This window comes from Pempheris klunzingeri, chromosome 2 (genome assembly GCF_042242105.1).
Source record: "Pempheris klunzingeri isolate RE-2024b chromosome 2, fPemKlu1.hap1, whole genome shotgun sequence".
NCBI lineage: Eukaryota > Metazoa > Chordata > Actinopteri > Acropomatiformes > Pempheridae > Pempheris > Pempheris klunzingeri.
The window spans coordinates 8,210,448-8,498,805 of record NC_092013.1 but is presented as its reverse complement, the minus strand read 5'-3'; the positions used below and the strand labels follow the sequence as shown (position 1 = coordinate 8,498,805).

The 288,358-nt window shown below is 41.7% G+C and overlaps 13 protein-coding genes and 4 non-coding genes across 27 annotated transcripts in view; 6 read left to right on the top strand and 11 right to left on the bottom strand.

Moving 5' to 3' along the window:
• Positions 1-18,813, top strand: part of foxp4 (forkhead box P4) — a 141,038-nt gene extending 122,225 nt beyond the window's left edge. For all 4 annotated transcript variants that reach the window (XM_070852098.1, XM_070852114.1, XM_070852106.1 and 1 more), the window contains 9 exons: positions 1,741-1,828; positions 3,067-3,150; positions 5,587-5,812; positions 6,532-6,608; positions 6,696-6,797; positions 10,215-10,336; positions 10,931-10,997; positions 12,115-12,287; positions 13,201-18,813. In XM_070852098.1, coding sequence (XP_070708199.1) covers positions 1,741-1,828; positions 3,067-3,150; positions 5,587-5,812; positions 6,532-6,608; positions 6,696-6,797; positions 10,215-10,336; positions 10,931-10,997; positions 12,115-12,287; positions 13,201-13,348 — 1,087 coding nt within the window. In that variant the 3' untranslated portion in view covers positions 13,349-18,813. The remainder of the gene's footprint in view (positions 1-1,740; positions 1,829-3,066; positions 3,151-5,586; positions 5,813-6,531; positions 6,609-6,695; positions 6,798-10,214; positions 10,337-10,930; positions 10,998-12,114; positions 12,288-13,200) is intronic.
• Positions 18,814-27,254: 8,441 nt separating this feature from the next.
• On the top strand, positions 27,255-51,717 carry mdfi (MyoD family inhibitor). Its single transcript, XM_070849578.1, has 5 exons — positions 27,255-27,332; positions 28,846-29,047; positions 39,228-39,365; positions 48,146-48,517; positions 49,479-51,717. The coding sequence occupies exons 2-5, from the start codon at positions 28,897-28,899 to the stop codon at positions 49,730-49,732; spliced, it is 915 nt and encodes a 304-aa protein (XP_070705679.1). The 5' UTR covers positions 27,255-27,332; positions 28,846-28,896; the 3' UTR covers positions 49,733-51,717.
• Positions 51,718-91,974: 40,257 nt separating this feature from the next.
• On the bottom strand, positions 91,975-121,696 carry tfeb (transcription factor EB). Of its 4 annotated transcripts, none has more exons than XM_070852159.1 (11): positions 121,570-121,696; positions 104,782-104,886; positions 104,175-104,366; positions 101,878-101,976; positions 101,480-101,674; positions 100,646-100,735; positions 96,588-96,705; positions 96,302-96,358; positions 95,625-95,700; positions 95,363-95,519; positions 91,975-95,275 (listed from the first exon to the last, which is right to left on the bottom strand). In XM_070852159.1, the coding sequence occupies exons 2-11, from the start codon at positions 104,809-104,811 to the stop codon at positions 94,709-94,711; spliced, it is 1,581 nt and encodes a 526-aa protein (XP_070708260.1). In that variant the 5' UTR covers positions 104,812-104,886; positions 121,570-121,696; the 3' UTR covers positions 91,975-94,708. The 4 variants fall into 4 exon arrangements, with proteins under 4 accessions (XP_070708260.1, XP_070708282.1, XP_070708276.1 ...); XM_070852181.1 differs by having other exon boundaries at positions 95,363-95,510; XM_070852175.1 differs by having other exon boundaries at positions 96,302-96,352.
• A 773-nt stretch (positions 121,697-122,469) lies between these two features.
• Positions 122,470-127,355, bottom strand: tmem183a (transmembrane protein 183A). Of its 2 annotated transcripts, none has more exons than XM_070843205.1 (8): positions 127,168-127,355; positions 126,746-126,835; positions 126,468-126,638; positions 126,203-126,362; positions 125,778-125,958; positions 125,413-125,493; positions 125,150-125,305; positions 122,470-124,131 (listed from the first exon to the last, which is right to left on the bottom strand). In XM_070843205.1, the coding sequence occupies exons 1-8, from the start codon at positions 127,229-127,231 to the stop codon at positions 123,946-123,948; spliced, it is 1,089 nt and encodes a 362-aa protein (XP_070699306.1). In that variant the 5' UTR covers positions 127,232-127,355; the 3' UTR covers positions 122,470-123,945. The 2 variants fall into 2 exon arrangements, with proteins under 2 accessions (XP_070699306.1, XP_070699314.1); XM_070843213.1 differs by having other exon boundaries at positions 125,150-125,302.
• A 4,382-nt stretch (positions 127,356-131,737) lies between these two features.
• ppfia4 (PTPRF interacting protein alpha 4) lies at positions 131,738-180,872 on the top strand. Its single transcript, XM_070839195.1, has 29 exons — positions 131,738-131,995; positions 165,897-165,998; positions 166,158-166,322; positions 166,916-166,990; positions 167,603-167,674; positions 169,093-169,314; positions 170,142-170,276; positions 170,994-171,128; positions 171,327-171,410; positions 172,180-172,311; positions 172,467-172,529; positions 173,253-173,344; positions 173,456-173,585; positions 174,074-174,270; positions 175,053-175,281; positions 175,394-175,429; positions 175,521-175,642; positions 175,878-175,990; positions 176,087-176,168; positions 176,307-176,388; positions 176,618-176,818; positions 177,299-177,361; positions 177,758-177,784; positions 178,437-178,612; positions 178,762-178,859; positions 179,513-179,688; positions 180,313-180,381; positions 180,471-180,657; positions 180,814-180,872. The coding sequence occupies exons 1-29, from the start codon at positions 131,738-131,740 to the stop codon at positions 180,870-180,872; spliced, it is 3,582 nt and encodes a 1,193-aa protein (XP_070695296.1).
• A 2,024-nt stretch (positions 180,873-182,896) lies between these two features.
• myog (myogenin) lies at positions 182,897-185,254 on the bottom strand. The gene is made up of 3 exons (XM_070840635.1): positions 184,578-185,254; positions 183,844-183,943; positions 182,897-183,749 (listed from the first exon to the last, which is right to left on the bottom strand). Exons 1-3 carry the CDS (start codon positions 185,109-185,111, stop codon positions 183,631-183,633), a joined length of 753 nt encoding a protein of 250 aa, XP_070696736.1. The 5' UTR covers positions 185,112-185,254; the 3' UTR covers positions 182,897-183,630.
• An 8,560-nt stretch (positions 185,255-193,814) lies between these two features.
• Positions 193,815-200,926, bottom strand: mdm4 (MDM4 regulator of p53). 3 transcript variants are annotated; one of them, XM_070842401.1, is made up of 12 exons: positions 200,768-200,926; positions 200,111-200,198; positions 199,930-200,004; positions 199,676-199,809; positions 199,513-199,562; positions 198,979-199,043; positions 197,677-197,773; positions 197,432-197,592; positions 197,081-197,278; positions 196,462-196,530; positions 195,267-196,372; positions 193,815-195,185 (listed from the first exon to the last, which is right to left on the bottom strand). In XM_070842401.1, the coding sequence occupies exons 2-11, from the start codon at positions 200,180-200,182 to the stop codon at positions 195,803-195,805; spliced, it is 1,491 nt and encodes a 496-aa protein (XP_070698502.1). In that variant the 5' UTR covers positions 200,183-200,198; positions 200,768-200,926; the 3' UTR covers positions 193,815-195,185; positions 195,267-195,802. The 3 variants fall into 3 exon arrangements, with proteins under 3 accessions (XP_070698502.1, XP_070698519.1, XP_070698510.1); XM_070842418.1 differs by having other exon boundaries at positions 197,081-197,263; XM_070842409.1 differs by having other exon boundaries at positions 193,815-196,372.
• Positions 200,927-203,478: 2,552 nt separating this feature from the next.
• LOC139212843 (sortilin-like) lies at positions 203,479-219,294 on the bottom strand. Its single transcript, XM_070843398.1, has 20 exons — positions 219,022-219,294; positions 212,928-212,990; positions 212,752-212,825; positions 212,541-212,643; positions 212,139-212,300; positions 211,912-211,985; positions 210,128-210,177; positions 209,921-210,048; positions 208,809-208,953; positions 208,130-208,285; positions 207,436-207,548; positions 207,176-207,278; positions 206,909-207,077; positions 206,616-206,800; positions 206,334-206,523; positions 206,068-206,184; positions 205,480-205,588; positions 204,466-204,578; positions 204,228-204,354; positions 203,479-204,143 (listed from the first exon to the last, which is right to left on the bottom strand). Exons 1-20 carry the CDS (start codon positions 219,247-219,249, stop codon positions 204,129-204,131), a joined length of 2,424 nt encoding a protein of 807 aa, XP_070699499.1. The 5' UTR covers positions 219,250-219,294; the 3' UTR covers positions 203,479-204,128.
• Positions 219,295-220,168: 874 nt separating this feature from the next.
• Positions 220,169-224,575, bottom strand: psma5 (proteasome 20S subunit alpha 5). The gene is made up of 10 exons (XM_070843299.1): positions 224,496-224,575; positions 224,132-224,182; positions 223,275-223,341; positions 223,021-223,147; positions 221,844-221,911; positions 221,651-221,758; positions 221,484-221,542; positions 221,270-221,372; positions 221,053-221,139; positions 220,169-220,550 (listed from the first exon to the last, which is right to left on the bottom strand). Exons 2-10 carry the CDS (start codon positions 224,158-224,160, stop codon positions 220,473-220,475), a joined length of 726 nt encoding a protein of 241 aa, XP_070699400.1. The 5' UTR covers positions 224,161-224,182; positions 224,496-224,575; the 3' UTR covers positions 220,169-220,472.
• A 581-nt stretch (positions 224,576-225,156) lies between these two features.
• On the top strand, positions 225,157-225,228 carry trnae-uuc (transfer RNA glutamic acid (anticodon UUC)). Its single transcript has one exon. It is a non-coding gene; the product is annotated as a tRNA-Glu (tRNA).
• Positions 225,229-226,297: 1,069 nt separating this feature from the next.
• Positions 226,298-236,138, top strand: LOC139215604 (matrix remodeling-associated protein 8-like). Its single transcript, XM_070846614.1, has 12 exons — positions 226,298-226,428; positions 228,016-228,042; positions 228,161-228,466; positions 229,197-229,298; positions 229,387-229,520; positions 229,659-229,838; positions 230,973-231,114; positions 234,674-234,832; positions 234,925-234,949; positions 235,047-235,132; positions 235,226-235,297; positions 235,386-236,138. The coding sequence occupies exons 1-12, from the start codon at positions 226,377-226,379 to the stop codon at positions 235,406-235,408; spliced, it is 1,308 nt and encodes a 435-aa protein (XP_070702715.1). The 5' UTR covers positions 226,298-226,376; the 3' UTR covers positions 235,409-236,138.
• Positions 236,139-237,526: 1,388 nt separating this feature from the next.
• On the bottom strand, positions 237,527-253,201 carry per3 (period circadian clock 3). 2 transcript variants are annotated; one of them, XM_070846596.1, is made up of 22 exons: positions 253,057-253,201; positions 248,863-249,288; positions 248,074-248,234; positions 247,790-247,908; positions 247,243-247,441; positions 246,755-246,806; positions 246,189-246,337; positions 245,906-245,984; positions 245,714-245,820; positions 245,348-245,504; positions 244,995-245,103; positions 244,436-244,564; positions 244,232-244,340; positions 244,029-244,140; positions 243,769-243,908; positions 243,508-243,672; positions 242,450-242,701; positions 241,452-242,320; positions 240,642-240,834; positions 240,213-240,399; positions 239,044-239,194; positions 237,527-238,947 (listed from the first exon to the last, which is right to left on the bottom strand). In XM_070846596.1, the coding sequence occupies exons 2-22, from the start codon at positions 249,147-249,149 to the stop codon at positions 238,831-238,833; spliced, it is 3,843 nt and encodes a 1,280-aa protein (XP_070702697.1). In that variant the 5' UTR covers positions 249,150-249,288; positions 253,057-253,201; the 3' UTR covers positions 237,527-238,830. The 2 variants fall into 2 exon arrangements, with proteins under 2 accessions (XP_070702697.1, XP_070702705.1); XM_070846604.1 differs by having other exon boundaries at positions 248,074-248,231.
• A 1,552-nt stretch (positions 253,202-254,753) lies between these two features.
• On the bottom strand, positions 254,754-263,936 carry vamp3 (vesicle-associated membrane protein 3 (cellubrevin)). The gene is made up of 5 exons (XM_070852202.1): positions 263,845-263,936; positions 258,661-258,739; positions 257,273-257,431; positions 256,841-256,892; positions 254,754-256,733 (listed from the first exon to the last, which is right to left on the bottom strand). Coding segments are annotated over exons 1-5 (309 nt in total). The 5' UTR covers positions 263,847-263,936; the 3' UTR covers positions 254,754-256,716.
• A 4,201-nt stretch (positions 263,937-268,137) lies between these two features.
• On the bottom strand, positions 268,138-268,210 carry trnar-acg (transfer RNA arginine (anticodon ACG)). The gene has a single exon. It is a non-coding gene; the product is annotated as a tRNA-Arg (tRNA).
• A 1,136-nt stretch (positions 268,211-269,346) lies between these two features.
• Positions 269,347-269,419, bottom strand: trnar-acg (transfer RNA arginine (anticodon ACG)). The gene has a single exon. It is a non-coding gene; the product is annotated as a tRNA-Arg (tRNA).
• A 1,058-nt stretch (positions 269,420-270,477) lies between these two features.
• Positions 270,478-270,550, bottom strand: trnar-acg (transfer RNA arginine (anticodon ACG)). Its single transcript has one exon. It is a non-coding gene; the product is annotated as a tRNA-Arg (tRNA).
• Positions 270,551-271,202: 652 nt separating this feature from the next.
• Positions 271,203-281,785, top strand: ccdc3b (coiled-coil domain containing 3b). Its single transcript, XM_070846227.1, has 3 exons — positions 271,203-271,871; positions 275,932-276,106; positions 280,101-281,785. Exons 1-3 carry the CDS (start codon positions 271,513-271,515, stop codon positions 280,392-280,394), a joined length of 828 nt encoding a protein of 275 aa, XP_070702328.1. The 5' UTR covers positions 271,203-271,512; the 3' UTR covers positions 280,395-281,785.
• Positions 281,786-288,358: the final 6,573 nt, after the last annotated feature.

Genomic DNA, 288,358 nt, shown 5'->3' with positions numbered 1-288,358 from the left:
TCAGATCAAAGCATGCAGGCAGGCTGGGAAAGTTTGGAGAGGAAAGCTGTTGTTTGGTGTCTCATTTCACGTAGCCCCAGGGCAGATGGAAGGAAAAAGAGAGATAGTGTGAATGTGTGTGTGTGTGTGTGTGTGTGTGTGTGTGTGTGTGTGTAAAGGAGAGAGGGAGATGAAAAAAAAGGAGAGGCAGTGACAGATAATGCCGTCAGTCCGACAGTGCGCTCCCTTCCAGCCAGCCTTAGTCATCGCCCCAGGAGGGAAACGGGTAGAGCAGTAGAACAGAGGAGGGAGACACTCCACTATTTCAGGCCTTTCTTCTCTTCTCGTCTCTCGGCCGACCTCCCCTCCCTCCCCGTCCTCTGGTATAATACTTTGGCTGTGGTCGGTGGAGCTGGGTGTAATGTGGGTTAAAGCCTTGTCTGCCAGCACTCAGAGGAGTAAACAGAGCCTCATTGTCGGGACACATTGAAAAAAAAAAACCCCGCTACTGTTTATGGCCCAGCTATAGAGAGAGGGGAGGGTTTTTTGGGGGCAGATTTGGTTGGAATGAGTGTGAATCATAGGCATTTGGGGAGTTGCGGGGGAAGATGAGTGGGAAGGAGAGAGTGGACAGAAGTGCAAGTTAGGAAGAGGGAGAGAGAGCTTAACAGGGAGTGAAAGAGAGAGAGGGGTGAGATCATGTTTTTGTTATTATTATCGTGCACTTGTGTTGAGCCGTCTATCTGCCTGGATTAGCCATGCCATGACATCATTGTTTTTGTTTCATTTCTAGTCTTCGCTTGATATTGCCTAACTTTCTGCTTTCTTAAAGACACACACACACACTTAAATAGTCGTATTACACACACACACACACACACACACACACACACACACACATTCCCTTGTGTAACATAATTTTTCACAACAAACAGGTCAGAAAAGTGGCTTTATGAAGATTACTCAGATTATAGTTTAACACCACAGGATATCACAAATCTCACTCTGATGTACTGGCACACACAACTTCATACACACTAACACCGTGACATGCATGAGAGCACACACACACACACACACACACACACACACACACACACACCGGGCATGCAGCGGCAACCTGTGAATAACCTTGGCGATGACAGAGTTGAGAGAAAGGGATGGAGGAAGAGAGACAGGGAGGGGTGGGCTGGGAAAGATCAGAAGGTCCTAGGTCCTCCCACATCAGAGGAAATAAACAGCACCACCACTCACACACACACACACACACACACACACACACACACACACACACACACACACACACACACACACACACGCACACACACACCAGTGTTAATATGTGGAGTTGAGTTTAGCTGACAGAAAGTCTTTAGATAAGGCTTTGTGCGATAACACATGAGCTCATATCCAGGTGGTTGTCTTGGATCATGGCTCACTGAGCACCAATGAAGTATACACACACACAAAACACAGCTGCTGCGTCCTTCACTAGACAAAATAAACTTCCAAGATTATGATTTATTTTTATATCACTGGGACAGCTCATAACTCAGTTTAAGGAAAAGTGAAAGAGTTGAATTTTGTTACTCGATCATTCAGGATCTAGGAATTAATTTCAACAATGATTCTATTCACTCACTCTAATGTAGAAGTCGTCATTGCACTGGGACTAGTGAGCTCAGAGCTTGATGCTTTTTATTAACTTAATCCACAAAAATGATTGAATGTGGATCCTCCTGTATTTCCCCTCACCTCCAGGCACTTGAACAATGAGCACGCCCTAGATGACCGCAGCACTGCTCAGTGCCGAGTCCAGATGCAGGTGGTTCAGCAGTTGGAGATACAGGTGAGTCACACACACACACACACACACGCACGTAAACACACACACATACACATGCTTAATTTTCATCTGCACACAAACAATGTCATGAAGACTGTTTCAGCCAGTCAATGGCAGTAACTTGTCTGAGGCAGGGCAGAGTTTATGGAGAGCAGTGGAGCTTGTAATTTAAAAGGAGCAGGCGGCAGGGAAGCTGCCATCGCTGCTCCAATTATAAAGCTGCTCTGGTCACCAGCAAGAGAGAGCGAGGCTGAGATGGGAGGAGGAAGAGAGAAAGAAGAGAAAAGAGAGAGAGAGAGAGAAAGAGACATGAGCTAGAAAGCTGAGGACCAGGCTGCATCTCTTGTCCTCAAAGTGGTTCAAGCACGCAATGGTCTTGAAACATCTTAGTGCTCCAGCAAAAGCAAAATACCAACACTGGATGAGAAGTGAAATACCGATCTCAAACAGTCCATAAGGAAAGTTCCAAACAAAGTGAAAAGACAAAGGCTGCCTTTTCACTTCGATTTTAACATAGTTTCCAGAACACTGTTCACATCACTCTGTGTGTGTGCGCGCGCGTGTGTGTGTGTATTGGCTGTCCAACATTTGGGTTTACGTTGTGTTTGGTGGTGGTGGTAAACAGCGTTTAGCTAAGCCCCTGAAGCCACCACCAGAGAACACAAAGTGACAGAGAGGCAGCTGGTGTCACATCACATCAGGACGGCCGTCTCTCTCTCCCTGACATGTCACTTCATCCCTTAACAGTCCACTGGCAGCCGACCACTCTACCCTCCAACAGCACACACGCACGTGCACATGCACACACAGACAGCAGCAGCAGCAGCAGCACAGGCACCGTGTTTAAATTTCACATATTTGCTCATTGCTGCACTGTGTGAGTATGTTAATGGCGTTATCTGTCTTAGTGTAGATCCGTTGTTTCTGGAGGCTACACATTTGTACGCCTGCACTCACACACAAACACACACGCGGGATGCAGCGTTTCCACAGGCTTTAGCAGCACCCATTAAACGGCAGTTAACAATGACAAACAGGGACGAGTGTGTCTGCAGGCTAGTGTAAGTGTGTGAGAGAGCTCCGGGTGCTGAGTCGGTTGACTCTCATATTCATCTCTCAGCCTCAGGTGTAATTGTAATTGTAATTCTGTGTCAATACCACATTATATCAATCTAAGGGTTATGAAATGAGACAGTGCTGAAAGTGTTTTTCATGGGGATATCCACGCTTGTGTTTTACAGCTGGCAAAAGAAAGTGAGCGACTCCAGGCTATGATGGCTCACCTGCACATGCGTCCCTCAGAGCCAAAGCCTTTTAACCAACCTGTGAGTATACACTGGCACCCCAAAAGCAAAGTAACATAACCTTTTCTTCTATCCTTTAACCCCAAATCTATGCTCTTATCATTTGTTCACCTACAAACTCACTTAATTGAAAAGTCCCTAAACCGTCTTGGGATTTCACTTTCCTCTCTTGTCGTCTAGCTTGGTATCTACGCCCCCTATTGACCAGTGAGGGTTAATGTGTTATTATAAATCATAGAGACTACTTACTGTCTGTGTTGTTCTTTTCCACACTCCTTTTTTCTTGTTTCCTTCATGCTCTCTTTATCTGTCTTCTCATGATACAGTGCATTTCATTTCCCAGAAAACTACAATAAATTCCAGCTTTTCACATATTCAAACTGTGCCCGAGTTTAACTTCAGTTTTAAATCAGCATTTGAAAACTGTGATTTCTCAGCTTGTCGGAGACAGAGGACAGCCAAAGTGCGCTTTCACAGTATTTTCAGTGTGCGCTGACAAAAGGGATAGAAATTTGATGTGATGTGTGTGCATGTGTCTATGTGTGTGTCCACACTGGTTGCCGAGGTTGTTATTAGGTATGTAATGAATATTTCATTATTCAGATTGACGAGGAGTCTTATTAAAATATGAAGATGTTGAAATTAATTGTCAATTAGAGGTAGAGTGTCTTAATTTGAGGGGATATAAATGGGTGCAGCCGAGTGGCTGGGTGTGTGTGTGTGTGTGTGTGTGTGTGTGTGTGTGTGTGTGTGTGTGTGTGTGTGTGTGTGTGTGTGTGTGTGTGTTTGTGTGTCTGGATGATGTGTTGATCGCAGGGGGATCAGCTGCTATTAACATCTAATGGGAAATCAGGAAGAGGCGTGTTCTGTCGCCACTGGAGACGAGCCTCAGGGTCAGGGATTGGAGGAGGAGGGGCAGGGGAGGAGCGTCAGGAATGGAAACAAAGCTTGGCCTCAATTAACAGGGTTCGACTGTTGCCGTGGTGATGTGGCAGGGTTGCAGCGTTAATGAAGTACCTGTTAAACAGCTCCGCCCCCTCCAGTCAGCTTAAATGGTACAGAGAGGGGGCAGAATAAAGAGAAGGCAATTCACACATTTTACACACATAAAGACAACACACACACAAACACTCAGACACACACACACAGTGGTTTTAATTAGTCCTAAACTAGCAGCCCTGCAACGGCTGTCCCAGAGAGACTGGGAGTGCGGGTTCTGTGTGTATGTTTGTGAGTGTGCGCAAGGCTCTGCCTAATTGGGCCTTATTGGTCTGTGAAGACTTCGCCACCACAGAGTGCATGTGTGCGTTCCCTTCTCACAAACATGCTGTCGTGTGGTTTTGTATCTGTAAGTGCAGGGTTAATTGCAGCCAGCACTGTGTATATAAATACATGTGCATGTTCAGTGTGTGCAAGTGTGTGTGGTTCTGCGCAAGAATGCAGGTTGCAGTTGGCAAAATGGTAGGGACACAAAATTATAGGAAGTTTTGGGGACTTTCTTATGTAACAGGGGTTAGCATTAGTGGCGCTTCTTGGATAAAGCTCCCTTTGCTGGTATAGATTAAACAATTTAAAATTAATGCTTGGCACCATTTTCAGTCATCAGAAAAGTAGTAGGCTTAGTAGGGTCTGTTTGTTTGCATCATTTTCCAGCTCCATGTATTGCAGAGCTTACCAAGTTATGACTTCAAATGTATTAGTGTCCTTCCACAAGCAGCAGATAAAACTGTTTAGAAACACTTTCATGTAAGAGATTTGTTATGTATTGGGCGCAAAAGTATCGGCTAATGCATTCATATCACCTGACCCTGATCCTATCTTGTGTAGATGATGCTTCTCTGTAAACAGCAGCAGCACTCAGCAGATGGTGAAGCTGCAAAGTAAACATGAGGGGAAGCATTAGTCATAGAGAAAACCCATGTTATCCCAGCACTAAAACAGTACAGAAACTTTTAGTGTGTGTGTGTGTCAGTAATGGATAAAGTTAGTCTGCCACCTTTTATTTTTTAAGTAAAGTTTCTCTTCTTCTCAGGCTAGCATCAGTCTCCATGACTGATTGAAATGGTAAATATCACATTAAATACTATTAAATTGAGGTGCGTTAACATTAGGTTCACAATGAGACCTAATTATCCCAGAGGGTTGCTTGTTTTCACAGCCAATTCAGCAGAAACACAGAGATAAACATCGTCCATAGAATCCTCATAGATACATGCATACACCCCTGAACACAACATTGTCAGTGAGGCCGTTTTTTGAATTACATGAGGATAGGATATTTTAATAAAATGAAATGTTTTGCATTCATTTGAAAAAAAAATGAAAAGCTTTTTAATGTGCAAAATCTGAACTCATTTAGTGGATTCAACAGGCCAAACATCCTTGGCAGCCATGAAAGCTGAATGAATCACCCTAACCCCGCTGTTACTGTGTGTGTGTGTGTGTGTGTCTCTCTAGCTGAACCTGGCTTCCAGTGGCTCTCTGTTAAAGCGGGACAGCGAGGCCTACCCAGAGGGTCTTCCTCACCCACCCACCTCAGCTGCCACCCCCATCACCCCACTGCGCCAGGGACCCTCGGTCATCAGCTCCTCCAGCCTGCACACACACTCCCACTCCCACACACATGGTGTTGGACCCATACGTAGGCGCAACTCCGACAAGTACTGCACCCCCATTGCCTCAGGTAGACTTACATACACTCCCTCACTACCTGTATCATTACTATTATTATTATTATTATTGGATTCAAATTGTATGTTTTTTGATTCCGTCTTGATTTGGGTTTTTATCACAGTACTTGTGTTTGTTATAGTACTGCTTTTTTCCCACAAGTCTCCCTCCAAGAGCAACAGAATATGTCTTAATTCAGAATTCAGAATATCTTAATTCAGAAATCACTATAAGTCATGGCACATAGAAAGATAGAAAGATGCAATTGCAGAGGAAAATTTATTAAATTGCAGAGGAAAATTAAATTCAAGGAATTCAAGTAATGTATTTTGAAGGTACGTGGCTTAGAATTAAGTCTCATCCAGTCCCAGTTATTCACTATAGCTACAGGAATATATAATTGGCTTCTAAATAAGAATATTAATAGAGATGTAGCAGTTTTACAAGAGCGGACATTGCAAAGCTGTGCTCACCAATTTCCTCCCATAAGAATTTGCACAGTATTTGATATGCAGAATAATATATAATATAATAATAGCATCTAGATAAATACTGATAATACATTAGTTTTTCTTTTTGAACTTTTTCCCAATTTTTTATAATAGTTTTTTTTTTCCAGTTCTTGGCATTTGAATTTGGAATACGTTTTACATGTGTTACACGACACACAAAATTCACAGATACTTTAAGTTCACGTCACTTCATTTAATATGGTGTCTTTTTTTTTTTCAGAGCTGGCTCAGAACTGTGAGTTCTACAAGAACGCTGATGTCAGGCCTCCTTTTACCTACGCCTCTCTCATACGTCATGTAAGTCTCTCCAATGATCCTTTTCACCATCTCTTCCCCCCATTTGTGTTCTCCTCTAAATCTTGTCGTGTCTCTCCCCGTCCTCAGGCCATTCTGGAGTCCCCAGACAGACAGTTGACTCTCAATGAGATCTACAACTGGTTTACACGGAAGTTTGCCTATTTCAGGAGAAACACAGCCACATGGAAGGTAAAAACCTGCAATGTACACACTCTAATGCGAACTCAGTTCCTTTTTGTCACTTAAATCCTAAATTTGCAGGAACGATTTATCCCTGACAGTAATTTCAGAACCAGTTTAATCTAAACATCTCAGGCTCAGTTTTTGTCATTATTTTGCTAAACCGAGAATCGACTGATGGAAGATGGAGAACAGACCCATTAGCAGACTGGTTTGGAGTCGTTTCGATAATGGCAAAAACAAGCAGCGCCATATTTAGAAAATGAGAGTTGTGACTGCGGTTCTGACTGGTCAAACACTTATTCCATCAAAGTACAATATTTTGACAAAAACTAAAAAGTGGTATACAACACTGACTAGCTAAAAGCTGATCTAACTGAGTAATTGTGATCTGTGCCCACTTATGAAGCCCCTAACTCAAGCAGATGGGAGACTTGTGAGACCACAATGAGAAACAACATTTGCAGGCAGGTTTTGCTGTGTTATTTGAAACACTGGGATTGACCAAAATTACCTCACTTTGCAGAAAATGAATTCACTTTGAAGGTCTAAATTTAGCCCTTATAGCACAATAACACGTACACGCATTTGCACACAAGTTTAAAAGCTGACTTTGCTCAGCTCCTTAAGATATGACTGATTTGACAGTTATTGGCTGTATCTGTCCTTTATGAGACACTTTCCTACTGAGCTCTTTCTCTACTTCTTTCTCACTCCCCCTCTCCCTCTCAGCCCTAAACAATTCTCTCACCTCCAACATGACACATAGAGAGGCGGCCCCACTTAGCCTGGCAGAGCCACATCCAGCCGTTATACAGCCTCATTACAGAGACGCACATACAACGCTGACACACACACACACACACACACTGCTCCTGATCACACACATTAAATTCTCCCTCTCTCTCTCTCTCTCTCTATCACACACACACACAGACACACACACACACACCTGGCCTGATCCCACCATTGTAGGTGCTGACCCATTTCTACAGAAACCTCACACTAATTTGAGTGTCAGTTCCTCCAGAGAAAGGGAAAGTGAGAGAATGAGCAAAGGAGTGAGAGAGGCAGGGGGAGGAGGGGTGAGGAGAGACCCCGGCCTTCCTCTAATAGCTCTAAACCAAGGTGGGGGGGCTGCTGATGATGGAGGGATGGAGGGAGGGGCGCGGAGAAGGTTAAGAGACGGGGGGCAGCCAGGAATATCTTTGCCTCCTCATCTGACTTTTATGAATTTTAACTATTAATGTTGGGTGTCTGCTTCCTGTGCCATTGGCCTCGCAGACCTTTAAATATAGCTCGGCATGGCCTTATGTATTTATATAGCAGCTCAGTGAGTCAAATAGGGCCGTAGAGATGTATGTCCTTTAATAAGCCGTTATATTTCATGAGGACAGCAGTGGTGTCAGGGAGTGGAAGTTATTGATCATAGAAACGAAGGGAAAGCATAAGGAAGAGACAAGAGAGGGATGGGGGATGGATGGAGGGAAAGGGATGATTGAGAGAGGAGGAAAATGAATATTAGTATTATTTGTAGGTGCTGCATGATGGGTTGGAGGCCTAAAAGAAGACCTTTTCTTTTGCGCTTAACTTACCAGTAATTTTTTTTAGACACACCTAGTATAAGTCACTTGGTGCCACGTGTAAAGAAAATTCGAATAGATGACTTCCAGTGGTGGAATGTAACTACAAGTGCACATACATTTACTCAAGTGCTGTGTTTAAGTTAGTAGTTAAGTTAAACAGTTTAATATTTCTATTTCAAGCTACTTTATTCTTCCAGTATAACACTCACAAGGGGCTTTTTTTCTGCATTTACTCAACTTCAGATTTTCATTGCAGGTCTTTTACTTGTAGCATTTTCACAGCTCGGTGTTGCTGCTATTACTTAAGTAAAGGATTTGAATACTTCATCCATCACTGTTAAACACAAATGTGGTTGCAATTTATCACAAATCATATGGGAGTAGTCTATCCCAGCATGCATCAGGCAGCAGCAGAAACACAGCTGGACTAATCACAATGCTCAAATATTTACAGTGAAACTGTTAGTAACAACTGTGGACCTGAAATGAATCTAGTCTCTTTGATGTGGTACACAATTCAATTCTTCTTCCAAAAATTCTGCCTCCAGTTGTCGCTCCCCTCTCAGCCGGAGGGAGTGGAGATGAGTGGCACATGTGCTGTGACCCACTGTAAATGACTGCTAATGTTTTAACTGGGAGAATTAGGCTTTCATCACGGAGACGAATGCAAATAGCACTGCAATAGCACTGGTGTCTGGGGTGTGTGCCAGTGTGTGTGTGCCAGTGTGTGTGTGTCAGCGTGTGTGTGTTTGCACTGTCAGGGTGGCGGGCGCAGATTGGGGTCAGACTCATTTACAAAACTTAGCATCACGGCTCGGGGGTTGAGGGGATGCGGGGGAGAAAGGGTTCCTCCGCTGATTATGGCTTGTGTAATTACGTGTGTGTGTTTGTATGTGTGTGTGTGCGTGTGTGTGTATCTGCGTGTGTAATTACGGCAAGGAGTGATGCATGCCTGGCCTGTCCCTCCCTCTCGGCTTAGAACAGCGTGTCAGAGAGAATATGCAGGATTTAATTATAGACGAATTAAAATTGGTAATGAAATTGGGCATGAACAAACTACAAATAGCAGATGAAAAGGGAGGCCTGTCCCTGGGGGGTTGAGACGAAGATAGCGGTGTGCCTGCCTGCTTGCCTGTCTGAGTGCCTGTGGATGTGTGTGTGTGTTTCTGTGTGTGTGCTGATGATGACTGATTAGAAAAATTCGGAGATAAAATAACGCTTCTCGAGAACTGCTACCTTGTATTAGCACAGTACATGGAGCTACAGCATATGTGTGTGTATAAAAAGTGATGGGTAAAATAGGACTATTATCCTCAGGTCACACTTCTTAAAAAGAAACTCAACACCAAGCTGGAAGGCATTGTTTGTACTTAATACACCCCGAGTGAGTGTTCTAACCTCCAGCTAGGGAAGAACATCAAATAAGGGAACAGAAATTACAATTTCAGCTGGTGTTGAGTTACTCTGTAAGGACACACTTCCCACTGGAGCACAATGGAAGTCGTGGAATATTGTGGCAATGTCAGATGTGTAGCTCAGACAATTTAAGCTGGAGATTCTTTAAAACTATATGTGACCTTACAGATTAAGGTCAGAACGCCTTTTGCATGAATTCCTTCCACGGTTCCCCACAAGCCAAACTGTTTAGTTCTTTTGAAAGAAACTCCAGAAGGCAACAAGGTTTCTGCATAGAAGATAGAAATAAATAAATGTCCAAACTATATTTAAATAAATATGAAAAAGTAAATTGAAATGAAATATTTATTCTAAAGACTTCTTGACTGATCTTCAGTCATTTTAAAGCTCTCCATCTTTTTTCTCTTTCCCTCCCTCTTCCCAGAATGCTGTGCGCCACAACCTGAGTCTGCACAAGTGTTTTGTTCGAGTTGAGAATGTGAAGGGGGCCGTGTGGACTGTGGATGAAGTTGAATACCAAAAGAGGAGACCACCAAAGATGACCGGGTACGTGCACACACACACACACACACACACACACACACACACACACACGCTGTATAGCACACATTTGTTTTCTTGGTGTAGAGTTGAGGTTGATGTGAGTGTGAGCTTATCGGTGCTGGCACTATGATTGCCTAAATGGACCCTCTATTATTACCAAGAGGCCAACTCAGCAATCAAATAAAAAAAAAAGGACTGCCGGCTTATTGTGAACCTACTGTACTGCCTGCATGTGTGTTTTTCCCTGTTTGTCGACACCATTAGTAAGCAGCTGTGTGAGATTCAGGAGAGGAAAAAACCTTGTTAGCGTATGTAAACAGATGTTCTCTCCAACCGCCAGAGAAACCAGGGATAATTACACACACACACACACCTGCACGCCAGATATTAGACACTTTCATATGTGTGTGTTTTAGCATCTGTTTACAGTCTGTGTATGTTTCTACTTGTAACAAACATATTTGTGAGATTTGTCAGAGTACTTTGGCTGAGGGGACATCTTTTCACATATGTGCTCAATATGTGATTCTCACCCCTCTCTCTCTCTCTCTCTCTCTCTCATTGTGTGTGTGTGTATGTGTATGTATGTGTGTGCAGAAGTCCCACGCTGGTGAAAAACATGATTTCAGGCCTGGGCTTTGGATCCCTAAACGCCAGCTACCAGGTAAGGAATGCCCTCTCCTTCCCCCAGCTCTCTCTATCTCTCTCCCTCTCGCACTGACACACACACACACACACACTCAAGCGCACACAGCAGCCAATCGAAATCAAGGGCACTAATATCAATTCCCTCTTATAATTAGCAGATTCCCTAACGACGTTCACACCACATCCCTCCTCCTCCCACACCAACACACTCTCTCACCTCCCACCTCACTTTCTCGCACACGTGCCACCCCCACCTCAGCACGCACACAAGCACACACTAGACCCATCTCTCCACTCACACACACACATGCACACCAGACCTACACACACATGCAATACGATTTATAGCATCAAGTAGTTGTCAATTAAGGTTACTGCATAAAATTATCGCCTGTCCCAGAAAATCCTTCTCTGCGCCAGTGAGAATTCCCCTCCTTTTGTCTTTTTAGCCTGTGTGAGAGGGGAGGTGGGGTGAGTCTCTCGCTCACCAGTGTCCAACCTGTCTCATCTTGAAACAGCTGGACTTTAGCACTTGGAGCAGTGACAGAACTTGCCCCTGTTGGCTCAGTTGTTTTCTCTTTGGCAGACGTTGATGTTTCACAGTGATTGTGTGTGTGTGTTTAAGTTGAGGTTGTGGCTCAGTATCGCTGAGCACTCCTGTTGAGACTTTCATGTGAAAACACACACACTTTTCTCAGGGACTTAAATGTAAAAGCACAAGCCATGATGTGGAAAGTACTGTATATAAGTGCCCCCTAGTGGTTTGTCAAGTTCAGTAGCAAGTTAGTAGATTCAAATGTGCTCCATATGGAAGAGCTCTCATCGGTGTACAAAGAAAAAACTCTCCATCATTCATTTTGTGATCATTTTGTATACTATGTTTACATCTAGTTATGTGTCAGGACAACCTAGAAACACACTATGAGCATTTTAGTTTAAATATAGTAAACCCAAGTACAGTTAGCTGTGTCAACATATCTGGTTGTGATGGATGTATCATTTTATTACATCACATACACTTTAATCTTTAATTTGATCCATCATGGTTTTAGAAAAAAAAACTTAAATGTGATCCAGATCTTTTTTAAAGTGACTTGACAACTCTGTGTGTGTGTGTGTGTGTGTGTGTGTAGGCAGCTCTGGCAGAGAGCAGTCTGTCCCTGCTGAACAGCCCTTCCCTGCTGACCCCTCCGTCTGCGGCCAGCCTCAACATGCTGCATGTGGGCCACGATGATGTCAGCTCCACTGTGGAGCAGGTCAACAGCAACGGGAGCTGCAGCCCCACGCTCAGCCCTCAACAGTACAGGTGGGCATGGGCGCACACGCACGCGCACGCACGCAAGCATGAAGGTGCCAGCAGAGAACACAAGACTGCTTCAACATTATTCCACTTCACTGAGCATGGCTGTGTGTATGAGACCAGCAATGGCATTTTTATCAGCGAGTCAGTGTTGCCTGCCATCTTTATAATGGAGGTATAAAAGTGATACTGATATTAATATTATCATCTTAATAGAAGATGGCTGATGAGAGAAATCATTTCTGCTTAGCGTGAGTGAATTTTATCTAACTGGACAATCTAAAACATCAAAGGAAACCTTCTACCTGAATTCAATACTGTCAACACTGGTGTCACTGGAGAGTGTAAGTGCTTTTTTTGTGGGGCCTCACGTTGGGAAATACAGAAATAAAACTTGGGAAACAATTTTTACAACTGATGCTTACATTTACATTTTAAAACTTTGGCCCAAAATAAACCATAAATAGATTTAAAAAGTCTTTCCTATTATCTAGAGTATCAGGTCTGCATTTATTTTTCCAAAACACAATATTACAAGAATTCAGCAATGCTCGTTTCCAGATATAAAAACACATTTGCACAGAAAATCCACCGATTCTGAATTAGTTTCTCTGACAGCTAGTTTCTACCTCACCAACTGAAACATAACAAATATGTATTTTTGGGTTACAGTATCTTTTTTGTGCTTTGGTTGTATTAGCTGTACTTAAGTGACTGCAGACTGCAGTGCATTCTCCAAAAGTAACAATAAAAGTACCAGGACACCCCTCCAGATAAGAGTAAAAATACATTTTGATGTCTTTTGGAGACCTAACTTTTCAGAATGTGCCAGAAAATATTTGGCATCAGAAAATCTGCTTTTGGCATCTGAGTTTAAACCTCTACCCCTGCTAACCGCACTGGTCGCTCTCTCCTCCAGCCACCCAGTGCATGTGAAGGAGGAGCCCACTGAGTTGGAGGAGGACAGTCGGCCAGTATCCCTCCTGGCTGGTGTCACACACAGCCTGCCATTGCCAAGCGACGAGCGCGACCTGGAGGAGGACCTTCCCACCGAGGAGCTGGAGTAGGACAGATCCGAGATGGACCAGAGGGACGAGACATAGCGAGATAAATCCCTGAGCCCTCTCGTCAGTGTGAAGAGGAAAAGATAGCTACAGTACATTCAAGAAAAAAGAGAGAAAAAAAAGAGAATGTTTTTTGTTGTTTTTAAGAAAATGCAAGCAACCAAGGACGACATTGAGAAACTCCAAACAGGGTTAGATGACCTCCGTTACTTTCAGACGCAAAAACAAGACTGTGGAGCACTGCTTTACCTCCATGTGTTTCTTTTCCAACACTTGGCTCAGAGGTGTGACACCACTCAATGCATACACACTCACATGAACACGCACACACACATCCACTCGTCAAACCATGTGTCATCATCCTCCCTGGTCAAATCAGCCTCTGTGTAGAGACCCCTAGAGGTTTGGACACACTCTCCTCCTCGCCTCACCACTCTGCATACAACCTCCTCACTGTTGTCTCGGGCTGCCTGGCAAGCCGTTTTATCTCTACGTCAGTTGAGAAGACACAGGTGTGTGGGTGTGTGTGTGTGTGTGTGTGCTAGAAAGAGAACGACACACACACACAGGATTATGTGTATATAGATTTGGAGCAGTCACCAGGGGCTGTGCAGTATACCTCTCCTTCTTCTCCCACTTTAAGTCAAACACTTGCTTTTTCATTTTCTTTGATTTGATTGAAAAGAACTGTTGGGCTTCAAGATGGGAGGGAAAGGAAGAGTGCTTTCAAAGATTACCTCCAGCAGTGCTCCTGTCTCCACGTCCGTGTGTGAGCCCACGGACCCGACAGGCGTGGCCCTGGTCCCTGTCCATACTTCTGCCCCCCAGCAAGACACTTAGTGACGGACATCTTTTAAACTCTTTGCTTCTAAGTGAGATAAAAAAGAAGACATTTTCCTACCCCACCTCCATCCCTTCCCATCCACCCGAAAAGACTGCAGGAATAGGACCATTCGGTGCTGTCCTTCTCCTCTCCTCCGTCTGCGGATGGAAGGACGAGCTTGGAACACTTTGAGAACGAGACGAAAAGAGGGGAAGCAGAGAGAAATGAGGGAGGAAGCGTCTACAGAAATATTGTGACTAAAAAAGAAAACTGTTGATTATGGAATATAACAAGAAAAAAAACGTGTGGTAGCTTTTGTCATTTCCTTTTTTTATTTGATGTTATTATCATTGTTTATTTTTGAGGATCAATATTTCCATGGTGGCGTTCTGTTTCGACGTACCTTTTCTGAGGATGCTGTTTTTGTTTTTGTATTGTAATTTGTTTGATTTACTCTGGCTGTTCACACCATTCCAAATGAGTATTGGCAAAAAAAAAAAAGAAAGCGCAGTATTGTCCCAACTTGTGATACCTGACCCCCACTGCCCCTTTCCCTTTCTGTCCAAAGTGTAGCAGGCAAGAAATTTGGAAATAGCACTTAAAGTTGCCATTATCCAGACCGATTATTTAACAGCTGAATCCTTTTTTTTTTTTTTTTTTAAATCTCTCTCATTCACTTGCTTTTGGTTGTGTATTTAGTTGAGAAATATCAGTAATGCTTTAAAAATATATATATTATTACTGCAGTCAGAGAATACCTCATCCCACAAAGGTTCTGCCTGGAACTGTGTCCAAATTGATAAACAAATAAGGGGGAATTCTTTCTGTGGGACATCAAATGTGGCAACTCTGCTCAGCTTCGATTCAAAGCTCTATGGTTGTAATAGTTACTGTGTAGAAGCTATCTGCAATTCACTGTGTGAGTTTGTGTTCAAGGAATAGCACGTTAGATTTATTTTTTTGTTTGTTTTCCGTGAGCATAAAAGCATTACTTTTCTCTACAGTGCCATGCCAAATTTAACATTTATTTTAATCTATTATCTGATTATTCCCATTTTATTTTTGTTACAGGTAACCAAAGAAATATGTAGAAAACCAAAAACCCTGTAGTTTATTTTGCCCTTTTTGAGTTTCTTTTTTTTTGTTCTTAAAGAATTGGCCAAAAGACAACAAACCAGGAGTTTGAATTCTTCTTATTGTATTCATATAACTACTATGTTGAAATTATACATGACTTACAGTGCTGACCATTCCAAAAACCAAAGGGTGTAAAGCAAACTAGAATTCGGAGACATCAAAGCTTTACATGATAAGCGGTCACGAATGACTCACATTAGGTATGAGGCCAAAAACTAGTATTAACAAACCTCGCACAGTTCCTCTGAAAAATGAAAAGAAAGAGAAAAGAAAAAAAGCACTTAGAGGTGAACCCCTGTCTCTCCCACGCTCAGGCTAAACTGTGTTCCAAACACAATCCTAGGACTGGCCCTACTACTGTATGAGCAGGCCTAAAAGTGAGGCACTCATGAGGCATTTGAACGCAACATATATGTACTTTTACAACCTGAGATGCCGACAAAAAAGAGAGATTACATATGGAATGAAAGTATTTGGCTCTGTCAAATCAACCTGGCTTTACAGAAGACTTTTTCTGGTGCTGTCATAATGAACATTTGGAGTTTTTCAATCTAAACAAAACCTAACCTCTTGATCTGTATTTAGTATTCGCAGGCAGAGGAAGTGTACTGTAATGTGGTTACAAAAGTCACATCTTTGGACAGGGAGGAGTTATTCCAAAAACACGTGTTACAATAAAGAGGGAACAACTGAAAATAAAAAAATATATATATACCAATGTAAGAGGAAAACAACCAAGGGACATCATGTAATTAAAAGTTGGGTTCATATTTTCATACTTTTTCTCAAACTATCTCTTGCACTTCAAACAAGTTTTCTTATTTAATGAAAGAACCTTTCTGATGACTTTGTGTTCAAACAGGACTGTTTCCTGTCACATTAGAGACTGATTTCTAACAAAGTACAAAGTGGCAGACAGGCATCTTGAAACGAGATAAAAACCAAAAATAACACTACCTCCTTTTCAAAAACGGTTCGACACATAGCCAATGGGAGACTGAACTCTCTTAACTATTTTTTTTTCTCCATTCTTCCTGGATGATAATGATGAATGCCAAAATTGTTGTTACACTTACTGTATGACTGATTTAAAAAAAAAAAAAAAAAAAAAGCTATTTGGTGATCTGGACTCCCTAACGCATCTGCTTGAGCCCAAAAACATAGAGACGTTTCACTTTCCATGGAATTAAAAATGACTACCTCTCCTTAAACCACATCTAAAGCACTCTCTACGTCTCAAAGTGTGTTGTGAAGTGCTCGCTATATATGAAAAGTTTTCTATCAGCTGTGTTAAACTGACCATATTCCTGCACCCGATGAGCGCTGAGCTATGTGAACAGCCTCTCAACTGTGTGCTTTGACTGTACGTGTGCATATTCGTGATCTCAGCCAATGAGAAACCGGATCGTTTATGGCTAGGTGGCGTCGCAGGGAGGTGGTTGTCAGGGGTAGTGATGGGCAGAATATATCAGTGCCACCACACACACACGCGTACACACACACACACACGGGGTATAACAGAAGCATAGACGCAGGGCTATCGGTTAGTGCAACAGAGGCTCTGACCATCCAGATATCCAAAGACCCACAACACAGCGGCACCCAGCTCACCAAAACACTCGCAGAGACGCCGTGAGGACTAACACACACTTAATGAAACTCATCACTACTACTAGTAATATCCAAACCAAGAGGAACTGCTGCATACAGTACATAGATGATCTCTGACTTGTGCTTTAAGGTACACCTGTAAACAAAGCTGTTTTATAAAGATGTAGATTGTTCACAGGTCGCCATGTAACACTTCTGCTCTTTCTCCAGCTTGGCATAACATGATGTATTCTTGTATATTAATGCTTGACTTATCTCTCCAGGGCATTCTTTCCCATTTTGTTCTTTGATTTTCTCTCCTTTTTTGGGTTTTTTTTTCTGCACCTGTTTAGCTATTGTAAAGCTTTCAGCTCTGATTCCTATACTGTACTGCTAATGCTGAAGTATATGTATTTATCATATTAAGTGCTGCAGGTATCTTGGTTTATTAGTTTTGTTTTTGTTTTGTTTGTTTCCACTCTTTCGGTTCTTCATGAAACGTCTGGGACGCTGATTTTTTAAGTGTATTATCTCTAAAAAAATTAAAAGAATAAAAGTTAGATCAGTGGTTTAGGTAACACCTGTTTGTATATTTATCTTAGCTAGGTCTATTTTGATACTTTTTTGTCTCTGTACTGCATTTATGCATTTTTAAGGAAAGAAAAAAAACAAATGGAAAACAAACTAAAAAGTTACTTCATTATGTATTGATACCTCAGAAGGACTTTTTCTCAAAGACAGGACCAAAACCTCCGAAAAGAAAAAGAGAAAGAGGAAAAAATGTAAGAATATGTAGCCCCTCTCTTGCTTTAAAAAATGCGGAGCTCTAGAAAGGTATTGTTGTTGGTCCTCTCAGGTGCCAATATGTGTCCCAGCTCCCTGTGACCCCTCCCTCTGACCCCTGACCCCTGTCATTCCTGTGCTGAACCCCGACCCGCAGAGCTGTCAGTCATCTGCGGGCGCCAAGGGGGTGTCACTGAGCCACACACCTGGCTGGTGGTGACCAGTCACAAACCTCATCTCCCAGTCCCACAGAGGCAGATCAAAGACTGACGCTGTTGCATTTTTGATACTCCTCCACTTGCGTAGTCTCAATACCAAAATGTGGAACGGCTCTCAGAGATGCAGCTCATCCTCTGACTACCAAAGGCATTGCAAGCAACCATTTGCTTAGTCCAAACTCCTGAACTGTAACCAAACTGTAACCAAACCAATGCCACAACCTTAACCAAACAAAAACCAAGCTACTTCCAAAACTCTCCATCGACTTCACTGATCACCTTTACTGATAGCTGTTATCTCTCGTACATCCACGTAATGGTGTTACAGGACCAGCCTCCATCCTGTTGGCTGGTGACTGACTAAAAGGACACAGGGAGCCCAAATCCTGATGTGTGATTGGACAGTTCTGAGGTGTCATGTGAGGGGGAAGGGACTCTCAAAGTGGAGCTTTGCCTGACGGTATTATCAAGTAGACAGCCAGAATCCAATGGAACTACCACTTCAGCTCTCCTCTGGTTAAACCTTAGGAATGTGTGTACATTTTCAGCAGTGACTCTCTGAATTGTTTCTTAGTTTCAGTTTACCTGTTTACCTCTCTTTATCCTTTGGTTTTTGTTCTGTTTCTTGTTATTTGAAAGTGTGACCCGAGGAAGAGGTGGGGACAGGGACTGGGTGGTTGCTTTAGACAGACAGTGGAGCCCAGCCCTCTGACCCTCCACCCCCGGGTAGCCATGTAATGCCAGTCACTGCCCTTTCCTTCATGCTGTATAAAAACACACACATATATCTGTGTATTTGTAACCTGAATCTTCTTGTGTCTGTCCATGCAGACAATAAAAAAACTGTACAGTAGGTCTAGTTGCATGTAATCTGTACTAATTATTGACAATGGCATTATAAAATGCAATAAAATACTTATTACACTGTCCTACGCTGTGTCCTTGTTGTTTCTTCTCCAGAGGTATATAGTTCCCAACTGGAGGGACCTCCAAAGAAAGCCACAAGATAAATCTCTTAAGTCTTGAGATGATTACTGGTTAATTTTACCTCTTTAGACCTTGTGCAGGTTTTGAAATATATCCAGTTGCAAAGGAAAAATTACTCACAGCTGTTTCACATAATGCAACCTCTGACAAGGGGCTGCATCCAGACATTTTGGGGTCATAAGGCTGAAAGGTTGGGAGGCACTGACATATGGAAAAAAAACACCCTCAAAACTAGTTACTGCAGTTCGATACTTGCTTTAATGTTATAGTATCTTGAAAAAGCATGTTTAACCACATTCAACTCTGTAAGTAAAGCTAATTGTAAAATATCAATACAGGAGCCCTGTGATAAGTATTACATTAAATCTTCAGTTTTGTTGAGTCTCTGTGAGTCACTGCTGTCACTTTTGAGCTTGCATTATATTTTACATGTCTGTGCCCACGACCTGCACCCTAACGAGACTGCACATCACACACAAACACAAACTGAAGGGGCAGTGCTATACTTGGAAAACCAATCAAGGAAACTACTATTAACAATGAAGGAAGGCTGGATGTTTTGGTGAACGGATTCATTAAATTTCCTGATAAGTCATACAGTACAGCTAAAATAATTATAAAATGACTCAGGTTTACTGATGCTGCCACAAATGTCCATATTAAATATCATGTTTTTTTTAAACGCATTTATTATCAGCCATTAGCCATTAAAAAAAAAAACAAATCGGTAATTTATAATGTCCTGAAAATTTGGTTTGAGTTTCATTCATTGAGTTTCATTCAAAAATGTTATATTTGCATTTTAAAAAATGACACCAACTATCTCTACTTCTTTGCTGGTGGAGTGCTCATTGTGAATGGTCTTATAGACAAATTGCAATTTTATCTTAAAAAATGTCACATAGCCAACAAAGAATGCATGAAATCGTTCCTATGGTGCCATGGAGGTATGATGTCCAATCCCATCCGGCATGAAAATCTTGAAAAACTCTCAAATAGTAACTTTTTCTGGAGTTCGGCCTGTGTCTGGCCTTCAGACGGGTCAGCATGTGCTGTGATACAGAGAGTGGCCACCAGGAGGAGTAAACAAACAGGACAACACAAGCAGCATCTCATAAACACAAACCCAGCAACAAACATCCACTGACATGGTCCGACCAACAGGGTGGGCCAGAGAGTGCAGAACAAACAAGGGCGCTGAGTGAACTACCTGTGGTGTGTGTCATGGAGTGAATAACATGGATGCAGGTGGCTGAGATCATGTGAGCTTATAAAGAAGATGCTGTATACGATAGAAACTTGTTTTTGTGACCCCTCTGTACTTTCTTTTTTTTTTACTCACCTTCTGTGTTTTTCCTTTTGCTTCTTTACCTGTGTCACTCTCCCTCGCAGGTTTGGCGCATACCCTACAGCTTATCTTTAAACTTCTGCTCTGCAGAATGGAGAGGGATGTGTTGCCACAGGGAGAAAAAATGGAAACTGGCTGGATGTTTTTTGGAAAGTTGAAACTTTGTTTAATCTTGTGCTTTTAGTGAACTTCTCTGTTAGTCAGCTGGGAGGAAACTCACTCTTGACGCTTAAATCCCTGTGACATTTGGTTTTGGGAGAGACCCCATCCTAAGCCTATTACAGACACACATGCACACACACACATAGGAACACACTCACTGGCATGCACACATCATGAATACTAAGCAGAAACTCAGTGCTATACACTTGCACAAGGTGAGCCAGGGTGCAGAGCAACACACAAAGAGGTTATTCTTGGCGTGGCACAGTAGTGTTTGGCATAAACCTGAGTCTGAAGCTCTGAATACATTTCTTAATGCTCATCTGGACTGGGTAAGCAGTAGGTGTGTGCACATGAGTGTGTGTGTCAAACGTTTACAAACCTGTGTGTGTGTGTGTGTGTATCTGAAGAAGGATTTGTACATATGTTTATGCATCCGCTTGCCTGTGCATGTTCATGGACTTGCTATGCTAGATCAAAATGCACATGTGTGTGTATGTGTGTGTGTGTTTGGGTGTGCGGGTGGGTGTAAAGGGCCTCTAGTCCCAGCAGCATAGAGAGCACTGAGGTCCAGGCAGACCCTGTGAGTCACAAAATAAATTTTCTGAGAGCCATACCAGCATCTCTCTCAGTCTCTCCCCTGTTCCCTCGCGCTGTCATCCTCCCTCGCCCTTCTTCTCCTCCGTGTCTGAGGCTCAAGGGGTGGGCTGTCCTCCAAACAGTATACTGACTCATTCAAAAACAACACAACATACTGTGCATTTGCTGCTGCGTGCATCCACGTGGATCTGCACATTCAGTCTAATAATCTGAGACTCTCCGTCCTTTCCTCTCGTGTATACATTAAAAGCTTTTTTATCCTATAGACGGATAACATTCAAAGCATGTGCAATTAACTGATAAAACCATGTGTTAATCCGTGCTTGGGGTCCCACAGAGTTTTTTTTGTTTGTTCTTTTTTGTTTTAAACACTTTTTTGGTTTCCCTCTGACCTTAATGTTAGCTATGTAGATACATATTGAAGTGTTGATCTCTCTCTTTGGCACAAACTGGGCTGCACATTTGATGATGGTGACAAGATATACGGAATGACCATGAAAAATAGAGATTGCACCAATAAAGGAAATAGATAAATGTAGAACGGGATATGCTTGAGCAAACAGATATCCTTTTTCTTTGCCAAAAGGAACACATAAACCAATGATACGACAAAGAAATGATCGACTCTGTTATCTTTTTTGAGGTTACTGTACTGATGTTTTGGATCATCTTGCCCTGTTACACCTCTCTAGGGTCATGTCATTAGTTTGAATTATGTTTATTTATGTTTAAGTAATTCTTATAAAATTAGTAAAAGTCATGAAATATGAAGGTGATAAAACACTGTTGTGTATGCTTACTGGGTATTTCAGAGAGGAGACAGAGTCCCCAAACACAACACTGGGGTAAATTGTTCAGCCTTAAAAATGTCTGAAAAATGTCCATCCATGGTGTCTCCATCTGTTTACCTGACAAATAGTCCAAAGTAAGTTTTAACTTATTATTTCACCACTAACCTCATTAATGCACAGTGTATAAATAGTGTCAATTCAACTGCTCTGATATGTGAAGATTAAATAACAGGACTGAACCACTCTGTATTTAGCAACAATCAATGTGACACACTTTGTTTTACAAAGACATCCCAGAGTACAGCTAAGTAGTCTTCGGCTCTTTTATTTCACACATTTAACAAACAAACATGGCTGACGAAAAGAGCATGGAGCTTTGCAACTGAGTCGATTGTAAGCAACATCAAAAATGCACAACTTGCACAAATGCTGGGTCAATGTCCTGGTTTTGAAATAACTAACCTCCAATTGTTAATGTCTCTTAGGTATGCTTTTCCCCCCCAAGAACCCTCCCCAGAGAAGTCATGGGCCTGATGAGAAAGTGGATGAAACGGCAAGACTCCATGTGTGGCGGAGAGAGAGAGAGAGAGAGAGAGAGAGCGAGAGAGAGAGAGAGAGAGAGAGAGAGAGAGAGAGAGAGAGAGAGAGAGGGCCCCAGCTACAGAACAAAAGCATCTTTGTGAGTGATTGGAACCACATTTTCACCCTCCTCCTCTCTCTCTTTCTCTCTCTCTCTCTTTCTCACTCTCTCTATAGCTCTCTCTCCCTCTCATCTCGCTCAATCTCCTAGTCACACCAGGCTGTTCAAAACCACGGTAACAATCAACGTCAAAAAAGTTAAAATAATACTTGGAGACGGTCTCAGCAGATACTTTCTGTGTGTGCGTGTGGCTCCAGTTTCACTCTGCTGTGAACACACACCTACACACACTGTACTCACAGAGCCTGTCTGTCTGTCTCCCTCTCTCCCTCTCTCTCCCTCTCTCTCTCTCTCTCTCTCTCTCTCTCTCTGCTTCTGTCTGGACTCTCCGCCTCTCTCAATCCTTACATTTCGTCCGCCTGCCCCTCCCACCCCGCCTGTCTGCTGGGCTGAGGCTGAGTCGGGTCTGGATGTGGCATCTCATGCAGTCTGGTCAGAAGTCCTGGAGCAGTGGAGCAGGTCTTGCCTCGGCCCTCCAACGCTGGCGAGCTAGAGAAGGCAACCTGCTCTTTCTCTCCTGAATCTCAGTGGACTGGAAAGCCTCTAAAGCCTCAGAGGCCTAAGCCAAACAAAGAGCAGCTCTACGTGCTGTGAGAAAGGTAGACTTGCTTTCAACATAGTGGAGCATGGCATGGCTGCCCTTGTGAGGACAACTTATCCTTGGTACAGTGTGTAGCAGAACTTTTAACTTTCCTTTATGCATTGGTACTTAAATTTGAGCTTTCAGCGAGAGTTTTGACTCAGATGCTTTACGGAATTCAACTAAGCAGCATAAAAGAGAGTGCTATATTGTGGTACAAGTACCACATCAACAAAGAAAGACAAGTGTGGGTTTTTTTTAATATAATACTAGCCCTCTCTTTCTAACTCGGTAAAAATCCTTGTTTCATTATTCATTCCTTTGTATGAAATGGGTGATATTGTTAGCTTTTAAAATACAAGGTACTGCAAGAACTCATGGCCACAATGCATTGTGAGAGGAACAAAATTTTTTCATACTTCCTTCAAGCAATAGTTCAACATTTTGAGAAATACGCTTGTTTGCTTCCTTGCCAGGGATGAAAAGATCGATACTACTGTCATGTCTCGTAGTTATGAAGCAGCCAGTTTAGCTTAGCTAGCCTGGTTTCCTCAAGAGGTAACAAAATCTGCACAGTAACCTGTAACTGCCTGGTAACTAGTCCCTGCCAGGAGATAGTCGGACACATAACCACATCATAAAACAGTGAATTTTAATTTTTACACGTAATTTTTTGTACAGATTAAACACACAAGATTATCCTGTTACTTCATGAGCTTTGGAGGTGCTGGTAGGTGGATTTTGTTACCTCTTGACAGAGACAGGTTAACTTTTTCATGTTTACTGCACAGCCATGACAGTCGCGTTGACCTTCTAGTCTAACTTTCTGCAAGCTACCAATTTCCCAAGGTGTCAAATCATTCCTTTAGAAGACAGTTATTGTTAAGGATCAGGGATAAAATATAATCTGTCCCTCTGCACACAATAAAATACTCTTGTGCATGTGTCTATGTGTGGGCTACCAGCAGCTCCCGCTTTATAATTGGAGGCTGATTTGATAGCACTGCTGGAGGTGAGGAATGTGGAAGGACGCTGCCATATTCGCCTGCTTGGTACACTAGACCCTGGACGGTCCAAAGAGTCCTTGTTCACCTCCACAGGAAGCTGCCACATCCAGCAAATGCACAAGGTGTGTAGTGCCCGCCTCCTAATCTGTGACAAATGTGTTTAAGAATCATTAAATGACCATTAAATAAGGTTTGATTAAATTACCACTGAGTACCTGTGAATCACCACTGTTTAAATAATTATGTAAATACCTAGAAAGGAATAGAAATTAAAGCTATTAGAGCGAACTATAGAGAGCCTTGTGAAGTAGGGTGTGAGTCATGAATGGAAGTAAAGAGGATAGAGAACATAAGCGTTTCGGGAAGCTGATGACAAGAAAATTTCTCCACTCTCATTGTTCAGCTCTGGAATAGGTGGGGGAGACTGAATCTTGTACAAACACACAAGGCTTTAATGTAGCCACAACGCAATGTCAACAATCTTCAGGGTCTTCTGGAGGCTTGTTTTTGGTTTATTTATGCTGCTCTCCTGTTTTTAATACACTATAATTGCACTGTATCATTTTCAGCTGATGTGATGATATCAGATAGAAGATGAGAATTTCCTCATTAACACATTTACCACAATGCGAACCTGTGAATTAGCTGAAATGAGGGGGAATTTTAATTTCATACAAACTGGGAGTGCTCTTGTCCTACCCTGATAAAAATCCCCTGCAGTGGATGACAAATTGGTAAGTTATGCATGTAAAGCAGCAGGGAGGCCAGCTATTTGAAATGTGCTAGTATGAATTAGCTCAAAGAGACTTTTGAAATGCTACTATTGGATGTTATGGTACCTCCTTTTAGTGGTAAGTTTTGTTAAAATCCTCCATGGGTGACATTTATGCTGGGACAACCTCTAAATGATCTGTCTTAATTTAAGATCTGTCAGAATTGTGTTTAACAAAAACATTTGGAACTTAAACTGGGTTTGATTTGCTGATATGTAAGAACACAGCTGTTCTAAATAAAACACATTATGTCTGTATTTCTTTCACAAACCAAAATAGACAAAAAAAATCACGCTGGAACAAGATCTCTGTAATGCTACTATTGCCCAGACCGACATGGAGCCCCTGCAGAGCACAAATCCTACAAATACTTCAATGTCAAAGCCTGCCTGTTTCAGATGAGTGATTGTCCACACAAATTGAATAGGAGGTTATCAAGTTGTTAGTAAAAATGAAGCCTGTGTCAAAAGCCCGAAAAGATTTGCTGCCGCGAATTACCTCATGACTCTGCCACGCCTTCAAACATCAATCACGGAAAACACTCTCATCAGCCACAACCTCCAGGTGTCAACACGGCACGAGCAGACGAGGCCTTTCTGTCATGAGCTGTATTTTTCTCTGCATCAAGTGACCCAAGAAACACAACTAAATCTTTCATTTTGGTCATTTGTTTCATCCCACCTCCTTTATTGTTTGCAGCATTGATAAGTAAAGACTATTCTAAATAATAATGTTAATAAAGTTGGAGATAAACTGTGGTTTTGAGTGTCAGAAAGTGAGTGCAAAAAACTGGGAAATAAGACTAGATTAGGTTCCAGGATTATTATTGTCAGATTCCTGCCATTAACCTATGCTAATTTATCTTATTGCATAATAAAACATGCCAAAGCATGGGTTTATTTTTATATCTGATATGCCATTTGTTATTTTGAGTCTTCTTATATGTGTCAAAATATGATGTCAAAAGTGTTAAAACATGAATATCAGGTGCTTTGACATCCACACGCAAATGTCATTTCATGGAAAACTTGTATAAGTGTAAATCTAAATACATTCAGTGTATGTTATTATTGAGCCTGCACCTCACTTATTGTGTTTTCATTCACATGAGAGCGTGCAACGTTGTGGCATACTGTATGGTCAATAAAAATATCCCACTCATCCAGCACTTGTTGACATGGTGACAGTTATGATAAACAGTTATGTAGCCAGTTTTATAATGACTCATGCTGTTGTCAGTGAAAGATGCATTAGTACCTTTGCTTGCAGTCATTGCTTTTGAAAGCTATTGAGTCATTAGTCATTGCTGACCTAAAAAAAAGACCTTGTTTGGTCCAGTAACGCGATATATTAAAAGGCCTCCTGCACACTGGGATGAATAAAGAAAATTCCCGAAGTGAGTCACAAAACACTTAAAGTGCCCCTTCACCTAAAAGACTCATGTCAGAGTAAAACACATGTACTTGGTATCCTATGAAACAAAAGGCCATTGATTTGAAGAATTAGAAATTGTTTAATCATTTACAAGTGTAACTTTCTAAAATGCTGAAACAAAAAAAAACAGCAATGGCTTACAAAAAGCTGCTAAGGAACCACCTTTTCCCATTTAAACCAATTGTTTTTAAGAAGTGAAAGAATGCAAATATAAAATAACAGTGAGTACACAGAATATTAAGGGACTATTGTGACATAAGATTTAAAATGACATTGCAATTGCTAAAATAGTGATCCTAACTGAGGACCACAGATATGTTGCATTTAAGTGATTTTGAGTGACTATAAATTGTTACCTGCACTGTACTACAAAAAAAAGTGATATTGACAAACTGTTAGTCTGTTATTAATGACAAAACATATGGTTCCCGGGGCCCGTAAATCCTGATGAAAGCTATCCTGTGTTAGTGCTGTGTCTGGATCGGGTTAAGGGGTAATTATATGACAGTATAGTTCAGCCCAACTAGTTTCTAGCCTGGAGGAAGCACAGTCACTGCTGACTGTAGTTTCCTGTCCAATAGCTGCAGCACAGAAGTCTGAGGCAAGTATAGAGGGAGTGAAAGACAGAGGAGACGGACTACACAGGAGGGATACTGCTCATTTGAAGAGTTTAACAAGTTTGGGACTACTTTGTTTGCACAAACGCAACAGAAGGTGAGGAAAGCTGCAGTGCAGACAAAGCGTCTTCAGCGAGCTGCCTGCAGGGACACACACACACAAACTTCCCAACATCTGGTGCGCTGGAGGACGGGGCGAGCCGGAGAGAGCAACTTTGGAGGCGGAGAGAAAACTGTCCTCGCTGGAGAAAAATGCATTGAACTGGGAGTTTGGGGCACCTACATGAGCCTAAAAGAGACTCGGTGGTCGTCTGAAGTGACAAGAGTGGAGGGAAAGAGGACGGGAAAGGTGTCGGAGGGCGAGAAGTCCACTTGGAGCGGTCAGAGAATGAATTAGCCACAAGCTTTGGCTGCCCCGTGTCCCAGCCACAGAGAAGGTGAGAGGTTGTTTTCCCGTGCTGTTGTTGTAGATCAAAGCTGGTTATTCTGCAGAATGAATGCTGACAGAAAAAAGAATCCCCACACTGGAGCTCAGCTCGGTCTGAGCATGCAGGGACTCGTTATGGGAAAGCTGGGCGCAGACATGCAATAAAGGTGAACAGAATACGCCCGTTATTAGCTAAGAGAGAGGATAAAATCACTGCAAAATGTACAATTTATTTTAAAGTGTAGACATTATTATTTTTTTTTAAATCTCAGTAAAAGTTCATGTGCAACCCAGAAGCCTGGCACTGGTTTTCTGTGTGGCGTGCGATGCCTTTTTCTCTTTTCCTGAAACTTCTTAAAACTTTTCACAGTTTCAGGCGTATAAAACTAAGTCCACTCTCGTTATTTAAGGGGGACAAAATGTGTCAAATCGAGCGCGAACCGGTTAAACTTCGCTTCATCAAGCGCTTTCGCAAAAACTAAGCTGTAGGTTGTCAAAACTTTTGGGAGACAGCGAGTGCGGAGCTAAACCGCGGGAGCGCGCAAACAGCTGTCCAGCTGAGCAGCTTCGGCTGGGTGGCGCGCGCCAAACACACGTTGGCACGTGACACAAACAATGAACGTATCCCGTCTTCATAATGAGTTCTAGAACGTGGCCGGTGCTCGGCTCTGATTGGCTGATGAAATTCTAAACTATCAGATAAAACACAGCTGAGACCCGATTACAGGTTATTAAGCAAACATGAAGGTTTGAAGAAAGGAGATTATATGTCACTTAGAAAGCAGTTAGTACATCTAATTATACGGCTGTGGTTTTGTGCCAAAAATAACTATTATTTACAAGTATTAGATATTCTTGCTTTTATTTGATTTCAAAGTGGCATGAAATATATATTTTTTTTACATATATCACATTAAAGGTTTAATAGATAATGTTCATCTTTAAAGGGAGTGATGAACAAAATTGTTGCTTTTATTCACCACTATGCACATTTTCTTGTGAGTCAGCATGAGAGACACTATTTGTTAAAGTCACTGAAAAGCTTGGGAACTATTTTTTTTTCATGAATGAATTTCTCCGTCTCTTGACGTTTTCTTTTTTTTCAATGCTCCTTTTGTCACTGTTTCTTTTAATGTTACGTTTTAGCATCGAAGGGATTCATCTTGATTTGCATGTTGATTTAAAGCACCTCGGGACTTTTAAATCAAAGACATGCTGTATATAAATAGATAAGTAAGACTGCCATTGTTATTACTGGCACAACACAAGTTTAAAGAGTTATAAAACTATCAATTATAAGTGGGATATGATTGGGCATGTCTGTTGTGTCACCACTGTTTCATGAAAGCAGTCTGCCCCCTCCTGAAGTATTTTAGAGTAGCTGGGAGGGAATTGTGCTGGTTCAGCCTGACTAAGGCCTATTGACTTGCTGCTCCTTTTGTACATCGATGTGAAATATTTCATGTGACCCCAACAATCATTGCTGTAGTTATATTTTTGGCTATGTCCTCTCTGCGTGTCAGGCACACTCCTTGGCCACTCCACCTCCTCCCATAAGAGCCAGGCCTACGCCCATGGATGAGGAGAGGAGTGCCCCTGCCATCTCCCCGGAGCCGCCTGATGATGGTGACCCCAGTCCACCAGCTGCACAGCCCAGTTCAAACACAGCTTCGACCACAGAGAGTGCAAACAGCTGCCCGAACCCAAAACCCTGTCCTAGTCCAGGTAAGGAAGAAGCTGTGGAAGAAAAAAACCTACATGGGCTTCTCCTAAATGTGGTGTGTAGCTGGTAGTGTTTCTGTGTGTGTGAGCGAGTGTGCTTTTAAAGAACAAGAGACTCTACAAACAGTTATGGGATGGGTCGGGGCATGCCTTTAACAGGCTAATGTTTATAACTATAACCACCAAGTTCAATTAAACCTCCTCTGTTGTTTTTGGTGTGCTTGTGTCTGTATATGTGTGGCTGCCACAAAAAAAGGGGAGGCAGAAAGTAGTTATAGAGAGATTAAAGGTCCCATGATATGCAAAAAGCACTTTTGAATGTCTTTTCAGCATGAATATGTGCCCCCGGTGTACCTACAGACCCTCAGACTCAGACCACCCTCACTCTGTTGCTACTGCTCCATCTTTCAGTAAATGTGTGTGAAAATGCTCCATTTAGATTTGGCTCCCTTTATGATGTCGTAAGAGATCTATTGATCATGTGACCTCCTCCAGCCCTAGTGTGTCCCCGCCCTCTGAAAACCTCCTGAATCCACGTCGCTGTCCACCATTGTTTTTTCCTCACTAACTCCTGCATGTCCCAGGGTCATGAAGATGGTGAAGGTGAGAGCAAAGCAGCAACTTGTTCTGCTCCTCTAAAACAGTGTGTGAAGAAAGAGGCTGCAAACAGCTGCAGGAGCCACGTCTGCTATGAGAAAAGTTGTTTTTTGAACATTAAACCACATAAACATGTTCTAGTAGTAAGCCTTATATGGATGGACTATGGAAGCTTTAAGTCATTCCTAACGTGAAAAGGAGAGCCAGTGGATTGGGGCTGAGAGAGAAGACCTCTCCATGCCTTTTCATTTATGTGAACCTCATTATGGTCTGAGGTTGGCCAGCATGTGTGTGAATAGACAGTTGTATGGAAGGCATTTTCCTTTCTTTACAAGCTATAGGGGACCGTCTTACCCAAAGACAAGAATAGACCGATTTATTCGCCTTTGTGAAAGTGTGTCTAAGGTTGATGTAAGTTTTCCAAAGTGTAATAATCTTGAGTCACTTAAAACTTTAAGACTGCCGATTAGTAATCACTGATGGTAGGTTAAGAAGCTGTGCTCTAGTGACTCCCACTGAAGACTCCCTCTAGAAAAGTCATTGTGTGTTTTTAGTGGATGTCATAGTGATTCATTAGGTAAGAGGCCTTCTCACTGACAGGCAAAACAGTTGAGTACTGAGGAGATTGGAGATCTGTGTGTGTGGGAGACACGACGCCTTGGATGATATGAGGGGTCAGGACCAATGCAGCACTGTGGAACATTTAAAGTCCGCAATAGGACTCCTGGGAATTCGGGAATGAACCTATGACCCTTCCCCTTTGTGTGATTGGTCATGGTAAGGGTTGACTGACACTGGGGCGGGAGCAGTGGGACATGGACCAAATCAGGGCAGTATTGTGCCTGAATGACTCATCCAGGATCAGCCAAAATAATTCGAGTTTTGTCTCTCCTCCTTCGGTGAGAAGACGGCAGCACTGACTGCAGATCAGAGTGCACGTCCTACAGGGTAATTAGGTTAGGTGTGGTAAACAGTTAGGGAAGTGTGCATAGATATAAGTGGCTTGTTGCCATGGGCACTTACCACAAAAATCTTCGATGGTTGATGAGTTCTTTTACTTTTGTTATGCTTTTTAAGGCAAGTCTCAACTCAATCTATTATGATTACTGTATTGAATGTGCGAAAACACAGGATCCACACACGCACATCTATGTTCTCTGTTGCATTGTGGTTTACCATGATGGGTGTAAGTACAGCATCAGATTTGGTGATAATACCTCCGTGAAGAGATTTAGAGTTATTAAATAGAAGGTTTGTGCCTGAACATGTTCTCATAGCTGTGCTTACTTTACCTGTGCTTGCTCTTCAGGAAGCCAATACAAAGTATAACTGTGGCTTCTCCCGCTAAAGTTAGACTGCTTGTCTAGCTGACTGGTCTAGCGTGTGTGTGTAAGTGTGCATGTGTGCATGTGTGTGTAGGCTGAGAGTAGGTAGGTGAGCCAGGGTGGGGAGGAGAAGATTGGTCAGTCTACTGCTGAGGGCAACAAGGCCCTGCTTTCAGCACCCTGCTTCACCCCCCCACCCATCCCTCTACCTGCAGAGTGAAGGGCTCTGGGACAACACAACGGCACATATAGAGGCACATATAACTTAGGCCTGAATCATACCTACGGATGCATTATTAGAATAACAGGCTCCTAGATGACACTTTTTATTCCAATTAAAGTTGCATATCCATTTGTAGCTAAGAACAGTAAAGGTTTTTTTTTTTCTGTAAGGTCACTTACAACAACTATGTCTTTCACACCTGTTACTATTTATCTCCTCCTATTTTTCATGAATGTAGCCAGCAAGCTATCTCGGAAGATACCTTGTACAATTTTAATCATGCCTACTTATTTCTGATCAGTCAACTTTCTCCAATTAGCGGAACCAGACTTATGTAAACAAATCTGAGTCCTTGTATGAAATTCAGTGTAAAGTACACAGACGTATCTTTTTGAATGGCTGTCTGTGGGAAAATTGCTCTCTGGGCTTGGGTAGTTTTTTGTTGCAGTACCACATTTTGCACTGGGGCAAACTAGTACCAACTCTGCCAGCTCTCTTATTCCTTCTTCTGATACGTTCTGTGTAGGGGCAGCACGGTGGTGCGCTGGTTACCACTGTTGCCTCCAGGTTCTGTGTGGAGTTTGCGTGTTCTCCACGTGCTTGCAATCACGTTCAATACAATACAATAGACCTGCAACTAACAATGGCTGTATGAATCTTTCTGTTCAGGCTGGTTGACAGGATATCAAATGGGTGTTGTGATTCATTTCTGTGCTCTGTGTGATGAGTTCGGTTACCCCGCCTGTCACGTGGGTAGCAGTCTTTTCTGCTGTGAGTGAATAAAGCTCTGCTCAGTCATTGCAAGGCCCTTGAATAGAGGTGTATGTGTCGACAGATGTGTGCCTCTCGCTGTTGTGAGTGTTGCTCTCACTCAGGCATGAAGATGCAATGAGGCTGTCTGTTTATATAGGAGCCTCTTACCACCACATGCTAGATTCCCTCATTCTCTTTCACCACCAGCATCTCTCTCACTCTATTTTTTCTCTTCCTTTTTTTTGCCCACTTCTCTGCTTTTGTCTCTGTTTATCTTTCTCTCTGTCAGTCTCTCAGTCAGGGCCAAACAAGAATATCTTTTTATGTTGAAATTTCAATTTGAAAGGGCACAACTTTCATCACCATCAACTATTACCTGCATTATAATCAGTGTCTTAACAAGGTGCAGTAGGTTGGAGCTTGTTGTTGTCAGCAGCTATTGGACAACTAACAATGGTTTAGTTAAGAAAAATGCAGAATTCTCTATTATTTGATGTGTCCGTTTGCTGCTTAACAAGACGTAGTCTTTCCTTGGATAAACAATCTCGCATTAGCTGACCACATCCTTTTAGTTTCAGCCTGGTGGCTTGTAGTTTCCTCAAGGATAAATGGCCGACAGCTGGCAGAAAGTGAACAGTTGTTAGACTATCTCAGTTACACATCTATACACATAATATTTTTCATCTCAAGAGCTCTGAACCTTTCAGATTTGGGGCTGTGATGCACCTTGTCCTGTCAGTCTGTCAATCTAACGTTGGCTCAGGCAGCCAAAGTGCAGAGCTGTCAATAGAAAGATCAGGGTTAGCAGTCAGATATCTTATATAGAACAATTCTTCTGTCTACATCATAGTCTTAACTATGTTTACTTTGTCTTTCTCTCTCTCTTTTCACTCCAGTGTGTAGATGCAGCTTTTTGCCTACTACTTGCTCCTTTTTAGTCCCTGAGGTTTGTTGAGGCTCGTGTCTAATTTGGTTTCTCACAGAGATTGAAATAAACTAGAAGCAATTTGAGGCATTTTTACAGCATATTTGAACTACGAAAATGAGCATTCGCTTTTTTTTCCTTCACCGCCTCGCAAACATTTGAGAAACTGTTGCTGCTGCCACTCTGGTGGCCTTCTCTCTCTCTCTCTCTCTCTCTCTCTCTCTCATCAACTCTCCTGACTCGAGTAGTGTCTCCAAATCCTCACAGCCCATGCCATTTGCTGTTGACAGAGTGTGTCAGCATGATGTGATAGTTCAAATTCCCAAGCAAATTGTCTGTTTCTCTGTTTCGTTGAGACACAGCTACAGCTACAGTTACAGATTTCATTGTTGCTCCTTTAGGTGTGTGATTGAGTCTCTTCCGGTTCCAAGTCTACACTTGTGGCAGAGGTGTTTAGTCAAATGTGAAGCAAATGATATTGAAAAAACATATCATCATACAATAATATATCAAAATGTATTTTTCAATATTCATTTTTTACAGTGGCAGTGATAGGGATATGTCTGAGTGAAGATGAACAGCTGAACTATAAAATGTATGATAAAAAAAATAGATAATAGATAAGATAACAGTGCATTTTAATTGTAGTGTAATTGACATTTTAAATAATTTTATGCCAATAAAATGTGCAATAAAGGGCAGATGTTCACTTTTGTCTCTCTGTTAATTCTGCCGCTATCTTCCTGAGTGGTAAATCCTACTGAAATCTGTTTATCCTAGTATCGTTTATGACCGTTAGACTGTTTGTCCTTAGTTTCCATTTGTTGTACAGTGTGTGTGTGTGTGTGCGTGTGTTTGTGTATCTGGTGGTGTGGTCCCTGTTTCTGGGTTCTTGTGTTAAATGCAGCAGTATAGCACTCAGCTAGCAAAGCAGCTGTACAATATTTTCCCAGGAACCAGAGGAATCTCAGAGACAAAGTAACACAATTAAATTCCCCTTAAGCCTATTCAACAGCAGACAGTTTTTGTCTTTAATGAGCTTACACTGCTTCATTCTCACAGCAGCTATAATCTCTGATTTTGGACATATTCCAATACTGCACTCTCACAGCCCCTCTGTGCAATGTCTGTGTGTGTGTGTGTGTGTGTGTGTGTGTCTGAGTCTGTGTGTGTCTGTGCGTGTTTCTGTGTGTGTGCTTTCAACTTTTGGCTGGATTACAGCTTAATAACCGCCTTTCCTTTCCTTTTCTTTGTGAGTGTCCATGTATGGGTGTGTGTATTTGTTGAGGGATGCAGATAAAAACCACGCTGTTGCTTTAGTCACGTGTTCTTTTCTTTGTAGTATCCTTCGTCCTGGTCAAAACCCCAGCGGCTGTGTGTGTGGTTTCAATCAGTTCCAGTCATTACTGCTGGCCAGAGAGCTGCTACTGCGTCGTCTCCACTAACTCCGCTCTGCTGAACATTATTCTGCTCGGTTGCTCTTCACCTCATCTCATTGTGTCTTCTTTCCAATTCTCTCAACTCTTATCTCTATCTTTGTGTTGTTAGAGATGAGTCAGCAGGGTGTGATTGTGTGCACCCATTTGTGCCTGAATTGTGCATTTTCAAGTAGGGCTGCAACTGTAATGGTCACATATATTATATAATCTGGTAATTGTTTTTCTAATTATTTGATTAATTATGTAGTCTATTAAAGGTGAGCAAATGAAATTGAAAACTACTAAAACTAAAACACAAATAAATCTAACATTATTTTGATTTACATTGCGTTATATTACTTTTATCGCTTTTATAACAATACTATATTACCAATAGATTGCTAATATTGTACTTTTTTTTATATGATATGCTATATCGTAGTATTGTCTTCCATTCTATTACACATACTTCATGGTAATGTTTTATTACTATATAGTGTGTGTGTATTACATATACTGCACATACTGTATATTTTATAAATACATTATAAACCAAATCACATTTTGACTTATATTATACATGTTATTCATACTAATACAGTGTTTATAGTTTACACATCATGGCTGCTGGAGTTCGTGCTTGCTACTAGACTTCTTTTGCACAAATATCTGCACGATTCACTTATATAGTCCCGGTATTGTAGTGCATATGTCACATATAGATTTCGTTTTGTTGTCACCTCTATTTTTTTGTATTTATTTAATTCAAATTTATCTTGATCTGGTCCTCATTTGCTGCTGTGCACTCTGTAACATGTGAATGTCTTTGGGTATCAAGAAATATTATATGATAAACATTTCACCTTATCAACTCATGTGGTGCATTTTGGATGTGTGTTTGCTCCTGTCTGTGGCTGGTAAGGTGCATATGTACTGTATGTCTTTGCCAAAGGGATGTACACACCTCAGAGACCTCCTTTTGTATGCACAGTAGAAGTCTGTGCCTCTGAAGAAATGTTAGTGAAGCTGTAGAAACAGGGTTCACGTAGTTTAAAAGGCAGCAGGTAAACTCAGCTCAGCTCTCTGTTCCCTGTGAACCAACACTCCCCCCTCAGAGATCATACCCAGAGGAACAGCAGGTTGTGCTCCCCTTCAGGTGATCCAGGATATGTCACATTGTTCGCTATCTCACATAACCTAGATGTGTGTGTGCATGTGTGTGTTTCTTCTGTGTGTGTTTGTGTTGTGTTTATGCTAACCATTCCCCTGTGTGATGCATATGTTTTTGTTTTAATGGTTAACTGTTTACCAGGAAAGTGACATTCTTCTGGATCGCCCCTTCAGGGCTTCTGACACGTGTACATGCACCAAATTACAAACATACATGAACATGCACATACATGAAAACACGCACGCGTACACAGTCGAGCATGCACAAACAAATACACATACTCACCCACACGTGTAAAAGCACGGCCAGATCTCCTCAGCGGCTCTTGATTGCTCTGGTCTGATTTGAATTAGAGGCTCATCTTTCTCAGATCTCAGAAATGGCTCTGAGGTCGCGCGGTTTGGTGGTTTGATGCTGATGCCAACATCCAATTGGTTGAAGGCCTGCTTGGATGGCACTAGGGGTTTGGTGGGGATGTGTTTAGCTCCAACAATCGTGGTTTTGAACGTTTACAGAGGGAAAGCTTTGACTGAGTCACAAGACCTACACAGTATTAACCCATAGTACTCCACTGGCTACTACTGTATTGACGTATTGGGAGGGTTCAGTTGACCCCACTTCAGTTGAATGTTGCACTCTTAGTAGGAATATGCAGGTGTTAGAGATATTCAGACACTCGGTGTGTGTATTATTACATTAAATTTTCCAACAAGGGCAGCGCCACTCTGGTGTCCTTGCTACTACTACTACTACTTCTGTCACACTTTTTGTCATACAGCTGTTAAGCTAAATCTGTATTTCTCGGATGTAGCAATAATGGGCTCTTCTTGAAATGATTGCTGTGGAGTCATGGGCCTTACGCTGAAGGAGACTATTCTTTCCTTCCCAGAAGTTTGCTTACGCTGCGCTTACGTGTGGCTTTGATAATGACATAATTGCCCCGAAAAGCAGCTTCCAGAGAATGAGAACAAAACAACATGAGAAAGAGGATGAGTGTAACCGACAAATGCCACCTAAAGCAATTTTTGTTTAAATTATATTACAGATCTCAATATTTTAAAAAAACCCGCCAACTGTCTACAGCCATTAAAGTCAATCGTTGCCCGCCAGCACATAGTGAAATATTAATTTTTATGGTCCATCCTCAATATTTTTATAAAAATGGATACCAGCTGCATAGAACAATGGGCGATTATGGTCAACTGATTAATTTCACTTACATGTGCTAATTGATAACTTATTATAGCAGTATTAAACATGATATTTAAAACAGATAATTAAAATTACATGACTACATATATGGCTGGCTTGGCCTATGGACGGATGAATGGACGGAGTTACAGATATTGTCTTCTCTGAAACCTTTTGAATGCTGACTGTCATCCAAAGAATACAAAAAAAAAGAAGTAAGGATGGAAAGGTGAATGCATGCGATAATAGATAGACATATACACTGCTTACTAGTGACATACATAGCCTATAATACACACACATATTTCTAAAGGAGACATTTGGCAGTGTTGAGGGCAACAGTTCTCACTAGTGGCTTTCATATCTGAAGCCGACTGATTGAGACTAATGGATACAACATGGGCCTTAGAAATTGCTTCCACATGCAGGAGACAAACATGTGTGTGTGGAGAGAGCTGGTAGATATAGGAAGGTACAATTGAAGTATGAGTAAATGTGCGTGTGGTGTTTGTGTACCACTGTCTAATAGAACGGAAGAGCAGGCGCACTTCCCATCCCTTCAGTTCCTGTTTACGTCTCCTCACACACACAGAAATCCCACTACACACAAAAACATTTTCAAATACACACACACACAAACTCATGAAAGGCAAGGTAAACGCGAAACCTCCAATGATTATAACACTGTTCCTGTTCATCAAGGTTAAACCACCTTACATAACCAAGCGATTCAGACCAGTAGGTTTGATATATGTTTTCTAAGAAAATAAAGATAGTGTTCCTTCTGCCAGGCTGAAGGTGCTCTGCGGGCAGGTTGGTAATATTGTAGATTCATCCTGCTTAGCTACACAAAACGGTGGCTCTGGGTTCTCTGTTTCAACATAAAACATTACAAATATTTTTAAAAAAAAAGATTGCGAAAACAAGTACCTCCATAAGTACCATGCACACCTCCTGTCATGTGTTAATGAAAAGTGCAAAGTTTGTCTCCAAATTGTCTTAAGATAAATGCTTAAAAGCATTAATAGAGTAGGTGTATTTGGACTAATATCTGTACATTGATGCAGAATCTGTGGGCAACGGACAAGATTCTTGGTAGCAAATGCATTTGTAGTCTCTGTGTAGTTACTGATAATCAACTGTTAAACTAAGAAAGGTTTTTACTGGGATTTCACTCTTGCACTTTTTGAACAGTAGTTTGATGAAACAAACAGAGATGAAACTGTTTCCAGTGATTGGGACACTGAGCAACAGTCCCTGTGGAGAGCAAAAGAGGTGGAACACAGTGCTATCTGGGAACTCACTGGCAATCATCCGATGACAGTTTAGCTTTTTATTAAGTATTTTTTAAAATAGAAAATTAAAATTCATCTGTTTATAGAGATTAGCCAAAATGCCGTCTGGCCTGGTTATTTGTTATCCATCATCCACATATCTGTTGAATGCAGTGGAAGCTCATAAACATTGGCCCTTGCCGTTGGTTTTTTCAGATTGTATTTGGATAAACACAATATTAGAACCAGTTAACTACTCCGCTCATCCATAGAAATCCCTTCTTTTGTTTTTACTTTGTTTAAATAAACTGGTGACCTATTATTTTGCATCTACAGTTGAGACACCTTTGCATTGGCATTATATATGTTTGGCTGTAAAAGTGAGAATTACTCCATAGAGTTATGCCAAATATGTGAAGGAATTCATTTTTAAGATTGGCGAGGGAATGTGAACTGGAGACGAAGAGAGTGGAAGGCAGGGGACAGGAAAGAGTGGACAGATAGAGAAGTGAGCAAGAGTGGATAGAGTAAATAAACATAGCCGGGAAGTGTTGAGTCCACGCACAGGACGTGGTTTGGTCTGTGTGCGCGCGCGTGTGTGTGTGTGTGTTTATCAAACCCAGCTGGCTCCCATTTGCCCAGGAATGAGTCTGCACCTCTCAGAGGCCCAAGCCTTGCCTGCTTTGAAGGCCTCTGTGTAGTGTGTATGTATATAGGAGTGTGTGTGCATAATAACAGCTTCATTAGAGCGCTGCTTGGTGCCGGTGAACACATAAAACACCTAGACATGTATTTACTGTATGTATATTATGTGCACATCCTCATATGTGTTCATTTTAAACACGCATACACCCACTCTCAAACACAAACAGACATCCCAGCACACACACAGACCCACGCAGATTTCAGGTTTCACAAGCATACACATGGACCCCTAAACAGTCCCAAGGGGTTGGATTTAACTGCTTCCAGATGCAAGTTCAGGACAGCACACACACCAACGTATAAAGACAAAATCTTCTGCTTTGTTGAAGTCAGCAGAACTACTCTGTTTAAATTAATTAAGTGCTAGTGGATGGGAAATGACATGGGAGCAGACATGTTTACTACAAGTGGGAAAACAGCTTGTTGGTGATACCTGATAATATCCACATGGAAAGCAGTTACTCATCCAGGAATGAAAAGCTGAACCTCAAAACCTTCCAAATAAACTTAACAGAAACATAAAACTTTGTGGTCTTACAGAAAATTGTTTTAAAGTTTGTTTGTTTTTTAAAATTGTCTTTGCATGTGTTTGTTTTTCTAGATGTGGCCCATACCTATACTGAGCCCCTCATATTGAGGTTAAATGGCACCCCAGAAAGGCTGCTCAGCGATGATGGAAACAAGTGGAACAGCAGGCTCTCACACACGGAGCTCACAACACCCGGCAAGAGTATCACATGTGAGTAAATAGCACCCTGAGGTCTGTGCATTCACACATAGACACACAGACTCAGAGGGACTGGTGAGTGTTTTATTTCCATTACCGATCACTGGTCTGATGAGTCACATTGTCCTGACCTTTAACAAACACATTTGCACACCCTGAAGAAATAGGTCAGGTAATCAAACACACAGACAGAAATATCTACATTGTCAGCTAAGTAGGTTAAGTTTCTGACTTCTCAAGACAAGTAAGCCTGCGCCCAAATCTCCACACTTGAAATGAGTCACCTCCTCTTTTCTGTTTCCCTCTGCTTCTCTGCATTCTGTCTGTCTATTGTTGGGACTGGGACAGTCAGTTTATCTCCATTACAGCACTAGGTGAGTGTGACTGGCACTGTGGCGTTTACCTCCATTTCACAGTCTCGTTTAAGCATTTACAGGACGTCTTGATATCAGTTTCATCAAAATAAACACCTTAAAAAAGGGTGATGATCAATAGAGAGCTGATGGTCTGTCACATCCAGGCTAGCTGGTCCCATCAGTTTCATTACCCTTAATGCTCCCTCTTGAAATTTTAGATTTGTTTCTGGGGTTTATTATCCAAAGGCTATTCTAAGATACATAAGTAAGTGTCTGCTAAAGTAAATGCGATTAGTATTTTCAAAAGTCCAACAATGATTCATTTGTTAGCATTCACTAAAACTACAGCCCATTGATTTAGACTCCCTTGCCCATGATATCCACCCACATTCACATCACCAATGTCATCTTTCCAACATTTAGCCTATTTAAAACTATTTAAAACAATATCAATGCTAACCAAGTTATCACAGTATCCTTGGTTCGAGTCCAGTCAGAGACCATTGTTACATGTCATCGATCCCTCTCACTCGACACTTTTGATCTTCTCTCTACTGTCTGTACATAGAATAATGGAAAAATTATATTACAGATTAAATTTATATCTATTTTAGATAAAATATGAAGAAAAAAAAACACATCTATGCAGGTTGTCCCTCCCTGTTCATTCGAATGGTTCAAGCTCAACGGCCTTGGGCTCGTGGGAAATGGTTGTTTAAAACAAAAATATTAAATGAAAAACAATAATAACTAATTCTAACTCTGCTTAGACATAAGCAGGGTTTTGAGCATTTGAGCAGGGTTTTGTTCCAGGGCTTGATTTTCAGAAAATTGCATTATTACAAATGTCAATGAGATTTTCAAGGAGATATTCAAACTTCTGCAACACAAGCCAGAAGTTCTGATTTTACATGGACTCTCTCTTGTGCAAATTCCTTTTTGACCAATCCACTCCAATAACATTTCTCATTGCTGTGACTTAAAGTAGCTCCTGTTGTTGGCAGTCGTTCTGGAGTAAGCAAATTGCAGGAGGAGAGTTGAATGTGTCTCATGTTGTGTGTGCTTTATTTACGCTCGGCTCTCAAAGTCTAAATTGCTTCCCAGAATCTCCAGCTGTCCAATCATTACACTTCTCACTGGGTGTATCAGCACCTCTCAACCTCAATTTGCTGCTGAGGAGTGTCACAACACCTGGAATTTCTCCTTTCAGAGTCATATCGCTAACTGCCACCACCCATTTCCCTCCCTCATATTACAAGTCCAGCAATTATGTCTCAGCCTGGGAGAGGCTCTCTTTCACTCTCCTTGATGTGCCATCGCTCCAACCCTCTGTATCAAAGCGAAAGGTTATGCAAGTATTCTATATCATTACCCCACCGCATGTATTTTTCTTGCTTTTACTCCAGTGTGAAAAAAGTAGAACTTCAACCTAATTGTCAAACTAGTTCTGCTATGTCATTTATTCGCTTCGAAGATCAAACTTCACAATAATGACACCCGCAAAACTCTAGGTTGTCTCAATGGCTGGTCACTGACCTAAAAGCACTGTAAAAATTTTAGATGCGCTAGAGTCGTCTAAATTTGTGCTTCCTGTCATTCAAAGAAAAGGGGAGAGGGATTGTGGAAGAGAAAGGAGGACTTGGGGAGTGAGATGACGGTTGAGTAAGCTGACACCTGAGCATGTGTTAGAAAGCTACGCGCATTTTTCCTGGAATCCAAGGCCAGCCGTGGGTGACACAACACACAAACACACAATCCTGCCCCATTGTAAGAGCTAGTTTGTGGTAACTGAATAACCAGCAGTTCAGTCAGGAAATGGATAAGTAGGTGCATGCTGTGTTTTGACTTAAGTAGGTGTGTGCATGTCTGCTGTCTCACTCTATGTTTGTGCCTCTACTGTACCTGTCTTGACTGCTGTGTGTCTATTTTCAGCCCCAGGCTCAAAGACTGAGTGGTTTGGGTTTGATTTTCTCCCTGCCTCTCTCTGCTTTATTTTACATCCCAATAAAACCTATGAAATCCACCAGCTCCATATGCTGTGCAGGGAGAGTTATGCAACTACAGTAGGCTTGGACAAAATGTACCACCATGCACACCAGCCCTTACTGGATTTTCATTTGCCTTCATGTGCCTCCTCCTTTCATCCATAGCTTCCTCCCTCTACATCTTACACAATCACACATGTGTTCATGGGACATGAGCCTCAAACTAAATGGTGCTGAGTTCTAAACTTTATCCCTTCCTCAGGTGAATGTGAACAGCTTATGCCTGTCTGCATGAGGATTTGTTTGTCTTTTGCTCTTTGCCTGCATTGAGCCTCATAAGCCACTGTCGGCCTGAATGCAGTTTAAATATGGTCTGTGTCAGGTCTGGGTCCGCAGCCAATCAATCAATCATCATGTGTTTCTGTGGCTTCATAATGAGTGTGAACACATAACGAAATAGCTGTGACTCAGGTCTGCGGTGAGGTCATGCCTGTGTGACATCTGTGAATTTGTGTGCGAGTATGTTTGTGAGTGAGATTGTGAGAAAACAGAAGCGAAAACCGACAGTCGCTCAACCCGTATGTTCTGTCTCGCAGTGATGACATCAGAGCTGCAGTATGCGTCTGGCCCTGGGCCTATGACAAGCTGTCTGAGAACAATGTGCAGAGAGAGCCGTTAACATATGTGAGCGTGTGTTTTGACCTGAGTCGAGCACACACTCCTTGTCAGTGATGTCATGAACACACTGCTGTCTTTGACGTCACAGTCACAGCAGGATACACATGTTCACAGATGTTGAACCGCTTGCACTCTTTTGGACTCATGAGGAAAAAATGACACATGCAATTCATCACTGACAGCATCACAGTAGCATTCATGGCACTTCCACTTTATTTATTTTTATCAGTCTGGAATATTTTCATTTAATGAAATGAATATAAACAAGATAGAAGGCAGACGTTTTTACCCATGTGTGAATGAGGGCATGAAAGTGTGTGTGAGGGAAATGCTGAGTAGAGCTGTTTGTTATTATCTTGTCATCAAAGGGGAGGGGTGTGCTGTGTGTTGTTGGTGGGAAATCTAACAGGACTGTGACATTGCCTTTAATTAGAAACCAGTCACTGTGCAGAAACTGTTTTCCATCTCCGTTGCAAAGCCTTAAGTCTCTCTTTCCTTTTCTATCAGTATTCCAAGATTATATGAATTTCTCTTTGTTGGTCACATTTAAACACACACACACACACACAAATTTGTGTCACCGGGACACAAAGCCGAGTGTCCGAAAATCCAGCTGTGTGGGAAGTGATGAGTCACAGGGGTTATGTCAGGGGTCATCTGTGAGTGAGATGTTTGGTTGATGAGTCAGGTCAGGGATTAGTGATGCAGTGTGTCATGCTGTTCAAGTTCACTGTATCTCCCTCTTTTCTTCAAAATATAGACCAAGCCCTCTGAATTTTGCACAAATTAGCAACAAAGTAAATCAATTTAAGTGGTTTTCCAACAGCTGGGTTGAAGAGAATAAACTGAATGTCAAAAAAAAAAGTAAAATGGATGAGATTTTCCAGAATGTTTTGGGCGAGTTGTTATTGTGTTTTTTGCGTCAGCTAAAGTCATATTTCAGGTTTTCATGCAAACACACAAACAAAGAAATGTTCTTGCCAAATTACAAAACAAAACGCAAAAGACTAATGCTCATGCACAGCTGTGTTTTTCCTGTTATAGAAAAAGCTCTTCTGCCAACATGTGCAGGCACGAACACATCAGTCAACGTGCAGTCAGTTGACTTTGAGTGCTAAATGATCTAAATGATTTGCATTTTATGCTATTTGTTTTATTTGTTGATTAGATTTACGATCATGTAAGCATGTGAATTAGCAGTTATCACACTCTTCTGTATTTAGACTGGAAGTTTGTAGAGTTTCTTTGGGTCTTAATATCTATATTTAATTTCACAAAAAAGTAAATGAAGCATTTTGATGAATATATGGTTGCTCACCTTTCATGTTAAAGCACTTCATACTAATTATAGACTAATTCTATAATCCAGATGTACTGTAACCAAGTGCACTGTTCAAATGAAACCTTAGCATGGGAGCAAACAGGTCTTTCTTGCCCACTAGTGCTGGCAACTACTGTTTTCTTTAAGGATAAGAACAGTGTTTGGTTATTATACTTGCTATTCAAAGGTTAACTTGGGTTATTTTCAGTTTCAGGTGATTGTTTGGAATCATGAGGATTGATTGGGTTCAAAATACACACAACTGAGATTATGTCACTCTACTTTGTTAGAAGTGCAGCTCTCTAGTAAATCCTCAAGGGTCAAAACATGCTCCAACAGCTAAACCTAAAAAGCAATTCAAACATGTCATTTTAACACAATGAGCCTTAATCAGACTACTGTCTACTGTACCTCTTTAAACTTGTCTTGATAAGAACTTTTTTACTGAGATACTCTGTTAAACTCTGTAGTCTCATTTTAAATGATGGGATACTATATATCACTATTTTGATGTCTTTAAAGTACTAAAAGTGTAAAAAAAAAAAAAAAAAAGACGTAGGTGTTGTTTGTACAACAAATTTACCTTAAATTTGAAGCAAAGTTCTAATTTTTCCTGCTCACACCTAATTTTGAAGTCTTGTGCAGTCACTGTAGTGGGTAAGTGCAACTAAGGGTTGTCGTGCAGTATAGCTTCCACAAATGGTGGTGAAATCTCATTGGAAACTGTTTAAAATAACATTATGCAGCACCAACTTGTCATTTTCCCATTGTCACAGTTTTAGCAGTTAACACTTAGACTTAAGCCCACAATTAAAAACAACCCAACCATGCATTCTGGTTTTTGGGGAAAATAGATGTTTTACAGGCATCTCAAAATGGTTAAAATCTTGTGTGATTTACACAGTAAACAATCACATTTTACAGTTTGGTTTTGGCATTTGTTAGCGTTTAGAATCAGTAAAAAATATTTGGTTGGACACAGAGATACTTTGCTTCTGCTCTTTTGTACCTGATAATGCAAAAATATGTACATTTGCGTAAAGTTAGTATGAGGGTGCAAGTATCATCCATCCATCCTTTTAACTGTGTTGTTTATTAATTAAGTTGTATTTCAGAATGCAAACTTGGTCAGCGTTTTTTATGACATTATTCTCATGTGTCTATATAGTTCAACACTTTCAACACTTTAACCTACATAGACAGACAAACTGCACCAGAGGAGACGGTAGGATAAAGCAGCTGGAAAGGAGACAGACAGACTTCACCGTCATTCTGGTGACTCATTCCAGCAGAGGATAAGTATAGAGAGACAGATGAACAGCAGTTCTCTGGTCTGGGAGGGAGGTGTGTAAGTACAGGGTAGCTGAGAGACGCCAGGAGAATAGGAAGAGGTGGAGGTGTGTGAATAAGGTGGGGGGTGGGTGTGTGTGTGTGTGTGTGTGGGGGGGGGGTGACTCACTCGCTCACAACTGCGCAGATATACATGTAGATACGCACATCGTGCCAGAGGTCGCGGGACCCCCAGTGGCCAGCACTGCAGCGTTTTCCGCACACACGCATGCTCTGCGGTTTCCCAGTCTCATCATGTTAATCCCACAGTCATTTGGCTCTTTATTTGCTGTTATTTTTAACTAGCACCACTGCTGAATCATTGTGTTTATGAGTCACACCCATTCATCCTCCTGGTCCAAATATGCTCAACCAGCAGCCCATTTCTTCAACTTTTTCTCTCTTTCTCACTCCATCTTTCTTCCTTACTTTCTTGATCTCAGACAAAGGGACCTTGTGTTTTTTCTGTGCGTGTGTGTGTGTGCATGCGCATAAGTGTGTGTCCACACATGTTCTTGCATGCATATATTTGTGTGTGTGAGTGGGCCTAACCTCAAGCTCTGTTTGGAGACAGTCCTTACTCCCCGTCTCTCTCTGTCTGTCTGTTTGCCTGCCAGATCCGCCTATGTACTGTATTCATACACTCACTCACACACACACACACACACACACACACACACACACACACACACACACACACACACACACACACACACACACACACACTCACAAGAAGCAGGAATTTCTCAACAACTCACAATCCCCTGGACAATACAGACCTAACGGGAATACTGAAAAACTGTGCACAGCCCCCCTCCCCTCTCTCTAATCCCCTTCTTCTCTTACCGACCTACATCCTGGCCAGCTCAGAGCATTAAAATACGGTATTGTGTGCAAAAAGACTAAAAGGGAGCAAAAGGGAAGAGAGACAGAAAGGGATAAAGGGAGGACACAGAAAGGGAGGAGATGAAGTCGGGGAGAAAAGAGGAAGAGAGAGAGAGACATAACACAGGAGACCAGCAGGTATTGACTTTTGACATACTTTAGAGGAGAAAGTATGGCTCTTTCTCTCTGGCCCTACACATGCACGCACACCTACACACTCATACACACACACACTGGCCCTGCAGCCTGCCAAACATCTGGAGCAAAGTTAGAAAACGCTGAATGAAAGAATCTTTAATAACACTGGATTGGTTGTGTGACCACGGCCATCAGCCAATCAAAACAGGCCTGGATGGGTTATCTGTCTCAGAGCGGTTATCGAACGGACGCTTTTACTGCCAGTCGTGTTTCATAGCTAGAGCTCAGGACCACACTCTGTTTGCCTCTCAGTGCAACTGTGTGTGTGTGTGTGTGAGAGAGAGAGAGAGCGAGAGAGAGAGAGAGAGAGAGAGAGAGAGAGAGCTACAGTTTCTGCTTTGATTTTCTGTGGGTCTGTTGTACTTTACCCTGCCCTGTTAAGTCTCACCACACCTCTCTACACCATATGCTTTCAGGTCAAGAAAATATTTAGGGCCTCAATAGGATGGTATTAAATACTACCATAATATATAAAAACCAGGCTTCCATTTTATTCTTCTTTTCAGCGCGTGTGTTTGGTTTGGCAGCCGAGGTGTGCTTTTCTGCCTCCCTCTCTCTAGCTGAGTAGTTAGTGCTTGGTAGCACTTGGAGGTAAAATATACTGAGCGGTACGTTGAACCAAATGTTACAAATGTGCATGTGCTCAAGTGTTTGTGTTTGTAGTCTATATGTTGTATCACAAAACAGCATTCTTCCAAGAAATCAGGTACTGACAGGATGGGTTTTTTCCAGAGATAAATACTCCCCTTTCCGCTCTCACACTCTTTTCATTTATCCTGTCTTTTTTTCCTGAAGTCTTTTTGTAGTTGTGTAAGAGTCTAGACGAAGGATCAGGGGTCAGTACAGTAAATACATAGCTCTTCCCATGAGCTATTGCCTTTGGGGTTGGCTTTGTAATTGGACTCCCAGAGCGTCTCTCTCAGTGACGCTGCATCAGCACAAGTCTGCAGACACGCTGAGAGGGACCCTGCCACAATGCTGGCAGTGATCAGCTGCATTGTCACACATGCTAGCTGTCCTGCTCTCACCTTATATACAAATCTCTGTCCCAATAAAATGTTATAAAATGTAAAAAATATATAAATGCTTTTTTTCAATACTCAAATTTATGTATATTGAAAGCACCACTGGTCATTGTAATTGTTCCTCCAGGCCATACTGGCTGCATGCAGATCCCTAATTAAAGCCAAAGTGATTATGATGAGACAGCAGTCTCAGTTTGACAAACCCAGAAGAGTCTTTGTGTTCCTACACTGCGGCTCAACAAGGAAACACTGTCTGTTGACACACAGTGAGGTCATTTCATTCAAAAGCCCACCTAAACCGCATACCATGTATCCAGTTACCAGACAGCACCTATCCTGTCATCCTGTGCCACACCCCAGTGGACATCGCACATCACCCGAGCGCTACCAAGCCAAGTTTCACAAATAATTTAATAATAAAATAATGATTTCATACAACAAATATATTGCACCATCACTTCAAAAGATAAAAAAACAAGTGGAAAGCAATTAACCTCATGCTTTGGGGCAAGATAAACACTATTAAGATGATGGTAACCCTGCAATAATGTTTATTCCAGATAAGATAAAGAAATGACATAATCAAATAGTTGAAGATTACTTCAAAAAGCCAAGGATTAACTTTGGAAAAAAATGTACACCCATGATGGGAGGGTTGGGATTGGGAGTCCCAAATATAATACATATACAATTTAATATTCGAAATGGCCACATTTTCTTCTTCTGTTCTTTGGATTTGACAGACTAGATGCTACAATGATGCATTGCTGCTGTCTATGATTCCTTTTGATAGTTATCTATATTTTGTTATATAGTCTAATACTATATTTTACATTTTAGTCCAGTGATCCAGATTGAGTAAAGGACACAGAGCAAAAACATTTATATGTGAACGCAGTGACAGGAACATTTAACAGCAGCACCGCTAATCTGACTTGACTTGAATTAATATTAATTAAAAAATGTTTATTTCCCACCGCCTATGGTTAATTAATGTACTTTTGTCCCTCCCCAGCTCAGCCAGCAGCCAGATCTACGCCTATCCACCACACCCAGCCATGTCGGACACAGCCCAGCAGCCAGCTGCGCAACGGAGCCAAGCACCATGCACACACACACTCCCCTCACACGCACTGTCCGCATCACACGCACACGTCTCACACACACGCCCTCCAGTCCAACGGGATCAGGAATGGGGGCCCTCATGAGCATCCTAAGCTGGGCTCTCTCCCGAGAGGCGGCTCATCCACCTCCTCGTCCTCTTCAGCAGGACCTAAACACACCAAGAAATTGCAGTCCAACCCCTCCATCACCTCCCAGAGCAGCAAGAGGAGCAAGAGCAGCTCCAAGAGCAACAGCTCCCAGATCCCTACAGAGGCACAGGACGGTGAGATACGGCTGGAGAGGGAGGGATGCGTAGCAAGGTTCAATATCCACAAAAAGGTTTTTCCATATGTCTGGTCAGAAGATTGGAAATCTAACAAACAGCAATGGAATTTACTGATTTATTTGTAATTTGTAAATTGTTGCCATAAATTAACATTAACAGCTCTGTTGAAGAGTGTGTTCTGTACTGAATGTAAATTGCATTTATCTTTACCAACTACACATGGTAATGGCAACAGAAAATCATAAACCAAAGTAGAAATTAATGAAAATATCTCAGTATATTAACCTTCTCATTCCTTCAGTCACTGCTGATGAGCGATGTCCTCTGTTGCCTGCTTTGAAATACAGGTCTGTTCCACCACCACGACTTGAGTGGTTTTATCAACTTTTGCATCTTTAAAAGGAAGCAAGTTCTATCCAGCACACTTGAAAAGCAATAACAAAGTACAAATAGCATGGTATTTATCATTTCCACCTCAAGGTAACTGTTCTATGGTGAAAGACACCGTCTTTTCTTTTGACTAATAATTACAAGCACAGACAGTCATGTCTTCTACGTGACTAATGCTGATACTTAGAGCTCAACAAAGAGGAGAGTGGTTCTGTGGCTGAGCGGAGAGGTAAAGATAACAGGCTTATTACAAAGGGCGATTTAGTTAAGACCAGAAATTAGTTTTTCCTACTCCCTATTAAAGAGCAGATGTTGTAAGTCAGTGTGTTAATGCCACCAGGCCACTGGCTGTCCTTAATATCTGGCCTGGCAATGTTTTCTTGCGAACTAATTACTCAGTCATGTTCCATGATTTCTGGTGTATATAGAGACAAAATATGGGATGAAGGAGAAAAAGAAAAGAAGCATATGTGACTAGAATACAAACTGGTAATACAAGAAAAGAAATATGAATGGTGAATGTTAAGAAACCCACTCACTCTGCCTGTCTGTCTCTCTTTCTCTCCAGACTGCTGTGTTCACTGTATTCTGGCGTGCCTCTTCTGTGAGTTCCTAACTCTGTGTAACATCGTGCTGGACTGTGCCACCTGCGGCTCCTGTGCGGGGGACGACTCGTGTTTCTGCTGCTGCTGTGCGACGGAGGAGTGTGGCGACTGCGACCTGCCCTGTGACATGGACTGTGGCATCATTGACGCCTGCTGCGAATCTGCAGACTGCCTGGAGATCTGTATGGAGTGCTGCAGCCTTTGCTTCTCCTCCTGAGGCCCCAACCCACCATCACAGGGGGCAAAGTAGATCTGCTGCACACTCCTACAGGCCTCAACTTCGACGAGTGTCTTATCAGAAAGACCTTGAGTCTTTGTTGCCTGGGCTCTGTGGTTTACACTATATTGGCTGGCTGTGTTGGCTACACAATATGTCCAATGTTTCTTACAGGGTTTGCCAAGCAAAAGATGTGACCTAATGCTGAGATTGGTCATTAGTGAATTCATCCTTCCCTTATTGATCAAATGATGGGACAGCAGTCTCCCCTGCCTTGTCTTTGCTGTTGGTCCATTACTACACAGCTGGGTGTTTGGTTCAGAGTGGGTTCCAGCTGTGGTCCACGAGTGTCTGCCATGCCGTGCAGTCCAGGCCTCTGGACCCTCACAGAACAAGCTATTACTACAATGGAGCCCCTTGTGCCATCTGAATGACTGGAGTTCTCCAAGCATGAAAAATGACCTCCAAAGGCAAATGAGAAAATGGCTCCATTTAACCGGATTTTAGTGTTTCTGTAGATAAGAGCAGCAGCATAATAGGAAAATGGACGCTCAGATCTCGTAGAAATGTAGTCTGTCCTCCTGTCTTTGGCAAGGTTAAAGTCGTCCAGTTTGATTGCATACCGTGGCCTCTGTGACACACACACCCTTAGTGGAGGACGTTGAATCCACTGCTGTCGTCCTTGTTGCAATGTACAAGATAAAGAAAACATTAATGGTGGCTTGTGGCAATATTACAGACACATTTCTTTTGTTAATATGCACTTCACTTAACGGACTTATTCAGAGAAGAACCATGAGGGCGTCATGCATCAGCCTGAAGATGGGTCCCATAAGATGAGTAGTGTAAATGATGGACATCACAGAGCGAATAGTTGAAAGCATCACTCATGGACAAATTCTTTAATCTAACATGTGAAGGGAGCGAGTTCTTGATCAAAAGTCTCTCCTCGTTTAATGTTTCACATCCTGTTTACTTTTCCATTTTTTATTTTAAGAGGCTTTCGCTGTATTCAGTGAATTCTTTCTCGACTGAATGGGTAGGACTGGTAAAAGACTGGTAGAGGATTGGAAGGCATCATCTCTTTTCTAATAAATTTCATTTTTCTTTGTCGTTCTTGCTATGTGAACAAATGGCCTTGGCTTAGCTTAAGGCCTGAATTTTCAAGTCGATTCCTCGCCTTTGCCAAATCTCTATTAATCCTTGTTTTGTAGATTTTAGTTAAGATATTTGCATTTCTCCTCCAATGTGAAAATCACATTTCTGTCTTATCGGGTTTTGCCGGGCTCTCAGCAAAGCAGACATTGCTCAACATCTAATTTAATTCCTTGAGTGAAAATCTCATGACATTATGCTAAGTTAGATCCATATGCTCGTAGTATGAATGGTACGCTTTTGATAACAGGCCCGCACTCTCATATGCTCAGATTCATACCTTCTCCAACCCAATACCTCTCGAGATTTCACCTAGATCTGTTGTGCATTTAAAAATGACTTGATACAAATCTCTCTCCTCTCTGATCAAATACTGTTTGTGCAATCCTTTTTTCTTGGAAATACCAAAGAGTTTTCCTCTTACTGGACCTTAGTTTCTAGACCTATAATTACTTGTACATTGAAGGGTTTTTGCTATGCTAATGTGGCTGTGGTTGATTAAACCCTATTTTAAGGGCTGATATATAACACTGATGATTAAGAATATACGCTAAGGCTGTAAATCAACCTGATAACACAGAAGCAGAAAATGCAACTTTTTGCAAATCAACTAATGCAACTTGAGAAGATATTATGACTTTTCATGTCTGTTTAACTCAGATAGGATGTGTTTCAAATTCTGGGATATGTTCAAACTCAACTGAGACAAAGTCCTGGAGAGCCCTGGAAAACAATGCAATTCTTTACAAAACAATGAGATTTATGAAGGGAGAACTGGATTATATAATATTATGTATGGAAGTGATAACTTCTTTTGTTTGGATTTACAAGATATTCCAAGTGCAGATTCTGACAATGGTGCTTCATCTCGGGACATGTTCTGTGTCACCAGGAATAGGAATAAAAGGAATAGGAGTGCTGGATTGAGGGGCAAGGCTAACCTATATGAGACTGAAACCAAAGTAACACTTACTCAGTAACACTGGCTAGTAAACAACAGAAGTTTTGTACCACTGGATTACAGTTTGTACACAACAAGCCTACAGAATCGACACGCTACTGCCAGCAGAACTGGTCTCCACTGTCATTAATGGTACGGCTCCTCTGCCTGTCCGCAGGCCGTATTAAAATAGACAGGTCACCCTGATTTCATTCAGACTGCTTTGTCTGAATATGAATGCATATTATGATATGTTTCCTACTGACTCATTCCACTGCTAAAACAATAGGTTCACTGTTTATCAAACCGACCCGATTTACATGTTGTTCCCTATCATTACTACAACCCCACTCAATCCAACTCAAGTTTCAAGATTCTTACAGACTCTGCAATCTTTTAGGTCTAAACCCACTTTCCATAAGTGGGAAGCTCACAGACAGGCTTATCTGTTTGTGTCTGTTTTCTGTTAGCATAGATGTAAGTGGGAAATAAAGTCAATAAAAAGCCCATCGGTGACAGACAGCATAGGTTTGCAACTCTCTTTTGAGCAGTTTATCATATAAACATGTCTGACCCTCCTGTGAAATTCTTGTTTCCCAAAAGCAGTTTCACCTGAGTTTCTGAAGAGTCTTGTTGGACTGTAAAGTGCAGTGAGAAGGTGCAGCAGTGGTAAGTCTGTCAATACTACAGCTAGGTTTAGCCATGTAACATAAATCATGTGAAACAACATTTTGATAAGGGCTTGGCTGAAAAACAGTGAAAACACCATTCAAGTTTAATTTAATGATGTTGGAATAATTTTTTATATCTTAGTCATTAAATGCTACTTTATGTCTATACTGAGAGTGCTTCACAATTTGTGGAGAATCGAAGAAGTCTGGAGGGGTAGAAAACACTAACTGGTTGGTGTGGAGACGGATAATATTGTCTAGATGTAGAAAGTCCCCAGATGAACACCAGTCTTGCGTTTAGATCATTCTCTGGATTTTAGAGATGATTTGAAGATACGTATGTTGGATGTTGTGTTTGTACCAAACAGGTCATCATCTCGTTTCCAAATACTTCCCTTGTCCCTAGTCAAGCTCTTACAGTAATACTGGAAGAAAACAAGTTCACTTTCAATGTTTTCCATGCTCAGTATTATCAGTATTTTTGTTAGAATTGTCTTGACTTCAGAAATGTCTAACCGTTGACTTTCATGGGTTTATTGTGTTATTATGAGATGGAATTTGAATATTGATTTAAAAGGCTGGTCACCTCTGCTAGTACTCTGAAAGTTATCCCAGCCCAGCTGAATTGTTACTAGACTGTAGTCCACTATAATGTCATTTTGTTTACACTACCCCCTTTTAATGTCCATTTGAGTTGCTCTCCTGGAAGTCACATTAAAATCTCTTTGTTTAATACTGAATAAACAATGTGAACTCCAGGCTACATGTATCATTCTCTCTTCCCTTTCATAGGCTCCAAGCTTATTTCATTATGGCCTTATTACATGACGGTTACATAAATCCTTCTGTTCTACTATACATTAACCTATGAGAACATTACCTATACAACAATGTAATGAAATTAATCTAATAATGTTTAATTACTGAAATTCAATATACAGCTTCAACTATATTTCAACATTTGACCTTCCTACCTGCGCTGCTTGTCACACTTACAATATAACTATTCAGATTATCTGTAAGACTAAATGTATCGAGTATAAACAAGGAAAGAACACACATCATCTGATACTAATCACCACTCATCATTGCCTTCTTCTCAAATTCATCCACTTTTTGTGTTTACTAGTTTAAATAACTGGAGAGATCATTTTTCCTGGCTGCTCTTTACTTGTTCTTTCGTTGTCCTCTGCTTTTGACAGCTGTATTACAGCATTGATTTATGCTTGGATAAAATTTCTTTAACTGTACAAGCATCTTACTCTTCTATGCTGCATACATAGATTCATTCTTCAACTTATAAGCAAGCGAACTCTGTCCAGCCTGTCTGTTCTCTGTACTCTAAGGGAATGCACTCTACAATGATACACAAAGTGTGTCATCTTCTGTTATTGCTTGTCTTAAATTTTATTAAAGAAGTGACCAACCAGGGTACTTGTACCCACGGGAGGAACTTCTTTAGCTGAATGAAGGCGTGTGACAATTAGTCAATCAAATTGAATTAGTTAGATAAAGGTAAGTAATAAACACTTTAGATAATTACCTAAATAATGGCTAGCATCTGTATAGTTAGGTAAAAGAGACAGATAAACATTTTTAAAGTTAGCAAAAAGGAATGGATAACCAGCTGAAACATCAAACTTCTTCTCTAGGTGGTAACTCAGTAGTGTGAATGCAATCTTGATGAAAAAATAAAAATAAAAAATAAAAAAACTGAACGTTGACATGCTAAATGTTTGAAACAAATATTGTAGCAATATCTACTTTTGTATGAGTAATAGCGATGGAATTTTTTTTTAATCCTTTAGCTTCTTTCTAAAGTTTGGAACATAGAAGAAGATCTATATTAGGATGATTTTCTGTTGTAGCTCCTCTTTTCCCTGCTGTGTTTTATTATTTCTCCATTAACATACACTGTCACAGCCAGTCATCTTTTAGCATCTGTAGATTTTCCCATAACCCCACCAGATTAGCTGTCTCTGAGCTGTGAGGAGCAGAGAGAAAACAGGGGGGGTGGGAGGGAGAAAACAGAGCAACAACTGGGCTCATGCAGAACAGAGCCCTTTAATGTGTTTTTTTAAAGGCTTGCCAAAGTAGTTCAGTAGGAATGCGTGTTCAGGCCAATACATCAATGTGTGGAGAAATGCAGGGGACTTTTACTGTTTAAAATTTTCTTCTTCTTCTGCCTTAATCTTTCCTCCCTTCTCATTCTCCTTCTGCACTGCATCTTGAAACAGGCCAAACGTTATGGCTCACAATTCCTGTTTTCAGTATTTCTGCACGTGCTTATTTGTGTGTGTGATGTCCACCGGCCAGCCTCTGTTTCTTGTCGACTGTGTATAGAGTTCACAGATAGGAAGGTCAGAATTTGGCCCACAAGCGAGTGCCTATAAAGCGGTCAGCTACTGTATGTTTGTGTGTGTGCCTGCATTCGTGTAGATCTGTGTGTGAGAGAGAGAGAGAAAGAGAAAAGGAGGAGAAAAGTGTGTGTGTGTGTGTGTGTGTGTGTGTGTGTGTGTGTGTGAAGGAGGCGATTGAAATCACTCAGGTCAGACAGAGAAGCAATTCAAGCTCCTCAGTGGGAGTAGAGACATCTCTGGACATCTGCAACTGTTTTGCAGGAAGCCACGCTGTAGTCGACCCTCATTTCCTTTTCCATGTACACACACATGCAGAAACTCAACAAATCAAAATTGATACACACCACCCCCCCAGAAATTTCACATGCACAAAGCGGGCGCAGGGGACAAGTGGCTATTGAATATTAACCATGAAATTACAAAGGCTGCATTCTAATGGAGGTTATGAGGTCAGAAGCTGGGATGGAAATCATAAATTAATACCCCTGACATGACAAGCCACTCGCCCTTGGCTCCCACTAAACACAGCTCTCCCCTCCTCCACTGAAGTCAGAGAGACACCTAGAGAAGGAAATACTCAATTTATTATTAATTTTGGGTCAAAGGAATGCCACAACAGACACAGAACTCATACAATATGGCTGATACTTCTGTGATGTGACAATTGTATGACACGACAACCATGTAACCTCCATGTGTGGCTACATTTATAGGGGTTATTGTTTAAGTGTTCCTGAGGCACCTCTATTACAGTGTCAACTATTTTGCATCCTTTGTAACCCATTCAAATCTGTGCCCTTTGTCAGGGCTTTGGCAACAATGTTTTGTGATGATTCTAAATGACAATTGTATTACAAATGCGCTGTTTGGTAGCTGATAGTATGTGAGTTGACATAGAGACAAAATCTCTATATTCTATTGAAACCTTGAATACGATTCTGCCTTGTTCTTTCACCCAGCGGCTCTCAAACAGTGACCTTCTCATTTGCGCTCAAGTACACATAAGACACACAAAAACACATTAATTTGTCTGAAAATTAGAATCATAGTCATATTTTATGTGTTAGGTCACTAGTTCTCACTCATTATACTTAGCCTTCACATTGCTTATTTGATTGATTGATTACTTTAATGTCATGCACATAAAAGTCATCAGCCCACATAAGCTCATAACACACCAAACTGCAAAGGTGAAACACTTGTCACAAAAAATAATTACTTATTACACTAAAGTATGAAAAACTAAGAAAAAAATTTGTTGGCTTGCCTCAAGCTCTGCAAATAAATTCTGTCACAAGAAAGTTCTCTGTCCAAAATACAGTTTTAGTCTTTTATACTCATTCAACCAGAAGAAGAGGGAGGACATTTTTCTGACGCATACAGTTCTTAAATCTTCATAAGATGCAATGAAGCGTAAAATGGACTTTGTTTTCAATCTCACTTACATCGCATAGTGAAATCCTCTCTCTCAGGAAGACCATTACCCGCTTCTTTGGCTTATGTTATGCACACAGAGTTCTTTGAATGTTGGTTACATTTTGATAGATATATATAAGGTTAAGCATTATTGTTTCTAATGACAATATTTAGGCAGCTCACAGTGTATTTCCATCATATCAATACGTTATCTTACAGTTATCAAGTTATCGAGCTACAAACACAGCCTGGGTTCACAAACAGAGTCACTTACTCTGGTTCAAAGGCAAACACTGTCCAGCTTTCTCTGATATACACCATCAACACCTTTACATTCACCATCACGATTTAGGCTCACATACTTATGTGCAGAGATTTAACCACAGTTATTTTAACAAGACTTCGGTTAAAAATTGGGCTGTAACTTAAATGGTCATTAGAAAATACAAAGCCAGTCTGAGCAGCCGTCCAGAACTCCTACTAGGTATTGAATATCCACTCAAAAACAAGACGTTTTCATTTCAAGCCAAACAATATTGCAGTGAAATCAACTTAACTCTTTTAGGACAGGATTCTGTCTTTTAACCACCATTTGTTGGACAAAGTTTTCAATATCATTTGGTAATTGCATAAATCACATCCTGTCACGTCCTGTCAATCATGTTTCTGTTATTGTCAGAATTTAAACGTCTCTGCACAAATAGCAAGAACACAGACAAATGGATTAAGAGTGCCAGTAAATAACTCTGGAAGAAAACTAAAAAATCTATAATACCACTATTGGCTGTAAATCAGAGGGAGGGGAGTTCTTTTGGGGCAGCTGTGTGAGTCAGTGGAACTTGTACCAGTGAGTCCCTACAAAGAAACATCTTTTCCTCCTACATAGGCGATGAAGCGGGTGGGGGGTAAAGACCCAGAAAGAAAGAAAAAGAGAGTATTACAGAGAACGGCATTATTACAAAAGTTACATTGGTATCAGCTTGTAGCATGTACTGTAGCTTTCAGATGATATTTTCAGCTCTACTTTTCTGAAACAGAGAAGCCATTAAGAAGCTAAATCAAAGTCCACAGCAACAAATCCACTTCATTACAGTGCTTAAAACCATCATTCATAACATGGCACACTGTGTTCATTAGATGTTGATTACATCTTCTCCTCTTTAACAGTGCACAGCAGTGTTTTACAACAAGTTGAACTGAACCAAAATCATGGCACACAGACAGGCTTGGATCAGCAACAAAAATGTGTGTGTACTGTATCGAGTTACTGCCGCTGCAGGACTACTGAGGGAACCACAGCCCAGTGGGCTTCCATGGAATACACACTCACATGCATGCACACTCATACAAACACATGTACACACAGAGTTGGCAGCACTGAGACATTTGTTTCTGCTTTGGTCTCACGGAAGCAGCAGAAGCAGCAGAGCAGTGGGCCTGAGCAGGGAGAGTGGGTGGATCACAGCCTGGGCGGAGGATAGATGACCATTTGCATGTGTGAGCCTTAAAACGTTTCTCAGACCATCTGATATGTGTTTTGACGTCAGTAAGTGTGAGAGAGGCGAGACAGGGAAAAGATTTCTACAGCAGCTGAAGCTCTATTTAACAGAACTGCTTTAAAAAGTGAGGATTTGTGCTCAGAAACACCATAGCCCCTGACTCCCAGTGTGATCTTGGAGTGATGTTCTCATTACAAATGTCTGTGTCCAGCGCTGATACAAACCCACTCCCTTACTTCATCCCTGCTCTGTTGAACAGTGACCATATATCTTCCTTATACAACGATGACAGATAGATTAATCTAGTGAGCTAGATCCCTCTGTTGTGGGAGCAACCGTCAGATAATGAATCACTGATGAATCACCGGAAAGATCTCACTCTAAGGCAGAGGAAAGTCATTTGATGTAACAGCTATGCATACCTGTAGTGCAGCAGGCATTACCTGATCAATCTGAGGCACTGGTCTGAGGTCAGTTTGGTCATTTCCCTGCAGAAATTGAGGGAAATGAAGAAAGATTGTATTAGATTTTTTTTTGCTATTGTATCAGTGTCTCTAACAATATGAAAAACCAATAAAGGAGTTGACCATAGCAAAGTATATTAGTAGCAGTAGTAGCAAAGTATATTCATTGGTGTAGAATGGATGAATTGGTGTGATTTACAATGGTTTGCTGAGTTTTGAAAAACCAGGTCATGATGCACTGAATGAAAGAGACTTCAGAGTGCAGGGGAGGGACGCTGTACATAACTGAGGTGGAGGATTTTGGGTAATAACTCCATTACTACTCCACCGGCCACAACCACTCGTGCAAATTTCAACCACACTGCCCTTGCCTCAACTTGCAGGCGAGTTAAAAGCAAATGCAGAAATCAGTTAGGGATCATTAAAATGCTTTATCCATCCCAGCTGCTTGTGAATTCAGCATAAAGGGAGAGAAAGGCAAACAATAAAAAGGGAGAGACTAAAAAATGGGGAGATATAATTCCTAACTGAATACATAATGTATGCCATGTAAGCAAATACACATGCACACACCAGTCAGCTCCATCACTGTGTTGGCACTCTTTCTCTCTCAGAGCAGAACTCCTGTGTCAGACAGGGGAGGTGCATGCAAAGCAGACACTGCCACTTAAGAGTTGGCTTTCATCTGTGTGGGTGGGAGATGCCAGATACCCAGTGTTGGCACTGCGACAGTAAAGCACTGCCTAAAAGTTGGCTCTCTGTAAGCTTGGAGTATTTCTCCTGTTTGGCTGCTGCATTAAGTCTTGTGTTATTTGGCCTGATGACTCACCCAAGGCCTTGTTAAAACAGTAAATCTCATGTAACTGACATTATAATTCATTTTAATAATGGATGATTAATTGGTGCTAATTTGCTCAGCTTGTTTTCACCTTGAACCAAGTAACTTAGTGATACCCACTGCCAAATGACAGAGTGACATTCAGCAAGACAGTCGTTTGAGGACTATCACATACTTAAAGTGTGCCAAACACTGATGCTATACAAATCTGAGAAAAAGCTAAGGAAGATTGATTCAAAAACCTGGAGTGTTTCCTACTTTCAGTGAATTTTCTCATCCGTCAGGGAGTGCTGGGATCATGGGCAGCAACTCATTAGTCTCAGCTGGTTCAGCTCACGAGTTTGTGGACATGAGACAGCCCCTCTTTAGTATAATGTCAGCTATGTCAGGCAGACTTGGGCTATGATTTGTGAACCTCGTGATTTATAAGATATATAAGATTTTTAATTGTGCGCTTTTTGTTTAGCAAAACAAACAACAGTTATTTCTCATGATGATATGTCACATTAAGATCCACAATTTCCGAATACTGGTACTAAATAGAACTTAAGGTTTAAGGTGCTACCATGCCATGTTTTTCTTTTGTAAGCAAATCCCATGAAAATACCAAAGCCACCGTGTTAGTCCATCTCTCAATACTTTGTCACAACCTATTGAAATATGTAAGCCTTTTTTAAAATAATTTTCTTATTGTTTTTTATTGCACTTTACCCCAGGCCCATTACTCTCTCTAGTTTTTTAATGTCGGAACAAATTTATAGTTTGATTTTTAAAACAGGTCAATAATTTTCAGTAACAGCTGGTCAATGTTGTTTTTTTACAAATACTACTCAAACTGGAGTGAATAGCGCATTTGTTGACAACTTCTAGCCGTGGATTAATAATTTGGTGCATTGGTGGGTATTTACAGTGGGGCAAAAAAGTATTTAGTCAGCCACCAATTGTTTTCCCACTTAAAAAGATGAGAGGCCTGTAATTTTCATCATAGGTATACCTCAACTATGAGAGACAGAATGGGGGGAAAGAATCCAGGAAATCACATTGTCAGATTTTTAATGAATTAATTGGTAAATTCCTCAGTAAAATAAGTATTTGGTCACCTACAAACAAGCAAGATTTCTGGCTCTCACAGACCTGTAACTTCTTCTTTAAGAGGCTCCTCTGTCCTCCACTCGTTACCTGTATTAATGGCACCTGTTTGAACTCGTTATCAGTATAAAAGACACCTGTCCACAACCTCAAACAGTCACACTCCAAACTCCACTATGGCCAAGACCAAAGAGCTGTCAAAGGACACCAGAAACAAAATTGTAGACCTGCACCAGGCTGGGAAGACTGAATCTGCAATAGGTAAGCAGCTTGGTGTGAAGAAATCAACTGTGGGAGCAATTATTAGAAAATGGAAGACATACAAGACCACTGATAATCTCCCTCGATCTGAGGCTCCACGCAAGATCTCACCCCGTGGGGTCAAAATGATCACAAGAACGGTGAGCGGAAATCCCAGAACCACACGGGGGGACCTAGTGAATGACCTGCAGAGAGCTGGGACCAAAGTAACAAAGCCTACCATCAGTAACGCACTACACCGCCAGGGACTCAAATCCTGCAGTGCCAGACGTGTCCCCCTGCTTAAGCCAGTACATGTCCAGGCCCGTCTGAAGTTTGCTAGAGAGCATTTGGATGATCCAGAAGAGGACTGGGAGAATGTCATATGGTCAGATGAAAACAAAATAGAACTTTTTGGTAAAAACTCAACTTGTCGTGTTTGAAGGAGAAAGAATGCTGAGTTGCGTCCAAAGAACACCATACCTACTGTGAAGCATGGGGGTGGAAACATCATGCTTTGGGGCTGTTTTTCTGCAAAGGGACCAGGACGACTGATCCGTGTAAAGGAAAGAATGAATGGGGCCATGTATCGATTTTGAGTGAAAACCTTCTTCCATCAGCAAGGGCATTGAAGATGAAACGTGGCTGGGTCTTTCAGCATGACAATAATCCCAAACACACCGCCCGGGCAACGAAGGAGTGGCTTCGTAAGAAGCATTTCAAGGTTCTGGAGTGGCCTAGCCAGTCTCCAGATCTCAACCCCATAGAAAATCTTTGGAAGGAGTTGAAAGTCCGTGTTGCCCAGCGACAGCCCCAAAACATCACTGCTCTAGAGGAGATCTGCATGGAGGAATGGGCCAAAATACCAGCAACAGTGTGTGAAAACCTTGTGAAGACTTACAGAAAATGTTTGACCTCTGTCATTGCCAACAAAGGGTATATAACAAAGTAATGAGATGAACTTTTGTTATTGACCAAATACTTATTTTCCACCATAATTTGCAAATAAATTCTTTAAAAATCTGACAATGTGATTTTCTGGATTTTTTTTTTCTCATTTTGTCTCTCATAGTTGAGGTATACCTATGATGAAAATTACAGGCCTCTCTCATCTTTTTAAGTGGGAGAACTTTTTGGTGGCTGACTAAATACTTTTTTGCCCCACTGTATGTCAGCAGGACTGTGTATGTGAAATTACCTAAAAGAATTATGGTGGCCAAAAAGTAAAACACGTTTATTTATCTGTATATACAGATTTTTTGTGCACTTTTTGTATGTAACTGAAGATCAAAAACATCAGCTTTCATTAAACTTTCACTGGCTCAGATTTATGATTTCTTTTCCTCTAACTGCCTTGTTGAAGAGTTGTTGTTGTTACAGACACCAATGAATCATCATGAGATAAAATGACTTTCATTGAAATAGAATAGTAACTGATAGAAGCACACAGATGCTCCATCTGATAAATGGACAAACATATGCATGATTAGCATGAAGGAAGTGAAAAGATAAAAAGGAAAGGTTGGCACTAGAAATGTACCAACAGGAAGAGATTAAAAGCTGCAAGTGATAAAAACTAAAGAGAAGAGAGAGACGGAGAGGGGCGCAGAGGCATGGCACCCCACTGGTTTAAGGGTGAGATTATGCAACTTCTGGCCTTCAGCCAAACCCCTCTGGCTGCTCATAACCACAGCAACGTGGCTCTGAGGGGCACTGGGAAGGAGGAGGCAGGGAGACTCGCTTCTCTAACACATTCATATCCTGCCATCCCTCATTACAGACCCGCACATCAGCCCAGACTCTAAGTTTTCTCCCATCCTGCCTGAGCCAACAAATATGCATTCAACCCATCATCAGTTTCACCATCCCAACTGTTCCCCATTCCCAGCATCCACGCACCTATTTTTACACCTCACACCTTCAGTAAGTCTCTGTCTGACCATATTCCTACTTTGGTGTTTGAAAATCTTGGTTCAATGTGAAACATGTGAATCTAAACATAATTTATTTATTTGTTATTTCTTTTGGTGGAAACATGAGCTCAGAAAATGACAGAACTGTAATGTGAACATTGGGTCGATGGAGAGCCAAGTCGCAGCTTTGCTTGCAGAGTGATGTTGACTTGCGGGTAAGTGAGTGTGTTTGTGTGTGTGAATGTGTGAGAGAGAAAGCTAGCTAAATGTCAGAGAGGCAGTTGGCAGGCCACACGAAAAACAGGCTCCTGTTTTTGAGTCAAGCTGACTCATGCCACCTTAAGCAAACAGGGAGCACAGACCAGAGCCTTGTTCACACACACACACACACACACACACACACACACACACACACACACACACACTCACACACACCAGAAACCAGAATGCAACGGTAACAAGTCAACATCTCACAGGTCTAAACAGCCAGTCTGCTTTCTGCTGCGTCTCTGTTTGGCTTTGATACACACAGTTCTGTCTACTTCACCAATGACCTACTACAGAACTAGGCCCTGAGCTGCCAGTCGAAAAACTCAATATGAACAAATTTATTGGGTCGCCTTGAGAAAAAAAATGATGTGAAAGTGCCCATAAAGGTAAAATCCACTAACAAAACTCCATTGTTTTCCACAGCCAGTAAAAGCAGAGAGAAAGAAGGAGGGAGTGACACTGAGGATTAAAAAGTGTTGGAAATCATGAAGTAAAGAGAAAGAGCGCTTTCAAAAGGAGTTGGATCCAGAGTGTCTTTGAGGAAAGGTGAAATCCAGAAACACACATAGAGCCTGGATTTGGGGGGTGGTGGCCTCGTACAGGAAGGGGCGCCTCGTCCACATAAACACTTATTTCCTGTCCTGTGTCAGTCAGAGTGCCTTGCACCATTGTCTGAGCGCGTCTGCGTGTGTGAAACTAAAAGAAAAAAAGGACACAGTAACAGAATGGTGGGCGGGTGCGATGGCAGAGATTCAGAAAAGATCTGGTCCAGTTGACCTCAATGCAAGACCCACACCTCAGCGAGTGTGAGGGGAGGTGGGGGGGTCAGGAGACGGGCAGGAGCGTGGGTTGGGGTAATTGCCCAGAGACTGTTTGGTTCATAACGCTCTCATTACCATGACAACCTCAAAGCCCATTTCCTTTTCGCGCCTGTTGCTCTTGTGTAGTTGCCCACCTGCTGTCACATGTCCACCTCGGAGAAAGGACGGCTTTCAAACACGGTCAAACTGCAGCACATCACAGCTCTCCATAAAAAACACCACAGTCACAATCACTGTTTTCCAAGGCAAGAACACAAACCTCTCATATGTGTTTTCATTCATATGTGAAAAAGAAACTTGAAATCTAAACCTTACTGTATTTTACAGCTACAGTTTCCTACATCTAGTTAATACAATGGCCTCTATAATTTCCAGTTCACTGCTGTTTACAGAATACTGGCCTTAAAAGGGTCAGTTTACCTGAATAGCAAAAACTGACTTCCCTCTGGCAGTGTTCAGTGAAGCTAGGTAACATGGTTCTAGGAATGGTCGGTCAGTACGTCCACCACTGTGATACAAACTGAAATATCCCAATAACTACTGGATGGATTATCATGAAATTGGGTACAGATGTTTTTGGCACCCAAAGGACCAATCCTAATGACTCTGGTAATATCCCGGCTTTTCCTGAAATTCACCCAGCAGGTCAGTGAAATATCTCATTCATTCACAGACATTCATGGATCATAGACGATATATCCTGATGACATTGGCAATCCCATGACTTGATCCTCCAGCAACACCATGATGTTCATGTTTGTCATTCTGAGTAAAACGTCTTAACAGTTATTGAATGGATTGACATGAAATTTAGTATACGCATTGATGTTCCCCTTAGGATGAATTCTAATCACTTTCGTGATCTCCTAACTTTTAATCTAGCACCATCATCAGGTCAAAATGTAAATGTTTTGATTATAATCACATGTCTACAAACCTAATGGCATTCCCATCTGCTTCAGCTGTATTTAATTAGCAAATGTTCACATGCATGTTCACACATTATACTATGATGTTAAATATGGTTAATATAACCTTCTTAACAGCAGTATTTAAGCATTGCCATTGTGAGCATATTAGAATGCTGAAGCTAGCATTTAGCTTAAAACACAGCCTAAGTAAAGCCCCGCTAGTATGGCTGCAGACTCTCTATCCTTATTCGACGATTCGACGACCACAAACTATTCTAACTAACACTGTTGCATTTGCACTTAATGCCTTGACAAATACAACTGAAACTCCATCTCCAGAAATTGTGAAGAGTAAGGAAAGGTTTCTTGGAAATTGGATAAAATGGCTATTCTCATTTGCACTTTAACATTAAATGGCTTCAGACTGGTTTGATCTGCCCTACACATACCAAAGTAGTTCTGTTTCAAAACTGCTGTGATTAAATATATCTCAGTAAGAGATGGGGACAGAGCATCTGAACTTCTGACTTGACGAGTCATGAGCCTCACTCCATTATCAGCCTAACAGAGGCTAGAAAGCCACCAGCAGGCTGCAGCTATCTCGGTATCCTATCTGTTTCTGTGGCAGGTGGGAATGAGGCTGTTCTCAGTTGCCGCCCTTGCTCTGGTTCTCCTCGGACCGGGCTGTTAGATAGGATGGTGTCAGCCGAGATAGGGGCAGGAGGCAGCTCTGCAGACAGCTGGTAATGATGTCCTCTCACACACTGCACCCTGTGGATAATGGCTGTGGCGAGGCCCCGAGCGTAGAGCGAGATGAAGCAGAATAGTCGGCGTAACTGACTCCTGGGTGCAATCGTCTGAACAGCCTTGTCTAGTCATCTTGCTCTGATTCTAGGCTACCACGGGTAACCCAGTGTAGCGTGTAGCTCATTTCACACTGTGATTCTCTTTCTCCTATCTAGATCTGCTAGCTGCCAGATTGGGTTTAGAGGAACACAATTAAGTATTTTTTCCAGATGTGATGAGAAGTTATAGGATTGGATAACTTTTGTCCGCTCTGTTTTCAATGGCAGGGGTTCAGCTTGGCCTCAAATCCAGCTTTGAAACAATAGCATCCATGGCGCCAGAATACATGCATCTCTTTTATCAATCTGACAGAGCCATGTGAAAGTAGCTTTTCAAAATTGCATACCTCGATTTCCAACTCCACAAGAACTTTTTCATTTTATGGACTTCTCTTTCAGGAGCAGGCAGGGGTTCGTAGGTTCCACTGCTGACAAAACCTAGACTGCGCTATGGCTGATAATGGCTTCAGACCTGTCAGTGTTCTCCTTATGAATTTCCTGTGTGCTCTGTCTGTGTGACAGTGAGGAGCCGAGCTGTGGTGTCAGCTGCTTCATGGATGAGGACATCATGGAGGCCCAAGAGCTAGATAGCTCAATTACATAGGACTGCTACTCCTGTACTACTAACGACAGATTGACTGGTCGGATGGAGATATTTAAAGGTGTACACACACACACTCCTTGCCCAATGCATCAACTCCTCAGTTCAGCCTGACTGCCTCTGTGCCATTCAGTGTGTGTGTGTGTGTGTGTGTGTGTGTGTTTCCTATGTCGGGCCCTGCAGTGGACGACGCTGACCTGCTAGGGAAAAGAGAGGAGGAGAAGGGGAGTGGAAAAGCCAATTAAAGGAAAGATCACTTGTGTGTCTGCTGGAGTGTCTCTGAGAGCCTCTCACGGTTAACCTTTCCAGCTGGAGAGTGAGGAAACGAGAGAGGAACGAGGAAGAGGATGGAGAGTAAAAACCGACCAGGGAGATCAGGCGTTTCGACTTTAATGGTCCCTCAGTGTTAGAGTGAAGCTGGTTAATTTGCCTTTCGTTCTCTGGGTGCTGCAGGGTTTAGCTACTGTCAGGCCAGCGTTCTGCAAGGAACTTATGCGGGGATAATAGAGGCCACATGGATGTGAGATACTGCGTGCGTGTTGCTAGAAAAAGTGTGTGTTAGCAAGGTAGATCTTAGATTTTTCCTCTCTATAGTGGTTGATTCCTCTTGACAGTACCTTTTTACAGTGCTGACAGCAAAATTAAATTACATCAACTCTGCTTGAGCTGGTGTTCCTTTGTGAGTGTGTGTGAGAAAGCACAAGTGTTTGGTGTGTGAGTTGTTGCTCTACACACTTGTGATTGTGAATCCAAGATTGTGTGCCATGCATCACAGCAGCTGAAGACAACACAAATTGGGGCTAAATTAATGGGTATGTGCGAGCGCGTACGTGTGTGTGTGTGTGTGTGATTGGGGGGCAGGGTTGCAGCTGACAGTGTGTGGCAGCATAAATTGGGGTTAGATTAATGTGATGCAGACTTGCCACTGTGCTCTGACCCTCATCAGGGCAGAGATGAGTTGTGTATCTCAATTAACCTCGGCAGCACACAGAAAGCGTATATACAAACACATACACACACACAAATCAAGATGCGACTGCCAATGCAGCGCTGATACACAACTTACACAGATGTAATCAAGCTAGAGCTCAGTCCTAACAAACACTGTGCATTAAGAAACAACTACAAAAGAGGACCAGCAGTGCCCTCTCCTCTCCTCTCCTCTCCTCTCCTCTCCTCTCCTCTCCTCTCCTCTCCTCTTTAATTGTATGCATGGCATGTAGATCCTGCAGTGCTGCCAGAATGATTGCAATTAAAGGGAATCCCTCCTTCTACCCTTCTGCACCTCTTCCTCCACACACACACACACACACACACACACACACACACACACACACACACACACACACATCCCTCTCACACACGCACACACCTCTCCAGTCCTCCCTCTTCCACTGAAGGCTACTACTGCTGGTGTGAAGTAGCACCACCCAGACTGGAGTGGTCTTAATCAGACTAGAGAGTCACAAATATCTCTCTCCTCCTCCACATCCCTTCTTCACTGTCTGTTGTCTTTGACTGGATCATCCCTCTCTCCCCCTGCATCTCTTCCTAAACACATGGAAGATTGAAAAGAAGAAAGAGCAAGACAGGAGCACAGGTGCATACTTCGGGTTTGCTTCACATTTAAATACCCATGATAGAGATTCATACAGAATACGACATAACACTTGTCTATATAGATTATAGTTAGTGGGGGGGTCGCTTAGAATTTTGTTGTACAATCATAATAGGGGGATGAGACACATGCCTGTGTTTGCAGTTTGTGTGCCCTGTTTTGAGCAGTCGCTGTCATAATCTCAAAGTACAACAGCGCACACTACCTACATGCATTATGAGTAACTGTGCTGTGGTGTGGCAACTGAAGTGAAATCAAGGAGTGCGTCTCATGAGGTCAAAAGAAAAGACATTGCTCCTCCCACTGGCAAGTGGCAGCATTGCATGAGGGTGAGGCAATAAAGGTAAGAGAAAAATGAATGTAGAGACACATTGGGAGTTTTAAGTGTAGGTTAACAAAGTTTAACTTTGGCAGACAAGCATGTGGGATATTAATGACAAACAAAATGACATCCAAGGGAAATACATCAACATAAAATTTGGGAATTTTCATTGGTGGTTATTTTTCTTATAATCACAGTCAACAGGTCAGTTTCCACACATTTTTTATATGAATACATGGCTGACAGTGGAGCAGATAAAAGGATGCATAATGTGACACCTAAGTATGAGTGTGTATTGCTCTTTTCCTCTGTGTTTCTGTGTGGCTTGCCCGCTGACTGGCCCAGATGTTGGCTAATTAACACCAGTGTTAAAGACGCTCTTCATCTGGGTGATTAAATAATCAAATAATTAATTCATTAAGCAGGGGCTTGCACTGCCTCTTATGATCTCTGGCACACAGCCTGCCAGGGTGGGAGGAAGAGGGGAGAAGAGGTGCAGGAGGGTGGGGAGCAGACTGCTGAGAGACAAGGAAGGGCCAGAATGACAAGAGGGAAACTCAGCATGTCTGCCCAAAAGGTGTATTTTGAGCTTAGAATGGCACCTGTCATAGATACGCATGCATTTATTCATTCTCAGGCCAAACTGGTGGCAAAGGTATGACTGCTATTTCCCATTATGCTAGAGCTAAAAGCTTTCATCAAACAGATTAGACTACAGTGACACTGCCAGGGAGCTCTCGCTCTATGAAATGGTCATAACTTCAAAACCCCAAATGCACACGTGGGCTTCTGTATTTATATGTTTCATTATCTTCCAAGGCAAATGAAATTAAACAAAAGCCAAATGCGGTGGAAGAAAAACTTCTTCTCTGTGCGTGCGTGTACATGTGGGAGTGTGTTAGAGACAGAGAAAGATCATCTCTCATTACTCGGAGAGAACATTGCCCCGCGTTAACAGAGTCAGACCAGACAGATAGATGGCGCAGAGATATGAGCTGATGGGGGCCAGCAGGGAGGAGAGACATAGAAGGATGAGGAGAGTGACAAAGATGTTTCATCAGGCTTATTTCCACCGGTGTACGGCGGTAGCATCATCTGGGCAGGACAGGGGAGTTGGTGGTGGTGGTGGTGGGGTGGAGGGGGTGGCATGCACCACCTTCAAACAAAGCCATGTACCTCATACACACAGACACACACATAGACACGCACACACATACACGTCCAGGCTTCCGCAGCCCTCATTTTAAACACTCCTTTAGCCATAATCATTTTCATATAATTCACTTTCATACAATTCCTTCTCCTAATCATTATCAGGCCCACTAACGTCTTAATGACTTCATAAATTTAAGCTATAAAAAGTAATGGAGAAAGACAAATGAGATAATTAGGAATAAATCTTAGTGGAAAGCCATTTATCAAAACATGGAGAGGCCCTGAATATTCCCCACCATTAGGCTCTGCTGTAATTAACACGGGCTCTCAGTTATGAAGGAAACCTGGTAGCAGAGATATTAAGATCCAAAAGCCTCACTGTTATTAAATTGACCGATGAATCTGCGACGTATAATATGATGTGGATTATTAGGATCCTTTTTAATTAAAAAGAGCGTTAAGATTTTTTTTTTATATATTTAAATTTTTAACGCTTTAATGGTGGCTTGAACTCATCTCTCTGTGGTTATGGGGCAATGAGACGAAGAGAGAGAGAGTAAAAACGAGAAAGAGAATGTAACAGGGAGAAAGAAAGTGAGTGAGTGAATGAGTGTGTGTGTGTGTGTGTGTGTGTTTGGGGGAGAGAGAGAGAGAGACAGCAGCAGCAGCGCAGAGAAAAGCAATCTCTCACACTCATACTTTCATACTCTCCTTTGGTAGAGACTATGTAAGTACATGAGAGAAAATGGTATTCTAATTTAACAAACTCCTAACTAATGAATATATGGACTAATGCATATACAGACAAGACACTATTAATTCTTATTATCTTTAAAAGTGTAAAATGTAATGTAATGGTTTGGTCTGATTAGTGAGAGTAAGAATCACACTCAGCGTTTTTTAAAATTAAAATCTGTATTCCTACACTCTTCCTCGCTCTCTCTCTCTCTCACACTCACACAAACGCACACACACACCATACACTATCTTCTCCTTCATCCTCTAAGAAGAGTCAGCCTCTTTCAAAAGGATGTCATCGAAAAAAGTCGGGGATTTTCCTTTTTTTTCCCTTGACCTTCAATCTGGTTCTGGTCCTTAAACAATGGGCCCTTTTTAAGATTCATCTGATCTCCATTGATTTTTATTTCCATCCATTCAAAATGTCCTTTATCTTTCTATGACTTATTTAAAAATGATAGCCAAGGATAGCCATGCATATTCATTTTGCCCATATCAGCCTCCTAAAATTGCCGATGTTTTCATTTGGATAAAATCATTTCTTAAGCAATAACTAATTATATTGGGTTGATGTCATGTATAAGGCCTTGAAGCAATACATTCAGACAAAACAGCTGAATTTATTACATTTTCAAATGTAGGTCAAAGAGCACAGTCTTATACAGTGTTTTGTCGTATAATGTTCACTCTGTAACATAAAGCCTCAGAAGAAGAAGAAGAAGAAGAAGAAGAGGGAGAAGCTGTAGTGAGTGTGAGCTTCAACATATAGAATCTATAAAACGCTTTTGAGAGGAAAGTACTACTGCTGCCTTATGCAAATTATCTTCATATAAATGACATGCCAACCTCCAATCACTGACCAATTAATGACCTTCGGGGCATCTTGTGACACATCAACGGCACTAATTTATACTTGACAGGTCCCCTGGTGCGTGCCGGCAAAGTTCTTGTGTGTGTGTGTGTGTGTGTGTGTGTGTGTGTGTCTGTTAGGTTCCCCTTCTGCACTGGTTGAGCTCATTGCCATGGAAACCCTGTTTGTGGATGTGTGGGTTTGTGTCACCAAAGCGAGGATCCTCATCACAACATACTGCTTGTGTGTTTTTAATTACATGTGTATATTATCCCACTTGTACGTTTGCATGTTTGATGCGCGTGTGTATGGACGCCTCAGTCCAGTTTTGGTCAGGCTGATCTCTGCTACTGTCTGCACTCTATCAACTCCATCAGCCTCTGTTATGTCCCATCGATCACTGTAGTTAGTACACCTCTATGTCTATGTGTGTGTGTTAGTGCGTGCGTGTGTGTTTCTCATTCACTCCCTAACTGCCTTATCAGACTTCTGCACCAGCAGCTCTCATTAGAACATTAATTGAAAAAGTGTAATTAATCCTGAGAGGTGGTTAGACTGGACTCTGGCCAGAGAAAGACGGAGAGAGGGAGAGAGAAAGAGGGGTGGCCACAGAGCTGGGTGTTCTGTATGACCCAACACTGCCCCCTGTTGTTGCTTTACAGTGAGTCTGCATCTCCGTGCAGCCTGGACGATGCTGCTGCTGCAGCTGCTGCTCCTCCTCTTCATCTACCAACTACACCGACAATTTGACTGAAATGTTCGCCTTGAATCATTTTTTCCCAGCACTTATTATTTTAAAACAATTAATTCGCACAGAAGGAAGTGTTTTGTTACTTTTAGCTGTTTTTGATTTAGAATTTTTATTAGAAAACACACAACCACACATCATTTAGCCATGATGATTTATATCTTTTGCCCATAACTCTGTATGTATAGATTTTTTTTTAATGCTATGTGTATGTTTTTGCTACATGCTTTGTTTTTGGTGCAGGCATGTTTTTATTCTGTGTGTACTGCATGAGCCACGTCAAAGACACAATTCCATTGCTTTGTGATGGAAAATGACATTTTTTTTCCAATTTCAGATGATAGCAGTGGAGCTAGAAAAATTACATCTGCATAGCCAGTGCTCATCTAGGCTGTGTAATGGGCTATAATCTTTGAATTAGGCTATATAGTAGATTGAAATCAATCTACCATTTAACAAAACTTAACAAAAAAATCAATTCTAATGATAATCCCATTTTGGAAAAATAGTACAGACCATTACAGATTCCACATTTTTCTATTTAAGATAAATATTATATTGTTTTAGAATAAATAATATACACTCAGGAGAGGTTTTATAACCAGAAATGATTGTCACTAGCTGGGTTTGATAATCTTTTATTATTTTGAATGATTATATTTTCATTATTTTGATGGCGAGTTGCAGACTGACACACAGATGCTCACTTACACTCTAAGGTAAAATGAGAATGAGGACACTGAAATAAATGAAGAGAGGTGTCTTGTTCTGTTTCCTCCGTGCCCCTGTGGAGAGGAGAAGGGTGGCAAACCGAAGGAGCAGTAGAGGAAGGAGGAGCAGAAGGCCTGCTCTATTATTCTAATCCTTGGTTGTGTCTGGATGACCTTTGGAGGGATGATTGTTTCTCATTTAGGAGTGTGAGGTGTGATCTTCCCACCCGTTTGATCCTTCTCACCTGACCTTTGTAAATTGGCTGTTAAGCATATCGCAAGTCGACCCTCATGCCCCACACATGGCCTGTCAATACACACAAGCCGAGCAAACTGCACCCTCACAGGTATTTAGGCACTTAGACACACATACACACACGCAGACACACACACATATTTGTATATACATTACAGACACACACACACATGATTTTTGATAAGTGCCTATGGATCTCTTGTGTTCATCAAATTCTCATAGAACTATTGCTATGCTAATTCAGACCATTTTTCTTTGGCATGAAAAAAAGAAAGAAAAATGGCATATGACTTTGTACATATGTCATATTTTTCTTGTCACACATATTGTATGCACACATTCTGGTTACAGAATGATTTACATGCATATGCGTGCCATAAAAAAGAAAAAAAAAAGGCAAGAAAAAAAAAACATAATAAAATTGTCCATTGTGCCGATCACCTTTTCTTAGCTTGGTTAATGAGTGGCAGAGCTGAATGACAGTGAGGTGATTTTCCATCACACTGATGAGAGGAGAATTAAAGCCCACAGCTTGGGGTCTGCAGCACCATTACAGAAGGAAGAAGGTCTGAATTCATTTGGCCTGGCCACGATTCTAATTAACAACTCAATTCCACACAGCCACAGAGAGAGAGAGAAAGGCAGACAGAGAGGGAGGGAGAGGGAGCTCCTGTATTGTATTGAAGCATCTCTCTGTTCTGGAGAAATGTCAAAAAGATTGGTTCATCCTTAATTACACACCGTAGCTAAGCTATAATTTTGCAACCTCCAGCCTTTTCAGATATCCCGTTCTTTTCCAATCTGTTTGTCTCAGATATATATTTTTTTAAATATCCAAACATCATCTACTTTTATAGAGCCCTGTGTCTTTCCCTTCAATTCTCTGCCTCTGCCTGAACTTATACTGCACTGTGTTGTCCGCTGCGCAGTGCGCCGTGCGTCCTGTGGTTCTCTAAAGCTGTAGGCTTATGGGGGACATTTCCCTGGATTAAAAGGATGATTTCATTAGCCTCCACGGGTGTCAGGTTTCAATCTAGGGATTAAATCCTGCAGATTAGAGGCCAAGGCTATTCTGCAGCATCTCATTAATATCTAATAGCACAGGAAATGTAATTTGGAAAGCTTGTCTTTCTGATTACTAAGCATATGAATGCTTTGCTGTTTAAGACCATAAATTGGGCTTTGAACACCATCTCTGTCCAGGGTTTAGCCCTCATCCCCAGGCAGGGTCACACAGGCAGTCTGCCTCACAGTCAGCCACATGAAGCACAACTCAGGAAGGTCAAACTATGTGCAGCAACTTTTCTCTTGCCTGCAAGCAATGTTGATCAATTTTCACTAAATTGCCAACTAAATGCTCAGTTATTCTGGAATCACAAAGCATTGTTGAAGCCGTACTAGGTCACAGCTCTCAGTCTCTCCTGGTCTCGAGGGAGAGCTTGTTCTGAGATCTGACTTCAGCAGCAGTGAGGATGCCTTCTTCTTCTTCCCCTCGCAGAACATTAGAGCATTGTCCCGTCAGCGTATACTGGCCTGGGCCGGTCCCCACAGAGGCCTGCTTTGAGTGCTGTGTGCCTCCTGTCAGTCAGAATGCCCCTCAGCAGCCTCCCTCTCTGATGAAGTATGGACAATGGAGAACAAGGTGGGCGCAAGGGGAGCCAGCCGACTTAATGAGCCAATTTCTCAGATAATAAGATTGGTGGATATGCTAATATTTCTACCTTAAGGAGATAATTATGATGTAGAAGATAGAATATTTTATCTTAAAGCGACAGTGCACTGGTCCCAAACCTATCTGAGATTTTTTTTTCTTATGGAGGGTGGAGGGGAGGGTTGTGGTGGGGTTGGATGTGGGGGGGGCGTGATGTTCAGTTTTCTGTGTGTGAGCTGTGGGACAGTGGAAAAACAATGCCAACAGAGCCTTGATGCTTTTAGTGTGTCGTGTGTTTTTGGGCTGAGCCTTTGATCATGCTGAGCATTTGACACAAGGAGGAGAGGCAGGGGACTTTCAGCCTTCATAAATATTTATCTCATTACTGCAGGCGAAAAATCACAGAAGAAAGGATAAGGAGATATCAATTGATCTTTATTGTTAATTGACCCAAAAGTATACTCTGAAAAACTGAACAACAAAAACATTGTTCATCGCCTCATCCCCTCGCTGTCCCCTCCTCCCCTCCCTCTTGTCTCTTAGTTTCTGATACAAACTTAGTCAACTTTTTTTCCATCCTCAGGCTCTTGTAATAACTCGGTGGTAATTTTGTTTTTGTGTTTAACTTTCATATCGACACAAAGTCCCCCTCCCCTTCAATTCCCCAAATGGAGCAGGCTCTGCCACCTTGATGTGTATAACTAGAGGTTAAATGATAAAATGTGTTATTGAAATGTAGGCCTGCTGATTATGGCTGTAGTTCGTGGCCCATTCCAAATAGCCGGGGGCAGACAGAGGGAGAGATAGGGTCCTTGTGGGTTAACAGTTTAATAAAGAGGGAGGGAGAGAGAGGGATCGAGTGCTGTGAGTCCAACTCTCTCTCTCTCCCTGCTCTTTCACTCATTCCCTCTCTCTGCCCTGTGTTTTACCATTTTAATTACGCCATAACAAGCTCAATCATGTAATTAAGAGCTCAGCTGGACCAGAAAACAAGTCAGCCATTAGCCCCAACCAGCCCAGATTACCCACAGCAGCTGCTAAACTCAAGTAGATATAACAGGCAGATGCCCACATATGGAAATGTCACAGACTGGAGGAATCACTCATGTTCTACTTCTTCTGAAAACTTCAGCTGTTTGAAAAATGGAAGACTCCACTGGTACTGTAGCAGCGTGCATAAATATTTTTACAAAAAAGTTTTGATATCAGCCAAGGTTTCAGCCAGCCCTAGATTAAACCTACTCACGCACACATGCTCTGACAGCATGCATGTACACACACATCTGTTTTTGCACTGAGAAGAATCTCTACAGTGACAGGTATCCCCCAGGTGTTCTGTTTCACAGAAACACTTTATTTTCTTTGTTCCTAAAAAAAAAGGTGTATAGCAAGAGTGACAATATGATGGCCTTTTTTACAGAACACACACACACACAAACACACACACACACACAGACTCACGCATACAAATCTCTTTATCAGACTGATGGATGTGAGCAGCTCCCTCACCTCCTCTCAGTGAGAACTGCTTCCTTTTGTGCCTCGCTCCAGTGCCAGCGATGCCTAATAGAATTCATGTATATGTAAAGATTCTTGCATCCTATTATGTACAATAAACTGCTTGCTTTATCCGTGGCAGCACCTGGTGAGTGGCACAATCTGCCAAACACACCCTTTCCAAATCAAATTTATTTAGTTAGACCTCCATTCAAACCCACTCATGTAAGCTATCATGTTACACTCTGATCTGAATAACTACAGGCGGGAATGTAATTCATTTCATATTCACACTGCACACCCAGCCCTCTTACAGGCCTGTATCAGTAAATTGTCAATTGTAGATGCTCTGCCACGCAACATTACAATGCAAACAAGGTTAGTTTTCAAACACCTGATTTGAATAAGCTCAACAAGGACACATATCAGGCAGCGCTGCTTCAATGGTCTTTGTATTGCTTCCAGGAGAGGTGAGGGAGGGGAGGAATGGAGGGAGCAGACGGAGGAGGCGCAGGGACACTTTTGCAGGCAGGGTGATGCTGGGCCGATAGCACTGGAGGAATGGCAGTTAATTTGAATATGGCACCTCAAGCCACAATGATCATTATCATCACCAATTCAAGGAAATAAATGAGAAGAGGGGCTCCAAAAATAGCGTTCAGAGCCTTTTGTGCATAGCAGGTAGGCCCAGTGGGGGAGGAGGGCGGGGGGGGTCCTAGTCTTTGCTAGCTCATTATACAGGGCCGGGCTGAGGGAACGGAGGGATCGAGAGAGAAATTGCATTAATGTGACCACGGACACTCTTTTCATAAGCAACCCCCCCTTTCCCCCCAACACACACACACACACACACACACACACACACACACACACACACTAGCTCTCTCTCTTTTTTTGTCCCTTTCTTCTCACTCTCTCTCACTCTCACTATATGCCCTGTTTAATTTGAGTGCCAGCAGGAGGTAATTTAGCCATGCTGCTGTCACCTGCAATGAGGCCAGGAATAGGGGTGGGAACAGTGAGAACAGATTGAAACTAGTGATGCTTGAGACCTTTCCTTTCACTCGCACTGCCCCCTCCAAACCTCCCCCCCTCTCATCTTGTCACCTCTATCTCTCTATATTTCTTCATAACGCTAATGGTGCTGTTTCAATCTCCCTTTCTTCTTAGAACTGCACATATCCTGAATCCCTCTCGTGCTCATCCTCTATCCCTGCATGCTCTGCTTCCGTGTCCCCTTCATCCGTGCCTCCCCTGCACCCTCACCCGTCTCCCCTCTCAGTCCACTGTCCACTGTCTTCTCCCACTCCTCTCTCCATCCACCCTTCGTCTCTGTCTGACGGTATAGAAGATGGTGTTGGTGAGTCATCCTGGCAGTCGTTTGATTCATGCTGCTCCAGGCTCTCATCTCCCCGGAGAAATTACCAGTCATTTTAATCGGACCCACGTCTCTAATTCATTACACAACCCCATCCTGACACATGCACGCACACACACTTACACACACACGGCAAAACCTCTCAGTCAGACAGCTACCTTCACATAGTCACCTCCGTCTTTGGTGTCAAACGGCACTTAACATCCCTGTCAGTCACACATATTCAGAGGAGAGCTGAAGGAGAGAACGAGAGAGGGGAAATGAGGCGAGGGGGGGTATTTAGCCTGCAACTCATTTCTCATCACTTTCCCACACCGTCTATTAGTTCTCTACTTAGTCCTCTCTTCTTTACCATCTGTTCTTATCTGTCTGCTTTCCTAAATGGGTTCCTTCATCTCAAATCCCATCATGCCATTCTCTCTTGTCTTTACTTCCTAGGTTCACTCATGCATATATGCTCTTAAGTTGGCTCCGGAAAGTTGAAGGTGCAAGATTTATCCATAGTGTAATAATTTAGGGAAAGGAGGTTGGAATTTACCACATGTTGACCATCACAATACACTTTCAGTAACATGGCTGCATTCCTTTTAGCAGCCCAGTTTCAGGGCCTTGGTGTTGTGCATGCAGACTCACTTACTTATTAGTACAGATGGAACAGATCTATCATCAGTCTTACTGCGTCTGCCATCTTCCTGCTGCAGTGTCTGTAGCGGGAAAAATAGGCTCTTTTTTAAACTCTTTTTATTTTAGGAGTTATGCAAGGAGTTATAGATTTTTAAAACATAAAGACATTTTCTGCTGCAGGAAACACTGACTGGCACAAAGTTCTCTATGGAGTTCTCTCTCTGTTGCATGAAAAAATATGGACGTGAACGTAAGTTGAGGTTCAGTAGTCAATATCGAATACAATAACTTAATACATTTTAGGGTTACAACAAACAATTACTTTTATTATTATTGATTAACCTGTCGACTTTTTCTTTAAAGACAAAAAGTCAGATGATAAAGTAAAATATATAAAATTATGCAGACTATATAAAAAGAAAATAGCCTATCACAATTTCCAAGAGGTGATTTTTAATTCCCAGAGAAGTTGCTTGTTCTTTCAGCAACTATGTTTCTATTTGCAAGTTTGTTGATGTTTTGTCATGTTTTGGGGCCTTTTCTGGATTGTCATAATTAGTGTTGCTATTATTATTGAATACAATATTAATTTCCTTAAAAGTGCCGTAAAAAGATTCCCATTAATTCTGAAATTACTTTTTATTGGCCCTAATGCGATGGTAATAATTCACCACAGTAAGACATTAAACTTAAACAGTAATTAAAAAAGTAAAGGCACTTTAAATAACAGGAAGTGGAACAGTAGCTAGTTGCCGGGTCATCAGGCATAAATCACACAATATAAATCAGACAAATACCCCCCCCCCCCCGAGAAAAAAGCACATCCTTGGTATGGCAAATCAGAGAAGCCTATGAGGGGCAGAAAGATCTGCATGACAGTGACAGTGACCAGATCACACTGCGGCTTTAATGACAACATAAACCAATTAAAGCACAAACTCACACACACACATAACATGTTGGAGCTGAACAGCAGGGTTAAATCCAGGGTGAAAATACTCAGCTCTGTGCTTGACGCCGTTTCTCTAATTACACGGTCTTGGTGATAAAAAGTGAACTTTAGAGGCCACTTTTCGGTCATCATCATCATCACTCCTACACACACAAACACACACACACACACACACACACACACACGTCAGTTTGTGTATGTTATGTAATGCTGTTTACTGGGGGCCAGAGGTAAGCAGCCGTGACAGCGTAAAGGCCAGACAAGCGGTTTGCTGATGGGAGGTGAGTGAAAGGGAGGGTTAGAGGAGAGGGGGCCACCGTGTTGGAGCCGGCTGGGACAACAGGAGAGGCTTCTCTTGGCTTTAATTGGCTCTATACATGGAGGAGAGGTTCATGGTGTGTCAGTCGTCCTTCCCCATTCTCTCCTCTCCTCTCATCTCCTCTCCTCTCCTCTCCTCTCCTCTCCTCTTTCCTTCCTTTTCCTCTTCCTCTGTTCTCAGGAGGGAGCTGTGATGGGTCACTGATCAGGATTAATGGCTATGTCTTTTTGATTCTTTTTCTCATCCTTTTATAGCATTTTCCTTCCCTCTCATTCTCAATGTGGGCGAAAATTAAGGATACTCTTTGGTTGATTGCAGAATTGACCGTTTTAATCATTTCAGATACTTATCATAGAAGAAAAATGAAACAAACACCTTTTTTATGTTCCTTCCTATCCAAAAAAATCCTCCTCCTGCACAGTTAACTCATCTGCAACCCCCCCCACCTCATCAACCTCCCTTTTTAAAGATTCCTGAAAGCAAGCCAAGGTGTACAGTTGACAGCAGGCTCTAGTGATTAAGTCTTTTCATTGGCTAATTAGCCCCTACAGCAGTTGCACACAGACGAGGCAAACAAGGACCGACTCACCAAATGATCAAAGACACAGCCTGTCAGGAGGCTCAAACACTGTCTGTACCTGTGGGACAGTCACACAGAGACACACACACTCACACACGGTCGTACCTGTGGGACGGTCTCTCTCTCTCTGTCTCACGCACACACAGGCACACACACATACACACATAATCGCATGTATCGCACCTGTGGGAGATTCCCCCATGACTCTTATGCCTGACTTAAAGTGATGCTCACACACACACACACACACACACACACAGGGATACATTTTAACAAGAGCACACTCTGATATATTGGCGCAAACACACTATCTATAAACACTTAATCAGCACTGAAAAGAGAAGCAGAATGAGGAGGAAGACCTATTTGTTATCCCAGAGTGTCTCCCCAAGAGAATATAGATTTTTTTTTAAATATATGAAACTGCTGTGGGTGAGATTTCTAACAATAATTTTGGTCTTCCACCATTATCAGATGCTTAGGTTATTTTACTTTTAGTGAAATAACTGCTTGAAGACTAGTGGGCTAATGACAAGACACATGGTTATCTATATTTTATCTAAGGGAAATTTGGTATTTTACCACTCTATGTAAAAAATATTGTTCTTTTTATAATGAAAAATTAAGACAAAAACAGGGACTGATTTTCTTCAAAAGAGATGACGCACAAAGACTAAGTTGGTTAGTCACATATAAAACATTTAAAAGAATGGGTTGACATTTTAAAAAGCCTTGTTTGAAAAGATTGTCACCATTGTCATGTCTATATGATAAGTACGAAGCTGTACCCTGGTTGGTTAGCTGGATAGCTTAGTTTTGCACAAATGGTAAATGGATTGTACTTTTATAACGCCTTTCTAGTCTTTTGGACCACTCAAAGCACTATTGCACCACATTCACCCATACACACATTATTCACACAGGAGCAATCTAAGTTGCCCAAGGACACTCTGACATGTGGACTAGAGAAGCCAGGGATCTTGACAACCTGCTCTACCCCTGAACCACAGCCACAAAGACTGCAAACGGGGGAAACAGCTGTCTGGCTCTGTCTAAAGGTAGCAAAATCCACCTGCCAGAGCCTCTAAAGCTCATTAATTTTCCAGTTTTGTGATAAGCTAAGTTAGCTGGCTGCTGGCTGTAACTTTATACTCTCCATACAAACGTGAGAGTGGATATCAATCTTCTTATGCAACTCTTCTTTAAATTAGAAAGCCTGTCAGAAAAGACTAAGAAACTTTGCTCTTTATCAGGGTAAGCTTAAGGCTTGTAGCATTTATTTTCTGTCTATAGTGATTCATTGTACAACAAAAAAGCCCCAATACAGCCCCAACATGTTGTATATATGTTAAAGTTGCACAGCAAAGGTAACATTTTTTTTGTCCTGTAAATAGTTTTTTGACCTGTTTGAAGTAAATAGTAAAGAAGCTGACTACTAGATCACAACCCATTCTTTTATAAGACACATATTATGGGAGCAGTTGATAAGCAGTTGACATTTCTCAGTAGGCCACCATGGCATTAGTTACTTAAATGCATTGTGCTTTTGAAATAATTTAGGGCAGTTAACCCACTTTGTATAAGGCTGCATAAGATGCTGGTCAATTGCCTCAATGTCACTCGTGACAAACTAATGGTTTAAAATTCTGATTTTGAATGCTGTTGATGGACACCACAAAGGAAGGAGCACACTAAGCATAGCAGCCTCGGCGCTGGCTGGCCCACAGCACTAAAGAACAGTAATGGTTCTAATTCCAATAAAGAGAAAATCCAAGGTCACAGTGTGAACTTCCTCCCCATCAGAAGACCACAGAGACTGGCTGGGAGAGTGCATAATATCCTCACAGCTATTTTTACCCTCAAATTAAAATCTATGACATGTTGAAATGACTGCAGTGTGCAAGAGGGGTATTCAAAGCAGACACTAATGACGCTTATTAATGGCGTGAATGAAGTCTTGACAGGTCGTGTGTCATTCTGCAGGCAATGCTCCACTGGCATAATGGCTAATGTAAGTGGGGATAATTATATATATTATACCCTGTCTTATGGTATTTTGGCAGGAGTATGAGGAGCCAGGCAGTTAGAGAGGAGAGTGAAAGCGCTTGCTCTTTTTGAGACAGAGATGTGCATGCATGTATTTGTGTGTGTGTGCACATGCATGTATGCATTCACCGCAATCTTCAGCAGAGGTCCAAAGAAAGAATTATAGTAAGACAACAGCACCAAACAGTGGTTGAACAAGATGTCTGCATAAAAAACAGGCATCAGATAAGCAACACTCACAACATCTGTGTGTTTAAACATTTTGTTCCAGCCAACAGTGCTCAGAGTCGCTGGACACTGTGTGTCTGTGTGTAAGTATGCACATGTGTGTGATGTATTGTGGTTTGTTTGCTTTGTCTAAACCAGAGAGACGAGCAACGACCATTAAGTTCATGTTGGAGGCCCAGAGCTGTGAGGATCAAAGAGTGAATTAGGAAAGAAAAGAGAATAATCTAATAAAATAGGAAAAATGTACTATTGTCTTTATTATTATTATTATGATCATGATCCCAACTTTTAAAAAGAAGAGAAATAACATATTTATTTAAAGATTATCTAAGAACCTTAAAAAAACAAACAAAAAAACAATAACCAAACATAAAGACAACATCTTTACTCTATAATCTCAACTATGAAAGTTAAAAGACAATAGAATGAAAGATGAAATGATATGATATTTCAGTTTCTGTGATTTCAGTTTCATTTACATAACAAAAATGATTGTAATAATCACGATTAGTCTTATTGCGTAATATTTTGTTATGTATTTTTGCGGAATCCTCTTCACACGAGGATAATGGTGATGATGATGATGATGATTATATATCATTATATATTAGAGTATATCTTAGCAGTGTAAATGGAACTGCAATGGAACAAGACTATATCATATTCTATTCTTCTTGCTTAAGTTCAATTGAGTTCAATTAATTTATTCAATTTTTCTATTCAATTTTTATCCCTTTAAGGGCAAATGTGTACCACAGCTTACCAGGTCAACAGATACACATAATATAGACAAGAGAGGACAGAAAAACAGTGTTAATCCCAAAGGTAAAAGAAATAATCAAAAGCTAGAAGCTCAAAAAAACTACAGGTGAAATTGCTAATAAATGCATTGATAAATATATTGTTTGGAAGCTGCTGCTGTCAATCCTGGTTGTGGTTGTGGGTTCAGTGTAGTGGATGTGTGTGTGTGGAGAGCTGGGGACAGCTGTGAGGGACCGGTGGGAGGTGGGGATGTGGTGGTGGGAGGCGGGGGGTTGGGGGTGAGCGTGGATCTTAGTGGATCTCTCCTCTCTGTGATGTTGGCGGGAGAGAGTTGGCTAATTGGAGGCCCGGCGGTAAAAGCTGTTCATTAATGCCTCTGCCTCTTGGTCCCCCTGCTCAAACACCTTGCCTCATTTATCTCTGTATTTACCCACTCCCTCCAATCCCAACACAGGACCTCAGAACATAGCAAAGGTTCAACATGGAACGAGGGGAAAAAGAAGGAAGAAGGAGAGGAAGAGAGGTGGGGAGGGGGAGAGAAAGAGGGAGAGAAAGGGTAACTTATGCTCAGTGGGAATTAACAAAGCACTTAGTAATTAAATCTAAATTGACATTCTGGTAATTAGCCTCTTGATTAGGAGCAATAACACAATTAGCCAACCAGTCTTTGCTAATTGTTAATTAGTATAAGCAAAGTTATTGTGTGTGTGGCAGAGGGAGGCATGTAAAAGAACAAATGTTAATCTGTCTCTCTTTCAACAGCCGCGTCCCCTTTCTTTTTTCTTGCTGCCTCTCTATTGAGCTAGCAGGCAGGTTCATTGCCTTTCTCTTCACTGAAGCTGCATTCAGAAGCAGCAGTCAGTAATTAGCTAAAAGTCTTATCGAGGATATCATCAGAGAGCAGTCTAAGCCGAGCTGGCACATCTCCATGTCTCTCTACCTTCGCCGAAACATTCCTCTTCCCCGCCTGCGCTCTGTCGGGTGTCATACGGGGGTATTTGTTCTGAATAAAGATGTGATGTGGATTAAATACAATCATAAAAGGGGAAAAGAAGCCACGTTGCTGGAGATGAATCTTAAGGAGATGTAATTCATCTAAAAGGTTTTAGTTTATGAGGCAGAGGAACAGAACACCTCATTAAAGCCAGGGAGAGGAGAGAGGACACGGGAAAATAGATGAACGGACAATAAAGACGTTCCAGGAAGTGAAATTTACATTGGCCACAGGTGAAACATGGGTTATTTTCAATTAAGATGAACTTAGCAGAACAATAAATTTCATTTACACAGTACTCTTACACAAACCCGAACAGGATAAGTGAGGGCTCACTCAGACAATTTTTGAAAATTTGTCAGGAACTGTGAATCTCTTCCTTTCAATAAGTTCATCCCTTCATCTCTTCACTCATCCGTTCATCTGTAAACACAGTAGTTGCACTCCAGCAGTAAACACGGCTGTGCCGTTAATCTTCTGTAACTTGGCCAAATAGTCGATACACTGATCAAGAGGGTGGAAGATACACACTGGTATCAGCAGCTCCACAATCATTCACATACACAAATACACACACCAGCACGCAAGAACCAACTAGTGCACTGATAACCTTGCATGTGCGAGTGTGTGTGTGTGTGTGTGTGTGTGTGTGCACCCAGCTCCAGATTAGCTGGTCTCCCAACACAAATATTTGGCAGCAGGATGAGCTGTCTCAGGATGCACCGGAACATGAAATTAACCAGGAAAGGTGGAGGTGCCAGCAGAGCTAAAGCAGCCCCGCTGAGAGGAAAGGTGTGCTGGGAGAAAGGGGTGGAGGGATGGATGCTCGGTGCCCCCGAAACTCTGCTGCTCTGCAAGAGCGAGTAAAGGGAGGGAGATGCTAGAAAAGTTAGCTCTGCTTGCAGTACATTTGTACATTTATACTTTCTTGTAATAAAATTTGGAGAAAAAAATCCCAAAAGTGAGTGTAAGTGGGTCTGTAAAAGTGTGTGTGTGTGAGTGTGTAGGTGTTATAGGGTCTGTCTTGACGTGGCTCCCGCTGTGTCCCACCCACTGTGGCTCTAATTGGATCCTTATTACCAGGCCAGCCTCCATCCAAGGAATGATGGATTCATACCACGCAGAATTCCATTAATCATTCCTTATTCACAGTCCACTCCGAGGAGAGGGCAAATTCATTTCTTGGCGCACCGAGCAGCCACCATAATGAATATTCATGAAAGGAAATTTGGGGTCAGGCCTAATAAGGGAGGTAATTTGTAATTTGCGCTGTTCCCGCTTGGGTCTTGTTCGGCAGGTTAACCTATAGAACGGGCAGGCACATGTGAAACAGACACCAGCACAGACACACTGGAACCCACACTTAAACATACTGTATTTTTACTCCGAACCTGCTGGGTGCCAGCAGGAGTCATGTACATATTCAGTCTCAGTTTTTGAACATTAGCCTAATATTAGCAGTGTTATGTGAAATTTATGCTGGATGTCACTCCCAAAAAACACATGATGAAGAGTGTGCCTCTTGTGGCTTTGAACCATAGCTGTATTTGTTCCTCCAAATGTTCAGATACATGAGCTGAAAATGCTGATGTTGGTATTTTAGTTCCAAAAAAATATGTACTGTGTGACCCCTTAAGGATCGAAACCACACTAACCAAATAGAAGATCTTCAACCCAGCATAAAATCTGATTTAGGGAAGACTACTACAGTACTACTACTACCGGAGCCCTACAGCTGGAATAAAACAAAGAATGAAAAATGGCCTTAATTTTTGCAATATGGCAGATCCTTTCTGCGTGACCAAATAAGCCCCGTAGACTGTTGAACATTTTGTGAGAAATCCCTTTTAAATAAAACAGCTGCTTTAAGAGAAAAATAACAAGCTCCTTTGCTCTGCTTTCACATCACAGCACTTTACCCCCAAAAGCATTTTATTACTCCTGAAATTATGCCCACCTGGCATCACTTAAAGTCACTTAATTAATAATTTATCAATACATTTGAAGTGATTAAAATTCATGACCAGAAAGTGTTTTTAAAATAGTGCCCTTGCACCCTCAGGGTGTCCAATCAGTGCACTGCGTTCGTTAGATCAGGAAGGAATAATTAATTGTACCTGAATGTTTAGTGGGGTCAGGCAGTGGGAGCAGGATGCCTAAGGTTTTGTGTGTGTGTGTGCGTGTGTGTGTGTACTGTGGATGGAGGGTGTTAGTTACAAGCACTCGTTAGACACTTTGCACTACAACACCTTTGTATGGAGTCACTCTATTCCACATGTATTTGTTCTGATTAAACCACACGCTCATGTGTGAGCGCACACACACACACACACACACACACACACATACACACACACACACACACACACACACTGCCCTCTACCAGCATCCCATCATTTTCTCTGCCGCTATGTCATCACCTTCTTGCCGTCACTGCCCTTCCTCTTTGTCTCCATCATCAATCTCCACCGAAAAGGGAAACAGCCATTAAGTAACCATGATTTAGACATGATGTCAAAGACCTGTCAGTCACACACACACACACACACACACACGTTCGACATGATTGACAGCTAGGAGGCTGCTTGCTGGGTCAGCATAGGGGTTTGCACATGCTCAGGGAGATTGCTCTACTGTATATACACACGTGCACATAAACATATATTTTTTCAGAGGTTTAAAATAACTCATAATTTCAGGTGTGTATATTAAGAGGTAATTCTATGGTTACTGGAAAAATCTTGAGTCACTACTACATTACTAAAGTATGTATATAATAAGCAGTTTTGTATTTTTACTCTGCTACATTTTATAGGCAAATGACTTCACCACATCACCACATTTCATATCAATATCAAGCAATCAATCATTCAGACTTGATTTGTTTGGCACCTTTGATTCAGGTTAATGTCTTTGCTATTATTTTCTTGGAGCTATATTTACAGAATGATTTTACAGGCAAGATTTAAACATATATTCCTGATACTATGTATTTAATATTAACATCACCTAAATGACCCGCAGCATCAAAATGTTGCTTGCATCAATATTTACTTTCATATTTTTAAATATTTTAAATTCTTTTAGAATTGTGGTGTTCCTGTTTTTTTAACTCAAGGATCTGGATACTTCTTCCACAGTGGCATTCTGTCCAAATTTCCAAAGATACAGAGCAGGTATGGGGGAGCTCTAACCTGTTTTTGAAGACATTTAAACCTACTGAGCTGAACACTGAGGGGACCAGAGGGGGGCAGGGAGGCGATGGAGAAGCACCTCTGCAAAGAAAGACAAGTGCTATTGAAGGTCTAAATAAGGTACATGGTGTGTCTTGCCGTGGAGGTGAGCAGACGGGTCTGTGTTTCTCTGTCCTCTCATGTTTAATACATCTCTCCCTGTTTCACCCCAAGGTTCAGAAGCCCAGGGCCCCAGAGACCAGCACAGTCTTTTAAAGATATGTGCTCACTTAATCACTGAAGAAAAGGGCCCCTAGAGCTAGCCTAATATTATAATTAATTAATTCAACCAAAAAGGGGTATTAAATTTCCTCCCTCTTAGGATATCAGCTGAATACATTGACCTTTGTGGAAATCGCCCTCTAATTCGAATCAGGTTTTCGAGCCGCTTACAGACTAAACTTGTTTCTTTTTCTCTTCTCCCGTCTTTTGGTTCTCTTTGTCCAAATGAGTTTGTGCTAAAGAGTCAGATAGCTTCATAGTGAAGCTGGCGAGTGTGAGTGTACAAGTTTGTCTCCATATTGTTCCTCCTAGATTTGTGTACATCTGAATTCAAGCTCTGCTGTGTGAATTTCCAAAATCATGTGTGTGAGTGTGTTACTGAGCAAATACATATGTGTGTGTGTGAGCAACAGTGCATGTGAGTGTGAGTGATCCCTAGTTTTATCTCCCTGCTGTAACAGAGAAAAGAACAGAAACTTTTCTTATTACCAGGGAGAGTGGTAGAATAGCAGGCAGCTAAGTCTCTGTCTATCTCTGTCTCTCTCTCAGCGGTGTCTGACTCCCCAGTGTACACCGGGTCTTCAGTAACTCTGACTGAAGTTCAGAAGGGTTAGGTAGTATACTCAGGAGGAAGAGGGGAGACAAGAGGAAGAGGAGGAGGAGAGGGGGTTAAGTAGGATTGGAACAGTGGCAGTTTTAAAACAGAACTTTAAATCTTCACCTACGAGAGAGAGGAGGAGGACAATGGCGTCATGCAGCGTGCCGTTATCTTCAGGTCTCTGAAAGGCAGTAGATGAGAGGATGAGAATAAAAAGAAGCTTGAAGAAGGGCATAAATGTGATAACAGCTGTAGGCAGTATAATCTATGCTGCTTTTCAGGGAGGTACGAAGAAAAAAAAGTAAAATCTTTGCGACCTTCAGATTTTAAGTTCAGCGAAACAGCTTCTCACTCACAACAACACCAAGCGAAATGGAAGAGGATTTGCAAGATGGATGGATGAACGGATGAGTGGATGGCTGGATGGATGGATTGGCAGACAGAGAAACAAACACAGGAAAAGAACAAACAGATCTCAGGAGCTTAGGTTTGAACGAATCCTGTGTGCCAGGCCATTAGGTAATCAGTAATCTTCATGGTTTTTTGGTTGTCAAGGACGATGATATTGTCCATCATTTGAGGTCCTGCTCAAGATGAATTCTCAATCTTGCAATGAAGACATGATGCAGGATTCATCACTCTCACAGCCACTCCATCAAGTGCCGGAGCAAAGGATGGAGTGGTTCACCTTCAAAATGTGACAAATTCCATGTCAGAAGCATTATTTATCTTAATAACGATAAGCTTAATTTAGCACTTCTCCAACCAACCCGCAAAACTAAAAGATGTTACAGTATTTGTGTCCCATCTTTGATCAATCAGAGCGCCGAACAACAGTTTGCCTATTATGCTCTCCGGCAGCCTGCCTGTGGAATTTAGAGATGACACCGTGTCTTAATTTTACAGAGGTTGCACCTGACGCTCTCTCTGTCAGCGGTTGACATTCAATGCAATTCCAAACAACATGTTCATTTTTAGTGCTAAGACATGTCAGTCAAGCCTTGTTTGTCTTCTGCCTCGACTGTGCTGGACTGTGTTGTGGACCACTAACTCCCCCTACTGGCCAGCTCAGAGGGATGACACTGTTTTATAGCATCTGGGGAGAAATTACTATAAGAACCCAGAATACATGGGCTTCATTTTGGTACAAAATTGAATTTCATCAATAAAAAAGCAACGCTGCAATTATTTCTAATTTATTTTTCATGATTTTGGAGGGATATCTGAATTATACCTTTCACAAATTGTACTTTTATACACCTCTTTCAATATAACCAAAAGTCAAAGACTCAACTGTTCTATCATAGATTAGTTTTTATGTTTTAAACTAAACTTGCTGCAGTACACTCCTGTGTAATTTCTGACTCTCAGCTCATATGCACGCGTACACACACAAACCACAACCACCACACACTTCTCAACAACTGTCTTACTCTGTGCATACAGAAAAATACAGAAAATCTCCACACAAGTCACTTTTCCCCTCTCTTCTGTTTCTTCCTCTGAGCAAAAGTTAGAAAGAACAATAAGGACCCAGACCACGGCCCACCGCACCGCCACCCTGTCCTCCCCTCGCCTGCAACTCATCTCTTCACCTCCACACACATGAAAAGACTGATCTTTCCATGCCACTGTTAATGGCGGGGACATTATTCATCTCTCCAGCCAATTTGAGCTCCTTTTCTTTCAGGAATAGAGGCACAGGGGGTTGAGGGGAGTCAGCGAAGAGTATTAAATATGTAGAGGAAGATGGACAATGGTGCGGCAGAATAAAGAGGGGCAGGAGAGGTGGGAATGAAGAAGGACAGGAGGTGCGTGTCGACAGTGTCGAGACGGAGTTAGTTAGTGAGAGAATGTGAGGGAAGGAGAAAAAAAGGAGTAGTTGCCTTTCCTGTGTGATGGGTCTTAGGGAGCTATCAGTTTTGACCTTTCAGAGGAATGACACTTTCACATGTGTGACAGCCTTTATTTAACCCTTTTAACACTCAAATGAGATCCACTATGGATCACATTTGAATGGGTCTAAACTGCAAACCTATGTATGTAAACACACATTCTGTGTACAGCCAACGTCTTATGAAAAACTGTACAACTTAATATAGATTTGAGGAATAAAGAGATATCAGAGTTTCAGAGGTGCCCCAAAAACTTTAGGACAAACTTAAATCTGCAGTGCAGAAGAATTATGGAGCTAAAATCAATGTTGTGTCATCGTGCCATCTTCATTAGAGGCTTTTTGATAGTGGGCCATCAGGAGTCCTACAGGAGTATGTATGCCCGCAGAGGCTATAAAGAGTGCCTCCAATCTCCATCCATGTGGTAAAAGCCAGTATTTTTGGTGTGACTTCCAGTATGCCTGTCAGGGAGAATGTACAGTGAGTGGTCCGGGCAGAAGAGATCATAAAATAGACTGTGATTGACGGTATCTTAATGGAGGAGGACGGATCAATAAGTAATATCAGCAGGTTTTAATTAATGGCAACACACATAAACCTTTAGCAACTTCACAATGTCACTCAGTGTTCATAAAAGTTTTCCCCACACCCCCTCGGACAAAAAGAGATAAATCCATCAAAAAGTCGTCTCAGTTTTATAGCCACCCCCCTCCTCCCTCCACTCTTCTTTCCCTCCTTTCACCCCCCCCCCTCATCTCCATTTTGATGTCTGTCTATTAGCAGAAGGTGAGGCCTTTCCTGCTCTCACATCCAGGGGCTAAATTAGCTCAATCAGCCCCCTTTCACCTCTCTTCCGTGGGCTTCAAGCTGAGTGACACACTGCTCCCCTGGGAGTGAGGAGTCATACACACACACACTGAGCCCAGCGGCCAGAAGAAGACTATGGAGGGAGGTGGGGAAGGTAGAGGGAAAAGTTGGGGTGAGGAGGAGGAAGGATGAAAAAGAGCACTGGTTGGAGGAGAGAATGAATCTTCATTCCTCCCTTCTCCGATAGAGGATCCATCCTCAGCTCTGAATGGAGCTCCTTGTTTAATGTTTGTTGAGCATTAAGAAAAACCTCTGTGATTATTTTGCTTCTCCCTCGTCCTCACCCTTGTGCAGGGCATGGTGGTGCTCAAGGTGCTGTGCCAAACCCACTTCAAGAGCCCCAACCATCAGAAAAAGAGGTGATGAGAGTTTCCTAGTGTGTCTCCCCTCCCAGCACCCCCAGCACTCTATGCCAGGGCCGAACTCTGCGTTCCCGTGCCAACATCTCTCAAATTGCACCTTCATGTTTGATTTGTCTCAACCCTTTCCCTCTCTCCCTCTTACTAACAAGCCACCCAAGTGTCTGTGGAAGTGCAAGGCAAGCACTTCTGCTGCGGTAATAGCGGTCTGTATATGTGTGTTGGGGGGAGATGGGCGAAAAGGTGGTGATCGGAGTGAGCCATAAGATCTACTCTTTGCAGCTGTACAGGGATTTATTAGACTGGGGAGTACATTAGCATCATAAAGACCCGGGAGAATGGGCCTGTGGATGGGCTGCAGACACCACCACTACACTTTAACATGTTCTGCAGCATCAGTCAGTGTGCGTGTGTGTGTGGGTGTGGGTGTGGATGAGAAATAAGATTACCCCGATTTAACTTAAGAAAGGCTGTTAAATGGTTTATGGATCATCCTCAAGCAGCCCTGGACTAATACATCAGGAGGTGATGGAAAGAACTGGATAAGAGAAGAGTCAGGTGAAATGTGAAGGCCACCATCTCTGAGATAATAGGGTGATTTTAACTAAATGCACCAATACATTTCATTTGCCAAAAGCTTTGTATTTTCTTGTTAAAGATGTGAACTGAGAATGCTGGGATTTTATGTGAGGTTTTAATTCACTTGGGCATAAAAAACTGAAGTCAATATCACCAGCACCTGCTGCCGTTTTTGGCACAAAAAAAACATACTGAGCATCGGTCAGCTCTGCTGGCCATTTGTGAATAAGTAAAATTGATATTGGCTTCTTAAGTAGTATTCAAGAGAGGTTAATTACACAGGAGCTCAGTCCTTTCTGTGACTGCATTGATGGTACTATTAAAGAGAAGAACTCAAGACTAAAATGTAGATCTCTGGTGCTCCCTGGTGGACATATAATGTAACAACATTTAACAGGTTTATCTGAGCTGTGTTGTGCTCATAAACACCAAAAATAACAATGACTGAGACACTAACAAGTGTTTTATGCAGCAAAGTCAGCATATATCTATTCTTGAACGATATGCCAACTTTTTTAACCAAGCAAAATCCATCTCTCAGAATAGCCACATTTTCCATTCTTTTCTTTTTAAATATTTACCTTTATTTATGAATCTAGACCACAAGTGGCCTCTAAACTTTTTGGGATGTCACAAAATCAGCTCATACACACACGTCTCTAGTGAAACCAGATCTCTCTCTCTCTCTCTCTCACACACACACACACACACACACACACACACACATACACACCATGTGTCTCTACCTTAGTGGGGTAGTCCCCCTGACAAAATGTATACTGTAACTAAAGAACACTAACCTATCTCTGACCCTAATCCTAGCCTTAACTATCATCAGACAAATATTTTGAGACTGTTTTATCAAGAACAATATGGTTTAGAAAAACATTGTTCTCCTAGTGGGGCTGAGCAAAATGTTGCTAAAAGGCACAGACCCCACAAAGTAAGTAATATAAGAGAGCGCACACACACACACACACACACACTTATCAAGTCATATCAGTAAAAAAAAAACACAAGCCATTAAATGGATTCTGGCAAAACATTTTGTATTCTCAGTAAAATCAGAAACACTTTATCCCTGTGTAATTTGCTCTGCAGAGCGCCCTCTAGTGGAAGAGTAGAGGACGCCTGAGCAACTCTTTGGAGTGTTGGCTGGGTGACAGTTCGACCACAGTCAAACTGTGGCTGATAGGGAAAAGGCACAACACCGGCAGACAGACAGAGACAAACACAGACTCAGTGCTATGACGCCATGGCAACCACAACTCCTCGGCTCAGAGTTTATGAAGTCAGTCGTCTTCCAGTCTCCATGGAAACCAAAGTCAGGGAGGGAGGAGGCATGGCGAAAAACGCAGATCTGCTTCAGTCTTACATTCATAAAATGAGCAATTTGAATTCAATCAAATCGAAGAATCACCTTTCGTCTATGTCTGGCTCCAAATTTCAAAGTTAAAACAAAGAGGAAAATAAAATCCCAATCATATAAAAATGGCATCAAAAATGTACATAATTTCTTCATCTTTCTACAGTCATTTGAAATCTGGAAGCCCCCCACTCCTTCCCAAATAAAACAAAGCAGGCTTAAATGCCCTCATAGTGTGCTTACTGAAAATGGCTCTGAGAAGAAAGGGTAGTTTTGGAATAAAAATTGAAATAGAACTAAAACAACAAATACAAATAAAATACATTTAAGTGGTTTAGTGGCATAAAACATCTGAAATAAATCTTATTCCATAATTCTTCCATGTACAAAGTCGAAACAATAATATAGTTTCCAGTGCTTTGGGAGATAAAATAAACAACAAACTATATAGTAAAGAAAACAACCACTTCTTTTAATCAAAAAAAATCACCATCAAAGGTTTTTTTTCTACCTTTATTGGTACTGATCATATTGTAAGCTATATCAAATCAAAACCAAGCCCCAGGGCTACCACAGCAGAGATACAACTGGGGTCCAGCTCAGCCATTCCAAATCATCACTGAGACAACTGCAGCCAGCGGGATAACAGATTCCCTTTACTGTGGGTGGCAGTTCGAACAGCAGACCTGAGTTCTACCTCTGCAGCTGGTAGCTTCACTCGACTCATCTGTGAAGAGGCCGAAGCACGGGAGACTTTACGTGCTGATTTGAAAACAGCCTCAAGGCTGCACTGTACGTACTGTATGTGTGTAAGCACTGTAACACGTGTGTGTGTCCTAGATTAGCATCTGCGTGTTCGATTCACTCCTGTTTGTGAACAAAGTGAGCGTGAATGCATGCAAGTATGTGCTGATGTGCTTTTACTGTGAAGATTACACTACTCCTGCTGTCAGCTGAGACAAACTAACTCCTTCACTCTTTGTCACTGCATGTTTCCTTCATCTGGGCCTCTAGTACAAACTTGGCCGGACAAGTAAAGCAGTGAGAGAATAATGAAACGTTTATCACCTGCAACAACAAAGATATAGTAGCAAACTGTAAAGCATTTACAGGACTAATTGAAGTCTAAACCCTGGCCATGACCTCTGACCCATAAAAGCATGCCTGTGAAGGGCAGCAGCTGCAAAAATCAGAAGACACGGTGATAGGGGTTATGAGGCAGACACAGTTCAGGTTAACATCTGCTTCAACTTAAAAATGATCCTGCTTGTGTATTCTGTTACAGTACCTGAGTATTTGGACACCTCGCAGATTTGGATGACACTTTTTTGAAGGCTATCAAATGGTTTTCTCTACTGTCTCACCAGAGTCAACACACTTTATAGTGTCTTCTTCTTCAGGGAATAGGTCATGGCAGGGTAAGCGGTGTAGAAACTGGGGGACAGCAGTGTGTGTGCATGTGTACGTGTTTGTGAGAAGACAACAATTTGCAATAAATGAAAAGGGCTTTGCTGAAAGCAAGATTATCTGCCTCCATCCAGTAAACTGTCCAACCAGTGGGTTTTAAAATGTTTCCTAAAATGTGAACATTTTAAGAATACACTTCAGCTTAGCAGGCTAACACAGATCCTTATCAAACACGTAACAGCTTGTGCTTGATGCAAAAGCAAACTGTGGTATAAGAGATTGAAAAAAAGAACAATCTGACTGGACTGCATCCCCATTAGATAAATTATGCATGCAAGACCATGAAGCTATTTCCATTTTATTCACTATCGTTCATTCAATCATTTATGGTTGCTAAAAGAGGTTGATGTAAGGAGAAAATAACTTGTCCTCTATCAAGTGAGACAATGCACTCGGTTGTCCTTGTATCTGATAACTTCAATCTAATTAACTGCTGGTTTTGTCCCTTCAATTATAATTCAGAGCCACCTTTATGAAAACGAGGCCAAGTGGGCTATATAACTCATGACCTGGCAGTGTTGGTTCACCCCTTGTAAATGCTCAGTCTCTTGGGCAAAGTTTCAAGCTGCTCAGTTTATCTAACATGCATTTCTGTGTGTGTGTGCAAATGTTTGCACCATAAAGAATATTTCCAACTGTGTGAGAGCTGTGTACCTTCTTTTGCTCATGCCATTCATGGAAGATAATTGTACCGCGAATGAGTGTCATCGGTGTATGTTCAAATTGTGTGATGTGTGTAGTATGTGTACGTGTGCTGGGTGAATGGTGTCTGTTGACTGATTCCTTTCTGTTTTATGTGCTGTAAGTGTGTTGTGTTGTGCCTTTGTACTGTCACTTTTTGAGTTTTTTTTTGTTTTACGTTAAAATATTTACTGAAACCTCTGAATGTGCATGTGTTTGTGTAAGTGAATGTGTGTGTATGCATGTGTCTACAGTATGTCTCCATCCTCTATGCTGAAGCTGGATCTGCGGCTGGAGTCAACCGAGGCTTCAGGGGACATCGCAGAGAGCAGCGGGTCTCCACCAATGGGGGACAAGGGCTCATCCATCATCAGGAAGCTCAGCTCACCTCTCCTCCCCTGGACGTCCAGTCCGCCCATGTCGCCCAGCCCAGACATGCCATCTGAGAAGCCAGGTATCCCATCACACAAGTCCAGCGACTGGGTAAAGTCAAAGGGCTGGGAGCTGCCTACAGATGGGAACTGGATAGGCGGCTGGGGTTGCAGGTGGTGGGGGAGTGGTGGCAGCTGCCTGGGCTGATGCTGAGCCTGGCCCTGGTGGTGGAGGTGGGTCTGTGGGAGGAAGTGGTGCTGCTGGGCCTGGGGCTGAGCCTGGTTTTGGTGTAAGTGCTGGTGGTGGGCTTGTACCTGGGGGTGAGAGAGGTTCTCCTCTGGGCTCGTCTCTTGTTTTATATAAGTAGCCATCATGTCAGTCGGGTTCAGGCCAGAGGGAGAGTTGCTGGGCAACCCATGCAGACGAGCCTGCATCTCCAACTCCTGTAGACAGGGGATGAGGGGTAACATCGTCAGTCTTAATGACTTTGCTTTGATTTGTTTGTCTGCATGTGTGTGTGGGTATGCTACCTGGATGCGTAGCATTAGCTGTTTGTTGGCCATTTCCATCCTTTTGAAGTTGTTCTCCACCTCTCTGGTCCTCTGCACGTCCTTCTGCATGCGTTTGATGTACTCTACAGATGCCCGCAATATAGTGCCTTTGTTCCAGCGCACATCACTGTGCACACAGTAAAGTACAAGAGCAATTTCTATTGGTAAGTACACAAGTAATCACTGATTTCATTCAATTATGTTATCCACACAGAAATCCCAGTGTAGTAAAGCAACTCACAGGTCATTGGTTTTGGGGATCATGGTGCCCAGCTCCTTGATACGATCATTGATGTTAAATCTCCTCCTCCTTTCAACTATTGAAGAGGAAAGAAGAGACAAAGGGGCCATTAAATAGGAAGGGACAAAGGAAAAGATATGAGAACTCGCTCACAATACAGATAAATCAAAAACATGAAAGAAGGAACAAAAAAAAATGTGTTTGATGCAGATTGCGGCCTTTGGAAAAAGTCAGTTCTCAAATATATATACCACCAACAAAAAACAGCAAGAGAGATGCAGAAAGGGTTTAATTCTGCAGCTCGTGGACAGGCTTTGTAGTGAGAATGAGAAAAGCACGGATCATTGCATACTGGACATATACAGTAAAGGACAAAAAGGGACAAACGTTTAGGCACACACACACACACACACACACACACACACAGTTAGTCACAGGTAATTACACTTAGGTGCCAGAACAGCAGAAATGATCAGGTTAACCATCCACCCACTAGTTGCACTATGTCAGCTAAATCAGCACAAGGCTGTATAAAACTGTTTTTGCAAGAGAGATTATGGTGTGTGCGTGTGGGTGTGTGGGTGTGTGTGTGTGTTTGTAAGGGCATGTACAATACTGGGATGAGAAAGTAGACAAGAGGGTGAATTATTTGGATAAATGGCATGCCGAAGACTTACTCAGATTGTGGTTGTCTTTCTTCTGTCTCTCCTTGGCCAGCGCACGGGCTTCTGCATCTTTGCAATAACAAAAGTGATTAACTAATGGCTCAGACTGTCCTGTCACTCAACAGAAGCAGTTCTCTACACAAGATAAATTACAGGACAAAATAGTAAGCAAATGTTTTACACTTGCTCAATGACAAACAGTCCTTTATATAACTTTGGAATGTTTGAGAGATTGAGTTTAGATTTACAAAGTTTCCCAATTATCAAAATTTGACAACAAAGGGCAAAACCTTCGCACCTGAAAAATCTCGTTTGATGGCCAGGTTGGCAGGACAGGAGTTACTGGTCATAGCAATGGCTGGTCCCTTCATCCCAGGACCTGTATATACATCCAAGTGACTGCTAGACAGGGGGAGCTGGGGAGGACGCACACACACACAGCCACACATACACACAACAAATATACACATTTAGAAAACAAACAATCTATACATATACATGAACTGTACTTTTTAAAGAATCACCAGCTCTGAACAACTGTAGTTCAGAGATTTGATGTGATGCAAATGAAGGAGCAACAAGTCCTAAAGGGCATTTATGAATGCATGTATTTGCTATACAAATAAACTTTACAATATTATTATTATGCAATGACATCGGTCTCATCTGAGACCACATTAGAAAGTGAAGAGAGCCATAGGAAAGCTTTGATTGAACATGAATGAAACTTCTCAAAAGCACTCAGATGTCCAATGCTCTGGTTCTACTCAAAGTGAAAACCCTAAAAACACCTTGCAAAGAATCTGTTCAACACAATGGCATTAATGCCTCATCCACAATTTAACATGATGACAAACATGATAAAAAAGATATGATTTAATTATATTATGAGAGGATTGAATGTTGAACTCAGGTCACACTGGCATTAAAACAAGATTATTTCTCTATGTTTCCTAGACTACTGTTTTACAGCTTCATACAACTTGGTAAGTATCTTTATACAGGCAGTGTTCATTTTAAGGGTGCTGTAAAGAACACATAGAAGGAGATAATGCAATAATATAACACCTAAGAGCAGCCTGCCAAACACACAACAATCATTGACCATCACCCTTTCTATCTTATCTCTTTTTATGGCTTGATTCGCTCCTCTGCCTTTTGCAGCTCCTGAACTCACACTTGTGGAGTGGTCTTCTAACTCTTGCACTTTAGACGTTGCGAAACAGGAGTGATTTAGTTATCTATGGACTCCTAAAAAGACATGATTTCCTTTTAATTGTACTGTAAGGTTTGATTGCGATGGACTCTTTCATGCCTTATTATCAATCGAGTCGTACTCCCTGAAGTGAGGGCAAACGTGGCACTGCTAATGAGGCCTGAAAGATAAAAACCTTAAAGGTAAAGATACCTTATCTGCCGGCTACTGTCTGAGCTGTGAGATCAAACACATTCACACACATAAATACACACACACGGACCTCCGCAGGTTCACATTTGTATGTAAACAATATGCTCTGTTAAAAATCTCACAAATTATCTAAAGAATGTGGAGATGAAGTATAAATCTTTACTAGTGAGGAAAAAATTCTATTGTTGTGGTCTACCGCTGTGCCATTTAGAAAAGGTGTAAAAAAAACAGCTGTCATTCTTCAAATACTTGAACTACATTGTAACTGATGTATATGGGAAAAATGGCTAACTGCTTTCTGCTGCTGGTTTTTAAAACAAAACTATGTATCATTACTAAAAAGCTGGGTTGGAATAGCTGCGAGAAAACACCAAAAGTAATGTTTTATGTTTTCTGATGATGGTATAAAACTGAAAAACACACAGTTTCAAACACTAAAAATAAACTCTACCTCTCAGCCTCCTCTATGCTTCTGCACAGACCCCCCAGCCTACCTCTCACCTCGCCAGACTCCAATAAGAACTCATCTAACTCAGTTGAATAAGCAAGCGTGACTGGGACTCAGTATGGCTCAGTGTAACCATCCATACACACACACAGACACTCACACATACACACACACACACACACACACTTAAGAGTCGAACAGTTCGCTTGTGCCTGGTATTCAGTGGTGCTTTTACTAAACTTTGAGATTCCAAGAATTCCAAGGAGTTTGCCGCTTTAATCCTCATCAGGATTAGCAGGTGAGTTTAACTCGCTGGTCTGTCACTTGGGAATAAGGCTCTGAGTTTTCACTGTATTTTAAAACTCAACAATTTACATGGCATCAGTAACATGTTCTGAAAATGCAGCACCAGCAACATATTGATCTGTGCTTTGAGTTTTTCTCTCGGTTCATATCTTGTGCTGGCTTTACACACACTGATCATCTTCAGGGCTGATCAATCCAATCAATCAGAGTGATGTTACAAGTACACACACTGACACACACACACACAAACATGCAGGCGCTCTCACATTGATTAAACCAATCAACCACAGGAGACATACTATCAGATAAAGCTAAAGAAGGCTGGTTTGGGACACACATACACACACACACACATACAAACAAACAGCTGTTAAGAAGTGAGTAGGATGGACAACCACACGATGAGCTAAGCCTTCATTAGTCGAGACCTGCTAATAGTCATACACCAGTTGCACGGTGAACCCCAATAAGACGCTCAACAATTAAATTCAAAGAAGAGAGCAAGAATTTTCCAGTCCTGATGAACCATCCATCGTGTGCACAAACAGAACTAGTTCATAAAATGAAAACCTCACCCACCCCACGGCCCCTGCAGTGGCTCCTTTTATAATCAGCGACCCGTGGCTGGGAGTTAGAGCTGTCACTGCATCCGTCAAAACTGTGGTTTACGCGGAGCAAAACTCCTACAATACCAACCAAAGTCATATAAAACACTAACAAACAACAGCACTTGAGTGTCTTACCAGCTGAATCTGTTCTCCTTCAATAACTTCCACAATGGCATACGTCTTACTCATCTCCTTCATCCTTTACTCCTACACTTAGGCCAGCGTTCTCTCCTCTTCGCTCTCAGGCACTGGCAGCATTCAAAGCTCTTTCTGGTACTGCCTCCCCTGTCCTGTGAGACTGACCTCGATCCCGTCTATCTTCTACCTCTGCTCCCCACCAAACAAGAGTGAACTTTCCCCTAACTGGACTTTCAGCCTGTTTTCCCTTCGCACAAATTACCCTCATCCCCTTTTCCCTCCTCCCTTCTTTTCCTCCCCCTCTCCTTCTCCACCTCCCTCTCTTTCCAAATGTCTTGTAAACAAGTTGAACTCTAACTGCTGGCAGTTTAATTGTTAATTTTCTGAGTTTGTTCCCTCAGACACAAAGCATCGCACAGTCCTCGTCTGACATGTCTTCTCTGCAGCTTCTAACTATGTGCAGCAAGGTTTAGGGATGGAATGTAAAGTGTTTAAGTCAATTACACACTTTCAAATGTGTGTATGTCCGTTTGTGTATGTGCTTGTGCTTATGGGTGCATAAAGACATAACCTATTTCCTCCTTTGGGGACACGCAGGAACAGACCAACAACCAAGAAAGCAGGTTTAGAGCAAAATTGCAACAGCTGCCTTAACACTAAACTTCAAGAACATCATCCTTCATAAAAGAATTTTAACAATAAATGAGAGGGGCAACAAAAAGAGAAAGACACAGGAACAGAGATAACAGGAACTACTGAAAACCCAGCGTCTGAGTATTGATGACTCGACATATCCAGCACTATGATTCATTTAGGGCAGACTGGGCCCAAAATATATACTGAAGTGGATTAAGGTTGGTTAATTCTAGTGTGACATTTTAAAAGGTGATGCATTTAATGGAATGCATTTTACATACCATGTATGTAGTGTGTTGCATTGCAATTTGTGAATACATAATGTATTTCTTATAAATGCTATTATTATACAAACAATGCAATACAGGAAAGGGTCCGTAAAAATAGTAAAATAGCATAACCATAACCATTTTCAGAAATGTCAATGACTCCAATCCAAATTTCACTCAGATAGATGAATTTCACTGGACACTAAAATAATCTCGCTATTGAAACACTATTTTTAGATAGATTTTACCTCACTTGCTATTTTTAAGGAATATTGCATGCTGCCTTTGTTCAGGCCAAACATATACGTAAATATTGATGTAAATAAATATGAAATGCATATTAATATAAATATAAACATATAAAGCCAAAACTCACAAGCCACAAATTTGCTTAAAAGGGTTTAACAATCTGTAACAGCATATGATACCTTTTAACCTCAGACCTTTGATTCAAATAAGATAAAACTCCCCCTCAAAAAAACCCACTGACTTTTCTGAAACATAGAAAATCTCACACATTGATTGTGGGATGGTTAAACTTACTGTGTTTGGCATCTGGACAGGGTCAATGTATGCTTGAATATCATCGTGATTGGACTGCATGCCGATGATGTAATCAATGACCTCATCCATCTGGAAAAAAAAAACAGGGGAAGAGCGTTACTTGTGTGGCTATGGCAATCTAAAACGACCTGTTATGTCTAACTTTAAGGCAAAAACACTTCACCTTTTCTCTACAGAAGACTGTCACTGCTGGTATGTTTATTAAAGCACTGAAACCTGATGGCATGTAGGCCTCCAGGTGAACTTGCCTCCAGGTGCATGTCTCATGCCTCTCTCAAGAGAGGACTTCTATGCCATGGAGACTAACTGGAAAGACTATTTTCTCTCAGAGAGACTAAAAGACAAGAGTGCGAGAGTTGGAGAAAGAGGAGGCGGAGAGTTGGTCAAAGTCTGCCTGGTTCAAAGGGCCTTAGATTCTGCTGTGTCTCTATCACTTGTTAAGTTGTAATTACTCTTACAAGGCCATAATGGAGCATTTAAATTCCATTGACAGCTGGATTCAGTTATAGCAAGTTAGTCAATGCATTCAACCACTCTCCTACTGTACGCACGGCACCCATGTGTTAACAAATGCTGCTCGAGCCAACCAAAGTCCAATTAAATCATTATGATGCTTTCATAAAATGTGGACATATTGTCGCTTTGTGGGTAATATTCAATCCTCATAACTTTATATAGGAGAGTAATTATGCCATATTTTAGGAATGTTTCTTCGATCTGGCTCCCATAAATTGTACTTTATAACTGGACTAGGCATTAATGTTTGTGGGTTTATGTCCACGCCACTGTCTGCCCACACTTGCAGGCATCTACCTCTTTCTCATGGCTGGAGCCGATGTTGAGCATGGCCATGGGGCTGTTGGGGGCACTGTTTCCAGACATGAGCTGCTCCGTGCGCATGTGTGGGGAGTGGAGGGGTGGTGGGGCAGATGCTGAACCCCCGGTAGGTGTAGGGCCCATGTTTGTGGGAGGGGAGGGCGGCACAAGCCCTGCTACTGCATTGACCGTCTATAGAGAGGGAGAGAGGGAGAGGGAGAGAGAGAGGGTGATAATGGTGTTAATGAGCAATGACAGATAAAGGTATGGAAATACTGTGTGGGTTGTTGGGCAAACTAGGAAAAAGAAACAGACAGTATACGGAGCTGATCTGATGAGAGACAGACGGACATTAACAGCTATACAGTAGAGAGTGAAGGCATGTAGAAAGGTACCTGTTTGGTGGCATAGGTGGTGGACAGGTATTCTTTCACCTGTTGCTTCACAGACTGACGGATGTGGTAGTCTGTAGGATTCTCAAGGTGGGTCTGTACCTAGAGATGGACAGTAAAAGGATGTCATCCACAGTGATCTGATTTTTTATTTCTAATATGAATGGTTGGTGGAAACACAGTATATACAGCATTTATGGTAATAATGGTAATATAATTTACTCTAAAGTGATTGACATTTATTGCACCAAAACTTACAGAAATGGCTTTTAATATGTTTGAGAAAAACAAATGTTCTTATTGAAAATGCCACATTTCCAACTGCCAGTTTAACCTGCAAACATTACAGCTTAAACTTGGAGTTATGAACATTTAAATAACATCAGAGCAAAGGTCTGCCATCTACAGAGAAACTAGATATGCATTTGCAAAAAAATCGGCTTTCTGTACTGTACTGTATGTGTGGCTCTAAAATTAAATATTAATGCTTGATTTTACCTTATGTCAAAAGATGCACTTGCATTAGCTTAAAGTGATCCAGCTAAATGAAAGCCAGCAAAGTCAGCACATTTTTATGTGACCATATCAGTATTTAGAATTAGAATTAATTGGTTAAGTGCTTAATATGTGATGACACTTCAGAGGTTCAGAGTTCTCATAAGAATGACTTATTATTTTAATACATAAATGTTTAGAGTGTTATATAGTCTTACTAGCTAAGCATGGTTTAACTCTAACATTTAAAACACACAATACATTACATACAATACAGTATGTGCTTATAACGGACACCCCATTATCCCTGTCCCATAACACTGTGATGGCACTAGGACACGGGAGCATTAATTCAGTAGTAGCAATGCATACAGGAGTAAAACCAAACTAAATCTGCCGGTGTGGCCACATAGAGCAATAGGCTGGCCTCATTCCTTCACATCAAAGGGTAAAGCTCAGCAGAGAGCAGGCCTGCTCGCCATTACTGCAGAGAAAGTCTCAAATCTTCAGACCTCCAAACGTTCCTCTGTTTCATAACCAACAGCAGGATTATATCAAATGAACCAGAAACCTTTCACTAAACACATGTTTTTACATCATTATGCTACTTTGTGTACACATATGTTTTTATAGCATATCTTGACACAATTGGCTTTGAGCTTTCAATGTGTGCGTCTCATGAGCCAGAGGAGCAGCTATTCGTTCATTCATAACTATTTGGCGCAGCTCTGTCAGCACAGGTGACGTCTTAAGAAACACAGTGCAGAGGGTATGACAGGCTCTGTGATAGACAGACAGCTCACCTTATCTACAAAATGAAAGGAAAAACACTGACAACTCTAAAACACCCACACACACATGCATGCACACAAAGTAAACTTTCAATGCAGCAAATTGCCCCATACAGTTACCAATGCATACGCAATGTACAGATGTACAGTTCAAAATACCTTAAAGTGACAAAGACATGCACATAATGGAGTATTGCCCAAACCCATACAGACACTGGCGCACACCATCAAAGATAAGACAACACAAGCATCTTAGGAATCAGGCAAAATGTCACTACAGTGTTATCTGTCTCTGTTTGACTCAGACTATCTACATCGCTCCTGTCTGTCCTATCACACAACATGTCAAACCTTTCTTATCTGCCTGTCTTCCTCCCCCTTCTGTCTCCCTAACTGCTTGCTGCTCTACTGCATTTTTCTCTCTCTGCCGTTTTTCATTTCTGTGCCTGACTTTCCCCAGTGTGGCAGTGCTGCTGTCTGAGAGGCCACAATGCCAGGTGAAGTCTTGACCACCGTCACTGCTGCCCTGTTTCTTTTCAAGCCACATGCAAGTGGATTAATGGAAGCGCCACAGCCTCCTGTCCTTCATCAGAATGAGACGGATGGACGCATTGACAACTTGAAAACAATGTCTTCAGCCACAGAGGCATAAAAAAGTATGCAGAAAGATGTGTGTTCAATGACCAATGAGTGAAACCATAAATTCCCTAATTACTTTTTCTTTTCCTGCCAATATACTTCCAAATACTTCCTTTATCAAACCTTCAGATTATGTTTCAAGTTTGCTGGTGGGATTTTCATATCATTGTAGATTCAATATCTTTGATTTTTTGATGTTCAAAGACAAACACCCATTTTAAAATCGACACCCTGGGCTCTGAAGAACTTTGATGGGCCTTTTCCACAGTTATCTGAAACCTTAGTAGCTAACTAAGCAATCGATTTGGTAGGAAATCAGTTGAAAATAAATTCAAAAACACATGAAAATGATAATTTGTTGCAAGTCCTACTGACCTTAAGAACTTCCACAGGGACCTGCATGCTTTGGTAATGCTGTGGGGTGCTAATGGCTGGGGTAGGTGGAGGTGGCCCAGCCATGCGATGCTGCATGTACTGCAGGGCTGCATTCTGTTGCTGCTGCTGCTGCTGTAGCTGTAGCTGCTGCCTCTCACGCTGCTCCTCTTGCTGCAGCTGGTCCCGCATCAGCTGAACACACGCACATAAATCACAGGAATGCTCATTAAAACATTTTGACCTATAAACTGACTGTGATGGGTGACACTGCTTTTGGCATTTCTCTGCCCTTCTACTTTTAAAAGTGGACACGACGAGCTGGCAGCTTGTTAGCAGAGCACAGATGGTGACTCTGGCATCTATTTAGTCACTCTCGACCAAAAATATGTACAGTTAATATAGTAAAAATGTGACAGGGCCAAATAACGTGGCCAAATTTATCAGTGGAAAAAGAAAAGGTTGCCGCATGTAGATGCCCTTCAAATACCTGATGCATCCAAAATGTCCAGTATCCGCTCCATCAAACAACGCTACAAACAGATGGTGATAACATTAGCTAACAAAAGGCTTGCGTGTGCAGCATGGAGGGAGGCTCGGTGTGCTGTACCTGCATCCGCAGGCCGATGCGTGAGGCCATTGCTGGGGGGCGAGGGGGCAGGGGAGGGCGAGCCGACGTCAATGCACCGCAGTCCAGCCCGAGAGGTAGAAGAAGCTGTGGAGGACAAAGGAAAGGAGGAGGTGAGGAAGAAAATGAAAAAAAAAAGTCAAAAGCAAGGAGAGACAGTGGAAAAAGAATTGGAGGTAACAGTAAATCTGACTGCTGCAAAAAGTAATCATCCGTATTAAAGGTCTGCAGGGATTCCTAAAAAAAAAAAAAAAAAGTAAGTAGTAGGTAAGGGTAGGTATCAATAGTGGATGCAGAGCAAACACTTTCTTATGTCAACTCTCTTTGCAGAGAAGCCTGATTCAATGTGTAATTGATAATGGGTGCATTGAGGTTAGAAGAGAGATGTGAGAGGAGAAGGGGAAGTGTGCAATACACCTTTTTTTAATATGTTTACTGAGCCATGTATTTGTGGCAAGTTTGTTTAACAGTGAAGTCGATTATCACCTGTAGTTTGGACAACAGACAACAATCTCAAAAGATAACCTGAGTTCATCCTAATCATGACACTACTATGTCCATTCAATCCAAGCTATATACATCCTGGACCCTTCACTGTCTAGAGTCTAGACAGAGATGAAACAGATTCTCCTGTAACTCCAGGCAAGACAGAAAACAAGCATATTTTTAGAACTGTACAAAAAGTCTCCAAGTTTCCTTTTAACAGCCACCTTTCAGCAGTAGGACCTTGGACTTTTCCCATCAGTGCCACGCCTCTTAAATGTATGCCTGAAACCTTTATCTTGATGCACCCCAGGGCAAGTTATGTCTTCCACTCACATGCACTCTGTGCTCCTAATGAATCAAAGGCACCCTGTCAATGTTATTTTACAAGTTGCTCAAACAACCCTCAAAGGTTGCCAGACTTTTAATCTTATTTACCAAGTGTATATGCCTTAGAGCATTCACTGCTATAGCGTCTCTTTCTCTCTATATGAGGCCTCCAAAAACAGCCTCCAGAATAAATCAGGCTATTTAAAGGACGTGCATTGTGCTCATGTGATTTCTGTCTTGTACATAAACAGACTATAAAGCTTTTCATATCAAGGCAGCACAAACAATTGCAATATTTTGACATATTTTTCAACAAAAACAACAAATCGATTCTTTACAAACACTTAAGAATATTCAAATATCAAATACAGTGGACACCAGGTTATACCACATAATACCTAATGAAAGAATATGTAAACTAAGAATCTTTCCAATCATTTGTTTTTCTATTTAGCTATATATTCATTGTTTCTTTGAAAATGTGAATTGGATTTAAGATCCATTATGCAAAACTCTGTTTTCATATTTGAATGGTCACATAGGGAGAGGACAAAAAAGAGATAATCAAGTGGTCATGAATAAATCACAGTAACGGACAAATGATGTAATTTAGCTCTAAATGGACACACCAGTCAGTGTGATTGACTGTAAGTTAAAGAAACCAAAGCAAAACAAGCCACATCTCCAGGCTATTAAGGGGTGTCACATCTATCAATGGTTAAGTGCAGGGTACTTCCTCAATGATGGTGGAGAGGTCTTGTGGGAGTCAGGTGGTCTTGTTGTTCTTGGGCGACCATGTGATGAGGATGACAATGGGGAACACCCGTAAACCCCGACTACCATCTTCTCCTCACGCATACACACTCACAAACATGCCTATATGCACGCACTCAGTGGGGAGTCCCGGAGACAGATAGTTCCCCTTCTGCAATGACTTGTTTTCATCCCATAAATGACTCAGCTCGTCTAGACCCACAAAAGGTGTGATGAAACCTATAAAATGCCAGTTTTCTACTCTAATGGCTGCTGATGGTAATGTGTTGTGAGACAACTAGATGTAGACACACAGTGACAGGGACATCAGGGTCTGAGCAACCAATCAGAATCTAATTCCTCCAGTCTCTCATCAGAAAACACTGTCTGTATATGGTCATAAAGAGAGAAAGACAGAGAGAGAAAGACAGAGAGAGAGAGAAAAGCTCATTGTGCGTGAGGTACAATAAGAAGGGCAGCTCCTATTGAGGACTGAAGCCGCCTGTTGTCCGAAGTGTACATTTCAGCACCCGAGGGGGCACACACTGCCCGCTTTGTGCCCATTGCATGGCCCACATGAAAAACACACACCCATGCGGAGAAACACATTGAAACACACACATTCCAACACACACATGTACCAGAACTTGGACTCAAGGACAGGCCGACTTCACACTAACAGCTCCGAACCGCCGAAACTGACTAAAACTGACTTTCTATCTCCAACAAACAACAGAAGGTACAGGAGTAGAGACACACTAACAGCAGCAGAGACTTAACTGAAACACACAATTATTGATGCTATTGGTGTGTGAACAACTTTCACACCTTCTGCTAACATCTGGAGCCTCAGAAGGCCCTCTCATAGTAGTGGCAGCAATGGTTGTCTCCGTCAAGGTACTTACTTACAAACACACACACATACACGCAGTGGTGGAATGCTGCACAGTGTATTTATAGAGACTGATAAATGGGGTGATTACATCTCCAAACTCAATTGGCAAAGTAGGAATGCCAGCCACAGGGGGACGTACGCTCTGTGCTTCCAAGGTCTGAGGATAGACCCCTATGCTGGAGAGACATTAAATCCCTTTTAGGCAAATTTATGATTAATAAAAGTAAACATTTTATTTGTGTAAATGAAACTGATTTGACTTCCACACAATAGAGGATAGCCAACTACATTATGTTCTACTGGACAAGTCAAATAAATTAATTCCTGTAGCTTCTGCATGTTAAACCCAAAGCCATAAAGTGTACATGCCAATCTAGCTGTCCTGTGTCCTACAACGCTGCAGTGTCTCCTACAGTGTCTGTAGGGGAGCGTACATATGCAGCACTGGCACAGTTTGGCTCTGGTCTGAATGTCCTTTTTGAAGAAGTGAAGAGGTGCCAAATTCATCAATTTTGGTTAAGAATGTATAAAAGTAAAAATTCTAGGCAATTTATTGGCCAATATTAATTTGAACTGCTCCTTGAAATGCCCCAGCTCTTTAAAGAGAAAGTGCTCGTGACACCAGATGAAGTGCCTACACTGTTTACATAACACCATCTAACTTTCTGACACATGTCAAGTGTGTATCATATTGCCTCCAAGTGTGACTAAAGCATGATACACAATGTATATGTGTTGTAACACATGCACAAATGCTGTGACAGGATATCACTTCCTGATATCATATGGTGACACACTGCTAACAGGCAGCATGATCTCCCACATGGGCCTTCCCATTGCCTGGCATCCACTGGGGTAGGCAGGCATCTGTGACGCAGTACAAGCACACAGCAGCCATTGTGTGTCCAGTGCTGTGATGTCACAGCTCCTTCACTTCAAACACTGAAAGCCAGTAGGAGGATGTGGAGCGGAGGAAGCCCGGGTCACAGGTCAACTCTGGATTGTGCCACAGATTAGTCACAAACATACATGCCAACAATAAGCACACAACACACAAGATGCACAAGAGATGTGCAAATCATGGAATACATTAGACATGCCTTGCACACTGTGATGACGGCTTTAGTTGATTCTATTTATACTGTACATGTGCAAAGTGTGACAGATGCATATTCATAGACCCAAACTCACAAGTACACACACACACTTGGGGGCAGTGTGGGGCCATGGCACCTGTGCTCAGTGACATGGTGTTAATTTGTGGATTGTGTATTTTTAGAATTGACTGTGCAATGCCAAGAAAGGCTTTTAACAGCAAACTTAGAGCAGTTGAGTGTGGGATGTGAGTATACACACACACTCAGGTGCTCTCTCAATACAACGCATGCGTGCATCTGCACGTATGCAGAGACAGAATTAGATTTTGTTTCTGTGTTGGGATCACAGGATCAAGAAATCTGTCAAGGTCACACAAATGCTTGGACATTGTTTGACTTTTGTCTGGCAAAACCACACAGAGTTAGTTTAACCTGGCCAGGCCCTGCTTGGAGACACAAGCACATTAGAAATACCTCATCAATGACAGGCCAAATGATTCTAGTGATAACTAGTGATAGTAATTTTTGATAATTAGTTTCAGGATAATAAACTCTTAATCCAACTTCCTGTTAATATCATAAAGGTTCCGAATGTGACACTTCACTAGCCGTTCCACCACTGCACACCACTTGCGCACTCATACAAACACACATACATATACACGCCCTTTCCGCATTAAGCCGTCTGCCTCCTCTAATGACTAAAATAACCCTTCCTGCTCTCTGTTCTCCTTTTCAGGAACACCCTGTTCCTCTGAGCCATGGTGTGTTTTTTGTTTTTCTTTGTGTGTATAAATGTGTGTTTGTGTATCAGCGAGCATCTATGCGTGTGTGTTTGTAGGCAGGTGGAGGTGAGATGGGGTGCATGCACATAAAGAGTAAGCGTGCATGTGTACTACGGCTCTTGGGCGTCAGTTGGCTTTTGAGTCCTCTTTCACAACATGTAAGCAGACCTAAAGTATCAATATTCCTAAAACACTGCCGCCAAACACACTCAGTGAGTAAGGTGGGTGAGATTAAGTGACAGGGCTGGCATGGCAAGTATGGGCTCCTTACCCCTTCCTCTTTGGTCCCACACACACACAAACAGCTGTATCCCTTAGCGACAGAGCACACCAAACTATTCCACATGGACATGCAGACAGACAGACTGGCAGGCAGACAGGCGGTCAGATCATTTTCAAACACTAATGCCTGGTATTTTGTTGAGTCAATTGCTGCTTTAGATATAAAAAACATCCCGTTACCACCTCATATCTGAACTAATTACAACAGATACTAAGGATTTAGTTACAACATACAGGGGATGCGTATGCACACCGGAGTGGATGAGACACTTCCTGACAAGATCCTGAAAATAAAGATTTTCATTTGTTGATACAGGGTTGTGCCACAATTACTGAATGGATAGATTTCTACAGTATTATATACATAGAGGCACATTAATGCACACAGACAGACACACATATAGACAAATTCAATTACCTGTTAGAGAGGAAAATGAGTTCACAAGGAGGAATACGCTCTGCTTATGCTGCTGCTGACTACATGTCTGGATGCTGGAGAAAATGGATGGCAATCAACAGGGGGAGGTCACAGGGCAAAGAGAGATGGTGAGAGGTGATAGAGGTGTGAAAGAAAAAAAGAAACAAACAAAGACAGAGAGACAAAACAGAGAAAGAAACAAAGAAAAAAGATGATTGGTTATAAAATGGTTTCTGCACAAATGGGCGGATGGAATGAATAATTGTAAAATAACATATGATTGGTGTGTGTAAAGGGCAATAGAGGAGGCAGTGGAGTGTTCAAGAAGGGGAAGCAGCAGGTGTGCAACACACACTGAAAAACTTAGAAAAGAGAATTTCCACAGCAGAAGCAAGGAAGTCAACAGACCATGGTTAGACCTGAGCATAAACATGCACTGACTGACGTGAAGAGATTATATTCTCAGTTATTTTTAGGCTTAAATTCTGTAAATCTGTTGCAAGTGCCACCTTTTAACACCTTTTAGTTTTTTCACGTGGTTAATTGTGCGGCTCTTTAGCAGCTGGCCATCACAGTATCAGGGTTTTGGCACTCTCCTATTTTCTCCTATTGGTTTTCTAGCTGTTTTATCTATTCTAGCCGTTCACGCATGTTCCTGTGGAAGGTATCGAAAATATAAAGACTGAGCTGTGCACTCATGTAAAATATTCAAAACACTGCACCCTCTTCCTTTAGATACACATTTTTGCATGGTTGGGGTTAGATGCATAAAATTAGACTGGCACAATTTGAGATGAATAGAAACGTTTGTGTAATTTACAGCCATAAATTGCCCACTGTGTCTCTAAAAAGTCCTTTAACATGAAGTAGCACCAAGAAGTGCAGTGCTTCTGCCAGTAACCAACTTTCTGAAGGTCATCTGAATGAAACACCGTAACTCATCAACATTGTGTGTGAATCATAATGCTTGTCACCTTCTAAACACGGTCTAAATATAGCTGACCACAGAGACCCTTGTCCACAGTGAATCTGTCAACTCAGTCCTGCTGTACTGAGTAGAGTAATGGGAAACTAGCGAGGAAAGGACAACAATCAATTATCAGCGAACTTTGAGCCATATCTAATCAAACTGCGACTCTATGAGACACAGGAAAGACAATAGGCCAGCATCATCAATTATAACCACGATGCATCACTTCCTCTTTCCTTCCATCAGTTTTCACAACTCCTAGTTTTGTCAGCAATGAAGCAACTTCCTCTGCAGGAAACACGAGGAAAGACCAAAAGCTGTTTGCCATAACACAGTTTCTAGGACTGAGGCGTGCATTAGACTCCAATCTTTGCTCACAGCGATTCGATATTGATACTGATCTCATGCAATACTTGAAAACTCAATAAAGTAATTAGTGTACAAACTGAAGTCAGTGAGGCCATTCCCTGTCTAACCAAACTGGTTAACCATGTGGTACACAGACACATCATATACAGAATATCAAGAATAAGAAACACATGCACTTAGAGGCATCATGAGATGTACAGAACATTCAGTCGTACTGTTGCAGTACAGGTGTAGTGCTAGTAACTAATGAACTAGGATAACAGCACTCCAAATGTACAAAAAACTATACCAAAACTCAAAACAGACCACAGTTTACCATTTTTTGTTGCTTTTATTAGTGGATTTTTGGCATACAAGTAAATATTAGAGCACTGTTGTATTATATGTAATAACTTTCATTGACTGCTACACAATCAGTACCATCACTCTGACATTCTGCCTCCACAAGCTGCACAAAAAAAAAAAAAAAAAAAGCACAAAAACAAATGATCGTTACATTGCTTCACAATGCAGCGATGACTGAGGCTTTGGTTTTGAAAAGCCAAAATGAAATATATCTAAGAAGAGTTTAACAAGAACTGCATGTTATCAAAACACAAACAAAACCTGTTTCATTTCCGATTTAACATCAAATCAGCATGAGTGGAGCTCAGAGTGACGGTGTCGTAACGGCCAGGCAGTGAGAAACACTGATATATGACTGTTACTGATACATCTAGTACAGTATGTATGAACTTAGATTCTTACCAGTAACTCTCCAACTATCCCAAAGACAACATAGCGTATCCAAGAGAAATCTGCTCGTCCACGTGTTAATACACACTCTCACTGACAGGCAGCTGTTGTTTGCTGGGCCTTAACAACTACTGCGCTCCAACTAGTGGTTGTGACGCCACTCCTCCCTCCACCGGCTGAGTTACAGTAGAATGAGTGATACTATTAGTCACCTCCCTCTCTCTAACCGGCTCAGCTTCCTATTCCTCCTCCTTGTTCTCCTCCGTGTCCTCCTCCTCCTCCTCCTCCTCCTCCTCCCACTCTCCTCCTCTTCCCCTAAATTAGCCTGAATGCCATAGTCTGGGGCAACAACAACAAGAGCCCTGTTTCCAGTAAACTCATCTCCTTCTCTCTTTTCTCTTTCTTTCATTCTGATATGGAACTCCTCCCTCGGTCCAGCCTCCTTCCTAATGCTGTATACATCATTTACATACAGTGACTCCTACCCATGTGCATGCATAAACACGCATAAACTCTGGAAGCATTTCCTTTTTTTTTCTGACAGGTCATTATGTATGTGTTCTCTAAGCAATGGGGGCAGTGAATCAGCGTATTTACTTCTTTAAATGCACTCCCACATGCTGTCATCCTGGCCAAGCACACACCAGCATGCTTAGACAGCAGTATGACTTAAATAAAAAATAAAAAAAAACTATACACAAGCCTGGGGATAGAAATCAACACATTTATTGTAATAAATAATCTGTGTTCATTCAGTATGCGTTATCACACACCTATGCCTTATCATGAAAGAAATGGATCGACATGAAAAGAAATGTTCAGTAGCTATAAATTTGTTATCATCTCCTGAAGGTCATGGTCACTGCATTGTTGAGAGATTATTCAATGGGCGTAGGACTTACACAAAAAACACCAAACCAGATGCATTTTGAAAAATCTGCACAGGTGAAGGGACCACAGAGCACTGAATCACAGCAGATAGATAGTGACTGACGCAAATTGACACATCATAACTGATTGGCTGTGACACTGCGCAGGCGATCGCACAAGAAGCAATATTTCATCAGGTTAAGAAAAGATGCTTGTAGAACATTTGAGATGCTAGAGTGCAGCACAGCACACATTTTTTTTGTAACTTGTACTATTAAACAATACACACAACACACACATACTCAGATAAGCACCGATTATGGTTTAGCTCCATCTGATTGTGTTTCTACATCCTTGTAAGATCAGTGCAAGCCAGACAAACTGTACTTTGCATTTAAAGTGGAGCTACAGGACTGAATGTTTACTTCGCAGTGATTGGTTGTCCCGTACAAGCCCTGTGACATTCTGGTCAGTGAAGATTAAAACAAAACTTCCTCTGAAAAAGATTTGTTTACAAGAAACAGTAGTCATGTTGTGAATCACTCCTCCCTCTCCTCTCTTCCATGCCCGTGCACTCTTGTTTGTGAATGTCCATGCAAAGAGGCATACAATACGAATACAAACACTGCAGATACGCACAAGCACATCCCTCCAACAGCAGACACACAGACAACAAACAGGAATGAGACAGACAAGGAACAGGATGACGACTACTTGCTGAGAAGACCATTAAAGAAGCCTCCTAGTGGTGAGGTCATGCATAATAGCAGAATATTTTCACTTCAGAACCAAATTAGGGCGAAAGTTTGTTTCTAAAAGTTAATAAAAAAGTTTTTTTTTATAAAGCAATCAGCCTCTTCATTGATGACAAAACTTTAAAACAACGTGTACTGTTTTTCAGTCCAAAAATGTACTTATCACTGAAGTAATTCCTCCTTATTAGAACTTACTGTAAGTTCAACTCATTAAACCTACAGTGACCTGCTTTAAAGTCAATCAGCAAATCAATCCACATGTGCCTTAGGATGTCACACACATGTCCACACACACATACTGTAAAGACCACATGCAGAACGTCCATTATGTGCAGCAGCTTGTTTGATGGATCCTCTGTGTTGTCGTGTTGACAAAATCTCAGGCCTTTCTCCCATTCTTGTATGTAACCAACTATTAGTACCTATTACTATTATGCCCACCATCCTGTTTCTCTGAATGCAGAAACACAAACATTGGTATCAAAGTGCCACTCAGCTAGTTGTGCCTATCACAACAGAGGAGAACACTGACCAGCATGGTTCAGCAGTACCCGGCTGACAAGCATCCCTTGTTTGTACACAAAGCATTCAACAGTGGGCCAGCTACAGTTCTCATAGTGCCCGCAGTGTATTTACTGGGCTATTTTGGTCCAGGGGCAGGACCCCTCCAGGCCCTCAGCTTATTGGATGGGGAAGCTGTGTTCCCGTCAAGTCTGGCCAATCATAAGGAGCATGCGTAGGGGGGGAATCATTGACCAAGACAGCCTTGTACTCTTTTGACAATGGCCTATGGAGGAGGCAGGACCTAAAAACACACATGCACCCGCACACACATACATCCAAACACACTACCCAAGAACCTCTTCTACTTGTCTGCCAGGAAAGTCTCCTGTCATTTACTCCATCGTTGTAGTTCTACGGGAAGTGTTAAACATCTGTGATGACATGTCTGACCTATCTATGCTATCCTAGGGCTATCTCTCTGTAAAGTAGGCCATACAGTGTTGTCAATATACTAGACAAGTTATGGCAAGGGTCACAGGCCATGGGTCTATAAATTAACCATTTAAACATGGATGTACATAAAACATTTTCTAACATTTTGTCTATATGATTTATATCTGTGTCACATATGTTCTGTACCTGAGGGTTTATGATATTGCTGACGCTAAGTAAATAAACAAAGATGCCATTTCTTGGCTTCAAATAAAATATTAAAGATACATTGTGTACTACTCTGATACTGTACCAGTGGTTCAAGCAGGAGGTTAAAAACATGCTTTTAATATTCAATTGTCTAAGACGTGTTTTCTACTAAAGTGATTTATGCTAATGAAAAAACACACTTCCTCATTCTGCAAGTATTCTGCAAGTCATATGACCTTAAGATGTGTTCATGAGCATGAGCTTTTAGGGTTTAATGACACATATCAACAATTGATTTTAATGCCATGGATCTTTGTATTGCAACTCAAAGATTTAGCAAACTTCCCACAAATAAAAGGTGGTCAATTCACATGCGCTTGATGATGGATGTCCAAGTCACAATGCACTAATCATTACTGAGTAAACAATAGTGGGGATGTAGGAGTGTGTTTGTGTGCGACAGAGAGCAAGTAGTGCCGTAACCAGCCAACCAGCCTCACAGCATTTCTTTTTGCATGAGTGAGAGTCAACGTGCACAGTGAGAAGGAATGGAAGGCATTCAGGAGATGAGTTGTAAGATAATGTAAACATACAAAATAAATTTTGCGACAGTCGTCACCAAAACCAAACCTGATCTTTGACGAAACTTTCCACTCTCATTTTAATTTTTCCCCCTTTCTCTTACATTCATCCTCAATGGGTAGACAAGCTGAAAATTAATTACCATTAGTATGAAGAATGTGGCTGAGTGAGACAGAGTGAGAGAAGAAGAGGAGAAGACAGGGAGGACAGAAACAATTGAAAACATGGGAGGAGTTCAAGAAAGGGTCAAGAGGATGATAATAAGATAAGTTTACAAGAGAACTTCCTTAGTGTGTGTTAGTGTGTTTAAGTGTGTGTGTGTGTGTGTGCCAGATCAGCATCCATTTCTTGTCCTCTGACCAAATATGGGGTGCAGACAAAGGAATCCTGTGTCTCTATACACAGACGCGCACACACACACAACCTTATACAGTATATCACTGAACTTCCACTACTGATGATTCTGCCACGGACTATGACTAACACTAACAGAGCGGAGGAAGAGATTATCCAATGAAAATTGCCAATAAACTGGGGCAGAGTGCAGCGCTGCTCATCAAATTGCTGTGGTTTTCAGCATTTCTCAGCCCAGCAGATAAAAGCACTTGTAAAAAGAGAGGAGCGCCTGCTATCGATTGAAGGAGGAGTATCTGTTCACTTCTTCTTCTGGGCAGCGATATCACACAAGTTAAAGTAAGTGATAATCTCCCCCTAAGACAATGTTACTCCTGATAAAATGAGAATAAATATTCATCTGAGCAAATCACCAAAATAATCAGGCCAAATTATTAAACAGCACACGGAACTCTACCACATGTTGATGACGATTATCAAAATGTTACTCCCTCATCTTCTTCTTCTCCTTCTACTTTTAAATGCGGTTGGGAAATGGGTGTTTTGCAATTACAATTAAAGATATCTGTCTGTTAAAATAACATAATAAAATGATGTCATTAATGTAATTAAAATGTGATTTGATTACAGATCAGACATGCTACTTGGTAAGAAAGGCAAGTCCCTGGGCTGCTGCCATGAGATCCTCAAGGACAACCTGCTTTAGATTTATCTAAGAACACAAACATTGAAACTGAAACACATGAATAGTGCAATACAGAAAAAAACTGACATAAATTTGGCTCTGAAAAATATGAATATCTACATGCAATGGCCATATTGTGGAAGGCTTTTTTCCCTCCACCTCCAAAATGACATTTCCTGAAATGAAAAGAGGCAGCTTAGTGTAATAAAAGCAGAAAAAGGCACTTTATCAAATTCATTCACATTAGTGTGCACAATCTAAAAAAATCTAAGTGGGTTTAGAGTCTGGAATCAATCTACAGCGAATGAACAGCCAGCAGCTTCATACCATAATATGGAGGAAACTCTGGTGGTGTGGGACTATAGGAACAAATGAAAGGGCAAAGCTATCAAGAATCAAATAGTAAGACCTTACATTTGATTTTGAACTGAAAGCCAAGTGTCATCAAATTAGCTGGAAGGAAATATTGTTTACCTCTGAACGATCGAGAGGATACACAGAGTAGTGTGACCTTTGATGGAGTCCCGTGGGAGCCCAAAGGAGCAAAGGAGGGAAATCTGTCCACCTTAACTGAAAAGGTTGACGCCATAACAGGTGAAAACCAGTCCAAGGGCTCTGGCATTAGTACCAGCCATGTGCTGAAGATAATTAATAAGTCGGGGTTTGCCAAATCAAAAACAGAAGTGTCATGAGTCATCAGTGGGCCATTTAACATGTGAACAGCTGTGGTGATTTTATTGTCATTAGTCCACAGCTACTGGCAATGGAAAGAATACCAGGAATTACACAGCACAAAACCTGTTTGAGGAGCCCAGAAGGCATAATATCAAGCGAGCAGGATGCAGAGTTCATCTGACAGTTAGTGAGAAACAATGTTCAGTTGCAATCGACAATTGAGAACTGCTAAAATAGAAAGATTTTGGGCTGGAGTTAAATATAAGGGGACAAAACATCTCTCTTCACATCTCTCGCGTCTTGAAAATCTATTCTTTCTGGGTCAAATCACAAATTATTTAAAATGTGTTTCACAATACACTTCAACAGACACCATTTCTTGAAAGAAATAATACTGCAAGAGAAACAAGTGAGACTGCTTCATATTATTCATGTGTTTTGCACGTTTCAAACAAGCTTTTACAATTACACTGAGATCTGACAACTTCTCAAGTGAACATTTCTTTTACAACGTTATCATAATCTTGGTGTGTGGAGTGTAAATGTTAATATTGCTGAAAAACATAGCTGAGATGAGTGATGAATGACAAAAAGGGGAATAACAATATGACACTTTGAAATCTGCTGTGGGTCTGAGAGCTAAAGTCACAGAGATACAACTACAGACCCCTGCAGTTCATACTAACAAGCAAACGGTCCAAAAGTACACAGCAGGGCAGCTGCAGTGTGTGCTCACAAATGCAGCTGAGATGCCATTCTTACAGAGAAAAGAGAGACTGCATCACACCATCACTACTGTCTGTCAGTCAAAAGAGGATCTGAAACAGTGGAATGGAGATCAGATGAGGAAGTGGAGTCATACATTCAGCACATGCCCGAAAACATCCCGCCCACACTCACCTCTGATAGATCATGGGTCATGTTGTCACACAGCACATGCCGAGCTGTCATTCTTGTGGCTTAAAAACTCCAACCTAACTTCTACAGCAATTTCTTGGGTCTTTTTGTTTGTCTTTTTCTATTTTTAAGGGAAATCCGGCACACCATAAAAACAGTTCCTCATTCACCTTCTCCTGTTCTAGTCAAGGAAACTCTCCATGTCATGGGAGATCTGTCCATATGGCAAATGGATGAAACTGTGTTTACACACACCTGATGCTCTTTCACACTAGAGTACGTCCATTGAGCCTAGTCAGAGCGTGTGTGTGTGTGTACCGCTGCCTCTGTTTACCTGAAGGAAATTAACCCCATCCCCACAAGCGGACATGAGTCCAATGAGGCTGAAAATACGACCCAAACACACTTTTCCATACACACAGCACACAGGATGCAATGCTTGTGCTAATTTGTGCACTTTTATCACAAGGTGATCAGACTGTATTTGTCACATATAATCTGCCACGCTCTCATAAACACGAGCCTGGGGGGGGAGTACACAGGCTCTGATACAGCCAGTAAATTGTAATTAGGATGTTATTTAAAATGTTTAGTCGAATTGGTCACCTCTCCTGTGAGGATTTACTGCTTGAAACTCGACGCGTTTTCCTTTGCTGGCCATTCGAGCAGGTTGTTACTGCGCTATTGGACGGAGTGCAATTAGTCTGTCAGGCGTCACCGCTGCTCTACATACTGGCTGGTCACCTCTGACCTTGCTGACAGTGACCTCACAGCTCAGTATGTTAACTAACCCCTGACCTTTTAGACTGTGTGCACTCCATAACCCCACTGACTCTTCTATGTGCATCTGTCCCACTCTCAACCCACGCTGTACACACACTTGTATTGGCAATGACAGCGTGAATAAGTGCGTTGCAGGCAGGTCTAAACAGCTACAAAGACACCGTGTATATACTTCATCCTTTAGAACTGGTTCTTATGTCCAACTTTTATCAGGAAAGAGTCTCTGATTCTATGTGTATGTGGCAGGAAGCAGATTTTTAGAGGCATTCTTAGGAATATTATATAAACAAGACAAGAGGCACATGATAAAATTAAAATAATAATACAATGACAATAATTCAACTGCTAAACTGCATGCCAACGGTAAATCTATCTCTTTGATGTGGACACATAACTGAAATGTTTTCATTCATCGATGGATTCTCGGAAATGGGAAGGGGAAAGTGAGATACAGCAGGAAAAAGGTTTGTATCTTTTCAGGAGAACCATTTCCAGTTTGTTTTCGCCAATATTTCAAAGTACATGTAGAGTTGCCGCAAAAGTGGTGCCAGTGTTCAATGCCATTTCATTTCATACCCTTATGTTATTTTATTTGTCAAATATTCATCATTTTCTAAAATCTATACACTCTAATACTATCTGAGAAAAACAACTTGAAAATGGTTTTCCTAAAAAGATACCGTGTGGCGACATAACTGGTGTTTTTAACTAACTAACGCGCAACAATTCAGTATCAATGTTATGTGAAAAAGTACTTGGTCCTGTTGTACGCCCTATCCCACAAATCATCAACACATTCACTGAGCGCCTGTGTGTGTTCGCATACATAAGTGCAGGTCTTATTGCCTCAGACCTGCGGTCGAAACTGGCCCCATGCATGTGAATGCCCATCTGCGTGTGTCCGTGTGTCTCAGTACCAGTGAACAACAAAGAGGTGGAAGTTGTCGTGTCCTTCAGTATCACATTTCTGTCCATCTTTTATGCCACAAGCCATTTACAAAAATACACGTGTCACCAAGAAACACAAGTTGTCAGTGTGGCTGATTGACCTCAGTGATCCTGTCCCTCTAAAACTCATCTTACTGGAAGCGACTGAAGGCAAATTATAACTAAAGGGAATGTCTTACCTTTCAAACACATTTCTACCTACCCACAGTTAAAGTGTGAAGGTGAAACATTTTAAAGATTTTTTTTTAAAAAACAAAACACTTTACATACGGTTTTCCTGTGGTTTCCTGTGGCTGCAGTTCCTTAAAATCCACAATCCAGCTTATAAATTCTCATTTATCAGGATAGCTGAGCTCTAGGTTTTCTATTTCTGGTAACCCTGTAAGCGGTCATCGTAGAGTTTTTTAACACAACATGGTCACCACCACAAAAGCACTGATCATATTGTCTGAGGGGAAATATCTTAGAAATGCACTAAGAACGAAAGTAGACGAGTCATGAATGTAAGCAGAAGCTTGACAAAATGCTGTCAGTTACCAGCAATCAGACCTGCTGAGACCTTCCTGCTCCGACCTCTGAACCTTATTGTTGCCTCTGGAGAATGGTATGGACGATCACAGAGGCCAGGTGAAGAGGTCAGGGGTCAGGGTCGGTGTGTTGTACGGTGGTACACATAGTAAGGAAACATGCAGGTCGGCCTGCAGACTTCGGACTAGCTGCGGCGAGGGGGGGGGTTGGTCCTTAACTGGGGTAGGAGTTAAGACGACAGAGTGGTCAGTCCACAAAGCACTGATTTCATTCTCTGAAAACTGTAAATTGTTGAATCTCTATTGATGGTGATAATAGTTTTGTATGGCAAAAGTGAATATAATGACTTGTAGGTGGATATATGGAAATATGATGCTTTCATGCAGCAACCCTTGGTCAAATGGTTTGTAAGGTAAAACAAGATAAAACATGTAGTTTCATCTAAAATCACAGCTAAATCCTGCACATATGAGAAATGTCATTAATGGTACTATAGAACAATGACATTGTATTACTGGATAGCATCAGGCATAATAAACTGTACCCTCCACTAATAATAAACACACGGTATGTAAATAAAGCCCTCTCTGCAGAGGGGACAAAGAGGGGCATAGATGGTCGGTGGTGCCCTCATTATTTTTGTGTTTCCACCATGGACGCCTTTCAAGCAAAGTACTTGAATAGGCAGCTGAGCATTACAGTCTGTACAATTTACAGTCACAGCTTATACATAGCAGCATACCCCGGGGCTGAGGTGTTGTTACTGATACCAGCCTGGCTACTGCTTATAAATGGCAAGAGGGGCAGCTCTCCGCAGACACTCACTGATGACAGAAAAAGGGCGTAAAGAGGTGCATTATGGTCCAACCCAGTGGCTCCTAAAGTGGTACCAGTGTCAAAAAGGCACACGGCACAATTTCAACACCTTTGTGTTTATATTTTATTTCTTAATTACTCCTCTTTTGTTTAAAAAAATCCATCTGCTCTGAGATACTGAAGAACACAAACTTGAATATGGTCTAATTTGTGCTCATGAATGCCTCTAATCTTTCTACAACAGATTCATCATAACCTCATCAACAAATGGTGCATCGTGATTTATGATGCTTGCAGCCTGTGTGTGAACTTTAAACATAAACTAAAGCTGTAAGCATGCAGCTGCACGTCTCATCAACCATGCAGAAACACTAACTTCACTATTTTTGAAGTGTTTTAGCGACATTTAGTCAAAAAGTAGACGCGTAGTGTTGCCTTTAACTTCCTAAGGACAAACAACAAGTTGGTTACTTTTAATTCTAACCTGATTAAATCACCAGATTTCGCATGTAAAGCGAGTAATACGCACTTTAAGTTGCACCCGTGGGCTTTCCCGAGGTGCTGGTGTTGTAGCAGAAGCCACATTTCAGTAGCGCTGGTGAAATATCACTTACCCGATCTGAAGGTCAGACAGAACGAAGAAGTCAGGTTGAGGGAAAAAGCGCGTACCCACTTTTCTCGTGCGCTCTGATATCACCAAACCTGTCAGGCGCTGTCAGGAAAGAAAGTCGCGTTTGAAAGGAAAAGTTTCTGTGTATTTCCACAGCCTGGAGCAGCGTGCGCGACCTGGTACCTCGGAGGCTAGTTTGTTTTCGTTTTGACCGTCGAGATGTTGTCACAACTCGGAGCGTCTGCGGTCACCTGTGCCACCGCCAATGGCACAGCGCGTGTGGGCTTGTGGGAAATGTAGTTTTCTCGCGTCTTCGGCAGACCGTGCGGTATTTCCAGGCGATGACGTGATGCCTGTTGACTGCAAATGGAGTTTTAAGAGCTCCCTCTAACTTTAGCCAGAAATACTTCCGAGACCAACACGACTACAGTATTTTACCGCCTGCAACAGAGACGCTTCTCTCAGTCTGCGTCCACATTGCGGCTTCAAGTTTATGTATTTATGATCTGTTTAGTTCAGTTCAGTCCCAATTAAGTGTTTTAGTGTCAGTGCTGTGCAGGATGCAGGGGTTGGGCACAGTATTCATGAAACCCTGCGCAACACAGCTTGGCCCAAAAAACAATCCTGCAACAAGTTTTTAAATCTTTGTCCACCTACAAGGTTAAAAAGGTCGGCCTGTTATTTATGACGCCATAGTTTGAGATTTCATGTGATAGATGATTGTGCAGGTGCTCTTCATACTATGGGGTTGATCTTAAATCACAGGGCTTTAACACTGGAAGACAGATTATTCAACACGTGTAGTATCCAGTGTGACCACAAGAGGGAGGCAACATTCAAAGTGATGTATTATAAATGGACATTTTAGGACAGAAGCAGAGGACAGGAGGCATGTTGAGTGGGCAGTTTCAGTTTTTATTTCAGTGCAGTAAGTTTATTCATCGATGCAGCTCTCGTCTGCTAAAACCTAGGCAAACCACTAAAACAATCAGCTGTCTTCTGCTATGGGGTAAATTGTGTGCGACTAATCTAATGCTTTTTTTATTCACAATAAAATGTACAAGTGCAAATCAATCCAGGTTAAATTATTTTGACTGTGTCTGACATTGATTTATCCATCAATCAATCGAGAATGTCATTGCTACTTTTCTACACTCATAAGAGAGACCACTTTTGCCATTCAAAGTTGAGACTGAGATTCCACACGAGGCAGTGATTTGTCGCATCGCCAGCGAGGATACAAGATGCTTTTAGCCAAGAAACACTCGAAAGAATAGAAACACTGCCCGTATCAGCAGACGAGTCTGCGGTGACATGTCTTTTTGGTCCCTTCAGTATAGAGCAGTGTCATTAATACTCACATTAATACTAAGTGAGGCTGCCTTGAGTTAAATACATCCAGAGAAGAATCATTGTTTTGAAGTAATCATAATCAGTTGATGCAACACTGTCAAAATTCAAAGCAATGCAAAATCAAAAAAAACAATATTTATGAGTAACTTTTCAAGTGTGCAATAAAAACAAATCAAGGGAGGATGGTAATAATGTTCTACCCTGTTAATCTGCAATTGTTTGGAAATGCTTGTGGAAAATGTGTCAAGTGTAGGTTCAACATGCAACCTTGTCTCTGTAAATTAATGGCAGACTTGTGAATCTTTTTATGCAACTGGTAGCATAAAAAGGTAAATGTACACGTCCCTCTCTGCCATGTATGTAATGTAGCAACATTTACCATCACTGTGATCATATTTCATTAAAACAAGTCAAATTTCTATAATTCTTGATGTCATGACTTTGAACTTCATGACTTCACTTTCCATCGCTATGCTGTCCAAAGTGACAATACAATGTAGTTTTTCAAATATAAAGAGATATGAAAATAATTACAGATTGAGATGATGATCTACTTGTATTGACATTTATTTCTTTTCCATATTACCCAGCTGTACTGCTGCTGAAAGACTAGAGGTCACTATGTGAACATGGCAGATTAGCACACACAGATAAGAAGCCCAGTCTGCATAGGAATAATATTCATACTGGACAATTCTGCAGTACATAATTTATATCCAGTGACAAGGCAGGAAGAACTATGATGCTAAAATAACACTATATCAGTAGGGTGGTGGAGGTAGGGGTGGTGGAAGGGCATGCAATGTGTTTGACTTGACACTGGGAGGTGGTGTTAGGGTTTACATCCCATCTCAGGCCAGTCAATGTCTCACATCTAATGAATGACGAAATGAGGACGTGATTTAACGTAATCCAGGGTTCTGCAGGATCATCCAGTACCATATTTCTGTTTGGTGAGTGGGATGAGATAACAGCAGGGCTCTTGGTGTGACGCTCTGCTGTGGTAGGACCTGAGGGTGCAGGACTCCTACGTGTAGGGTGAAGAGGGATACTGTGGGTGCCACCAGTCCATGAGCTTCACACTCTGTACGGGATCCAGCACCACCTGGATCCCACCCTGGTCCGCCCTCTTCTTCCCACGCTGGAGCGGCGAGTCCTGGAACACCAGACGGACGCGGTGGTGGCGCATGTCTGTGCTAACATTGATTGTGAACTATGAGAATAACAGAGACAGACCAGTTCGGATTAGGACAGGATTTAAGGACACTTGGTGTACAAGCTCATTTTCACATTAGATCACGATTAAAAATTGCATTTTAATCTTTAATGCAGACGATAATAAAAGCTAAAGCAGACTAATGGCAAAAATAATAGAAAATACATACGTTACTTGAACAAGTTTATAACTACGACTTATTCCTAATCCCGTACCAATCTTTGGCCTTGTTTCATCACAATTTAAGCCCTTCTCAAAAAACCTGACACAGATCTCTCCAGCCCTGCAAACTTTCATCACACCAAAGTTTTCTTTCTTTTCTTAAGTCCTAGAGGAGGCTATTTGTGAATAGCTAACAGGTAAGCACTCCTTGAAGACTCCCAATCTAGTGTCTGATCAAAATGTAGCACACAATCTTTGCTGAAATTCTCATTACTGCCCCATTTGAGTCCTCCCTGATCTCAGCACTACCTACATACAGCCCATTCAACAGCACCAACTTAGCATTTAAGCCATTTTGTGAGAATCAGAGTAACTGCTCTGACTGTAAATTGTAACTTATCATGCAAACAGTTTTCTACTAACATGGGAAGCTCTCATCTTTACAGTGCTTCCTATTAATCAGCTAGACTGTGGCAGCCCTCCACACCTCAATTTGTCTTGTCACAGTTTCATAATGAAAAATATTTTTACATCTCTTATTGCAAAAGAAAAGGTCCGACCTTGCGTCACTCCTAGTCAGTCAATTTCTTAATTTTCAAAGTTAAAAACCCTTATTTGTACCTTCAGATGGTTTCAAGTCTCAGACTCAAGGTGCAGTAAAAGCACACTGTTCCATAATTGCTTTTCATTTAGTGTGTATACAGTTACTTCATTCAGCAGAACAGTTTTATTGGAGTATTTTAACTACTAAAAATGTCCTTCTTGCAAACATGCAAATAGTTAAAAGAATGGTCTGTGCTCTCTACCATATTAAGTAGTAGCCAACATCCACCAAAACCCACGAGTTACTCACCAGGGTTAACGTCATGCCCATGACCACAGGGGTGAAGATGAAGTTGAGGGTGGTGACCTGAAGCACGTAGCAGTCAGAGTCTGGGTTCTTGTGGACATCTTCATATTGCCTGGGCGTGTGCAAGGACTTGGCACAACCATTCTTACCGTGCCCCTGCTGGGATGGAGATGATGACAGAAATGCACAAGCATGAGTGCAGAAACAGCGACAGGCTATTACCAACTATGTAAGGGGTCACCATCATTTCAAACAACCCTTTTTACCTGTTTTAAAAACTTAAAGTTAAACTCCCACAATGCCTCTGGCCGAGTCCCTGGCACTTTTCTGACCCAGAACAGTAAACACTGCAAAAGAAAACATTACGATCACAAAATCAACATTTCCACAGTGAAAGGCTTGTCTAAGTTGTTACAAATGCTTCTTCCCTGTTTCTTTCTTGTTTTGTAAGTAAAACTGGGTACGATGAAGCTGATCATCAACAGGCTTCGTTAGCTCTGAGCTTTCCTATTGAGCAATACGGGCATTTGTATGAAAAAAACAGAGCTCATAATTACAAGCCAATCACATGCAAAACTATTCGTGCCACATTCGTAAGGTCATGTTACTGACTGCATATCAGTTTATGCACCTTGGAGTTGAGCAGGGTTGTGGGCGTGGATTCTGGCAGGGCGGGAATTTTTGAGACACGCAAGTCGAACGGCTCATACAAATGGAAAAGGGAGCGGATCACACGGGCCCGTAAACAGCGCATTCTGTCAATGGATTCAGGCTGGAGACGAAACGGCAGGTCAACATCAATCCTATAGTGTCTGTGTAAGAGAGATGGGGGGGGGGGGAGTTAGTTTACACTATCAATTTGCTTACTTACTGGATCAGATTCAAGACATTTTATCTTGCCATGAATTGACATGCATTGTACAGGAAAGACCTTTCAAGTTTTTTACTGGTTAACTTCCAAATAACATTCTTGTGCAAATATATGGTTAGGAGAAAACAGACACAGAGCACCTTTCTCCACTAACTGCATGCAGTTTATCAATTAAACCACCTCACCTTTTGTAGAGCCTGGTCCAAAAAACTGCAGTGCAAGTGACTGTCCAGGCATTCCTACAGATGAGAGCAAATCGGCATACATCCTCAGGCCGAATGTAGGAGGCAAGCACTAACCAAATATCCATAGGATACTCCTCCCCCTCACTGCTCTCACTGCTCTCTGTGAAGACATCGTAGTTAACACCTTGGTAAGAACGTTGCACTATAGGTGACTGCTCCACCTTCATTTAACTCATCTTATGTGCAGACTTTGAACAAATCATACCTTTTCTCCTCTTGTTTTTCTTCTTGCGGGCCACTTTAGTTTCATTTTCTCCATCCTCTTCAGGGTCTGGGTCCTCACCACTATCCAAAGCATCAGCTGTGACACCCGCTGCAGACGAGAGGACCTCCTCCACAGCACCTTGGGATGCTTCCAAGCCGCAGAGTAATTTTACTGAAACACACAGTGTTAAGTTAAGCAGCTTAATCAAACAGGGCGAAGTGACACCATCATCTCAGATCATTAATATGCACATCTGACTATACAGCCACATAAATTACCTTCCTTTTCAACTGCATTTACCACAGCCTTTTTCACCCTCCCTGACTTCACAACGGCTGGGTCGGCATCAGCATAATCAGCAACGGTCACTAGGGGAAAACAAATTTTCTAATAATTAAACTGCTTTAAAATCACATTTCTTTAAATCATACCAGCAAAACCTGACATGGCCATAAATGACAGCGCATACACCACCCTTAAATCACGTGACTTTGGCGTTGCATTCACCTATCCTTCTGCTCTTGGTTACCATAAAACAAACAGTAGCAGCTATGAGTGACCCTAGCAAGTACTCACTTAACGATGATGTAGTAATGTATGAAAATGTGGTCTAATAATTCATATTTGAGGTGGTAAACTGAAGGGAACGCACAGTAGACGGGCTAGCGTTAGCTTACCGGCTAACGTAAACGTAGCCTACCTGATTCCGAACAAACGTCCCCGGCCCTAAATTTCAGCCGTTTTCGGTTCCCTTTCTTGGGCATGTCGACACCAATGATCTGTGGACACTTAACGGGCCTGTGAGTCCTGCCATGTCTCTATGGCAAGCGGAGGTAGATAGAAAGAAAGAAAAATGAGAGAGAATTTAAAAAATGTTCCGCCAGGATCTTCAGCCATCATGGAATGACGTCACTGCGGAAGTAACGCGAGAGTATCGTTGTTTCTGCTTTACTGCCACCTACCGGTGTCTTGGAACACTTCAATGATTTGTCCTGTTAACTGTGTTTAAAAGTTGGTCTGCTGCACTGTTTTATGATGCATTCACGATTTGTGTCAAAATAATCTGCAAGTCAAGACTTTCCTTGATTGTCTAAAATATTTTTTTGATCTTACTTTAAGGTTTGGAAGAAGACATCCTGATGCAACTGGCGGAGCGTTACTGTCCATGCTGCTACAGAAATAGGTTTACTAATTCTCAGGTGTTCCTACTGAAGACTATTTTATTTCTCACATATTCACTTGATATTATTGCTCATGCCAAAAAATAGCATAAATCTTATATATGGTGCTTTTTGTGTGCAGGCTCTAAATGCTGCAAGTTGCCCAGTTGCACATTAAGCTATTGCTTGATTAGCAGTTTACTGAATGATTGTTTTGTACTGCTGAGTCATTAATCCTTAAAGTTTCAAACATGACATGAAAGAAGTCAGATAAAATGACACAGAGAGATCAGGCACAGCTGTTATGTATTATGTCAAATGGACGGCTTTAAGGAGCTGAAGAAGAAAGCGGTTTCTCAGGGTGTTCCCGCTCAGCTTGCTGCCTGCCTGGTTGCTTTTAAGAGCCAAGAGATGGTTTCTGTGTCACTTGTTTCATCGGCCCATCCACTTCTCACTCAACAGCAATGTCAGAAAATGACTTAAAAGTACTGTAAGCACTACATCACTCTGCTTCTTAAAAGGTTGCTAATGCACACCATTAAAGCTCTACTACATCAGTGAGTCACATAGACTTTAACGCCATCACTCAGAGAAGGAAGACATTGGCAGAAATGGTCACTGATAATGTTATCAGACCCAAGAGTCATAATACTAAAAAGATCCACAGTGTGGTGTTCAATGACCCATGTAAGTAATTTGTAAAAGTGCTGCAGGCCACCACAGCATCCCAGAATGGCTGTTGACAACATTGTTGTCAAGACCTTGAACAGTGAACTGCAGAGAGCCTCATCTCCTGGGGCAAACCCCTCTGAAACTAAAGCAAAATTAGTTTTCTGAGAAATCTCTGCTGCAGTTCAAAGAAGACCAAAAAAAGCAGAGGTGATGCCTCCACCTCTGGCCATGAGGAATGACTCCCTGACAATTAAGTAGTCTCCAACTTTGGAGGTGGTTCAGAGGGGATGTCAGAGGAAATCAGGTTATTCTCCTTTGTGGCCAAAGCTTTCATCAAGCTTTTTACTGTCTGCAGCTGGAGCTCCAAAGCTGTCTTATGACTACTATTCATTTTCACAGCCCCCCTTCTTCTATCACAGAATACTGACTTTTATCAAACTGCCAAACATAGACCTTTATAAATAAAGGAAGAAATATAATTATCTAAAAACTTCATATTGCTGTCTGGCCAAAAAAGTCAAAAACCTTGTTACTCCAGTTAAACTTCTCCACTACAGAGAGCTCATGTTTACAATAAACATTCAATAGTTGCTCATTTACAACATCAGAAATCTATGGCAGTAATCCTGAAGTGTTGATGTAGTGTGGAAAAACTAGAATGTTTGTTCCTCAGACAAAAATAGACCAGACAGTAATCTGGTGACCTGATAGCAACAATTAGTGTGAGGTTAAATTCACAGATCCTTCTCTGTGAAGTTTGTTCTGTTCATGTCAGGGGAAGTTTTCTTGGTACATACTGTTACGTTCAGAAACATCCAGAATTATTTTCTTTTTTTCTCAAAAATTCAAGTGGAATTGTGTTTCAGATTTGGTGTAAAAGCATTTAGACCTGGTTTTGCTGTTTATTTTGACAGTGAATTGAATCTCAGAGAATTGTAAATACTGAACCCAGTTTTAAATATTTTAAAAGGAAGAAGTACATTTACTCACATTTACATTTACATTTACTTTAAGCTATACTGCAGTTCAGAGGCAAATATCAGATGTTTTTCTCTCCACTACATTCATTTCTTAATTCTTTTTTATTAATTACATAATTTTGAAATGTGGCCTTCTGCATAATTAATAACTTATTTTTGTGCTTTAAGTATATTTTGAGGCTAATTCTTGTGTACTTTTACTCACGCAAAATTTTGAATACACGGCTTGTAATTTCTTCACAGCTGTACTGTTACTTTTAGTAGTAGATGATGATATATATATTTCTTCCACCACTGATTGAAGTGCAGTAAATCAAAAGTGAAGGTTAGATTCAGACAATAGGTGGCGACAAATAGCCACCACTGTTTCTGCCAACTCACTGGTTTTCTTACTTTGGAGGCGAACCACAAATGAGTGAAGGCCTTTAAATTCAGAGTTGTGAATATATCAATACCTCTAGATTTAGTTGTACTAAAAACACAAATGTAATATGCACTCATAGAAAAAGTCAGAGTTTTAAATGAAAAAAGAATAAATGGTTAAATGAATTATCTGATATTTGATGTTTTTAAGGGTTTCGACCTGTTTCAATATCAGAAAATAATGATTGGAGGGTGAAAATAGACCACAGAATATAGACTCTATTATCCAACTGTCTGTGATGTTATTCAATTTGCCTCAAGTAAAGAATTTCCTCTATCTTTCCATGACAATGAAAAATAAATTGATTTTAATATATAAAATTACTCCTCTCAGAACCTTTATCTTGATGACATCCACCTTTACTTGTACAGCAGCTAAAACCCTGCAGAACTTCATCAGTATCATTTAAATTAGGATCTGCTCATAGCGTGGTCGGTCACAAGCTTTCTATTTATACTGATCTGAGAATTTCTTCCAGTCATAATTTCACTGCTGGTTTTATGTATTAATTTATTCATTTTTAGAGCTAGCACAGTTCTGAGTTTACTCTAATAAACCCTAAGCAAAAGGTAACATGCTTGTGAATAAATCAAAAGATGACATTCATCCCTTATGTTAAATCAATGAATATTTCCAAGTCCTCGGTTCTTTAAACTTTATATTTATAAAATAAAATATGTTAATACAAACTACATTAATACAAGTTTTATATAAACTTTATATTAAGTATATTTCCGGTAAAGGTACAGTAAAAGGCACATGAAACATAAAGCCCATCCCAATGGTAGAGAGCTCCTGGACTCCTCCATCTTTTTCAGTGAAACTTTCCCTTTATTATCATGAGAAATGAGAAAGACAATTAAGTGCAATTAATGTGAGCAGCTAACTGCCAGTGCTGTCTCCCAATATTTGACTCAGTGTCTGTATGCTGGTTGTGGAGTGGAGGGCCACCAGACAACGCAGTGAGAGTGAGTCACTCTGAGCAACATGAGGCCTGTTATCCTAAGTTTTTCTTTCTAACATCACTAATATTTATAATCCTAAGGTTCATGTCAGATCCTGCAGGGAGCGCTGCGCACTCTTAGTGCCTCTGTGGTTTGGATAAGCCGATGTGTCCAGAGCGCGCATCATGTCTCAGGAGCTGTCAGGTCATGAACGTGCCCAGTGGTGTTGATGTGGAAAGTTAATTACATTTTATCAATCAAAAGCCAAGTCTTTTCTAACTATAAAACATTTTAATGGTGCAGTTTAGAGATTTTGCTGTGACACTGATGACCCTGCAGCTAATTCCACTCCTCTGCTTTTGCATGCGCATGTGGTGCAAAACGCTTATAGGCTGAGCGCTGGGAGCTGGTCCCTTATTTCCAGAGCTGTAGCCTGGTAGTGACAACTGCAGATTCCCGTGTGTGTGTGTGTGTGTGTATGTGTGACTGAGCGACGATGTGTGTGGGAGGAGGAGTGAGCGTCGGCTCGGTGGCGGTGTGGAGAGATGGAAGCGGAGAAGGCGGATGCAGATAAGACTCGCTCTCACTGTCCCCAACACTGAGGACGCAGATTAGACGTCTCCTCTCGGATATATTCCCTGCTTTTTAGATTCTCCTGCCAATGTACTATGATCTCCGTCGTGCTCGCGGGCACCACCCCTCCAAACGTAGCCGTCTATCTCTGAGCTGTCAATCATATCACGCCGGGATTTCTACATGTGGGTGCATGGCGCGCCGGGCAGGGCGGATCTGCTCAGGGGGTGAAAAAACGCCGGTTAATATGGATGAAAGGTCAACCATCATCCCATCAATTCAATCACTCTGATTAGGTAAGGCGATGTGAAGCTACGGGATGCACAGGGCATTTAATGCAATGGGAATAAAGCGCGTATCTACGATTGTATAGTCTGTCCGTTGCTACGGGGCGTTAATGGGCCCTCTTATCAGTTATTGTAAATCTGATTATCAGGCTTGTAAACCACGTATTCCCACTCTTAATCCCCACAGCGACACTGTCCTATAGCGTTGCCCAGACCACAGAGCAGGGAAGATGATGTGCGAGGTGATGCCGACCATCAGCGAGGGAGACTCGGCTGGTCCTCCCAGAGGCACCGGCGGCGTCCCGAACGGCTCGGACCAGGAGGCCAACTTCGAGCAGCTGATGGTCAACATGCTGGACGAGAGGGACAAGCTGCTGGAGTCCCTCAGGGAGACTCAGGAGACCCTCATTCAGTCTCAGACCAAGCTGCAGGGGGCGCTGCACGAGAGGGACGTGCTCCAGCGGCAGATCAACGCCGCGCTGCCTCAGGTGAGGAGCGATCAGCCGGGTGCGGAGGTCGGGCTGTGGTGGAGTGTGGGGTTGGGATTGGACACGGTTTTGTCCAAGGGAGCTTTGAACAACCGCTTGGTACAATGTGGTGTTGAATTGGACAGCTGTCTTAGACCTGTGAGAGGAGGGAATGTCTCAGTGGGGATCCTCAGACCTGTGGTGCTCAGCCTGGATCACCAACCAGGCCCAAGAAGCCCATGGGCCGAAAGCTCCGGATTTGCTGTGCATCTGGTTTGTGCTAATGTAACTGAACATTTTGTTGAGAATATGCACCAAATTGCCATTTTAAGGTAGTTGAGGTGGATCCTTCTTTACTGCCTAATCTCGAGGCTTTGTCTTAAATGGGGCTAAAGGTAAAAAGGTAAATTCTAGCATGTAAAAAAAAACACATAGATAGCACAGGGAATGGGAGGAACAGGGGAGTTAATAATGTGCACATGTGCAGCTTAGTCTGCCCAGGGCCAACAGGACAGCAGGTTAACGCAGCCATAATGGCACAGATTTGGAGCAAATTAAATGACACTATTCCTTGCTTTTTCTAGATAACAAATTCAGTGGGTTGAAACATGGCAACAAGTCTAAAATCACACTGCTCGAGCTAGACCTGAAGAAATCTGAATATGATTGCCGGAGCAGTATTCCCTTAGTGAGCTTGAGCTGCTGGGGAACCCCTCTAACACCTCTGCATCTCCCAGGGTATCACCATGAGAGTAACTGTGTAGATGAAGATGATGTGGATGTACACACACATACCACTTCAAACGCTCAGAGATGGCAGCGTGCCAAAAAGGAGGATCTAAATGTCTAGTAGCTGCGCAAGGTAATATAGTAGGTTAAAAGGTGAATAGGGGGTAGATGCTTTTACTCACTAGAAGACTGTTGACTGATTGTAGAGGTCTGGGCCAGATGTTTAGGGGACTGCTGGTCAGAGAGGAGGCCAGGGCTCAGCTATCACTACAGCCTCACCTCTGTATGTGGTTACCTGCCTGTCAGAGCTGAAGGTATACTGGGAAACCTTTGTGGCCTATGTGTGTGTATTTGAGAGAAAGAGAGCTGAATAAGGGCTGCTGCAGCCACCAAGCATGACGACAGTGAAGCCTCAGCACATAAAGCTGTGTTACCCTCTGACCCTCTGGTCTAAATGCGTGGCATGATGTCACGGTTCTGTGTGTGTCTGTGTGTGTGCGCGCACTCGAGACAGAGAAAACCATGCTGACGATGACAGCCTCACTGCAGCCCCTTTTGAAAGAAACATGGCCGCTCGCTAGTGTACATGGCCCTCGGCGGCTCACTTCCACACATGCATACTGTGTGTGTGTGTGTGTGTGTGTGTGTCAGAGAGAGAGAGAGAGAGTGGGAAGAGGCTGTCATGCTTGTTTTCTAATCCTGCTTGGTTCAGCGTAATGTTTTATTCTAGCAATAATACAAGTATTAGTTATACAGTCATAGACCTCAGGGACATTATGCAGACATTATGACTGGCGCGCACATGCATAAGCTGCCTCCTGCTCTCTCCCTCTCTTTCTGTCTCTCTCAGAGCGCCACACACACTCATGCACACGCACACATTGCAACCACAACTGTGGTCATTTCCACACCAGCCACAGAGCACAGAGATGATGCAACGGACAGTACAGTAGTGAAGCAGTACTGAGAAATGACAAAATCTCAGATTCAATTGATTTCTACTCAGTTTTTCTTTGCTCAACTGTGCAGTGAGGATAGTCTGGCCCTGATGCATCAGTGGAAATTGCATCCTGTAATGATGAGGGGGAAGTGTGGAAAAAATAGCATACTGTATCTGATATCTCAAGTTTGGGTGTGATGAATACATTACAGCACTGTTGTAGTGGTTGGCGCTGCTGCTGACCCCACCATCCTATATGTGTCAGTGGTAATTAGGCTGATTCGTGGCTGCTCTCAACATGACCATAGTTGTTATGTTTATGCCCTCGACTACAGTACAATATCACAGCTGTGGTTGCTCTTGCCGCCTTCCCCGCGTAGCCCTCCAGTCAGCAGTGTCTACATGTGTGTTGTTGGCTATGTGAGATGTATTTTTTTCTGTGTGTGTGTTCAGTTCTTTCTGCTCCTAAAGTGTGGACTGATGTATGAGCCTTGGCACGGCAGCACAGCCTTTTTCACCCAAATCCAACCACTCTTCTCTTTCTGTTTTTCTAACATTTGTCATCTTCACCTACTATCTGTGTGCATGTATGTGTGTGTGTGTGTGTGTGTATTTGTGTTTTGTTATGTCTTCTGTAGGTTTCCTGACTCCACGGGACTGGTCTGACCCAGAACTGTCAGATCTATGTATCTCCTCCACACACACACACACACACACACACACACACAAACATGTACAAAAAACTGTACGAGTGATTCAAAATCCAATGCTCCTCAATGTTGTCATTGTTAAAAATACATAAACCCATATCACCTCGGCATCAGTGTTCAAATTAATGTTTGCCTCAGCAGCGTCATAAAAATGAAACGACAGTGCCATTTCATCACACACACACACACACACACACACACACACACACACACACACACAAATAGAGAGTAGGATGGATATGTTCATTAGCTACAGAGAATAGAGTTTCAGATTAACATGTCAGCCCATTACTGTGCAAAATGCTTCTAATACAGCCCTCAGAGATGGGTTTGCCCATAGACAAATTAGGTTTTAAACACACACAGAGACCCACGCACGAATACTTGCACACACACACGCTTATGTACACACACACACACGCGTGCCTGTTCCCCTTCTGTGTGAGAAAAACTGTTCCGACGCTGTCTAATAGAATGTGTTGTAAGGCGAACGTGTGTGTATGTGTGTGTGTGTAATGTGGAGGGAGACCAGACAGTGGTTGAACGCTGTGTGTCAAACAAAGCAGGTCACTGTTCTTCATCCATCACTATATATCTGTGTAATATATTTCTATATTAACAATTTATTTCATCATTAAGTGTTGGAAATGTACCATTGTTAAAGGGTTAATCCAGTGGTATAGTTTTATTCCTGTTGGGAGACTCTCAAGGGACAGATTATTTAAAAATGGTTTAAAAAATAGTTCAACATTTTGGGAAATAAGCTTAGGTACATTCTCCTGAGGGTTAGACAAGAAGATTGAACAAGGGGTAAGTTATCTTATCTTGGCATAAAGACTGCAACCTTGCCTGGCTCTGTGTTATTTGGTTTAAAACACTCAAACTGAAAAGTGAAAATGACAATTTGTAGTTTTAAGTGAAAGCTATTATAGTTAAATGAAGCTATTGACTGATATTTTTATGACCAGATTTGATGGAAAAGCATTTAAGTCTCCACTGGTTTCTTGGAACATACCCACCACACATTACAATTTTTAATATGCCTGTTGGGGTCTAGAATTAAGACTTAAGACATATTGCTGGCGGTCACTGGTAGGTGTAGCTAAGCTAGCAGTTTCCCCCTTGTTTCCAGTCTTTATGCTAAACTAGTCAAACAGAGCTTTATACGCAATACACAGACATGAGATTGGTTTCAATTCTTTTTTTTGGATAATTCTTGCATTGCGAGGCAGCTGGATTAATTTGATCACACAAGTATCCATCTTGCCATGCTTAAAGTTATATGCTTAAGGCCAAATCACAGCAATGTGGACCAATCAGCATCCCATGAGGAACTACCGACAGCTACGGGCAGGGTTTAGGTGTGATGACAGCAAGAAGCAGCTGTTCAATCATAAAACAATAATGGCGGCCTCTAAATAGTTTAGCATAGATGCTGCAATAGCATCAGTTATATCTGAGCTGGAGAGTATTTCTTCATTGAAAAAAGAGAGAACTGAGGCCTTTTCTTGATGGAAAAGATGGTTTTGCTCTTTTCTTAACTTGCTTCTGCAGGTTTGTTGGTTGCAGTTAGCCTGTGATAAATAGTGATAGACAATTCGTCCAGTCGCCTGTCAGGTATTTTTATGAGAGTTTCCGCAGGATGACTTCTCAGATGGTTCTCTGGCGCGTCAGGTTAGTACAATCCAGCGTCTTTTGGACTTGATCCATACCTGGGAAAATCAAGATATCACTGGTCTGCTACTTTAATATGAAGCTTAAATAATGCATGTGTTTATGTAGGATTTTCTCCAGTGGCTGAATAGATTGGTGACAGGACAATCCTCCACTCAAAACACCAAATATTTGTTATTTACTTTTCTCTGTGAGATAATGCCATATCAATAGCCTCTAATCTGGTGGTGTGTGCCTTTATAGTGGGATGTGAGTTTCATGGTGTGTGTGATGGTGTGTGAATGCGTGTTGTCATGTTTGGACACCTGTTCCAGTCAGACACAACATCGGCTATTTTTGCCAGCACACAAATACACAGAGAAAAAGACACACACACTATACACACCTCGCTGCCCTTCCAAAACAACAACTGCCTCTTGTTCTAAATTCTAACCCCCGTGTCCATGTGGAAACACACAGACACACACACACACATACACACAACCTTTTGTATCTCGTGTTGCTTACTCGAGCTCACACATGCCCCTGACCTGTCCTTTGACTTATCGTAGCAGTGATTGTTGCTTACCCTTGTACATGCACATAAACACAAACCCCCACACACACAACCTGTGTAACCTATGCCTCTGTGTTTATGTGTATGTGGCTCTCTACATTCCCTCTTTCCGTCTCAGTTATCATTGTTTCCAGGTTGGTGTATCGTCTCAAAAATCTAACGTTTGTGTCCTTGCATCTTACTCCTATTTTATGTTCTTAATTCCTTCCTAGATTGTTCTTCCTTTCTTGTCTCTGACCTCTTTTTCTCTGTCTTTCTCTCCCTTTTTCTCTCACGCTTTCTCTGTTTATCTAACTCATCAATAACCCAGTAGTCCATTATCTGGCCCTCCAGACAGTTTTCGTCCCCTCCTACTCCTGCAGGTGACCTTAGCCCACAGCAGTACAGTCTAGTATGGGAGGGAAGGTGACACAAATTGCTCACTGCTTAAAGCTCAACAAAGAACCCTGTGTTTGTGTGACAACGTAAGAGTCAGGTCATTTCCTCATTTGGTCCAAATGGTTTGGTAGAGTTAGACATATACCAAGATGAAGTGTGATAAACTCAAATGAATTGCTGTAATTCTTTAGAATAAAAAAACTGGGATTGGGCAGTGATGTTTTTGCTGACACGCAGTGGTTTAACTTCCCACATTGCTGCAGTGATGTACAAGTGTACCCAAGGGTGTGCCACTGCGCTGTGACATTCCTGTTGGGCGTGGTTATAGGTGCAAAGGAGCAAGGGTATTGAAGCACTGCCTTTCAGCCTGGCGTTAAAGGACTCTTAGATTTGAAAGGTTTAGCTTCTTTGGATTAAAAGTGAAGTAGGCACTAGTATTGAAAAGGTTAAAATGATACCCTGCCCTATCATAACTCAATTTTAACATTACTACAGTATGAGGAATGCAGTGCATTTACCTGATGAAGATGTCAGCATCAAAGATGATGCGCACCAAGGGGTTAAATGTATTAATGTAGGCCTTAAAGGACAAAGAAACTGATCACAGACCTTAATCAGCCCCAGGATTGCAATGAATTATTATATCGGCTTGATACACCCATTTCTATTATATGGAAATGGTTGGGTTGGCCAATAGGGAGCATGGTATTTCACACTACTTGAATCTTTGCCAGCAGAAGCGAACCTTGCAGGCTTGGTACTCAGCCATCTTAGTTACTGTACTAGAGGTGTGTTTTGCTTACAGGTACAGTGTGTGAGGGAGTGCGTGTCAAAGCTAATATACCCCACACTGCAGAGGAAGAAGGAAGAGCTCCAAGGTCCCCCTGCACTGTGTTCAGAGGTGGCCTGAGCTTATCATGACACACACATTCAGCAAGGCACAAACACTCTTACTCACATCTGCACCCCACCACAAACAAACAATAACACACACAGTGCCTGTGTTTTCTTAAATGTCAGCATGCGCTGTCTACATGTCATCCTGAGTCTGTGTGTTTGCATGTGTATGTGCGAGCATGCCAACGGCCAGTGTTGCTTATGCATGGATGGCTGAGGCAGCTTAGTGCACCATGATAGGAGAATATTGAGAAGGGTGGACGAAGTCAGTTGAAAAATGACCACATCTCATTGGTCTGCTACCGAAGTCCAAATCCTATGCTACGTGTTATGTAAGAACCAAATACTGGAATTTGGGTTGATGTGGAGGAAAGTGGAGCATGAAGTGAGCAGCTGAATGTCACCAAGATACCCTGTAAGAAAAGAGAGACAGAGAGAGGGGGGGAGAGAGGGAGAGAGATGTAGAGAATGAGAGGGAAGGAGAACATTGTTTTCATGGATTCAACCAAGAAGCATGTGGTGTTCACAATCTTATCCCATTCTTAACTACACCAATCTTTAGACTCTACAATCTTTATTCTTATGTATGTTTTGGGCATTTTAAGCCTTTATCACAGACTTAGGAGAGACAATAAGAAATAGCTGAGGAAAAGAGTGGGATTCAACAAAGGTCCCTTTGTTTCTTAACCCCTCCAAACTAAACTTATCCATCTCAAGGTTTATGTAGAAACACAATGCCAAAAGTTTGCCCAGCATATCAAAACTACTTCATTTGTTGCTGTACTATAAGCTGGTACATCTGAAAGGCCTGTAATCATCCCTCATTTGACAGGAAAGCAGTGATAGTTGTTTAAAAGAATGCTTGCTTGATGCTCGCTCATGTTGGGATACTTGAATCCTTAATTTTGAATTCTTGAATTGTTGGGTCTCTCTCTTAATGAAAGAGTTTGGTCTTGACACTGTTATGAATTGGCGCTATATTTTGAATTTGAATAATATTTCCAGCCTTTGTCTTTGTTTTCTCTCAGTCTAGCTAACTTAGGGGTCTAACTTTTTTTGCCACATTCCCAGATAAAAGCAAGCTTGGGCCTAAACTACAAAAATAAGATTAAAGTTGTAATAGATCATCCACTTTAACAGACCAGTGAGAGAGCCTCTGTCCATAACTGTGGTCAGATCTATAATTTTGCAAGAGAGAAAGAGACTTAAATAAGAGTAAGAAGACGTGAGAAGCGAGTCTAATTAACAACAAATCTACCTCCCAGCAGCTGACTGACATCACACCTCTCTCTCATTCTGTGTCTCTTTCTTATCTTCTCTTCCCTGCTGCATGATGACAACTTTACATCATCTGTCAGTCTCTTTTCTTACACTCCTCAGCAGCTCACTCCACAATTCTATCTTCTTCCTGAGTATGAGTTGTCCAATTTGATTCAAGCACACCTAAAAGCTCTGACAGGGTCAGTCTGGCCCCTGGCACGGGCTTTTGCACAGCTTTCGGGCCCCTGAGCACTAATAGATTATTAGTGTGCAAAGCTAGCTCCCCCACGCTGATCCTGCCACACCACGGCTTCGGCGCTCCATCTCTCAGTAGTATCCATCCTTCGCTCCCTCCATCCCTCTGCCAGTACCATCTGGCTCTCAGCACCAGGCACATTTAGCTCAGCCGGGCGCCAATTTGTCCCCCTGGCTGCCTGGGAGAGAGAAGGAGAGTGAGGGAAGCAAGAAGAAGAGTGGGAAAGAGAGACAGAAATGTGAAGTGAGATTTAAGACAGAAAGAGAGTAAGTCAGGAAAGAAAGCGGAATCAAGTGTACCTGACGGTCCCCAGCAGCGAGGGACATGCTCTAGTAATGGGCAGAACAAAACGTCACTGTGTGTATGTGTGTGTGTGTGTGAGTGCGAGTTCCCTCTCCCTGGTAATAAGAGTAGAGTGATTGGAGTTGCAGGACCACCAGAGGGGAAGGCGAGAGTAATGATGAAGGGAGGCAGGACAGGATAGAATGAGAAAGAGCAGGAGGAGGAGGAGGAGGAGGAGGAGGAGCAGAGGGATGTGAGACGAAGTTTTCCAGCCAACAGGGAAGCCCACAGTGGCCCTGCCATGTCTAACAACTACACTATTGGAACTCTGTCAGTTCGCTTTCCCTCCTGCAACTCCCTCAGAACAGAAGATAAGGCATCAGCGGGCGCGAGGGCGATGTGGATGTTGGGAACTGGGGTGGAGGTGTACAGGTGGGGGAGGCAGAGTGTGTGTGTTAATGAAAAGTGTGGGAGGCTGTTGATGCCAAGGTTATGAACTTCAAGGGTATACTACAAAAAGTTGTAATCATGGACATGAGTAAAGACACAGAACAAAAACCAAGACAATACATGCACACAGCCCCTCTCCCAAAACAACATACACACACACACCAATGCACACACACACACACACACACACACAGTAGTAGGGGCATCTTCTAGACCCCAGTTTTTCCCAGCAAGAGACTTAAGCAGCAGCAGCAGAGGCGGAGACATCAGAACCCTTAAAGGGATTTAAAGAACTTCAAAATGCTTCATCTGCTCCATGAAATACAGCTTGTCAGTGTCTCACAACATAGCACACACCCCCTGCTGCTGACTGTCAATAACACCCGCGCACGCACCCACACACACATACATACACACACACACATTTGAGAGAGCGTGGTGTTGCAAGTTAAACGCAGGATTTGGGAGAAGGACACAGTGGTAGGACAAATATTGCTGTATACAGCTACAGTAATGGCTCCCATGAAGCATATAGTTGTCCATGGTTATGTGCATGTTATGTGAATAGGCTACAGAGCACATGATACCTTTATGTGTGTTTATCTATTTGTTTAATCATTTGTGTTGAATTGATTTCAGTGACATTCACTCATAGTAGAAAACCATATTGATTTAGGCAGATGCTATTTGCACCTGGGTGTCAGTAGTCAATAACAGTATTTGCACCTGGGTGAAAATAGCCAATGTGGCTATTTACAAACACGTGTATGTTGGAAAGAAGATGTTTTGTGTTTGTACACTGCTTTTTATATTTGTATTTGACTTTTCCTAAAATTAAAAGACTAATCATGCTAATAATAAAAGAAAACTTTTGAGTTGAAAATAGGGGTCAACCCACCTGAATTGACCTCTGCAGTGCATTGAAGTTTGGGTAATAATTTATGTTTATCTCTGTTTTCACTTCCACATAGGTGTTCTAGATGTGTGGGTTAAGCTAGATTGTCATTCTTCTCTTCTGTCAAATCACCTTTCCCCTAAAAGGCAGAGATATCGAGTGCAAGCTCACATTAAATGCTTATGCAATTGATAGAAAATATGTCAGACAACACCATAGAATGACAACATGAATAATAAAACAATTTACACGTAACACTCAATTAGTTACACCTGGTAAACAGATGCTAGAGGTGTTGATTTCTTGTGTAAGAAAATGGTTCAAGTGATGAATTGCTCACACCGAGTCAGCACTTCTCAGTATCTGTAAGTGTCCGACTGGGCCGATACATTACGCACACGCACAGCCACACATGCACAAGTGCATAAACACACACAGGACACCCAGACTTGGTGGTGTCTCAAAGAGAAAGATGTATGTGCTGATGTGAGAGAAATGTTAGCCTGCTATCATGGCTGGCCAGACACCAAAATATACTATGTTCTGAGGATAGGCTTTGATAAATTCACAATGACATACACCAAATTTACACTACTGAACGCACCCTATCTGAGGCTGATTTGAACAGCATGTGTTCACGAAGTACATACTGGAGAAACTAATAAGATATTTTTGGTGCACGTACATCCACAGAGAGCTCTCAGATCGTCTTGTCTCAGTATTAAATCACGACCCTTTTATTCAGCACCACCTACAACATGCCTCAATTCTCAGCTCCAGTCTGTTATTCATTTACTTCCAGCTCCATTCACAGACATGTGGGTTGGTGCAGACACTGAAATGTGTGTGCACACATACACACACAAACAAGCTGTATCCCTATTTATTTGAGTTTGCAGATAAAGAGAAGCAGCAGTTGTTCGGCCGCTTCTTTTTATCATCTTTGGTTTAATTAGTTTTTATGTCTCCTTGTTTTCTGTAAAGCACAAGAACCTGTTGTTTAAAATCACTCTTTGAATACACTTGAGTTGACTCCGTGAAGATCCGATATCCATATTAACATTACCCGCATGCTGATCTGTTCTCTCCCTTCAAAGTCTCGCTCAACTCCCTATTCTCTCTCTCTCTCAGTCTCACTGACTGTCTATCTCTCTTGCTCCCTCGCTCTCCGTCTTATCAGTGCTGATGGCTTTAAGCGTGTGTGCTGAGAGGTCTATTAGTTAGCTATCGTTCTGTCAGATAATACTTCATATCTCTCAGCTAGTTCACTGTACTTACAGCTTTGCTCTGGGTGCATGAGGTGGGAGCACACCTGCCAGGGTATCAGACTGGGGCACAAACCTCAACCACAATCTTTTAAAAACATATATTTTTTGGGTGCAATAAGTCTCTTGGTGTTAGCTTGATGAACCAAAGCTGCATGAGTCTCAATATGTTGTTGGGGGGTTTATTAACATACCACATCAAGAGGAACTGTATGTGCATATTTACCGTATGTCCATTAGCAACTGCAATGTATAATGTTTGTATGAGGGTAAGCCTTCTACTTGCAGATGCACATACACACATATACTGCAAATATGTACATATGTGCATCCATACGTCTCAGTATTACACTGTCTCAGTGGCACTAAGGTAACATTTGTTTTGTGATTACATTGCAAAGTCCATGTAGTACATCTAATTACAACGCTAGTAGCCTGCACGACTCCCACATATTGTAACTGTGTGAATGAGTGATACACACACACTCACTGTCATCTCTATGGCCAGCCCTGTCTGTCGATGATGAAGGTCAGTAAGCACTGTGGTGCCCCATTAGAATAATGGAGGCTGTGACGTGGCCTGCCCCAGTGCAAGAGGAACATCATTCACACTTAGCTGCTTTCCTCTCGCTCAGCTGCCGTATGCCCTGCACCGTCTCTCCTTGCCCTCAATTCCACACTCCAATAGCCCTCTCATTTACTCATGCTAACTCTTACCCACTCCATCTCTCTCTCACACGCATACACAATTGAACTTAAAACACATACAAAGCAGACTCTGTGTCAGTGACATCCGGTGCCTCTTAGTCAGTTTAGATTGAGTGCCTTTAATTTGGTTTAAAACTTGAGCTCATTGTAAATACCCTCACAGCAGAGAATATAAACAAAGCATATTAGTGCACTGAGAAATGCTTGTGACTATATAATTGGAAATGGCCTGCGGTATATGCAGTTGGAAATGGCCTAGATCTGGATAACAATAATTAGGCACCTGTAGTCAGCAGCATTCTGTTTGACCTAAGATTGATGGTAATTCTGTCTGTTTGCTATTAACATACAGCACATTGGCTATGTCAGGAGTTCTTTTCAGTCTCTGGATGCATTTTAATACTACAGTGTACACTGCAGTACTCAAAGAGACAAAATTTCTTGGATATCTTTGTAAGACAAACAGTGCAAGGAAGCATAGCCACCCTAGTATCTAGAAGACTTCACAAATCCGTTCACAAATAAGCTTCATAATATCAGTGCAATTCATGGAAGTAATATATATATTTAGCGTTCTACCTGAACTAATTATCAGTGTATTGTTGTTTAATATTTGTATTATGTGTGTATACTGTAAATCCTTATCTTTCACTTCCTGTTCATATATGAAGATTCATATATGCAGAATCCGTTGCTCTTAAACTCCATTGCATCATTCATCACATTTTAACAGCTTTCAAAATGTGTCACTCAACTCCCATTAGAAGACTCTGAACATGAATGTGGTGCAATTTTCTTTTAAGTAAAAATGGGTCTGAGCTTTTTAGAAAGCTCTCAGATCATAATGGGGCTCTCAGTTTGTGCTTTATTAAATGCAGGTTCACAGAAAAGGACAACCACTTAAGTGTATGCATGTAAAACATTGTGTTAGTTCCAATTATGAGACGTACACTGTGCAGTTTCTATTACATGTGTCTGTTTTCTAATAACAGTGGTCCAGACCACCGAAGAGTTTAAACGCTTTCTCTTTATCTTTTTTGAAGTTGAAGTTCAAGTTGTTGAAGTTCTGTTCTGTTGGTTTTGTATGGTTGGATACTACAATACCCATGGACCTCAACCATCATTGCCATCAAGAAGAAGCCAGTGAGATGGGCAAATCAGAGCTGCAGCAAATTAAAAATGCTTTGTTGCTGGGGGGAAAATCCCAGTATAGTTGCTAAATTCATCCAAACTTGACCCAGAATCTGAGAGTGAATAGATTAAAATGATGAATGTTTTATCAGAATTCTACAAAGAATAATGTTTAGCTTCCAGTGTATTTCTTTACGCCCTGTGATTGTATGTCTCTCAACCAAAATAGTGGACTTCTAAAATGTTCATTCACATAGGCTTGTAGCTTTGACTTTTCAATGATAATGATTTTTGTCTAACATAGCTGCTCTTGCGTATTGATGAGATTTGATGAGTTCTGTCTGTTATAAAAAGTTTTAAAAAGTTTAAATCTTGGTTTGACGCTTGATATTTCATGTCGTCTTTGTAGTGAGCATGTCTCACAATGCCACTGCATAACTTTGCGTTTATGCATTTGCCATTCATTCCTAGTTTCCAGATATGACAGCTGTGAGCTAACACCTTTAAAGATTTCATAGGGGAAACATAGAAATTAAATTAAAATTTTAATTGCAACCACCGAGAACAATAGCGTGGTAACAAGTGGAGGAGAGGGTGTGCACTCATAAAAGCCCTCCTGGAAAGCTGTTTTAATTTTGACACCATTAAGCATGTGTTCTCTTGCAAATTAAAGTGCCGAAATGAGGAAAGACATTTGTGAATGAGAAATGGACTGAGACAGAAAGGAAGTGCCTGTAGTTGAGTTACATAAAGGTCATATGAAGCTCCTCAGCTTGCATCAGACAGTGCCATCTCTCCTCCCATCCCCCCCTCTTTACTTCCGCTGCCATCGTCCAATATTCCTCTCCATCCTGTGCCTCTCCAGTTTCAGTCACATCCTTTTGTCATTGTGATCTGTTCATTTTTGCCTTCTCCTATCTGATCCTCCGTTTCCTCTCCCCTTGTCTCATTCTCTCAACCCTCCCTCAGCTCTCTCAGCCAGTGCTGGCATGTCAGCATCTTGTGTCAGCAGTGTCTTCTCTTTTCCTCTTCTCTTCTGTTCTCTTCTCTTCTCTGGTATCTTGCGTGAGTGGAGCACTGGGGGTGGGGGTCACCCTGGAGGGAGTGCACACTCAAACACACACACTCAGGCACCCACAGATCTGTGCTTTAATTGGTCCAGATTGACTGTGGACTTTCTGCCAGGGCAGTGGGTGCATTATTGCACACACACACACACACACACACACACACAGCACTCTTGTTTTTTAATAGTGAATAGTATTTAATATTTATTTCCTATTTTCTCTCTTTTGCAAACACTTCTTCTATAGACTGTAGTTGTCTGTAACTTAATACTGTTTCCATGGTTGCCAAATTGCGGTAATAGACCTCCCTGCTCATAAACAACTCAACATATTGAAGAGTGAGGGCAAGCGATAATGAGAGAATACAGAAAGCAGGATATACAGTAATAGTTATACAGTATTGGATTGCTTCTATAATTGTCGCATTATCGATATCCTCACGTGATCAAGCATGCATTTGATAGAGGCACTGCACTGTTTTGATGCATCAGTGAAGTTTAATATTCCTGCTGTTTTAACAAGCCATCCATCTTTACAGCCAGTTACAGATTAACAGTTAATGCAGCACAACTGCATTTGCACTTGATTGGCAAACATCCATAAACAGCTGCTTAAATCCTTCCAGTCTGGCTGATTTAGTGCATTTGAACTGACACACCCTGGGGAAAGCCTCCACCGTTCTACACGCGAGAGTATGTTCTTTATTTTCATTCATGAAAATAAGCTATTAGCTAAGCATTAAAAGCTGATGCAACTGCTTTCAATGTCATATAAAGGGCATTTATTATTACTGCAGGACCATCTGGTTGTTTTTATTCCTGTCATTTGCAAAAACTTTTCTCCTTCCCTTCTCGTTACAAATGACATTTCATACTTGCGATGCATCATTTGTTATCACACATGCATGCACACTTTCACACTTACACACACAAACATAAGAGTACATGCAACACCCCAGTGGGAATACACCACAGATCCACTTGGCTCTTGTTTAATGCTGACCCAATGGAATATATGTCCATCCCTCCAGTGCTTCCCCTCACCCAGGGGGCACGGCACCAACGACTCACAAACGTTTACTCATAACATTTATTGTATATTCATCAATATCCTGCAGTCCCTCTGTCTGTCCTTTTACCTACTCATCATCTCTGGTGGTCAGTCTGTCGACCAGTCGGACTCCATACATGCTTTGTGTGTGTGTGTTCACGTGCAGACTCAGGGTTTTCTCTCTCCTCCTCACCTCTCGAAGCCCTGCAAAATTCAGTCTCCATGGAAACGGGGGAGGGAGCGGGAGGGGAAGATGTTGACTTCCTGACACCTTCTGTCCCGTGGGACACCAACTGTCAGTTCTTTGTGTGTCTGCCTGCATTTGTGCATGTGTATGCATATTTTCTTACATGTGATTAATATCATGCATACGTTTGCCCTGCATGAGCTTTAAAATCTACCAGGTGTGGTCATAAATGAAAGATGAAATTTTAAATATGAGTTGTTACAATTTAAAACTGTGAACGGTATTTGTTTCTATATGTGTGTGTGTGTGTGTGTGTTTATTTGTTGGCATGTGAAGCTTCAACCTTGATGGCTGCCTCTAATCGGCTGCCAAAGCTGAGTGGCTCAGTGTGTTAGTGGGTCTGGCTGCAGGACTATGTGGAGGAATCCCCGGTTCATTGGGACAGGATGACGAAAGCGGTGATGGATCAGATGAGAGTAAGCAGGAAGAAGAAAGTGTTGTTTCATCCTTTATGTGGTTCATTCTGAACAGAGGACGTGGAGTTCGCTAGAGCTGAAATGATTAGTTGAGCAACTATTTCAATAATGGATCTGAGCTAAAGTGTTAAAACACCAAAGTTTTACCAACTAGATTAGCAACTCCTGTGTTCTGCGAGGTAAAATTTTGTCAAAGCAGTCTGGTGGTTTTCAAGACCGAACCAAAAGATTCTTAGAGGTAAATTTCTGTAGAGATCCTCCATGATTAAAAATACTGGAGTTATCCATGAAGTCATTTGAGGCAGTTAAAAATTGTATGTATGATCAAATGTTTGTTGGTTCTCTTAGTTTTCTATGATAGCAAACTGGATATCCTTGAGTTTTGGACAGTTGATTGAACAAAACATGCAATTTAAATATGTTAACTAGCAAGTTGATGGGAATTTTATTCGACATTAGTCATTTTATAGACAAAACAAAAATTCAGTTGATGGAGAAAATTATAAGCAATGATTATCGTTTAATAAGCCGTGAGTACTCAGTGTAACTGATAGAGAAACAACTCAATTGCAGCTGGGGTCGAAGGTGCTGCTGAGGAAGAGCTGATATAGACAAAAAAGATGCCATGTCAGAGGTGTGGACAGACTTTCAGTAAAGATGATAGAAAAACTAAATTAAGCTAAATGTATCGAGAGGACATGAGTAATTTGATCCACTGCCTGAAACACAGTCATGTAATGCAATATTACACATGCATGTCCAAAAAAAGAAATAATGAAAGCATTTGAAATATTATAGTATATGTATTTGATATAGGAGGCTTTGTGGTTTTTATTGACAGTAAATAAGGAGAGAGAGTGGGGTTTGGAGCGGTTGTGTTGCATGCATGCTTCTTACATGTAGCCAATAGTTCACTGGAACACCCAGAAACCAGGATATCTATAAACAGAGCCCACAGTATTCGGTCATTTAGTCTTTGATTTTTCTAATACAGCAAACTGCCTAAAGTTATCTTAACTACTGAATATGCACATTTACAGTGATAAGATGTTCACTGTGAGGACAGAGAATCCTATGCAGAGGGGTATTTGAAGATGAACTGCAAAGTGTATATATGACACTTAATTAGTCATTATTAATTTGTCTATCTTTTTCTACATTAATCACATACCCTTCCTGTTCGGGAAAAAATGTGCCTTTGTGTCTCCAAATTTTGTGATATCAAAGTGTTCCTTCATGTGTTAAGAAAATTGTCCTACTTAGTAAAATAGAAACTCTTAAAAAGACACCTTAGAGTAGCTGGAAAGTGCGTCACCACAAAGCTGAAAACTGTCTGTTTTTCAGATGAATAGTTACAACGGCAGACTTTTACTTAAGTGAGGTTTTAAATGCAGGACTTTTACTTGTAGGAGTATTTTCCCCGTGTGATGTTGCTACTTTTACTTAAGTTAAGGATTTGAATGCGTCTTCCACTACTGTCGTATAGTGTATAAAATGAAATCCATCCAATCCAATCTAAAATGATGAAATCCCAGTTTCCCCAGAGTCCAAGGTGATTTTTCTGATGTCTTGTTTTTATATTTGAATTTAAGTACTTAAGATTTAAAAAAACACAATTATCAAAATATTTTTTTGTCGATTGCTTATTTGACTGATTGTTTCAGTTCTGCCAGTAATCAAGTTATGGATTTCAGATGTCATCTACCTTTGTCTCATCTTCCCACTATCCAAATGAACTTCAGGGAAAGAAGATGGGGTTATAGTTCACAGGAGAAATAAGAGAATATGACGAAGAAAGGTAGGGTATGAGAAGAAGAAAAAATGTAGGAATTAGGAAATGAATGCTGTCGGGGAAAGGAAGGAAATATAGAAGTTTGAAGATGTTAGTGTTTGAGTTGCTGGATTCATTAAACAGCCGTGGGCTCTGCGTCCCTACCTACCACACCCCAGCGTTGCCATGGATATTAGGCTTTGGCAGCACAGCTGTGTGTGTGTGTGTGTGTGTGTGTGTGTGTGTGTGTTGGTTAGAGGTGTGCCAGGATGACATCATACAGTAGCTTGCTGAGAAGGTCTACTGCAGGCACATGGCATCTACAATATTTATAGACCCCCAGAACAGATGAGCTCACTCAGTCACTCAGTGAGACTGGCTCTACTTCACACAAACACACACACACACACACACACACATGCTCACACGCACAAAGAGCACAGAAGTGGCAGAGAAGTTACTCACGCAATCTGTGCCACACCCACTCGCATTAATATTTCCTCCTCTCGCCTCCATTTTTTTCACCCACTGGCCTTGAAGAGCACACTGCACACAAGTTGACCATACACACATCACAGTCCCTGCAGCAATTATTAAACTACAGTCAGAACAACCCTGACACAGTTCAGGATTATTGTTAGTGTGAATATATGAGAAACACACACTCGCACACGCGCGCACTGTGACATAAAAAGCTCCTGTATTCTCAGTGAAAATGAGCTGCCACTGTGTGAGTCATAAGAAGAGGGAATGGTACTTTGTGAGGGATTAAACTGCTGGAAAAATAAGGGACTGCTACAGTGACTGAGCACACACACACACACACACACACACACGCTCACATGAACACGATATGAGCACGAACACACACATATTAAATGACCCCATTCCCCCCAAACATGTGGATATTTCACATACGCGATTTAAATCCTCCTATCCCAAAATAAACAAAATCATTTATTGGTAGAGCAAATACTGTACATCACTGTAACAGCAAAGTATGATTGAGAATGACCAAACAGTGTGTGTGCGTGTGTGTGTGTGTGTGTGTGTGAGCAAGTGCCTGAGTGAATGAGCGTGTGAGTTTGAGTTACAAGGCTGGAGAGCTCCAGAAAGAAAAATCACATTTTATAAATAAATCATCCATGGCCTTGTGATGGATGTGCACATACGCACAGACACACTCACACACACATACACACACACACACACACACACACACAGAGACACACTCACACACACATACTCGTACTTCTATCTTTCTGAGGACCTTCATTGATATAATGCATTCCCCAGCCCCTTGCCCTGACCTTGACCATCACAACTAAATGCCTAAATCCAAACCTTTCCCTGACTTAAAACTAATTCTAACCTTAATATTAAAACCAAGTCTTAATCTTTAAACAGCCTTTTAAAGTTATGAGGGCAGACTAAAATGTCCTCACTTCTCAAAAATGTCTTCACTCTACTCAAAATGTGTGTGCTGGTCCTCACTATGTAGCAAGTACAAGAAGACACACACACACACACACACACACACACACACTGACTGCAATGCTTGATACCATGGCCATCATAGTACAGACCAGATTAAAGGCAAATCATTTTTAAAGAGCTGTGTGCGGTTGCTGCTCCCTTTATTTGTGTGTGTGTGTGTGTGTATGTATGTGTGTGTGTGTGTGTGTGTGTGTGTGTGTGTGTGTGTGTTGATGCTCCTAAGCCGGTGGCAGAGCCTTATGTGTCCTGTTGTCCAAAGCACTACAGAACCCAGACAAACATCCACCAAGGAGTTTACCCTCTAACGCTACCCTCTACCCTCTAGTTTGAGAAACAAGATTTTCTCAGCGTTATAGTCCATATTTGTGTTTGTTTGATATGTGCATCTGAAAAACGACAGACCATGTAGAAAAAGATTGTTATACTCTACATGGGGCCAGTGCATCATACTTGTGCGTGCGTGTGTGTGTGTGTGTGTGTTTCCTGAGCTATGAAAAGAAAAGCTGAGTATTTTAGGAACCTGCGTGACAGAGAGTCTTTCTTGCTACATTCTCCGCCCTCCTCTCTCTTACTCTCACTTTTTCTCCCCCTGCCGCCATCACAGAGTGACACTCCCGAAGTCCATTATGTTGAATGAGCAGTTTTTTTTAATACATTTCACCGGCTGGAGGAGGATTTGAGATGAAGAGGAAGCCAGTGTAGAATCGATGAGTTATGAAGTGTAGTGGGCAGAGAGAGTGACGTGAATTTATACATGTAAGGAGAGATGCAGGTTATTTAGCAGTGAACAGTCAAATCAATTATAACTGACCAGCCACTTACAAACACCCACCACATTAAAGATGCAACAATTAGCGATTTGAGTCCAAATTCTCTGATTCAAGCCTCTTAAATGTGAATATATTCTGGTTTCTTAAGTCCTCTATGACAGTAAACTGACTATCTTTTGTTACATGTCAGGATGTCGTCTTAGGCTTCAGGAAACAGTGATCAACATATTTCACCATTATCTTGAGCAAACAACTAATATAATTAATAACTGACAGATTAATCGACAGCGAAAGTAGCTTTTAGTTGCAGACGGGCAGATGCAGAGTGAATGCTTTGTGGTGGGAAAATAAATAATGCAGCTGCTACAGTATGACATAAAGCAGCATATTTTCAGTAAACTAGACCTTGTTATCATTGTAATATATCAGCTGTAGACTGCTTCTGTAAAGACATACGCACCGCATTCATTTTTGACGTTTGGCATATCTTATTTTGACAGAGAAACAAACCATTAACCATTTTTAAAGCACATATGAATGTTGTAAAGTGCATAAAACTGCCATCTAAAGCAAACTGATGAATTAAATGAAAAAGCGGGCCGCACTAATTGTATTGTTTGGCATTTCTTCCAATCACCTCTTATACCTACATTACATTTGTAGCTCTTACTACTTCATGGCATGACAATATAATTTTTTTTTGGAAAGATGTAGTCAGAGCAAAAGTCATCAATGGCAAGGTAGACTACTGGCTGCAATAACAACATGTCACTGGGACATACAAAGATGGAGGACAAACGGTACAATATGTGAGACAAAGAAAAGGGAAGCACGCAGTCCTTCAAGCTTTGCACTTAATCCTTTAACCTAATAGAAGAAACCTTGTTGAATTAATTTGTTGCTGATCTTGATAGCAGTTTTGTATTCAGCCCCACACTCCATATTTCCATTCATGTGTTTTCCAGTCTGCGAAGGACAGAGACTGTGGGAGAAGGACAGGACAGCAGTGTGATGCCTGGCTCTCAGGCACCATGAGAGGTGCCTGTCGTGCCTCTGTCATTACAGATACAGTTATTGTAGACTTACTGTAGACACACACACAGACACACTCACAGTGGTGTAGAGTTACACCCTGCCACTGCAGTTTGCACTCTGTGAAGGGCAAAAGCAGCGTTCCTGACCTCCACAAACACGCACATGCACAGAACACCTAGGCTACTCATTACTCACAGCCATTTTTAGCTACATGAATGATTTGGGAAGAGAAGAGATTATTGAAAATTATGCTGGATGTACCCTTGAAGCAGTTTATTTACTCTGAATATGGAGATTAATATTAATACAGTTGTGTGTGATGCATCTCCTGCTTTCCTCCAGAACCATGATACACTTTCATCTGCAAAACAGAGCAGCTGGGATGGACTGAGTTTGTGTGTTTATGTGGTCTCTGGAGTATATGTGTGTTTGTGCATAGAAGGGGTTTATGTATTAATATACCCAGACCTGACTGAAACTGTGTATGTGTGTATCATAAATTGGTGAAGCATTGTTTTCATGTAGACTTAATCTCTTTAATTCAATATAAACAGGATGTGATTTTTTTTATGAAGATGAGAGAATTAAATATATTTACATAGAAAGAAACAGAAGAAAATGTTCCCATTTCTTGAACAGACTAGTTGGAGCTGCATGTAGAGTTCAGATGCGAACGTGTATTCAAACAGTGTCTGTTATTTGCAATGATTGTGTGCATTGTGGGAGTAATAGGCGTCCCTCTGGGCTGACCAGGAGCTTGAGGAGGACACAGTGAGAGAGAGATGGAGGGAGGTAAGCCGTGCGCTCTGACTGAGTGATGAGGACAGCAGGGGAGAGAGACAGAGCTGACACAGGTGCTTTAGACAGAGGCAGAAGGGAGGAGGTGATAGAGGAGACTGAGAAAAAAAAAACAAATGAGGAGAGCAGGAGGAGGAAGAGCAAGAGAATGAGGTGATGAGGAAAGAGGTGACCTACAAGGACGAATACATCTTCCCAGAGTGATGATTGTGTCCGATATCTGGATAGCATACGGAAACAACAATGAGTGTATTTACAAAGGCTTAATTTCCCAGTTTTGTCCCTGCCAGTTTTACATTTTTACAGTTGTGACTTGTTAAAATCTCTCTGCACAATGCGTTTTGTTCATCCTCATTATCAACATGAACTCTGAGTCGATAAAATGCAGATATCATCATCTAGGTCACTTGAATTTTAACAGTGTGCTCACAGCTTTGTGAGCAGCAGCAATAAACTTTTAGACTTCTTTGCCCTGGGTTTCGCGTTTCAGGATACATACAGGCCACCGTTCCCGTATTATTGGTGGAGCTTGTTGGGGCTGGACAGCCTCACTGGAGACTCTTGAATCCTTAATTTTTATCTCTCTCTTAATTAAAGAGTTTGGTCTAGACCTGCTCTTTATGGAAAGCGTCTTGAGACTGACTTTTTTTTGGATTATTAAAACTGAAATGCACAGTCACTAAATGAATCACTTGATCTGCAACTATTTTGACAGCCGTTTGATTGAACCATTCTTAGTCATACTAGCTACTAGCGTGAGGGATGGCAATGCTGTTGGTCCAGACTGAAATATTAACAACAATAAATGGATGAATTTCAATGAAGTTTTGTACAGGCGGCGATCCTTTTCCTCTAGCGCTACCATGAGGCTGTCTTTTTAAAATTGAAATTTAATGATAATAACTACTGGATGGACTGCTGTGAAATTTGGTCTAAATCTAAGGGATGAAATGTTATAAGCCCGACTATTTATCTAGTACCATCACTTTGTTTTGTGATCAAATGCATGTATGTAGGCAATCTGCAAAACTATGACAGTACTTTTTTGTTTACTTTGTCAAATGTTGGCATGCTAACACGCCAGACTAAGACAGTGAACATTGTAAACATTACCCTTGTGCTGATCAGAGTATCAACATTGCAAAGATGAAAATACAGCTATATCTCAGTATCAGTAACACTAAATGCAGCTTTTGGTAGGCTTAGGATATAGTATCATCCATACAAAAACTAATTCAGCATTTCCAATTCCAATTCAATTTCTGGAGGAAATGCTGACCATTTTCATTATAATGTTTGTTTGATTCAGGTTGCAGGTGTTACTTTTGTCCAAAACCAAACCTACATATGTCGTATTTATGTGTGTGCATTTGTGAATGTGTTTGTCGTTGTGTATTCTATGTGTATTTTATACATTGTTTCCATCTAAATATTGTACATTTGCCTGTTACATATTATCTTGTAGATGTGTTTTTGCAATACTGTTTTTCAATACGGTCGTGCCAATAAAGCTTCTCAGAATTTGAATGTGAATTTGTATGTGACAGTGGAGGTGATGGGACTGGGGGGTGGGGGGTGCCCTCTGCACCATGTTATGCTATGATATAAAATGGCTGCTCTCCGTCGAGAGAAGGTTCAGCTGAGATTAGCAACGCTTGAGAAAAATAGGGAAGAGACGAAGAGCAAGGGAGGAAAAAAAGGGATGGGAGAGCTAGCATGGAGGAGCTGGAGTGGATAGAGTGTGAAAGAAGTAATCAAGTGTAGTTACTGTAGGCAGCAGCAAGAGACGAGAGACTTAGGTGGCAAAAGGGAGAGAAAAAGAGAAAAAACTATGAGAGGCTGTCAGATAAAAAATAGGCAGAGGTCTCCCACTTCTGTGAATTCTGCTGCAGAAAACGTTTTTTCAAATGTGTCAAATTTTTAGTGTTATTGCACCGCTGATGTGCATGTGTGCTTTGTGGTGTGTTTTTGAGTTTGCGCGATCAGTGCTTGTCTGAATGTTTTTTTTTTTTTGTGATTCTGTCTCTGACAGCAAATCTCAGTTTCTGCCAAGTCTGGCTCCCACAGATGCCAAAGATGAGAAGTTATCACCAATACATGAATTCTTCTTCCTTGTCATGGACCTAAAATGCCAGCATGTGCAGTCAGTCAGACTCATTTCAGAGCTCGCTCTCTCTTTGGACTAGCTATTTTAAAACAGCCATGTCACGTACATTGCCTGTTTGTACGCAAAAATACTTGATGATTTCTTGGTTTGCAATTATTTTGTGTGAGTACCTTTTGTTGCCAGTAGGGGTCTCTGTCTCACCACTAACACAGATGGCGGCAGTGGCTGGTGTGCTTGGCCACTCAGTGGAGGCTCAAGCCTGCAGTGAGCTGCTGTCAGTTAATGGGGGAAGTCACCACAATCACTAAAGGATGTTTTCATGTGTGGGGTCGATCTCACTGATTCATCCTCTGCTCTCTCCCTCTCTCTCTCCCTCTCTCTCTCTCTCTCTCTCTCCCTCCCTCTCTTTGTCTCACTCTTTCTCTCTCCGGTGAACCCTGTTTCCTTGACAACCAGGTGCAAGCAAGTAGACCTGTAGACAGGAACCATCTGCCTTTTTCTACATGTATGCACTGCCACTCCCAGTGGTTAAGATATTGAATGAGCATTTCAATGTTTTTTACTGACAGAACATAGAGCATAGAACCAGTGAGTGGGTGAGCCCAGTGACTGATGAAGCACAGGAGAATAGAGGGATTAATGAATGAATAAAGAGGGGAGAAATGCAGAATGAAATTAATGAGCAGTCAAATCAGTTGTAACTAATTAGACACTGCTCATAACTTAATCATAGAGACACTCTACTGTAACTCTGTTTTTGAACCCCATTGTCAACCATTTAGATGGATTATCATCAAGTATTTTGACACATACAAGGAATTTGTCTCCAGTTCTGCATAAAACTCAATATATTTAAGAGAAAAGACGTACAGGATGATGCAGATACAGACATACAGCTAAGTAAGGATCAAACATGTATAAGCAGCCTTGAAAATATATCAAATATACACACGCCAACCACTTCATTTTGTAGCAAGGTAACGTACTAAAGTGTCCCTCTGTGAGTCCCTCGGCTGTAGCGATGGATCATTTGAGTCACTGTTGTCTTTCTATGAGCTTGAACCTGTCTGGCCATTCTCCTCTGACCTCTGCCATCAACAAGGCATTTTCTCCCACAGAACTGCCGCTCACTGGACATTTTCTCTTTTTTGGGCCATTCTCTGTGAGACCCAGAGGTGGTTTTGCGTTAAAATCCCAGTAGATCAGCAGCTTCTGAAATACTGAAACCAGCACATCTGGTGCCAGAAACCTTGCCACGTTCAAAGTCGTTTAAAACACCTTCCCTCCTCATTCTGAGGCTAAATTTGAACTTCAGCAGATCGTTATGATCATGTCTATATGGCTAAATGCAGTGAGTTGCTGCCACATGATTGGCTGATTAGATATATGTGTCAATGAGCAGTTAAGTCAGATACAGTATGAAGTTCCATCATTCAGAGGAGGGTTAATGTGCATATATTGAGAGCACGAGTGCAGTAGCTGTTTCGTGTGCTCCAGTTTGAATGCACAGAAATTAACATCAATTAGCACGTTTTCTGACACGTTTGGACAGAATAGATGAAAATACATAACGTGGGTTGTAAATTATTACTTACTTACTTATCTGATAAAGAGCTGATTTCTCCACATGTCAAGTTGTTAGTTGCTGTCAACACACATCACACACAGCAGACTAATAAAGAATGTCAGCACTGAGTCATGAAATCAGTATTAAAGGCCACTCCAGTGATAAGATATTGCATAGTTTGGGGACTCGTGGGTCGAAGCAACAGTGGTTGAGATATCTTGACTTTTAGTCCTAAAAATGGGTCAAGCTTCAAAAAGCCTGGATAACAATTCCCAAGATGCAACTCAATAGACTCTTTTTGTAGGGTCCTCCCAGGCTGTTTTAACTCTCATGTCTTTCAAACTCCACACACAAAAAAAGAGTGTAATACAGGTTTTCTGTAATTCAAGTTTGCACCCAAGTGACATCATCAGGGTTACTTGACAAGACTCCGCTACAACCACATTTGTGCCAGATTTTCTATATTTTTTGAATATGAGGTGAGCTACAAGTCTGTGATGACGCTGATTTGGGTCATTTCACCAAAATGACAAATGACATAACATCCACTGCAGTGCAGACAACACTAACAATATGATGATGAAATATAGCCGATATAAGAGCACCGGAAAGTCTTTCAGGCTCCTGTGAAGTGCATGCACTGTGAAATCCTACTGAGAGACGAGGAATGAAACAGGCTGCCATTTATAAATAGAAAGAATCAGTACGCACAATGTCATGCTGGAGGAAAATGGGTCTCTTGAATTTGTGTTGAGTAAGCAGTGACTGGAGTTTTTATTAGGAGGAAATAGAGCGTTTAATTTCATGCTAATTCTTGGCATTAGTTCCAAATGTGACTTAAAAACTCATCCTGAGTGCCTCAACTTTCATGTGCCTGCGCACGAGTCTGAGTGTGTGTGTGTGTGTGTGTGTGTGTGTGTGCGTGCATGTTTATGCGTGAGTGAGTGAACTATAGAGAACAGGTGGCCTGAGCCCCCAGCAGTGCTTGCCTAAACCCTGCCTCTTCCTTCCTCCGTCAGCTGATCGCTACGAACCGCTCTGCCTGCTCCTCCTCCTCCTCCTCCCTCCATCCTCAGCATTTCTGTCTCACTCCGTCTCTCTCTCTTATCAAAATCATCCATGTTCACCTCAACCCCCGCTCTCCCCCTTTTTTTTCTTCCTGTCCATGTTTATCTATCTCCCTATAGTCTCTTCTCTCCCTCTCTCTCTCACCCCTTACCCCTCTTCCCCGCTGCCTCTCGTCCCAGCTGTAGTTATAGCAGGCTGACTTGCGGAGTGCTGTCGTCCCGGCGAAGGGCAGAGGGAGCAGCTCTGGAATCTTATCTAGCCCTGTTTCACTCAGTGTCGACCACGACTCAGACGAACTAGCCCTCTTTTCCATCTTCATCGCCCTTTCCTCCCGTCACTCCTCATCCTCTCTGTCCGATTCTGTCTCTCTTTTTATGGGGGGTCTGTTTGAGGGATCTGATATGTTTAGTCTTCACCATGAACCCAACAGTGAAGATCCACCTTCAGAATGGGACCCACTTTAACACCTACATGTACCAGGTAGGGACTCAGCACTCGTACAGCTTGTGGATGTTGCCGGTGAAGGATTGTGTCCAGCTCATATAGCTCTCTCTGTGGTGTCCATGCGTCCTTGGCTGAGTATTGATTTCAGTGCTGATGGCTCTTTTCTAGGACTGAGATATGGCCTCCTCTCCACCTCTCTCTCCTCCCTCCTCCTGCATCCTCCCTCCTTTTCACCACCATGCCTCAATCAAGCTGCATAGAATGATTAATGCTTCGCAGTGATGCAAATTGCAAATCGGTTTAGAAATGTGGACACACCCCCTCCACTAAGGCTTTTCACTGATTGATGTGGCAAGTTGCATGCTTTCAACCCCCAATTGTCCAAGAAAATAAGGGAGATAAATATCTGTCATGCACTGATAGGGAATTCTCTCCTTTTCTGTGACTGCTGTGTATGCTCGGCTTACCAAATGTTTATTACAAGCTGCATGCGAGAGACAGACTCCACTGAAGCACAACAAAAACTCTTTGTGTTTCTCCTTTCATCCGAGCAGAGGAAGTATTCCCCTCTCTTCCTTCCTCTCTTTCTTTGTCCCTCTATCTGGTACAGGTTTTGTTTTGCTTTAATGAAGAAAACTAGGATACGTGAATGGATGCTATTCTGGGCTCGGGCCTTCAATGGGTACAGAGGAGGAGAGAAAATTGGAAAACTTGCAAGGATTTGACACACTTGTTTGCTGAACCATAAAAAAAAGGATATTTCAAAAACAGAGAGAGAGAGAGAGAGAGACATAGTTAATGTGTCAGCTATGCGCTCTTCTATCGCTGTAAAAATGCTTTGCTGCGTCAATCAACTTTATGGCCAATAACCAGAGTATTAAATGACTTTTGATATGCATGTTTTCACAGCAGTAAGTTATTGGGTTTCTGCCAGTTTTCATTTAAATCCCTTCAAAAGTGGTTAGAAGTCCTCTAGATTCACTTGTGCTTGGAATTTCACATCGAAATCCCCTTTTCCAAGGTGTTCAGAGTGAGATTTACAGAGTTGTATTTACACCAAGCATATTTGCTGTTGTGCTATCTGCTTTTCAGAAGTCAGAGCTGGCAGAGCTTCACTCAGTCTTGGCATTATCCTTAATGTGCTTCACGTCGGCTGATGTGCTCATTACTCATGATGATGAAGCCCAATTTTATTTTATCTATCTCAGCCATGAAGAATAATCACTTAAAATGAACATGGTTGCCTTTTTTATTTACTTTTCCATGTTCTGCAGTCTGAAGGGAGGCTTTTGAAAAAGTTTTCAGTGAGAGTTGTTCCTCCAGAGCACCAGTCAGGGCGGAGATCTGTCAAGTGCTGCAGTCAGCTGCTTCACTCCCCGGTCTCAGGAGCTGTCACACCGTCACACAGAGGGAATATCTCTCAGCGGCTTTGTGCACGTTCAGTGTGTTTCAGTGTGTGCGCCTGCGTGGATGTGCGTCAGAGCACGCCTGTGTTCATCTGACGAGGCGTTCATGCAAAGTTTGTATGCTGCTCTAACACTTCGCTTCCCTAATGAGCCGTCACCATGGCGACGGCCACGGTGTGCAGGGTGGCGCATGGCAACAGCTTACTCATTGCCTACTTTGGGCCAACACCCTGGCAAGGTGTTGTGGTGGTGGCGTGTGTCATATTTGCTGTGTGTGTGTATGCATGTGTGTTGACTAGGATTTGTCAGAGGAAGGTCGAGTCCACCTTTCTGCTGTTCGCAACCTCACTCTCTCTGCAGTGGGGAAGAGTTACAGAGCTGTGATATCCGAGTCTCCCTGGGGACTCGCTCATTCTCCAGTCCCTGGCTCCACATTCATTTTCAGCGTGGCAGCCCTAAGTGAATTACCACGATTTACATTGGAGTTAATTTAGTGTCTTTTGGTGTGCACAATTGAAAGCAGCTCAGTCATTATATACGATCTCTGATGAGTTATCTTCTTCTTCCCCGTCTCTACACTGCAAGTGATCATTTCTGTGGGTTTACTGGTGAAGCTTGATCATTTTGCATTGTAGGACTTGTATCATGTTCCTACAGAATCGCTCAATTCAACACTTTGTTTGCAATACAGTGAGTGAGTTTATTCAGTCAGGCTTGAGATGCTTGAGTGAAAATCTAAATTCAGTATCAAGTAGAATTGTGTTTTTATGTTTCATTACTGCTGAATGACAGAAGGAAAAACAAGAAAAGCAGAAATGATCGAGTGATTTTTGTGCACTGAGGCAGCGCTAACTCTTTTGTTCAAGAAATATGCAGAATTCAGCTGCTCAAGTTTTGCCGGGTTGTCACAGTCAATCTAATTGTTCAGGGTTTGGTTCCTGTTTTCAGAGGCACAAAACACAACCTGACTGCTGGTGATGTGCACTTGGGCTGTGAACATCCTCAAATTACCATAAATGATATCACATGCCACAAACCTACTCTGTGAATCATACGATGTGTGAATGATTTAATAGTCATGTTTACAGTTTCCATCTCTTTCCTCTCGCTTAGTCACATATTGTCCCTTTTCCCTCTCCTCACGCCAACTGATGCTCGCAGAGACGATGCCCAGCCTCGCTGTTCTCTGGCTTTGGTGGACTTCGATTTATATTTGTTTTGGCTTCAATCTCCTGTCTACCCACACAGAGCAGAAGTTGCTATAAAGTTAGAGGCTAGTTGTGGCTCAGTGTATTAATTCCTTTAGAAGTATTATCTACTATATCTGAAATCTTTGGTGCATTCCTGGAGTTTTTTATTTCCAAATGACCTTCAGCAACCTGCAGTGACCATATGTGACTTTGCTCCATTCTGCTAAGTTATTGGGCAGAAACAAATCATGTCATGGCACGATCGGGGGCATATTCTGTCTGTTCTGTCTCTTTTCTACTCTAGTTTTTTAGCAACACTTGGAATTGTAGAGGGACTCTTTGATTGATTTATTCATGTATAAATAATTACAGTCAGGATACCAGGCTGCGCATTTCACATTGATAATGTGACAAAGTAATAGTGATTAAAAGAGCTTCTTTAGTTGTAGTTTTATGAGAGTAGCTAGTAGTTTCTGTAACCTTTATTTAATCACTTTAATTACCTGACATTAGAGTGACATGAGTACAACTGAAGAAATAAGAACAGAGATCAGACACACAACAAAAGTAGTAGCTTTAACTTTGAGAAGAGATGTGAAACACTGAGGCAGCTTCAGTTGGATACATTTAGAAGAATTTCGAGCAATAGTGCTCTTCCCACTGCTGCACTGGGGCTTTTAAAAATTCTGTGAATACTGTTGGCAGCAGGCCTGATAAATGAAGGACCAGTGTCCTCAAAATATTCACAGCCAGTTCCCTCAACCACAGTTTTACTGCTGAATAACAAACAGGAAGTGACTGGCAAAACCGAAAAGATGATCACGTCATTTGTGATGGCTGCTGAAGCACCTGCCTCACATGGACCCACACATCCACATACATACACACACACACACACACACACATGCAAATTCACACTTACTATAATATTTGCATCATCAAGTGTTCATTCATATTTCATAACAAGTGCAGTATATTAATTTCTCTATCACTGTATCCCATATTTCAGTGCTTCAGATATCCAAACACCACACAGTTTACTGCTGATTGTAGCATATACAGTACCATTTATATTCTTTATCATGTAGGTGAATAGTGAATGAGGGTGTGATTTCAGACATAGTTCTGGTGTGTGGTGTGTGTTAACTCCCCTCAGTGCTGACCTCTGAGCTCAGAAGAGGGTCCACAAGGATAAGCACATTCACAATACAACATTTCTTTTTTCAGTTGCATATGTGTGAGAGAGACTTTTTTTTTTTTTTTTTATCCAACTGCACTCCAATCTCTCACCCTCTCCGTCTCCACACACACACACACACACATGCAGCAATTTTTTTTCATCCTTTAATCCCAAACTGCTTAAGGAAGCGAAGGGGAGAAATCCCTTTACAATGTCTGGGCTCAGCAGTGTTTGGTAACCACTTGCTTTCTCACATTGTGGTTGGAGGCAGAAAAACGGCGTTCCTCCAAACGCCCAGAACCTTCTCTCCACTCTATATGATACGCTCTCTGACAGACGTCGAGGTTGTGTTGTCAAAGAACTGTGTCTGTATCTGACTGATGTGTGACGATGAATAAACATCCTGGGATTTTTCAACGTTCACATGGTTGTGGGTGGGTTTTAGGATTGTATAGTGCACACAGTGATGGTGTGCCTGTCTGTGTATGTGTGTGTGCGTGTGTGTATGTGTGTGTTGGAAAGAGAATAGAGCAAAAGTAGTAGCAGTTGCCAGAGGGAAGGCGTTAGAAGACCATCATTAGAAATTAAAGAGAAAAGTTTTTTTGTCTAGACAGTGATGTGTTATATTTTATATATAACTCTTGTCTGTTCTGTTATATAATACTCCTAACAAAGGTTATGTATTCATACCTTTATCTATTCTTAGTTATTTGTCAGTGCATGTTTCTCATATTTGTTGTTTTTTGTTTCTTTATGAGTGTTGAAGCAGTTTGGGGGGAGATGCAGAGAGCTCCTGAAAGGCAGAGGGATGAAGAGATGAAGTGGAGAGCGCGAGAGGTGGCCTGTTGAGCCTTTTTGCCATGATTGAAAGAGACAGCGAGCTCTAACATCTGTTGGTGGATTTGGGCTGAGCTCCTGTCTATCGGTGCGCCCCTCTGGAATAAAGGAAAGTGAAATGAACACGCTGACCCATTTTCCCCCTTTTCCTCCTGACGCTCCTTCCCTCTCCAGTCGCTCCCTCGCACTCCACTGACTTGCTTTTTGCTCGCAACGTGATGTGCAGGGTTAACAGAATCTCATATCATTTTGTGCGTGTTTGTGTGTGTGAGTGTGTGTTCGTTTGTCTCAGTTTGTTTGTGGGATGGCATTCAGATTCCCCCTTTTTGACTTGATATTAGGCTGGTTGATAAATATCACACTGGTCCCCAGACAAGTCTAGTTTCATGGAAGTGTGAAACATTATGTGCTAAGCCGGTGATAAAGAAATTAGAAAGGTGGGCGTAGTTATGGATGGATGGGACAAAGGGCCCCTCAGCCAGAAACTCTGAAATGACTGGAGGTATTATAGCTTCTCCTTTCTAGCTTCTCCTCCAAATCACGTTTTTTTCACATTTCTTTTTATAAACCTACGTGTGGTTGTATTTTGAAAGAATGTAGCTAGTCTAGTCAGTCTATGTGTCCTACTTTACATATAACAGACAAAAAAATACCCAAAACACACCCATGTCAGGATTGGCACACCTGTCTTCTTGACAGACCCAGACAGGTGTCAGGTGTATCGACAGGTGTACTGCTGTACTGGCATTTTTTAACCAGGTCTGGCGCATAATGCTCTGCCATCTTCTCTATAGCAGGACAGCAACATAAGCGTTCCTGATTTCAGCTTTAGTCATGCCCAGTGTTTGGGTCATCAGTGAGAAAAGCGAGACCAAGAGTGCAGTGTCATGGCTGCAGGGAGTTCTGGGACTTTCTGTGTGTGTGTGTGTTTTTTTAGACAAGTAGAGAGAGCATAAGCCGCTGGGTATTGGTTTGGACTAAAGCCAAGCTTACAGGAAATGCCAGCAAAGCACCAAGAGATGTTAAAACAACATGCACACTCACACAAACGCACTCACACATACACATGCGCACACAGATGTACACACTCCAGTAAACAAACAGCCACCCTATCTCTACTCCAGTGTGATCAAACCACAGAAAATCAACTTCCAGCAGAAACTGTGCGAGCTACTGGCTCGTTTTCTTTTGCACACTGAAACAGCAGCGCCGTTAGGTTCTCATCTTGTGTAAATCTAATTGATGGCAGACAGCATCACATAAAATCATATGGGCAAGTGGATTAAGTGTGGGGCTGGGAGACTGGGAGAAGCCTTCTGACATAACAATTGACTGCTTAGATAGCATCAAGACAGATCTTGAAAAAGTTGTTGTACAAGAAGGACAAAAGCAAGGGCTGACATTTCACCCCTTTTCTTCCACTGATCTGGAGGGACTTGTGTGAGTGTGGACACTTTATAATCCCAGACTAGAGCAGGTGAATCTTATTATTTTCAACAAAAGACATCTGATATTGTCAAGAAACTCTTAATAAATGTTTTAATTGTTGTCTTGCAGTGCTGGATGGGTTGGACGAAGCCAACTGCATCAGGTTGATAGATATCAGATAATCAGGGTATGTCGGGTATGTTCAGTCTCAAAAAAGCCTGTTACTACTTGGTAGAATTTTTAAATACTTTATCATGGATTCATAGCCGATTACTTTAAGATCACTTGTTTTTTGCAAGAACTATGTCATTAAGTCTTCACAGACCTTTGACTGCTGTGATTTTAAAGGACTAGTTCACCACAAAATGAAGAATTGCCAGCTATAAGTGCCATTAAAGTTTATATACTGAAAAAACCAAACACACAGCAGAAAAGTGCTGCAGTTCCATCATAGCGTTAACCCAAACTATTAAAGTTAATGGAGCCGTTTCTTTACAGCTCCAAAAGAGCATAAATTGTCCATCAAATTTGCAGTGTGTGGTTGTTTATGGAGCTGTGAAGAGGTGGTGCTTCTAACACACTGCAAGTATTTTTCATATAGGCCTATGTAACATAACAATAGTGGGCCCAGATATATTTTTGTTTTGTATATGTAATATTGTGGACTAAGCCTTTAAATGTTAGGAAGTCTGTCCTTGTTCCATGAGGCCTCCAAATCACATAGTTGTATTGAGTATTATGGATAAAATAGTATCCATACAACTCAATACAACTGTGTGATGTTATCTTGTTATAAAGTATCTCCGAATTGTGTCTGTACTGCTGTACCTGTTAGTACAAAGTGACTGAATGTCAGACTGAAAATTGCTTCAAAAATGCCATTTTCGACAGACTGAGTGGAACAAAACCAACCAGAAACTATTGTGGTCAAACGTCAAGTCGCTCATGGGTCGAGTTTTTCAAATGTGGCCATAAAGGACATCTGAAGCACTGCTAGTGCTTAAAAGCTTCAGTGAAGTGCACTGCCATCTGTCAACATTGAGGAGCACGAAGACTGAACATCAATAAATCAATTGGCTCTCAAGTGAAATACACTTTTCTCACACAGCCAAGAATTAATTTCGAATAACCTATTCTCAGTTTGATAATGAAAAGTCCTTGTATCATCACTGATGATATATGTGATTGTCAGAGAGAGTAAGATCACACCGTTTTACACTTAATTGTATTTCGTTTGTGGATGATATAATGAAATTTGTCATATATTTGTCATCACAACAGTTTTAATCCAGTGTTAGAAGTTGTATAGCATATTTTTTTCTACAAGTACATCAGTCTAATGGATTTGAAATATGTTGTCCCATTCCCATAAAAGTCAAAATCCTGATTTTTTTTGTTATAAGTTTGGATTTTGACAGTTTCATCCAATTAGTCCACATACTTTTGCACTTGCCACTATAATTTCATGGCTCCCACAAACCCATAGACAGGCACTGAGGTGGGCAGAGAGGCACAGCTGAGGTTGTGTTTACGCAGAACAGATAGCACAGTGCCATTTTGTTTTTTTCCTCCCGCTCAGGCCACCTCTTATCGCAGGCGCACAGAAAACATTTCTCAGAGAGAATCCCTGGGACAACAAGTTTTCTTTCAGAAGATGCCAGCCTGAACTGCCTCTATTTAAGTCTTCCCTAACTTAACACCTGCTGATAAGTATTCCTCCTACAGGTTCTAGCAATGTACTCATCCCGTGCTGCTTATGCCACCAGAATTACAAATTCTGGTGTGCCACGCCCACATGTGTCAGCACCATGAGATTGCGGCTGCATATGTACTCAGTTTCACAAATGTAGAGCCCATAATGTTAATCAGTAATACAGTAATAACCTCTGTATGGTGTTGTGTGCGCTGTGTAGGAGTTTGCCACCCTGACGAAGGAGCTGAACATATGCCGGGAGCAGCTGCTGGAGAAAGAGGAGGAAATATCTGAGCTGAAAGCTGAAAGGAACAACACCAGGGTATGTGTCTCTGTGTGTGTGTGTGTGTGTGTGTGTGAGAAAGTGTGTGTGTATGTGTGTGCACTGGTGATGCTGATGAAAACAAACAATGTTTCTAAGCTTGAAATTAGTATTCTCTTTGGTCGTGCATGCATTCATGTGGGTGTGTGCGTGCTGTAGCTGCTGTTGGAGCACCTGGAATGTCTGGTGTCTCGTCACGAACGCAGTCTGAGGATGACAGTGGTGAAGAGACAAGCTCCGCCACCATCTGGAGTCTCCAGCGAGGTGGAGGTCCTCAAAGCCCTGAAGTCGCTGTTTGAACACCACAAAGCTTTGGATGAAAAGGTGGACACACACACACAAACACACACACACACACACACACACACACACACACACACATATATATAAGGGATGCGGTCTGTTCCAACAAATAAAAGCAGTGGAAACAATTGATATTTCCATCAGCCCTGTCATAAACTTTGTTGCTCCTAGTTTTAAACAGAATTGCTGTCCTTATTTCTGGTCACTTCAGTTTTACAGGTTGTTTTCTTATTGTTGAGCTGTTAATGAACTTCATAACTTCCTTAGTGTCATAGTAAAAGTTCTCAAATTGTTGCTGAAAGGATTTTAATGTGAAACAGATTCCGGAGGTCTTGAGTTTGCACTAACTGCAAACAGTAGCAACAGAAGATGAAAGAAGATGAAAACAGGGAGCAAAGCCGAATAAAATAAACTATAGAAACAGATACTATATTCACATAATATATGTAATAAAACTCATTCTTTGTTTAGTAGAGTTAAATAATGAGCCCCAGCTATTATTTGAGACTTTGTACCATAAAATACTATATGTTGTGCTAACATAATGATTGAATATATGAATTGTGAGACCAACTGTATTGAATGTGTCCGTCTTGGTGTGTTTGTCTTGTCAGGTACGTGAGAGGCTTCGGGTGGCTCTGGAGAGGGTGGCCACCCTGGAAGGACAGCTAGCAGCTACCACACAAGAGGTGAGGTGTGTGAACGTTTGTGTATGTGTGTATGTGTGTGTGTGTGTGTGTGTGCGTGCGTGTGAGACTGTGATCTTATGTGTGGATTTTGGTAAGTGAAACATCTGTTCAGTCCATAGCAGACATCTGTTGAAGCCTCCAGTCTGATCTAATATACAGCATGCTTCAAGTGTCACGCAGAGTGAGAGGCCCTGTCTTCTCAGCCCTCTGTTCATACACACACCCACACACAGACACACACACACACGCACACTTGACTTTAAAAATGTCATTAAAGAAATGATTCTCAAGATAAATTATGCTGAATATTCACAGCGGGTTCAGTAAAAGCAGAATATAGATTTAAAGTCAAAGCTTGTTAAGTTGCACTGATCACTCAGAGGAGCAGACCCTCACTGAAGCGACCCCTCCCTCTTCTATTCTGAGCATAACTCATATCTGTAGTTATGTAAACTTTGGTAGAGCATGTTGTCTGAAGCAACCTGGCTGCATGAGAACAAGGCTTCCCTTATAGAGGGGAGAGTTTTGTTCCTAGATTCACTGAGGAAAAGGAAAAGATATTAAATGTGTGAGTTTGCTCATTGTTTTTTTTCTTTTTAATCTACATTGCAGTTGAACATAGTGAGACAAAGGAAGGACGGTGACTCAGTGGAGCGAACAGATGGATCCAAACCTACATGGAAGGTCTTCCTGGCTGTGTGATTGTTTTTCTGCTCTGTGCTTTATCTTATGTCTGCCTATAGTATTTGTCTGTCTGGCTATCGGTTGCAGTCTTTCCACACAACTACACAAACACAAGCACACAGAGAACATGTTAATGGAGCTAAATGTAGCGTGAATCTTTCTTTACCTCCCTGATCATTCTGATAGCATTAGAACTCTTGATCTCTATTCGAGTCCGGCCCTCTGTGGTTTGAGGCCAGCCCTGAATCAAGCACACATTATGTAACTGTGTCTGGGTCCGTCCAAAGGGAGTAACTAACCTCCCTGTGATTTAACAGCAAAGCGTGTTTGTACTGTATCTGGATAGAAATCCAGAGGAGGAGCAGTAAAAGATCCTCTGACTTCGGCTCCTAAGAATGGCTTAAGAATAGAGAAGGCAAAAATAAATGCCATTATACAGTAGTTTTATTCAAGGAATAATTCTGCTTGAAATTAATCATAATAATTCTACTTAAAATCAATAACTTACCAGTAAGAAGGGATGAGGTCAAGGAGAAGACTGTATCAAAGCATGGCCACAGAGAGTGAGAGAGGAAAGATTTGGGGGGATTGTTAGAGTGCAGGCATTAGGAGTGTAATTTAGATGTCTCTGAGTGTGAATTGTGCAAACACGTACTCTGTCAGGACATTAATCCATGACACCCGCTGCCCTGCTGACAGTTACTAGCCCCAGATGTTGCAACCAGCACCCTGTAGAGAATATTTTAATTCAAAATACAATGAAATTGCCATGAACGCATGTACTTTTTCAGCAAGAGCCCTAACCAAGAGAACCTTAGGGCCATGTACCTTATGATTGCTACACATTGTCAGTCGGATGGGGCTGTACAATGCTATTTACAAAGTCCCTGGGAGTAAGTGTAATGAGTTCATAAGGCTAAATTGGAATTATGCACAATTGCGCAAATCACCAGGTTCATTTTATTACCCAGATCCACACCATTTAGCCCTATTTCCCCCAGTATTTCATGGTATGTTTGTGTTTCTGTAGGGTATTCATGAGCAGGCAAATTTGGAACATGAGGGAGCGGAGGGGGTCCGACTAACTTTGCTGCCCACTGTTTTGCCTTTCTGAATATGTGTCCCAGAAGGTTTGTTTAATTAAGGCCCTGGAATTAACTGCACTTTGAGCTGTGAAGAAAAGAGAAACAGCATCAAAACAACAACATGGCAGCCTAACCTCACACAACCCATCCTCCTATGCATAACACTCAACACTTATTTATCTAGGTCATCCAACTTTATCAGTTCTTGAACAACGCTCCATACCTTCCACCCATAGCATGCAAATCTACATGTGTCTCAATCCTGACTTCTAAGCTACATTTTATGTGAAAATGTGCATATATATCCACTAATGTTGTGTGTCCTCCTTACAGAGACTGCCCAACGGCTCCATAGATGCCAATGATGACGGCAGCCGGGTGTCTGAGCTTCAAGAGCTGCTGGATCGGACCAATAAGGAGCTAGCCCAGAGTCGTGAGCACTCTGTCACCCTCAACGCCCGTATGGCTGAGCTAGAGGCCGAACTCACAAATGCACGCAGAGAACTGAGCCGCAGCGAGGAGCTGTCAATCAAACAACAAAGGGAACAGAGGGAGGTGAGAGTAAAGGAAATGTGGTTTGTTGTGGGAGCAAGCACAGAGACCTGCGGGCTACAAAACCTGAAGCTTTTTGAGTAAAAGCTAAGAAAATGTGTAAAAACATTCTGCAGTTTTGTTGAAAATCATGAATCTATATTGATGCATTACTATATATCATTACTTGAAAAATCCAGCTTTGTTTCCCATTTATTGAGACTTCACACTCCTACAGAGAAACTGCACATAATAGCAGATGGCTAAGACATGAACAATGTTGAGTTGCATTTACACAAACCTGGACATACTAGATCATTTTTAAAATAAAACATGTCTCCTAAATCTCAGTCAGTCAACTTTTGTGTTCAATTCTGTGCATTTTAACAGCAGTTTATTGCTGTTTAACCACTTACCAGTACTATCAATTGGTACAGGTGCATTTCATGATGACAACACAGATCTGTATGCAGTTACCACATAGTCCTCTAACAAATCTCACTAACTAGTTACTTCAATTCTAAGTATAGTAGCTTAATTTGCAGCTATTTGTCACTGTGCATGCTACAGGCTATGTGCTTGATCCACTTAAAACTAGAAGTAAATCTTTGTAAAAACATTTTGCTCTTACTTTACATTACATCACAAAATGGTAAAGTACATATATTTCTTGTATACTACCTGCAAAAATATGATATACAATATATATAATAACCATAAGATGGGGTACGTTGTTCCTAGGTGTAGATATAAAGTACACTGGTAAAAGCTCTTGGCCTCACCATGCACATTGTTGTAGGCTTTACTCTCATGATTTTCTTTTTGTTTTTGTTGTGCCTCTGCACCCACAGAGAGAGGATATGGAGGAGAGGATAACAACGTTGGAGAAGCGCTACCTGGCTGCTCAGCGGGAGACCACACACATCCATGACCTCAATGACAAACTGGAGAATGAGCTGGCCACCAAGGACTCCCTGCATCGACAGGTGCACAGCAACACTAGCCACGCAGGGCAGTAAAGATAGCAGTGTGCATAATAAACCTTTCAAAATAAAAGATTGTCATTCAGAGATAAGTGGAAACAGTTGACCTGGAATGGACAATAGCTCAGAGTCACTCAGAGTCTCTGTTGCATTGAGCTAAGATGAGCAATTACACAGATACCTCTTTGAAATTTGAGCACAGTGTCTGGAAAAAGGAACAAAACCAACAACACAGTAAACTGCTCTGTCATAAATCAGTTAATCAAGCTTGACAAATGGACAAAATCAATATTTATTAATGTGATGTGTCATTAATCTGTTATGCTCAGGCTATGTTGTTAAGTGACACCAAAAGAATTTGTCTAATGTGCTGTCTGTGCAACATTTTAATATTTCATGCCTCAGCAATACCCTCCACAACAAAACTGAGATAATGATATATAAAAAGTGCGACAAAGTATGTGATGTTTTGAAAAATATTATACTCAGCTTAGTACTCAGCTTATTATACTTACTTAGTGTGTGAGCAATAAAAACTCAAAGATTCATGAGTAGTTCAGGTTGAATGTGAGTTCATCTCCTCCACTTGTGCCTGTGTGTCGTGTCCTTGCTACCCGCTGGCTGTGCTACACTGATTACACCTCTCTTGTGATCACACTGACGTCCTTCTTCTTTCTTTGTGTGTGTGCGTGTGTGTGTGTGTCTTTGTGTGTGTGTCAGAGCGAGGAGAAGGTACGCCAGCTGCAGGAGATGCTGGAGATGGCAGAGCAGAGGCTGGCTCAGACCATGAGGAAGGCTGAGACACTGCCAGAGGTGGAAGCTGAACTGGCACAGAGAGTGGCAGCACTTTCCAAGGTAACACACACACACACTAAACACACTAACACACACCAGCGCACAGTTGTAGAAAACACAGCAAAGGATACTGATGCAATAAAATGAGAATCAGTGATTTACAGGTGCAATTCAGAGCAGCACATATACATGTTATCACAGTTAGGGAGCGTATAGATGTTGGTAGCTATACTTATATGTGAGTGTCTCCCCCTGCAGGCTGAGGAACGCCATGGCAACGTGGAAGAGCGACTGAGACAGCTGGAGTCACAACTGGAGGAGAAGAACCAAGAGCTAGGAAGGGTGTGTGTGCATGTGTGTGTGTGTGTGTGTGCGTGTACACCAGCCCTGCAGGGTTTCTCTGACCTCTCACTATGGTGTGTGTGTGTGTGTGTGTGTGTGTGGACTGATGCTTCACATTAGTTGGACGCCTTGACTCTTGGCTCTGTGCTCCCTCATGCATACACGTACATACACAAACACACAGGACAGACACACATATGAAGAGCGCTCCTTTTTCCCTGTGCATTGTTGCATGAATTTGAACCAAATCCACATATCCCCCCACCCCCCCACCCCACACACACACACACACACACACACACACACACACACACATCCCTCCATAAGACTGATTGGCTGCTATCTTTAGACTCTGAATAATTCACGCACGGCTAATTTCTCTCTCTCTCTCTGCGTTCTCATGACTATATTTAGTTGAAGGAGCTCTCTGAGGATGCAGATTTGTGTTTGTGTGTGTCTGTGTTAATTTACTTTAATGAAATTACTGCAGAATACATATTAAACACAGCACTCCCCATTTAAGAGAAGGCATTTAACCCTTTTTCATCATCACATAAATGACTGTAATTAAATAATTCTGGCTGCGAGATCCATTGTTGGGCAAGAAGACCTATATCTGGCAGCTGGTGAGCTCGGGCTAAACACACACTACATCCTTTAATCCATGCAGAGATGCTTGATTAGCTGCATAAATACACCCAAATGGAGTCTGTGTCAAAGAGAAAATTTGATGTCATTCCCCCCGTCTGGTTCTTTCCTCGCTCATCAGGCCCGTCAGAGAGAGAAAATGAATGAGGAGCACAACAAGCGCTTGTCTGACACCGTGGATCGTCTGCTCACCGAGTCCAATGAAAGACTGCAGCTCCATTTAAAAGAACGCATGGCTGCCCTGGAGGACAAGGCAAGGCCCGGGCACGCACACATTCATCTAAGCAGATGCTCATATTGCTGTTGTTATTGCCTCACAGGACAAATGAATATACAGTATAGCACATGTTCTACTTGGACTGCAGATTTGTTTTGACAAGGTCTCTTGTTTTTTTTTTTTTCGTCTAGAACTCCCTCATTCAGGATCTCGAGAATTGCCAGAAACAGCTTGAGGAATTCCATCACACCAGGGTCAGTAAGGCTGAAGTGAATCACCTAATTACTGAAAACTACCCTTGTCTCCTCACTTCCACCCATGCCAGTAGTGGAATTTAAGTGCTTTACATAAGTGCACTTTTGTGGTAGTTGTAGCGTACTTGAGTATTTCCATTTTATGCCACATTATACTTTTGCTCAACCACATTTCAGAGGGAAATATTATATGAAATGTGTGTGACAGCTGTAGTTAGTTGTTATTCTGCAGATTAGATTCTGAATAAAAAACTAAAGTGAGAATATGAAATATAACTCATGATTATACATTAAGCTACCCGATAGTGTACCCATTTAATAGCTACAATTAGCTTGATTTAACTGCCTATAACTTTAAAATCATACATACATATTAGAGAAATAGTTCAACATTTTGGGAATATGTGTATTTGCCCTCTTAGAGTTAGATGAACATAGACAGGGGACACTGATTACCAGTAGTGGAATATAACTAAATACATTTACTCAAGTACTTTACTGAAGTACAAAGTTGAGGTACTTGTCCTTTACTTTAACATTTTCTAATACCACATGATTCTTTTACTAAAGTAAAATTTTGATTGCTGGACTTTTACTTGTATTCTTGACTTTTACTTGTATTCTTTGCTTTTACTTGTATTGGAGAAGTGTTACAGTAGAGTTTTCGCTACTATTACTTAAACTGAAACAATGCGTTGCTCACAATACCCCTCCGTCCCTCAGGAACGGCTGATTGGAGAGATTGAGAAGTTGAGAAATGAGATCGACCATTTGAAACGCCGCAGTGGGGCGTTTGGAGATGGAACTCACCCTCGGTACACACAGACATACGCCTCTTCCACACAAGCTTTCTCATATATAAACAGGCTCCAACACAGTGCCAAATACATTATTAATGGTAAGCTCTTCTGTGTGTGTAATCTCAGGTCTCACCTGGGTAGCTCCAGCGACCTTCGCTTCTCTGTGGTGGAGGGCCAAGACGGCCACTACAGCACAACTGTGATCAGGCGGGCACAGAAGGGCAGACTGTCAGCGCTACGAGATGACCCAAACAAGGTGCTAATATTGTCTTTATTGGGTCTAAACAACCCCACAGATCCTCACATACACATAATCAAAGCAGGACGGCCAACCGACAGATAACAAGATCATGAGTCAACTATTCTTCTAACCACATACAGCTCCTTACCAGTGCTTTATTTGAGTTCATGTCCGCTTTGCTAATAAATGTCTGTGCTTGGCCGATATATGACGACCTTCATGCCTAACTTACCATTCTCTACTAACCTCTCTGTCCCTCTGTCTCTCGTTCACCTGCTGCCATGGACATGCTGTCTGATGTAAGTTTCTTGTTCATCCATTTCTTCTCATACTTGGCTGCATACCTCCACAAGTGTCATGTTGTATTTTTACATGTATGCGTTTAATCAGAATTAATGCATATAGTACGTTCTTCAGGTAAATTTCTTTCTGATCAGAAACTGATCGGTGTGTGTGGACTGTGTCTGCATATGTTAAAGCTGATTTGTGTTTGTTGCGTCCAGGTGTGTGCGGTGTTCGAACAGGACTACCCGTCTCTGCGCGGAAGCGTCAGCCACCTCCTCGGCAGCGACATTGAAGCAGAGTCAGACCTGGATGATGACGTTAGCTCGGCCCTGCTTTCCCCCAGCGGCCAATCAGACGCTCAGACTCTTGCTCTCATGCTGCAGGAGCAGCTTGACGCTATCAATGAAGAGATAAGGTGCCAAATCACAGGCACATTAGATTTCGGCACATGACAGTTTCATGATCCTCATGGGGAAATTGGGTCAGTGCAGCAGGATGAAACAGGATACAGATAAGAAAAGAACATAGTGTTAAAGATAATACAACAAATAATTATAAGACATAAGAGACATTTTGAAGATACTACACCAAATAAAGGTCCGACCGCTTCATCTTGTTAATACAATGCATGAAGGCCTGTAGGCCAGACAGGATGCACCAGGACTGATAGTGGCATGAGATAGAGAGATGATAACATGTAGATAAGACTCCTCACTCTCTCAGTTGTGTTTCCTGCTGGAAGAGGACGCTGTTTATTGCAGTTTACGGTAAACAAGGTCCCCCTGTGACACCTCAGAATATGCTTCTGGAGACGAGATGCAAAATAGATGCTGATTATTCTGCAGAGGAGCCAGACTCCCTTGAAGAATAAAAACAATGTACTACGAATGCTATTTTTAAAATCCAATATTTGCCAGGATCTTTGCATTATTCATTTTTTATACTATTGTAAATATTAGATAAACAAATGGTGTTTGTTTCGCAGATTCATTGAATGAATAAAAAAAAAGACCTACTTGTAAGACAAATTAGAAATGAGAACTAAGTGATTTTATTTTGAGTTTTTTAAGGAATTTTATCATGGATTATATGAATTTCATTAGCAGTGAAATAGAAAGCATGCATCATTAATTAATGGATGAGGTGTTTCATATTCAATATTATTGTGTCATTTTGTGTGTGTGTGTGTGTGTGTAGGATGATCCAGGTGGAGAGAGAGTCAGCAGATCTCCGCTCCGATGAGATCGAATCTCGCGTGAACAGTGGCAGCATGGACGGACTCAACGTGACGCTACGACCCCGCGCCCTGCCCACCTCCGCCACCGCTCAGTCCCTGGCATCATCCTCCTCCCCACCCAACAGTGGCCACTCCACACCTAAACACCACTCACGCAACGCCAGCCACCATCTGGGCATCATGACTCTGGTCAGAGAGCACACACACTACATCTGTCACACACACACACACACACACACTAATGGTACAATGGTCATTGTAAAAAGCTGCATCTGTGACTGTGTGTTGTTTTGTTTGATAGCCAAGTGACTTGAGGAAACATCGTAGGAAAGTAGCGGTGAGTTTGCAAACGTACCTAAAATTGTATGGCTTTCTTGTCCGATTGTGTCTTTGGTGACTGAGCTGAGTTGCCTCTCTGACTCCTCTAGTCTCCAGTGGAAGTGGACAAAGCTACTATCAAGTGTGAGACATCGCCTCCCTCATCCCCCCGCAGTTTACGGCTGGAAACCAATTTCGCTCAGTTCACAGGCAGTCTAGAGGATGGCCGAGGGTAAACACGCACACACACACACACACACACACACAGGTAGCACGGTGTGATGCATCAACATCAGTACAGGCTCACAGTTGGATTGTTTGAAGTTTTGAAAGATCCTGCTAAAGACTGTAGTGGCTTAATCATGAAATATTAATGAAACACACACACACAATTGCTGACCTTGTTTGTTTATAGTTGACAATAATGTACCATACTATAGAATTTGCTCTGTTTTAACGGTTCGCAGCAAGCAGAAGAAAGGCATCAAGTCATCTATTGGCCGATTGTTTGGGAAGAAAGAGAAGGGTCGAATGGAGCAGACTATGGGCAGGGATGGACAGCCTCTCCCGGCCTTATCAGGTACACTGCAGACTGTGCACCATATCCCATACTGATGTAGCCTGTGAGATATAAGACAGAGGTATAGATTAACATTGTTTTGCTGTATTTCAGCAGACTTTGAAATGGGCGTCGGTGACACTATGACACTGGGAAAACTGGGCACACAGGCAGAGAGGGACCGCCGGATGAAGAAAAAGTAAAAGCATCCTCTCTTTCTCTGGCTTTGTGTGTTTTTTCTCTCAGTGATGTTATTTTAATATATTCACTGAACCTTTTATCTGGTAGTTTTCACTTTATTTTGTCTCTCCTTATCCATTTTTATTTCCCTCATTAGACACGAGCTTCTGGAGGATGCAAGGAAAAGAGGTCTGCCTTTTGCCCAGTGGGATGGCCCTACTGTTGTGTCCTGGCTAGAGGTGCTCTCCTAATCTACTTTTATATCTACCGACCATACAGTTTCACAAAATCTCCCTCTATCTTGCTCGCTCTGCGTCAGGCTGCTGCTGCATCTATTACAAAAGGGAATACAGTGATATCAAGTACTAGACAGATCATTACAGCCCGATCTGCACTCCTTTCCCCTTCTATCTGACCTTTTATGGCAACAATGGTGGTGACGTTCAATATCTTGATGACTCTCACCAGCTGTGGGTGGGTATGCCGGCGTGGTATGTGGCAGCCTGTCGTGCCAACGTGAAGAGCGGAGCCATCATGTCAGCTCTGTCAGACACAGAGATCCAACGGGAGATTGGCATCAGCAACCCGCTGCACCGACTTAAACTGCGCTTGGCCATCCAGGAGATGGTGTCCCTCACCAGCCCGTCTGCACCACTTACGTCCAGAACGGTAAACTAATACAACACATACACATACATGATAACCCGTTCTTCACACATCTAAATGTGCATAGACAAATAGCAGATAAATAAATGAGCACATGTGAACCCGCACAAAAACTGAATCCAGGGTTGTGTGTATGAACACTCCACCTCCACCATTAGGCTTGACCTTCACTCTCCATCCCCGGTTGATGGCCCCTCACTCTTTTTGTTCAGACCACAGTAAAGACTTGTTTTATGCCTTGAACTTGTCCTTTTCTGCTGCCATAAATTGCATGGGGTTCTGTGGGAAAATGACACACAAATAGTGCCAGATATAGCTTCAAGCAACCTGCCTGAAATACACCACCTCCCTTGGCATCACTCAACACAATGTCTGTGTCTGCGTCTGTGCGTCTGTATGTGTGAAAATATACACATGAGTGCATTCTTGGGTGTGTTTTTGTGTGTGCGTGTGTGTTCGGATGTGTTTTTGTCCTCTGAGCAGTCCTCCGGAAATGTGTGGGTGACTCATGAAGAGATGGAGAACCTGGCTTCCTCCACTAAAGCGGTCAGTACCATATGGGTGCTCCCCTCCCCTTCCCCCCACCAAGCACTCTCACACTGACACTGTCCCCACCGCGACACACATATGTCATCTCCCGGAAGACCCCTTTAAATACATCACACACTAACGCATTTTTGTGCTCGTGCTGGTATTTGTATGTGGGTGTAACTGATATAAGCTGTGGTCCTGTGGTCAGTGTCTCCATGAAAAAGTGAAGTGTTGGAGATGTGTATCTGCAGTTAACTGATGTGACTGGAGGTTAACTGTAGAGTAAGAGATTTCTCTCTCTCTCTTTCTCTCTCTCTCTTTCTCTGTGTTTCTGAATGTGCAATCTGTGTGTCTTGGGCCACCCTCTGTCTCTCTAACCTTGTATATTGTCTCTACCATGCTGCCGCTAAGGAGAATGAGGAGGGCAGCTGGGCACAGGTGAGATCGCTGGTCTGCTAACATCTGTCTGCACACACACTCTGAAACGGTGCCCACGCTCTTCAGCAACACAAACACTCATACAGTATGTGTATTTGAATAAGGGAGGGCAGCCAATTCACCTTCTGTATTATGTTCTGACACTGAGGCAAAGTAGAGAGAATATCCAGCAAAAAACTTTGTACAAGGTAATAGAATAATTGGGACATTGTTTCAGAAAAAAGGGTCATTTTTGATACTTGATACAGCACAAACGATGAGTTACAAAATATGCCTTTTTGTTATTTGGCTGAAGTGACCCTTTAATCGAGGTAAATGACGATTTGGGTATTTTCTAGCATGGAAGGCACGTGTGTATCTAATAACATTAATGATGGCTCAGTTCCCTTTACATGTCCCAGTAAGGAATGACGGTAAGCCGGCATGCACAGTACAAAGCGGCCCTGGACTTTGGACACCTGTGCTTTTGCTGATGCAATATGTCAAGATGTCTGCTGCGAAAAAGGCCTCTTGTACTTTTTGGACACAGAGTGCAATCTGATCTGAAAACACTGCTGTTTTTTTTTTTTCATATACAGCAGTCCCACATCCATGTGCACATGCGCAGCATACAATCACAAATTAACAACATGATGTCCTCCTCTCTCTGTAGACTCTGGCGTACGGTGACATGAATCATGAGTGGATAGGGAACGAGTGGCTGCCCAGCCTCGGTTTACCTCAGTATCGCTCGTACTTCATGGAGTGTCTGGTGGACGCACGCATGCTGGACCACCTGACCAAGAAGGACCTGAGGAGCCACCTCAAGATGGTGGACAGCTTCCACAGGTCTGTAGCGAGGGTGATTAGCTAAGTAGCTTAGCTGCTGTTCAACCAGCTTCTCTTTCTCCTGATAACTGGATACTTTATCAATGAAGAAGTGAAGGCTGACGATGGATATATGCTTGTGCTTTTCTGTGTGTGTGTGTGTGTACCAGGGCTAGTCTGCAGTATGGGATTATGTGCTTGAAGAGACTCAATTATGACAGGAAAGACCTGGAGCGTCGGAGAGAGGACAGCCAGCACGACATGAAAGGTACACTTTAAACACACACTGATACACACACAGTAACAAAAAAAGCAAGCATGTCACTCACACACACACATGCTCAAACACTAGTTCACAAGAACACACACATCCACAGTCTTATCAGGTCAGAGTACCACCTAGTGGTTTTGGCTGATATTGTCAATTTGGCCTGAGCACTGAAACAGCTGCACCTTCGACTGTCAAAAAGCCAACTGAAGCAGGCTTACAATCTTATGATCCAAAGCTCCACATACCAAGAGCAGTCCATACACACACACACACACACACACACACACACACATGCACTTAGATCCAGCCAGCCCTCTCGCCCTTTTGACCTTGAGTTCTGCACATGAACTTGACTCAGCTGTCATGTCAAATCACAATCCTGCCCTGTTTACACACACGCACACACACCGCCTGTTCCAACTTGGAAAGCTGGCTGACAGCTGTGCTTTAAATGAACAAAGGGAGTGTGCCAGTGAGTTGACACTATGTGGACATGCACATTATCTCTTTATCTCTCTCTCTTTCTCTCTCTTTCTAGCACTCTTACCCTATATCAAGTTGCTCTTATTCACTGGTAATTATATATGCTGACACTCTATGCAACATTGTGCTACACTGTCATCAATCTGAGCTACTCCCTGTTACTTTAGATGTGTTGGTGTGGACCAACGAGCAGGTGATCCACTGGGTCCTGTCCATTGGTTTGAGGGAGTATAGTGGCAACCTGTTGGAGAGCGGCGTCCACGGAGCGCTCATCTCTCTGGACGAGACCTTCGACTACAGCAGCTTAGCGCTCATCCTACAGATCCCTATGCAGAACACACAGGTGGTTATAGATGAAAACAGTCTTTACACTCAAACTGACTGAACTGATTTTAATGGCAGAAAGATATCAAACGTTGCCTGATGTGATTTTCAAGGACTTCCCAAGTTTGTACCAATAGTATTTGTTTTTTTTTGTATCATGATCCCTGTACATTAAACACTTTCTCTCCCAGCACCATAAGTCATGGCAGTCAGTTTGGACTTCCTCCATCTTCCAGCAGTCACAGTTGTTGAGGTTTTTTTATGATATTGGTTGATTTATCTTGTAGAACAATGGTTTGTATGCAGTCAGTGTTCCTTCTGCTGCTGGCCACATGGTGCCAACATTTACTCCTGCTTCATATTCTGTATCAGTTGTCCTCTGATCAAAAGGGCTCTGTTGTTCTCGGTTAGAAATCTAATTGAAAGAATTTCTTGGCCACAGGCTTCACTACAGATTACTTGCCCGCAGTTTTATATTCACAGGTGAACAAAAAAAATAATGGTTACTCCTGTTTATCAGAGGTATTTCAAGAGCTATCATTGACATTTTGCCATCAGCTCCTGTTAAATTCTGACCGTGGTTGGCTAACCCGCAGCTTCACTGTGTCTCCTGCTCACAGAGGGTGTGTTTGGTGTTTTTCAGGCACGGCAGGTTCTGGAGAGGGAGTTCAATAACCTGTTAGCCTTGGGGACCGACCGTCGACTAGAGGAGGTGACCTCTCAAGCTGCTGCTTTGATCACATACAATATCGTTGAACAAGGGCCAATTGTCTGACCTCGCTTTTCTCCCTTTCCCCTAAGAGCGGTGATGACAAGTCTTTTCGACGCTCTCCATCGTGGCGCAAGAGGTTTCGGGCACGTGAGGGAGGGGCAGGGCTGGGCATGATGGCGGGCTCCATGGAAACACTGCCTGCTGGCTTCCGTATGCCCTCCATGTCCATGCCGCCCTCCGTGAATCTGATGCCCAAGAAGCAGCTCCAGCCTGAAGGTGTGTTACAGTACTAACCAGACCGCTCTACCTCAGCCTATGTCTTTTTCTGTGTGTCTCTATGTGCTTCTTTCTGCTTGTCCTGACTGACTAACTGCATGCTGTGTCCTCTCTGTCCTGCTGTGCCCAAACCTTTCTGTGCAACGTCCTCTCAAGCTCCTCCCCCGGCGCCCCCGAGACTCGACCCCTCGGCCGTGCGGACCTATTCATGCTAACTTCTCTCTGCTTACTAACAGGAGCGCTAATGCTGACAGGTAAGCTAACAAAACATTACCTGAAACTGCTGAACTGACAGATCAGTGTGCTTTTAACCAGCATTGGCCAGCTGTGTGGCATGAGGCAGGAATGTGGCACTAACTTTGCCGTACCTGGCTGATGTACTGATAAGTGTATCTGGCTCATTTTAGCCTTTAAGTCTCAAAGTACACAATATATTTTTTTGGCATTTATGGGATTTCACTGATTTCTTGTCATTGCATTCAAATATTTGCTTGTATTATACATGTCAAAGCAAAACCAAGAAGTACACAAAGTCTTTCTCTTCTGTCCTTTCTCACTTCCGTCACCTTTTTTTCTTTTCCAGTGCATTCTCATTACCTATACGGACACATGCTTGCGGCCTTTTGAGAGTGATATGCCAAATCTGGAGAGGAAGTCCTGGGTGCCACTGGGGAGGGGGGTGGGTTATTCACCCCTTTGTTGCCCAGCCTCACCTCCCATCTTTCACCTCTCACCTCTCCTTCGGACACGTGCAATACAGAGGCCAACTCTGACCTTTGAACTCTGAGAGTGCTCATTGGCTGCGCTCGCTGCTGTAAAGGAGACTCGTCCCTGTCTCTCCCAGTTTACCCCAGTGCTCCCAGTAGCCTTGTTGTTGTGGTGTTGTGCTCCTGCTCCCCTGGTCTCAGCTGTGGGTTCTTGTACTGGTTCGAATCTCTCAACATGACCGAGTCCAAACCAGTTTTCCTGTGTCATCACGTCCTAGGCAACACAAATGTTGGTTAGTGTAAAAAAGATTTTAAAGTGATGGTGACAAGTGATTGATTTGGACTTGGAAATGATGAATACTTGTATAAATGGCAGATCCCACTGCACATTGCCCCTCTACCGGTTATGCAAGGTATTACTCATTTATCGTCTCTGTACATAAAATGGATGACTTATGTTTTTTATAGAAATATTATATATATATAAATATATATATTGGAAATATATATGGAAAATACTATAATATCATTGCTGTACGAAACCCAATGCCCTGTATTCAATAGTGACTGTTCTCTCTCTCTTTCTCTTTCTCTTTCTTTCTCTCTGTGTCGGACCTTTGTGTGTCTTTTGCTGTATGCTGTAAGTGTGTGAATCGTTAGTGGGAGGGTCTCACTAAAGAGGGGGTGTGTTTCTACAAGGACTCTTCACAGGTTCATGGGTCCAATTTCAGACTTCTCTCTTTGCCTCTTCTCCTCTTCTTTCCTTTTCCCTTTCTCCTCCTCTTTTGACACTATGTAGCTGTTACCTCTCCTCTCTTCGCCTCTCTCGCCTTCAGTATGACACTATGTAGCCTAGAATAGAGAGAATCCTTTAATATGAAGAGTGTGCGCGCGCATGTGTGTGTGTGTGAGCGTGTGAGTGAGCAAATGATCTCTCTGCTCGGGACTTGTGGAGCTGTGTGTGAAAGGCCGACCCCAGCCATGTGACCATGACGTTTCTTTGTGGATGGGTAGTGTGAACACTGTAGCTCCTCTCCGTTGATTCCTTACTTTCTCTCAAATCAAACTGTAAACTGCTGCTCAAACATCAGCCAATGTAAAACTGCTCAAAGTGACGGACTCGTCTAATCCTGTTCCGCCGCCTCCCATTTAGTTGCCATGGAGACGTGCCAGTGAGCAGTCAGTACTCTTGGCTGACCAACTCCTCATCCAATGAGAACACAGCATATGAACCAGTGAAGTGCTGGATGGGTGTACAATCTTTTATTTATTTTATTTTACAGTTTTTTCAAGGTGTCTAAAAGGTGTAATGTGCTATGTGGCAGCTATGAGTACTGTGTCTTTATTCCAGGTGTGAAACAATGCTGACAAATCAAGATTTTATTATTTGGCTATTTAAAAAAGTGAACTGTATTTATGACACTATATAGACATAAGTAAAGCTGTTTTTTAAAGATTTGGAGGTTGTGTTTCTTTTGAAGTTATTGCAGTCAAAGTGTCCCATTGGTGGTTAAGGACGATGACAAACAATGTATTGAAAATGGTCTTTATTGCAAGAAGTTGACAGAAAATATCACTTTTCAGAAACATCTACAAATACACAACAATCTTAGTTATAAAAGTCAAAAATAAGTTAGCAAAAAATAAAAAATAAAATGGCAAAACCACTCTGTAGAAAAAGGGAACGTATTTACATCACTAGCATTCATAACCAGTTTAAATTAAGCAGATCTTGGTCAAAACTGCCATGGTACATATTGGCCCCACAAATAAACTCATGTTTTTTTAAGCATGAAAACACACACAAAAAGAATGAAAGATCAGGGAAAGGTTTTGAAAAGAGGAAAACTTAAATTAAGTCAGGAGAAAACCAGGCTTTATCATTCGTCTGTGGCTCTATCAGACTGGAGGCAAGTCCAACAGAAGATCCACTCTAGTAACTAGGTGTTCATGCAGCAAAGTCCTTCAATCTCTAGTTAGACTAAGCTCAACTGGCTCTAACAGGCAGGTCTGGACCGCAAGGAATAAAGGGAATAAGGCCTCATTGTGAACAGGAGGAATTCTGTTTGGCTAGCAGACCCATTGATCAGCAATCAGAGTTACAATTCAAATAAATCTCTACTTTTGAATTTTAGCATAAGACACTCAGATCAGTAGAGCTCAAAAATAAATTACATTGGAATTTAGGACCAGTTGCTTTGCCAATTGTCATTTTCCTTTTAGGCTGTGGCTCTTTGTGCACCTATGGGTCCACTGTTCGGAAGACCTATTTGGGAATGTCCATAGGAAAGGCCACAGTTGCGTCTGCTGCAGTGATGCTGTCCACGATGGAGGTCAGAGCGCGCATGTTGCCCTGCTCCGGAGAGTCAGCAGTGCTCAGGAGATCTGCAAAGAGACCCAGTCACACATTCAGAATCCGGGCAGGGGTTCACTGGCCTGTTTGTGTTGTGTAATGAGACTGTGTGTGAACTGTACTCACCCTCGCTGCTGTAGCTCTGCGTGCACTGCTCGGGGGTGCTGCTCCACTCTGGGCTACTGCAGCAGGTGCTGCCCGAACTGGGCTCGCTTGACGACGACACCTGTTACCATGGAGATGCACACACAGAAGTTGCTGTCAGTCACTTGGTGTTATGACACGGCACACCCCGTCCCACACAGAAACACAGCGCACACTACAGTGCAGTGTAATGCCACACACGCATACCACCGGCAATGCATCCTCAGAGGCCAGTTTACATTATCAACACAACAAGAGAAACAAGACTTTTCCATCAGAAAATAAAGCTGAATACAAAAGAGATCTTGTAACAAACCATTTGACAAAGACAATGAATGCAGCTGTCTGATCATTTTGTTATTGTTGTTTCTGTGAACCTTTCAACAGGAGAAAGATTTCTATATTCTGACACATTACATCTGAAAACTGGATTATATAGATCTCCCCAGTGGAAACCTCTAAACTGCCACAGTGATCAGTCCTGAAGCAGGCTTTAGAGACACATGCAGTGTCAAGAACATTTTTACTTCTACTACTAATCCAAGTTTGGCCTGTCTTGTGTCTTTCTTTGTCAACTTCAGATTTCTCGTTTGTCTCAACATCTTCTGCCTCTTCCCAATTAGTACATTATGTCTTTCCCCCTCCTGCTCCTTCTGTTTGCCTCTTGGCTAAATAAGTGGCCTTCTGCTTATCCTCATCCTCTCTGGCCTACTCACTCTGGGCTGGGCTGGGCTGGGTCGGTAGTGCAGTCCTTGCTGTCCCGTCTCAGTGTCCTGCTGGTTGAGGGAAGACACCAGGGCCTGCAGCCTTTCGATATACTGGATGGCACTCCGCAAGATCTCCACCTTGGGCAGCCTCTGGTTTGGGTTCATCAGGGTGCTCCTCTTCAGAGCATCAAAGGCCTCATTCACCTTCTTCAGGCGCCTCTTCTCCCTCAGTGTGGCCGCTCTCCGACGGTCCATGGTAACCGTCTTCCTTTTGCACAGCTTACAGGCCCAGGGCAGGCACTGACCCGGGCAGTGGGGCTCGGAGAGAGGCGACAGACTGGATGGAGAGGCTTTGTCCTCTGCTCCTGTCACCCCAACTCCAGCACCCCCAGATAGACTCCCACACAAGCCCATCATGGAGTTCCTATCCTGGTAGGCGTTTTGGTCATACGCCCCAGGTAGGCGAGAGGGGAAGTAGCTGTCCCCTCCCTCGTAGAAGCGCTGGTCAGGGAAGAAGTAAGGGTTGGTCTCGAAAAGCTCCATAGTGGAGTTGTAGTTGTGGTCTCAAAGGGGACAAAGATTCCTGCTTCCCCTGGAACTGCTCTACTGTATGTGGTCTTCGGTCCTGTGCCTGGAGCGTGTCTGTCGGAGTGTACGTGTGTGCCTGCCTTCGTCTCCGGCCTGAGTTTGTGATGAGTGGAAGACGTGTGGAGAACAACTGGTGTGGAGCAACTGTAGGCTGGCATTTAAACCCCTCTGCCTGCTGCAGGATCACAGGGTTAAATTTAGCACGAGCCCCCAGAAACCTGACACGACGTTTAGCTGTTGCTGCACATCTACACTTCACATCTCTGTTGGGCCCTGCTCTCGAGGGCTTTTAGGCCCATTTGTGTGTGTGTGTGTGTGTGTGTGTGTGTGTGTGTGTGTGTGTGTGTGCGTGCATGTGTGTGTGTGTGTGTGTGTGTGTGTGCCCTTGTGTGGGTCTGTGCGCTCGTGCATGTCTTAAGAGGCCAGGATATGATCAAGTTGCTGTGGAAATGGGAGATATAACCCCGGATCAAAGATGTCCGTCTTAATGAGCTAATCCCAGACTTGCGTCTCCCTCTATGACACCATAGGCTGCATGAAGTCCCCTGGAATGGGGGTGGAGGAGGGGGATGAGCAGTAGGGACAATCTAGGGACAGCTGTCACTTCTAGTAGGAGCCAATGATATGCAATGACAAGAAGTTGTTTGACTTGTAGTTCTCAAAGGAAATGTGACCAGAGATTGCTGTTTACTCAAAAGTAGGTCACAGATAAACACTTGTTGTGACTGAAGGTTCAGAACGATCATCCAGGTCAACACTAAAAGCTTAGATGACATAAAAGCTCATGCCATTGTTAGGTCTTTGTTTTATATAACCACATTCACATCTCCTGATTTTCCTTCTAAGATGATTGCACAGTGTGATGCAAGTGACCCTCTGAGCTATACTGGGCTCAGAGTCAGACAGGCCTGTGCAGGAATGGACGGAGTATGATACAGTAAGTCGAGAACCAAGTTGACACTGGCTCGCGTCACCCTCAGAAATTTAGGGACAATACGCAGAGCTATGGCCTTCGTTGTCCTGACCTGTTGCAGTCAGTCGTACTGTTAGACTAGCCACCGGGTGTTAATCCTTCCAGGACATGTTTCACCCTAATAGCTCACCAACTAATTTGGACTGGCTTCCGCTTGCATGGACAAACAGCCAAAACACACACCTCTGTCAGCAGAGAAGTGCCCTGGAATTAAAAGGCATAGTGTGACATGTATTACATTTTTGAGTATCCTATATTACCACCATAGACATTGTTGGCAAGGCTACTTTTAAAATGTAATAAATCACAGATTACTAATTAACCAGTTAAAAAAGTAATAAGTAACTATTTTAATTACTTAATCAAAGAATTGTAACTAATTACATTTGATTATTTTTATTTATTATTTAATTATTTATTTATTAATTGTTCAAACAAATGTTTCAAACTGGGTAGTGAGACTGAAAAGCCCTAAAAACATTAATCTAAAGAAGGCAGTGTAAACCTCACAACCATGCTCAACATGGGGCCCATTATTTTATAATCCGCTTATGGTGCTTAACACTGATTACTGTCAATTTTTTATCCACAGTTCTTCAGTATAACTTGAAATAAGATTGAGGAAAACATCGTTGAATTTACAGCACTGAAAGTGTTGTTATACAACAACACGGCCACCCGCCTTGAAGAGGTCAGCTGGTTGCAGCCATGGTAGACTCACGTTGCTTAGAGCAATATGCATTGATTGGTTCTCTTGTTTGAATTTGAATCAAAAACAACTCTTAAAATTTGAGCACATAGTGCCAAATGTCCCAAACCTCTGTACACATAGAGACAGCTACTTGTCAGCCATCCTACCTTTGATATTCCACTCAAATTTGTCCCAGTAGCTGTAATGACCCGTGTTATCTGTTCCAAATGAAAGCATTCCTACAGGGCAAACAGATGCAAAGCAGCACAAAGAATGAATGTTATATTCCAGCCGCTTTTTTTACACAAAAGAATATACTCAGATGTCACCCCTTTTTTTCTACGTGCAAAAGATGACAATTATGTTTATTTTGTAACTAGATTACATGGAATTAGTTATCCCCAACAACGACCACAGGTTTATCACAGTACTACACATGCCTGGCAGGAAATGTTTGCTGTAAATTGGGGGGTTGCTCTGTGTTGTGGCCACACTGCATAATACATACAGGGCATGTTGGTGTCTGGTTCCCGTCAAAATTGAGGCATGTCACATGTTGTCCTTTCTTCTTCTATGAATGCCTCTACTTTATTATTTCTAACTTTAAAAAAACACACCTAAATATAACACCACAGGTTCATATTCACTTTTCTCATGATGAGAAGACAAAATCCTTAAAATGTGGGAGGTAATTTTCTTCCATCATTCAACTGTGGAGGCCTAAAATACAACAGCCCTTTAAGATAATTAAAATGAGGAGTAAAAAGAAATGTAAAGCTACGTGTTTTCCCTTTAACCTTTAACCAGGTGGTGAAATAAATTAAAACTTTATTTATTTAAGTCATCTATTAATAACAAACTACGATTTCCAACTTTTCCCACTGACACAATGAGGAACTGAGAGGACTGTGTGGCTAACGCCTCCCTTTAGAGCGAGCTGCCCAGCTACAGCATAAAACTACCAGTGCCAGAGTGAGGAGGCCTGAAATAGTGTGGGTTAGGTTTGTCATCCATAAAGGCCTAATGTGTATTTCTGTAGCATCACTAAACTTAGAGTAACTAAAACAGCATCTTAGTTGACAAGCTAACTCTTACAAAGTTTGTTTTTTTAAATCTAAGTAGTGACTTTTTTTTTTTTTTGTTAATGTATTTCTTCATTAACCTGATGATGCATTTATGGTAGCTCCGTAAAAAGTTACTAGATGCCATTTGATACACTGTACAGCACAATGTTTAAGCACTCAAAGCACATTGCTTTTAAGAGCATATTGATATTTTTGACATGTAATGTTAGAAAAAGCACAGGTTTAATTGATAACACTGATTATGGATGCATTTCATTGAAGTGTGTCTCTTTCAGGGTCGTGTTATGGTACATGTTGGTTCAATTGGAAAGTTTACTGAAAAGGAAGAGTGCTGTAAGCGTAATTAATTACACCTGTGCTTTTCATTCACATCTTAATGGGACTCTTAATTGCTGCTTAATTAAAGGCAGGTGCACTGGAAGCCTAAATATATGTAAAAATACAAAAAGTGCAAACAAGAAAGACAAATACACACTGTAGTGTCTTCTACAGGTGTCTGTGAGTGATTGGCTACTTCCAAGAGTCACTATCTTTCTCAATTCATTATTATCTAACCCTTTCAAAGGTTTATTTACAATTTTTTGCCTTTCAGCTGTGAATCAAACTACCCCGCTCAATTAAAGATGAATTAACTTGTTGATGGAGACAGAGAGTTCAGCTCTGGGACTGGGCGCCAGGCATTGGTCTGGATGGTGGATTGTGGTCTAGTCCTGGGCTTTGGGCCCACGTTTGGGGTTGAGGCAGAGTGCAGAGTCAAAGCTTGGCGCAGGGCTGCAGTGGGCTGTCAGGTTAGTCTGTGATGGATAGTCACTGATGGTGGAGTGAGTACAAAGACGCCTGTGTTGCCCTCAGGGGTACAGCAGGGAGGGGGTCTGCAGTGTGTCAGAGTCACTCATAACCCTCTGTCATCTTAACCCATTGTCAGCAGAACTAGAGAACTTGGATGTGTGTGTGTGTGTGTGTTTTGTCGTAGCTTCAGACACACACTTGTGTCTTGTTTGAGGAACAAGTGTCCTCTCAGCATTTTGAAGTGAACACTTGAGATGCAGCAAACCAGAGGAAATCGGGTGTTTATTTACTGTTTGTGGATACTGCACACACTGTATACTCCATTCTAAACTCAGTCTGAATGAGCCCAGTGAGGAAATCAAACAAAAGACAGATCAGATGAAACATTCAGTTAAATGGCAATTGGGATTACACCTAGATTTAATTTATATTTATTAACTTGAGAGAGCTACTTTTTATTTTAGCTATCTATACTTGATCACCCGCATGTCAGAGGTAACACAAAGTAAAATATAGTTAAATAATGTCAATAATAACGTTTGATTTAATTCTAAAGAGGATATATATTGATAGATGAGTGAGGATCTCAGAGAAGATCTCAGAGAAACCACATGAACACCAATAAAACGTTAATTAGCTGTAAGGCAGTTTGAAACACAGATAACTGTGTGATTTGAAACAGTAGAAGCCAAATTATTTACACATAATACATTTTGTATGTGTGTGCAAATGTATATGGGTCCCCATGTGTGTGTTTACGTGTGCATGTGTGTGTGCGTGTGTGTTTTTGTGTGTATATGTGTGTGTGTGTGTGTGTGTAGCAGGGATTGCCCTGTCACTGGCTACACTGTTCCACTTCTCCTCAGTGACAAGCAGCAGCACATTGTCAGACAGCTGAGCAGGGGGGGAGGAAGGGAGAGGGATCAGTCCTCCTCACCCCAGGTTAGCCTCAAGATCACCACTGACCTGGAGAACTGTCATCTGAGCGCAGTCGGGAAATCTCAGATATGTAAGAGGAGAATAACACAACAACAGTGAAGGAGTGCTGGTTAAAGGTGGATAAACAGGGACCTTTATCCAGTGAAATACAATATAATATACAACAACTACAAAAGCAGATCATATTCAATGGAATATGTGTGTTTCATGATGCTTTATTTTACAGTTCCTCTTTTCCATGAAAGGACTACATAATTTATCTCAACTGATGAGAAGATAATCTAAAAGAATTGTTTGACTTTAGTTAGACTTTAGTTGTGTTAAAGCAGCTGTTGTTTTCCAGAGAAAACATCCTTAAGCTAAATTCTTAATTTACCAGAGAGACTGACAGAAGTTTATTTAAACCCAAGTAAATAATTCATCATCTGAAAATCATCATATTTATTCAAATTACTTGGCTGTGGAGAAAATTTAAATTTCTCTGTGAAAGTATAACAGATGAGCACTGACAACATTTTCCCTCAAATTTGAACCAAAATACATTTTCCTTTGCAAGTCTTTTTTTTTTGTATTTTGCCTTGAAAAGAAATCTAATTTCTTAATTAAGACTTGATGCAATGAATCAACATCAACACAGAAGTTTCTGCCAATAGAAAAACCTGGTCAACCTCTATTCCATTATTAAAACAGTGGGTAACATTTAGAAGAGTTACTCTCTATTACATTCTTGCATATATGGTGAATGTGGTTGTGGAAGGAGCAACATAAACATAGGACACAGGTTTTAGAAAAGTGTCTGTGTCCTGTGTTTAAACTGGATTACTCCTGGTGTGTATTGTGTTTGAAGTCTGGACTCATGCAACAATATTATGGACTGATTAAGTGCCTTTTGGAAAGGACATGGTCACCATAGTGACAGCAACAGATGCCCATGTGTGTCGCCATGATAACTGCACGTCCATTGCTGGACCCTTTGATTGCGTTTTTTCATACTGGACGACGCAGAGCTCTCTTCTTTCAGATTATGGTGATTTTATCCTGACTGCACAACATTAATGGCGAAAAATGACGAAGCAGTGTACTCCTCTCAGACAGTAATCGACGTAAGACAGTAAAAGCAAATCAATTACATAACTACTCTGCAGCAAATGAATGGGATCGGTAAGAGCTGATTATTACTCTACTATACCCCACTATTTCTGTTGAGTAATGAACCTTACATAAGCTGCGGTGCTGTTCCGTTTGACTGATGTCTGAAGGTGATGTGACACTACTACAGCCCAGCTAATCATCGGGAGAATACTCCCATTCATTCCTATTCAGAATGAAGTGCCCCCACCTGTGTTTTCACAAGGCTCTGGAGGCCTGGAGAAAGCTTTCAAAGTCAGGGGGGAAACAGTAGTTCTGTAGCCCAGCCATGCTTCTGCTCACTGGGGCTTTTATCGCAGAGTAATCCCCTACAACAAACAGAATGGCCGGCATGTGCATACGCAGCTGTCGCAGTCTTAGTGCAAGTGGTGTCATGTTAAATCACAGGAATGGACTGAGCCCCTGAGCCATCCGCTGCCCTTCCCTTCACTGGCATCCCACTCACTGCAAGGCTCCAGCACACATGGACAAACAACCATACATACTCATACCTACATACATAACCCACTTCCCACACATAGTTTGCAGCACATGGTAGCCCTAAAGTTATTCACTGTAAATAACTCTTCACTGATACAAACAATGAGATTATTTACATGACATACTGTATATTCCAATAATGCCACAAGTTGTATGATCACTCAAAATAGGCACCACAGGCTGAAAACCAAACAGCATCCATCTTTTTGAGATTGCCAATTTTACTGTTAATCAATAAGGTGTCTGACAGGATAAAGTGCGGCCTTCTTAAAATCTATCCAGTTTAATTTGAAGGCAATTTACACCTTGACATTGCCCAAGTGTAAACCACAATGAGAATAGCTCCTCTAGGAGAAAGAGATACGAGTGTTGTAAGATTTGAGTGGATGGCTAAGCGGAAATGATGTCCTGATCCCAGTCAGCCCAGCTTTTCAGTATCATCTTCCACATCTGACTTCCTGCTGCGCGTCCAAGGAAAGACAAGAAATACGTTTCTCCTCTAATCACGTCTACTACTTCTCATTCTGCTCTTATTTTGAAATTCCCCCTGTTTTTATCACTTTTTCCTATCCCTATCTTTGTTTTGCTCTGGCTCCACTGACCTTCTCCCATGTCACCAGTGGGACAAATTTAGCGGCCTGGTTTCTGGAGCGACCAAATAGTCGGACACAACAGAGGGAAAGTGTGTGTGTGTGTGTCTGCGCGGAGGTGAAGAAGAAAGGTCCTGGCCACACAGATACAGTTACACATATCCAGACACACAACCAGAGGAAAGCAAAGAAGGGTAAACAGGCTGAGGCTCGCCATCCTGATGAATGGTATGCAGACAAAGGACACAGGAAGTGAGTGACACTGACACACTATGTGTATTTATTAATGCTTGAAATACAAGAACAAAGAAACTGCAGGAGCAATAAAATAATAAGCATTGTAGTATAAGTATAATAAATATGGGAACAATGTTCTATGCAGAGCTTCCATGTTAACTATTTTCCCTCTAGGAAGTATTGCATACGCCATAGGGGATAAAGGGAGAATGTGTTAAGTTATTCTGGGATGTTGGGATGGAGGCACTGTCGCCATGGAAACTTGCAGACCTCCTACCACTCCCTGGGCCGTGCCATTCTGGAGCTGCCAAGCTCTGGGTGCCATTTCACCAGGGGTGTTATGCCATTCTTCTTCTCTACGCTCTGTGACGTGCCAGACGCCACGGACAAAGCCGTACGCCATTCTTGAATTAGATGCAAAATGAAGGAAAGCATTCCAGTATGGCTGTTAGCAGCGTTTGATACTGTGCTGTGTAAATCACAGGGAGGACAGCAACGCTTTCCTTCCCTCCGTGCTGCCTGATGTTTGCCAGTGGTGGAATGTAAATATGTACTATTAGTGTACTTTGGCACAAATGAAAGAAAATTGTGCTTTAAGTATTTCAGTTCTACATTACCATTTCTAAATGTAATGAAGTGGGCCTTGTTTTTCCTCTACAGTTATCTGGAATCATACACTGATACAAATAATATATTGATGCCTCTCAAATAAAGATCTTATCCAATCATATGAAGAGCTTGTGAAATAGGATGCAATGCTGTAGATTAAACTGCCTGACAGTAAATGAAATTACAGCTCAAAGGGCTGATCTGTTGAGGAGTCCACTAAGAAAATGAATGAAACTATTTTTGTAAACACGTTTAAGTTACTTTTCTTGTGAAAATGCCATGTCTGTTCCAGCCTCCAAAACGTGACTTCTCTTAAATTACAAATCTTAAAAAGTAAAAAAAAAAGAAAGAAAAAAAGCTCAATTAGTCAAACTGTATATATAAAATATAAAACTAACCATCTACAGAAACAAAATGTTGCTCATACATTTACACGAGACATATTAATCTAATGATAAACAGTCACAGGCCATTTTTCTGATTTGATCTGATTCTTAAAGTTCAGTTTCCAGATAATACTTAAGTACTTCCACTAATTCTTTTCATTTATGTTTTATAACAAGCAAAATACAACTATGGCCACTGCTTCAATGAACTTCATAAATAATTTGCCTTCACTTCTATTAAAAATACTGATATGTAACAGAAATGTCTGTTCAAGATATTCTGTGGGCTTAAATGAACCCTTAGGTGGTGTCAGATGGTGGAGAGCCCCGCTGGGGACTTTCCACACTGAGAATATTTGAATAAGCAATTGTCATCTAAATAACACCCTGTGATAACTCAGCTGAAGTAAGTCAGATAGCAGCAGTATTACAGCAACATATATGCTGCAGTGTGAAGTGGTGTCTGTCCCACTTCTGGACAAGAGGACACAGATAAGGTGGACACAAGGATGCAGAACAGTGAGTAAGCAGAGGAGATGCAGGTGCTGGAGCCCAGTCAAGAAGGAGAGGACACATGACAGCTGGCCTGTCATACAATGACTTATTCTTCGGCCAAAACACACACACACACACCCCTCACATAGCTCTGTTCACCAGTGGGTACTGTACATCAACTGCCCCTCTGGTCAGCAGTAAATGAAATAAGTGACACCGTACACTTCACTGCTTTACAAAACACCTTATTTTATTCCATGACAATTAGAAAACAAGAACTATATTAGCTGTACCACGTTTGAGCACATTATAGTCTTAACGCCAATAGTCGCAACAATTAAGTTATATCATTCTGAACCAGTCTCAATAGTATTGTATGCACTAAGCCATTTTTATGAGGTCTGTATCTAGAGGTTTGTTTCTGTCGATGCACAAGAACGCCGGTTACGAATACAACAGGCTACATTAATCTTTTATATCGCTGATTTCCCACCAGCTCAGTGCTGGCTCTAGTCACAACAGGAGGCATGCTCTATTTAAGCATTACATGTCATTACTGGTGCTCTACTGTTTCTGTGGGTACCAGATATAATATTGAGACTTCTCCCCACCTGCTGGCAGAAAGATTAAGCGCAAGTTAAGAGCAGATCAAGGAACTATGATTGTTTCCCTCTACGCTAAGCAGAGACAAGAGTTAAATGCTTTCTATCTGTGGATATCTTGTTTGTGAGCATTGTGGCGCGTAATGTACTTAAAGGCAGCTCGCTCACTCACTCACACACACACACACACACACACACACACACACACACACTCACTCGCGATACAATCTTCAAATAACGCAGAACCATCAAAATAAAATCTCTAATATACAAATTAAAGTTCAGAATCATTACATGGCAGTGTAACGCTTAAATCAACCCCCTCCCTTCCCCAAAAACTCCAAATAAGTACTATGCAGTCATTTTCACTGAGGATACATTTGGTAACTTAGCCTATTTCCAAAATGACTTTCTGTACATCTTTCAGAAAATATGTTTGTTGTTAATTACACATTAGAGCTCTGTAACAAATGCAACCATCTTCTGCTTCATTAGAGGTGGCCATCTAAACAATACAATAGACTCATAAATAAATTAAATACAAAATATACAGAAATTGCTCATTTATCATACGTTCAGGAGGGGTGTAAAGTACCCTTTCTGATGATAACATTTAAACATTAACAATCATGTGACATAAGTTACTGCAGGCATAACTGTAATCAGAAGTTTAGCAATTGTAGATACTGAATACATATTAATATCGAATACCTACCCCGAGAGAAAATTACAGTAAATACTTCGGCTGTGGATTCTCGAGAGGGTTAAATTCAATTCTACATTTTAAAATACTATGTTGTGAGAAACGAGACTTAAGCCACCACATTTGTAATTTACAGTACATTCACTTACGCTTAGAGAACACAACTGTTTTTAAAAGAAAACCTTTAGGAGGATACTTTCATGGAGCTGCAGCTGTTGGCTACAAGATCATGGGTTTAAGACTTTGTTTCTGTTCTTCCTTCAAGCTTGTCTTCATAACTCAAATCTCACAGCCATACTACCTAAGAGGATACAAAAATGGTTAAATAAAAAAAAAAGAGCAAAATGACCTAGATTATGCTTAAAGTAATGTAGTTACATACCTGCACTTATTTTTCCATTGCTGTCCAGATGATGGATGACGTGAATCTATGGAAAAAGAAAATCAAACAAAACTAACAGAACTAAGGCAAGCAAAACTAGTTTAGGTGGCACCATTTAACAGACGCATTATAAAACTCAATGAGGAAATTCACTTAGCCTGAAAAATCAAGCCTTCGTGAAATCAAATAAAAACTCACACAAACTCTGCACTCCAATGTGATCTTCTAATAAATAAATAAATACTTTTGTATGTCCCTTACTTAAATGTGGCACCAAAAAAAAACATTTGGCATGGCAAACTCTTGTGTTATATCCAACAATACTTCAGAGGCAGTATGACGCAAAATAAACCATGCAACCAAGAGCAAGTCTCACCAAGTGCTATAATTTGTGTATATCTGTGTAGGTTGTAAGATTAAGGTGCAGAGTGTGTACCACGTTGCATGCAGCTGTATGGTTGAATGTGTTTGAAAATGTGTGTTGTATTATTTGCTGTTTAGGTCCCCAGAGCCTGACAGATGTGTGTATGTGCTATCTAGAGGATGAATATCTTAATAACTTTTTGAATGATCTTCCCACATCCTGGACAGGGAGCCTGGAACTTGTGCAGCCTCCTTGCACATGGGAAACAGGTTAGCAGGTGAGCCGTACGTCCATGGATTATATTTCCATTGCGTGGTCGCACTCGACACAGCTTGCAAGGCTCCAGCAGTGCCTCAGGCCTAACTTCTTCCACCTCCATGCCCAGATTTTCCTGACTCTCTTCTCCCGAGAGCTGCTCATCCTTGTGGAAGCTGGAGGGCCAGGGCCCCTTGCCTTTCCCTGAAACCATGGTGGGTAGCGGCCGGTCAGCTGTGGAGTGGGAGGGCAGGATGACGGGGTCAGACACTGTCCTGCTGCAGTCTGGGACATCGATACCTGTGTCGCTGTCATCTTCCTCATCGTGAGTGGTGAGAGAGCTGCATGCTGGGATGTCAGGAACAGAAAGGGAATGGGCGAGTCGGGGGACATCTTTGTACCAGTTCTTACGAAGAGCCCAGCAGCGAACACAGTACCTCTGGAGAGGTGTGTTATATTTCCTGCACTCCGTGCACTGCCACGCATCCTGAGGAGTCAAATAGATACAAACTTTTAACGTACAACTAGCTAAAACTACAACATGCAGTGAGAAAAAACAACACAAATGGCACAAACCTGTGTGGAGATCTCTGTATCAGTGTCATCGCTCAAACACTGCGAGTCTTCATCTGGTTCCTCCTGCATCTGGATGAATATACAAGACGTTTGATCAAACATATAACGTTGTCCTCACTCTCAGCAGGAAACGCATGCATTTCCCTTACCAAAGAAATAAAAATAAAAAAACTTTATTGGTATAAGCTTGAGTGGAACCAATAGATTATTATTATTATTATTATTCACCCTTTAACACATTAATTTGTAGACATATGCATAGGAATGGGCATTTGTTATTCAAGCACCTTTATACTGTTAGTGTTTCTGATATTTAATGTATGCTGATGCTAATGTATGTTATTGATGTTTCAACTCTACGTTTCAATCTGCTGTTGATATTTGGAGGCCTCGTGTGACACTAAAAGGGTTCACATGGAGGTCTCTTCATGATGTGAATGATAACGTTTTGGATATGTATGTGTGGTAGCTTCTCTACTACAATCTGACTGTGTCATGTATTCCTCAGCTGAAGAATAAACTCAGCCATATTGAAGCTCAACCCTTGGTTTGTGTCGGTGTGTTCATCTTCTCATCTCAGCCCTGAAAACCCTCCTTAAAGTCCTAAACAAACTCTTACCTCTCGATCTGCTTTCTCTTCCTTCCCTACTCCATCATCATCCTCAGGTGGAACCTCTCCTTCTCCTCCGCTTCCTTCCTCCAGCGCAGCCTCTTTCATCTCCACGCTCACCTGTTCACTCTCACCCTCCGTCAGGAACCAAAGGTCGTCGGTGGTGTCCGACACGATGGCCGTGTCCTCCTCCTGTGCAGGAGACAGCTGACACATCAGTCAGACCACCACTGTTACACTCCAATTTATGCCATTTGCCAACAAGTAATTATGTCTCTTTTTGGTGTGTTAAAGACTTGAAAAACTAGTTGTTACTGATTATTTTAGATTAACTTTCTCACAACACATGAGGTTTCTTACTTGGTTTGTGTGGATGTCAGTGGAGCCGTTGCTCCTGCGGCTGTAGTTACTACGGAGATTACCCAGAAACCACCAGGGCAGGCCAGACAGGTCCCACTCATCCAGAGTGACATCCAGTTTGGGCCGTTTGCAGGCTGATCGTGGTAGGCCTTCAAGGGAATCTGGAGAGGTTTTAACAGTTAAATCTAACATTTTGAGCAGGTCTTGTCCTTAGCATATTGCTGCGCACTTAACAGTTTGCTCACCATCGTCTGGCTCTCGAGGTCGTCTCTGGGAGGGGGTCTGCAGGAGAGGCCCGTCACTGCCAGCCTCCAGCCCTGCTTTGACCACACCTCCACACATCTACAGAGGGAGGAAGGACAAAAATTAGAACACAGAGCCGTAACTGGGTACTTGGAGGACTCACAACTCCTTTTCAAGATGGCCTCTGGGTATGGGGTGGTGGTTAAGGGAACAAGGGGCTGGGCAATGAGGAAAGGGTCAGTGGGGAGGGAGGCCAAATCAAATGTAGGAGATAATAGGAGCATCAAAACTGTGTGGAGGGTAAAAACTATAAACAGAGACAGATAGAGACAGGTAGGAAAGTGAAGAAACTAGTGAGTCCACAGCAGGTTTTATATGTAATGTGTCAAAACTAAAGATTAAATCAATGACTAAAGAGAAGATATGATCCATAGATAAAGATGTATCAGACAAACAGTCGTATACAAGTACAATACAAGTATACAAAGTGTTCGCACTGATATATATTATATATGTATATATATATACATATATAATATATTAAAAAGGCATCTAATTGCAGATTCAAAATATACTTTTGAAAAACGTATGGTAAGTATGGTCATATCTTACATTTAGTAGCACCCCAGAGTGGATTCAACAAGTGCAGCAATTATAAATGCACTAACTCCTTTGATTTATAGTGTGAGTGAAGACGGACAACAATCTGACTATAGTTCAAAAACGTTGAGTTACATATGGGCATTCAATGGCTGCGTCAAGGTGGATTTTGGAGGGAATCGGAAAGAAGGATGTAGGAACACGGGGAGGGGTGAAGGGGCGTAGGGTCATTGTTAGGCCTGTGACTGAATCAGGAGTTGTGATCCTCCAGTTCGGAGCAGAGACGAGAACTCTGAAACAGACAGAGAGAGTGACTCTGTCCCCACATCCACTGGGAGGTGCTGGTGGATCACAAAATAGTGCTGAAAATACCACCAGACCAAACCAAGGACGGGGTTGTACAGAGACGGTGCCACTCTGTACAAATGCACACCAACGAAGACAGCAGCCCTTACCTCCCCTCCTCATTACACACAAGCTGACAGCGGCTCAGTTTATAGTGACCTGGTGCTGCACTAAGGCCTACTGGTCTCAGTCCAGCATGTGATCAGTGCGAGTTACAGATTGTGGCAATTAGATACTATATTTTAGAAGATTTGCACTAAGCCTGCTGGTCCAGTCCATTATTATTCCGAGTGTTGTGTGTAGTGAGGAGAGAAAGATGGCGGGCTCTGTTGCTCCTGAGCACCATGCTTCGGCTTTACCTGACCACGATCCTCCACACCGCCCTCTACACATTCACGGCCCACAGAAAGATTCTCTGCAGCGTCTGCATTTCAGATGAGACATAGTAACAGAAAAAGGACATCCCCACCCTTTAATTATATCATATCACAGTCTCTAAGTAAGTCCTTCTTCTGCGGCTTTTTAGGACAACCTGGAAAATTGTGTTCTTCTGGTCCCGGCATCCCCATGAGATGCACAAACTATCACAAGCACTCGCTATGTATCTAACAAGAAAACTGTTATTAGAACATACAGGGGGAATATGATGGTATGAAAGTCACTATATATTCCCAAAGATCTTAACTTCATAATATACCGCGTTAAAGATGCAAATTAAACATTGAAGTCATCAAACAGAGAGGAAAGAGAAAGGGGAAAGACAATTCCATTTCAAATCATCATGATCTGTAAAAGACATATTCATATATTGCTTCTTATTTGATAATCCCCCCTGCAGGAAACATTTGTTCACATAAATAATGCATAAAGTATTAATTCAATGTATCACTTACCAGAACCACCAAGCACAACTAAGTATTTCTTGAGCATTTCATACACCGGGCTGTAACAGGAGAATATAAGAGTTAAGAATTGACTTCAGTATTATAGATGTATAAGCTTATATGCATAGGCCAGCATTACTGAGAGTTGACCATTTTTGGTGTGGGTGAATACCTCGGGTTTTTGACAGAGAAGCTCTCCACCTCCAGCAGCTCCCCCAGCGGGTCATCCTGGCAGTGGACTATGTGCTGCCTCTGTTTGTCGTACAGTTGCTTCCCAATGATGTACTGACCCAAATAGTGCATCACCTGCACAAAACACTGGGTATCAGATATCACAAGGCACCAACAGGGTACCTATATGGAGCTCAGGACTACTAAAATCTGAGTGATCTCAGGTGTCACCATGTTAGGAGCCGGTAAACCCACCTCTTTTAGTGTGAAGACTTCTTCCTGTGCTCCAGCAACACGCAGAATCTGCAGGAGAGGGGCTTTTGGTTGTACCTGGGAGGAGTGGGGGGATAGTATCGCCTATGAGCATGAAATTGTGCATGCATTGTTTGATAGCTGCACCGGCAAATTAGCTGACACAGTTTTGGTTTCACTGTACCTGATTTCCCTCCCCTGGTAGGGTCCTGCATGATGCGCTTGATGCCGGAGGCTGGACCGATAAGGAGCTCATAGTAAACGAACAAAGTCTGAAATCCCCCAAAAAACAACAAGGATAAACCAGCTTTCAAACACCATCAGCACCATCACATAACGGCGATGTCTTGGCTTGGCCGAGGCCAAAACACCGTTAAATTGTCAAAGAACAGAATTATTTGACAATGTTAAAATTAACGCAGCACCAACAAGTCCAAAATAAATCACCAACGTTACTGTCACTTATCAAATGTAGTTGAAAGCTAAACAAACTGCGCTAAAATGAGCTAGCAGGCAGCCGCCAGGACGAGGTCGTTACACCACTCCACCATTACTTTTTCTTTAAAGACAGCACAAATAACAGGGCCTGAAAATTAATGGAAACCCGAGCTAGCGCAGCGTGTGAAGCCCAGATGTGGCTTCAGTACGAACACAGCACATCTGTAACCGTGACTAGCTGGTGGCGTGTGACCTGCAGCACCTGGGTAACGTTGGCAGGTGACAAATGCGCCAACGTTATCTCGATAGTAGCAAACGTGTTAGCTGACGTTACGGCAGAGCTAACGTCAGCTAACTTTAGCTATTTCCTGAACAAGAGGCCCGTTTAAAAAAATTATCTTACCGTGATGACTTCACATTACTTCCCAGCTGCTACATTTTCCTGCGCTCCCTGCTGCCTTAACATACGGCCGACATCTTATAAATATACGTATAACTAATAAGTTGGGTGGGTTTCACTACTAGCTAACTAGCAGGAATGCAGCTAACTGAACTACAGATTCAAACCGATGAATGTAGCCACACAACTTCCGGATGCACGGCTACACAATATAGGCCAATAGAGTGGCGCCCCCTGCTGGTTGATGGATATTACTACAGGTGGCAGCACGGGCCTCCTGTGGTACAAAACTGTCTGTACACACTTTTGGAAACACTGATTAACATTTCTCATAATTTTTGGACATTTTATTGACCAAACAGCTAATCAAATAATCAAGAAAACAGTCAAAACTGAAAATAATTGCTTGTTGCAGCCCTATTATTGGTATATAATCATTAATGCATTAATACATTAGTTATAATCCATTAAAAACAGACACATTTTGGTTGCCAGGTTGTGAAAAATCCCTTATAATGCAGTTAATAATACAGTTTTAAATGTTGGTAATTGATTTATGAATGCTAAATATGCTAATGACTAGATTTTGGGGTCAAAGCCAACACTGACTTAGTCATATAAATCAGTGTTTTCACCAAGTAACTAATGCAGATATTCTCAATTCATTAATGTTTCATGATTGCCTGTTTAGCACCTTGTTGTTGCTCCATCTTCGGGTTTTGACTGCAGGAAGAAGGCCACTGCGTCCCTGCACATCTCAACCACTAATGTAATACTACTACTACTAATAATACGCTGTGAAAGAAGAGCACACCTTTGCAATGGCTACTTGTACTTTTTTATTTTAGTTGGCTGTATTTTGCTATTAAAATGCTTTTACAATTTTTAATTGCAAGAATCATTGTTCACTTTGTAGAAATTGCGCATCAACAAAACCCAAACACAACTGACCTGATGTAAAGGAGAGTGTTATTTCATTCAATAAATGCAAACATTGTCATAAAACATCTGTGTTACAGAATAGTTTAATTCTGATATCCTAGCAAACAGTCGAGAAAACATGATGGAATGAGGATCACATCTCGTGGCCTTAATACTTTCCAAACACTTGATATACAAGGAGGCGCAAATGCAACTTTTTCACAGATCTGTAGATACAGTGCAAAGATAAATCATGGAATCCAGTAAATAGCTGGGTTTGTTCTTACTGACAGTTGTGTAAATAAAGAGGCATCAAGCATGAGCATTTCATATCCGACAAAGTCCACCCAACAGTCCTTGAGAATATGCCTCTATATCAGGCCAGCTTATCACAATAGCTTATTCGCTGGGATATCATTGAATTTACTGGAGAAAACAAGCATTGGTCATAAAACCTGCATCTGTCATAAGTTGAAGTTTGAACATTGGAGATAAAAGAACCAGAGCCAACAGACATCATCCAAATAATACTTATAACAGACGTTTCCGCTGGAAAAAGATGCAACTCAGTCAATTTATTTATGTTTATGCTCTTTATGGCCACCAGACATATAAATCTGATAAATTAGTTCTGTTATTGTGGATATTCTGCAACATCTGTGAAAGTTGGGATGCACCAATATATCATAAGACTATTAATACTGGCCAACAGTAGCTTTAAAAAAGCACTATCTGTAAAATTCTGGAAATGTTTGCACTGGTGACATTCAGCTGACTGTGAACCTGCATTTTGTGAGTGCTTCCTGCTGCCATATTAGTAACAGACACAAGACAGCATGGTCTCTAAAAAACACTTGATTTATCTTGATGATCATGCCTGCGCCTGCATTAAAAACCATTAGATAAATGCATATTGGTAATGGCTGATATGTGGTAAATATCAGCCAAATTAAAAAACACACACACACCACCACCACCACCACAACAACAGCATATTGGTGCATCCTGTTACACACAAATATCAGAAAGTTCAAGTAAAGGGCTTGGGTTAGCATTACCTTCATACTCATATAATGCTGGGCTAAGGTTAGGTCTCACCTCTACAACCTCACCTCTAAAATTAGAAAACTAAACAATAAAAGTGCTTTGGCAATAATTCAAGTCATTCGTTTTCACCACACATACAGGGTACAAGATAATGATTGAAGATAACGGTTGTATGAAGCTGCACTGTATAAAAAAAAAAATTAGTTTACATTTTACATCTTCACAGCAATGGCGGGCCCTTTAACATTTACTCCGAAAGTTTCACGAGGCATTAAAAATGTAGGACAACCATTTGGTTTTTAGTGAATTTCATCTAAAATCAGCACTAGCAGCAACTAATTTGGCTTTTACTAACAACTTTTGTATTGTAAATAGATCTAAACAGTGTGTTATTTTTAGGTTTTGTTACGATTACATTTTACTCTGACTCATCTATCCGTTTAAACTATGTAATGACTGAAATCATGAAAACAAACATGTTGACATATTCATGAATAATAATATTAGACTGTTATCTATATTATATATGATGTAAATTTAAAAGTGAACGTGGTGTGAAATAAAAAAAGAACAGTATCTCTTACATTAAGACATTATAGTGTAAAGTGCATGACCTGATGGGATTCTATCAAAAAGTATAAATATATACAGAAACAACACTAATCAAAAACACTGCTCTCAGTAACTATTACAATTAAACATGCTCATTTCTTAAGAACTTGTGGAAAAAAGTAGTAAACAGTTTTTAAAAACATGGAACTGTGTGATTTTGTGTGTAATGATTAGTGAAACTGACAAAATGAATGTTAAAATGGCCGCCATGCACAACAGGACTGTGCCAAACTAAATTTATCGAGTATAAAAACTACTAAACCGACAGCAGACATACCCTCCGAGCTAAAATACTGATTATTATTTTCCACGTTCTGTTTCTTGGCTGTTCCCTAACTCTTTAATAATCTTTCTGCGAGCCGATATATCCAACTTGTATCCTCTGTATCGTGCTTCTGCAGTGCATCACAATGTGAAAGACCATCGTTTTATCAGGTCAGCGTGAAAGAAAACATACAGAGCACATATTCAGACTCAGTGGCCTTTACAGGACTCTTTGTGACAGAAGCAACAAAAGCTCTCCAGGGACCCCAGAGGCTTTCTTCCGCTCTGCGCTGGGTTTGCCCCCCTACCCAAACCACCGCTTCGCATTTTTTGTGGGAGATTCAACTGGTACAAGGAAGCAATGTGAGCCGCTGCTGAGTCGTCCAGCCACCAGGGGAGAGGGAGAGGTGAGAAGAAGATGTTAATCAGCATGTGGGAGCAACAGGAGAGCCCAGGCATTGTGAAAGACTGCGTTAAATTTAGTCTTGAAGAGCCTTTGAGTTGGGGGAAAATGTCCACCTTATTCTAAGAGGTCCTGTGGGAAGATACAAAAATGCAAATTAGTTAGTAGAACATCACAAATTAAAACTAAAAAGTCCTTTTATACAGTATCACAGACCTGATCTGAGTCTTCGTTGTACTGTGCTTTCCCAGTCTCCATGTAGTGAGTGTCAACATCATCGACTCCTTCAATTTTATTAGCCTCAACTTGCTCCCTCATAACAGAGTATCGATGCACAAGGAACCTGATGAGGACAGAGCGCGCATTAGAGAGAGAGCTGACGTGTAGCATGTACGTGGTGTATCTGTGTGTATTGAGTGTGTGCGGAAATATCAAACATGGTTGGTTAACTGACCGTCCTCCACAGACGTACTTCTTGACCAGCCACACGCCTGCAACAGCGCTCGTCAGGAGGATCGCTATGATGACCATCACTATGACAGCGGTGTTCAGTGAACTGTTTTCAGTCTGTTAGAAGAAACAGAAAGGGCTCAAATTACAAGCCTTTGAAAATACACTGCATCATTCAAGTGGCAAAAGTTTTACCCGATTTTACATCTGTCAGCTGTAACTGAGCTCACATTAGATGATTAGGCAAGGGTGCGGCATCATTACTTAAGAGTATGCGGGAACTGAGACAAACCTGCTGAATGCTCACACACTTTATCACCGTCATCAGGACCTCTAACTCTGCAGGACTGCGTACCAAAGGAGGGCGGCTAACCATTGTCGTCTCACTCCGCCTGACCTCAATGTAAATTCTGCTTCAATGGCAATTTACCATCCCTGTTTTTGACTAAACCACTGGGTGCTGCTGTATGCACCACAGGATTTCTTTCAGGAGTCTAAGGATGTCAGTATGTGGAAAACATGAAAAATAAAAGATGGTAGTGGTGACTGAAATATCGCAAAAACATTTTTAAGCTTGGTTGACTTGGAATTGGGAAAAATGCGCATGGAAACAGACTTAAAAAGGACTTATAAATCATATAAATGGAAATGAGACAAAAAAATGGCGGCAGATAAAAACATCAGCACCTGCACGGAGCAATGAGGAGGCTGTGACATTCCTCAAACAAAATCAACATAAATGCTATATTTCCATCTTTTAAACATGTCATCTTGTTACGCTCTCTTCTTCTTCAGTGGTTTAATCGCATCCAGTTGGAGAACTAGTGCCGCCAACTGATGCCCTCGATGCACCCGACTCCTAATATTTGCAGGTAACCCTTTCACACAGTCAGTGCTGACCACGCCAAAGATCAGAGGTTCCCCTGTTGATTTTCAGAATGTCCCAATCTGCAGTTAACCAGCTAGATATTGTTCCACTGTGCAGCCAGACCACCCAAGTCGTTTCACCAGAACTGACCAGAGAATTTGGATAAACGGTGTTGCTGGTGCACATCCGCTTCAGGTCTGTCTCCTTCCTGTCTGGCTGGAATCCTCCCTCACACTGGTCTCCTGGAATCTTCCGGTAGCTTAAATGTGAGAAGAGCCAGGTAGACAAAGGGCAAAGAAAAGGACACAGAGCAGGACAAATTAAAGATAAGATTCATACTACTAATGGGCAAGATGTAGAGGCAGAAGAGCTGCAGAAATGGAAACATATTAACCTGTTTAATGAATTGACTAAATCTTGTTTATTATGTTGTGTTATGTGCTGTATATTTCTTTAGTTATTCTTGAACTGTATTCACAGAACAATGGCTTCGTGCAACAGTCTTACTGTAGATAACAGAACAATTGTCTTAAAATAGCTAATAAGCCGCTGGAAGTCAGGCGTTCACCATTTCTTACAAAGTTTGTACCTGAGTTACTGTTAGGCATAACCCAAACCCTTGAACACACAGAACACTTATTATTGTCATAATAAAACACGATTTCTATAGTTTGAGTTACTTGTCTACAGCCGGGGTAGGGGAGAGAAAAGATCCAAGATAAAAACTGTCATCCTCACCCACTGGTCTCTAGCTGTTCGTTGGTTCCATTTAAACAGAACTGCAGAGGACGGCCCTTCATCTCCTCCTGTTCCACACACTCCGACCTGTTCTCTGGCCGGTAATATCCAAAGTCACTGCAAAACAAAGCAGAAGCTCAAGCAATATTCTTACAGATTAATCAGTGTTAATGTGCTCTCGTGCAAAAAAGCCCAGTCTTTAGTCTCATGATTAAATGCAGGATGAAAATAGACTTGATCTACTTTGTTAGTTCATAAGAATATACCAGTGATAGTCATCCATTGTGCATAGACATGGGATCTGCTTCTTAGTGACAGTAAAGTCTCTCCCGTTCCAGCAGACAGAGTCCTTCCTCAGGCGTAAGAAGGTCTCTTTATAGCCCAGCACACAGCCATCACTAGATCCACTGGGGTCTGCAGAGTGAGCCAGCCACTGTACATAGTCCTCTTCAGTACCTGCACATGCACATTTATATATAATTACACATGTAGTAAGTACTTCCTGTAAAAACCAACCAGTCACCATCCATATTCTCTCACATACTCACAGTCTCTGGTGAGGAGCTTCCTGAAGTCTATGGTAATCACCACCCATTTACTGAAGTCATTCCTGTAGCCCCACAGGCTGACGTTCATGGAGCGAGAGCCGGGCTCGCTGTCCATCCCGCTGAAGTGAAGTGGGTCGTTGGTGAAGTTATACGTGTGCCAGCACTGCCCCTCATCTGATGAAAACCTGTGGGTATGGGGAGCCAAGAATGAGGGGGGGGGGGGGATTTAAAAAATATATAATAAAAACAATATTCCAACATACAAATCATCTAGTATACTCAGTTATACTCACTTGATCTGGTTGACAGGCACGTTGGTGTGCTCCACAGCCACCAGTAGGCCACCAGAGTCCAGTATAGCATAATGATGGGGGCCCCTGAGAGCCAGCAGCCAAGAGTAGCCCCCATCATCGGACACATACACGTCAGGAGAGAGAGCCGACTCTGCGTCTCCAATGCTGCCTGGAGAAAAAGAGGGCGTTGTGGTGTTATGAAACATTTAATCATGCACTGAAATGATTCTCAGTAAAGAGGTGTTTGTGGTTCTTTTTGTTTTTTACCATGGGCCAGAACGAGGCCCACAGCACTGGGCTGTGAGAGGGGCAGCATGGGGACGTTCATTTTCATGGTGGTGCTGTAGGAGGCGTGGATGTGAAGTCTGCACTGTAAAGACACAATAATTACTGCACATGCTCACTGCAGACACTCGGACTTAATAAAAAAACACTCCAGACATAATGAAAAATAGGCGCGCGTCACAATGAAAATGAATATATTTAAATCTAGTGTATATAAATCTGTGTGTAGATGTGTGTCTCACTCTGTTGGGCCTGTTAGTGGAGGTCTCAGTGTCACAGTGGCTGTTCTGTGGTCTGAGCAGCGTCTGCCATTTTCCTCCTTGGTCAAAAGTGATCACCGTCTCCACCGCACCATCTGCGAAAAGAGCACAATGAAAGTTTCTTAACAATCATTTCAATTACGATCAGCGTCCAAGTAGATATTTTGCATATTGTGGTTTATCCCACAGACGCAAGGCAATAAAATATAAATTTTACACTTCTTCCAACAATTTTCCAAAAAAGTTTCTAGACCGATTACCTGACTTCTACACAGCAAATTGGCTCTAGTGCATATCACCATGGTTAGAAAATTAACCAAACCATTCAATTTGAAATTTGCTTGAGATAGATTATCGATCGCTGTGAACATTTAATTTACAGTTGGAGGGAATGGCAGGGACCGTTTAAGAAAATCTTTCTTAATGATGCACTCAAAGATATTGTGAACGTGCCCTGCCAAAAATCCAGGCCAAGCTGGAGATTAAAGTCATAAGCAATCTCCAACTGTTTTGTCATTTTTAAGTCACATTTCGTCTCACTTTCAGGTGAAATGCAATTCATATGCAAATATTGGTAATTAAATGAAAAGCCACTGAAATTTAAACATTAAAAAAAAAAAAAACAGAACGTTCCTCTTCAGTATGTAAAAACACATTACATAATGTGCTGGCCCACCCTCTGTTAGCACGCTGGTCATGTAGACGCCCCTGAGTGAAGTAATGGCGGTGAAGTCAGTGTCACTTCCTGTGGTCGTGTAAAGATGGCGCTCCAGAGACTTGGAGAACACGGCTCCTCTGTCATCAGACACATAAATGGTTCCAACACCGGAGTCTGGTCAACACAGTATACACACAGACAAACACAACATGGGTTTGGGTTACAAACCGAGTGACTGCCCCAGGGTGTGTGTGCGATGTGTTGTTGCTTTATTGCGCGTGTGTGTATGTGTGTGTGTGTTGTCTTTCTGTGCCACAGGTTTCTGGTTGGTTGAAGCTGGAGACCATCAAGGTCCGAAGGCTCCCTCTCCCCTTGTGTTAACCTGCCAGTTTGTTTCTTTGTCAGACTCATTTGTTAAAATCAACATTTTTGTTAGCTTTGTTAAACAAACTTTTTTCAGTTAATCCCTTTCATGTGCTTATTGGTCACACCAAATGATCAAATGTTACATTTCCTGCTGCCCACAGAGGCTTTCTGCAGCTTCAGGATCTTTTTCAAGGACACCTACACAGGCTGTTTACTTGAAGGTTGTTTTGTATTAATATTAATAATTTGCATCATCTGTAATGACCAACATTGTCAACCATCATCATGTTTCACATCAATCATCACTTTAAGCGTCCTCGTTGGTTCTGACCTCCGGGGTCGTCCACGTGCATGAATATCATGTCCTGATTGGCTGTCAGGATGGAGTAGAACTGCTCGTGGTTGACTGTAGGAAGCTGAGCCATGTTCCACACCTCACCTCCGTCCACTGACACGTGGATCATACGCTCTGTGCCCTGATGCACACAAACAAACACAACGATTGGAAGATTTAATCATCTGCTCCTTTGCAGCTTTATAATATATATATGCCATACATTCATTATTTATTCACTGTACATTGAGGTAAAGACTGAAGAACACACAAACATATGCACATTACAAATTATTCAAGTTAGAGATGCAGCTCATTAACATTATGTTAAATGCCAGGTGTAAATAGAGTCAAAGGCCATTTAAATAGCTAGATGCCACTCGGGCTAAGTAACAAAATATGGATTTTTTTCTAATTGGGGTGAACTGATCCTTTGTAAAGTTGTATAATTGTGGTGTATTGTTACTATTACTGTTACTGTCAGTGATGGAAATCTTTGGATGAGGGTCTGCAAAGTCAGTCACTGAGGAAATAGATGCTGGGGACCTTGATATCTTACACAGCAGAACTTATTGATGCTCCGCGGAGAAGTGAGACATCATTCTGAAAGGCTGCTTCCTGTGATCACTCTTTTAACCCCTTCAGACGTGCCAAATTTGACCCTATTACCCAAATGTGATCATTTATCTGTACTGAGAGTATGTGCAAACGTTGTATTGGTTAAGTAAGTCCAAACAAGGAGCTCGGAGCACCCACGTTACCTTTAGGTCACGTTGTATGAATCACCAGGTCACCGTCAGCGTGGTTATCCAACAGGCGACAGTCTATCTTGCAATGTCTGGAGCACAGCACAGCTATCACCTGCAGCCCTGGTAACCCTGACATGGTGGCATCACTCCCTATCCGGAGGCGCCAGGCAGCCCAAAACAACCACACAGCTAAACTGTGCTCCCAGGACAGAGAGAGGGCTTTTCCAATTTCAGGTTACAGCTCGGCCCAACCCAACTGAGACCCAGGGAAGATCATGTGACCAAATCCCCAAAATTCCTTAACAGTGTCTTTAAAGAAACACACACACACACACACAAAAAAAAAAAAAACAAACATACCGTGCCAGTCATGACGGAGGCAAAAACAAAGCGTCCTCCCAGTACAAAGGAGAAAACTCTCGTTGCGATGGTGCGGAAACTTCGTCCATAGTCTGTTGTCTTCCTCAACTCTAACATTCCTCTTTCATCTAACAGAAAGAAAGAACAATTACTAGTTGCATTGCTGTGTATTCTATATGTATGGGTGACTATAATGCATCGACTTACTGCATGATCCGTTGTAGTTTGTTGTAAAGTAGATGCTGTTCTTTGGACCCCTGTGTGTGAGAAAAAGAGACAGTGAAGGAAGGAATTTGGAGAGAGGAAAGATCCAATTATGCTACCATTTTTTTTTTTTTTTTTAAATCTCACAGTTGTCCGAGTTCAAATGCAAATCTACTTTTGGAATTTGTAGAGATCACAGATTATGGTTGTGGCTTCTTGCGAGTGCTGTGTGAGCAAGTCGCACACACCGACCCCCGGGCTACACTCCAAGCCCTCTCCGGTTTTGTTCCCTGCCAAAGGGGACGAAGGTTTTCACACTGCAAAGATTCTGCTGGTTCAAGGACTGTGGGCTGAATAAGAATGCCGCTGCTGACTCATGATTCACTCTGACAGCAGTCTCAGCTCCCTCGCTCTGCAGTCAATTTAAGTTGGGGCCTAAATGACAGCTGTGGTCACGCAGAGCTCTCACAATGTTCCCACAATGCAGCGCTAACAACCGCAGTCTGACACCACAACCCCATGTGAACTCTGGTGCCCAAATGAAACTAGAGTCAGGAGAGCGATCTGAGCTGTGGGAAGAAAGACAGCTGGAATAACAACACAGGACAGAGAACACACACACACACACACACACACAGTTATTCCAAAGAACAAAGATGCACATGTAGGCTGTGTGGAAACAAACATGGCGTGAAACACAAAGCTGTTTCACACTTCATGGTGTTTTTTGTCTCCCTTTGACAATTTCTTACTCACTCTAAACCAATCACACACACTAGCTGGGGTTACATGCCCACTTTTTTCAATCTGATTGAAATCCGACACTGCGCCAACACTGCTGTGTGACACGCACGAAAGTGATGAATACATTATGCATTTATCTTCCTCAGTGACTATGTTTGTATGATAATAGTTTTAATGGTGCAATAGACATTTTCCAGTCTATCCAGTTTATTTGTTCAACGCAGGTTTGAACTTTGTCTAAATAGGTTGTTATTTCTTCATTTCCTACAGTTCAGGTGTCCAATAATGTCCAGCTCTTTCAGAGTTTGTATCAAAAACAAAGTCCACAGAGGTCCAGTTTAGCTTGGAAGCCGAAATGCTTTGGAAGTTGAGAAGCGTACATCGCCACGCATGTATTTATGTTGGAGGGCATGCGCAGAAAGAATGCAGCATGAAATTACTCACGTTAAATCATTTACACACATTTTTTAATTTGTCTGTCAGTTTGGGCCTGTTTACTCTGATTGAGGTGCAGTATTTTCATTCTGATTGGGCTTTTAATACGATTATGATCAGAATATTAGGCGTAAACATCCCCTCACAGGTGAATGTGCATCTCTGTTTAATGTGTCGTGATGGCCTTAGGGCCAGTTTGTTTGTTATTCTGACCAGGACTCTCCCTGATGTGCTTATGTTTCCATAGGTGGACATAGAAGTTCTGGCTGCTAAACAACTTGACCCCTCGGATTCTTCAGTATGTTACTCTCCTCTCCCAAAGACTCTGCTAGACTATAAATTAAATGTTAATAAAAAGTACAAAAACATCTACTAGGGGACTGTATGAAAATGATTAGGTAGGAGGTGGGATCACAGAAGGGGAGGGTTATGTATGTTTCTTTTTGGGAGGGTAGTCTGATTTTTGTGTGAGTGGGTCCTTTTTTGTACATTTATATCTAATTTCATCCTTTTCTTGGGAGATTTACTGTTTACTGATTTACTACCGTGTGTGTGTGTGCGCCAGGGATCATAAATATATGTTTTGCCACATGTGGAGCGATTCTTACCATCTGACCAAACAAACACTGTCATGGATCTTCCTCCAGGTGGTGCCAAAGTCCTCAGACAGCCAGAGGTCCAACTGGAGGGAAAAGGTTTAATCAGTAAAAAAAAAAAGTTTTCCTCGAGTTTTAGGTATTTAGTTTAGCCTAATTGAGAATTTAGTAGCATGAAATATAGGTTCAAAATCTGCTGACAAAAACTCTGGTTTGGTGTGAAGCGTGGATGCTGCTACCGTGATACTGAGCGTCAGGAGTACGTTGCAGTCTCCAGGGTTGTACAGCATCTGAATGAGGGGCTCGAACGGCAGGTCAGTTGGAACAAAGGTCATGCCAAAGTCTTGTGAGCGAAACAGTCTAAACCCTCCGATTTCTGACACGTCGCCAGTGAGCATCACCTGAAACAGAACAAAGAGAGGAGCTGTGAGGGAAGATCCTTCAAGTTCTGCAACAGTAGAGTGAGGAATTACGATGTGCCGTGTTATTATGGGGCAAAAGTTTGTGCTTTTATGGAGACCAATCACAAAACACACAAAACCCAATATAAGGTATATGTGGGGTTTGTGTGTTAAAGGTCTGCAACTGCAACTTCAGTAAAAGTAAATATTAAGCTTTTTCTTTCCCCAAAAACATCTCACCTTGCCAGAGTGGTCAGGACTGATGGCGATGCCAAACTCAGTCTGGATGAAGGTGTGGTTGATCAGGTGAGTCACGTCTTTGAACGTCTTCCCATAGTCTTCACTGGCACAGTGACAAAGTTGCAATTAGACCCTCAGACCACAACTTTGACAAATAATTTACTGCTCCATTTCTGTCTCCCGTGCCATCAAACCATGAGGCATTCCTCACCTCCTGTAGAGGTTCGACTGGCCGAAACGCATCATGAACAGCGGCACCTGAAATGTCGTCAAGACCAGCAGCACCTGGGAGAAGAGAGCAGAAATTACGACAACAATTCATGCAACATCTTGGATTCTCTCTTTTTTCCCCCATTTACAGTCATATGTAATCAAACTCTAACTCACCCCTGATCCATCTCCCACCCAGGCCAGTGACAGCGAACCCATGGTCCTCACTTTGAAGGTAAACTGAAATGAAAGCAAAGAAAAGTGAAAGTTTTTCACTTAACAAATCATTCCAGCAAAATGTTTCTTGCCTACCACAGAGTTTGATGTGATATTGCTTGCTTAATACTGCACCGGGACATCAACTGAATAACAGACACACACACCAAACAGTCCATACTTTAGTCTGCTATATATGAAATGTAGAAAACACAAAGGGAGTTTGTGTGTGTGTGTGTGTGTGTGTGTGTGTGTGTGTGTGTGTGTGTGTGTGTGTGTGTGTGTGTGTGTGTGTGTTCCCATCGGTCGCTGAGCACTATACACAGCAGCTATGGGGACAGAATGAATTGTCCTTACTGTCCAAAGTAACTCGGCCATTTAGATGCACTCTGCGTGTGTGACCTACATTCCTGCCAAAGCTGGGGCCAGAGAACAAGACAATTACCGACGTCCCAAACACAGCAAGGACACACATACACTCACACACATACAGTAAACGTAGACTGAAAATATTCAATTCTGATAATAATCCAAATACAACAAAATGTTAACTTTGCCTGGTTAGTTCTCAAACTGTGGAGGAATTTAAAACTGAAAATAGAATAAAAAAAACCCTCAGTGTTACATAATAGTAGAGGTATTGATAGGGAAGAGTTCAGACCTGAACTTTTATTTCACAACAACATTCCAGTCTATTGATCCAGAGTGACGTTCAAACAATGTGAGTGTGGCTAAATGTGTCGCTCAAATGACCAAACACAAACAGAGGAAGGTTTCTCCCCTCCTCTCTTTTGCTGGCGAGGCAGAGATGTTTACAAGGTGAGCCCAGCCCTGTAGAGTCTGCATACAGCTCTATAAAGCCGCAGGAGACGGCCAGGTCTGCCTGCTGGAAACTACTTGTAAATAGGTCCAGTGGAAACTGGCCTGCCGCAACTTTCCAAGAGTGTGAATACAACTTTCCATCTTTCCTCTACATTAATCATTTCATCACATCGTCGCCCGCATCCATCTTTTCTTTCATCTCTTGATCACGACTGCTTGACGACTTAACCCATCTGACGATCGGTTAAAAAATGTAAAGCATGGCATGTCCCGTCCTCCCAACAGTCTCATACCTTTAAAAAGTTCGGGCTTCAAATATGTCCAGGGAACATTGTTACATGTCACTTTTCCATCTGACACTCATTTTTCCTTTCATTTATGTAATAGCAGGCATAATAGCCAATGTAAAAAAAATCTCAAAAGCATCACTATGGCTTGTGGATGTGGGTAAAATGTCAGTGTTATGTTCCCACTTGAGGTTTAAGCTGGACTTGGATCTGGATGCACAAAAATCCAGTTTCACTCATACGACTAATTGACGTTTGTCGCCAAAGCTGTCAGTGGTCAGCTAAAGAAGTGAGTAAACTATGGATGTTGATCTGCCCTCCCAGTTAAATGTACAAGCCATTCTGGTCACATGTCGTAATGTTAAGTTACAATTATTAATTACACTCAGCAACAGTGCAACAGGTGGCCTCCAAAACAGTGAAAACATCAGTTTTATGTGATTCAACAAAGCCATTATCTGTGTTTTATAACAACTCGTAACACATGTCTATAATTGGCTTTTTAAAATGTGTTTATTATGTCAATGAATAATGTTGCTGTTTAGTCGGTAATAAATATGCTGAAAGGTAGGACTTGGACTGAACCAACTGACTTGCATTATTCTCAACACACTGAATATACACAGGAAGAAGTATTTCTTTCAATGAAACGACACAACTGAGGATGCTGGAGTTCTAATTATGCCTTTAAGAAAAGGTGTCTAACAAACTAAAACACATAATAAATACTGAACTACAGCTGTGCCGGCACCTCTGATGCTTTATGCTAAACGCTGACATCAGCATGGTAACATACTCGCAATGCCAACATGCTGAATTTTCAGCAGGTGATGTTTGGCAAAGTAGTACAGCTGAGGATAATGGAAGTGCATTTATGTGCGGAAAAACATACCTTGGTGTGAAAAAAATCAGTTGGGCAACATTACAGGGAATAAACCCGGCACTACAACAGAGGAAACCCTTTTAACCTGGAAGCAATCAGAATGTAAATTATACAAATAGAAAACCCTCTTTTAGGGTATGCAAGGAGCTGGTGAAAATCCAGTTTAAAAAAAAAAAAACTTCACATTGACAATACCGCCAAGGTCACTGTAGGTCATCAGATTTCATGCTGTGCATCAGGCTTTTGCAAACGTTTCTGCTAGTTGTTTGTACACCTGTGTTAAATTTAACCAGCGGGGTGTTTTCCACATCTGTTCCTCTGAAACCCTGACTGGACAAATGCCCACTTGTCCGGCTAAAGTTCACTGGGCTGAAACCCAAACAATCAACAACTGCATTATGAAGCAGCTAAGGCCGAGAACGCTGCGTCTGGGTAAAAACTGCTGTTTAATCAAAGTGGAAAAGGGTAAAGCGGCGATCATGTGGCGGGGAAAGGAAACAGGACTCTGTCCTGCTCTGTGATGGGGAAAACAGAAGGGCAGAGGGAGACGGTGAAGAGAAGAAAAGATGCTTATTAGTCAGCAAATATATACTGTATAAATATATATATATATATATATATATACACCACGAGATAAATGTCGGACCCGGCTGGACGTGGCCCCACCAACCAGACATGACCTCATGCTGTATCACATGTTGGATTTAAGGGTTCGCGTCCGCTCTGAAAACACTCCTGTAAGCTCCATCTGCACCTTAACACGAAAAACTCTCACATTCGAGGTGTGTCGGTACATTCAGCTTTCAAAAGTGAGTATCACACGCTGCTGAGCATGCACAGATGCACACATACTGCACTGTATGTCCACACAGAGTCAGTAGTGCACAGTGTTGGTGGGTGGGAGCTCTGTGAAGTCCTCTCTCAGGGGTCAGACGCCAGCACAATGAGCCCCTTCTTCCCTCTGCTCCGGGTTTTAACCTTTCTGCTTCAGCCGTGTTTACGCACATAAAACTTCAGAAGAGGAGGTCAAACAGTCTTGGCTCTGATCTGACACACGAAGCTCATGGAGACAGATCCTCTGATGCTGGGCTAAGTTTTGCGGGCAGAGACGTAAGCTGGGTCCTATTAATGTCTGTTTGATTATCGCTGCTCCAGAAAACCAGAACAGGCCGCAACTAACCACGCTGATTATTTTTTGGTTTGTTGATTAACCTCTCAGTCTATAAGCTGTTAGGAAAAAAGTTCCGGACTGAAACATCCCAACACCTATTGGACGGATCGACATGACGGTCTGTACAGACATTCATTGTATCCTGAGGATGGATCCTAATGACTCTGGTGATCCCTTCACTGTTCCCTCTACCGCCACCACGAGCCTCGCATCTCTGGTTTTATGGACTGCCATTAAATTTGTATTCAAACATTCATTTTCCCATCACGATGTACTGTCATAACTTTGGTGATTCCTTAAAATTTCATCTATGCTGACACGTTACACTAAAACAGTGAGCATTGTAAACGTCCTGTTAGCATCGAGCTCAAAGCACCGCTGTGCGCAAGCAACGCCTCACAGAGCCACGAACATATCTGTAGACTCTAAGTCTTGTGCACCATTTTCTGATATTTTATAGACCAGACAACTCATTGATTAATCCACAAAATAACTGGTTGTTTACTGCTTTCGGCTCTAATTAAAACCACCTTGATTCGGGGCAGAAAAAAGCAAGCAAAGCAAATCTTGACTTTTCAGAAGCTGAAACCAGCAAAGTGTTGGCAATTTTGTTTGATAGATGATTTAAAGGTTTAAATTCAACAGACGCTGTATTTATTTTCTGTGTGCTAATTGACTGCCAGTGCAGGTGGAGTGCAGATGCAATTAAAAGCAGATTATTCACATACTTGATCATTTCTCCAACTTCTGTGACTGAGGATGGGAGGTTTCAAGTCTACCTCGGAGTCTACAAGCGCCTCTTTATTTTCACTGGTGTGTTGATCTCATCGGATGTCTCTCCCTGTACATCAACATACCCATACTTTCCATAACACACTCTCTCTCTCTCTCTCCCTCTCTCTCTCTCTCTCTCCATGTGGAACATCAACTTTGTTGCTTTTCTTGGTGCTCCAACAGCTGGCTGCGACCCAGTTACGCTTCACCCTGAAAACAGAACATGTTTTTTCTCTACGTTTTTTGGCCAGAGGGGATAGAAGACAGGATGGAGTGAGGAGGGAAAAAAACACAGAGTCAGCTAAATGGACCTTACACAAACACACACAAAAAAAAAACGGAGAATGAGGCAAAGCTGGGGCTGGTTGACAAAACACATCCTGTATAGTTCATCAGGCCCAAAAATAGCACCAAAAAAGAAGCGTAGGAGTAGATCTGACTTGTCTGATCTGCTAATTTGGAGCGTATGCTCCTGATCTAAATCCTCACACAACCCTGTCTGATCGAGCCCTGCGGCCACGATAGCGGAGAGAGTCAGACTTGAGTGCACACGGGTGCTCAGATCAAGTCCAGCAGAAAAGAAAAGAAACGTGGGGAATGTTTGAAAGGGCGAGAAAGGCCCAGAGGAGGGACGGGAGGAGTCAGCTCTCTGTGAGCACGCCGAATCGTTTTCATGCTCAAAAGCTAGTCCAGGTGTCGGAGCCACACAAATGATGTAACGTCCACTCCTTCCATCACTCACACACACACACACACACATGCACACACACCAGGAAGACTGTCCTATGGAGGCTCTGTGGCTTTGGACCAAGTTGTTATTCTTGAACATTCCTCCGGACATCTGGGTTGTACTTGTTGTGCTTCCTATTACAACATGTTCAGTACTAAAATAGCAGAAGGTGTTGTTTGTTCTTTTATTGTGTGGGATGGGGATTAAAATGAGATCCCTGATCTCGATCAAAGGCACCACATGAAGGGGAAACACAAAGAGTTGCTGACTCTTCCTCCTCTTTACCGGACCAGAAGAACACGACTAAATGTTTGGAAATCTCAGTTAAAGTCTCCTCTCAGCCCAAGTGACAGCCCACAGTCAGTAGGCCTGATGCTTCTGACACCAGACTGACGTCCTCCAATACTTCAGATCAATTAAAAAGTGAAGTACCAGACAGAGCTGAAAACTACACAAGTTCAATACATAATAAATAAATCAACAAATATTTTGGCAAGAGATTAATTCAGCAACTTTTCAGGCAAAATATTTGCCAGTTCAACCGATTTGCATCAGTGTATATTGGATTAAAGCTGCAACATTAAGCCGATCAATCGACAGGTTGGGATACAGAAAATGAATTATCTATATCTATATTATCTATCAGTAACTATTTTGATGATCGATTAATCATTTTTCCAAGCAAAATTGCCAAATATGCTCTGGATTCAGCTTCTCACATGTTTCGCTTTGTCGTATATGAGAGTAAATTGAATAATTTTATCGTTCGGTTGTTCAAATAAAACAAACTGACTGAAAACGTCACTGTGGGCTTGGAGCAATAGTTAACTTCTTTTCACTACTTTTAGTGTTTTGCTAAAATGCTGAAAGTAAAATTATTTATAAACCAGGAAAGTAACTGGCAGATTAATGCCATTAATGTCATTTTGAATTATCAGGAGGAAAAAATACTATCAGAACTATTGCTTCTTTTTTTTTAATCAATTACTCTGCAATCAATGAATTTTGCTTTATTAGATATCAGAGATAACAGTCACTACAGTTGAAGACAAGGAAAAGCAGAAAGTCTTCACATTTGAGAAGCTTGAATCATTAAATGTTTGGTATTTTTGCTCGGAAACTGACTTGAACATGAATGGATTGTCAAAACAATGTTATTCACACAGATGCAGGGTTCACTGCTGTCCTCAGAGAAATCACAGACAGCTGACAGATCACAGAAGCTTCTAATAAGAGGCTGATCTGTTTTGAGTTGTTTGCTGTCTGGACTGTATGAGCAGCTCCATGTGCTGAGTGACCTCACGCAGACTGAACACACACACACCACTTCCCCTCCACGCAGAGTTTCACGTGTTAAAGGTAGAAACAAACCTGGGCAGGTCACTTACAGAGTGGCTGTTGTTCTGCAGGGATGTCTCCACTCCGTGCAGCGCTGTGCACGTCTGTTCATTCAGTCCTGCGCTGCGTTTCGACTCCTCCAAACTATGTGGCCCCTCATCCCCGCCAAACTCCATCTGCAGCCTCCTCAACCCTGACACCTCTCCCCCCGCATGTAGGCCCGAGCCCAGCGCGGACGAAAACAACCCGAGCGCCAAAAAGCAACACGCAAAGATCATGTTTACGAGGAGCCTCCCAACTTTGGACTCAGCGAGCGACTCTCCTGTCCCAGCACTTGGCTCCACATGCCGCCCTCATCACCAAAAGCATCCTCAATGACGGCCCATCCACCCTGGAAGCTGATTGGTCAGGACCAGAATAATCTGCGATCTCATTGGACGGCAGCACCCTTCCCCAACAGGGACGCCAGGTATTTCCTGGTGCTCCGCTGCCCCCTGGTGGACACACCGCGCCAAGACCAGGAAAACTTTTCACATGGAGAATTTCTTCTTTGAATTTGTTGGTGATTCCTAGAAACAGTCTGGAGGGTGGACTTTCCCCCGCAGTAGTGTTTACTGTTCATTTAAGGAAAATACTCTGAAATATCTTATGATAATTCAGTCATTATTCCAGAAGTTCTTGATTATAAGGCCTGACAATGAGTTTTTTCACAAATTTATTGAATTTTCAACAACATAAAATGCAACTTTGTATATTCATATAGTGCATAAAACATCAGTAGGTTGTTGCGTTGAAACAAAACATGCATAATAAAGCTTTGCAGTAGTAAGCACCTGCAGTGTTAAAGGTGAACTAAATGACAGTATATTCTTTTTAAAATTATTGGGGGGTATTTTTCTCTTTATGAGACAATGACAGGAAACAAGAGGAGAATGAGATGCAGGCTCAGCATCTTTAACCCAGACAATGTGTGTTTCTCTGATAAATGAATACACAAAAATCTGTTTTTTGGTAGTGGACAGACTGTAAGACCCCACTGTGACTCTGTAATGTGATGTTGTGGTGTGTATGTGATCACTGCGATATGATGCATAAGTGTTTACAAAGTACTCAGTCTAGTGTAAGTGCACAGTTTTAAACTAAACAATAAGAGCACAAGAAATACACACAGAAAAAAAAAAAAGTCGGACCACTCTGTGAATACAAGAGTTTTATTGTAGTACTGATTCGTAACAAAAAATACCCCCCCACCCCGACTGTTTTCCTGTCGCTCAGCTGTAAACGCTGGTCAGACTGTTCAGAGTTGTACAAACACTGAGAGACAAGAAGTAAATTAGCACATTACAAAGAAAAACCTCTTACGCAATCCAAAAAAAACATTTCTGAATGCAGCAAGAAGAATGTGCTGATGGAAAGTTGTGGTTGTGACGTTCAGCCCAGGTGTACATCCGCGTCCTCTCCTGCCCAGAACTCAAACCAAGACTTTCAAGTCTTTTCTGCTCTAGATGTCCTTGATTACATCCTCCAGCTCTTCTTTGGAGTACATGTGGAAGGTCTTCCCGGGCTCTACTGTCGCCAGCTACAGAGGAGACACACGTAAAGAAAGCCTGCATGAAATTTAAATTCTGTGCAAACTGAAATCTGCTGAGAGTAAGAGTTTTTTTCAAATTAAAGTCAAAATGAAACAGCTAATGTGGTTTGTTTCAAGGTTATTATAGTTTTGCATTTTTGGTTTTATTTATTTATTTATTTTTTCAGTTTAGCTTTAATTAATTTTTTTAAGCTTGTTCAGTTTTTACTCTTTTGAAAAATGCTTAGTTTTAGTTTAGCATTCATTAGTTTCATTAGTTTTTTGGGACGTTCGGCACTGTCTCAAGACTTTTGCTGGCCCCATGACGCAAGCTTTGGACGAATTGGAAGCGTAATGGGCCTAGAGGTTCTGCCACTGACAGCTGATGTAAAAATGGCACAGCTAAAAAAAAAATGGTGCAGGTGGATCAAGTATTCAACAAAGCTGCATAATCTAAGTCTATAAAGTCTAATCAAGCATTCAGAAACTGGGTGAGAAAGGAGGAACGAACCTCGATGTTGGTGGCATTGAGCTTCTCCTCCATCACCTGCTTCAGAATGGTGAGAGACGACTTGATGGCGTCTTTTAATGTCATGGACTGTCAGAGAGAGAGAAGGACAAACAGAAAAGATACAGCTCTTCAGTCCAAGTGATTTGCATGTCCTTTCTGCACTATTGATTAACTTGGGCCTATGTGGTTTGAAAGAATTCTGGCGTGCCGTTGGTACCTTGTGGTAGACCTCCTGCAAAGAGCTCTGTGCTCCCTCAGACGCTGAGCCGATGGCCCGAGCATCGCACTGCACAAAGGTTCCTGATGGATCCATGTGGTACCTGTATTCACAAACAAATGACAGTAAAGTCTCTGTGAAGGCAGAATTAAAAGGTGAACATGTTCCTGTTTACAATTTCATGTAAGGTGCATGAATAGTAATCCCAACATACAGCTGAGGTCCTTTTTCATCAACTCCCCCGAACAGAAGCGCTACACCGAATGGTCGACTCTGCACAGTAGGAACAGAGCAGAGACAAGAATGTAGGTTATAACAAATTTACTCTAACGCCATCAAACATTAGGTCTTTGAAAAAAATAACCCATTTGCCTGACTGACCATGGCACCAGGATCAGCGTCCTCCTCTCCAAACTGCAGCGCCAGGTTGGACACAGCCTGAGTCACACTCTCCACCGTCATCGTCTCATTGTACGTGAACCAGTGGTTCTGACGAGGAATATATGCAGGTTATTCGCAGGTAAGACACAATGCCAGTGAACTGCTTGTGTTACAGGGTGCTCAGCATTCATACCTGTGTTTCCACTCTTGCTTTGTCAATTAGAGTCTTGGCATCAGCTATCAAGCCACTCATGGCGCAACCTTTGAGACAGAAAGAAAGAAAATCAAGAAACTGTAAGTCAGGCACAGGCTGGGGCCTGAAGCAGTCCTACGAAGATGGACTCTCCAAAGCACACTAAGTTTGAATCTTTGTAAATATAGAATTTGCTGTATAAAAAGTATATGGAGGCTATATTACACTGGTCTGAGGAACAAGGCCAATGATTGAGTTATGTTGTAGCATTTTGATGGAATAAATCAGCTTTTGCTTCAGTGACATTCTTGTTTGAGTTCATTAAGTATGTGTAGAAAATGCTTACGGTTGGATTTGTATCAAAGCATGGGTTGGTTGCCTTGTCATACAGCGGTAATGGTATTTTTATCCTGTAAGTCCAGACTCCCTGTGAAAACTGAATGCCCTTTGTTCAATGTATTCTGGCTACTGGCTGCTTGGAAGCCAGGTTTTGCACACAGAGGAGCCTAAATAAAATGTCAAATAAAGGCTACTAAGTGTTTAGTTGTTATTTGTTGATAAAACATTTTACAACATATAAAATTTGTTCCTTAAATTTGTACTTTATGAAATAGTTGAATAGTATTAGGGGCCGAAATTCCACGGCACATAGGTTGAGAACCACTGGCCTGAAGCAACAATCAGCGCAGCCAAACAGGGAAAAATGTAAAGTCATTCCATGTTAACTGAGGAACATTATTATGCAGGATATGATCAAACAAGGCTGAAACCGCATCCTATCATAACACATGACAAAGCATTCCTCTGAGAAATGAGTGCACGCCTTTGATACGTCTAGATTCAACTACTGTGATGTAATGCCCTCAGGCCAGCCCCAAATATATTCAAACAATTACAACTCACACCGAATGCACCAAAGTATTTGCTGGAGCAAAGCTAAGAGCCAGTGAAGTTTCTTAAACTTCAAAGATAAAACTACAATCACAAAAGGGTCTTGTGTTAGAATCTGAGGAGTGTCCCCTCAGGATCTTTTTCTTAAATGAATCTTTTCATGGACTTACTGCCAGAAAATGCCCTTGATCCAACCCAAAAGCTCATAAAAGTCCATTTTATTCCTACTTGTTATCATTACTTTTGCTGCTTTTTTTCTTTTTTAATGATTAGTCTCTCCACTTACCGATGTGACTGTCAATCTCCACGATCTTTTCAATGCTGTTGGGCTCCATCAGCGGAGAGGTGATCCTCTTCTCCACAGCCAGGCACACACCCTCTGATGTCTGGATACCGATGGCTGTGGAGCCCAACTGGGAAAAGCAAAGTCAAACCAGACAAAACTTATGAGCTTCAAAGTGGGCACTTGTTTTCAAGTTTAGCATAAAGTATCACACAGGAGACGACTATTAGCCGAGTGACTCAGCACCTAATACTCACCTTTATGGCCTCTATGGCATATTCAACCTGGAACAATCTTCCTTCTGGAGAGAACGTGTTCACACCTCTACAGGACGGACGGGAATAATGATTACTATTAATAACGTTGTTGTAAAACAATTTGTACTTTTTTTACAAGTCTTGCATCCAAAATGACACTGGTAAAGGTGAAAACAGTATTACTATCAAAATGTACAAAAAGTAACAGCACTCATTGTACAGAATCATCATCGGATTATAACTATTGATGCATTAATGTGTTCATCAATTTAATGTTGCAGCTAGTAAAGGTGGAGCTCAACTCATCATTTACTTTACTTACTACTGGATAGTTTCGTCTAAAATAATATATCATAATTTATTAGTTGACTATATTTTCTTTTAAAAATCTGAAATAATACAAAAATAAATATGTAGTGAAGTGCAAGTATCCTAAAACTGTATTAATATACAGTACTTGAGTAAATGTTCTCAGCCATTTTCCACTATTTACGAGTGTTTTTTTCCAAAAAGCACATTTGAGAGTAGTATTTCATATCACGACTAGAACACTACTCAACAACACAGTTAAATCTCATTTTGATTTCCTAGTTAAATAACGGTGAAATAAATTAATTACTGGAGATAACGAAAGTGAAAGCAAACTAACTTGTTGCGAAGTGATTCGCTGCTAGCTAACTACAGCCACGAAGTAAAAACAAATGTTTGGACATTTAAAAAACACTCTCAGATGTACCTGAGCACTCAGAATAAAAAGCTGCTTGAACAGACAACCTTTTAACAAAACCGTGCTCTCTTAAATTGGCTCCATCCCACTGAGACTCAATAAATGACAAAGCAGTTTGTGCTGCACCTACCTGTCATATTCCGATCTTGTCAAAAACATCTTTTAACGTTTAACACAGGAGCTGAAAAAAGAGAAGAGCGGTATGTAAGAGGACTCCTGGACTATTAAAAATGATTTAAGGCAATCATAAAAAAGTAAGGACGCTTCTTTGCTTCGAGTTTGCCGTGACACCGGGTGATTAGCTAGCTAATGTTAGCTGATACCGAGCAAGCATGCTAGCTAACTGACGCGACCGACCACTGAGACAACTGCTCGAAAAAAGGCTCACAGAGGTCAAACATCAATATTCAGACATTGTAATAATATTCAAGAGGACAAATATGAACAATTGCGCAACATATTTCTGTATAAATGCACTTGTTAGACTCCTTTACCTCTGGTCACAAACCCTTGAATGAGTTCGCTTGTTTCAGGGGAAGCGTCTGAGGTGTAACATCCAAACCGGCCGGGTGTCAACAAACCGGAAACAAAGTTCCGCGTCTGCAGCGCTTTTGCAAGCAGTGGCAGAAGTTATATACTGTCTGCTATAAATAACTGTATACCTACAGGTAACAAACTTGTTTAAAATGATGGATTGTATGTATAATTATTTACATAATAGGCGGGTTATTGTGATGAGGTTTACAATTTTCTCTGGAAAACACCAGGGAATATTTATCAATTTACCTGCCCAGAAACAGAAAGAAAAATATCCCCTCTCTTATCTTGAGCAACTATTTCATGTGAATTAGTATAGATCAAGAATATATCCCAACCATGCAAGTCAGATTAGTAAATCACAAAGGAAAACCTTCCTATAGAAGTCTATTCCCTGTTACAGAACATAAGCATTATAATATATGTTGTAGGATTGATACAGTCAATAAATCTTATTATATCCCCTGAACATGAAGCATCATTTATTTTATGTAGAGGAGTCTGGACAGCCCCGTAATTAAATCATAACAGGGACGTAACATTTCTGCCAACAATATTTGAGCGTATAAATAACAAAATCAAATTTTTTTTCAGAAGGTGTTTCTTCACTAAAAGCAGTCCCATATGGTCTAGCGGTTAGGATTCCTGGTTTTCACCCAGGCGGCCCGGGTTCGACTCCCGGTATGGGAACTAAATTTTAAGGCAAACCTGTAAGATAGATTCAAACTATCGTCGCTTGTCGTCTTGTGTCTTCCGTAGAAACATAGAAAACGCCAAATATCAGTGGCTTTTCCTGCTGATCCTTCTGTCAACCAATGCTATAATATAATCACAAAGACGTGGTGGAGAAAAACATCTTCAATAATTCAGAATACTGACATAAGAGCTTCACTTCACCACTGTGGGTCGTGTTTGAGCTGAACAAGGAGAAGTATCAGCAGCAGCAGCGGAAACCTGTGGATCCTGGACTCTTGCCGGATAAACAGGCTAAATAGTGCAATATACAGTAAATGTAACATTGTGCGTTTTAAAATGATTTATATGTGGGGAGGTTACATGTGTTGAGGATTTCATTTATGAAATTAAAGGAGAAATTATAGGTCTTGTGTACCAAAGAGTTCAACTAACTTGAGTGACTTAAAAGTTCAGGAGCACCAGCAGTAAAGGAAAAGTTCTTAGGAGCGTTATAATACTTTTACACATGTTCATATTTCCTTTGACTTCATCTTTTAAAGTTAGTTTTCACTTCCTTTAAGGTTTAAGTGTTTGTTACAAGCACACTGAAAATGACTCACGTATGAACTGTGCAATTTAAATAGATCATTATTATTATTATTATTATTATTTAGAAATCTGTAACAATGCATTTAAAATCATCACGGAGGTTTTGGAATTAAAGGACTAATCTGAAAAATAACTAGTAAATATTGCTGTTATTCAAATTAAATGAAGAAAAGTGCAGCTTTTCCTTTTGAAATGCAGTAAAACAAAAGTATATGTGAACATACATCACCTCTACTGGGATTTTCATCGTTAGACTGAGATGCTGCACTGTTTTGGGTTGAGCTGTGACTTTTTGAGAGCAGAGGGGATGTACATGCAGGCCGGTGGTGTCTGGTTTCATTTCCCGGGTGGGATCAGCTCAGTCCGGTACTGTTTTGGTTCTGTGTTGAGGTCGTAACGAGGCGCTGCCTGTTAACTTCTCCAAACTCTGAGATCGGATCAAATCAAGTCCTGCTGCTGCTGCGGATGGACACACACACCGTGTTTTCTTGCCCTGAGGCCAGTCTGCCAGGTGTCCGGCATTGACAAGTCTGCGTGTTACTGTCACTGTCAACATGAAGACCGAGAGACAGGACATCATTCTGCAAGCTCTCCTCTTGATCCACAGTAAGTCGGCTGGAGTTTGGTTAGAGCAGCGTTGTTTTGCGGTTATCCCAGGTGAAGGCTGTGCATGCTGCACACCAGCATTATCATTATTCTAACCCTCTGATGCGAAACTGATGCACATCTTGTTTTATATGTTTGCAGGTTATGCATTTTATCATTCGATATTTAATGAACTCCTCAACTAGATTGTTTTGTATCACATTTACTTACTTACTTGCATCCCAAACATGCACAACGTGGGTCTAAAGTATGTGCCTGATCTCGTTGAAATTGGACAGGAAAGGATTTGCTTACATCATTGCAGAAAGGGACATTTTGATTTCAGGCCACTCCACTTATGGTCACTGTTCCACTTCTCTACAAGACTGCTTCATCACAAGTTCCTAGGGAGCGTTACTGTCCTTCATCAGGACGAACCATCCCACAATCCAGGGTGGTGTAACTTTGAAGCTCTGAATTTGGATTGAACAAAGCATGAACATTGTCAGCTCTCAGGCGAAAAAAAAAAAAGGAAAAGCTGTCGTCCTCCTGAGCATCATGCAGGAGTGAAGAGGAAGCCTGAAATAATTAATGCTACAGTAAAACAAAAGTGGTGGTGACTAGTTGTGAGTGTGTGTGAGAAAGTTCAAAGGAATGCAATTGGTGGTGAATCTGATATCCGGATCAGTCAGTTATGTAATGTGGATTAGTCACAAATGAATAATTTATTATCCTATTTGGTTTTGTTAATACAAAAGCAATGAATTTGACACAAGTGTGATTGTGTTTAATCTCCTTTGAGAAAAAAAATGAGCTGGTGACTTTCATCCTGTCTGCAAGTTTCAGTTAGATGTGTAAAAAAGCTTTTCTCTTTGTAGGAAAATGGAAATTCATATAATGACTCAATAAAAGCTAAATCATTAGTTAGTTGTTAAAAGGGCATTAAAAAGAAACAATCAGCCATGTATCAAATAATATTGAAAATGAACACGTTCAGTTTTGACTGTTTTGTGCATTAAAAGGTTTTGACTAAGTTTTGCATCAGAGGTTAAAACAGTTAAGGCCATTGTCTAAATAAATAAATAATCTAAAATTTCTTCTAGTGTTTTCAGATTATTAGGTATTTTGACACTTTGAGATGACTGAGCAATTTCTTTTGTCAGATTTCTCGCATGCAAGAGTGAGATTGCATGATGTGATTTATCTGAATATTTTCAGGTGAATATCAAAGCCAGACACACAGACACATTCCTGTTAGATGAGTTTTACTGACTCAGTGTCCAAAAACACCAAGATTGTGAAAAACAGTCATTCGCTTAACTGCACATTATGAATATTAGTCCAAGAGTAGACATTTTCATTATGGTTTTCAATGGGTCATATTTAGTTTAAATGTAAAAACAGCTGCAGTAAAGTGACTGTTGTTTATCTCATTGGCTACTTGAGAAGTTTTATTAATTGAAATGCCTTTAGTTGTAATTTAATCTGAATTCAGGGAGCTTTCTTTCCAACAGGATTTTTTAACACAGCACCCAACATAGAGAGGCAGTCTGACAGGATCTGTTTAAGTGATTATCCTGTTCACTTTCCCTACTCTGTTTTTTTCAGTCCCTGTGGCCTGTCTCTTCACTGCAGGTATGTTTCTCTTTGTGTGTGTGTGATTTGTGATTCACGTCTATGCATTTCTCTTCAGGGATTTCACTGAATGCTGAGCGTCTCAGTGTGTAAACTCTCCACCCTCTCTGTCCTTCAGTGTCAGGTCAGCCTGACAGCAGCAGCAGTGTGGTGGTGGCGGGGTATAATGTGAGCGCCCCCGCTGGGTCGAGGGTGGTGCTGCAGTGTGTGAGCGGCCGCATGGTGTGGACCAGGGACAGGGTGAGGGACAGGCAGAGGGTGGTCCACTGGGACCTGTACCGGGCCCGTCCAGACTACGCCATGGAGAGAGTGGTGGACATGTTCTCTGCGGGGGACCAGAGGATCTACAACTCCTACAACACGGGCAGGGTCAGCCTCAGCTCAAAGGCCTTCAAGGAGGGAAACTTCTCCCTGGTCATCAAAGGTCTGACTTTGACTGTCTGATTCATTACAGCTCTGATTTTATGGCATTTTCACAACTGATCTCCTGAAGAAGTCCATACTACGTATGCTTGTCAGCCATTTTCAACCCATACGATTAAATTTAAGTCGGCCATCAGTTAAGCCAGATCTTAAGCCTCTGTATAGTCAGATTTTAATCTTTAATTTCATAAAAGTGTGGTGTTTTTTATGAGGTCCATAGAGGAGGTCTTTGTTTCAGAGGTGGTCCACCCCTGTAATAAAACATGCAGGGAAACCTGCTGTTTTTAAAAGTGGTTTCATTGTTGGTGCATTCAAGTGCTTGTGGGAATCTCCAACATTGACACAGCAGTTTTGGTTCCAGAACTTAAACTTTTCTTTTCTTAACATCTGTGCTTGCTTGTTGCACGTCTGCAGTGATTGATTTTCCAGCAGCTGAACTTGAAAAACGGAAATCTTGCTGTCAGAGCACCACAAACACCTGACTGCACCAATCAAATCTGTTTTTTTAAAGCACTAGACTGACTTCATATGCCAGTGATGTAACTTTGACAAATAAATTGTTAAAGGTGAAATAGGGTTCACTGCCATCTCAAAAGTGTAAAGTTTCTGCCAACTGGTTTTCATGCCAAAGTGAAGTAAATGGAAACCCACCACAGGCTAAGATACAGGATGTCAGTCTTAAAATATATGACGTGTGTTTTTTTTTTTTGTGATTCTGCATGTGATGACAGACGTGACGATGAATGACAGAGGTCTGTACTCTTGCAACCTCCACCACCTCTACTGCCACCTGTACGAAACAGTCAGAGTGCAGCTCAATGTCACCAAATCACGTATGTGTTAACCGACCATCCGCATCTTCGCACAGAAACTTCAAAGTGCTTGCATAAAGGTTGTCTCATTCGCACATTTACAACAAAGGTCGTAAGGAGCAGCGCTTCTGGGATGGACAAAAGGCGGTGTATGTGGTGCTGCTTGGCAGTACCGTGGTGCTGCCCTGCATCAACCGACGCAGCGTGTGGACGGACTGGAGCAACGAGGAGGAGGACCAGCAGGTGTGTGGGGTGCATGAGCTTGTTTGTAGGGTTTCCTCAGATTATCAAACTCAGGCACAATTTACTTTTGATTTTAAAGGGGTTGCATGGTATCTGCTGAAAAATGTGTAACTCCTTCCCCACCGTGGTGGCTTCCAGGTGGTCCACTGGGACCGCCAGTCTGCAGGAGTCCACCACGACCGCGCTGACCGGCTCGTGGACCTGTACGCCTCTGGGGAGCAGCGCAGCTATGGGCCTCTGTTCCTCCAGAGGAAGATGAACATCAGCAACCAAGCCTTCTCAGAGGGAGACTTCTCGCTTGCCATATCTGATCTGCAGGTGTGTGCATGTGTGTGTAAAAGAAATTTAACCTCACAGAAAACGCCACAGGGGCCTGATAGATTTAGTATATTCCACATATGGATATGGAATATGGAAAGAAGTACACTTCCCACTGGCATCACGCTTACTCTAAATGTGTGAGCCCAGTGCACTTTGGGTAAAAATGTTCGGAAACATGTTTGCAGAACACATGGATCTTTCATTTTTAATTGAAGCTCAAGTCAAACATTATTGTTCTGTTGGGAAAATGGAGTTGGCAGCTACAGTAAGTAGAGCAGTCAATTTTAAAGACAATAGTGTCATAACAAATGATAGACTTGTGTGTCCAAAAAGGACTTTCTGTCAGTCCCTCAGTGCCATTAGTAGCATAGAAAGCAGAGAAAAGGTAACATCATATTGTAGGAATCTCAGAGGTCCTGCTGTTTTTTGATGCGCCTCATAAATCAGAACATTTAGGTTAAATACAGGCTCAGGAGGCTCGGAGGCTTAACAATCACATTGTGGAACGGGGCCAGTTTTCCAGTCAGCTACAGGCAACGCTCAGCTGTCCGTCAGACCAATTTTGCTCTTGTTTTATGTTAAAACATTTAAAAGTGAGATTAATTAGCTGTAAAGTAACACAAAACCTATTTTCCAGGGAAGAAGGGAATAGGTAATTACAGGTTTTCTGCTATATCAGAGTTGAAGTGCTTGCAAATGATTCCATGATCCCAAATAAATATTCATTCTACACAAGAATGATATTTAGATAATGATCAAAGATAGATAGAGCTGAATAAATAGTGATTATTTAACTCTACTAATCTCTTTTAACACAATTTGTACGTGTCTGAAGCGAACAATACAGGCTTGTTTCACTCCATTAGTGTTAGGAACTTATTCAGCCTGCTAGTGTATGAAAATCCTCATGAATGTGAACATTTTGTATGTTTATCAACAGATTAATCTTTAGTCATATGTAGTGATTTTTAAAATTGAAAAAAATCACTTTCAATTTTGTTGCCATCTTGTTCAGCGTCCACATTCAAGTCAGTCCAGTATCTTTCTCGTCACTGTCGTCTTTATTTTCATCGTAGATCGTGCAGTTATCATGTAAGTGTGTGTGTTTGACTGTCTGCGTTCAACACACAGCCCACAGACCAGGGGATGTATTCCTGCCACCTCCACCATCATTACTGTGGTTTGCATGAGAGAAGAGAGTTTCAGGTCACAGTGGAAGCGCCCGTGGTTCAGACCACCCTGCCAGCCAAAGCACTGCCCAGTGAAGACAAAGGTAACCAACACACACACACACACACACACGCACGCACGCACACACATATATACAAACACAGATCTCCCTTCCTGTTCTAGTAGCAGACCAGTGTGAGTGCCTTAGCAGAGAGGATGTTTTATGGTTTAGTGGATCTCAACTATCATGTGTACAATTAGGAGAAAAAAAAAACTCCACACACACATCTGTTCTTTCCTTCACTCTTCCCCCTCTGTGCCTTTTTGTTTTGTCCTCATTCATCCTCACCGTGTTCGGCCTGTGCCTCAGACTCTCCAATGAGCAAAGCAACAGCAGAGGTAGAAGAGATGAGAGGAGCGGATGGGAAGGAGAGAAAAAAAGAAAACCCCATATTTCTGTTTGTGTTTCATGAGAGTTTTTTTTCTTGCAGAGTCAGCTTGTCTGATGCCAGATCCCTGAAACCACACACACACACACACACACACACACACACACACACGCATACAGTCCAGTCCTCCAAACCTCACCCTCATCACCTTTCACCCTCTTCATAACCCCACAGATCTCCACCACTATTCCATCATTACAGCACTGCTCAACACACTTTTGGTGGGTTTGTAGTTATATATGTTGTGCTTTTTGAGGTCTGTCATCCACCCTCTTTTCTGCTTGTTACTCTCTGTCTCTCTTCTCCCAATCGTTTGTTTCATTTATCAGCGTTTCTCTCTCTGACTGCATATTAGAGAGAGGAAAAGAAAGGGGAGAAGGGAGGATTGGCATGTTGGCGTGCCAGCTGCCTACCTCAAATTCTTTGAGAATGAGAGAGTTGCTGGTGCATGTGTCTGCGTTTCCAATAGGTAACTGAAGCAAAGCCGATAATGGCAGATGTATCAATGTGGGAAAATCATCGAGAGAGGTTTAGAAATGAGAAATGCCTGTGGCCGAGTCTGTGTGTGTGTGTGTGTGCGTATGTGTGTGTGTGAGAGAGCGAGAGAGCGAGCCAAGTCCGATCTCATTTCAGTGGAATCTCTCGGATACAGTCTTTGGTCTGAAGTCCAGCTCTGCCCACACAATTAATCCTTCACTCCCCGAGCTGTAATAATACAGTAGGATTGCACCATGGGAATTCTACTGGTCAGAGACAGGATGCATAAATGATTTATCTTCAGCACAGGAGTGACTTTACATAGTTTCTTCCTCTGTCCTCTCAGACATTTAGAAGCCAACTGCAGAATCCTGTCCTCTTATCTGCTCTCGCTTTGCCCACTCTGGCTGTCTGCTGCCCTGTTGACTTTGGCTCAATCGCGAAATTCTGAAGACATTCTTCACCCCACCTTCATCTTCTCTCTGTCCTGCCTTGCCCCTGTTTTTTTCCATCTTTGAGAATCCCACATGCTCAGGTTTGTTTATTTCATCATGTATTATCATCACATTCCTTTTTGCCGTCGCTTTTCTCAGTTTTTTGCCTTTCCTTACGAAGACAGAGAACTTTTTTTTTTTTTTTTTGTGGTTAGTTTACGGCCAAGATCAGGAAGTTTGCTTCATCTGCGCGGCAGCTGGCAACACAGAGGGAAAGACAGACTATTGACAGATACAGAGAAAGAGAAGGAAGGACGGGGGCGAGGAGTCTGTCGATGAAATGAAAGAAAAGATGTAGGTCACCCCTCCCTCCCTCCCTCCCATTAGAGTTATTTCTCGGTGCAGTTTTTGCAGGGAGAGGAGGGGTTCAGCCAGTCTAAACACAAACACATATGTTCCCATCAGGGCATGAGTCAGGAGAAAATGGCTTCAAACTAAATAAAGGGATCAGAGAATTTGTAATGTTAACGAACATGTTGTTTTCGTGTACGCCGCAGCTGTGTATGTGCTGGAAGCTTGTGTTTAAGATCTGTGGGCGAGACCTTTCCTTAGCTTCATTTTGCGAGGCAGGCCCCTGGAGAAACATCCCCTGTCCCCTTCCTCTCCCTTGGCTCTCCTCGTCTGTTCCACCCCACTCTGTCCATCTTTCGCTCCTCTTCCTCTCATCTCTTCTGTGTTTTACTGCCAGGAAAAGTAAATCACAGCATGACTTTCTGTCTGGATCTCATTTTGGCTCAAATATGTTGAGTCTGAGGTCCACAGCTGCTTCTTGCCTTGCACTTTTTTTAATGAGGCAAAATGAAACCAGGCCTCTCCTCCCTCTCTGCTTCTCAACACTCTGCTGCAGAACCACACACGCCACTTAATTATTTTTCACCGCCCTGGAAATGTGTTCAGCATTTTTTTAACAGCCAGGAAATGTTATTGCATGTGAAAAAGAGCATCATGAAACAGTTTGTAAGGTGTTAGAGGTTACGTGGCAACATCTAATGCACATGCAGCCACATGCACAGAGAGAAAAAGATTTTTGTTGGGATTGTCTACTAGCATCAGATGTAGCCTGCCACTCAACGCAAACCACTGAGCATCCTGGGAACAAAGTGAAGATTCATTTTAGCAGAAATTAAGTTCAAAAGTCCATTTGTTTAATGTGTTCATTATCCACAACAAATTGGTAAAAAAAAAAAAGAGGTTATGGAAGGCAGTAACACATCACACACACACATCATTTAGCACAGTAGATATGTGGTTACTATAAAGAAGCTTGCATATTTGCGTTCATGCTACCTTCTCTTTATTGCTGTATTTATCATTTGAGCTAACTATGAACATGCTAAGATGCTCACAATGACAATTATGCCATGCCGATGTTTAAGTAGGTAATGTTTACACACAGTGTTAGCAGACTAATATTCGCTAATTAGCACTAAATGCAAACGTCTTGCAGGTATTTGGTTATATATTCAAATATCTGACAAATTAAAAGTTTGACCTGATGATGGAAAAGTCAGAGTGTCACCAAGTCAGTAGGATTAAACTCTCTGGGCGCCACAAAAGTCTGCACCAAATTTCATGGCAATCCATTTAAGATTTGTTGAGATATTTCAGTATGGACTAAAATGGTGATTAACACTGCCATCCCTATAGTCATGCTGTTAGCGTGGCTACAAATGATTTTAATGACTGTGAAAGACAATTAAATATATACATCAGATTAAAAATGGACAAATGTAGGTTCAGCACTGCTCATACTAAGGCTTTGGACAGAGTTTTGTTTGATGCTGTCTCACACTGTGTTTGCTGTCCTGGGTCTCAGGCTGTGGAACGGCCCCCCCTGAGGGTCTGGTCAGCTAACTCTCTTGGTCGTTTGAAGTCACAGCTGAAGACCCATCTTTTCTCTTATACTTGAATTTTTTGGTGCACTATATTGATTTGTGGTGCCTTTTACTGTTGTTGTTTGTGGTTTTAATTTTGTTAAATGCAATTGGTTTTGTAAGACACTTGGTAACTGAGGCTTTGGAAGGTGCTATCTAATGACATTTTACTTACACTAATACTTTTAAGTACTGAAAACCTGCAGAAAGTGTGCAAGGGCAGAGATGCTGTAAGTAAGAGCTATGTAAGGTCTGGTTTTGCTTATTTTCTGTAAACCTCTTGATGACACACTGGTCTATTTGTGAAAGAAAAGATGAAGAACGGAAGAAGACTAAATGCTGACGGTTGTGATTTCTGTACTACTCAGACACCACTAAGGCTGAATCACCGCCAGTCATCAATGTTATTCTGCCCGACCAGAGGCACTACTTTCTCCTGCCGCTGGGCTACGTCCTCACCTCCCTGCTGCTGCTGGCATTCATCATCCTCATCATCATCCTCATCACACGCAGGCGTAGAACCAAAGGTCTGACCTGCAGTACCTCAGTCTGACTGTTGGTGATTCACAAAAAATGAATGCGTTCATGGATCTCATTTACTTTTCTCGTGTGTTTTCAGAGTTTTATCCGCAGGCATCCATGAGGTGAGGGAGAGCACACACATACGCACATACAAACACACACATGATCACTGTTTTACCCTCAAACACACACTCAGACGTCTCTTTCTTACTGGGGAAGGTCCAGCAGAAGTCACAGCAGCTCAGAGGAGTTTGAGATGGACGTTGCTGAAGTGAACACGTGCAGCCGGGAGGAGAGAAGATTTGGTGAGTTGGGAGAAAGAGTGGAGTGTAGATAGATAGTGGCTGTTTGGCTGCTTGGCTGTGTGTGTAGTTTGACTTTCTCCTGTGTGATTTCAGACTACAAGAACAACCTGCTGAAGGAGAAGGTCCACACAAACACTCAGCCTAAAGTCATTGATCTTGACAAAGGTAACACAAGCACATATGCAAAGTCAGCCGTCATCAATATCCTCATTTTCATTCTCCTTGACCTCTGCTTTTTCATTGCTTCTTGCAGAGATGCAGAAATTTTCTAAGTGAGGAAGTGAAAAGAGAAACTAGAGTCACTGGCTGGTCCAGAGGCTGTGCTCCAAACTAAACACTGCCTCCTGTTCTGGCATGAGAGACTGCGAGAGAGAAAGTGTTGTGAAAAACTGAAAAAAAAAAAGGAATAAAAGAAACAAAAAGAAAGAAAGAAAGAAAGAAAGAAAGAAATCAGCTCCCACTGAGGCCTCGTGTTTTCAAATTGTCAGTATTAGGGAGACAAAGAAAAACAGATTTTGTTGTCTGTCAATGTACTTGATGAAACTACAAAGACCAGACCACTGTGCACGACACAATGGCGCCACCCAGAGGGGAGTCTCAACCAAGCCTTGACAGCTAAATAAAGGAGCAGTGTGTGCATTAGTTGAATAAAATTGACTCAGCTGTGATTGAGTGAATTTGAATTATCAGTTACTGCAGCTTTCATTGACTAATCTGCACAAATAGATGATTTTCACTTTGTTCTTCTCTGTTTTACTCACATACCCAGCTCAGCTTAAGTGACTGGACTAAAGCGCCACTGAAGCGCTACCATCAGTGTGTGCTGCTTCCTGTAGGCTATGATAAACTGTATGTTATCTGACCAATGAAGCCGTGTATGTAAAAATGTTTTATTTTGATGCCCAGACTGTATTTCTTGTGGAATGTTCCTTTTTTTTTAACGTGTTAAAATTTGTTGTTTCATGGTAGCTTGATTGGTTCAAGGAGTACCGTGTCTTTGTATTCTAATGACTCTGTGAATATCAAACATGAATTATTGTTACTTGTTACCTGAATATGGACATACAGAAATGTTTGGTTACAGACCTTTTTCACAACAGACATTTTGGCTTGTAGGAAAATCACGTTTCTTACAACATTAACGTACAATCAAGTACCAGGATCCTAAAACTGAAGCAGCTAAATGGAATTCAGTCTTCATTCAATTTACTATTTAAACCTGTTTATCTTACTGTGACGTGTCACCATGTCTTGTGTATTGAAGGTTTATTTTAACTCACTGGTTCCCAAACTGTTTTTTAATTTGAAAACACCAACTCTTGCTAAAACACTTATATGTGTGGTACTGTGCTTTTTTTTCTCCAGCTATCTAACTTGCTATTTATCTTCATTTGGCATGCCCATTCATGCTTCACATGGGGGTAACTACCTGCTGTGGTACTGTCCTGTACTGCTAATCCAATGAAATATAATAAATAAAGATTTACATCAACTATGAGGATTTTTTTAAATCAATACTGCAGGAGCACTATGTTGCCGTAGTAAAGAAAACATGATTGATAAAGCTAAGCCGGTTTGTGTTCTGGTCAGAGCAGTAGCTTTAAAAGATAGGAAATAATTATGGCGGAAAAAAAAAGTACTTTCTTTGGTTTGTTTTGTCTGAACTAATCTGATGCACCAGATGGTTTGTTTGACAGAATCATCTGGCAAGAGGTCTGTAGAAACTGTTCGGAAAGGAGCAGCCAAGCTAAAATAAACTAAAATAAAATAGATTAATAAAAAATACTTGACTGAATGTGCAGCTTGAATGAGCCATCAGCCTAACTTCAATCAATCAACAACACAAATACCAAAGTTAAGACTTTTAAGGGATCCAGTCAGGAGAAGAGCAAAACCATCTTTTCCATTTCTCCAGTTCAGATATAACTAATGCTTTAGGAGAATCTGTGCTAACCTCCTCAGGAGCTGCTGTAGTTGCTTCTTGTTATCATCACACCTGCAGTATCGCCATTGGTCTGAACCACCGTGGTTCGGCCACAAACTTGTAATTTGGTGCCTGCCAGGATGGACTTTGGTGTGTTTGTGATCTAGCAGATCCAGATGCCACACAAGGTTACCTAAAGTTAGATAGAGATACTGAATCTACAAAAGACCAGAATCAATTTAAAAAAAACTACTTTCTGGAAAGTTAGCTTCTCCTCAGGGCCCCAAACATGCACATGACTTTGGTGCCCTCAGTGGTAGTTAACGTCCTGCTTGTGGTGTCAAGTATGTGCACACTTTTTTTAATGTTTTGTGTCAAACCTGCTCCCACTTGTAGCACGGACGGGTGTATAAGCTGCAAAACTTCACCCATGATAGTTGGTATCAGCAACAACAACAATCACGCCAAAGTACACATTAGATCATAGTTCATTTATTCATTCCTTTGTGTCACAAACAGTCCCTGAATTCAAGACAAATGGCTTTTTTGTTTTGTGTACTTTTTCTATAAAATACATAGTACTCTTATATACTTTCGATCTAAAAACGGTAGAAAACCCTGGTCTGTCTTGCACTGTCGGACAACTGTATCGAAGGACGCAGCTCTCAATCGGTCAGCTCGCACGCACATTCACTAACTCACCTCAATCTGACTCCAGTATGAGAAACGTTTGACAACATTCACAGAATTACAATGGGTTAGTCAGTTTCTCACTGTCACACACACGCACACGCACACACACACGCTCACGCACGCACACACACACGCACTCACAGAGTTTGGACGTTCAGGGCCACGCTGTGTCGGTTTACAATTAGAGGTAAGCTACGGGTACTTGTAGGGTGACAATCAGGTAGGGTACTGGGAGGAGAAAGGCCTTGCTACAGGAAGGTTTGGACATCAGGGTAGCATTGTGTTGTAGCACTAAACTCAATTTGAAACCAGCAACATTTTTGCTGTTGTTCATAAGTCAGAATAACATTTTTTTTTTTTTTAAATTGATGCTCAGGACGAGAAGAAACCAACCTATGGAATAAAGAATACACTCCAATAACAGTTAATGTACAAGATCAGAATTTGAACATTATAAACATAGAGCAGCAAATGTGTCTTTGTCTTGGTGTCCACCAAATTTACCATGCGTCAACCACGGTCGGTCACCATGCAGTTGAAGTAGCAGATGTGGTACACGTACTGTACAACCTGCACTCCATGTCTCTGGTGAAGAGTCTGGTGTGTTTTCTGATACACAAGCTGGGCCAGCACCCAGCCACACCCATCCTACGGACCAAGTGTGTGTACACAGTGCTCATGTTTATGGGGGCAGGAGCCATGGGACTCTCTTTCTATATTAAGTGTCATGTCATGTGGCTCATAGTGCCAAAGGATCTGGTCAGTCTTAAATACAAACTAAACCCTACAGGGGTCTATAAACACAAAAAGTAGAGAGGTATAGTATTTATGGTCCGATAAAGGCAGTCACATTAGGCTGACTAAGAGAAAAAGACAGTAACAATGCCCGTCGCTCTCGTCTCCTCTGTTTCTTAGGGCCTGGTCCAGCCTTTACAAAACACATCGAACATCAAACTTAAGCATAGAGACCCACTCCTCCTGATTGGTCAGAAGAGATGCATGGTGGGAGTAGTCGAGGTTTCTGGCAGGTCTGGTCCACTGTGGTTTTGGGTGGTTGTTTTTTTTTTGGCTTCTGGATCTCTCAAGTGTCCACCACAGGTCCGATGGGGTCCTGTTGCGGGTTTTCCAGAAGGGACGAGCTGTCGGGAACAGGAGGGTGAGGGGAGAGAGCGACCCCTGCACTGCAGCTAACGCAACCCTGTGAGACACAAGACACGTGAAATGTGTGGGGAATGTCAGGGGAACGGAAAGATGAATATGTGTGTGGTGAGAGTGTGTGAGTGGAGATCCCCACCTGTGTGTCGATCTCCTGTGGGACAGTGTGCCGCTGGATCCAGGGGTGAACCTCTGCCAGCTCCTCTCTCTGCTCCTGGTTGAACCACGGCTGGAGGGGCTGGAGCACCCGAAGTTTCTCCCTGTCTTCTGCCAACACTTCATTCTGGTCCCTGGAGGAGAGGAAAGACAAGATTCAAGGCAAAGATGAAGGGTTAAATGACATGGTAATGGTGTAGATAGAGGAGGAAAAAAAGCATTTTACATACATCTTGCATGTATAAAACATTTTTTTTTCTAGAAAAAAACATTAGAAAAATTGAGATTGCCTTACATTCAAGGATTAGACAATGTCATTACACAATCATATCAGCAGAGGGCACCGCACCTGTATAATAACCCTAAACTCAGTACAAGACAAGTATGGTGCCAGGGATAAAATAGTAGTAGTCTTTAAAAAGTAGCTAGGGTTCCAATGTCAAGATCAAGGCAATCATAGAGGCAGAGTCATCAAACATCTGCCAAGCTGCCATATGTCAGTAAAAAGAGAGAGTTTTTGAGCTTTGAAAAGTTGAAAAAGTTTTGACTTTAAGAGCATCAAAAGAGCTTGACAGTAGACTGAAAAACATAATAAAGGAATGACTTTATTATGAGGCACTAAAAATAAATAAATATACATATATATATATATATTTTTTTACAATTACTGGTTTTCAGTTTCATCCTTCTGTTGTTATTTTGCCGTGGAGGGATAGAACAAGGAAAGCATGATTTACATATAATAGGAGGCATACTAAGGAGAGAATGTCACTCTTCTTGAACCAGAGGCCCACTGTGAAGCCTCTGGCAGTCAACACAATAACTTCCACTTCCCTATACAGGGTTTCACATGACTACATAGATGTACTGTACACGTATTTTGTTTAGTGATGCTCTCGCAAAGGGGACAGAACTCCTACCATAAGGTGCCCGTTTCTTGGCCAGCTCGTTTGGTGACGGTCCACTGGAATAAGCGTTAACGTTAGCTATTACGTGCCAGCTAGCCAACGCTGGCACTCTGCTCTGTGTGGAATGAACTGGCTACACTTCAGTGTGTGATGCCAGAGCAAATGCCGACCAATGTTTTGACAGGACTTATTTTTGTTCATCATGGGTGGATTGGAAACGGTCAGAGGAGAGTTGCTTGTGTACCTGGTGTGGATCTGGTACGTCATCATGACATGATCAGGCGTGTGCTGGATCATGCTCCACAATGAGTTCTCCACCCGAGTGTCAAAGCTGTGCTGGTGCTCTGCCAGTGCCTCCTGGCTCTTGCGGGCTTTGCGTGATGTGTCTGAAGAATCGTTGCTGGCAAAGTATTTGCTGCTGTTGCTGCTGCCTGTAAGTCAGGGAGAGCTCTGCATCAATCACTTCAGCCTATTATCAAGTGAAACTGTTGCTCTTCTCATCCTCAACCACATTGTTTAATTTGATTATGTAACTCAGCTGAAGTGTATGTGGGATATTAGCAACATTATCCCCAAATAGACACAGACTTTCAGCTATGAATGTGTTTCACAAATATTGCAGGACAGTGTTTCTTTATGTGTGTAAAGTATGCATGTGAGGTTTTCCTCCTACCAGTGTGAGATGTGGAGGTTCCATTGGAGCCAGATCCAGATCCAGATTCCAGGGAGCCTCCGGACTCCCCTGAACCAGACCCTGAAGCATTGGAGCCGGTCCCTGACCTGGCATCCTCCTGCAGCAGCAGGTCGAGCAGCTCACTGGATGTAGACTGGGTGTCATGGTTCCCAGACTCACTGGGGTTATCACCCTGATTAAGGCAAAGGTTTAACGGTGAGTCAAACCAAGTAATGTGATACAATATGCGATATAACTGGAGAGTTTTGTACTGTACGCCAACATATACTCGGTATGTATGATAACATATCTACTAGAGGTGTAATGGTACATGTATTCATATCAGAGATTTTTTGAACTGATCTTTCAGTGTGTGAATACCAACCAAATTCAGCGTTGTTTTAACCACTTTAAGCAAATGTGTGAATATCAGTAGTACAAAAAAACAGTTTGGAGTGCAAACCCAACTTTATGAACTTTTTGATCCCCAAGTACAAGTTGGAACTGTTGCACAGTCCTAATTACAAGCTGAGAGCTGCTAATGTGAATACAAGTAAAACACAGTTCAAGTACAAATAATGTTCTAATTGCTGCACCTCAATGGATACTTATTTGAGATTTTTTTTTTTTTTACTTTTAAGCAAATGTTATTTTTTTATTAGTAGGCGTGCATACCAAACCGTGACTGAGATACGCTCTGAATCATGATTTTTGTGTACCGTTACACCTCTTATATCTGCTGAGAGAATGATTTGAACTTGAAGGAAGTTGTAAGAAAGCAAAAGTTGTGGCATGCTGAAGTAAACTCACCTCATTGGCATGTTGTTCATGGAGGCTCTCTGCGTGGTTGTGCCCGGTGCTGCTCTGCCCTTCACTTGGCTTTGGCAGCTCCTCCTGCAACAAGTTCAGCTGCAGTGGAGAACTCGAGCGTGAGCTGGAGAATAAAGCCCGAGGCTCAGCTGCCTCCTCCTCTTCTCCGACAGAGGAGCTGGCTCCGTGTGGGCAGAGCAGAGGGGCTTGGGAGGTCTGTGGGTGGGGGGCAGGCTGGGCTTGGCACTGAGGCTGAGGGAAGGAGGGACTGCCAGGCGCAAAACCTGCCATGGCGATGGGGGTCTGGGGCAGCATGGAAGGAGCGGACGGTGGGTAAATGGACGGGTAACCTGGAGTGAAAGTTGGGTAGTTGGGCAGGATGACGGCCATGACTGGAGTCACGTAAGGGTTGATGCCCTGGGCTGGAGCCATGGGCTGCAGATTGTGAAAGTTCTGGATATTCTGCAGATTCTGAAAGGGCTCCATCTGGATTGGTTGCATGTCTGGCAGGCTCTGAGTGGGCTGCATAATGTTGAAGTTGTAACTGAGCTGAGTTTGGTCAGGAGGCTGCATTACCACGGGGGTCACTCCAGGCAGCTGTTGTGGTCGGGGCGGTTGAACTGGGCCAGGCTGGGATGCCATCATGGAAAAGAATGGCGCCTGGAGTTGGGATGTTTGGCTGAAGGGCACACCCATCTGGGGCTGGGAGGACTCTGAGGATGGCCAGGAAGAGACGGGGACGCGGCGAGGAGGGCCAGGAGGGGAAGCGTAGCTGTCTGAAGAACCCTGGGGTTTGGAGCGTTTGTGTTTGGGCTTTCCTCTCCGAGAGCGGTTCCACCCACCACCGCTCAAAGGACGTAGGTAGTCACCTGCAGAAAGATGGACACAGGCTGCAGAATACATTTGACTGAAGTGTCCCTGTCCCCGTAGTGTCCCTTAAATTCAGCAGCCACTAAACCCACATATGTTGTTTGTAATTTTTATGAGTAAATACATACCTGGGTGGTGAGAGTGAGCCATGGAGCTGTTGTCCAGCTGCAGATAGGAGCTGTAGGGGCTCTGGAGAATGCGATGGCGGAATCGATCTACATACTCTTGCTCCTCCTTCTGGGTGTGAGCTGACAACACCTCCTTGGTGAGACCTACAAACCTTCGTTCCCCAGCAGCGGGACTCGGGGCTGGACGGACAGGGGTTGGAGCAGCATCAGTAGGCTCACTGTCCATCGGAGCATCCTCCAGTGCTGTGGCCTCTGTGGGAGAACATTGAAGAAAAAATACTCCAAAATGAGAGTAATCCAAAGCTTTTCTTAATAAAGATTTAATTCAGGTTATTAAAATATAAGACCTACAGAACAGTTACAGAGGAGAATCTGTGACTCTGTGGTAGTAAAGATTATGAGGCTGTGATTGAAACCTTTAGTTTGATATATAACCTGTGTGTTAATCACAATGTTTGGTTTGAATGTGTTACTACAAGCACTTAAATATTTTTAAGAAATAGAGCTGGGGAAAGTTCATAAGTAAGGAAGAATGCCTTTAGGGGATCGGCTAGCCTCTTTAGAGCAGGCTAGGCCTCATATGGTAGAAATCCTCCTTGCTCCCCAGAGTGGGTGAAGGCATTACATCATGTTGGAAGATGAGATGATTTCTTTTTGAGGAATTGCCAGAAGAGAACACAATAATTTTCTGCTGACTCTGGAAAAGAACTTTCTGGAACAAAGGAGGAGATTCAGCCTCACAGAAGAGGCTTCAGGAGATATAAGGTAGAGTTTAGACAAGCAGTAAGGGAGTTGACTTCTGGGACCTGTTCTGGTTTATTGTTCTATTTGCCTTTTTGTATAAAATAAACTCTTTTGCACCAGATTTTTTGCCTGCTTCTAGTGCCTATTTTTCAGGACTCCCTTTTCCTGGCTCCACGACTCTCACAGAACCAACCAGAGAGTTTTTGATAACGTGTTTAGAAGGACTCCAGTCTCTATATAGCCCTGAAGTCGTGAGTTTTTGCCTCTACAACTTCAATGATGTGATACACGGATGTAAGGTTATGTTTATGTACCTGATTCAGGCTGCGGCACATGGACGATGGTGCTGCTGTATGAACACTGACTGGTGACTGAAACTACACTCATGGCCTTGGTGGACATTGTGATGTCTGTCAGAGGTGCTCCAACGACTGCTGCGGCCGTAGGGGCCACTGACACCCCACTGTCCAACGCTACCACTGAAAAGTGAGGAGAGACGAGGTGAAAAACAATTAACGATTGACCCAAGTGATAATTGAGTAGTAAACTGCATAGTGTATGTGGTGTGTTTCTACCATCTGAGCTGGTCTGAGCTGTGTCAGTCGCTCCAACAGGCTTGTCATCTTCAGAGGTAGAGGATGATGAAGAAGAGGTGGCCAGGGAATGAGAATCACTCTTCCGCTTGAGAGCTGGACCGGTGCAGCCCTCCAAATATCTGTAAACCATAAACACAGGCCCGCACACACACAAACAATTAATTGTGTGACAGGAATTAGGTGCTTTAACATTAACTCAACTGAAATGAACTAAGACTGCCATGACGGCCACCACACACCTGATGATGTTGTCCACACAGTTGATCTGCTGATAGGAGGGAATGTGTGTTGGCTTCCTGCCCTCTTCATGATCTCTGACCTCAGGATTGGAGGCTGGGGGGGGCAGACGTGCTGGAGGAATAAAGGGTCATTTAACCCAATGTTAAAATATTGGGTTTTGTATGTTGTTTTGTATTGGTATTTACGTGTGGGGCTACATTACCTGTGGCCGGTTTTCCAAGAAAAGCAATTTTGTGGCTGGAATCCCGATAAGCCTGCTGGCCCCATGTCTTGACTCTATTCACATCGGCACAGATCTGCTGCAAAGTCATCTACAATAAGACACACAGAATGTATCAGCATGATCGACCTTGGCAGCAGGGTTAGCGCTGCCCTCCTGGCCTGTGAAGTTACTGTGATGTCTCACCGGCTCCCGGTGTGAGTCCTCCCACAGGTTACCATTGCTGTCACTTGACGAAGCTACGCTGATGTAGTGCTCATGAGAGCCGTTACTGCCCAGACTTCCGTAACCACTGGAACCGTTGTTGTGCACCGGCTGTGGAGAAGAGACACAAAGAAGAGAAGGCACTGGAGAGACTCAAACTCAAACAAACAGAAAGAAAAACAAAAGATAAAGAGAGTGTGTGTGTGCATGTGTACTAGCTTCACATCCCATTTGTGTTGAATGCCTCTAATGGTGATGTAAATCAAAATGATTTTGTTTCTACAGTGAGTGTGTGTGTTTGGGTTAGTAAATGTGTATGGACACGTCTGCGGTCTGTAGACTTTTGCTGTCATTTAATCTATCAATTTAGTTCGGCAATAAAAAGTGTCAAAAAGACAGATGGCCGTACAATTTGGTCTTATGATATATTATTTAGTTTAGCAACCAAAACAAAAAACAACCAAATGATTGATTTCATATTGATACGAAACAGATACAAGCAAGTAAATGTTTGAATTTCTTTCAACACTGAAATAATGACCTGCAGGAAAAGTTTATAGATTTTCGCTTGCAGATCTTTTATATCCTCATGGGTGACTGGAATATCGTCCTTGGTCTGAGCAGCAAACACATCCTCATTCAGTGGACTCCTGGTGACAAAAGACACAGTGACGTCAACTATACTGTGATGTCATTTTATCTCATTTGTCTCTTAGCAACAATAGCACTGCTACAACACTTTCCCATAAAGCAGGTGGATTACAGGACAGACCATAAATAACAAATACCAAACACCACCTGAGCACACGGCATTTAGCCTTTATTTGTGAATATAACACTTTTTAACTCTGGTTTGTCTTTGTGTGGTTCTGAGTTTGTGATGTGTCTACTTACGTCCTGACTTTATGCCGTCCAATGATGAAGGCCACCTTGCGGCTCCAGGGGTTGATGAAGCTGGACCAGCTGGTGTCCAAGGTGATGTGGTCTCCATTTTGACAGCGCATACGCACCGGAGAGTGTTCAAACGGGGACTGGCCGGCATACTTCAACACTGCACATGGCGTGAAGAGGGGTGAAAAAAACAACAAGAAAGGGGTGAAGATCAACAACACTTGGTGAAACCATGGGTGGATCCCACTTAGGGGATTTTTGTAAATTAATTGTTTACCATGTTCACAGTCAAAATCAATGACAAATTATCCTCTAAACTACTACGGTCTAATTTTGAACTTAAATCTTTAACCCTTCTTGAACACTTACCTTTCCGGTGCATAGACAGCATGAGGGGGCGGTCATCTGGGTGAATGCAAGTCAGCAACGACGTCCCAATCAGATCCTGAGGAAGGTATCCTAGCAACGGCACAGCCCTATGGATAGAGACCATTACATGAGCTTCAAGGACGCACTGCTAATTTAAAGTGTAAACTCTGATTGGTTTGTGTGTGTATTGACCTGTCATCCACTTCCAGGAAAACACAGCCTGGGGAGTGTGTTGTGGTGAAGATCCGCTTGTCCATGGGGATCCGAGGTGCTGCATGAGCAAACAATATCGAAGTCAGGGGTATGTCAAATGGAACTTTCTTACATGTTTACGACGGGAGAGATATCTTCAGTTAGAAATTAGCCAAAGTTCTGTGTCCAAACTAGACAATAAGTACATAAACTATATCAACTATTCATGGGGCATGAATGGGGTGTTTGAGTTGTGTGCAGTTTGTGGTGCTAATAATTGTACCCTCATATCCAGAGATGATGCGTTCAGCCAGCGCCAGACAGCACGGCTCCTCCTCCTCCCCACTGCTTCCTCTTCCCTGCACCTTCAGCAGGTAGGGTGTTATGCGAAAAGGATTATAATGCATCTCACCCTCGCGGTCCTTCCCACCCCTAAAACAGAAAATGAAATTTAATTTCCAAAGTGATGTGTTAACTTAACATCATCTTAACATTTTAGTCAACAACAAATACGAAACACTGAAAATTATGTTTCAACAAATGCAGACAGCCACGTCTACATCTTTGTTCTACAAAAGTAATCCCTCTGTCAGTATATGCTAATTTGTTCTATCTTTAGCTAGCTCACAAAGTCTCATGGGCTCGGCAGGATGTATGAGGAGCCTTAAAAAGCCTTAAAAAGCAACTTTCAGGTGTGCTTTACTGATATCTATCGGAAGAGGTAGGTAATTGTGAGTAAATTCAGATAATATTCTGCAAGAATCTGAGGAATTCACATTTTTCTGACCACATCCTACTTCCCTAGAGATTAAGATCCTTCATAGAACAAAGACATATACATATACTGACCTCATTCTGCAGAAGAAAGACTTGACCTGGGCACAGTCAAACAGTACCCCTACTGCAGAAACAAAGAGCAGAGAGAAGTTAGTGATCAGAATCAGAAACAGTTTTATTGCCATGTAAGTTTTCACATTACAAAGAATTTGCCTTGGTATATTGGTATATATATATATATATACAAGAAACGTGAATATAAAAATATGAATAGAGATATTCACAATACAGAATATAAGAAAAATATAATACATTTTTTGTGTTATGTTTTTTAGTATTCATGTTTATAGTTAAAAAAGCGTAAAAATAAAAAAAAATAATTCTATTCTGACAGTAGCACCCCACTACATTTGTTATCTTTTTGTTTTTTGTCGGTTCAAAATTTATATGAACAAAGAAAACAAAAGTTTAAGTTATCTAATATAAGCTGAAATAAAACTTAATTAAATATATAAAAATGAAAACCTATTCAAAATATAACAAATGTGGTCCAAACACACCTGTGTGTGAGTTACTCCAGGGTGGCAGGTGCGGCTGAGCCGTGTGTGAGTAGAAGACGTTAACGTCTTGGTGGAAGAGCAGCTCCACAAACTTGGTCGACTCCAGGAACTTCCTCTTGCAGCACAGGATGCTGGGAGCCTGCTCCGACGAATACAGCACACGGCCGCTCGACAGGGAGAAAACCATCACGAAGGAGTCCTACACACAGACACAGAGAGACGAACGCACGCACATGTAGAAAGAGACACACGCACACAGGCGAGCCAAGTCACAGACACACACAAAAGCAGTAAACACACATACACTCACACACCCGCCCTGGCGTGAGGCAAAAATAAACGTACATGTGCACGTATGTATGAAAGTTTGCTTCATTAAGACTGTCCACAACTGTGACAGAGCTTCGACTTAGTGCCAAAATAAGAGCAGCTCAATCAATCCTCTATGGGTAATATCTTGCCATGACTCTCAGATATGTGTGTGCTCAGTAACAACTGCATGCAACAATAATCAGTTACTGTAAATTGTGTGTGAGAGTGTGTATACCGTGTTTTTAAGAGTGTGTTCGGAGGTGACTCTCTCCAACTCCTCCAGGGTGCAAACAGTAGCATCTCTCCTCTCGTCCTGGCCATTTTGCATCAGGAGTTTGTAGTATTGGCTATTTGCTACAGAGGTCAACACAAACACACATGCTGCTTTGAAACGACACCTGATGATTTCAGACTTGTTGGAGGAAAAAGTGGTGTTTTTTTGACTGTTCTGATATTAAGGAAAAAACAAGAATTTCTAAGAGTAACAAAGGTTTCCAGGTGTGTCTTTAACTTATTTACCTTGCACTTGTTTGACGCAGCTGAGCGCATAATGTAAGGCCTCCACTGTGCTGGCTTTGCTGCGACTGCGTTTCTCTGATGGAAGCCTCTTCTTCATTTCAGCCACTGTGACCATTACTTCTCTGTGGGCCTGCCCTTTGCCACTATCTGTATTCTCGCTGCTACACACACATTCGGAGAGTTTCACTCAATAAAATACCGTGGCAAATGGAAAGGTTTCAAGCCATTAAGTGAACTGAGAGTTGAAACAGGTCTCAAGTTTCCTGGGAGTTTGTTCCAGAGATACGTGGTCTCTAAAAGCTAAAGGCAGCCTCTTGTGTTTAGCTTTGACTCGGGGGACAGTGAGCAGAGCTGTCCCAGATTATCTGAAAGGTCTGGATGGTTCATAAGGGAGGAGGAAATCAGAAGTAAACACATTTGGTGCTTTATAAACCAACAGTAGTAATCTAAAAAAAATCAAAGTTTACAGACCAACTTTCTGATTGAACTTTCTTGCCATGGCCATGTGTACTCGTGGTCCTCTGTGATTAGCAACATTGTAGACATGCAAACTTGTTTTTATCCTTAAAATAAATGGTAACTGCATAACCTGTATGATCATCTGACTGGTGTCTGAAGTACACACATACGCATTTGAACCTATTTTCAGCAATGTTGCCCTCAGAAATGACTTTGGTTAGTATAATGTTATAACAGATAAAACTGCAGGGCATAGCTACAAAAATAAAAAAGACAATGGTATGGCGTGAATAAATAAACAAGTCAAAGCACACGCAAGCAGAAAAATACCTCTTGGATGAAGCTGAGGTAGATCCGGTGGCGCTACCAGGGCTAAGATTGGTTGCGGAAGAGAGGTCATGTGATCCGCTTGTCATCTCCTCATCTTCCTGCCCCACTTCTCCGCCTGAGGCCCCGTTCGCCTCCCCCCTGAGGCATTCTGACTGCACCCCTCCGTCTTGCTGCCCTGACGACACCCTCTGCTCCTCTCCATCTTCTCTTCTGGCTGACAATACCACAGGCTCCTCTCCAACTGGACCGCTGTCACCTCCAGGCATCTCCACGCTTTGGTCACACATCAATATTAATTTATCCAATCGCAGTGGTCTGTCAGGGTCTTCATATGTTCATCAAGGTGAATGGGTTCCATGTGGTGACGGTAAACTACTGTTCATTCAATCAGTGCTGAATGTTGAGTGTACGGACCTTCCTTAAGCACTGTAACATAAAGAAAATAAAGAGAGATGATAAGAAACATGGAACGTGGAAGAATTATCGCTGCCTACCAACCTTTCCAAACTGAAGTTGGGGGCTTGTAGCCACCAGACCATGAATTTGAGGAAATGGAAACCAGAAAGTTAACACCTACGGTTCAAGGTATCACCATACCTGCTGAGCAACCTGCTCAAACCCCCGCAGACACATTGTTTAGACATTGTTGGGATAAGGCAGCAGCTAGCTTATCATAACTCCATTTCTATTCTTAACCAATTAATGTCTAAATCTAAATGTGCTCTGCTGGTAGGGTTTTCTATGCGATGAATAGACACGTGCTGGGTTGCAATTCCATATTACATACTTACTTGCATACAGTGTGTACTATATACTAAAGCCATTGTACCACCATCAACAATTTATCAATTTTATTTCATTTTTTCAGTAGTGTACATCAACAGCTTGCTTATAAATCAACAGTTTCTTATTATGCATACTGAATGTTTTGATACTTTTTTGTACCTTATGCTGCTTAGAATCAGTATGTATCATGATACTGGTGCATAGTAATGATGCATACGTCTCATTTCATAACAGGAAAAGCACAGGAGTAATTGATTACACTGTGTGGGCCAGTTCCAGGCATGACTTTGACGGACTCATTTAATAAAACACAGCCATTATAAATGTAATAATTAGTTACATCTGTGTTTTTCCTGCTGTGGTATGTCAGAATGTCTGCAATGAGAAATGTTTGTTGCTGGAGGGAAAAAGCCAACTTAAAATGCCTAAAACTTGCACCAAGTCTGGTGTGGCAAAAGCTTCAATGTAAATACCAAAAAAAGAAAAAAAAGAATCACGTTTCTGTCCTCTCGCAACACAAGGCACTTTATTGCCAAATATAAACAACTAAAATGTTCTATGCAGTAAGACAATGTTTTCCTGTCTAAAATGTGAAAAAAACACAATCTGCCTTGTTATCTAATCCTATTGGACTATCTGACCATCAAAATGACTCACTGCTCTCTGACTCACTCCCCTCATCTACGCTTTACACATATGGACGCATTTCATCCATCAGTACTGCCACAACCATGTACACTTCTGCCAAATGCCAGCTTTAATACAACACTGATAACACAACAATTATGTGATACTCTGTACCATAACAGCTGGAGCCCACAGAGAATTTTTCCTCTGAAGTTAAATGCAGCTCAAATTCAACGTAGACAATCAGAAGTAACTCATCTTTTTCATGTTTACAGATAAAGTAATATAATCTTAATTTACACACAGTATTTCAAAATTGTTTTTATGGTATATATTTCAGAAATCAAACTCAGCATGATCTAAAGCTGCAAAAGAAAACAGTGGTAACATATTTACCTTCTCCAGTACACTGCCTTTTGCAAGTTTTTTTTCAGCCATCATAATATCAATTATAAACAAACACACACAAACTGCAGCTACCGCCACCTACACACAGCAGTGAGACGAGACGAATGAGACAGAGGGAAAGAGGGAGAGACACCGAGAGGAGCGCACAGGAGCCAGCGAAAATATCCTGCCTTGTTCAACAGGTCGTCACTGCAGGATTACATAACCAGCTTGCTCAATTCGGAGCGTATAAGCTATCCTCCTGTTATGCCTGTACTGTGTGTGTACAATGCCGAGCTGCAGACCCATGACTGCTGTGGTGCAGGTATGATGCTTTGGCCTTGCCTTTACTGTACACCACACAAACAGACCTGATAAGACCCTGCTAGGATCAAGGTGCTGGGCCAGGTTATTAATCTGTACTGTTTTCTGCCATTTCTCAGAGAGGAAAGTATGAGTTTGAATTCTTGTCACTCCCAAATATATTGACTGGTTATTTTATACGAGAATTATCTGGAAAACATTAAATCTACGTTATTTATGTTTTAATGGTTTGAATACACCAGTGGCGTTTGTAGATGCAGGAGTAAAACTGTCCCATTTCTATAATTGTGGAAAGTTGAGAAACACAAATTTTGTACAGAGTTGAACTGAATTGCATATAGATACTATTTATATGATCAAAACTAAAATAAAATTACTGGGCAAGGCCATGAAGAAATACTTTGTCCTGCCAGTAATAGCAGAACTTGGATGGACTTTCTTTTTAGGCAACAAACTATAAATTATAGTGAAACATAGATAATTGGATTGGCACAGAGTTTGTGATTTTGGTTGCAGCACTGTGAGCACATCAGTATTTGGAAATTTCCCCATTTTCAGCCATATCGTCCAGCCCTGAATATGTAGAACAACAAAAACTTCAATACTACATTTTTTCTTTTATTTACAGCTTGCAGCAGCTCAGAGTTTGGACGACTGACTTGTGTGATAGTATTATGATATGGTAATATGATGACAATATAATTCTTTTGAAAGTTGCTTATTGATAATATTGAATCATTGTGGGAAAAATGGCACTTCAGGCCAAACAGGACTTCTACAGAAAAATACAGAAGGACTTCTTCTGCATTTTACTTGCTACAGTAAAATGCCATCTTATAAAAACTGGTCCCATCACACAAGATGTAGTAAATACTATGATGAAATAATAATGAAAACAAACTAAGAGGCTGATCTTTTCATCTCAAAGACACACTTAATTCTCATCATTTGAACCATATGTGGTGGGGTTACACCGTGCTCAGCCACTTTATACATGCTATACATCCTCAGATCCACAACATTCATGAAATCACAATTCTATAGTGACCTGAACCTGAAAGGGTGACAGTTATTTCATCTGATTATAGGTTTAAGGTACATGCAGAGTAGTAGTAGTGTAGTAAACTTGAAGATACACCTGTATCTAGGTCACCTCAAAAAACAAGAGTATCATTACAACTACATAAACATACAAACACAACTGATATGAAAGGTCAAAACAAGTAATCACCAGTACCTGCTTTTCATGGCTTCTTCCACTGGATAAAGAAGAGCTTTCCTCAATAACAAGACCTCAATAACAACCCACTACCCACTCATTCCTACACAAAACAAACCTGACACTCTTCACGGTTCACCACCCCCCTCCCCACATGAACTCAATAACCTCAGTAACCACACGCACTGTAACGTTACATCTTAAGGCTTTAAGAGGGGCGAGCTCCTAAAGCTCAAACTTAACTAAAGCACAACCACCATTTTGACATCTTTAAAATGACACACACATGTTGCCACACACCTGGGTAGCTACATATGACATTTTGTGGAACAATATAAAATTAATACAGTATGTATGTGTATATTAATATATCTTGTAAATGCAAGCGTGTTATGGCACGGAGTGGTTTAATGAGCTAAAGTTTCAAATAGCTTGCTGGCTAGTGTATTAGTTTATACGACCATTGCACTTGTTATTCACACAATGAGAGCGTGTCAGAGCAGCACTACATGCATTGCAATTTGTTAAGAACTCGCTAAGCGCCACTAGCTAACTACAGCCCCTCGACTTATGGCAGACATGTTACTTAACGTTAGCTATCACATTAGCAACACACACTACACACCACTGTGCACAGCCAAGTCATATTTCACTGTCTGGGGATGTTGAGCTGCAACGGTACACACTCACAAGAGTGCATAAGGATTAAAGAACACAAAAGTGCGATTCAAATTTTCACCTGTTTACATCCACTGTCCTCTCTGTTAGGTGCCGTGGGCGAGGTGGTTAGCTTAGGTTAGCCAACTCGCTAACGACACCTCAAATCTTTTGTCATGCGGTGAAATATTTACCTTTAGGGGTCCGGGTGTGTCTCAAATTCAATAACCAAAAATTAAAAATCGATAAAAGTGATCGCTGGGTAGTATTATTAGTATTTTCTTGAATTATATCCCAATCACGTAGCTGAATCGTCATCCGCTCCAGACACACAGTTGACACATTTGACACATTTGTGCAACGTGAGGCCGGCGCACCATAACCCCGCCCACTCCGCGATGATTGGACAGGATACATTTGTATCTGCCGTGTGATTGGCTAGAGGGTGTGGCAGTGGGCGTGTCTGTAGCAGCGGGCTGTTAAGGGCTTGTTGGTGGTTCACGTGGACATCCATGTTACACAACAAACGGACAGCTTGCCCAGGACTGGACTCGACTGCGCAGGCGCCGACTCCTCCATCCCTCCATCCTTCCATCCATCCACCCACCTCTCCACGACTGAATGAATGAACAGAGCCGCTGAAGCAGCTCACACATCTTGTAAACAACATTAATCTGTTAACAAGAGATTTTGACTTGCTGTCAGTTATCTGACATGCAAACAACACTTTTTCTTGATCCAAGGATCACAAGGAAGATGGGTGTGATCAATGATTTTCATGATCATTTCAGTCATTTTTAAAGCAAAAATACAATACAGTTTGACAGTTTACAGTTTGAAAACAATGAGTGGCTGCAGCTCTAATAGGTTTAGTTAGATTTATCTATTTTTTATTTCTACAGTTGCCATGGCAACAGTTGTTTTTGATACAGTAATGTCTGTGATGTTTTTGACATTCACAGTAATAATGCACTCGTAATGCAGTGCTCAGTGAAAGGTTCACCATGTGGTATTTATGGTAATTGCAATGGCAGGGTAAAGTGGAGCCCAACAGCTCATGCCACCTGCAGCAATGATTACCAACCAGGCACTTGAAGCCCGGGGGGGTTACACGGAAAACATATGTAGTAGCTCAAACAATTTGGCAAAATAGAAGAAAAATACATATCAACATACTGAGTCTGTTGTGACACCTGAACTATGTTGTAATAGAGTGTGTGTGAAGTCTAAACAGTTCACTAAAAGTATAAAGAAGGATGAGGAATCCTTGAATTGGATTCGTGGTTCGAGTAGCTGAAGACTATGGGTGTGTGAATCCCATCAGAGTATCACAGGAGCAGATGCTCAGTTTAGCCCTCTAATGGTCAACCAGTTTTCATTCTTGCTGTATCACTGTTACATAATCAGTGAAATACTTTATACATGCAGGTAATAGACAAATGGTTGCAAACAGTAAAGGACAAAGGGTTAAAATAACACCCAGTTTAAAACCAATTAAAAAAACATGGCAGGTGGCGTACTTCAGCTCATCTAACAGGACAGTGGAGGTACATAGGACAAGGCCTACGCAGCCCTGATAGAAACGATAGTAAATGTAATGATAATGGCGACAATAGAATCTAGTCTAATGGAGGCTGGGAAGTCCTGTTGTAAAAAGTTTGTTGGGGCTCATTATTGACTGCTCAATCAATTATAGCCGTGTAATGACATAACATTAGCTGATAAAAAATAACTGAGGGAGTAGGGCTATATCAGACAGAATCAGGGATGATATATTCATCTGTAAAGCCTGAAAGATTGGTTATAAGTCCCCCAGCTTCTTTTTAGAGGAGTCACCTATGACATGTATTCAGTCACATATCAGAAAACAAAAACAGACGAGGCTTTATGATTTAAGTTCATTCTGTTTTATTCAAGCAAAAGGCATATAGGGCAAATGAGAAGAATTGCACTTATTTCCAAATGCATTATCAGTAGGGTGACATAAGCAAGGCTTGGAAGTTACTGGGTCTCCAATGATGACAATTCAGTACACCTGGGATAAAAACCTATGCTGTAAAAGCAATTTCTGTGGCCTTTGAAACCATTACACAACTTCCTTAACGGCTACAGTTTGGCTTTATACTACAAACATGTCTAAAGAACCCATTTTGTGTTTGTCAGTTTAAATTAACAGAGGTTAATGCATTCACTGCTAATGTCTAAAAACTACAGAAAAATGCTCCATCAACAGTTCTACTTGTAGTAATGAAATTACAGAGAAAGTGAAATTAATGTACAAAGTAATACCAAATTATTTGTCCCACTAAAATACAGCAGGGAACGTAATCATCCAGTGTTGGTATGGCATAAATCACGGTCACGGTCATTGCCCCACTCAGACATGATGCTCAGCAGCAGAGCACTTACACACAAAAAATACTGTACAGTCTCCCTACGGTTAGTTCTACATATCATTAATTGCAAAAAAAGGTTGGCTAGAGGAATAATTAAGCTAAAATATCACACGAGAGAAAAACTTTGCATTGATCAGATGGGGTAAATGCCAGTGTGGCTTAACAGAAGACTTTAATAAAGGTTAATAAGCTTGGCTGAGTTATCAAGCAGCACAGTATTTGTTTGTACAAGCAGAGCATTGAGAAGGCACAACTCGTTTACTGGCTAGTACACAAGATCAATAAGGCGTGGCTGTATTTTGGCTGTTCTCCATTGGAGAAACCATTAAGGCATCTGTCTAAAACTACATTTTTATGTTACTGTGCTTGAATATTTCACAAAGGCAAACTTTCTGGCGTGTACTTCAGACGTGATTGAGACGATTCTCCACTTTTAACCACATGTAGTGCTTTTTTAAAATTCTTTTTGAAAACTTTGTAGCAGTTTAATCTTGCCTGGCTGTGAGGAAGCTGGTCTTGGCACTTACCTAAACACAAGCTAAGACTAGTTTTTACTTCCTACCTGAAAGCAAAGGAGGACACGTGTGATCAGTTGATCAAACAGTTTGTTATTGGTTAGCTTTTTGTCATCAGGTGTCCAATGAAACTCCTCTTTATTCAATCCAAAACTAAATGTCTTACAGTAAGCACTCAACCATGTGCACAAGTGAAATGGGTATCGGCTCCTTCGGGGCCCCATTCAACTGTAACTACTCAGAAAATGGCAGAACAGCACCTTTTTAAAAAGATGAGGAGAAAAATCAAACTATTGGTGTTACAGTCTGAAACATACAAATGTGTATATGTTGGAAAGGGGTATTTCTTCTATGATATGCAGGGTTACGGTTACTAACTAAACTAACACAACAGCAAATGTTCAAAGGCACTTCTCTTAGCCTGGCACACAAAATCGATAGCTATTAATAAAACATAAAAAAGTAAATATAAGTTGAGGAGAGTTTACAACAATATTCTTCACTTCTAGTCCTGAGGCTGGAGTGTGTGTGTGCTTTGTCATACGGTTGAAGATCATTCATTTATACTTAAATTATCAACCTGTTTCTGTGTATGTTTCTGTTTTCTTTGGCAAGTGGAATGGCACTCTAGCACAAGTTTGGTGATATGTGGTATGGTGCAGTAATGGAGAATAAAAACTCCGGTAATATCACAATCCTTTACTCAGGCACACATGTACACACACACACACACACGTACACACACACACACACGGGGCAAACCAGGACAAGGAATGAAGACCTCCTGCAGGAGGGAAACAATGTTGTGGAGCTCAGTAGCCAGTAATTATGTGACGTCTTCCTCTCAGACATTAATTGTACATGTTGCTCCTCTCCTCTTCTTCATCGTTTCCTCCACTCCTCCTCCTCCTCCTCCTCCTCCTCTTCTTATTGGCTGTTTTTTTTATGAATAACTCCAAACTGTGAATGAAGTAAGTAGGAACTTTTTTAGGTGAAGGACTAATTTCACAAAGAAATCACCACAGATGATATGGCAAACTTCCCCCCACAACAGGCTTGATACTCACTAATAATGATGATGATGATGATCACTATGACAGCTATCAGGATGGCCCACATCTGAGGGGGGTAAAGGCAAAGCAAATTCAGTGCCACGCACACTGACTGGAATTAAGATGTCTATTGAAAGACGTTTGTAAGACTTGTTCTTTTTGATTAAGAATATAATTTTCTTGACTACCAATCTAGTTTATACATGTACCATCATAAGTGGTTACTGTATATACTAGATGCTGAGAACAATGTATCTTTGATGCTGCTAAAATCAAACACTTATTTCAGTGAACATGGAACGCCATTTAAGGGCAAGGCTTTTCCAAGACAAACATAATTTAGACTTCCAGCCGTGAGACATCTAGCAAGAAGTTGATTTAAGATTAGTTGGAGTTGACATTTACAGGCAGAAAGGGTGTGGTTATTTTGGAACAAACTATTGGCACCTTGCAATTCTTCCACCAGTACTTCCTTTTCAGTTTAGCAGCACTGGTCTCGAACTGGGAGGCTCCAGCCTGCAGTGCGTCTGCCCGGTCATCCAGTTCAGACAGCTTCTGGTCACGTTCCAGTACTTTGTCCACGTTAACACGCATGATATCCACCACCTATGCACACACAAACAAGAGTGAAATGCTTGGTTTAATGTCAGTCATTTTTACAAGCCTGTGCCTTGGTGCACTGGATCTGGATGGGGTATTTCTGACTAGACCTTGTTGAAGAACCACCAAATGCCTAAACTGTGCGTGCGTGGTGTTGGGGGTGGTGGTGGGGCTTTAATATATCCTGGCCTGTCAGTATTCCTGCATAAATATATTGAAAAAAATACATTAAAAAAGACTAAAAATTAAGGCACAGAACAAAACCACTGTTCAAAAAAGATCAAATTTAACAGGCATGCAAGTGAGAACACACATTATCATAGAATACACATAACCCATATGTTCCACTGATCCACAAACCCCACAACTGCCCCTCCTCAGACAGAGCGGCTGGGCGGAGGGGAGTGTGTAGGCCCATGCATGGCTTACATAACCATGAAGACAGTGATTACATAAACTTCTGGCTGCCAATTGGAGGCTTTGTGTGACACACTGAGGTTAAAGTTCTGTATGGGAGGGGCCAACCTCAAGGAGGCCACAACTGAGAAAGAGAGGGAGAACCGTAGAGGCGATTAAGAGTGACACCACACGAGGAGCAGCTTGTCTTGGCAGCCATTTTTTCCTGATGACCTCACTGACACATCCTTGAATATAATTTCTAAAAATTGGACGAGAAACTGCTTTCATTGAATGTTCTGTGGCATGTGCAATGACATGTGAAAGTAGAGCGCTACAGAGCTGCTGTTTCCACATTGTGGTGATTCATGACACCGTTGCCAAGGGTTATGCAAGTCTCTGCTCGAGACAGACGTCAAGGAAGGACCGAGTCACACAGAGTGGCTGAAGACAAAGGGGGGGCAGGGGATTGAAGTTCACTGATAAGGGCGGGCCAGGTGAGAAAAATAATGTACGCTAAGAACGGTAGACTAGGTAGAAATGCCCCTGAATTTGAAAGAAGGCATACATATAAACATGCAAACAAAGAGTCTAGTGACTTCCAAGGAAAGTTAAACTCTGATGCACATAAAGCAGAAAAACTAGGTCTTATTGAATTGTTACCATACACTTAATTCAGAAGGGCCATCACAACAGATACTTTTCCAGCAAATTATAACCCTCTGCATGGACAATGCATTCTCCTTGAATTTTTCCTGAGTTTAGTGTGAAAATCTAAAGAAATTCACAGTGGTGCTCTGACTGAACCACATAAGTCAGTGATCAGAGACGGATCGTACCTCATCCACCTGCGCCTGGGTCTGCTGCAGACGCCTGTTGCCTGACGCTGCGCCAGAGCCTTCTGGACCTTGGGCTGACCTGGTGAAAAGATAAAAATTAAGTGTAGATATTAGCCTTCTGTGGGATTTCACAAAGGCATATTTGATGCACCATGTTGTTCAACTTGCATCTAAAATGTTAAGACACACATGGCAAATAACAGCTGATGGTTAGTGGAAACAAACACGACAGAAAAAATCAATTCTTATCACAGTTCACATCCAGTCTATCACATAGCTATACGGTCCCTGAATCAAAGTCATAGCCACTGATAAAAAAAACACTAAATAAATAGATAATTACACTTCTGTGAAAAACTTAAAAGGGGAATACTCATCTGTTTTAGCAGGGGAAGAGGTGAGGATTGAAGCTGTGTGCTAAAGTGTGAAACATATGGCAACTGAGAGTAATGGCCACTGGATGGTTAATGGATAATAATGGATAATATGAGAATGAAAGCCTATTTGTCAAACAAGGATACAGAGGATGGTGATAAGACTTAAGAGTGGACGGGATGCCCTAAGATTAATAGCAAGACTAATGTGTCAAAACAGTCTAGTTAACTGACAGTTGATAGCTGGGTAAAATGCATGGAAAATATGCACAGCTGTGCAAGCTGAACAAACGTCATACACCCAGTCCTGTTCAATCTGCAAGCATGTCTCTGAGCTCATAATTTTCATAATAACTTGGGAAGCAACAACAATGATATCATACAACAAATAGAAACCATGAAAACTGGAACAAAGGAGTCATACTGTTTACTTTATCTGCTTTGATTATTTATTCAGGATTTCTAGACTTGATATGCAGTCTTTGTCCCTGCAGCCGTCTCTATAGCGGTTAGCTACTGCCACCTTCTGACTTGAGTCAGCACTGCTCTGTAATGACCACACTTGTCTTGTCCAAGACAACAGATAACAGAAATTGGGAGGATGTGTTAAAGGTGTTTACACTAAAGTGTAGGGATTGCACAGCATACACTCTGACAGAGCCCACATTAAAAGACAGCCATAGAAGATAAAATAAGATATATTTTATGATATGTATGCTATAACAAGAGATATAAAAATATTTACAGTTTAGACTGTACTATGTACACTTTCTTTTTCCTTTACATGCAAAACAGTTACTGCACACAGCAAGCAGACACACCCATGCATGCTGAAATGTAAAACACAAAACCCTCAAAACATTTACCATGTTCAAAGCATCCCGCAGTCTACAAATGAAATTTGTTTGCTATTGCATGCCTTTTTGATAGCATTATGCTCACCAAATTAAAGTACCAGACTCATATTAACTGAGGAATGGGCCAAAAGTGAGAAATAAGAAGGGCCAAGAAAATGGTTGTGCACCAACTCTGACAAACCAAATAACCCCCTAAACGCGGCCGCACTGACCTTCTGACCAGGGCACCGGTGACAGACCCAAACCCTCACAGCCTCTCTCTTATTTCCCCTGGTTTTACAGAGAGAGAAGGCCCTTCTTAGTTTCAAGATCACAACAATCAGACAAAAATATGCTGATGTTACTAGACATACTGCGTATTTGTTTCCAAAACACAATAGTTAGTGGGTATTGATGGACGAGGAAGCAATAACAAAGGACACATTTCCGTATATTCTAGCCAACTCCTTCCTCCACTCTCTCCAACCTACAAAACCAAGCCCTACTTAGAAAAACAAGAAACTAGAGAAACGGGCAACAGTTAGGGGAGCATATTATTGGTGTTTTGGCTTGGTATCAATATAGAAACAAACCCAATGTACACTGCAGCATAACAAAGTCAGAGATCAAAGTGGCTGATCCTGCAATCTGGCTATTATCTGACACAGAGCTGAGTGGCTGAGAGATAGAGTAAATATATATATATATAAAAAAACATCTGTCGGCATTTCAAAGGTGACTGCAGCTGATGCCCTCCTTTAAATACAGCACGTCTAAGAGTGAGATACAATAGCGCGCTTACATTCCAGTTGCCTGGACTTAAACCACACGGGACCTGCTTCACTTCCTGAAGAAAAACAATGACAATCGTAAATCCATGACGTAAATCCTTCCAAAAGGAGGACACACTCCAAACCCAACGATAGTGAATAGGTGGGCTAAATCTAAATGGGTATGCACATCCTCTGGAGGTTTTGGTGGCAAAATTATGTTCTATTTTTAGTAATCTACGGCAAATGTACCGCACCTGTTAAAAACAAGCTGCAGAATTGATACAGATGTCAAAATTACATACAAAATTACAGTGCTAACACTTTCAATTATTGTTGAGGGCACACCTTGCCATGTCTATATGTACATGTGTTTTAAATTACTGCTGCCATTTGTGCCCTTAATGTACTGGAAGTGCAGGTCAAGAAGTGCGAGTGTGGGCAGCAGGCTGCAGCTCTGCAACTGGATTTTATTGGCAGAATATAATTAACACGGAATCAAATCTCTCTGTGTAATTTGGTGCTCATATTTCCACAGGGAATTAACTTACAGACTTACGACACAGTGCAGCTTTTAACTCATTGCTACTGCTATTTTTGAGAAGATCTGAAGTATAAAGGCAACTCTGATGTTAACTTCTGTGGCTGAATTTCAATTTGAACAAAAAAAAAAAAAATGCTTCAAAAAGGAATAGGCTAAAAGTACATGCACATGGTCAGAAAAATTGCAACTGGGCCCTTTCAGAGGAAATATTCTGAGATAATATAGCAGGTAAAGCACAGGTGTAACCAACAACGTTTACTATGGCTCACAGTTCGATGACAATGAGCCAAGCATGCACGATAATTAATTACACCTGTGCTTTTCCCACTATAACATGTTATTGTGAAACGATTTTATTTTGGCTTTAGAAAACCACGAGTCCCACATTAAATAGCAGAGTTAATCCAAAAATAGCTTAAAATCTAAAAATACTTGCTTTATACTATGCTTTCTGACCAGAGACAGCATAATATGGGCAGATAAAACTCTGATTTCCCTGCCCTATTGGACAAGTAGAAAGTATTTGAAATGTTAAGCATTTCACACCTACCCATTTGGGCTGCAACAAATGTTTCATTATAAAACAATCTTTTTTTCACCTCGATTATATCGTTTGATATATAGAATGTCCTGAAATAGTGTGACGTCTAAAAATGTGTTTATTTATCCAACCAACTGTCCAAAAGTCAAACATATTTGGTTTCCTATGATGGAAGACCAAGAAAAACAGAAGAAAAAAACACATCTATGAAGCTGAATTACTTTAAATGATGAACGGATTCTCAAAATGGTTGCTGATTAATATTCAGTCAATTGACTTATCGGTTTAATCAGACAATGACCTGATACTTTGTTGCAACATCACTGTATAAATGTACCCCTGTAACTTCCTTTTTTTAATCAAATCTTGCAGACTTTTTCTGTTGAATTACATTCTTTATGAGTAACCATATACGCTATTGGCCTTTTACAAAACAAACAATTCAGACTCAGCATAGCACAAAAAGCAAAGGTATAATTACAAATAATGAATGACGTCTTTCCTTTTAAGTGCCCCTGTAAGCCATGCCAGGTGAGCCAACTTACACAATAACAACACTGTAAGACTGGCCAACATAAATGGACAGCAGCAATCATTTATATTATCAATAATTACACCTGTGCTTTTCCTCTACTGACATGGCAAAATGTGTGTTGTTTAAAAGGTCTGTTGATTGCTACTTTGGGTTCTGTGATGATTGTTAGCAGATTCTTGATGTAACAGCAAGGTCACCACGTTTCACTTCAGATGTATTTTCTTCATTTCTCAATCTAAAATAAATCTGTAACTTTCTGAAAGCACAACATGTCTCAGTCTCATTCTAAATACAGCAGAACATGACTTTTAAAGTAGAGTTTCTCTAGACTCTCATAAACCTAGTCTGTGCAAGACATGCTGACAGATGCAAAGCTACTGTCCACAGCAAATGTGTGAAAAATTGTATCATAAGAGTCATTTTCACTTTAATATTTTTCTGTTCATTTTCTTGTGAAAATGCATAATGAATAGGTTTATCTTTGGGTTGCAAATTGGACTGCAGCCAACAAGAAAACAATCAAGGTCTGGAAAATTCCCTTTGACTTATCACTGAAACATTGTCGATAACTCCTTTTGAATATTTTATACCAGGACCTATCTTAAGCAAGGATTAACATCACGCAGACATGGATAGATTTAATCAGGGCCTCAAAATAACTTTGGAGCACTGAGGTTCTTGTTTTGCCTCCGTATATTCTGAACTATATCCATACTGTTCAGACAAATGTAGTTGGTGAGTGGTGAGTAGATGGGTTGGGCTGGGATGGGAATGGATAAAGGGATGAAATGGATGGGGGAGGTTCATGGAAAGAAGAAGACAGGGGATTTTTAAAGAGATTTGGCTTGAGTAGCATTGTCAAAGTTCGATAAACAGTGAATAATAAAAAGAAAACATCATTCAGTCCTACTTATTACACCACTTATATTACCCTCTTATCTGTACAAGTATTAACCACACACAAACACACAGACACACAGACACACAAACAGACAGACAGACAACCGGTATCTTAAGTTAGTCATCGCTACACTTAGTCTTTAAAGCACTGAAACATCACCACTTCTTGTACTTTACTCAAACTGTAGTGATACAAATTACAGCAACCACTTATAAAACTTACCACTATTTTCAGTTTGTTTTCTTTGTATACACGTAAGTAGCAGCATTTGCTAGACCAACAGACAACCAGGATGCGGAGGAAAGGCTAACTTAGCATGTGACCGTGGACGGCAAAGCTAGCATGAAGCTAATTGTCTTGCATTCGTATTAGTGTACAAAGCTGTGACGAAGCTGTGCAAATTCTACAATCCTGAAGTGTGTTTTCCTTTAATTGTCAATTAAATTGACGTTACCACCGTGTGTGTTGGGTAAAGTTACCCAGCTCTGACAGCTGGCTTAGCTAGTTAAATCTGGAAAACTATCATAGCACTTGTTGCATGCTAGTAGCAAAGTTTAGGGCGTTGCTTTTTTTTCTATGATCCAGTTTCGCCAAACTACCCGGAAGGCCGGTATGTTTAGACGCGTTTGACGGAGTTAACATAACATTTTTAAAAACGTTTGGTAGAAACATAATACACTTACATTTTTGAAATGAAATGTCTCCGTGAGAGGCCGCCGCTGCTTCTACTTCTCTGTGAGCTCAAGCTAAAGTGTCAACACGTAACTGTTACTGCCGTCGGTTGTTAATGCTGCCTTCAAGTGCAGCAAGTGCAAGTTTCCCACTTTCAAGTCGAAAATAGGAAATATAAGCCGATGCAAAAGCGGATAATCACTGTGCTAAATAAATCCAGGAAACTGGGAATTTTATTTTCCAGTCCATATACAAAGATAATTAAGACAATAATTGACATCAAGTAGTACTTTTAGCACTATTAATACATAAAACCTAAAGTGTAAGGCTAATTTCTCTCTTTGTACTATTCGTCATTCGCTGTAATTTTGTCACAAAGTCCTTGCTAATTGATTATCAGAAAATAAAATCCCCAAGAATGGCGTTATATTTTGCTTTACATTTTCGCATTTGATTACAAAGCTAATTTGTATTATTTGAAGTACGAAAGTGTGAGCTAACGATGAGCACTTGAAGGCAACATTAAAGAGGCAGGGGCCTGTTGCGTGCATAGCTAAAATTATTAACGCATTGCTAAAGACTGTACACAAGTATATCCAGTCTATGCATATTACATTAGATTCTAACATTATAGGGAGCTCATTCTTATATTCATGGCAGGATATTATGGACAGTGATGGTCAGTGAGATGGATGATAACGCCTCAAACCAGTATTTTCAGCCTTCAGTGCACTGGTTTCTGTCAATTAGATATGCGAGGGGCAAAGCCCGTGATCAGCATGTGACACGAGAACTAAAGCTTTACCTTATACATATTCAAAGTAAGTACAGGTCCCTTGACATGTATTTCCTAATTTCAGCTGAAAAATATATCATTACTGACACGTGATTTCTGCAAATATCTTCAAATGTTCAATACTTGAGAGCATGACACAAAACTGTGAAATCGTCTTTGTCCTCTATATATGCTGATTTAAAAATAGAAACAACACAAAGAACAATGTTATTCTTTGTTTCAGAGAACATCCACAGCACCCAAATATGAATTAGATGCTGCAGGCTACAAGTCAGGACGTTATTGTGCCATTCTTCTTTTAAGCCAGTGAACTGTTTCCTACTAAAAGTGATTAATCAGTGGGTTAACTTGAGCTTTTGCAAATTCCCTGGATTGCTTTAACTAGTTGGTGAATGGATTGCAACAACACAACACCAATAGTTTGTGGATAACTGAGTGAGAAAACTTACCTCATAAGATTCAAATTAGCTGATAAATGAGCAGGGAAACACAACACAGAGGTGGCATTAGAGGCCACTGATGGTTTGATGGGTATTAAAATGAATCATCATCAGTAGGCTGGGGCCTTCATGGTGAGCAGATCTACACCCAAATGAACACCTATGGGAGAATTTGGACTGAAGACACCGACATCATTAAAACAGGAAAAGAGAGGACATCTTTTAGAGGAACAGTGTTCGCTGAAGCTGCTCTGGTGGCTCACGTGCGCCCAACATCTTACTAAGACACTTAATGTTATCGTAGTTTTCCTTTAATTTGTCATTTGCAACAAAATAGAAGAGACAATTCATGCATATAATAAACTTTTATTAAAATGTTAATATAAATCTCCCTGTTGTGAATGGTTACTTTGCACTTAACATGTGTACATAGATTTATTTTAAAATGTTAATGGATTTAATCTAACATTGATGCACTTTTTAGAAGAAAATATACCTTATATTCGGTTACATGTGTATTTTGAATCAGTCTTTACAAGATTATCTAAATTCTATTTTCTAATATACTGGAGACCTCCTTTTTTCTATTTCCAACTCAGTGACAAGTTACTAAATTGTAAGAAACAACAGCATCATGAGCTAAACTTAAAACGATAACAGCTGGAGGTTAACAAAGAAGAAATGAAAGATTCATCACTGTTCTTAATATTTTAACTTAAAATATAGGAAATTATGCAGGCAAGTTAATCCTTGAAGCAAATCATCTTCAGAGGTCACAGTGATTATTCTTTCTATTCTATATTTCATATTTTATATTTATATATCGTCTTGCTAGTTAACTGTAACCCAACAGCCCCATTGTCCTCTTGTGCTCTCCCTCTCGGCTACATCCCAGATCCGTCAGCCACCACAGATCTCCCTCCAGGGTTCTGCTACAAGATAAAAAAAACTGTTTTTAAGCTTTGTTCATAGAAGTCCTGTGCAATATGACTTCTACTTATTTTAAAAACAACATAATGAAGTTAAGATTCAACACCAAACTATTACTACTTACATAGTTTACTTCTCTCTGAGCAGCACCTCCATTATACAGCAGGTTGGAACTCTCCACCTATAAATAACATGTTATATTTAAGTTCATCATACACAGCAGCACCAGGCTTTGATAGTTCTTTGTATCCATGAGGGGTGTGTTTTAGTGAAGTTCTCCCTTAAAACTGGTCTATGGCAGAGCTTGATGCTAAACAGAGAGACAACGTGTACCTGAATGTCCTAAAACATGACAGAAATCCTAGTTGATCTCATTCCACCTCTCTGCTGGCTTTCATGCTGGTCATCTGATATTTGAGGCAGGTGCACTAAGTAACAAAGTCGATGTTAATGGCCTGCCTTCACTTTGTGTTCAGATTGCAAGGCTGGTATGTAGGAACACAGTAATGGTAAACGCCTCAGTGACTGGCTTGATTGAGTTACACCTTATCCCTGTCGAACAGAGGAGTGCCTCTCAACTCTGAAGTCCAAGGTCTGGACGCGGTCTTTATTCATGATGTTTAGTTTCATGTGGATAGAATCTCCCTCTGTCCCGCTGCCCAAACAGACTGATGGCCCACTTTTAAGTGAAACTGTCCTGTTGGCTTCCTGTTGTTGACGTTGTGGGTAGTTACTGACATTTACGCTTGTTATGAAAAATTAGACATTGCAAAGAGGAATTCTGAGTGAAGATTTTAAGTCTGAATGCAATGGAAAATGATCAAACTTGTGAGCTGAAATGTGTATTTTAACTGCGTTTTGGTAAAATGTTTAACCTGAATTGGATTAAAGGGTAATGTTGGGGGATCATAAATTAACAGAAATAAAGAACTAATGACATACATGATTGTGTTTCTCTCAAACCTAAAAACAAATCAAATTAGGCCAAACTAGTGTTTTTGGCATTTTTAAACATCTGTGACTCCTGGCTACCAATATCTGCATTATTTATTTTCAGGTGCATGTTTGTTATAAAGAATCGTCTACACACATCAAATGTGACATTGTAATGTGATGTTATTGTTGATAGATAACTTACATATCCTACATTCGCCTCTACAACTTCTTCAGCCTCGCTGACCTCTGTGCTGCAGCCTCCGGGGAAACACTCCGATGCCCGCTTCTCTCTTATTTTTTGAAGGAAGTCCGTCGCTGTCGACTTTCTCAGCAGTGCTGTCACACAAACGGGTGACGCAGATGCATCAATTACCCAGACAATAGCTGAGAGGTTGAAATATCAGTCATGCTGTGTCATAAAAACATCTCACCTCCCTCGCAGATGTAGGGGATCATGAACATCACAGTGAGCAGGGTTGCAGCCATGTCCTCATGCAGACTGTCACACACTTGAGTGATGTGCCCCCCTTGCAGCTCTTGGTGCTTTGTGTTTGTCATCCGAGAAATCCCCACGCCCACCACCATCCCAGCAGTGTTCCCGAGGGGACGACAGGCATCAGATGGGTTTGCAATGAGCAGTGGGGTTGGGAACAAACGTGTGAGTGTTAGGGGAGCACCTTGTAACTATCAGTACTGTGTCTTGAAGGTGATGAGAACAATGCTTGTGTGTTGGTCTGTGTGTAAGTAACAGAGCTTTAAACAATGAAATCACTTTAATTCTAATTAAATAACTACCATTTACTACTTGTGGTACATGTTCTGCAATGTTTGCTTTCTCTGTGATAATTCCCCTGAATGAGTAGAAGCAGAAACTATTAAAAGTCAAAGGATCAGCAGCGAGCTGTCATAATAATGGGAGATCAACTGCACTGTAACGCTAGAGACATTAAGGCTTGATGATGCTGCCACCTAGAGGTGCCACAAATGTACTTTAAATACATGGAATCCATTTTTGTACATTAACCCACATGATTGCATGCCATAGTACTGACTTACTGAAGTGTCCAGGCTTACATGATAAACGTCTGATTTCTTTTCGGTGAGTCAAATTATAGAACCAGATCACAGTGAGAAAGATGTGTTTTAACTTAGGCACACTTATGTGTTCTCATACATGAGATTTTGTGGTGGAAAGAAAAGATCGAGCCAGCCAGGAGTCGAACCTAGAATCTTCTGATCCGTAGTCAGACGCGTTATCCATTGCGCCACTGGCCCCACATGGAAACTATGAACAAGCTATTCCCTCAGTCATGACTCGCAGGGGCATTTTAAACACGTCTGACAATCCGCTAACATAACTAACTATTATGACCTCTTTAACAGCGTGTGCTCTCACCTATCAGGGTGAAATGCCTCAAAAAGGTGCACCTAATAATGAGTGACTAATGTATTGTGTGTTATACACATGTAGGTGAACCGACCGTCTTGGGTTTGCCTAACTGGGTAAGTTTAACAAGTAAATAATGAGCGGAACACAGAGACTTAGCGACCTGCAGCAACTGCTTCTCTTATTTTTCACTCACATGTCAAACGCGGAAGTCCGCCAAAACTGGTGCCTTACAGCAACACTGAGGGAGCAAGCACCCAGTACAGGAACACAAACAATACTAATTGTGGTCCCATCAGGGAAGTTGTATTTATCTATTGTGGAACCACATAAAGGCTACTGGCCTACTTGAACTCACTACTAAATTTGAAAGGATGGGATAACAAGGTAGATTAAAGAGATAGTTCGGTTTATTTCGCGTTGTCTTCACTCGCTTTGGTGCCACCAGACTCCTTTTACAAAAACAGTAATTTTACTTCGCAGAAAACTGGAGTTGCCATATCATTTGGCTACTTTACTTGTGTTACTGTGTAACTTTGGGGTTTTGAATGGTTACTATGAGTCTAAAGTAAAGTCTTAATTCATTAAGTGAGGCAACGATAGCTTGGCGAACACCCATATTCTGCGAGGTAAAATTACTGTTTTTGTCAATGGAGTCTGGTGGCTTTGAAGCAGACGACAAAGAAGAAGAGATAAAGGCTTCAGTTTCCAGTCGAAAGGGCTGTCTAACAGCAATGTGAAGCAGTGAAACTATTCTGAACACAGAATACGATTAAATTAATGTATATTTTTTTTAGGAGGGTATTTTTAGGTGGCTAAAATACCTTTTCAGGGAGCCCTTGTTCACAGCAATACGTGGCTGAGCAACTGTCTGTGCTGCGACTCCTGCCTGCTTCTCCAAACACACAGGAGGGATGCAGACTGAAATCTACTGCAACTAACTATACCGATTTATTTTGGAAAGCAATTCGCTGTCAGTATGGATGTAATTAGAAATGGTGTGAAAGTCTCTAAAGAAAAGATACGAGCCAGCCAGGAGTCGAACCTAGAATCTTCTGATCCGTAGTCAGACGCGTTATCCATTGCGCCACTGGCCCTGTACAGTGCAAGGGAAAAGGCTATTCCCTCGGTCCAGACTCGCAGGAGCATTTTTTACATTCCGCAGGTTCCTCTCTCTGCGACACATTGGACAATATAACAGGCTAACAGCCCAGTATTAAGCGCAAAGTTAGCTACACCAGCAGCCTAAAATAAACCTTAATTATATATCAGCTAGCTATTTATGAAAAGAGACTTGTTCGTGACTTAGCCAACTGTTACTGACCTTCGTTTGAAAATTAGCTAGCTAGCTATGTTTATATGAAACTGTTGTAATTAGCCTGCTAGCATACCGGCTTGCTAGCACTGTAGGTAAACCACATCTTTTTCATGATTGAACTTAACATGATATTATTATTGTATTGTATTATTGAGACAATAGGATGGCGATGCACTTACCAAACATACAGTTCGAAGAAAAAGTTCAAAAGTAGCGATGCTGAGAGGACTTTAGTTTAATTTGGCAGCTTCCGGTGCGATTCTTGGTAGTTCTACTGTTGTGATTAGTCAAATCTTGGCAGGTGCAACGAAAGGTGATTGGTTCTCGCAATTCTTGGTAGTAGAGCAGCATCTGATTGGTCAAATCTTGGCACATTTCTGGTAAAGATGGGTAATGTGCTCTGACATGATGGTTTGCTCGACCGACAGGTAAGTGGGAAACATGACACCTCAGGGGAAATGTGCCCTGACTGTCAGGCTCTTTACCTCCGTGGTGCTGCCGAACACTTCAGTCTTTTATCTCAGTCAAACTGAATTACATCATGACAGGACCATCTGTCTCTGCTGAGTTTGGGGCCTCTCTGACACAGAGTTCACTCCTATGAAACTAAAATATTTCAGATTGCAATATTGTGTTTCACAAATGGACGCCATCCATAACATTAGTATATTGTCTTTGTAAGCATCATCTGTACACGAGATACCATGTTTCTAACCTCGCAAACTTTCACCTTGTATTTATTCATGTGTAGCCGAACTTCTGTAGATGTGATGAATGGCCGTCATGCTCTATGTTACACTTGTGCACAGGGATGCTGGTGATTATGTCGAAAAGTTACGAGCCAGCCAGGAGTCGAACCTAGAATCTTCTGATCCGTAGTCAGACGCGTTATCCATTGCGCCACTGGCCCTGCGGAAGTCTACTCATGGTGATTTCCCTCGGTTTTGACTCGCAGGTGATTTTCTTCTCTGCCTAGTCAGGATTCACATAACCATGTCTATCACATAATGATAGAAAATTATATCAAAGTTAGGGAGTCACGAGCAACATAAGAAAAACGTACACTCATGAAATTCTCACATAAAATTACCCTGAAACCAAAGTAAACAATAAACAAATAAGAGCAGATGTATAATGCTGCATATAAAATAGTGATAGTCTATGCTGCCTTGTTAGGGCCCGAGGTCTGTAGTGAAAACTGTAAGTCATATCAACAGCCTATCATATAAGCATCAGCTGAACATAATACTATATAATAAGTAAATAATAATAGATAAGAAATGATAAGCAAATAAATAAAAAAGTAAAGCACCAACTCAACCACCTACCCTGTGTACTTGCATTTTGTCACTAGAGGGCGCCACTGGTCTTTTTAAATGTGTATTTCTGACTTCAGTGTTTTATTGTTTGCTGTGGAGACTTAAAGACTTTCTTTTTTTTCTTGCATTATCTGCCACTTTATCTATTGGAGCCGGATGATTAGTTGCACATTTTGCATAAAGTTTTGCTCCAGCAATTTCACACGCAGGCCTGAACGCATACTCCCCTGATCTCATTTCAAAGGTGAGAGGCAAAGTTTTTTTTGCAGGGGATGCTGGTGTGAAAGGGCAGATCCAGTGGTTGCAGGTACTGTAGCTGGAGGAGGGAGCAGAGGGACCGACTCTCAGAGAGCAGAGAAGTTTCCAGCTGTCCGGGTCTGTTCTGTTGTTTAAAACCCACAGGAAATAGTAATAAATAGTCTTACTGTGGACATCGGTCGATTCAGCATCGGTGGAAGTATGTGCATGCTGTGAGAGCCCTGCAGTTTTTCTTTTGTGATTTCATCCATCAGCAGCCTCGCCGGCACACAGTCGTCCCCTCTCTACCCGGATCATGTGGATTATTTTGGCGTTTATTCTGGCTGCGGCCGGTCCTGATGGGAGCTGGGGGTGTCAGCTGCCACACGACTGGAGACCGCAGACAGAAGCGTGCCGAGCCGAGCTGGCGGAGATCATAGTCTATGCCAAGGTGCTGGCTCTGCACGAGGAGTCTTACAGCGTGTATAACTACCTGCCGTGGGAGCACGACACCGACCTGTTCTTCTCCGCCGAGATCGAGCTGCTGTGCGACCAGGCGTGGGGCAGCATGCTGGAGGTCCCCGCCGGCTCAAGGTTCAATGTCACCGGCCTGGGCTACTTCCCCTGCTTCTCCTACAGTGTCACCAAAAACAACAACTACTACTTCTTTCTAAGGTGAGAAAGCCACGTTCCCTATTGATCTAATCGATCTCAGCCTCTTGTCACAGATTTATGAAGCTCTACCCCACAGAATAATCAGAATCAGAATCAAAATTACTTTAATAATCCCCAGGGGGAAATTTCTTTTTATGAGTGGAGGTTCAAAATTTAAAGTATCAGACAAAAGAGGCAGAGATTAAAAAAAAAAAGAGAGAAAAGTTTCCACTAAAAGAATCAACTGTTCATGTTTGCTATTTCAGTTCAACCTTATTATGATGTACTTTGACCCCATCAGCATAAGGTTTCAAACATGTGAATAAAGCACGTTTAAAGTTTTAAAAGTTTGCCTGAGTGACTGTTGCCCAGATGGATGACCCACTCCACTTGCACCCTCATGTCCAAATGTGTTTTTCAGTCTAGAATAAACCCCTCTTCGCTATCCCAGATCAAGTGCAAATGATGCATTTTCAGTTTAAGAGAAAAGATAAAGCCTGAAAAATGTTGGAGAAATGTCACTGGATGTTTGACAATCAGGCATCTGCTTTGTCATGTTTGCTCCACATACTAAAGATGTCCAGCGAGTACAGCTCATTCAAACACATTCATCCAAACTGGAAAGTGCTTAAGATGTGAACGTCAAAGACAAGGCCCTCAAATGTACACTTACAGAAGTCTGATTAGTTTTGAACACTGTGCCATCCAGTACCAAGGTCTGTCTCCAAAGTCTCATTATGAGACACCTGAATCATCATTAGCTCCACTGTCTGTCCCTCTGAGCTTGAGACCTCTCTGACACAATGTACACATCTACATTTAAACTGGAGGAGAGAAGTTCCATCAATTAACTATTGGAGGATCTCAAAAAAAGGCAATTAAAAATCTGTATATATCTTTAAAGACCTTCAGCAGTTGGTTTTCAGTAGTTTGTTCATCCAGAAGTTTAAACATTGTGAGCAAAATGCACACCTAGTATAGGTGTAATATGATTTTGTTTTAGAAATGTAACTTTAGAAGTGATATTACAACATTTTTGGGTCATTGTTGTTTTTATTTAATAGTGAACAGTTGAAAAGTGACAGAAAATAAGAGGGCAGAGAATCAGAGTGACATTGAATTGAACTGGGGACGTTGCCATCACAGTATATTGGATGTGTGTGAACCGCTCGTCCACCAGGACAGGAGTGTAATATAAAATCAGGGATTGAACCCCATCTCCTCCCCTGTCTCTCCGATTCAAGCCTTCAGACTTGAGCAGAGATCCGTCGTGAAAGGAAGTAAAGACTCTCCGGGTTCAATCAACCGTCGGCCACTGAGGAAACATTTGCACTCAAAAGCAGAGGATTGGCACCATCCTCACATATTCTCTTTTAATCAGTATCTGTCCATGCGATTCCATATTGTTTTCAGGCTAATGACACTTTTAATAACCTGCCAAACTTTCCACTCAGATTTCTAAAATGTATGTGGCAGGTTAATTCTTAAATGTCTGTGTTGGACAGAAACAACACTGTTACTCAGGAAACGTCTATTGCATTCCAGCCAGTGTAATTACGGAGCCAGACATTTCCCAACAGCTTGAAGGTAAACCTACAAAGAATTTTCACTCAGGAGAGTTATCAGCACGCCAACGGTCGGTAGGACCACCTTTTGTCTTGCTCGATGAAGGGAACGAGTGCTTACAGGCCTTTACCGAAATTTCTCTTATATTCTGCTCTTTCTCTCGAACAGATGAAGCGTTAGATATACAGAGGGGGGCACTGAAAAGCATTCCTTAAGTTTAATGTTTGGCTTTCCCACATGCGGGTCTGCGGCACGGCCAACTACAATGTGGCATATGTTACACATCATATGCACAGAATCACACTCACATGTGTGATTGTGTGCGATGACGGCTAAAAGACTTTAAGGATGATTTCATTGGTTTTATTTAATCACACCTCCGGGGCTGACTTTGCTGTCCCCTGTTGTGATGCAGAAAACATCCAGACATTATCCCTGTAATCAGCCGGGCGGCCACCATTGGAAACTTCCTGAGGCTTTAGTCACAACAGAGCTCTGTTTGGATGCAGACCTGGTGATAATTAAGAAGCAATGACTGCTACAGTAAGCCAAAGCAGTGATCTTTTCTCAGTGTTTAGCAGGGATATGATGGAGACAGAACCCCCTTCCCCCGACAATGTTCAACCACATTTTCCTTTCCAGACTTTTGCCCACAAAGGAAGTGGACCTATAAGCAAAATATAGTTCAAATGGGTATTAAGATGTTTTAATGATTATTCTTTTTTGGCTACCAAGGATTTGTAACATTGTCAGTTGCTCCAGAGGCTTGTTACTGACTCTGCTTCAGTCGCATGCTAATTAAAATAGAAATCATTACAGTTTTTGCTCTTTTTTTTTTGCCTAGAAATCCGTTTCAAGTCCCACAGATCTGACACCCTCGCTCGCTTGTCTTATATCTGTCAGTTAAATGTAATGCTACAGTCTGCAGTCGTTAGCTTAGCTTAGCATAAAGACTGGAAACAGCTAGCCTGGCTCTGGATTAAACAAACGAGACACAGCGTGGTAGTTAGTGATGGTGGATGTTGTTAGCTTTGGGCTGAGCCATGCTAGCTGTTTCCAGCCTTTATGCTAAGCTAAGCTAACCATCTTCTTGTTTTAGCTGTTTATCTATCACACAGATATGGAAGTGCTCATGAGCTCCTCATCTAATTCTCAGAAAAGAAGCATATTTTCCAAAATCTGAAACTGTTCCTTCAATCTATCATTGAGCCACTGGTGTTGAACCCTGTAGATTTGTGTCAAAATCACTTGCTTCTGTGTTTTTCATAATAAAAGAGGTGTTTGCTTTCACTTGATGTGTTATTTGTCACCACAGAGAAAATGTCAACTTTCATGAAAATTGCCCATCAGTTGGTTGAAAGAAATGAGATATGGCATGCCCAGCTCTGTGGCATTCCTGCTAACGTGAGACTCCCCTGTATAAACCTAAAGCAGATCAGTGTAGAGTTTCAAAGCAGTGTCGTTGTGGCTGCTCTGCAACACCGAGTCCCAGACACTGCATGAACAAGCCAAAACTGAAAAAGTTCTCATCGCAGCCCCCAATGGACGTCTATTTCCTGTTTGAAAGGCCTCACCAACACTGTTTCGGACAAAAATAGTCTTTCCAATCAATCATGAGTATAAGCTCCCAGGACAGGACACGTCAGACCCTAGCATGGAGAAAAATGCGATCGAGAAACACCCTCGGGACCCTTTAAACGAGACGGACTGAGTGTTCCACTTGACGTTTTACGTTTGCTGTAACGTTAGCATATATCTCACTGCTTCAAGGTTTCTCTGTCAAAAGAAAACAACTGAATGCCAGACTTTATCTGAGATTGTTCATGAACTTTCACTCAAAATGAAGTTTTTAGAATATGTTAAGCTGCGCATGTGCTGCATTTGTGCCGTCTAACATATTTGTGCTGTGTTTATTTATGTTCCCATCGTTACAGTCCAAACAATTTCTTCTGACCTGCTGGTCAATGTGCTCACATCTGACCATTGACCTCCTCTGCTCAAGCAAAACATCAGCTTTCTTTGTGCTCTCTCAACGTGCACACACACTCATACATACTCCCCCACCCCACACACACAGCCTCTGATAGGGACAACCCAACTTTAGATGTCCCTTGAGGGGAAGATGGAGTCCAGATGCATGGAAACACGGTGCTTCCAGACCGTCTCGCTCATACACTTTCGCATTGTAGGAGAAGATTTGAAACATTCACAGTAAATTTCTTTTGTAATTTTCTGGCTTGACTCATCCGCATAAAAATAGATTATGGTCTGTGAACAATTTTGCATAAATATATATTTTTTTCAAATATTTATAACCTTTGCTATTGACACTGATCTGTCTTCTATATGGGATAAATTGGTAAAACCTGTCCATTCACTTCACTTTGAATGAACCGGATGATAAAATTTTTTCTCTTTCTTCTCTTTTTACACATGCGCAACTTTTTACTATATGTTCACGTTTGCCTTTATTCACAACTGCATCAATACAATAGTTTCCTTTTTCACCTTGCAGGATGGATGAAAACTACAATATTGTCCCTCATGGAGTGAACTTCCAGGACCCCATCTTCCCCGACACCGCAGAGATCCATCGCGCGTTTGCCAGTCTTTTCCAGTTTTCCAACTGCACGCCTGGTACTCAGGTCCACACCTACACACCGGAGTGGGAGGCTCAGGAGGACAGCCGGGTATGTAGCCCATCAGAGCTATGAACTGTCTCTCTAACCCACAGTTAGTTAGATAAGGACATCTACTTTGATTCGGTTGCTGCATATTAATGATGGCTACACAAATGATTTGGGAAAAATAGCCTGAAGTGTTGTGGTGCACACATAAATGTTACATCCTGCTGTTTTCAAAGGAATACTATGAAGAAGCAGGCAAGTTAAACATTTTCCTAATGCATGGGAAACCAAATACACATTTCCTGAGGTTTTGGCAAGACAAAGAACTCACTGTGTTTAAAGGAAAAGTCTACTGTAAAAAACATTGTTTTTCCATTTTGTTGTTTAATGGTGTATTCTCTTACGCTCAAAGACGAGATCCCTAATGTAGAAGTAAGTGATATCATGTGGAGACGTGTCCAGTGCAGCTACAATGGTGTTTGATAGCTCAAAAAACACTTGCGTCTGGTCAGTCCCTCAGAAACAAAAACAAGTGCTGTTTTTAGACATTTGCAAACTAGAAGACAAGTGCAGCCACAAGGTATAATGCATTTTGAGTAAAAAGAATGACTTAGATAAATGTTGTTTGACTGAACTCTCCATCTATTTATAGAACCAATGCAACAATTACATGACCATCCTCTGGGGACATTGAAAAGAACTTATTGAAATGTGGAAAAGCACAATCTAAAGTAAAAGTGAGGAAATTGGATACATCATAGTAAATCACAGCTCATAACCATAAAATAACTCGGGACAATGCAGTTTAACGACATTGTGAGAGTACCTAAAGGTCTCTGTTGTAATGCTTATGACACTTATATTGATGAGCATCACATTTCAAAATGACCTAAAATTAATAAGCTTCAGTTCCACTTCACACTTAGCTTTCACTCTGAAAGTGTCCTGCATCTCGTCTCAAGGTTCATGTGTCAGCACATTAATGGTTTCCAGTCATTCACCACTGCTTTATCCCCCTTAATGAATCTAAACCTTTGGCATAATCCCCCTGATTTAGGTCAGTCTTCTTCTGTCTGTTTCCAATCATTTGCTAACTGCTCATAAAAGCAAAAATCTGGGTAAAAAGAATGAAAACATGGTTTGTATTTCCATTAACAGCAAACATTCGGGCCAGGCCTGTGATTATAATTACAGAGCGACATTTAGATATCAGTACTGCTCTCTTACATCATCCTCATGATTAGATTTCCTCCCAGCAAAATAAAAACAGACCTTTTTACTGGTGCTGCGCAACCATTGTTTGGACAACTGACCTGAACTCACATTAGAACAGATAGCATTATAATCCAGTGTCAACCAAAGTAAATGAAAAGCTATGTAGTCATCTTGAGATTTAACACCAAACATTGTCAGCAATAAAAACATTATTTCAACTAGCATGATTTTTCCCACAGTTATATGGTCTCTGCACTAATGCAGACGTATTAGCTTTGAAGGGCTACAAACGAAGTCCAGACTTGGTGCAAATGCAAATCTGGTTGCTGCTCACAAAATTTCAGCTTCAGTTAACGGTGCTGCATCAAAAATGTCTTTTATGCCCAAGTTGTGCAGACACCCGTCAGTTCTTCCTTCCTTCCTTGGAAAGGTTTCAAACACGTGTCGTCTGGGATGGGGAATGACATGTGAAGAAGGCTTCGTCCCCGAATAAAACATAAACCCTTTTGTTCCGTGCATGTTGCAGTTGAGTTTGGATGACATCAGAGTTGATAAAATCCTGCTGCACACTGAGGGTGTGCCACATGGATCCATTTTGGAGCCTGTCAAATACTTGGGATCTGGAGTTTGCAAGATGTGGGCAACAAATCAGGGGATGGGGCAGTCTAATGTGTCTAATGCGTTTTATGGGACATAGTTGCATTATGGGAAATGTAGGATCTAGTGTTTTTGGAGCTTAACCCATAGCAGGGTCTGACAGTTAGGATATCCAGCTTCCGTTTCAGCTGCTCTTCTCCAGTGACGTCACTTAAGTAATCTCAGTTTGGAACCTAAAAGTTTTTAGTTGCTTTACCAATTCTATTTACCATTTACATAAATGATGCATGTTGTTTTTGAGAGCCAAAGTTATAGATGACAATAGTTTGCGTATCTCCTGTCACACATTCGGCTTGATGGCAAATTCTTGTTGGTAAGCTGTGACACAAGCTTGACTTTTAGTAGTGAAACATAACAAGCGTCTCCATGAGATGTAGGAGGTGGATTGTTGAGACAGTTTCCCTCTCAGAGATATGATTCAATGATATGCTACTGTGTTCACTCATAAGCCCTCAGACTCTGTTTGGTTTATGGCTGGAGGTAAATCAAATGCTCACTGCTGCATTTTCTATGATAAATACATGTAAGATTGATCTGCTGTCCCGTATTGAGAAATGTAATAACCACTGGTATATATTTAACTGCAAAGCCCTTGTTGGAAAATCGCCATCTCATATCTCATCTATGCTGCTCTGGAACTTAACCAGCCCCAATGATTGGTTAATGCTTATGAAACGATATATCAGAACTAATGTAGGAAAGACTGCGATTCCTGTTAGTGCAGTGTTTCATGGAATAGTTTGCAATGCCGCCTAAAATTCAAAACTCTTATACCATACTCTGTAGTTTTCTGTCAATCGGCTAATCAATAAATCGACCAATCATTGCAGCTCTAGCTCAGGGTCAGGGTTACGTTGCGTCTGTGTCTCAATCTTGCAGTATTCGTCCACACTGCTCCTTGGCCTGAAACAACACTGCAAACGTGGACGAAGGAACCAACTGGAGGCATCTTGTGTTCTTTTTTCTCAAAGTCCTGCATGTGTCATGTGCCATTTTACACCCTCCGCTTTACATAACTTGATAGTTCTGCTCCTGAACTTCATCCTTTGCATAATAAAGTTTCATACCCCTTTCAACTCCCTTATGGGACGTAAGTAAGAGCACATGGGAAAACTCCACAGCTAATATTACAGCGAGTAATGTACTAACCAGTGATGTGGGCTGGCAGCCAGCAGCACATTTTTAACATTTCCTCAAAACCCTCAGCGGTTGTTATCTGATGGCAGGGAATATACATCAGTGTTTCACGCTGGCCCATGTGGAAGCATTAGGATATGTGAAGGAAATCCACACTCAGGCAGACAGACGTGCAGTCACAGGCAGCTGGAGGTAATTCTTTCACCTAGAAAAGGTCCGGGGCCTTTGGATTGTCTGTCGCCAGTTTGCAAGCATGTTGGGTTTCAATCTCGCAGTGGTGTCTCACTGAGTCACATGGAGCGTGTTGTATAACCATTTTTATTTACCTCAAATTTATCTTGGTCTATACAGTTTGTGTTTGGTTTCTATAAATCAGCTGCTGCATTAAGAGCAGCTCACAAAGTACAGGGTAACTCATAAAAGTCTTTAGAAATGTTTCCACAAACTGTTCCACAGCAAGAAAACTATAATCTCAAAAATACTCAATGATTAATTTCTTGACTTTTTCCCATTTCTTTTCTTTTTAGGCTACAAGCAGCCAAAAAAGTTCTTTTTTTTGACTCACCCATCCACAAACGTTGGAATATGTTGAAAGACTTACGAGCTGTTGTCAGAAGTTGTCAGCCCAAAGAGCATGCCAGAAGTGTTCTCATTTGACTTATCCAAAGGAAATCCAGTATCAAAAACTGCAGATCTGTCAGGTGCTACATCATAAATGTAACAAAAATAAATTAAATCAGACACTAGTATTCAGTATGGGATAAAACTCAATACATGATTTCATTCAAAAGGCAGAGCAAGATGAAAATCTGTTGGAAACCTTGCAGAATAAGCAGAATATAAGATCACACTGGCCTGTCCTCATGCAGGGACGTGAAAGTAATTGATCAATAATTTGACAGTCCATTGTTGAAATTGGTCACAGTTAAATGCATGTTTGTATGAAATGCACTAAATCAAATGCGCCTCGTGCTTTTCCAGATATTTCAGACTTATTTGCCATAAAAACTGGAGTAATCGAACGTATCTTTTCATCTTCTCCTCACAGTTGTTGTGCTCCGCTGTGCAGAAGGCTCTGTTCGAGGAGGAGGAGAGGGTCAGGACTCTCTCCCAGCAGGTGCGTTCCTTGGAGAAAGCCAACGACCACCTGAAGGAAAAGGTGAAGACCATGAAGCGTCTGCTGCGTCAGGCCCAACGAGAAACAGCGAAGGAGCAACAGACCCTCAGCTTCAAACAGCTCTACAAGTCAAAGGTGCCCCAAATTCACCCTGATCAGGACACAGCCCAGGACCAGAGGAGCCCGCCACTTAAAAAGGTCCTCATCCGGAATCTAAAAAACTAGAGATTTTGTTTCTTTAGTTGTATGTAAACTAACTTTTGCTTATGACGCATCATCGACAGAGCAAACTGAGAGGATTGTGTGTGAAAAGCTGGGGGTAGAGATGGCAACAGCAGCAAAGGTCGGCAGCAGTGGTGATCAATTTAGAGTAAAACAATGGCCTTTAAATGTAATTTTGTTGTTTGCAACCTAATTGATATGCTTATTTCTGAAGAAACTTCACCTACACCACCAAATTTGGCCATTTTGTGCATCTAACAAAACACTTTTGTTTTAGCTAGTGGTAAAATTGGCCTGTGCCACTGAGACTGTCAACTACAAAGAGACTATTCATGCCTATTTACATCCTTATCCGTATACCTCTAAGAACTGTGTGTGTGTGTGTGTGTGTGTGTGTGTGTGTGTGTGCGTTGGGAGGGGAAGGCTTTCACTTGACCTATTTTGTGTCCCCAGATGAACTAAAGTGACGGATTAACTGACTCTGAGATAAAGGATTTAAATGGTTTCACAGAAGTAAGAGATCGTCATCTAAATCCCCTTTGCTCTTATTTCACCCCATTAGTCCGGTATGATCGTTCTCTCTCCGGATAGCTGCTGCTGTTGGCCGTCTTTGCACCCCCAACTTTTACCTTTGTCTTTTGTTGGTTTTATTCAGTGGCAGCACAAACGTTTCCCAAACATTGGACAGAGCTCATAGCTGGCTGATGCACTGTTGAACAATATGTGGACAATGTTAAAGCACTGAAAATTGAATATCTTGTTATTTTCCTGTGCTGGACACATTATGCATTGTATAAATATTAGGGTTAGTTATGTTTCTCGCTTCAGAAATACTATCGTCAAAATGCTCCAAATCAACCCCAGTCTTTTCAGAGTCCACATTTGGACATGATATTATGTCTTTCTCTCTTGTGCGTGGAAATAATAATTATGCTCTGACCTTGTTTATGACCAAATAGTTACAGAGGAGCAACTCTGCCAAAGTTTAAAAGCTGCAAGGCCAAATGTTACGTTACATCATTGTTTTCTACCTTTTCCTGCCTTTCATTGACTTGTTTGATCTATTTATACCCGACCATAATCATCTCAAAGTGTAGCAGTTCGTTAAGTGCAGTGAATTGTTTCCCCCAAGAGTGCATGTTTTCAAGTTCTCCTTAATGAAAATTGTACTGAATGAAAGCATAATTTTTCTATTTTAAAACAGAGTGCTGAGCACTCATTGAGTCCAGCCAGTGAGCCTGGTGCGGTATAGGATTGGCTTTTTCTGTGTCAGAAACAAGTTGGCTCTTGTTATACTTTCTGTATTTGCTTTTTCTATTATTTTGCTCGTTATAAACTATAAACGTCTGGTTTGCTTTGCCAATAGCATAATCATTTGTGTAACAGCTATTGTTTTTTTTGTGTGTTTTTTTTTTTTTTTTTATAAATAAATGAACTTTTACAAAATTGGTTTTGTCTTCATAACGTGTACATGACCTGCATGTTACTTTTTTGGTTTGAAAGAATAATATAAAAAGTAATCAAACCACACATCATAGCCTCTTTGAGAGCTACAAAGCAGTTCCTAATGTGTCCTCATAACATCTGAATCTATGAAGCTTATGATTGTATAAATGTAGCGTATAAATCAAACAATGAAAACTAATATTGTGTTAAGTTGTAAAAGTAGCACCAAAATCCCTACAGTGGAAAAAGAGGATAAAATTATTTTACAGCTGCGATCTAGAAATGCAGAGTTTATAGTCTGGGTGTTATGAAGATGTCAGTTTTCATGTTTGTATCTTTTGCCTGATTGACTTTTCCAAACCCGAGTCTAATAAGCTAAAGTAATGAGTAATGAGAATTGAACCTGTTTCCTGGTATAGGCGCTTGCAGCAGCAGCTAAAGCTCTAAAATAATTTTCATCTGCAACATCGATCTTACAAAATAAACACCTCCAGAAACAGAGCGAGCACTGAGACAGCCGTGATGCAGAGGGGTAATGAATTCAAATGAAAGTTTCAAACCTCAATTGTAACGTTTCCTGCTTTCCATGACAGAAATGATAAATGCTTTTTGGCATGCACGATATGTTTAATGTGATTCAGTGCTAATAAATCATGTTTTCAAAGAACTGGTACAAAAGCAAAACCAACATAAATCCTATAAATAAATTGGCCCCATTTTGACCTCCTCACCTCAAGCTTTTGCCAGTTTACATCCGGTGTGCTTTCAGAAAGAACACAGGACCTCTTCAGACGCAAAATCATCTTGGCAGATGAAATTTTCAACACAATTTCCAGGAGAGCTAAACCAGATTTTTTCCATATGGTTGCATAAAACTGAGGGAATGAGAGACAAGGTTTGCCTGGCAAGGGGGGAAACGAGGAATGGACACATTTCAAATTATATTTTATGTCAGGAACTCTCTTGCAGGACTGTTCTGCAGTAAAGCTGGACGTTTACAAGCTCTCTTCTTGCGCTTGGTTTGACCCCTTGAGCGAAGACGGAAAGCGTCGCAGAGAGCCGCTCCTCGTCTTGTCTCCTCGTTAGCTTTTTAGTCTCTCCACGAAACATTAGCATCAGACAACCTTGCCTGCAGCCAACTGTCAAAAATCCCATGGATGGGAGCCAAAGATGATACACACACTGCTTTCTCAACACAAACCACCATGCACGGCCAAGCTGCAAAACAGATGTCAAGCAAGAGGACGGCACAGCGGTGGTCCCTTCCAGAAGACCCGGCTATCTGTGGACATGGTTTATTTATCTTCCCTTGTTTTATGTTTTCAAATGCTGTTACTTTCTCTGGCTGCTCTGGTTTCATCTCTTTTTTGTACTGATGATCCCACAGCATCTGATTGGTCAATGCACTATATCATTTTCCTTTTCCCCCTTTCTGTTCATATTTTCTCAAACAGCTACACTTAGTGTCTGTCTGTCTGCCTGTCACTTCCCCGCATGAAGAAATCCACTAGAGAATTTTCTTACTTTGAGCTTTCAAACCTGCCACTGGCTCCATTTTTGTAGGAAATTACTTTGGCCTGCACTTAGAGAGCCAGAATTTCCCTTTAAGAAAAGAGGACCAGCTCTTTGTATTTTGAATTAGTCACCACTATTACATTAAAACAAGACGGAGAGCTTACAGCCATGCGAGGGGCTATGTGAGGCTGGTGCTTTGAGCTAAATGATAATGCTAACATGCTAATGTACTCAATGATTCTGCTTGCCATTACTTCCAATTATCACCACTGAATGACTTTTTCTCTCCAGTGGAAGTTGCTGAGCAGCAGTTGGCGAAATAATTTCTCTTTGTTTTATTATTGTCTAAGGCCTGTTACCATCAATTATCACTTATAAACTGATCCCTGACATTGTATACAAGTATAATCCAATTGTCTTTTTTTTTCTCAAATCTAATCTGGGCTGATTGTAGTGACTCATTTTTTGAGTTTGATTAACGTTTTTGTTTAGTGTGTTAGCATGCTACCATTTGCCTATTAGTTGTAAACACGAAGTACAGTTTAGACTAATAGAAATATCATCTGTTTTGCATATATTTAGTCAACATTTCACCTAAAACCAGAGGATTCATCCTCTGGGCACCACGAATGTCTGCAGACATTTTAAATCAGTCCGTCGAATACTCACTGAGGTATTTCTGGATTAAGTCTGGATTAAACTGATTGAAGTTGGATGCTGCTGGAAATTTGATATTATGTTTCACCCAGTGTGCGCCATCATCACAACTCTGTCGCTCAGTCTTCGGCCTCATAAAGTGAACATTACCCAGCACCTCTGCGAACATGGCTTCGATTTGAGTGGAAACGTTTCCTCATCATCTCTTTACACTTGACCAGCTCTGCTCTGGCAAGGAGGAGGTGATTTTTCATTGTTGCCTCTCCACGTCTGCTTTAATAAGGATGACTGATGTGTGTGTGTATTTGCCCTCAGAGACCTCTGCTGTTCCAGTCTGACTAAAATCACTATAGCGTGCTTTTAGCCTCAGCCCCGCACTGTAAGCTCAATCTTGGGACCCCCAGAGGGAGGGAAAAGCAAGTATCTTGGCGGGCCAAAAAGAGTGAGCTCAGCATTTCACTTTAAGGCCACAATAATGACCATAACACCAGATTAAATTCCATCGCCCAGTTATGGCAAGCAAAAAGGCCTTGGTTCACACTTGGGAATTTTGGACTTCACTGTTGTTTTTTCAATCTTGGAAATAATTTCTCATGTCCACAGTTCCTGACTAAAGGCCATGAAACACAAACTTAACTTCACTTTCAGGACTACTAACCAGTATGTATGTGTTGATTGTGTTCTTCTGTCATCTCTGTAGTTCCAATCCCTTTTGGTTTAAGGTGAACTTTTTTTCTACCTTCATGAACAACCTACATCTTTCCCTCCCTGGTTCTCCTCTTACCTTCTCCTCTTTCTTTCTCCCTCCATCCTTCTCTTGCAATTAGTCTTCCCTTCGTCTGGGTTGCTGACGATGTCCACAAACAAACAAGAGGAATTTGACTTCATGTGTTTGTTGTTAGTGCTGCCAAGCTGTTTTTATATCTAATGGTTAGACTCTGGGATGTTGGGTTTATGTTGCTATATTTTCCATCCCGCATGTTTACAGCATTTTTGAGTGATTGTTCGGTATGTGAGGCTTTTTTTGCACGCGAAGATTTTGCATTTTTGAGAGAGGAGGATCCTGCCTTGGGTTTTTTTTTTAGATTATTTTTCAGCATTTTTCTGCTTTATTTGTTAGTAGACAGTGGAGGGTTTGGCCTGGAAAGAAAGGGGAAGGGAGGAGATGACATGAACCAAATGGATTCTGTGGTATTCTTAACCTCCAGAGACCTGTGAGGTCGACATGACTGTTTCTGAGTGGCTTCATGTGCTCAGTTTTAAAGCTAGAGCGAAGATACTGGTATCATATAAAACTAAACAACGATGGGCTTCCCTTATTGGGAAGGGAGTCAAATAAGGGGACCAATATTGGGATAATACAATATTGGGCTAAATGGTCATCATGTACCTCAATTGTAGTCTTCTGAGGCCTTAGACACTCTACATGTAAATAGGCCTCTAACCAGAACACAGTGTTTAGTGCAGATTTAGGGCTAGTGCATGCACAGTGCTGAGCTGTTTGAGTGAAGATCAAAAACACACAAAAAAAGAACTAATCAATTATCATGTACCATGTGAAACAAATACCTTTTGTTGTTGGTGAAAAAAAAAAAGAAGATTTGAAAACGATCTTTTGAAGTTTGACATGAGTCACTGGGCATGTTACAGCAAATAACGCTCAACCCTCTCGATCAACAGTGGTACAGACCTATCCTGTAAAATAAGCCTGAGCATATTATCTGGCCATAAATTCCTGCCAGAGAAAAGGTTTTCCAGAAGCAGAGCCCTGCAGTCTGTAAATGCACAGTGTGTGTGTGTGTGTGTGTGTGCTCTTGCACATAAAGGACTGGTGGATGGATTTTTGGTAAATCAGAAATGTTTTTGGCGTTTACTCAAGCTGGTTTTATTAAGAATGAAACATCCCTTTTTAAATAACAGGTTTCGAGGCCAAGACATTAAGAAGGGGCAATTTCAAGCTTTTAGTATGTAGACAAGAATAAAAATCAGGGAAAATGTGAATAGAAACAAAAAGTACTCCTGAAAGTAGCGGCTGTGCTGGACTAGTGATCTGGTCACGGCGAATGAATGAATGAATTTATGAATGAAACTGGGTTATTAGGAAGTCGTTCGCATTGACACACATTTCACACGTTTCTCTGTCGGCATCCCCAGCGATTTTGACCGCAAATGTGACCTCAGACGACCCAGAATTCCTCTCTGTATCCTGTCTGATGTCTGCTTTGATCCATTGTCCCCACAGAATCGGTCAAAACCCATTCTAGATGTGCAAAGGTGTGGAAGCAACACTCTTTCATGATTTTCCTCTCCATCTATCTTGCTCTTTTCATGTTTCCTACTTGACAGTGTGTTTTCTTTTCATCTGCCGCGGTCGGGGACTGTGTTGTCTGATGGACAGACTCGGGGTAAACTCCCAGCACAGGCCGGTATCAGATGTATTTCCAATGCAAGTAACATGGATGTCAAGTTTCTGGCAATGTTTGACCCTAATTGCAGACTGAACTTTCCCAAGAGTGGAAAATTAGTGGCTATCCTTATTCTGCCAGATACTCTCCATCCTGCTCTCCATCCTGTTTGTTATTACCAACTGTGGTTTGCACAGTCATGCAGGACTTTGAGGGTCTGCAACTTCTCATAAACTGCGGGGCTTTGGTTTCAGGAGCCAAAGGAGAAAGCAAAAAACACTTTCACATCGTGTCGCCCACTCAGATCTGCTAAAATTAGTCATTCACTGTGAGCAAATTGTTCACAAACTGCATGTCACTCATCTGCAGGGTATGAACAGGAGGGTGAGCTCACTGTATAGTTTAGTCTCTTGCCCTCTGCTGTGTTCCAGCACCTCGGGGACTTTGACTTGCTCAAACTCAAACAGCCTGGTTTTACTCCTAAAACAATCTGAGGCCACAGCACTGAGGAGAAAAGGAACTGGAAAAAGTTTTTACATTAATGATTTCTGTCTGTTTTTCCACATTTTGATCCAAAGAAACTGTTTGGCCAGGATGCTCTGAGATACATGATGCTGCATTCAAAACAAATGCACAACCCAGATATATAGAAAAGATCTGTAATTGGGTATAAAGAGAAAATGAGTGTGCGTCTGTGTGTGTGTGTGTGTGTGTGTGTGTGTGTGTGTGTGTGTGTTTGTGTGTCTGTGTATATTTATTTGGTGTTTTGATCATAAAGCCCCTCTAAATCTATCCACACAAGTATTTGTTATTAGTTAAGCTCCCAGGCTGCACGCTGCGCTGTGTGTGTGTGTTTTGGCCTGTTAAACACAGTCTGCATGTGCATCTGTGTGTGTGTGTGTGTGTGAGAGAGAGAGAGACAGTGGGAGAACAAGAAATTTTAGTCTCGTTAAAAGAAGCCCTAAATCAAAGCTGGATCGCTTAACAAATTATTTAATTATTTAAATCTTCTGCAAAACCTCAACTTTTTGTTGTTTTACAATCAAAACATACACAAATGTCTTATTCTTAACCTGCCGCTCACATGTCATATGACATTATAAACTGTTTGTGCAGTGACTGCGTAATGAGATTAGATTTTAGATGTCATCTTGTGTGTATGAAAATAAATATTATATCTAACTGGACACGGCGTGTCATTGAATTTATTTTTTACCTCCTGCTGTTTTCATCTGTCTGTTTCTACTCAGATTTTGATGAAATTTGCTGTTAAGTTGAGCTGTTGGCTAAGGACGACCTGATCTGATATTGGTGCAGATGCTTTATAAATAAATAAAACATGCCTGACACTTCCACTATAAAACACTTTTGGCATGTATTCTCTCATAAACATAACTCACCATACTGCACATTGGACATTTTATTTGCTATTCTTCTTTGCGCCATTTAACATAAAATGCCACAATTATTTAGCACAATGTGCAATTGCAACCATATGTGCAATCATGCATGTGTGACCTGCGCTCACACAGTACTGAGAGCAGCATTTCACACAGCAAAAAACATTGCCAGTGAAAATGATACAGCTAGCAGTTACCTTTCCCTCCAAACATAAGTAGGAAGAGTTAAAACTTAGTGGTATATAAATTCAATTGTTGGGAGACAGAGTTGACATATCACAGATCCCAGATATTTCTCTTATAGTCTGCATTAAAGAACTACTGTGAATTTACAGCATGTGGCGCAGTGGTCATGAGTCTGATTCACTTTAAATGTTACTCAATTAATCATCGTACAATCCATCATTTTCAATCTTCAAAATAATTTCCTGGATGCCAGTTTTCCAATTCCTTGAAATTTTCCAAATGGCCCCATAGACCAGTCTAGCACTAATTTACCAGATATTAAAGTAAATACTTAATGATTCCTGACTGGAAAAGAGTG

Bases quoted from the DNA above. Each gene is read 5' to 3' on its own strand.
- mdfi (XM_070849578.1), top strand. From the start codon at position 28,897: ATGGATGAGGAGAGGAGTGCCCCTGCCATCTCCCCGGAGCCGCCTGAT. The intron at 29,048-39,227 runs GTAAGGAAGAAG...TTGTTTTTCTAG, and splicing joins AAAACCCTGTCCTAGTCCAG to ATGTGGCCCATACCTATACT. The intron at 39,366-48,145 runs GTGAGTAAATAG...GTCCCTCCCCAG, and splicing joins ACCCGGCAAGAGTATCACAT to CTCAGCCAGCAGCCAGATCT.
- tfeb (XM_070852159.1), bottom strand. From the start codon at position 104,811: ATGGCCTCACGCATCGGCCTGCGGATGCAG. The intron at 100,736-101,479 runs GTAGATGCCTGC...TTTTTTTTCCAG, and splicing joins GCTCCAGCCATGAGAAAGAG to ATGGATGAGGTCATTGATTA. The intron at 96,706-100,645 runs GTAAGTTTAACC...CGTCCTCCCCAG, and splicing joins CTGTCCAGATGCCAAACACA to CTCCCCCTGTCTAGCAGTCA.
- tmem183a (XM_070843205.1), bottom strand. From the start codon at position 127,231: ATGCCCAAGAAAGGGAACCGAAAACGGCTGAAATTTAGGGCCGGGGAC. The intron at 126,363-126,467 runs GTATGATTTGTT...ATGTCTTCACAG, and splicing joins GAAAAACAAGAGGAGAAAAG to AGAGCAGTGAGAGCAGTGAG. The intron at 125,306-125,412 runs GTAAAAAGGGTT...TCTCCATCCCAG, and splicing joins ACTTTAAGTTTTTAAAACAG to CAGGGGCACGGTAAGAATGG.
- ppfia4 (XM_070839195.1), top strand. From the start codon at position 131,738: ATGATGTGCGAGGTGATGCCGACCATCAGCGAGGGAGACTCGGCTGGT. The intron at 173,345-173,455 runs GTACACACAGAC...GTGTAATCTCAG, and splicing joins GGAGATGGAACTCACCCTCG to GTCTCACCTGGGTAGCTCCA. The intron at 176,169-176,306 runs GTAAAAGCATCC...TTCCCTCATTAG, and splicing joins GACCGCCGGATGAAGAAAAA to ACACGAGCTTCTGGAGGATG.
- myog (XM_070840635.1), bottom strand. From the start codon at position 185,111: ATGGAGCTTTTCGAGACCAACCCTTACTTCTTCCCTGACCAGCGCTTC. The intron at 183,944-184,577 runs GTGAGTAGGCCA...CCATGGTAACAG, and splicing joins CCAGCCCAGCCCAGCCCAGA to GTGTCGTCGTCAAGCGAGCC. The intron at 183,750-183,843 runs GTGAGTACAGTT...GTCTCTTTGCAG, and splicing joins GCAGAGCTACAGCAGCGAGG to ATCTCCTGAGCACTGCTGAC.
- mdm4 (XM_070842409.1), bottom strand. From the start codon at position 200,182: ATGAGCTCCTTATCGGTCCAGCCTCCGGCATCAAGCGCATCATGCAGG. The intron at 200,005-200,110 runs GTACAGTGAAAC...CACTCCTCCCAG, and splicing joins TACCAGGGGAGGGAAATCAG to GTACAACCAAAAGCCCCTCT. The intron at 199,563-199,675 runs GTATTCACCCAC...CTCCTGTTACAG, and splicing joins TTCTCTGTCAAAAACCCGAG to CCCGGTGTATGAAATGCTCA.
- LOC139212843 (XM_070843398.1), bottom strand. From the start codon at position 219,249: ATGATCTTTGCGTGTTGCTTTTTGGCGCTCGGGTTGTTTTCGTCCGCG. The intron at 211,986-212,138 runs GTAGCAGCATCC...TTTTCCCTCCAG, and splicing joins TCCTGACGCTCAGTATCACG to TTGGACCTCTGGCTGTCTGA. The intron at 207,279-207,435 runs GTGAGACACACA...GTGTCTTTACAG, and splicing joins CCACTAACAGGCCCAACAGA to TGCAGACTTCACATCCACGC.
- psma5 (XM_070843299.1), bottom strand. From the start codon at position 224,160: ATGTTTTTGACAAGATCGGAATATGACAG. The intron at 221,759-221,843 runs GTATGAATGCTG...ATTCCTCGTCAG, and splicing joins AAGCAAGAGTGGAAACACAG to AACCACTGGTTCACGTACAA. The intron at 221,140-221,269 runs GTACCAACGGCA...TCTCTCTGACAG, and splicing joins TGCAGGAGGTCTACCACAAG to TCCATGACATTAAAAGACGC.
- LOC139215604 (XM_070846614.1), top strand. From the start codon at position 226,377: ATGAAGACCGAGAGACAGGACATCATTCTGCAAGCTCTCCTCTTGATC. The intron at 229,839-230,972 runs GTGTGTGCATGT...TTCAACACACAG, and splicing joins TTGCCATATCTGATCTGCAG to CCCACAGACCAGGGGATGTA. The intron at 234,833-234,924 runs GTCTGACCTGCA...GTGTGTTTTCAG, and splicing joins ACGCAGGCGTAGAACCAAAG to AGTTTTATCCGCAGGCATCC.
- per3 (XM_070846596.1), bottom strand. From the start codon at position 249,149: ATGTGTGACCAAAGCGTGGAGATGCCTGGAGGTGACAGCGGTCCAGTT. The intron at 245,104-245,347 runs GTAAGTAGACAC...TTTTGTCACCAG, and splicing joins GGACGGCATAAAGTCAGGAC to GAGTCCACTGAATGAGGATG. The intron at 243,909-244,028 runs GTGTGTGGTGGC...TATGGTTTACAG, and splicing joins TGTGTGGACAACATCATCAG to ATATTTGGAGGGCTGCACCG.
- vamp3 (XM_070852202.1), bottom strand. The intron at 257,432-258,660 runs GTACGATCCGTC...GTGTGTGCATAG, and splicing joins CCCAGGCGCAGGTGGATGAG to GTGGTGGATATCATGCGTGT. The intron at 256,893-257,272 runs GTGCCAATAGTT...TACCCCCCTCAG, and splicing joins ACTGGTGGAAGAATTGCAAG to ATGTGGGCCATCCTGATAGC.
- ccdc3b (XM_070846227.1), top strand. From the start codon at position 271,513: ATGTGGATTATTTTGGCGTTTATTCTGGCTGCGGCCGGTCCTGATGGG. The intron at 271,872-275,931 runs GTGAGAAAGCCA...TTCACCTTGCAG, and splicing joins AACTACTACTTCTTTCTAAG to GATGGATGAAAACTACAATA. The intron at 276,107-280,100 runs GTATGTAGCCCA...TTCTCCTCACAG, and splicing joins AGGCTCAGGAGGACAGCCGG to TTGTTGTGCTCCGCTGTGCA.